The following is a 288,358-nucleotide window of genomic DNA, read 5'->3' on the forward strand; positions in this document are numbered from 1 at the left end:
CACCAACCACACTAAAGGCTGGTCTTCATCCAAAGAAGGTGATGTTGTGTATACGGTGGGATTGGAAGGGAGTCCTCTATTATGAACTCCTTCCGGAAAACCGAACAATTAATTCCAACAACTACTGCTCCCAATGAGACCAACTGAAAGCAGCACTCGATAAAAAGTGTCCAGAATCAGTCAACAGAAGGCACATAATCTTCCATCAGGATAACGCAAGACCGCATGTTTCTTTGATGACCAGGCAAAAACTGTTACAGCTTGGCTGGGAAGTTCTGATTCATTCACCATATTCACCAGACATTGCACCTTCGGATTTCCATTTATTTAGGTCCTTACAAAATTCTCTTAATGCAAAAAATTTCAATTACTTGGAAGACTTGTAAAAGGCACCCACCTGGAACAGTTCTTTGCTCAAAAAGATAAAACGTTTTGGGAAGGTGGAATTATGAAGTTGCCTGAAAAATGGCAGAAGGTAGTGGAACAAAATGGTGAATATGTTGTTCAATAAAGTTCTTGGTGAAAATGAAAAATGTGTCTTTTATTTTACTTAAAAACCGAAGGCACTTTTTGGCCAAACCAATACATCTTTATTCTTTTCTGCTCAGGAAATTTGGTTTTATATTCATTCACTACAAGTCCTTCTGACTCTCAGGAAACTAAAGATAAATAAACCTCAGTATTTTTTTCCTATCAGGCTTTTAATCTACCATGACAGTTGGAAACAGTCATTAATAATTGAGACACAATCAAAAGATTTTACAGTATGTGTGGTAAAATAATTATTTATTACAGAATTATAGAATTAAATCTTCCCCTGTAATGAAAAACAAGGACTGCACCAGTACACAAGTTTGAATTCAATAACTAGAGCTTGCTTTAGGCATATCAATGAAAAAAGTTTCCTCCAAAAGCAAATTTGAAAATAAGGAGAAATGTATTTGGAGTCATTTCTCTTGTCTCAAGATAGTGCAATATTTTCTATAATAAGTAAATCAGGTGCATGGTAGTACTTTAATTTCAATATTTTGATTTTCTTATTTTTTTAAGACTGGATTTAAACTCTTGATATAAAGCAGAATTTTAATTTCCCTTTTTTCAAAGACAATGTTGAAAGGTCACTTTCTAGCTTTAAAAGTTTTAAGAAATGACTCATCGTACCACTACTGTCTTATAGGCTTCAAAATCAAATTTCCGGTCAGTATGTGCATTTTCATCGGGCAAGCACATATCCTTTTTTATGTGTTGTAAGAGAGATTATTATTAAGAGCTTTTTGTTGCTGTTTTCTATGTTTTAGGCAGTAGATCTTCAGAAAACTCCAACAAATAGATAAACAGAACATTGCATGCTTTAATGAAATATAGTTTGCATTAGTTGTAACAAAATCTCTGACAGAGATTCATAAAAGATCTAGAAAGTTTTTCATTTTATTAATCTCAGATTTATCATCACAAACTAATTTATTTTTATCACTGTTTCCTAATTAGTAAAGATGCCTACATTCAGAAAGATGAGCATTCTCAAGCTGACAACTTTGTTCCCTAGACACATAGCAGCAACCAAAAGGGAGCTATGCCAAAGCAAGGGTCATCAGTGAATGAGGCTTGCGTCAGACCAAGTCCAGAAAACATTTCTTCTTCTCTCTAGTGATCAAAAACTGTGGAAACTTTTGTGCCCAAAGAGACATGGCAGAGCATTTGACTGAGGAGCCAGAGTGGCTTGAGGGCCAGGGCTGAAAAGCTGTGTGTGACAAAGGACTGAGCGCCCTGGGGAAAGTGCCATGGCCACCCTCTGGATTGTGGTCTGGTTCCAGCTGGGCCCAGTGGACCTGGTCTGGCCTTATTTTAGCACTGGCTTAAAGGATTCCAGGAAAACCTACTTAGTCCAGATTCTTTGAGGAACAACAGTTGGAGTCTAGGCTCACTGTTGACTAATTTGAAAATCTCAGATTAGCCTCAGAATGGACTTCTAATCAAGACATATTTATTGAATCCCTATTACATGTTTCAAGGCCATCTAATTTCAAATTTCCCCCAAACAAACTTTGTTTATTTATTAATTCATATCCACCTACAGGAAGTTAGATGTCTGTAATGGTAGGTCAAAGAGAACAAAACTCAAAGAATGATTAAGGCATTGTTCCTCTCACCCCTGGCAAAGCTACCTACTCTTCAGTTAAAAAAAAAAAAAAAAAAAAAAAAGATCATTTATTTATCCCGTTCTTTAAAATCTCCAAATATTTCTATTACATGATTTTCTTCATAATGCTTTTTCAAAAATCTTTTTCTAAACTTTAATAAAATTCTCCTATTTAGGAAATTAGGAACTGTTTGTGTTCCAAAGCTTTCCTTAGTCCAGAAGACACAGGAATCATTTCCATGTGTGTTGCTAAAAACAAGACAACAGGCCCCAGTGGAGTCCCTTATGCTAAACTCTCCATCACCAAACTTAGACTTAATTACAATTTCGTCTCTTCTAGAAATGGAAGCTTAAGCCAGCCAGTTGGGAGGTGCCTGTTCAGCATTATCTAGGTAATGTGCCTAACAGGCTCCCACCATCCCCTAAGAGAAAGATACCTTGCAATAGCCAATCCACTTTTTGCCTGGTATAACTTCCTCGTTCCTGCTTCCTTTTACTTTGTATAGCTCCTCAGACCTCCTATCTGCCAGACTGGATGTTGTCTAAACCACGAATTGTTGAATAAAGCCAATAAGATCTTTAAAATGTATTCAGTTGAGTTTTTAAAAATAGTGTGGCCTTTAATTTTGTCAAAATTATTATTATTATTACTATTAGTTTATAAGAAACATCAAATATTTATTGGGAACATCAAATAGTTCCTGAGAAAAGAAGCCAGAGTAGAAAATTACCAAGAATATCGAGAGAAATGAGTAGAGACCACCCAGTTCCCCTTGAAAGATGAAACATCCTTCTAAAGTTCTTTCTGAGCGCCACTGCGATCGATACCTATTAACTTCATTAAAAACACAAAAAGAAGGGGCTTCCCGGGGCTTCCCTGGTGGCGCAGTGGTTGAGAGTCCACCTGCCGATGCAAGGGACGCGGGCTCGTGTCCCGGTCCGGGAGGATCCCACATGCCGCGAGGCAGCTGGGCCCGTGAGCCATGGCCGCTGAGCCTGCGCGTCCGGAGCCTGTGCTCCGCAGCGGAAGAGGCCACAACAGTGAGAGGCCCGCGTACCGCAAAAAAAACCCAACAAAAACAAACAAACAAAGAACACTAAAAGAAGACTTATGGTGTTATTTCACAGCTGTGATTCCAGATTCCACTCGGTCATTCCCTCTTATCTCCCCCATCTCCACTGCTCTATGTCTGAAAATCTGGTCTGGTGATTTTCAAGGTAGAGAGGACTCAGGAATAGCTCATCTTTGGAAGTGTAAGAATTTCCCAGGGATTAGGACACCAGAAAAGAACTAGTTTCTACCGGATTTAAATATTACTTCAATTGTTCACGACAAATTTTGAGTTAAATTGAAATGGATTAGCTGCAGGCTGCGTATACCCGCTTTCTCTGAACGTTAATCTACATATTTATTGGTCCCCTACGTGTTCGAACCTCTGAAACAAGCATGAAATAAACCAAAGGTGCATAACTCAGATGTACAAGTACTAAAATGTCCTAGACCCCAGGGATTGTTCTCAGTAGTTAGGCAGTAAGTATGCCTTCGGTCTAGAACTTCTAAAGTTGTTTTGGAGGATGGCCCCAGCTCGGTCAAGGCCCATTTCGCTTTGCATCTGAAGAGTGCAAAATTCACCGACTGGGAGTTTAAGCTCAGAGACTCAAAACCCAGAGCTGGTTAAGGGCGGGTCCGCACGCGGCTGCGCGGGGCGCACGGTGCGGGCGGGTCGCTTTGGCCTCAGGGTTCGAAGCTCCGGGGTCAGCCCTATCCCGGGCTCCACGCCCAGGAGCGGGTCCGAGCCGCTAACTTCGGGCCAATCAGCGCGCGGCGTCCCCGCGCCCGCAGCGTCCCGGCGCCCGCAGCGCCCGGGCCCGCGTCCCCCACGCCCCCGCGCCAGCAATGGAAGCTGCGGCCTCGGCGGCTCCGGGCCGAGCTAGACCCGGGACGAGGAGGGGCTGAGCCGCGGGGGATCCTGGAATCGGCGGGGAGGTGGGGATTCTGGGAGGAAAACTCCATTTCCTCCTTCCCCGCCGGCCTCTCCCCTCCACCCCGGCACCCCAAATTTCCATGTGTCGCCTCCCGGGCGCAGAGCGCCGGTGTTAAGCGAGGCGGCGGCCGCGGCTGGGAAAATGCTGGGCATGTACGTGCCGGACAGGTTCTCCCTGAAGTCCTCCCGGGTTCAGGACGGGATGGGGCTCTACACGGCCCGCAGAGTAAGAAAGGTGGGTGACCCGGCGGCGGCCTGCGCGCCTCTGCTCCCGCCGTGCGCCCTGCGCCTCCCGGGCTCGCCCCTCCGCCGGGCCGGGGGCTCCGCGGGCTTCACTCGCGTCGCCCCTCGCCGGGCCGGCCGGGAGCCCCGCGGGGAGGCTAGGGCGACGGGGGTGGCCTTCGCCCGCCGCGCCTCGCGAGCGGGCAGCGCCACGTAGGTGTCGGCGGGGCGCGCTCTGCAGCCGGCCGGTCCAGAGGCGGAACTGCCGCCGGCCGCCCTGCGGCAAGATGTCTTTCCTCCCCTGCAGGAAGTGAGTCGGGATGGAGCCTCCCTCTTCGTCGGCTCCGGGAGTGGGCAGAGGCACCCGTGGGCGGGTGTCTTCCCAGGCGCGCACGAGCTCCATCGCCGCCTTTCTTCCTGTAGGGAATGCCTCACTTTCCCTGTGGGGATTGCGGGGAGCTGCCCAGAGCGCAGCTCAACGCAGGCCTTAGCATGTCATTCAGACACCCCGCAGTTCTTTCCTTCCTTCCAAAATGTGTAATGTGAATCCTGGGAGGTGCCAGCTAGATAATGCATGAATCGTTGAACTTTTTCCTCAGCTTTTCTGGATTTTCCTCGGATCTTTCCTTCCAGAGATTTAGAGACACGTGAGTAGGACCAGCACATGGCAGTGGCCCTAAGGGAACGACCTGGAAATGTTGGATGTTGAAAGCAAAGGCCTAGGAGGAGAGATTACTGGACAATACCAAGTTTTTGGATTCAGTGAAACCTGTTGTTATAGCCGTTTCAAGGGATGTGTGAAATCACGGAGGCAGTGGTGAAATGCCTAGGGTCATGAGAGCCAGCGTTTACTGAGCAGATACTTGGTGCTAGGGCCCATGCTTGCTGCGTTACCTCTGTTAGTAACTTCACTGGCACAGCACTCCTGTGAGAACAGTCTTAATCCTCTTGTAGGAGAGGAGAAAGCAGAAGTACTTGGAGGTTAAATTTCCTGCTGAGTTAGTGAGTTAGGCTTCAGACCCATCACTTCTTAGTCCAAAGCTCATGTCCTTCCCAGACCTGTTTCTGCCAGCTTCCCAGCACCCCTCACCCCCACTGTGTAGGGGTGAGGTTTGGGCAGCAGCAGGCTTGTTCAGTTAAGGTGGGCTAACAAGAGGTTCACAAGATGCACCGGAGACACCAGGATGTCTTTCATCTGAGTATGAGTCTTTCCCCACCCCTTCACCTAAGGAGCAGGTGAAGAAAGGTGCACAGGTGCTTCAGAAGGCCTTCATTGACAGCAGGGTCTGTAAGTATCTCCCAGGGTAAAATTGGAAACAATAAACCCCGTATTTACTCCTTCAATTGGGAGTTTGGGAGAATGCTCAAAGGAGAAAAGCAGGTGTAAACACTTGATCTGAATAGATGTTTTTGCCAAAAGGGTAAATGTTAAAATCAACATTCTTTCAAAGCAGAAGTTGAGATTCTGCTTTTAATTTTCTCACAAGATATGAAATTCCCAAATGGATTTTTCTTGAAGGTCTCAGGACTAAAAATAAGTACTTAAAAATTAAACACAGTTCTTAAACATTATTTTGTTTTATGTTTTTAATAGTAATATAGTAAAAATTGTACAAATATTAGAATTATTAAATTATCCTTATTTTTTGCCTTATATTATTTAGGTTTTTAGAAACAGCTGGCCGATGTATGTTCTTTTGATATTTTTATTAATTCCAAATTCTTTTTCCATGAAATAAGTTATTTGGAAGTTTTAAATTATTTTGGGGTGTAGAATGAACAGCTTCCAAAATCATATATTATTGCATTTTATTATTGCAGTACTTATAGATACTTATCCTTTCCTGGTTTGTGTAACTTCAACATGTAAAACGCATGGTTTCATCCAGGTCACATCTAGAATGCTTACCTATAGTTCAAGTGAATGTGCAGATGTTTGCAATAAATCCAAATGACATACTATTGGTGATATAGTTTAGTTGTAATCACAAGATAATCATAAGGTCATCGATCACTGACAGGTTCATTGATGCCAGAAATGACCTTGAAGTAGGCTTCAGCTCCTTTGCCTTCCAGAAGCTGAGGACAAAGCTGAAGCTGAATAGCAGATTTTAGCTATACTGTAAAGCTAAAGCTGAATATCAGTGCATCCCTTACCAGTTTGCATATAGTTTCTCTATGCTTAAATATTTTTGCAGTTACCTTGTACTAGCTTTAACTCTGGCCATTAATCAAAGGGTCTGCGAAAAAGTATTTCAGCAGCTCTATTAAGGACTTTACTTAAAAGTTTTTATGTTCTCTATTCTAAACAAATTGTGGAATGTATCACAGAAGTTTTATCACACTTTTATAACACGTATGCTTGTATAACAATTCTGTTTTTCAAAAACAGTTGCAATTCAAGTCATCTATTGGTTTCAGTTCACAGAATCTAATCCAGAGCTGTACTGAGGTTGGGGGATTTTGCTACACCCTCTACCCCCGCTACATTCACCATATTGATTGGGGATTCCCTTACCAATGGGATCCCTAATCCCTTTCTAGACCCACCCCTTTTTGTGTGGAGTCTCCTAGAGTGGAGTCCCTGCAGCAGAGTCACCTAATTCCCTGGCTCCACCTTAGTCCCACTCGGTGTTTCCTTGGCAGTTGTCCTTTTTTGTAGGCCTGGTGCTGCTGCTGCTTTTTTTTTTTTTTTTTTTCTTTTTTCTTCTATAAAATGTACAAAACGACAAGAAGAAGAAATGGGAAAGACTTCTTTTTCTTTTCTTGCCATTACGGAAAGTCCTTTCCTTTTCTTGCCGTTATGGAAATTTAGAGATTGCCTGAAGAGAGGGTCATCTGGTAGGTATTTCTGTGTGAGCCATTATTCTTGGAGAAAGAATGGATGGGAGTCTGCTGGAAAGCCCTAGAGTAGAAAAAGGAGGCCTGAGTTCATTCACATTTATACGCATTGCAATTTGCTAATGATAAGATAAAAAATAATACAAAATAGTAGATTTAACACTTTAGCACGCCAGACCCTGTTCTGCGTGCTTGCCATGTGTTATCTCATGAGCACAGTTTAATGTTGTACAAAAGATGTGGAATTCTAGGTTACTATGCAGATTAAAATTAATGTTAGGTACTCAAAGCTAATATAGGAAGTATACATACAATGAAAAGTTATGTAAACATCTCACTACATTACATGTTTTATATCAATGACCATATTTTTCATTGCCAGCTTATATGATTAACCAGGCGGTGGTGTGTTTGACATTGTGTTTGAACTCAGAAAGTGCAGAGGTAAACCATAAGATTTCTTTGAGTTCTCAGATTCTGTGATTTTATGGAAAGGGTTAAGGTGGCAAATATACCACTACCTATCTTTGTTTCCTTGAGGTTTGTTGTAGGCTGTTGGTTTTTCTTCCCCTCTGACTTTCAGTCATTTAGTCTTTCAGGTGTGGCAGTACTGTGTTAGGCCTTGGGGATACAGACGGGTGCAAAACAGACAAGGTCTTTGTCCACATGGAGTTTGTGTTCTTGTGTGGGGAGAGACGTAGCAAACAGGTAAAGGAAGGGAAGATTTCCAAGACAGTTGCAGCATGTGTTAAGTGAAAGAAATAAACGGGGTGATGCATTAGAGAGTGAATGGAGGTGGAGCCTCCTGGTGGAGCATTGATGAGGCTCACGTCCCTTGATACACACCAGCCACAGTGAATTGACCCCACTGGGGTAGCTCAGTTCCTGGCTTCCTTCCCTCTCATCCCTGTGCCTTTTTGCCTTAGGGACTCCTGAGTGGCATCCTGTGCCCTTGAAGCCTAGGGCAGTCTCCCACTACACTTTGCTCTTCTATTGAACAAATGCAGGTTCCTAGTTCAAACTTGCCAGATACCCTAGGATCTTATCCACAGCTTCTTTTCAGGGCACAACTTATTGGCAGCACGGAGGCATTAGTTTCCTATTGCTGATTCCAAACCATCACACACTTAGTGGCTTAAAACAATCCAGCTTTATTATTTTATGGTTCTGGAGAATATAAATCTAAGATGCGTAGGCAGGGCTGGTTCCTTCAGGAGGCTCTAAAGAGAGAGTTTACTTTCTTGGCTTTTATAGTTTTCTAGAGGCCGCCGACATTCCTTGGCTCATGACCCCACATCATTCTGACCTCAGCTTTTGTCATCACATCTCCTTCCCTGACTCTGACCCTCCTGCTTCCTCTTACAAGGACCCTTGTGATTAGATTGGGTCCACCCAGATAATGCAGAGTAACCTCCCCAGCTCAAGGTCCCTAATGTAATCCCATCTGCAGAGTCCCTTTTACCATGTAAGGTAACATACAGATTCTAGGGGTTAGGATGTAAACCTTTTCCGTGGGCCATTATACATCCTACCCCAGCTCCAAAGTATAATTCTTCCTTGTCTACATTATGTGGAACATTTTACAATGCATCCTTCCTCACATACTGGTCCCAATAAAATGTATGCATTACAGATCGACCATGTTGATGACTCTTCTGCCTTGTTTTCAGTGTTGATTCTAGCAAAGGTCAACAAGGTTGGCATTCATGCAGTAAAGCCTGGGTGAGTGGTTCCCTTATAAAGAGGAAGAGAAAATGTGTACACGAGAAGTAGAATAGGAAATAATAGATTCTGATGGTGTTCTGAATGATGGTGTTTAAAAGAACTTCAGAGGGAATCCAGCTTGCACCTTCTCATCTTACAGATGAAGACATTGAAGCCCAGAGAAGCTTTGCTGGGAATCTTGCTGCTCACAGCTCTATTGCAAGCTCCTCTTCCTTCCACAGCACAATCTCCCTCTCCCTCTCCTTCACGCCAAGGCAGGCACCTTGATTCTCTTTGAGGGATTTGTAGCAAAGACATTTCATGAGGTAAAATCCCGAGAGAAAAATAACTGAAATAAGGGTTTGAATCTGAGTTTGTGAAAATACAAGAAGCTAAAAAAATGAGGCAAGTTGTATAGGGTTAGAAAAACATATGGGAAAGAGAAAACCCCAAAAGAAAAGTAAGTAAAAGCATAGAGGAAGAATCACCATGCATAAATTTTAATACAAGAAGACTAGATTTTGTGGAAGAAGGTGTTTTGTTGATCCACTCAGAAGGTGACTCTCCTGAAGAAATAATGGGTCTTTATACTCTGGCTAAAATTCTGCCAGTAGATGTTTGTTTACAGTTCCTGGTGGCTGGTGATAGCTAATCTGGAAACATAATCAGAGGGAAAATAATCACCATCGATGCCTGCCATATGTGCTATCTCTTTTCTATGTTCACACATTTACACTCTACAAGAGTGACTTAATGCAGCTTTGTATTTCCTGGTGTTATTACAGATTCAGATTTTGTTTTTTGTGTGTGATTATAACAGCTACAGTTAATTCTTTCAACAAATATTTATTGAGCAATTGCAGTTGTTAGGCACTGGGCTAGTTGCTAGTGACAGAAGGGTAAGTGACAGAATAGTCACTGGATGTGTCACGCAGTTTGTATTTAAGCCCTACAACAAGTCTGCAAGGTGGTCGTTGTTGTCCTTGTTTTATAGATGAGGACACTGATTGTGAGGAAGGTTATATCACAAGGGGATTAATCAGAATTGGAACTCAGATTCTTCCATACGTCCCTTTCACTAAAAAGAAAAATCAAAAATTATTTTTCAATATACTGATAAAATGCTACATCCATGCTCATTTCCATGAGTACAGACACATACCTATTCACACACTTTTAAAAAGTTATTTTACAAAAAGGAGAAAGGAGTATCATTCAGCAGTATCTCATAGAAATCCCTCTAGGTAATCTGCTTTGGCTTTAATTTATTATTTTTAATAACAACATATTCTATGCGGAGGATATGACATAATTTTCATTTCTTTGGGTCTTGTTTTACACAGTTATTAAGTAAATGTTTATTACCAAGATTGGTACCAGCTGTTTGGAATACAGTAGTGAACAAAATAGAAATTCTGGCTCTTGCAGAGCTTGCATTTTTGTGAGAGGAGAAGAAGATTAACAATGAACGATTAGAAAAGTCTTATACTGTGTTAAAATGTGATAAGTGCTGTAGAAAAGAAAAAGTAGAGCTGGGTATTGTTGACTTGGCAGACTGTGTGCGTTTGTAGGAGGATGTTTTTCTACATAGGTCGTTGGCCCAGTTAATCCTCACTAGCTGGGAAATTTGGGCAATGACTTAAAGGATGGGAGGGAAGTAGCCAAACATTTCTAGGGCAAGAACATTCTAGGCAGCAGTTAGAGTAAAGGCCCTAAGATGGGCGTTTGCCTGTTGTGTTCCAGGAATAAGGAGACTGGTGAGGCTGGAATGGACTTACCGAGGGGCCAAGTACTAGGGGAGGAGGTCAGAGAGATAGTGAAGAGAAGGGTACCAGGCCTACATTTCTTAGGGCCTTTTGGGGCATGCCATTGGCTTTACTTTGAGTGAAATGGGGAGCCACTGCAGGGTTTTGAGCGGAGGAGTTACATGATCTGACTTGAGCTTATCAGGATCACCCTGATTGCTGTGTGGAGAATAGTTGACCAAAGGGTGAATGTGTTAACTGGGAGATTATTAGGATTCTTTTGCAGTTATCCGTGTGAGAGGTGATGGTGTCTTAGACCAAGATAGTGGCAGCGTTGGAAGTGTAGTTTGAAGATAGAATATGCGGATGAGATAAGTGGAAGAAAGGGAAGATGATTACAAGGGTTTTAGCCTGAGAAATTGGGAGGATTTGGTTTGTCAGCCAGCAACTGAGATAGGGGAAGATTTTGGTGCAACAGGTTTAAATGGCCTTCGCCATCTGCAGTTTGGTTTAAGGCATGTTGATTTTGACAAGTCTGTTAGACAACAGATATGAAAAAGGCAGTGAGATATAGTTGTTATACCGGCAGTTCCTCCTTCCCATCCTTTATGCAATCATTTTCATCTATTTTGTGTGTTATAAACCTTACAGTACATTTTTACTATTTTCCCTTTATACTATCAATTATCTTCTAGAACAATTACAAAATAAGGCAAATTGTGTTATTTACCCTTATTTCCATTTCTGGAGCTCTTCATTTCTTTGTTTTGAGTTACATTTCTGTCTGGTATCATATTCTGGTACCATATCCTTTGAGCATTTCTTGTATCACAAGTCTGCTGGCAATGAATTTTCTCAGCTTTTGTTTTTCTAAAAAAAGTCTTTTGCTTTATTGTTTGAAAGATATCTTCTCTAGGTTGACAGGTTTTTTTTTTTCTCATTACATTGAAGATATCACTTGTTCTTTTTTTTAGTTTACAAAGTTTCTGACAAGAAGTCTGCTGTAAGTTACATTCTTCACACATAATCTTTTTTCCTCTACTTTCAAGGTTTTTCTTGTTTTCTTTGCATTTTAACAGTTTGAACATGATGTCTTTAATTTTTTTTAAAACTTGCTTTTTTATTTTATATGTGGTTTGATGTCTTTTATCATTTTTGGAAAATCCTTAGCCATTTTCTCTTCAAATATTACTCCTGGCATAAGCTTTCTCTCTTCTGGGACTCCAATTACATGTATGTCAGACCAGTTGATGTGATATTGTCTCACAGCTCTTTGTTCTGCTTTCTTTCTCTTTTTTTTTCTTTGTTCTGCTTTCTTTCTCTTTTTTTTTCTTTTCCCACTTTGTGTTTGTTTAGGTAATTTCTGTTGCCTTCAAGTTTACTGCTGCTTTTCTCAGCTGTGTTAAGTTACCTGGTGAGTCTGTCAAAGGAATTCATTTTTGAAACCATGATTTTTATATCTAGCATTTTCACTGGATTCTCTCTTATAGGTTCCATGTCTTAGCTGATAGTTCCCCTATGTTCTTGCATGTTATCTGCCTTTTTAGTACATTCTTTAACAAATTAACCATAGTTATTGTTAAAGTCCTTGTCTGATAGTTCTAATGTCTGTGTCATTTCTGCATCTGATTCTGCTGATTGCTTTGTTTCTTCAGAATTTGCTGTTTTTTCCCTTGTTTCCTTGTATGTTTTTATTTTTGTATTTTTGACTGAATGCCAGTGTCATGTGTGAAACAATCAGAGTGTGGTAAATAGTATTTATGTTTGGAACTATGCACATGTTTTATTTTGTTATCCTGTTTAGTGTGGGAGTTTGGGTCAACCTAGTTAGGAGATAAGGTGGGTTTGCATTATGTTGTTGTTTTTGTTACTTTCAGTGCACCACAGGCTTCAGATTCTTCTAGAGTTGCTTGTGATTAGGGTGGTGGCCGGGGTGCTCCAGGTTTTTCTCAGTGTCTCTATTCTACTCTCAGCTTTCTCCTGTCCCTGAGTGCCTGCATCATAGTGGGTTTCTCTCACTGAGTTGCCATGCTCTTGTCCTTCCCCCACAGTAGACCGCTGTGTTATTTGAGGTCTGTGTTCTCTCTGTTCTCTGTCTTGGTCCAGCTTCACTCTTATCTAGGGTTTATTAGCCTGAGCTCTGGGAGTTGAGTTTCCATAGCATTCCTACCTCTCTTTCCCGTAGGAGCCAAACTTTTGTCTCGTATCAGTGATTGGTTTTTTGTGGGAGAGTGTTTCCTGTCCCTCACCCAATGGTAAGAATCCTTTGAGGTTGTGGTATAAATTCCTGAGCCTGTACTGCTTCCTTCAGCAGCAGTTGATCTTTATTTGTATCCTGGAGATGACAGAGTTTTCTATGTTCTTGTATTAGCTGAAGGCTTCTCCTAATATGAGAGAAAGATAAGGGCAGGAGGTATGGGGTGTTGTGCATTCTTGCAGCGGCTGCTGTTTTCCTTCTGCACCACTGAAGGAGTCTCTCTGTCCTTCTTTCTGTCCCCCAATCTTTGTTATATGGGGAGGCCCTTGGAAAAGAGTCTGTATGTGTGTGTGAACTCCCCTTGGGTCTGGGGCTTCCAGTGGTTCTATACAGTCAAGCTGTCTCACATGCATTCTTTAGCAAACTATTAAAATGTTAATTGATTTCTTACTTGCTTGTGTGGTGGCCGGCAGCTCCTCCTTCTGTGATCCGCCATAGGTAAGCCAGTGCACTCTTCAAGAAAATTTATGATTTTATAGTTTATCGACTTTCTTATTATTAGGGTAGGAGTGATAGTCTTTCTAAATCTTTGATGGATTTTGAACTTTGAATGTTTTAAGATTAATGGCATTTTCTGTATATTTTTATTTATTATTTTTTATTACTTAACCTATCTGTCCAATTTTGAAAGGTATTTTAAAATCTCCCACTCTAGTTCTTCTTGTGTTTTTAAGATTTCTATGCTACTGGTTTCTCACTGTTCTATTTTCTTCATAAATATGCTTTATATCGTTACATAACGTTATGCTTTATTCTGTTTAGTGCAATTCAGCTGTTAATTTAACCTTGTATGGTACACTATTGCCTTTTCTTTGCTTTTATCTGTATAACTTTGTCTACTCATTTTAATTTACTTTTTATCATTTTGTTTTATCTTTTTGTAATCATGTTAGCTAGGTTATATTTCATAATGCAGTATTACAATCTCATTTAATAAGAGAATTTAGCCTTTTCATATGTAGTGTAATGACTAATATAATTGGTTTTTATTCTTGTCATCGTTACACTCATTACTTATTTTATATTGTTATAACTTATTTTGAATTTTCCTTATTTTTGCTGCCCAAGTCACTATTCATTCTTTTCCCCCCTCTTGTTAATTTATTAGTTCTACTCTTCTTTTTCTTTAGTGATTTACTTCTTCTTCCCCTCTTTCGTAATCAGATGCACATGTTTTTTTATTTGATAGCTAGAGCCTCAACCATATTTTCCACAAAAAAATATGATTTCTTCCACAAGATGTTCATTTCTCTATTAGTTCCCTCTTCTCCTTCCTTCCTGTCACCACTCAGCACTCCCCCCAACCTCTGCCTGCCCTGCAACTTTGGGAATGCTTTTGTCTTCCTGCCTTTCTTCACCCCAGATTCCTAAGTTTTGATGAAATGGTGTGTTACTTAATAGAATTTCTTTTAAAAGTATATCCCTTGTTTCAAGAGTTGTTATTTAACTTGTATATTCTGCATACCTAGGTGTGTATATACACCAGCTATTCATTTTCTTCTAATTTTTGTCCTTTGTTCTGGTTAATTTGTTTAGTTAGAGACTTTTTATGGTTCTTTTTCTCATTAAATCATGTGGATAATATTCTCTCTGAATCTGTGTAGCTCAAGTAGCTCTCCTTCCCATCTGACTGTAAAGGATTTCCTGACTGGGTAAGGGATTCTCAGGTTGTTGTATTTCTCTTTCAATTTATTCTCTCAAAATATTTAACTAGGAAATTATGCTTTTTTCACTTTTAAAGGTTTTTTTTTTTGAGTGCTGTACTTGAATCTCCTTAAATTCTCTTACATAATTGACATATTCCAATTAATTAATTAATTAATTTTTTGCCACACCGCATGGCTTGTGGGATTTTAGTTCTCCGACCAGGGATTGAACCTGGGCCCTCGGCAGTGAGAGCGCGGAGTCCTAACCAATGGACCGCCAGGGAATTCCCAACATAATTCCTTTTAATTAACGTACTCTGTCTCCTACAGATGTTCTATTTTACAGAGTATGGATATTATTTTTCTGCTTGGTCTCCTTCATAGGCACCTGGGCCCCTTTTTACAGGCAATTTGCCTTGGTTGTTTTATCGAAGCTCAAGACTGGTTATTGAAGAACACTCTGTGGTATCAGTCCTTCCCCGTAGGCAAAGGGGTCTCTATTGTCATGGGCCTGCAGTGACAGATAGACTGTCAATTCCCTGTTGGCTTTCTGGTCTCCTTGCACTTTCCTGGGCTGCAAGGATGGGAAGGACTGTGGGCTATGGCCCCAGCCTTCTCTGCCTTTCAGGTTCTTCTCAGGATCCCCTAGTTGCCAGTCCTCAGCACTCTTCTGCTGTTTTTCAGTTAATTACTCAGCCCACTTTAGAGAATGCCTCACACCAGTTCTGTGCCAGAACCTAAGGCTTCACTTATACACAGTTACCCATACATGCTAGTAGAAGTTGTTTTGCTCAAGAGAAGCAAGTGACTTAGAATTGGGGTTAAAGGAAAAGGTGCTGCATTCAGGTCACCATAATCCAGAATCACTTCTCCTTCACAACTCTCCTGCATTTCCCATTTCATATTCATATTATAACTGATGAATTTCATAAAGAATAATTCTGCTATATCCTGGGCACTAGTGCATTTCTGATATTTGCCATATCAGCTCAGAGTAACAGAGACTACTGTGGTAATCTAAAGCTTGGGGGTTATGTTCTCTCTATAACAAGGTGGGCATTTGCTGCTATCAGTTCAGTGGCTCAAAATGTCAGGGTGGAAGTCTTTGCAGTTCTCTCGGCCTCAAAATGGCTCCTTTAGCCCCAGCTATCATGCTTTGATTCCAGATGAGGAGAAAGAGGAAGTAACCAAGGCATTAGGGTGTACCTCCTGACTTAGCTCTCATTTAAGAGCTTTTGTAGTAAGTTCATACAGTGATTTCTGCTTCCATGTTGTTAGCTGTCTTCTCTGTCTAAATGGGGAACTGGTCATGTTTTTCTACCTGCGTACATTAGTACCTGCCACAAGGTCAGCATTCTAGTACTAAAGAGGATGGATATAGGGAAGCAAGTTGTCTCTACCTGGTCAGTCTTAGTAGGGAAAGAAGATTGGATATTTTTCATATTGAACTTTTTGGAAATGTACTTTGTTGATGGCCTACTTGTATTGCAAGAGCACACACATGCATAGTACCTTAGCACTGAAATATAATTATGTTCTAAGTGAGGACTCTAGACTCTTTCTGTGAAAAACATCATTATTTTACATATAAATGATTCAACTGCAGATTGATTCACTTGAATGTAACTTATTTCATCTATATGTATATATTTTTTATTTGCTGAACCATTTCAAAGTAAATTATAAATATTATGACAATTCATTCCTCCATATTTTAGCATAAGGACATTTTCTTAAGTAGCCATACTGTCATTTTAACATCCAACAAAAATAATAGTGATTTCCTAATGTCTTTTAATTCCAGCCCATATTCAAATTACTCCAAGTGCTTCCAGAATGTTTTTATAGCTGTTTATTTTTGAACCAGGATCCTCAAGGACCACTTATTATACTTGGTTGTGTCTATTAAATCTCTCTTTAACAGTTTCCCTCTTTCCATACCGTTTTTAAAAAAATAACAGTTACTTTCTGAAGAGATCAAGCTAATTGTTTGTGGTGTATCTCACAATCTGGATTTATCTGATGGTTTCCCAAGGCACATTATTTAATGTTCCTATCTTCTGTATTTCTTCTCATCTGAAGAGTTAGATATAGATTATTATTATTTTTTTTTTTTGAAACACACTGACACTGTGTATTAAACACTTCTCTCTACCCTCTGGATACTCTTTTTTTTTTTTTTTTTTTTTTTTTTGCGGTACGTGGGACTCTCACTGTTGTGGCCTCTCCCGTTGAGGAGCACAGGCTCCGGACACGCAGGCTCAGTGGCCATAGCTCACGGGCCCAGCCGCTCCACGGCATGTGGGATCTTCCTGGACCGGGGCCCGAACCCGTGTCCCTTGCATTGGCAGGCGGACTCTCAACCAGTGCCACCAGGGAAGCTCTGGATACTCTTTATGTTGCAGAAGATAGTGCAGTTTTGGCAGTGGGAGACAGGAGGGAACATAGGAAGCATCCCCCTCCCTCTCTCAATGTGTTTTATCCATGTGCGCTCTTCCTAGGTAGCAGGATCTCCCCAGGTGCTGGGTGAGAGGCAGGACAAGCGGGAAGAGTTCTGTGCATGTTCACTTGCCCTTTGGCTTCTGGAGGTGCCTGGAGAGTTTAGCAAACACTCCTGTCACATCCCTATGGCAGACACTGGGGAATGAAGGGCTAGAATGATTTACTTCATACTGCGTTTTAGCAGAGGGCATATAATATCTGGTTTTTCCCTGAGTAATACCAGCACCGGGTTAACGTAATTTTTCCATTGTAAAGATAATTTGTGCTTTGGTAATCTGTGAGCTGATAGTGTATGAATACCTATTTTACTGTCAACCTTTTACCTGATGGTTTTAGCATCCATTGATAATCCTTCACTGAATCAGTTACATTATTATGGATTTCAAAATGGGGATTTCACTTGACTGTTCCTCCTTTATTTATAAGTTAGCATTCCTCTGTAAAGAAGAGCTTTCCTTCATCGCTTGCCGCTGTCTGCTTATCCTGAAGTAGCGTAATTGTTGAAAGATAGGACAAGATGCTTAGTTCTTTCTCTTTATTAATTTTAGTAAGCTGTTATGCCAGCAAATGAGACATTTAAAAAATTCTTTTTTTTCCTCTCAGGCAATCATTGTGGCTTTAAGAATTTGTTAATGTGTTTCAATCAATTATACTCTTGTTCTCTTTGATCCCCAAATTGTTCTAAATTTGGTCTGTGGAAGCTCTCTCTAATAGGATTTGAGAGCTGGAAGGAATCTTAGAAATCAGCTAATCCACATTTCTCAGTTCTATAGGTGAGGAAACTGAAGCTCCCAAGTTTGTGACATCCTGATGTGTCACAGGTAATTAGTGGCAGAGCAAGGATTAGGATCCAATCCCTGGAGTACTCAGGTAGTGCTTTTCCCCTTATTCTAAGAGAGAGATCTGCAGTAACTCTTGGTTTCAAATTCCTGCTAATAATATTAATCAAAATGAGAGAAAATGGCCCACATGTTTGCAGTCGTACATTTTTAAATTAAAAGTTATTGTCTAGTCCAGTGGGTCCCAAATTGAATGGATATTTATCTGCATTTTTTAGAAACAGCAAAGAAGCACCACTGTAGGCTCAGCATTGGGCCAGTCTGAGAAGTGAGTTTGACTTGGACATTTGGTATCTACAAGTTGAATTTATCTTGCAATCACATTTTATTTGATCTGCGCAGAATTTTGAAAACTTGAAATTCATTGCTAATGTAGAGTAGTAGTGATTTCACAAACAAATTTGTGTTGTCAGCTTCACTAGAATATTTGCAGATATCTTGCAACATTGGGCTCCCCCTGTGATATAACAACAGTCAGTTGGAGTTGAAAAGCTTTTTAAATGGGCATGCCCCTCCAACTCACCTCCTGGCCACTCCCTACTGTGTCCTTCACATGTTTGTTGTCTAATGTGCTGCTTTCCTGCCTCACCTTGTAAGCATTTGAGATAGTGACTCTTCAGATTGTTAGAAGTGAAGAATTCTTGGAAGGTTTTTTGTAAGGTAGTCACAGGTTGAAGGTAATAATAATGATGCTGACGCACATTAACAGCAAGAAAATGGTAGAGTTGATAGTTTTTCTGCTGCTAGTATGAGATCTTCAGCAACTAAATCACAAAAAATAAAACCAATGATGATAGGAAGTCAACTAGAAATTTCTGAAATTTTCAAGAAGATAGTTTGAAACGTTAGTTTCCTTCCTATCATTAATTATGAACCTCACTTTAGGTGTTTAATATGCTCATGCACATGTATATATAATTTATATTATAATGAATCCTATGAAAAATTTTAATTTTTATAGCTCAAAAATGGTCAAATACTGGCAATATCATATGGTTTATCTAAAAGAAAAAATTTACCCATGGGTGAGTGCCCTAAATCTTCCTTTCATGGGTACATTACTCGAGCAGGTTTGAAGCCTACTGAGGCAGGAGAGGCTTACTCTTAGGTTAGAAATATCATAGGAAATGGTTAGTGAACAAAGCAGTGTGTACATTAAACCTGTGATGATAAGAAAGTGCTGTTTGTATAGTAGAAATGACAGTGAACAAAGAGAGAAGGGGGTGGGTAGTAGGTGCTGGGATCTTTAGGGGAAGGCCTGGAGTGGGTCAAGTAATTATAAAATCCTCATCAAAAACCAAATGTAAATTGTTTTAATCATCTGCAGTGTTTCTTACCACAAGTGTATGGATAACTAAGAGTTGACTATTTATATTTTTGTAATCTTGCAGCCACAGAAACTCAAGTTTATTTGACCACATCATCCCAGTATACTCACTAATGTACTTTGAAGGCAATTTTACCAAATCGAGAAAGCCAAATATACTTAGAAATTTATCTCCTCCATCTGTGTTTTTATGTCAGTGTTTTTTAAATTGGATTGCAACCCATTGGTGAGTTGTGAAATTAACTATATTGGGGCAAAACTAGTATTTTTTCAAAAGTGAAGTAAAATAGAGTAGACAGTATGGAACACATTGTACAGAGGAAGGGTAGTATTATTTTTAAAAATTTACATGTTAGTTTTTTATGTGTGTTTCTGTGTACACTTGACCTTTGAACAACATGGGGGTAAATGCACACAGAATTTATAGTTGGCCCTCCATATCTGTGGTTCTTCCACACTGGTGCATTCAACGGACCAGGATGGTGTAATTAAAATACCTGCATTTAAGTGGACCCACATAGTTCACACCGTGTTGTCAGCTGTATAGATGTGAATATGCTAGGCTGAAATGCAAAATGTATTTCTTGGCTGAGGAAAAAAAAATTGAAAGCTGTATTTATTATAGTTAGAGTTTATGATAGAGTGATTACTCACTATTAATAGCAAGGCTTTAAACTCACAGTCCTGATTCTTGTTTTGAATTTTCAAAGCTGTAAATCCTTTAATAATCTTCCTAGGCCTGCATACAAGCAGGCTTTTTCCCCCAAGCCCAGTGCATTTACTTGGGTTTCCATCCCTTTCTTTTCAGTCCTTTGAATGCTGCTGAATTGATTGATACAATTTTATATTTCCTCCAGATTTGTGCTGCAAAGAGGAACTGACTGGCATGGGTAGATCTCTTGCATTGGAAAGCGTGTACTCAGATGATTTCCTTCTGCACTAGTTGGTAAAGGCTATAAATACATGACAAAGTGGAGTGAAAAGTTGGACTATATATGCATTAATACCAAATCCTCAAATTTTTTACCAAAAACACACCTTAATATTTGGTCTGTCTTCCAGGTTGCCTGAAATAGCCAAATAGCAGTCTCCCTGTCTCTTTGGTGTACTTGTTTTTGGTTTATTTAGGATTATCGTCTTGATTTCAGGGATCTCTGTAGCATTTTCTGCTTCCAAGTTAACATTAAACAATAGGTCTTCAAAGCTTTGCCATTACTTGTGACTTTTCAGAACCTCTTTTCTTTGTAACATGAGGGGCTAGTTGGAATTCCTCTAAGTTTTAACATTTGACTGTTGCCTGGAGTTGGGTTTTCTCTTGTTCATTAAGTCATTTATATGCCTTGAAACATTGTTTTGGTGGTTATTTTTCCCCCTAACAATGTTCATCAAAATACCGTACGCTAACACATATAACACATATATATGGAATCTAAGAAAAAAAAGGTCATGAAGAACCTAGGGGTAAGACGGGAATAAGGACACAGACCTACTAGAGAATGGACTTGAGGATATGGGGAGGGGGAAGGGTAAGCTGGGACAAAGTGAGAGAGTGGCATGGACATATATACACTACCAAACATAAAATAGATAGCTAGTGGGAAGCAGCCGCACAGCACAGGGAGATCAGCTCAGTGCTTTGTGACCATGTAGAGGGGTGGGATAGGGAGGGTGGGAGGGAGGGAGACGCAAGAGGCAGGAGATACGGGAACACAGGTATATGTATAACTGATTCACTTTGTTATAAAGCAGAAACTAACACACCATTGTAAAGCAATTATACTCCAATAAAGATGTAAAAAAAAAATTAAAAAAAAAAAAGTTCGTCCACCTCCCAACGAAGAGAAGGGTTCTTCTGTAGAATAGTCACAGGTAGGTTTGGAGGAGGCTCACGAGGGCATGCGTGACCCTGTACCCTCTCTGCACACACGTCTGTGGATCGTCTGGCTGGACAAGCGTGATCCCACCCTCTCTGTCTCTCCAGTCCTGCTTTGGTTGCCTTAGTTGTGAGAACAGTTTTGCTTACCCTTTCACCCTGCCTCTCGGGTCCCTCCCTGCCGGGGCCACTCCTGGTGTCTGCCAGCAGCTCTCACCTGGGAACTTGTCCAAATGCAGCCCCACACATCCCACTCCCAGAGATTCTGATTTTAATAAGCACAGGATTCTGAATTTGTAATAAGCGACGCTGGTGACTCTCATGCTGGTGATTCAAGTACGCACTTCGAGAAGCCCCGGTTTATAGAGTGCCCCCTTGGTTGTTTGAAAGAGTGGCAGGAGAGTTTAAACTTTGTGTACGAACAGTCTTCCTCTGAGGATGGCAAGTCTACTTCTTTCTTGTTCATGATTGGGACGAATTTATGATTTTTATGGAAACCAGGTGGTTTTCTGCCTGGTGGGCTTGTCTCAAGTCAGGCAAGACTCAGTGCTTCTCATTTTAAGACCACTTGCCAGTGACTGCAGAGGTTTGAAACATGGAAGTATAGTGTTCAAGCCTTGTCCGAATTTAAATATTGAGCGATTTAACCCTTTCTTGTTGGCTCCTGTGTTGTGGATTTAGGCTCGTCGGCTAAAATAGATTAAGTTAGATTTAAAATATGTAAATATCTTGTGTTGGGTAAATTAATATTTTAAATGTATCTCAATCATTGGGCATAAGGCTTTGGAGAAAAATGTTTTTCCAGAAGAGAAATAATAGTTTATTTTAGTAACTTGATTATTGATTATTGTACTAATCCTTTTTCAATGTAATCATTACTACTCAGGGTGAAAAGTTTGGACCATTTGCTGGAGAGAAGAGAATGCCCGAAGACTTGGATGAAAATATGGATTACAGGTTGATGTGGGAGGTGAGCATGTGATTGTTGTTTTAAATATTTAAAATATGTTTTTCTTTGTACTATTTAAGGCATGTATAAAGCTAAGTTCATAGATATTGATTCCAGTTGACAAAGCATTGAAATGTTTGAATTTTAAGGAACCTGAATACCTTGAAAGTTTAGCATTAAAATACTGTTGAAATATCTAACTAGACAATTCTTCTGTAACTCTGAAGTTTATATACTTCATCATTAAGAAAGTTATCCATGAATAAGGATGTTTGGATTTCAAAATAAGCACATTCTTTTTATGGATTTAGAATTTGATTTCTGTAAATGAAATCATACTTTTCCTTTAACTTTTATTTCCCAATTGCAGTGTTAATTGCCCAGAAACATTTCTTTTTTTTTTTAACACCTTTATTGGAGTATAATTGCTTTACAATGGTGTGTTAGTTGCTGCTGTACAACGTGAATCAGCTGTATGTATACATATATCACCATATCCCCTCTCTCTTGCATCTCCCTCCCACCCTCCCTATCCCACCCCTCTAGGTGGTCACAAAGCACTAAGCTGATCTCCTGCACAGAAACATTTCTGAGCTCTGTGTTGGAATGAAAATCCCAGCTTAAAATGTACCTTACCTTTAAAAACATATAGTTAAAGAGCTATGACACTGTAGATAGTCTTTTGCAATCTGAAGTCTCTCTGTTGTAGGAATTTGTATATGCAAATGTATATCTATATATTATGAGAATTTTCATCCTAGTTTATGTCAGTTATTTTCATTACTGTTCTTTCATAATCTTTAGAAAAAGAAGGGCCCGAGGGATGGAAATAGAAAAGCAGAGGTGTAGATATTGTTAAACAAAAACTTGGAAAAGGAAACTCAGTCCCAAGAATTTTATTTGGTGGGTTCCATGAGGAGTGTGGGAGCTGAGATGGTATGTATAGGTGAGCCTAAGGGAAGTAGGATCATAAAATCAGAAAGATAAAGAATACTGAAACAGAGAACTACACATAAAATGTCTCTCTGAATGTGCATTTATTGGTTAGGATCTCCAGAGAAACAGAACCAATGGATGTGTGTGTGTGTGTGTGTGTGTGTGTGTGTGTGTTTGTGTTTTCAAGGAATTGGCTCACAGGATTGTGTGGGTGGCAGGTTGGAATCTGTAGTCTGGAAACTCAGACAGGAGTTGATGATGCTTCAGTCTTGAGGCAGAACTGCTCCAGCAAACCTCTCAGTTTTTGCAGTTAAGACCTTTGTTTGGATGAAGGCCACACACAGCTTTGACAGTAATCTCCTTTATTTAAAGTCAACTGATTGTAGATGTTACCCACGTCTATAAAACACCTTCACAGCAACACCTAGATTACTATTTGATTAAATAGCTGGGTACTACCATCGAGCCAAATTGACACGTGTAACATATCATAATATATTATCTGTAAGCAAAATACATTTTTAAGCATCGCCATATTGCTGAAACTGCTTGATGTAGGGAGTGGGGTTGCTTGAGGTTCTTGAAAGATTTCTGAAGTGCAGGTGATGGAAAATGGAAATTCATAATATAGTCTTCACGACAGTTTAAGTGGAAAATGTTATTGATTTGCCTTATTTTAATATGCTGTTTTAATTGTTTATTTTTATAAACCTGAAAATATTTTTAATGGCTTTTACTATTTTTCTATAAGATCTTAATTTTCTCAGCAGTTAATTTTTTTTTTACCGTGAAGGATTTCAAAAGCCAAACATCTATGTGACAAAAAAGATAACCTAAATAAGTTGAAAATGATAAAAATAACAATTTTAAGGGGTTGTTAATGACTTTTGATATTTGTTTTGTTATCTCTGAAAATTTTAGTGTAGTGGTCAGGTTAATGTCTTGCGTAGCTGCTTATGATGCATTGCTAAGCAGATGATGATTATAATTTTTATTTTGAAAAAAAAGACTTGCATATAGGAAACTTAAAGAGGCTGACAGTGCTACCGTAACTCATCTAGTTTTGCATTATGTATTCCTGTGGTTCTTTGATGTCTTTACGTTATTATTTGTTTTTACATACCAGTATATCTAGTCCTCTCACTTTACCACCCAAAGAGCTATTGATTTTATACGTTTTATACATACCTGAACAACGTTCAGGTAATGTTACATTCACATAATGATTGCCATTCTTTATTTTCTTTTACTTCTTATGTTATGCTTGTGTTTTGAATAAGTAATATTTGTACTTTTGACACAATTCAGAAAGGTATTGATGAAGAGTCTCCTTGTCCCCTATAAGCCTGCTCTTTTCACCTAAGACCTTTGATCCCTTTAACCCCTTAGTTCATGCACTTTTTCCCTCCCTCCTGTAGTTCTTCCTTCTCTGAGTCTGGTCTTCAAGGTGGATTGTCGGCCAGTCTCTGCTCTGTCCAGTTGTGCTGCCGGGCAGGGCAGGGGAAGACACTCTCAGTCGTATATCTTCCTGGGGGAGCACTTGAAAAACAGTCAATACCTTTTGAACGGCAAAGATTTACTGCTTGCTGGCTTTAGTCCTGTTCCTTAGTATGTTAACTGAGAGAGCTGCTTCCCAGCCTTGAATTATAGTCTTAAAGTCCATTTTTATTATTTTAGCTTTGGAGGTGCCAGGATTCATAAGGTGCACAGAAAGGAGGTTGACTGGTCTTACCACAGTCTTCTCCTCTTGGAAACTTTTGAGCCTTCTCAAAGGGAGATAATGAACCTTCCCTCCTCTGTGGGTAAATTGGGACCAATCATTTAAGTCATTGCTAATATGCCCCATAGCTCCAGAGTGAACCACCTGCAGCTCTCAAATGTGTGGTCCTTCTCCTCAAGCCAGTGGTTATGGTTATGGAACATAGCCAGGTACTGGGGGTAGTGTTTGGAAAACGATGCCTGTGAGAGAGCACACGGCATAGCTCTTTCTCAGTTTATATTTGCACCTGTGGTGCCACCAGTCCTGGTGGACAAGGCCAAGGGCCCCTAGGTGGCCATTTAACACCAAAGAACTTGGAGGTACCAGTGAGGATGGCACCTATTGGTGTGTGTGAGCCCCTGTTAGTTTGGGGCGGGGTATAGAGGCACCTGAGGGTTTCATTGGGGAGAACTATCATCGTCTGTTGCATCCTCCCCCCTCCCCCCAGAGCTGCAGCTTGGCGCTCACCGATGCCCACTGGTTCAGAGCATTAAACAGCACCTCAGCCTCGTTCTGTGTTGGCCACCAGGATTTGAGATTGGAGTCTGAAGAGACTCAGTCTCCTCTGTCCTTAAGCCTTCTTGATACTTCAGATTTTTACTTTTATTTTAAAATAAACTGCATCAGGAAAAGAATTCTGGATTTCTCAGGCCTCAGGCCAGTTACAGAGCTTGAGCTTGGAAACCAGTGCTCCACTGTAAACGCTTCCCATTGGTAATTTGATGGAACGTGCCCAGGTGTTTGTATCGTAGTCTATTCTTCCCTTAGTTAGAAGTCTTTTTGCGTACTTTTTCCCAGGTGGTTTGGAGCTTGAGATACATTTCCTTCCACTGTCTACCTGCTCAGACTTGCTCTAAGACCAAAATCCGTTCATGTAATGTTGCTAAAACTCTCAACAACCCTTTGTTTTTAAATCTCCAACATCTTCTCTTTCTATAATATTTTCTTCAGTATTTCAAACCACAGTTCAAATACCACCTCTGCAGAGACTGGCTCTTACTCTAGCACATACCTTTACGTTTCGGTACCTGTAGATTGCAGCACAGATTGTACATTTTCATCGCCACCTGCTCAGCCTATTATTCAAGTATTCCAAAGGGGCCGTTGATGAATCCAGTGTTTTCTTTTTTTTTTTGCGGTACGCGGGCTTCTCACTGTTGTGGCCTCTCCCGTTGCGGAGCACAGGCTCCGGACGCGCAGACTCAGCGGCCATGGCTCACGGGCCGAGCCGCTCTGCAGCATGTGGGATCTTCCCGGACAGGGGCACGAACCCGTGTCCCCTGCATCGTCAGGCGGACTCTCAACCACTGTGCCACAAGGGAAGCCCTCCAGTGTTTTCTTGAATGCTCCAAATGGCTCTGCTCTGTTGGCCATGCCTCTTCCCTTCTTTTCCCAGAGCATCCTCTTGCATTGTCTGCAAGAGGTTTTTGTGTGGAAACTGGCCTGGTAAGTTCTCAGAACTTGGCCTTTCTAGTTTCATGCTGTTATGGTCAGAAAAGATGATTGAGATAATTTCTATACTCTTAAATTTGTTGAGGCTTGTTTTGTGCCCGAGTATGTCATCAGTCCTAGAGAATGTTCCATGTGTACTTGAAAAGAATATGTATTCTGTTTCTTTTTGGATGTAATGTCATGAAAAAATTAAGTCTAACTGTTCTGTTATATCATTTAGGATCTCTGTTGTCTTATTAATTCTTTGTCCGGAAGCTCTGTCCATCTATGTGAGTGGGGTGTTAAAGTCTCCTACTATTATTGTATTCCTGTTGATTTCTCGCTGTATGTCTGTTAGTATTTGTTTTATGTATTTGGGTGCTGAATATAAAATCCTTTTATTGATCCTTTTATCATTATATAGTTTCCTTCTTTATCTTTCTTTATGGCCTTGTTTTAAAGGCTATTTTGTCTCATATGAGTATTGCTACCCCTGCTTTCTTGTTATTTCTGGTAGCATGAAATATCTTTTTCCCTCCCCTCACTTTCAATCTGTGTGTGTCCTTTGCCCTAAAGTGGGTCTCTTGTAGGTAGGTCTCTTGTTTTTTATCCACTTTTGTATATCTGTCTATCAAATATCTCTTGTATTTTATCTTGTTTTTTTATCCAATCAAAAGACACAGAGTCTGCCACTCTGTGTCTTTTGATTGGAGCATTTAGTCCATTGACATTTAAAGTAATTATTGATAGATATGTATTTATTGCCATTTTAAACCTTGTTTTCCTGTTGATTTTATATTTCTTCTTTATCCCTTTCTTTTTCTTTTTCCTTTTGTGGTTTGATGATTTTCTTTTGTATTATACTTATGTTCTCTTCTTTCTGGTTTTTGTGAATCTATTTTATGTTTTTGATTTGTGGTTACCCTGTTTTTTTCAAGTATGTTTAATCCCTTCCTATCCCTACTTGCCTTAGACTGGTGGTCATACAGGCTCAAATATATTCTAGGGGAAAAAAAAAAAAGTCTACATTTTCTTACTCTCCTCTCCTACATTTTATGATTTTGATGTCCTTTTTTACATCTTCACTTTCATCCTTTTGCTGTTCACTGTGGTTGTCATCACTTTCACAGAAATTTTTTAATTTCGTTTTTTCTTTTTTAATCTGTGTACTAGCTATTTAAGTGATTTACTTTCCAATTGTGATTTTCTCTTTCCTATAGATTCTTCTTCTCTGTTTAGAGAAGACGTTTCACTATTTCCTTTAGGATAGGTTTAGTATCGCTGTATTCTTTTCTTTATTTTTTTTTATTAAAAAAATATTTATTATTTGGCTGCGCCAGGTCTTAGTTGTGGCACACGGGATCTTCATTGCCTCATGTGTGATCTTTGTTGTGGCATGCAGGATCTTTAGTTGTGGCACACAGGATCTTCATTGCAGCAGGTGGGATCTAGTTCCCTGACCAGGGATCAAACCTGGGCCCCCTGCATTGGGAGCGCGGAGTCTTAACCACTGGACCACCAGGGAAGCCCTGCTGTATTCTTTTGGTTTTTGCTTGTCTGAGAAATTCTTTATATCTCCTTCTATTCTAAATGATGATCTTACTGGGTAGCGTATCCTAGGTTGCAGATTTTTCCCTTTCAGGACTTTGACTGTATCTTGCTGGTCCATTCTGGCCTGCAACATTTCTGTAGAGAAATCAGCTAATAGCCTTCTGGGGGTTCCTTTGTAATTAACTCTTTGTTTTTCTCTTGCTGCCTTTAGAGTCTTCTCTTTATCTTTAACCTTCATCATTTTTCTTATAATATGTCTTGGTGTAGGTCTGTTTGGGTTTATCTTGTTTGGGACCCTCTGTGCTTCCTGTACCTGGATATCTGTTTCCTTCTTCAGGTTTGGGAAGTTTTCAGCCATAATTTCTTCAAATACATTTTTGATCCCCTTTTCTCTTTTTTTCCCCTTCTGGATCCCTATTTTGCATAGATTGGCATACTTTATATTATCCCATAAGTCTCTTATATTGCTTTCATTTTTTTTTTTTAATTTGGCTTTCTGTCTGCTGTCCTGATTGGGTGATTTCTGTTATTCTATCTTCCAGGTCACTTATTTATTCTTCGGCATTATTCATTCTGCTATTCATTGCCTTTAGCTCAGTTTCTGTCTCTGCAAGTGACTTTTCTAATTTTTCTTGGTTCCTCTTTATAGTTTGTAGTTCCTTTTTCCAGTACTCTGCATTTCCATGAATGGCCTTTCTTAATTCCTTCAGTATTTTCATTATGTCCTTTTGGAAATCGGTGTCTTTTAGACTGAAGAGGTCTGTTTAATTGTTTGTTCCTTCAGGGGAATTATCTTGGTCTTTTAACTGGGAGTGGTTCCTCTATTTTTTCATTTTACTTATATATTGCTCTTACTCTGTGAGTTTAGGAGAAACAGTTATCTCCTGTGGTCCTGGAGGGCTATTTATATGTCTGGGCGTCCCCGTGTAGCTTGTGTGGGTTAATATATTTGGCCCAAGGGCTGTTCTTAGTGTGGATGCCTGTCGCCTCTTTCTTCAGTGTGTGCTGGTTGATACCCCCTTGATGGGGGAGTGCAGACGCGCGGCTGGTTTTCAGTCCGGGGCTGGGGGGAGGTGGGCGGGGGGTGGTGGTGGAGGCTCGGGCATGCCCCTGGAGCACACGATGGGAGCCGAGGCGGCTCCCGGACACTCCTGGAGTCTGCGAGGGTGGTGGCGGGGGATTCATAACCACTCCTGGCATCTGGGCGGGCAGCAGTGGTGGCTCGCGACTGCCCCTGGAGCCCGTGTCGGCAGTGTCCTGCTCACTGCGAGCATGTGCACGGCAATCCGGGTTCATCCTCTCCCTTCCTGCACCCTCCAAACCATGGCGACTGGCCGATAAGGTGACCCAGGCTTCCTCCGCATACACCCTTCGTTGCAGTCGCACTGGATTCCCCACCCCCGCGGCTGTTTCCACACAGCCATCCCCAGTCCTCTCCCCAGTTCTGACCTCCGAAGCCCGAGTTCCAGCACCTAGCCCTTGCCAGCACGTGTCAGGCTGGGGGGTGCAGGACTGCGGCACTGACTGTCTGTGCAGTTCTCCCTCTGCTCTGGCTGCTGCCAACCGGCTGCTGAAGTTCTCCTCCGGGGGTCTGATTCTCCCCTTCTGTCCCGGCCGATCTACCTGCCAGTGAGGGGGCTTCCCAAGGTGAAGGAACCTTTCCTCTTTCACAGCTCCCTCCCAAGGGTGCAGGTCCTGTCCTGATTCCTTTCTCGCTTTCTTTCTTTTTTTTTTTTTCCTACCCAGTTACACGGAGATTTTCTTGCCCTTTCAGTAGTCTGAGGTCTTCTGCCAGTGTTGAGTTTGATATTCTGTGGGAATTGTTCCACATGTAGACGTATCTTTGATGTATTTGTGGGAGAAGTTGAGCTTCACGTCCTACTACACCACCATCTGGATCGCTGCCTATACTCTTGAATCTTTCCCTTTGTACCAGAAGTGTACAGAGTGGGTACTTGATACTTTGCTTCTTAAATCTTGGTCTTTGTGGCAAGAGCTGGGCCTGCAGAGGAGTTCTGAATATATTTGTCCATCAGCCATCGCACGGAGACTTGTGGCCTGACTCACAGGTTCAGTTTGCAGCATCTCAGAGAGCATGGGAGAGAGAGACAGGTCTGCAGTCTGCTGTGGAAGGCACACCCTGAGTCTGATGGCAGGTCTGCTTAATGCACAGCAGGGGGCTGGGCATGGAAAGGAGTGACAGTCAGGGTCTTAACAATTAGATAAAGAGAAGGAACCATGAAGGAGAGAAACCCAAAGTATATTTACTCTAATTTCTCTCTCTCATGGAGGAAAAAGTGAGGATACATGAAAAGGAGGAGTAATAGTTCTTGCTGAGAATATATATATATGTAGAATTAGCCTTTCTCTTTTCTCATACTGAGAAATGATGAGGCTCTTTGGAATTCTTTACAAAACAGAAATAGGCAGGGTAAGTGAAACATGATAGAAAGAGGAAGGATACCAGGGTCAGACAATCTTTAGTCTGATTTCGCCCTGAGGATCTAGTAAAGCTTTTGCTGTCTTGGGAGTTTATGTTTCAGCAGGGAAAGATAGATATAAAACACCTTTAATGAGTAATATAAAGAAAGATAGTGATATGGGTATAAAGAAAATAAAACAGGGCAAGAAAACTTATCTCAGATAAGAACTTGAACACATTGATATTACTGCTGAGAGCAGCTACAAAAAACAGATTAAACATAAAAGTGATTTGTGTAAGGCCATCAAAGAGCTATTAAAGCAGAGTACTAGAGTACTGTGGTTCCAGAGAGGAGAAAACTTTGAACAGATGAATCAGTAATCTATAGCCTTTTTTTTTCTTGAGGAAGTGGTCAGAGCTTTGGTGATTCTGGATATGGGCAAGAGGCTGAAAATTTGACCTCAGCCCAAGTAGAGGTTAGTGTTTGAGCACAGAGAAACAGGTAGAGCTTTTGGCAGTCTTGAGAGGTTGGAGTGACAATATTGGAGACCCAAAGGTACTGAAAAACATTGCTGTCTCCTACTCTAGACATTTGCGGAATTATGAAGCTGCATGACAGGCTGCTGTAAAGTTAAACCACATACTTCTAAAAGGCAGAGTGTTCTACAGGCTCATGTTGCTGTGGAGGGCCTCTCAGTGCACATCATACTTTTCATTTGGAAGCACTGTAGGGTGGTGCTGTAGGAATAGGATCGACTGAGGGCCACCCCCAACCCAAAGCCTGCCACAGCTGCATCCAGCTTTGAATCAGCTCACTCCTTGATTAGCTTACAGTGAACAGATTCTACTCTGCCTGGCAGAGGTTGGGGTGAGCCTACTCTGGAGAAATATAATATCTGGGTCCTCTAAAGTTCTTTTACTACACAGCGTCCAGCATTTAATAGAAAATGACTAGATGCTAAGAGATAGGACCATGTGACTAAAACCATGAGAAAAGCTGGACAACGGAAACTGACATAGGATTCAGGTATTGATTGGAGTTAGCTGATGAGGACTCTAAAATGAACATGATTGATATGTTCTAGCAAATGGAAGAAAAAAGTGAAACAAACAGATGAAAAGATGGAGAATTTTATTAAAAAATTGGGAGGTATGAATGCCAAATGGAGATTCTAGACAAGAAAAATATATGAACTAAAATTGAGAGCTCAGTGTTTGAATTAGATATTAGATATGACACAGCAAAAGACAGGATTAGTGAAGAGGAAAAGAAGTCAATAGAAAATGTTGAAAATGAAGCACAGAGACTAAAAATAAATATGTGAGACAGTGAATACATCTAATGTATCTGTAACGTTAGGATCATTTAGCATTTGAAGAAGAGGGAGAAAATGGGGAAGAAGCAAATTCGATGCAATAATGGCTGAGAATTTTCCAGAAGTGTTAAAAAACATTACCTGATGATTTGAAGAAGCTCTGTGAGCCTCAAGCAGCACTCCTATAAAGAAAGCCACACTCAGGTATATCTTAGTACAACTATGGAAAACCAAGACAATCTTTAAAGCAGGCAGAAAAAAAAGAGACAGTACCTTCAAAACTGAAACAATAAGACTGATAGCTGCCTTTTAACAGAAAAGATTTTAAAAAAAGGTAGTAAAGATAGTCAACAACTGAAATATATTTTTAAGGGAATAGAAAATAGTTGCCAATCTAGAATTCTATAACCAGCAAAAATATTTTAAAATGAAGGTATAGTTCTCTGGGCCTCTTCAAATGTGATCATCTCCCTGTGTGACTGTGCTTTGGATTTGCTTCACAGCATTAGCCTCAACTGTGTCTTCACTCACTCTTCAAATTTGGAAACGAAGACTACGTCCAGATCCCAGCCAGAGGAAAAATTTGCTACTCTGGATTCGCTGAAGGGAGGGAAAGAACAATAGGAAACATTTAGATACACAGATACTGTATAAATTGAAATTAACAGGCTTTACAAACAACCAGTGAGGAAAATTTCAAATATAACAAAAGTGTTAACAAACTCTGCAAACTATTCAAAGGAGGTCATAATTGATCTCCCAAATCCCAAATTTAAGGGCAGTGTTTGCTGACCATGTGCAGATGACTCTCTGGCTTGGGGATGAGAATGAAGGGATGCTGAATTATTTTCTCAACTGAAGTGACAGAATTTGAAGATATTAAATCATATTACAAACATGTTTTAATTTTGCTAAAAGTCCTTGCTTTAAAATAAGCTTCTTTGCAACTCATTTTATCTCAATAAGAGTGGCGACCCATCTTCAATGTTGACTGAAATCAAATGGGAATCTGGGAAGGACCTGATGAAATGTTTATGTCAGACACAAAATAAAGCTGTCTTGAAGAGGTAGCATGAAAAAAATCTCAGATATTCTTCACCTTGTTCACTGATGATATGGGTGCAGGTGCATGCAAATTAAGAGAGTTCATCAAAGATGATATTTGGCCATATCTATTGAACCTATTGATGATAAAGAAGGAGAAGGAGAAGCAGCTGATGTTCATAATGATGGAGACTTGGTACATGTTGATGATGAAGAGGATGAAGGTGAAAGAGAAGATGAAGATGGTGATGATGTGGAAGAAGAAGAAAGTTTGAAGAGGAAGATGACTAAAAGAATACTAATAGACTCCAACATTCCTTTTATTTAAAGATTTTTTATATTCTCTTTTTTTTTCGCGGTACGCAGGCCTCTCACTGTTGTGGCCTCTCCTGTTGCGGAACACAGGCTCTGGATGCACAAGCTCAGTGGCCATGGCTCACAGGCCCAGCCGCTTCGCGGCATGTGGGATCTTCCCAGACCGGGGCACAAACCCATGTCCCCTACATCAGCAGGCGGACTCTCAACCACTGCGCCACCAGGGAAGCCCCCAAAATTTTTTATATTCTCTTGAGCAAGTTGCCATCTCCAGTTTTTTCCCTCTTATGCTTAGTTCTCTTGTCCTAATGAGATTTCTTTATTTTTTTTGTCTCATAAAATAAAGAGATTGCCCACTTATTTTGTGGGAGACCGTCTTGAGCAAAATACAATGGGGAAAAATCTCTACACATTTCTGTTTTTTTTTAAGATTTTTTTTTTAAATGTGGACCATTTTTAAAGTCCTTGTTGAATTTGTTACAATATTGCTTCTGTTTTATGTTTTGGTTTTTGGCCACGAGGCATGTGGGATCTTAGCTCCCAGATCCCTGGTTGAACCCATACCCCCTGCATTGGAAGGTGAAGTCTTAACCACTGGACCTCCAGGGAAGTCCCTCTGCACATTGCTGCTTCAAGTTCCTTTTTATCCCTTCTTGTCTCAAAAAATGTGAAAGTAGTGATGTGGAGTTAACACATCACCATGCACTGTGGGGAAGAAGAAAATTTTCTCCCTTTGCTCTGCCAGAAGCTGGAGGGTGTTCATCTTCCTTGTGCTTAAAATTCTTGATTTTTACTTCTTTAAAGTGCTCAGAGATTACATTGTGACTCTATGTAATATGGGCATTTAACGTTATCACCATGTACATGCACTTTGTTAAAAAAATCTAATAAAATGGAATTATATTGAGTGAGGAGAGGATGGGTTTGAGATGTTAGGGCATTTGAGTGTTTGTAGGAGAGGAGAGAGAGAATGGGGCAGAAACAAATTTGAAAAGATAATGGCATGAAAGTGTGTATTTTGACAACATAAATTTCAGACCTTACAAATTTGTTTAGTAAGTCGTACTGTTAAAAAAAATTAAAGATGTTTTCAGACAAGCAAAACCCAGCAGACCTGCACCAAAAGAAATACTAAAGTAAAGGTAGCTCTTCTGGGAGAAGAAAAATGAATCCTGATGGAAACTCAGAAATTCAGAACAGGGCAAAGATCAACAAAAGGTAAACATATGGGTGAGTAAACATAAATATTGATGGTACTAAACAATTATAGTAATGGTTCGTGAGTTTAAGAACATACACAATTTGTATAATGGTAGGACAATTTGAAAGGCAAGAGGGAAGCAAATGGAATTAAAGCTTTTCGAGGTTCTAGCATTATCAGGTAAATTTATCTAACTAAATTATCTAAAATAATAGTAGAAGATTGTTGTAACTAACAAGTTAAGAAAAGGAAAATGAGATAATTTATAAGATAATTTTATTAATGAAAAAAGCCAGGTAAGAAGTGAGGAAAAAAGAACTGGCTCATATAGAAGGTAAATACCAAAATTGTATCTATAAATCCAACTAGATTAGTATTTGTATAAAATTTAAATGGGTTAAGTGCTTCCATTAAAACACTGTTATTAATGGATTGGATCCCCGAACCAACCAATGTCCCTTAACAGGCAATTTTAAAATATAAAGACAAAGAAAGCCTGAAAATAGAAGATGGAAAAAGATATATTGTGCCATTACAAATGGAAAGAAATCAGGTGTAACCTTACTGGTATTTGACAAAGTGGACTTTAAGGAAAAGGCATTACTAAAAATAAAGATGGTCCATACACTAGACGATGTACATGTTCCAAATATGAAAGCAATCCAGATGGAAGACTTAAGCACATCTTTCTCAACTGCTGATGGAGTAAGCAGGAAGATAAAACTGGAAAGGATAGAAAGATAATCTGATCAATATAATTAACATACATGGTCTAATTGACATATATAGAACACTGTACCCAATGATAGTTCATCAAATAATGCACATGGAACACTTACCAAAATTAACCATATGCTGAGTCATAAAGCACAAGTCAATTGATTTCAAAAGGTGCAATCTCATTAAAAATTCTAGCAAGTTTTTATTTTTATTTTTATCTTTTGGTGGAAACTGATTCTAAAATTTATGTGAAAATCTGAGGGGTCATGAATTACCAAGGCAGCCTTAAAGTGAAAGAACAGAACTGGAGGACTTACCAAACATCAAGGCATATTATAAAGGAATTATAATTTAATACTGTTATACTGGCGCAAGAATAGACAAGAAGACATTACTTTTGACAAAGATGTCATTAACAACATGGTGGGAAAAGGATGGCGTTTTCAATAATAGTGTCAGGTCAAAATAATTTTCTTATGGAAAAGTACTTTATCCATAACTCACATCATATATAAAAAGGTCAGTTTAATACGATTATAAATGTAAATATGTCAGTTAAAAACAGTAAACCTTTAGAGGAAAATGTTGAATACCATGATCTTAGGTGGAGGTTTCTTAAATAAGAAATAATAAACACTGTGAAAGGCAAAATGATAAATTGGAGAACAGTAAATACCATAAAGGGAATGAAAAAGCAAATAACTGAGGGGGAGAATATAATGTAATGTATTTTTCTCAAAAAGGATTTGTATCCAGAATATATTAAAAACTACAAATCAATTAAAAAAAAATGGCCCAAACACTTGAACGGGCACTTTACACAAGAAGATACCTAAATGGCCAGTAAATGTGAAAAGATGGTCATCTTCATTAGTCATCTTGGAAATGCAAACCAAAAGCACAGTGAAGTGCCATGATATAGTCACCAGAATGACTAAAATTGAAAAAACAGATAATGTCAAATATTTACAAGAATTATCTGAAACTCTCATACGCGAATGCTGGGTTTTTAAATCGGTACAGGCACTTTGGAAAACTAGAGCTGAGTATATGCATATGATGCAGTACATCAATTCCGTTAGACATATTCCTAGTAGAAATGCGTTCATATATTTACTAAAAGATTTGTACAGGAACTTTCATAGCAACACCATGAGAAATTGTCTCAAACTGTACAAATGCATATTCATGAAATGGAAGATTATAAAGCTTTATGATAATGAATGTATTACAGCTATGCTTAGCAACATGGGTGAATCTCAGAAACAACATCGAGTGAAAGAAGCTGGAGACAAATGAATTCATACTGTATGATTTTGTTTATATAAAGTTCAAAACCAGGTAAAGGTAATTTATAAATCAGGGTTGTGGTTACTTTGTTGGGAGGATAGTGACTGGAAGTAGGGACCTGGGCAGACTTCTGGGGTGCTGTTTCTTCATCTGTGTGCTAGTTTGTGAGTTTGATGTGTTTACTTTGTGAGAATTCACTGAGCTGTACACTTACAATTTCTCTTTTTTTTTGTTGTTGTTGTAATTGTATTATACTTCCACAAAAAGCTTACTTAAAAAAATGGAACAGAACAGTGGGATAAAATGCCTTGGCCATGAGTTTTGACTTTAGCATTCTAGCTGGGCTGTCAGGTTGTACCGAGACCTACACAACGAGGGTGCAGCCATATGAAGAAGACCTGGATAAGAGCCCAGGGAGTAGCAGAGGTGGCAACGAATTTCAAAGGACAAAAACAAAGCCAGAGAAGCTAGTGGTTAATGGATGATGGGCCAGTGGTAGGGCATGGCATTAGAGAGGTAGTTATAGGTCAGATTATGAGGTTTATTACAGCAGCAGTAGGAAGTCACAGAAAAGGTTTAGTTAGGAGAATGATGTGATTCTATTCATGCCTTGAGAAGAGCAGTGTGTCTGCTGTGTGCAGAACAGGCTTGAGGGAGCAGACACACCAGGCAGGAGTCTGTTGCTATAGTGGAGGAGTGATCTGATGGTGACCTGGACTTGGGCCTTAGCAGTGGATTTGGTGAGAAGTGGTCGGCTTCTGGTTGTATGTTACTGGAGATTGGGGGTAACTAACACCCATAGGGCTTACTCTGATGAATTGTGTGTTGAAAGAGAAAGGTCCAGAATGACTTTTAAATGTTTGGCTTGTGCCGTATGGGTGGAAATTGGTGACGTTTCTGAGACAGGACAGCATTTCTGAGGTAGGACAGCTGGAGAGTGAGAATGAAGAGGCTGGGAGGATGGGGTCGTCTACTACATTGTAAACTTTCAAAGACAGTGCATTTTCTTATTAATCTTTACTCCCCAGGTCTTAGCAGGGTATCTGGAACATAAATATAGTTAGCTAAAAGTTTGATTCGTTTTGTAGTCAGTATTTAATCATTCACATTCAGTGAACATATTGAATAAGTGTATAAGTTATTTTCACCATTGGCCTTCTTAGAAAATATGTAATTTAAGGGTTAAAAAAACAACTGTTGATCCCTTGGTATTTTACTACCTTGGGTTTGCCTACTTTGTAGACATTTTTTTTTCTTTTGTCATGAATATGGTGATTTGAGTGAAATACAGCTTTTAAAGAAGCCGATTGGTTGGATATTAAACTGGACACTTTATTTAGATGTTTTTCTCTTTCTTTGCAGTTATTTTGTGATTACAGCTGTTCTGCTGTTTGGGAATTTGATTCAGCACCAGGTTTCCAATGTGTTTTAGTTTTTGGAAAAAATGTTTTCAATTGTTTAAAATCTGTTATTTTTCTTTATTGTTTATGGAAGTCCTTTTAGGTGTTTGGAACAAGAAAGTTTCTTTACCAAATGTTTTTCTTTTGTGGATGGTAACATTTTGTTTTAGATTCCAAATGCAACCACTTAGTATAGACGTTAGTGGAAAAATGCCACCTAAGAACCCTTGTAGAATGCTGGGAATCTTAGAGCAGACGTCATGGTACATTCTTCCTGACACTAGTCCTCTAGCTTGGGATAAATCAAAGCGATTCAATGTTACATGTCTTCCAGAAGTTCTGCATTTGTTTTGTGGTGGTTGTTTGTCTGCTCATCACAAGATGGCTCCTGCCTGAGTATGTCAGCCAACTTCTGGCCATTCAGCCAAACCTGAGGTGTGATTAGAAGAATGCTGGGAATCCAGGCTGAGTAGTTTGGTTAAAAAAGAAACAAACAAACAAACAAACAATATTTGTATTGTTGGAGTACTTTCATCATCCTTGTGATTCTGATCACAACAGCCCCATAGAAATTTTATGAAATAGATGCATTTGGCTACAAACAGCAGCAGCTCTAATTCATTTAACTGAAAAGGACAATATGTTAAATAAGAGGAAATTCATTAGTCTAGCAGGCTTCAGGGATGGTTGGTTAGTTAGCTTAATGGTGTCACCCAAGTTCTTTCTACCTCTCCACTTTGCCGACCTTGGTAGTGGCTTATATATATATATATATATATATTTAATATTATTTATTTATTTATTTTAAATTATTTGCTGCATTGGGTCTTTGTTGCTTCACGTGGGCTTTCTGTAGTTGTGGCTAGCAGGGGCTACTCTGTTGCGGTGCACCGGCTTTCTCATTGCGATGCCTTCTCTTGTTGCGGAGCATAGGCTCTAGGTGCGTGGGCTTCAGTAGTTGTGGCTCGTGGGCTCTAGGGCACAGGCTCAGTAGTTGTGGCACATGGGCTTAGTTGCTCCATGGCACATGGGATCTTCCCAGACCAGGGCTTGAACCTGTGTCCCCTGCATTGGCAGGCAGATTCTTAACCACTGCGCCACCAGGGAAGTCCTTGGTAGTAGCTTAATCCTCAAGCTGGTGGAAGGTACCAGGCAAGTTTCAGACAAGGTAGTGTCCATAAAGAGCAAGGACACCTTTTCAAGGACCATCTTCCTGTGACACCTCTTCCCTAAGTTGTCACATCTGATTCCTGAACTGGCAAAGGGAATGGGATTGTTCTTACCCAGTCAGGCATAACCTGGTGCTGGGGTAGGTGAGCTTTTCCTTAGACTTCATAGGGGATGGTGGACATCAGAACAAGTTTAGTCTTCTTTGAGGAAGGAGGATGGGCAGGGTATATACTGAGAGGCAGTGTCACCCATGAGAATGACTGTGTTGGTTATTTGTTCATTCAACAGCTATGTCTTGAATGCTTACTTTGTCCCAGACAATGTGATAGGTGCTGGGTTTACCTAGACAGATAGAAAAAAATATTGGGTTGGCCAAAAAGTTCATTTGGGTTTTTCAGTAAGATCTTATGGAAAAAACCAAACGAACTTTTAGGCCAACCAATATCTGGCAGAGAAGGTAAATCTTAATGTCTGGTAAGGAGTCCAGTATTTGTATCTTTAATTATTTCCATGTTCTGCAAATTATGTGATTGGGGAGCGTAGAAAGCACATTTAGTAAAAGTCTTTTTGGTTATTAGAACTCTTAAAAGAACAGTGCTTCTGGGCTTCTCTGGTGGCACAGTGGTTAAGAATCCACCTGCCAATGCAGGGGACCAGGGTTCGAGCCCTGGTCCGGGAAGATCCCACCTGCACAGAGCAACTAAGCCCATGTGCCACAACTACTGAGCCTGTGCTCTAGAGCCTGCGAGCCACAACTACTAAGCCCGCGTGCTACAACTACTGAAGCCTGTGTGCCTAGAGCCCATGCTCCGCAGCAAGAGAAGCCACAGCAATGAGAAGCCCGCACACCGCAATGAAGAGTAGCCCCTGCTCTCCACAGCTAGTGAAAGCCTGCGCACAGCAACAAAGGCCCAAACAGCCAAAAATAAATAAAATAAATTTATTTAAAAAAACAAAACAACAAAAAAACAGTGCTTCTGTAGGTTGGAGAAAGTATTTCCAGTAGAGGGAAAGTGTAAATGAAGGGAGATACGTATATCAACCAAGTTATTAGGTTTTCATAACATTTTTTTTCATTACACAAGTAACACATGACAACATGATGGAAAAATTAGAGCAAAATACATGAAGTTAAAGTTTTACATTATCTTTTTTGTGTGTATGTACTCTTACAGATCATTTTGTGTGCATTTCCATGATATATTTAAGACCAACAGGAATTATATGAGTTTTTATGTATATCCTATTTCAGTATATGAAACAGTAATATCGCATATCTGATATGTGGTCACCGAGAGAGCCTTGTCTTTTCATTGATAGTTTGTGCATAAATGTAGGAGGCATTTGTGAACTATTTTTATAGCAGCTCTTTTGAGATACAATTCACATACCATAAAAGTCACCATTTAATATGTATCAGTAGTTTTCAGTATATTCATAGAATGTGAAGTTATCACCACTGTCTAAGTTAGAATATTTTCATCACCCCCTAAAGAAACCCTGTACCTATTAGCGATTGTTTTTGAATATTTTACGTACCCATCAATATCATGTGTAAAATTAAATTTTAAAGTGCCATGTTTCTCTAAATAGTTTTCTGAAGGTGTTAAGTTCTTACACTGAAAGTTCAGTTAATGCTTTAGGACTAGTTTCAGAGAAAAGATTTCAGATCCCTAGAGAGATCTCTGAGCAATGATTGTATGCATTTTTGGAAGTAAAACCTCAGCAGTACAGGAAATTTTAGTGGGGATTGGTATAAGTTTTGGTGTTTATTGCATAAAAAAATAAGAGTTTCATGAAGTTAGTGGAATCAGTTTTCCTATATTTTTAGATTTCTAATTATATAACAGAAAAAGAAGGCATTTAGCAAAATAAGAAAAAATTAACTTAAAGTACAGTGCTAGGAGGATTACAGTAACTGGTCTTTATTACCTTCTAGCCCTATAATAATTAATAATTCTATTTTCTTTACATTGAGAACTTAAAAAAATGAGGGCCAAGGGGGGAAAAATCTAAGTAACTTACTTGCAATCAAATATTTCATATCTCTTTTAAAAGAGCACTTTTTAAAAATTAAAACAATTTTTTTAACATCTTTATTGGAGTATAATTGCTTTACAGTGGTGTGTTAGTTTCTGCTTTATAACAAAGTGAATCAGCTATACATATACATATATCCCCATATCCCCTCCCTCTTGCATCTCCCTCCCACCATCCGTATCCCACCCCTCTAGGTGGTCACAAAGCACCGGGCTGATCTCCCTGTGCTATGCGGCTGCTTCCCACTAGCTATTCATTTTACATTTGGTAGTATATATAAGTCCACGCCACTCTCTCACTTCGTCTCAGCTTACCCTTCCCCCTCCCTGTGTCCTCAAGTCCATTCTCTACATCTGCGTCTTTATTCCTGTCCTTCCCCTTAGGTTTTTCAGAACCATTTTTTTTTAGATTCCATATATATGCATTAGCATACGGTATTCGTTTTTCTCTTTCTGACTTACTTCACTCTGTATGACAGACTCTAGGTCCATCCACCTCACTACAAATAACTCAATTTCATTTCTTTTTATGGCTGAGTAATATTCCATTGTATATATGTGCCACATCTTCTTTATCCATTCATCTGTCGATGGATGCTTAGGTTGCTTCCATGTCCTGGCTATTGTAAATAGAGCTGCAGTGAACATTGTGGTACATGACTCTTTCTGAATTTAAAAGATCACTTTAAAATAACCTTATGTAACCTTAAGTGTACAGACCTCCACTGTCTAGTATTATAGGAGCTAGCTACATGTGGCTATGAGCACCTGAAATCTGGCTAGTATGACTGAGGAAACTGAATTTAAATTTTTATTTAATTTTATTAATTAAAATTTAATTTAAAAAAACTAAAGCAGTGTAAAATATTTTTCTGTTAAATACGGTTTTATTCTTTGGTAGGATAACATTTTACTTTTCCATTACATCATGTGAGATATAGGTGTGTGTCAGCCATGTGCATTGTTTTCAGTATTTTATAGAAACATGCCACTGACTTAATACATGTCAGTGGAATGATTCAAATGATTTTTCTGAAGATAAATGATTTTTTCTGTACACCTCTGTAACATTGTAATGTGTATTTGAATATTTTATTCAGACAGAATGAGTTGCAATGATACCTTTATAATTAGTAATTATATGTGTCTTTATATATAGTGTTTTTATGTATATTTTTATATATTATAACATGGTTATTTTAATTACTATGTCATTATATTAGCTTTCCAATATAAAAATGAAGTACAGAAAAATAGTATATAAAGTATACAACTGATGCAGAATTGAATGGATTAAGGAAGCTAGCACCACAACCAGAACAATAAAGGATAAAATGAGAATGGAAGAACATATGCCACAGATTTCACAATAATGGCAATTGTGTTTTCTGCAGCTGAGTAAAACAAAATCTGTTTTTTAAAATAAAAACGTTAAAAGTAATAAAGATTACAGTATGAAGAGAGATTTTCAGCAAATACAGAGTAAATTTGATAAGTTTCCTTTCACAATTCAAAGAAGTATGAAATTGGTTGCCAAAAATCAGAAGTAAATGTACAATTAAAGAATTGCATATGATTTCAGCAGTAGCTGAGAGTGTAATTTTGGCCATCTTGGTTCTTGCTCCAAGGAAAAAAACCCTTTTAAGTTGGAGAGATTACAGGAGAAATTATTTTAGTTATTGAAAATTATGAGGAAAAACATAAACTGAAAGATCAAATAATTGTCTGTAGAGTACGTGGCTGTTCTAATAATAAAGATCAATTGAGCCAAAGTTTGAAACATTGCAAGTCTGTTTCTTTGGCTTTAGATGAGTCATGTGACACAAGACACCACAGAATTAATACTTTCTGCATAGTTTGTTTCAAAGGACTTACAGATTTACAAAGAACTGTCAATACATGGCCTAAATAAATGAACTTTTAGTGTAGATTTTTTTTAAAAAGTTTGCATGGTATGGAAGGTAAAAAAAATCAAGATTTATGGAATATTTTAAAAGAGAGACTAATGTTTCCCTAATTCTTTTTCTCTAATATTGCTTAATTCTATTTCGTGATACATATTGAAAATATTTGCATTCAGTTCTCTGAGTAGACTCTATGAAAAGTGTTATGGATTCAGTTGTTAAGTTCATTCATGTGTGAATGATTTTAATCATTGCCAGTTTATGGAATTATTAAAAGTAGTAGAAGACAATGAATTTAATGATCTTTGCCAATAATCAATGGCTCAGTTGTGGAAGAGTTTTACAAGGATCAGTGTATTGCTAACTCCAAGATTTTCTTGAAAGAGGAATGCTTGTCAAATGCTCAATAAAGACAAAAAAATATTCAATATGATTTACATTTTCTTACCAGTATCACACTTCATTAGCCAAATGAAGCTCCAAGGAAAGGAAAAGAGTTTTGTAACTTAGCTCGTTTTTGAAGTTAAAACTTGTAATAATACAAATTAATAAAAATGTCTTTACACATTTTTAAAAATGAAGAAATATGTAGATGATTTTAATTGTACATTACATCCCTAGTACTTGTTTATCTTATAACTGGAAGATATATATATTGTACCTTTTGCCCACCTTCCTCCAGTTTCCCCTCCTGCCCATTTTGTTTTCTTATTGTTGACTTTTAAGAGTTCTTTTTATCTATTAGATACCAGCAAAGATTTTCTCCCTCTGTGTGTGGTTGTCTTTCATTCTTCTCATGTATCTTTTGCTGAGCAGAATTTTAAATTTTAATGAAGTCAAAATTATCTAACTTTCCTTTCATGGATTGGTGCTTTTGGTATTGTAGCTGAAAAAGCCATCACCAAATCTAAGGTCTGCCTAGGTTTTCTTCCATGTTATCTTCTAGGAGTTTCATAGTTTTGCATTTTACATTTAGGTCTATTATGCATTTGGAGGAGTTAATTTTGAAAGTTTTAAGGTCTATATCTGGTTTAGTTTTTGTGCATGGGTGTCCAGTTTTTCCAGCACCATTTGTTGAACAGACGGTCTTTTCTACATCGAATTGCTTTGTTAACCAGCTTATTTTTTTATTGAAAGTTCTCGCAGATTGCTTTTTAATCAAGCGGTGACTTCAGTGAGCTTGTTTCTTAGGGAATTATAGTAAAGCACAGAAATGAAAGTCTACAGAAGTTAACTGCTCAAAAATTGTATTATTCTCTCTGGAATTGTTAGTTACCATATGGACGCATAATATTTATTTATTAGGGATTTAAAATATAATTGAGTGACTTAATTGACATCCAATCTGAAAACAAGGTGGTTAGTTTTGTTTTTTTTAAATAATCAGAAACTAGTTACTTATTTTATTCTTCTTTCATCTTTGTCATGTGGCCAGAAATTTTTGCTTACCACATTTTATGATTTCCTGGGCAGTAAACATGAAGTTGGTCTAAAGAATAATGTCATTTTAATTGAAATTGTTATTTAAACAGCCTGGAGTGAAAACTTGGTCCCAGCAGTGGAAAAGCAACTGAATTGGTAAATTGGAAAGTTATCCCAGAAACAGAATGTGGTTATCACAGCAGCTGGCCACGTAAATGATTGCTAGGTTAAACAAATGTTACATTGATCACTTCACTGGTAATTCCAACTTGAAAGATGTGGTACATGAAAGTAACCATGGTCAGAAGTATGGGTGATCGAGGAGGAAACTATTTGCTACTTGTAAAGGTTACTTGTGTTTCAGGAACAGAGTCTTCTGTTTATTTGGTGACTTAAAAAATAAAGCTGAACTTGCTTCATGTTCTCTTACGAACCTACTTTGACTCAAAGTTCACATTGGAGTCATTTTCAGCAGGCTACTCTTTATTTTTCTCAGGAAAATAAATGTTTTTTTCCATTTATAATAAATTGTATGTGGTATTTCTCAGATGATTTTTTTTCTGGATAGGTCTTGATGACAACTATTTTTAGTTTTGCAAGAGAATGTCCTATAAGAGTTTGTTTTGTTTTGTTTTTAAGGATTCCTCTGAATTCGACTGCTCCCACATGGCATTGTAAGTTTCTGTCAGTATTTTACTAAAGTTACATAAAGCAGAATACTTCCTAGTTACTATAGCAGTAGAGAATGAAGGTGGCTTTTATTTTTCTAAATTTTTGCCTGCATTCCTTCATGTCCTGGGGATTCTAGACTTGTAGTAAATAGAATCCTTGAATTTTTCATCAAATGTATCTCCAATAAATAACACTTACAAAAATTAATCTTATCCTGGAATATATATCAGACCTGGAATTTATTTTGTGGTCTTAAGTGTTTTCAACTCTTTTCACTCTGTGAGGTCTGTATGTTTTTGACCTTGTTTCTCTTCAGCTGTTTGGCTCTACAGTTAGTTCTGCTATAAGGTGACATGCATGTTCTTAAAAATCAGTGTGCTATGGAAAATTGTTCAATTAAAAACCATAAGGCTTATGGGAAAAATAGGGTCAGGAACATGATATGCAAAAACTTTGTCAGTGACACATAAAATAAAAGATAGGAATCTAATAAAAATGGTAGCATAGTTTTACACATGTTAAATAGTTAAGGAATACATAAATAACTGGATAAATAGGTCAATTTACCTTTAAAAAGACCTGAAGTTTGCTTGTGGATGTGTACATCAGAAGGTTTGCACCTTGTGAGTTCTTATGACGTGATGGAAAGAGGGTTTTCTGGAATTGGATAGAAGGTTGGTGGAACACCTGAAGTGGATGGGTGTGTCTCATAGCACATATGGTAAACTGAAGAAGGTGGTAGATATTTGAGATGGAGGTGTTTTGTGTATTTCTGTGGCTCATTTCAACTGGGTGCAGCTTTCTTTATTCACCTAGGGTTTCTGGGAGACAAAATTATGAACAAGCGAATGCAAAATGTGTTATGCTCAAATTGTTCCCTAATGTGTTAGTCACTTTGGAACCAATTGACATTTTCTTTCTCTCTTTTTTGAATTTAATTGACATATAACATTAGTTTCAGGTGTACAAAATAATTATTTGCTCTTTGTATATACTGTGAAATGATCACCACGGTAAGTATAGTTTTCCCTAGTCACCATACGAAGTTACAAAATGTGCAACACAACATTACTGACTCTAGTCATCATGCTGTACATTACATCCCCATGACTGACTTATTTCATGACTGGCATTTTGTACCTCTTGACTTTCTTCACCCATTTGCCCACCCTCCAACCCTGCCTCTAGCAACCACCAATCTGTTCTCTGAATCTTTGAGTGTTGTTTTTAAGATTCCACATATAAGTGAGATCATATGGTGTTTGTCTTTCTGACTTATTTAACTTAGAGTTATGCCCTCAAGGTCCATCCATATTGTCATGATGGTAAGATTTTTTTCTTTTTAATGGCTGAGTAGTATTTCATTGTGTGTGTGTGTGTGTGTGTGTGTGCGCATGTGCATGTGAGAGAGAGAGAGAGAGAGAGAGAGAATCAGTGGACACTTAGGTTGTCTCCAAGTTCTGACTATTGTGAATAATGCTCCAATGAACATAGGAGTGCATATATCATTTTGATTTAGTGTTTTTGTTTTCTTTGGATAAATACCCAGAAGTGGAATTGCTGAATCTTATGGTAGGTTTATTTTTCAGTTTTTTGAGGAGACTCCATACTGTTTTCTGTAGTGGCTGCACCAATTTACATTCCCACCAACACTGCACAAGGGTTCCTTTTTCTCCACATCCATGCCAGCATTTGTCATCTCGTCTTTTTGATGCTGTCCATTCTAACACCTATGAGGTGATATCTCATTGTGGTTCTGATTTGCATTTTCTTGGTGATTAATGGTGTAGAGCATCTTTTCACATATCTGTTGGCCATGTGTATGTCTTCTTTGGAAAGCTGTTTATTCGGATCCTCTGCCCATTTTTAAATTGTGTTGTTTGTATTTTTGTCACTGAGTTGTATGAGTTCATACAACTCCTTATATTTTGGATATTAACTCCTTATCAGATATATGATTTGGAAATACCTTCTCCCTTTCAGAGGTTGTATTTTTATTTTGTTGCTGGTTTCCTTCACTGTGCAGAAGCTTTTTAGTTTGATATAGTTCCATTTGTTTATTATTGCTTTTGTTGCCATTGCTTTTGGAGTCAGATCCAAAAAATATCTCTAACACCAATGTCAAGGTAACACCTGTGTTTTCTTCTAGGAGTTTTATGGTTTCTGGTCTTACATTCACATCTTTAATCCATTTTGAGTTACTTTCTGTGTATGGTGTAAGGGAGTAGCCCAGGTTCATTCTTGTGCATGTGGCTGTCCAGTTTCCCCAGCACCACTTAATGTGGCTGTCCAGTTTCCCCAGCACCACTTAGTGAAGAGACTGTCCTTTTCCCATGTGTATTCTTGCCTCCTTTATCGTATTAATTGACCAAATGTGTGGGTTTACTTCTGGACTCTCTATTTGTTCCACTGATTTATGTTTTTGTTTTTATGCCAATAGCATACTGTTTTGATTATTATATCTTTGTAATATAGTTTAAAATCAGGGAGCATGATGCCTCCAGTTTTGTTCTTCTTAAGATTGCTTTGGCTATTTGGAATCTTTTGTGGTTCCATACAGATTTTATTATCTGTTTCTGTGAGGAATGCCATTGGAATTTTGATAAGGATTGCATTGAATCTGTTTATTGCTTTGGGGAATATGGACATTTTAACAATATTAATTCTTCCAATTCATGAGTGTGGAATATCTTTCCATTTATTTGTATCTTTGATTTATTTCATCAATGTCTTATAGTTTCCAGTGTACAGGTCTTTTACCTCCTTGATTAAATTTATTCTTGAGTATTTTATTCTTTTCGATGCAATTGTAAATGGGATTCTTTTCTTAATTTCTCTTTCTGATAGTTTGTTGTTAATATATGAAAATATAACAGATATTGTATATTGATTTTGTACCCTACAGCTCTACTGAATGTATTTATTCTAACACTTTTTGTGGAGTCTTTAGGGTTTTCTATCTATAAAGTTCTGTCATCCACAAATAGTGACAGTTTTACTTTCTCCTTTCAAATTTGGATGTCTTATTTCCTGCCTAATTGTTGTGGCTGGGACTTGCAATACTATGTTGAATAAAAGTGGTGAGAATGGGCATGCTTGTCTTGTTCTTGATCTTGAAAGAAAAGCTCTCAGCTTTTCTCCTTTGAGTATGATGTCAGCTGTGGACTTCTCATATGTGACCTGTATTATGTTTTGGTATGTTCTGTTTATACCCACTTTGTTGAGAGTTTTTATCATAAATGATTGTTGAATTTTGTCAAATGCTTTTTCTGCATCTTTTGAGGTAATTATATGATTTTTATCCTTTATTTTATTAGTGTTATGTATCACATTGATTGATTTGTGGATGTCGAATCATCCCTGCATCCCTGGAATAAATTCCACTTGATCATGATATATGACCCTTTGAATGTGTTGTTGAGCTTGGTTTGTTAATATTTTGTTGAGGATTTTTGCATTTATATTCATCAGAGATATTGGCCTGTAATTTTCTTTTCTTGTGGCATCCTTGTCTGGTTTTTGGCATCAGTGTAATGCTGGCCTCATAAAATGATTTTGGAAGAATTCCTTCCTCTTTAATTTTTTGGAAGAATTTGAGGAGGATTGGTATTTTTCGAATGTTTGGTAGAATTCATCAGTGAAGGCTTCTGATCCCTGGCTGTTGTTTGCTGGGAAGCATTTTTTTTTTTTTTTTTTTGCCATAAGACATGTGGGATCCTAGCTCCCTGACCAGGGATACAAACTGCCCTGCCCACCCCCACCACCATTGGAAGCATGGAGTCCAAACCATTGGACCACCAGGGAAGTCCCTGTTGGGAAGCTTTTGATTACTGATTTAATCTCCTTACCTGTAAGCAACTTGTTCAGATTTTCTGTTTCATCATGATTCAGTCTTGGGAGAGTGTATGTTCCTAAGAATTTATCCATTTTGTCTAGATTGTTGAATTTGTTGGTGTATAACTGTTCATAGTAGTCTCTTATGATCCACTGTATTTTTTTGGTATCAGTTCTGACTTCTCTTTCTTTTCTGATTTTATTTGTTTGAGCCCTTTTTCTTTTTTACTTAATGAATCTAGCTAAAGTTTTGTAAATTTTATCTTTTTGAAAAATTGTTTCTTAGCTTCATTGATCTTTTCTATTTTTTTAATCTCTGTTTTATGTATTTTCACTCTGACCTTTCTTCCTCCTTGTATTAACTTTAGGATTCATTTGTTCTTCTTTTTCTAGTTCCTTTAGGTATATAGCTAGATTATTTGAGATTTTTCTTGTTTTTTGAGGTAGGCCTGTATCACTGAACTTCCCTCTTAGAACTGCTTTTGCATCATCCTCTCAATTTGGGAAAGTTGTGTTTGTTTCAAAATATTTAAAAATTTCTCTTGTTTCTTCATTGACCCTTTGGTTGTTTAGTAGCATGCTGTTTAGTGTCTGTGGTTTTTTTTTTTTTCCAGTTTTCTTATTATAATTGATTACTTGTTTCATATTTTTGTGATCCAAAAAGACGCTTGAGGGGCTTCCCTGGTGGCACAGTGATTGAGAGTCCACCTGCCGATGCAGGGGACACGGGTTTGTGTCCCGGTCCGGGAAGATCCCACGTGCCATGGAGTGGCTAGGCCCGTGAGCCATAGCCGCTGAGCCTACGCGTCTGGAACCTGTGTTCTGCAACGGGAGATGCCACAACAGTGGGAGGCCTGTGTACCGCAAAAAAAAAAAAAAAAAAAAAAAAGACGCTTGATATGATTTCAGTCTTCCTAAGGTTATTGAGATTTGTTTTGTGGCCTAACATATGATCTATTCTGGAGGATGTTATATGTGCACTTGAAAAGAATGTGTAATCTACAGATTTTGGATGGAATGTTTATATATATCAAGTTTATCTGATCTAATGTGTCAATTAAGGCCTGTGTTTCCTTGTTGACTGGCTGTCTGGATGATCCATCTGTTTATGTAAGTGAGGAATTAAAGTCCTCTACTATTATTGTATTACTGAGAACTTTTTTTTTATGTCTGTTAATACTTGCATTATGTACTTAGTTGCTCCTATTTTGGGTGTATAAATACTTACAAATGTTATATTTTCTTGTAGGATTGACCCCTTTGATTGTGTAATGCTCTTGTATATCTTTTGTTATAGTCTTTATTTTAATGTTTATTTTATATAAGTATTGCTACTCCAGCTTTCTTTTCGTTACATGTACATGGAATATCTGTTTCTGTTCCTTCATTTTCAGTCTCTGTGTTGGTGAGTCTCTTGTAGGCAGCATATAGGTAGGTCTTTTTTAAAAATCCATCTAGAATGATTTCCGGGTAAGATGGCGGAAGAGTAAGACGTGGAGGTCACCTTCCTCCCCACGGATACACCAGAAATACAGCTACACGTGGAACAACTCCTACAGAACACCTACTGAATGCTGGCATAAGACCCCAGACCTCCCAAAAGGCAAGAAACTCCCCACATACCTGGGTAGGGCAAAGCGGAGAGATCCCCACACAGAGGATCGGTGCCGAGCGGCACTCACCAGCCCGAGAGGCTTGTCTGCTCGCCCGCCGGGGTGTGCAGCGCTGGAAGCTGAGGCTCGGGCTTCGGTCAGAGCGCAGGGAGAGGACTGGGGCTGGCGGCGAGAACTCAGCCTGAAGGGGGCTAATGTGCCACAGCTAGCCGGCAGGGAGTCCGGGAAAACTCTGGAGCTGCCGAAGAGGCAAGAGACTTTTTCTTCCCTCTTGGTTTCCTGGTGCGCGAGGAGAGGGGATTAAGAGCGCTGCTTAAAGGGGCTCCACAGACGGGCGCGAGTCGCGACTGAAAGCGCGGAGCCCAGTGACGGGCGTGGGACGCTGGGGCTGCTGCTGCCGCCGCCAAGAAGCCTGTGTGCGAGCGCAGGTCACTGCCCACACCGCCCTTCCGGGAGCCTGCGCAGCCCGCCACTGCCGGGGTCCCGGGATCCAGGGGCGGCTTCCCTGGGAGAACGCATGGCGCGCCTTGGGCTGGTGCAACGTCACGTCGACCTCTGCCACTGCAGGCTCGCCCCGCACTCCATGCCCCTCCCTCCCGGCCTGAGTGAGCAAGAGTCCCCGAAGCGGCTGCTCCTTTAACCCTGTCCTGTCTGAGCGAAGAACAGACGCCCTCCGGCGACCTACACGCAGAGGCGGGGCCAAATCCAAAGCTGTGACCCAGGAGCTGTGAGAACAAAGAAGAGAAAGGGAAACCTCTCCCAGCAGCCTCAGAAGCAGCGGATTAAAGCTCCACAATCAACTTGATGTACCCTGCATCGGTGGAATACATGAATAGACAACACATCATCCCAAATTGAGGAGCCCGGAGTCAGTGCTGTGCCTCTGAGATGGGAGAGCCAACTTCAGGACACTGGTCCACAAGAGACCTCCCAGCTCCACATAATATCAAACAGCAAAAATCTTCCAGAGATCTCCATCTCAACACCAGCACCCAGCTTCACTCAACGACCAGCAAGCTACAGTGCTGGACACCCTATGCCAAACAACTAGCAAGACAGGAACACAACGCCACCCATTAGCAGACAGGTGGCCTAAAATCATAAAAAGTCCGCAGACACCCCAAAACACACCACCAGACGTGGACCTGCCCACCAGAAAGACAAGATCCAGCCTCATCCACCAGAACACAGGCACTAGTCTCCTCCAACAGGAAGCCTACACAACCCACTAAACCAACCTTAGCCACTGGGGACAGACACCAAAAACAACGGGAACTACGAACCTGCAGCCTGCAAAAAGGAGACCCCAAACACAGTAACATAAGCAAAATGAGAAGACAGAAAAACACACAGCAGGAGAAGGAGCAAGATAAAAACCCACCAGACCTAACAAATGAAGAGGAAATAGGCAGTCTACCTGAAAAGGAATTCAGAATAATGATAGTAAAGATGATCCAAGATTCTATTTCCCAGATCCAAAATCTTGGAAATAGAATAGACAAAATGCAAGAAACAGTTAACAAGGACCTAGAAGAACTAAAGATGAATCAAGCATCGACTAAAAACACAATAAATGAAATGAAAAATACTCTAGATGGGATCAATAGCAGAATATCTGAGGCAGAAGAACAGATAAGTGAGGTGGAAGATAAAATAGTGGAAATAACTGATGCAGAGCAAAATAAAGTAAAAAGAATGAAAAGACCAGAGGACAGTCTCAGAGACCTCTGGGACAACATTAAACGCACCAACATTCGAATTATAGGGGTTCCAGAAGAAGAAGAGAAAAAGAAAGGGACTGAGAAAATATTTGAAGAGATTATAGTTGAAAACTTCCCTAATATGGGAAAGGAAATAGTTAATCAAGTCCAGGAGGCACAGAGAGTCCCATACAGAATAAATCCAAGGAGAAATACGCCAAGACACATATTAATCAAACTGTCAAAAATTAAACACAAAGAAATCATATTAAAAGCAGCAAGGCAAAAACAACAAATAACACACAAGGGAATCCCCATCAGGATAACAGCTGATCTCTCAGCAGAAACTCTACAAGCCAGAAGGGACTGGCAGGACATAATTAAAGTGATGAAGGAGAAAAACCTGCAACCAAGATTACTCTACCCAGCAAGGATCTCATTCAGATTTGATGGAGAAATTAAAACGTTTACAGACAAGCAAAAGCTGAGAGAGTTCAGCACCACCAAACCAGCTTTACAACAAATGCTAAAGGAACTTCTCTAGGCAAGAAACACAACAGAAGTAAAAGACCTACAATAACGAACCCAAAACAATTAAGAAAATGGGAATAGGAACATACATATCGATAATTACCTTAAATGTAAATGGACTAAATGCTCCCACCAAAAGATACAGATTGGCTGAATGGATACAAAAACAAGACCCATATATATGCTGTCTACAAGAGACCCACTTCAGACCTAGAGACACATACAGACTGAAAGTAAGGGGATGGAAAAAGATATTCCATGCAAATGGAAATCAAAAGAAAGCTGGAGTAGCAATTCTCATATCAGACAAAATAGACTTTAAAATAAAGACTACTAGAAGAGACAAAGAAGGACACTACCTAATGATCAAGGGATCGATCCAAGAAGAAGATATAACAATTGTAAATATTTATGCACCCAACATAGGAGCACCTCAATACATAAGGCAAATACTAACAGCCATAAAAGGAGAAATCGACAGTAACACAATCATAGTAGGGGACTTTAACACCCCACTTTCACCAATGGACAGATCATCCAAAATGAAAATAAATAAGGAAACACAAGCTTTAAATGATACATTAAACAAGATGGACTTAATTGATATTTATAGGACATTCCATCCAAAAACAACAGAATACACATTTTTCTCAAGTGCTCATGGAACATTCTCCAGGATAGATCATATCTTGGGTCACAAATCAAGCCTTGGTAAATTTAAGAAAATTGAAATTGTATCAAGTATCTTTTCCGACCACAATGCTATGAGACTAGATCTGTAAAAAAGATCTGTAAAAAATACAAACACATGGAGGCTAAACAATACACTACTTAATAACGAAGTGATCGCTGAAGAAATCAAAGAGGAAATTAAAAAATACCTAGAAAGAAATGACAATGGAGACATGACGACCCAAAACCTATGGGATGCAGCAAAAGCAGTTCTAAGAGGGAAGTTTATAGCAATACAATCCCACCTTAAGAAACAGGAAACATCTCGAATAAACAACCTAACCTTGCACCTAAAGCAATTAGAGAAAGAAGAACAAAAACATCCCAAAGTTAGCAGAAGGAAAGAAATCATAAAAATCAGATCAGAAATAAATGAAAAAGAAATGAAGGAAACGATAGCAAAGATCAATAAAACTAAAAGCTGGTTCTTTGAGAAGATAAACAAAATTGATAAACCATTAGCCAGACTCATCAAGAAAAAAAGGGAGAAGACTCAAATCAATAGAATTAGAAATGAAAAAGGAGAAGTAACAACTGACACTGCAGAAATACAAAAGATCATGAGAGATTACTATAAGCAACTCTATGCTAATAAAATGGACAACCTGGAAGAAATGGACAAATTCTTAGAAATGCACAACCTGCCGAGACTGAACCAGGAAGAAATAGAAAGTATGAACAGACCAATCACAAGCACTGAAATTGAAACTGTGATAAAAAATCTTCCAACAAACAAAAGCCCAGGACCAGATGGCTTCACAGGCGAATTCTATCAAGCATTTAGAGAAGAGCTAACAACTATCCTTCTGAAACCCTTCCAAAATATAGCAGAGGGAGGAACACTCCCAAACTCATTCTACGAGGCCACCATCACCTTGATACCAAAACCAGACAAGGATGTCACAAAGAAAGAAAACTACAGGCCAATATCACTGATGAACATAGATGCAAAAATCCTCAACAAAATACTAGCAAACAGGGCCTCCCTGGTGGCGCAGTGGTTGAGAGTCCGCCTGCCGATGCAGGGGATATGGGTTCATGCCCCGGTCTGAGAGGATCCCATATGCCGCGGAGCGGCTGGGCCCGTGAGCCATGGCCGCTGAGCCTGTGCGTCCGGAGCCTGTGCTCCGCAACGGGAGAGGCCACAACAGTGAGAGGCCCGCGTACAGCAAAAAAAAAAAAAAAAAAAAAATACTAGCAAACAGAATCCAACAGCACATTAAAAGGATCATACACCATGATCAAGTGGGGTTTATTCCAGGAATGCAAGGATTCTTCAATATACGCAAATCAATCAACGTGATACACCATATTAACAAATTGAAGGAGAAAAACCATATGATCATCTCAATAGATGCAGAGAAAGCTTTCGACAAAATTCAACACCCATTTATGATAAAAACCCTGCAGAAAGTAGGCATAGAGGGAACTTTCCTCAACATAATAAAGGCCATATATGACAAACCCACAGCCAGCATCGTCCTCAATGGTGAAAAACTGAAAACATTTCCACTAAGATCAGGAACAAGACAAGGTTGCCCACTCTCACCACTCTTATTCAACCTAGTTTTGGAAGTTTTAGCCACAGCAATCAGAGAAGAAAAGGAAATAAAAGGAATCCAAATTGGAAAAGAAGAAGTAAAGCTGTCACTGTTTGCAGATGACATGATACTATACATAGAGAATCCTAAAGATGCTACCAGAAAACTCCTAGAGCTAATCAATGAATTTGGTAAAGTTGCAGGATACAAAATTAATGCACAGAAATCTCTGGCATTCCTATATACTAATGATGAAAAATCTGAAAGTGAAATCAAGGAAACACTCCCATTTACCACTGCAACAAAAAGAATAAAATATCTAGGAATAAACCTACCTAAGGAGACAAAAGACCTGTATGCAGAAAATTATAAGACACTGATGAAAGAAATTAAAGATGATACAAATAGATGGAGAGATGTACCATGTTCTTGGATGGGAAGAATCAACATTGTGAAAATGACTCTACTACCCAAAGCAATCTACAGATTCAGTGCAATCCCTATCAAACTACCACTGGCATTTTTCACAGAACTAGAACAAAAAATTTCAAAATTTGTTTGGAAAAACAAAAGACCCCGAATAGCCAAAGCAATCTTGAGAACGAAAAATGGAGCTGGAGGAATCAGGCTCCCTGACTTCAGACTATACTACAAAGCTACAGTAATCAAGACAGTATGGTACTGGCACAAAAACAGAAAGATAGATCAATGGAACAGGATAGAAAGCTCAGAGATAAACCCACGGACATATGGTCACCTTATCTTTGATAAAGGAGGCAGGAATGTACAGTGGAGAAAGGACAATCTCTTCAATAAGTGGTGCTGGGAAAACTGGATAGGGACATGTAAAAGTATGAGATTAGATCACTCCCTAACACCCTACACATAAATAAGCTCAAAATGGATTAAAGACCTAAATGTAAGGCCAGACACTATCAAACTCTTAGAGGAAAACATAGGCAGAACACTCTATGACATAAATCACAGCAAGATCCTTTTTGACCCACCTCCTAGAGAAATGGAAATAAAGACAAAAATAAACACATGGGACCTAATGAAACTTAAAAGCTTTTGCACAGCAAAGGAAACCATAAACAAGACCAAAAGACAACCCTCAGAATGGGAGAAAAGATTTGCAAATGAAGCAACTGACAAAGGATTAATCTCCAAAATTTATAAGCAGCTCATGCAGCTCAATAGCAAAAAAACAAACAACCCAATCCAAAAATGGGCAGAAGACCTAAATAGACATTTCTCCACAGAAGATATACAGACTGCCAACAAACACATGAAAGGATGCTCAACATCTTTACTCATTAGAGAAATGCAAATCAAAACTACAATGAGATATCATCTCACACCAGTCAGAATGGCCATCATCAAAAAATCTAGAAACAATAAATGCTGGAGAGGGTGTGGAGAAAAGGGAACACTCTTGCACTGCTGGTGGGAATGTGAATTGGTACAGCCGCTATGGAGAACGGTATGGAGGTTCCTTAAAAAACTACAAATAGAACTACCATATGACCCAGCAATCCCACTACTGGGCATATACCCTGAGAAAACCATAATTCAAAAAGAGACATGTACCAAAATGTTCATAGCAGCCCTATTTACAATAGCCTGGAGCTGGAAACAACCTAAGTGTCCATCATCGGATGAATGGATAAAGAAGATGTGGCACATATATACAATGGGATATTACTCAGCCATAAAAAGAAATGAAATTGAGCTATTTGTAATGAGGTGGATAGACCTAGAGTCTGTCATACAGAGTGAAGTAAGTCAGAAAGAGAAAGACAAATACTGTATGCTAACACATATATATGGAATTTAAGAAAAAAAATGTCATGAAGAACATAGGGGTAAGACAGGAATAAAGACACAGACCTACTAGAGAATGGACTTGAGGATATGGGGAGGGGGAAGGGTAAGCTGTGACAAAGCGAGAGAGCGGCATGGACATATATACACTACCAAACGTAAGGTAGATAGCTAGTGGGAAGCAGCCGCATAGCACAGGGAGATCAGCTCGGTGCTTTGTGACCACCTGGAGGGGTGGGATAGGGAGGGTGGGAGGGAGACGCAAAAGGGAGGGGATATGGAAACATATGTATATGTATAACTGATTAAATTTGTTATAAAGCAATAAATAAAAAAAATATATATATATATTTAAAAAAAAATAAAAAATAAATAAAAATCCATCTAGCCATCTTGTGTTTTTTGATTGAAGAATTTGGACCATTTACACTTAAAGTAATTATTGGTAGGTATGCACTTACTTCCCTTTTGTTAACTGCTTTCTGGTTGTTTTGGTATTTTTCTGTTACCTTCTTCTCTTGGTCTCTTCCCTTGTGATTTGACGATTTTCTTTAGTGTTATGTTTGGATTCCTTTCTCTTATTTTTTTTGTGTGTATCCATTATAGGCTTTTGATTTATGTTACAATGAAGTTCATATATAACAATCTACATATAAAGCAGTCAGTTTTAAGCTGATATTTGCTTAAGTTCAACTGCATTCTAAAACCACTACATTTTAACTCCCCAGACCACATTTTATGTTTTTTAGGTCATGTTTTATATCTCTTTATTTTGTTCATCCCTTAACTACTTATTGTTACAGTTGATTTTACTACTTTTGTCTTTTACTCTTCATACTAGCTTTATAAGTGGTTGATTTCACTACCTTTACTGTACATTTGCCCTTACCAGTGAGAGTTTTTTCTTTCATATGTTTTCTTATTTCTAGTTATAGCCTTTCATTTTTCAGTTAAAGAATTCTGTTTAACATTTCCTGTAAGGCTGTTTTAGTGGTGAGTACTGGTTTAGTTTTTGCTTGTCTAAAAAACTCTTGCTCTGTCCTTCAATTCTGCATGATAACCTTGTCATGTATTCTTAGTTGTAAGTTTTTTTCCTTTCCACACTTTGAACATATCATGTCATTCCCTTCTGGTTTGTACAGTTTCTGCTGAGAAATCCACTGATAGTACTATGGGTGTTCCCTTATATGTAACTAGTTGGTTTTCTCTTGTTTTTTTAAAAATTCTGTCTTTATCTTTAACTTTTGACATTCTAATTATAATGTGTCTTGGTGAGAATCTCCTTGGGTTCATCTTGTTTGGGACTCTCTGTGCTTCCTGGACCTGAATGCCTGTTTCCTTCCCCAGGTTAGGGAAGTTTTCAGCTTTTATTTCTTCAAATAGGTTTTCTGTCCATTTCTCTCTTCCTCTTCTGGGACCTCTATAATGCAAATGTTAGTATGGTTGACGTTGCCTTAGAGGTCCCTTAAACTGTCCTCCTTTTAAAATATTCTTTTCTCTATTTTGCTGTTCTGATTGGGTGATTTCCATTACCCTGTCTTCCATATTGGTGATCTGTTCTTTTGTATCATCTAATTCAGCGTCGATTTTCTTTAGTGTTTTTTTCATTTCAGTTATTGTATTCTTCAGCCCTGATTGGTTCTTTCTTATATTTTCTATTATCTCTCTCTCTTTTTTGGCCATGCCACGTGGCATGCGGGATCTTAGTTCCCTGACCTGGGATTGAACACATGCCCCTGCAGTGGAAGCACAGAGTCTTAACCACTGGACCACCAGGGAGATCCTTCTGTTTCTTTTTTGAAGTTCTCACTGTGTTCATCCAAACTCTCCTGAGTTTGGTGAGCATTTTTATGACTATTACTTTGAATTCTTTATCAGGTATATTACTTATTTTCATATCACTAAGGTCTTTTTCTGAGATTTTGTCTTGTGTATTTATTTGGAACATATTTTTTTGTTTCCTCATTTTGCTTGGCTCTCTGTCATTGTTTCTATGTATTAGGCAAAACTACCTTCCTTGGTGTTGGATGAGTGTCCTCGTGTAAGTGATGATCCTCCTTGTTAATCCTGCCCTAGCTCTTGGTTGTCTTTTGATTCTTAGTGGTTGTGCATACCACCTGGTTTATTCTTTTTTTGGGCGGGGGGAGGAGTGAAGATGGTTCTATGATTCTTTCTTTCTTTCACATCTTTATTGGAGTATAATTGCTTTACGATGGTGTGTTGGTTTCTGCTGTATAAGAAAGTGAATCAGCTACACATATACTGTATATCCCCACATCCCCTCCCTCTTGCATCTCCCTCCCACCCTCCCTATCCCACCCCTCTAGGTGGTCACAAAAGTGGGTCTCCACCTGATTTATTCTTGATATGCCACTGTTCAAAACCTGTCTGTTCCAAAGGGAGCAATCTCATTTAATGCCTAGTTTCAGGCTGATTAGAAGCCGGACCCCCAGGCAGCAGCTTTTAAAATATACAGGTATATACAGTCCTGTGTGGCTACAGTTATAATCCCTGCTGGCCTCCAGAACAGGAGAACTAGAGTTGTCCCCTGGGCAACAGTTCTAAAAATCAAGGCTTTTGACAAGTGTTTGAGTAGCTTTCTGGGGAGTCTCATTGTGCTGTTGTGAGGCCAAGGGCATGCGCAGGATGGTGTTTCCTTACTTAGATTCCCTGGGGGTCTCTGCCTATGCTCTAGACATGTGGGAAACCTGAATTCTGTTGCTCAGGGTGAAGCTCCAGGCTAAGTATAAACACCTTTTTCACAGGAAGACTGGGGTTGTATTGTAGTCTGCTGTCTGTGCAGTGTGCTGGTGGTCAAGAACTGTTGGCCTGTCAAGAGCTGTTTTTTTCAATTGTTGTGGTCTTGTGGGCTCAGGAATGCCAGCAGAGCCAGGTGATCATGGGGCGTCCCCTGTGTGGATTGTACCTTTCCTGGCTTTAGCGAGGCAGCTGGAGAGTGAGGGGTGGAGTGTGCATTCTTGCTTCTGGAAGGCAGCGGGAAAATGATGTGAGTGTACCAGCCTGTGGGCTTCAGCCTTGCAGCCGGAGAGTGCCTAGTCTGCGTGAGAATGTCGGCCTAAGCCATGAGTGTGAGAATACTGTGACTGCCCGCCCCTGCCAGTCCCAGCCAGAGAGCAACCGCCTGAGCTCTCTGGCTTCAGCAAAGTGGCCCGGTTAGTGCTGCAGTAATCACTCTCCCTGAGTAGGGAGCACATTAGTGTCTGCTAGCACCTCCCTGCGTCTGGGGGGAGCATTTCCACCATTCCCCACCCATACAGCTGATTTATTTATTTATTTGTTTGTTTGTTAGTTTGTTTGTTTATGGTATGCGGGGCTCTCACTGTTGTGGCCTCTCCCGTTGCGGAGCACAGGCTCCGGACGTGCAGGCTCAGCGGCCATGGCTCACAGGCCTAGCCACTCCACGGCATGTGGGATCTTCCCGGACCAGGGCATGAACCCATGTCCCCTGCATCGGCAGGCGGACTTTCAACCACTGCGCCACCAGGGAGGCCCCTCAGCTGATGCTTTTAGATTCACAAATGACTCTCCAGTGCATAGAGTCTTGGCATTTCTCAAACTGCTGTTATTTTGCTGTTTTTCCACCGAGTGAGACCACTTGAGAGCCCTTTAAGAGGGGAGTCTTAGTTTCCTATAGCACTTTGGGACCCTTGTATGTCAACCCTTTTGGTTCTCTAAGTGAGATGTTTTGGGGGCTTGTCCTTCCAGTGTATATCCCAGGGGCCAGGGTGCCCAATGTGGTGCACCAACCCCTCAGTCCTCTAGGAGAAGACCCACCTGGTGAGATGCCTCCCTATCACGTGACCTCAAGCTGTGGGTGGGAATTTTGGCAATAGTGCTTCTTGGCCTGTCCTACCTGTCTTGATGTGATGCTTTTTTTTTTTTTTTTTTTTTTGGTACGCGGGCCTCTCACTGTTGTGGCCTCTCCCGCTGCGGGGCACAGGCTCTGGACACGCAGGCCCAGCGGCCATGGCTCATGGGCCCAGCCGCTCCGCAGCATGTGGGACCCTCCTGGACCAGGGCACGAACCCGTGTCCCCTGCAGCGGCAGGCAGACTCTGAACCACTGCGCCACCAGGGAAGCCCCGATGTGATCCTTTTTATCCTTTGCTGTGGAGCAGCTGTTCAGCTAGTTCTCAGGTTCTTTCCAAGGGGGTTGATCCATATGTAGCTGTATTGGGAAGAGCTTAGTTCAGAGGTTCTTCCTATGCTGCCATCTTGAATAGCCCCCCCCATTACTATTTCATAATAGCCATCCTAATGGATATGAAGGATAGATAATATTTTAAGATACAGTCAATATTCAAAAACTGTTAGTAAGTAGAGTGATGGACCAAATACTTACATGACAGAATTAAACATGGATCAATGTAAAGTCAGTTTTCCAAGTTCAAGATGAGGCATACCAGACTTGATACTGACTCATATGCAAATGTCTTAAGGTTTGCTTGGTTTATGTGGACATTTTGGTTAGCAGTATTACTTGGTGGCTAGATCAAAAACCCATACTGCAAATAAAGAAATAGAATCTTGGGATCATGGAGAGAAAAGTGCCATTATACTGCCTACTGGTCAGACCACATCAGGAGAGTCATATCAAGTTCTGGGTATTAGATATGAATCCGGAAATTGGTAAACAGGGGACATTGAACAGAGAGCAGCCATACACAAAAAGGGTTTGGAAACTGTGACCTGCCAATCAGTCAGAAGGGAACTGGGGTTCTTAGCCTGGAGAAGAGCAGGGGCAGAATCAGATAACTGTCTTCGTATGATTTAAAGGGTTGTTGTGTGGAGACTGTGCAGGCTTAGCTTTCTCGTTTGAGGACAGAACTAACAAAAGAAAACAAAAATAACTATGTGGAAGTAGAGAGAAACGTGTTCCTAATCAACATGAGGAAAACCTTTCTGGCATCAGGAGGACAGAGAGTTCCTGTTGTGCAGAGTGTTTGAGTCAAGCTGGATGAAGGTAGGAGCTTTGCTGGAAAGGATATTCCTCTCCCACATGGAAACCTGGCACAGTGGACTATGTAAAAACTGTCCCGTGCCTTCTTCCTTGCACAAGAGAGTATGAGACGCTGGACAAAAAATAGTTCCGTATACAAAAGCCTAAAACATAGTAGGTGTCCAGTTTTGCCTGCCCAAGGTTAATCCTACCTGGACTGAGCAAATAAATCTCCCCTTAAGAAGAGTCTGGAACTCTTAGGTGTCCCAACTGCTGGGCATCCACTCAGGGGCGGTGAAGAGTTATACTCTTTCCAGAGACCTGACCCACTGCTGACCTCTCTGCCCTTGTTTTTGCTATTTCCCGCTTCACACAGAACTCTTCAGTTTTACGTTTCATTCGCCTGCACATGTGCCTTTGCTTTTGCCAGTCCCTTTACTTTTTTGCCCATGGCCCCCCTTCTTATTCCTGCCAGCCTGATGGGGGGTGAGGGGGCCTCTCCTCACTGCTCTCGGAATACCTGAGGCAGGTCACTGTGTTGGCATTTATTGCACATGGGGGTGTCTGTCCCTGCTCGCAGGGCTGTGAGCTCACTCACAGGGATTAAATGTTGTCGATCTTTGATTTAGTAGTGCAAACGAACCGTGTTTATTGAATGACATGAAAAGGGGCAGAGTCATTATCCGTGTGTCCAAGTGCAGTCGGTGCTTGACACACCGTACTTGCTTATCACTTTGGAATAGTACAAGAGTTGAATACATGTTTTTTCAGTTTAGGTCCTAACATCTTCATATAGTTCTAGAAACCTTAATCTGGTTGGGACGTGTAGGCGGAATCTCAGAGTGGGCATCTCGCAGGCCCTTCTCTTCCGTCTTCTTTCCTGCTTCTCTCCCTCTTCCTTTTCCTTTCTCCTGCCCATCCCCCCCTCCTCCCCCTGCTCTCCCTTCCTCAGCCTCCTCCCTCCTTCATCCCTCTTTTCCTCTTCTTCCTCCATTTCCTCCCTTTTCCTGCTACTCCCCTCCCTGCCTTAACACCATGCAGCCTCCTTACACAGTGTTCTCATGCAGTTTGGCAGGCTTTTTACTCTGTAGTTCATGTATCAGTTAACTGAGCCTGAGTTTTTCCCAAGACCTCAGATCATAGATCATAACAGAGATTCCAGATCACCTGTGTGTTGACACAAGGGTTTTTATTTCCAATATGGCAAATGAGGTTCACACATACCTTGTTCAGTTTCTACACATTTATCTTTTTATTTACTTGTCTTTCTAGTTTTTTTGTATTTGTGCCAGTCTCCTGATGCCAACCATCTGTGGATTCTTTAATATTATAGCAACACAGGCTCTGTTTGTATTCAGTGCAGTTTACATTTTTATGTTTGCCAAGACCTTTTGCTGTTATTATGTAGTAAGTTAAGTGTGAGAACAACAGGCAGGCTAGAATTCTCTTTTTTTTTTTAACTTAAAAAAAATTAATTTATTAATTTTGGCTGCATTGGGTCTTCATTGCTGTGCGTGGGCTTTCTTTAGTTGCATCAAGCAGGGGTTACTCTTCGTGCCGGTGCGTGGACCTCTCATTGCGGTGGCTTCTCTTGTTGTGGAGCACAGGCTCTAAGAGCGCAGGCTCAGTGATTGTGGCACATGGGCTCAGTAGTTGTGGCGCACGGGCTTAGTTTCTCCACAGCATGTGGGATCTTCCCGGACCAGGGCTCGAACCCATGTCCCTTGCATTGGCAGGCGGATTTTTAACCACTGCACCATCAGGGAAGTCCCTAGAATTCTCTTTAGGAGCAGCTTGATTTATTTGCATCTGAGTATAGAAAATGTTTAACCAGGTTACTTAGTTTTTGGTCTGTTTTAGTAACAGATTTTAGCTCTAATTTATGTTGAATATTAAAAAGTGGGTTTAGTGAATTTTTTCTAAGGATAGGTATGGTGTTTCTGTAAGTCAGAAACACCAACATGTATGTAACTACTCTGCACACAGTGGAGGCTCTCCAAACACTACTGAAAGTTTGCATAAAATTCTACCTGAGGAATTTTGTGTTTTCTTTTTATATAAGGAAGATTAATGCTCATGGACTTGAATACATTCCAGTTAATAATGTGGCCTGTAATTTCCTTACTGTATGATAAATGACTACTCTGAAAGTACATTGTTCTTAGCAGAATTTTTAGGGCAGCTTAGATAATTAATATTTTGATGTGCATATTTGTTATTTTTAAACTTTTGATTAACGACTCACTTTTTTTTAATTTGTTTGTTTGCGTTGGGTCTTCGTTGCTGCACGCGGGCTTTCTCTAGCTGCGGTGAGCGGGGGCTTCTCTTCATTGCGGTGCACGGGCTTCTCATTGCAGTGGCTTCTCCTGTTGCAGAGCATGGGCTCTAGGCGTGTGGGCTTCATTAGCTGCAGCGCGCGAGCTCAGTAGTTGTGGCTCACGGGCTCTAGAGTGCAGGCTCTGTAGCAGTTGCTCTGCGGCATCTGGGATCTTCCCGGACCAAGGATTGAACATCTGTCCCCTGCATTGGCAGGCGGATTCTTAACCACTGCACCACCAGGGAAGTCCCCGAATCATGTTTTTAAAACACTTTTTCTTCTGTCAGACCCCAAAGATCAGTTGAAACGCATACATATTCCTTTGTCCGTATTGAAGATGGTAATTTTGTATTTTACAAATGTCAGACCTTTCAAAGCTCAGAGGAGGGCACCTTGCATGTTGTCTCCACTTTGCATATTAATAAGTAGATTTCAGGTGATCAAAGAGGAATGTGTTCTTATGTAGAGACTGTAGATCTTCATGTTGTGCCTAGTTTTTAATCTATGGGCTTCACTTCCAGGTCAAAGACAGTGTCAGGGTAGTTCTCCACAAAGAAATCTGTTTTTTTAGCCCTTTTATAAACTGCCTACTGTCCATGCAACCTTTTACACATTTAGCACAATAAGGATCTCTGTTCCCAGGTAAATTAGCATGTTTTTCTTTAATTCTGTAGCACTGTACTATTGCCAGAGCACCTGTTATCATTCTAATACATTTATGTCATCTCTGTGGAGAAAAAGTACTCTAACGGGTTAATTTCTCATTTTAACCTCTAGGTCCATAGACCTTTACCTGGAAATCGGAAATCTAAAAAGCTCTGAAAACCAAATTTCTTTTTTTCTTTTAAAATAACATGTTTAGCAGCAGAATCTGACTTGAACTTATGTGAGGCCATTTGTAGCCTTTTGTTTTTATCCTACTTAGATGACTATTCATACTTTTAGTTGCAGAAACATGAATATGTTTGATTATGGGATGGTGTTCCAAACCCTGTAGAAAACATTACATAAATACAGTGTATGCACCATATTACTTTTCTAAAATAAACTTTAAAAAAATCAGCTTTCAAAAACATATGGTAAAATGTAAAATGGATGGCTAATGGGAAGCTGCTGCATAGCACAGGGAGATCAGCTCAGTGCTTTGTGATGACCTAGAGGGGTGGGACAGAGGGGCTGGGAGGGAGGCTCAAGAGGGAGGGGATATGGGGATATATGTATATGTATAGCTGATTCACTTTGTTGTACAGCAGAAACTAACACAACATTGTAAAGCAATGATAGTCCAATAAAGATGTAAAATATATATATATATGGTATTGTGATATTGTATAGGGTCATTGCCAATTCTTGTTCAGGTAAAAGCCTAAGAACTGTAGATATTTCTGTAGTAGAGACCTATTAAAGGTAAATATAATTGGGTAATAATAGATGAGTAAAGCAGTCAGTTTTAGAGTCAGGAAGGGACTGTTTGTTAATAAAAGTAAAATCTTTGTATTTATGTTACAGAACGTGGTAATAATAACCACATGTCTAAGTTGTTCTGACTTGCAGGAGTTCATTGCAGGCAACTTTCCAATGTTGTTTCCATTTCACCCTGTGAACACATTTGGAAGGTCAGGTCCTGGTCTAGTGAGCTGGTCATTAGAGTTTAATATTAGGATTTTTGTTTGTGCATAAGACAGGTTTTTCTCATTTTTGAGCTAACAGCTGGTAGTAAAATGAGATATCTCTGGGCAAAGAAGGTGTTTTTGTCACTTTGTAATTTTATTTTTTTTTTTTTTTTTTTTTTTTTTTTTTTTTTTTTTTTTTGCGGTATGCGGGCCTCTCACTGTTGTGGCCTCCCCCGTTGCGGAGCACAGGCTCCGGACGCGCAGGCCCAGCGGCCATGGCTCACGGGCCCAGCCGCTCCGCGGCATATGGGATCCTCCCAGACCGGGGCACGAACCCGTATCCCCTGCATCGGCAGGCGGACTCTCAACCACTGCGCCACCAGGGAGGCCCTCACTTTGTAATTTTAGATGACTTATCTTAAAAGGTAGTTTGTTGCAAAATTAAAAACACTCCCTTGGGGAAAGCCCTAGATTTTTAAGCACACTTTTAAAAACTCAAACCAGTGTTATATAATACCTTTTGATTTTCAATTTCCCCACTTCTTCTCTTCAGTGTGTTCTGCATCTTTATTTTTAATGGTTTAATATGTCTTTATGAGGTGAGAAAGTAATAGAAAAATATTTATGGTCAGTAGTTTCCTTATGTGTTAAGTTCTTGATACAAGTTTGATGTCTCTATATACACTAGTGAAAATGTACTCAGGCAGTCTATAATAAATGTAAAAAAAACATAATTTAAAATTTAAGATTTGGAGAGAACTGATGTAATGGGAAATGTAGAAGCATTTACTTTTTATTTTTTTAAGAGGAACTGATTGTTTCTGTAACCTAAGAATTAGAATTAAAATTTAAAAAGAATGCATGTTAGGTCCCTTCCCTATTTTTTCTCTCCCCTTCTTTCATTTACTATAAGACTAAATTCCTTACATTAAACATAAGTTTATATTATATTTAAAGGCATTCACATTCTTTTTTACATAATTAACATGATTTGCAGATTATAAATCATCATCTATTATGTCATCTAAAGTGAAAGAAGCAAGTCTCTTGGTCCTACAGCTTCAAGGACCTGGAATTTGTCCAACAACCTGAGTGAACTTTGAAGCATATTCCTGCACAGAGCCTTCTTCACAAACCCTAAGCAGATAATCCCATTGAGCTCATCCAGCCTTCTTACCTATATATAGAACTGTGAGATAAGAAATGGGTATAGTTTTAAGCTGTTTGTGGTAATTGTTGTGCAGCGATAGAAAACTAATGTAGATTTTTGGTACCAGGAGAGGGTTGTTAGTTTTCTGCTTTTGCCTATAACAAATCGCTACAAACTTAGTGGCTTAAAACAACATCCTTTTTTTAATCTTACAGTTTTATTGGTGAGAAGTCTAGGCGGATTCTCTGCCTAAGTGTCTTACAAGGTCATATCAGGGTGTTGGCAGGGCTGAGTAATTTTATCTGGAGGCTTTGAGAATCAGTTTGCTTCCAAGCTCATTGAGGTTGTTGGTTGAATTCAGTTCCTTGAGGTTGTTGGACTGAGTTCTTTATTCTATTGCTGAGATTGTTTTCAGTCCCTAGATTTCTTTGGGGTTGCTCTCAGACTGCCTTGTGGCTTGTCCATCTGAGTAGTGGAGAATCTCCCTCATGTCAAATTCCTCTCATGCTTTCTAGCTCTCTGACTTCTTTTCTGCTATCAGCCAGAGAAAACTCTGCTTTTAAACATCTTGTGTGATTGGACTAGGCTCTCCCCAAGGATAGTCTTCTATCTGCAATACAACATAAGCATAGTGATATCTCATCATACTCAAGGTTCCACTCACACTCAAACAGGAGGACGTTCTACAAGGGTGAGGGTCCTGAGGAGTTATTCTTAGAATTCTGCATATCAGTCAGCAACTGGTGACCAAGGTTGTAAGTATATTGAGGTAGTGTAATGTGGTGGGCTCAGGAATTAGATTGTCTTGGTTCAGACTCTAGCCTTAGTACTTAACTAACTGTGAAACCTTGGACACATTATTTATTCTCTTTGTGCCTCAGTTTCATCACCTGTTAAATGTAGTTAATATGTAACACCTACATCATAGATTATTTCAAGGAGTAAATTATATAACATCTGTAAAGGTGCTTAGCAAAGTGCCAGATACATAATAAACACTCAGCTAACAGTTAGCTATTTCTATTATTATTATTTGTTATTTAAAGCAGTATCATTTTCTTTTATGCTTTGGTTTTCATAGAGTGAATTTGACTGAATCAAAGGCATATTTTCGGTAAGAGTGACATGATACCCAAATGAGAGCCTTTTGTCATGGGATCTGACTCATGTGAGCACCCCTCAGGTGGAAGTGTGAGCACTTCTCCCCTCTTCCAGGCAGAAGATGTGTGTTCTTAGATTGCCTGCGCCAGGTGTGTGTAGGTATGTACCTGTGTGCAGTGCCGTGGGAGATGGGTAGAGTGACCTGAGCTGAGACAAGACAAATCAGCATGTGAAGGGCCTCCTATGTCATGCCAAGGACTTCTGGCAGAAAATAGGCAGCTTCTAAATAGGCGTTAGCATGGGGAGATGGGTGAATTACAGAGAGAACTCTGAGGAGAGTGTGGAGCGTGGATTTGAAGATAGATTTTGAGTCAGTGTGGAAAAATACTCAATTAGGAAAATGCTCTTTATGTTCAGATACTAGATCGTTGCCAGAACATACCCCAAATTCAATAGTTTTTCTTGACATCTTTTTTTTTTTTTTTTGTGGTACGCGGGCCTCTCATTGTTGTGGCCTCTCCTGTTGTGGAGCACAGGCTCCGGACGCGCAGGCTCAGTGGCCATGGCTCACGGGCCCAGCCGCTCCGCAGCATGTGGGATTTTTCTGGACCGGGGCACGAACCCATGTCCCCTGCATCAGCAGGCGGACTCTCAACCACTGCGCCACCAGGGAAGCCCTTTTCTTGACATCTTAACAAGAAAAGTTTCGGACGCTCTGATGGACGTGAGGGTGGTCAGTCCTGGTGTATGCTCTTGGTCAGAAAGAGGCAAAGCATCTGATCCAGAAGCAGGTCCAGGTTTGGGATTTGAGTCCAATGGTAGATAAGAATCTAGGAGATCAGTCTTTGAGTAGCATCTGAGCTGATGCCCAGGAACTATAATCTGCCATCTGGGTTACCCATCCCCAAGGAGTAGGACTGCTGACATGTAGAGGACCAGAGAGCACCAACTGGCAGGGACCTGGGCTGGCCTTCATCTGGCCTTGGATGAATCCAACAGTGCATGACTGTGCCCTGTTTAAAAAAAGTCGGCATTGAGGGAAAGGAATCCAATGAATAGAGTGAGTACGTTGTATGTAAAGCAAGCTGGGTAGGATCCCAGTCACTTAGGGACTTGGATGGGAATGAGATAGCAGATTATCCCATGAGAGAACAAATCAAAAATGCAATTTTAGGATTTTGTAGTACCAGAGTTGGAGCAGGATTGATATCAGGGCTGATTTATCAATAGCACGGACTGAATAATCTCAGTGTCTGCCCATATTCTTCTCAAGTAGGCCATGAGCTGGTCTCAGAGGTTCAGGGATTTGAGAGTGAGGGTTAAGTGGCCTGAGTGGTAGAGTCAGAGGGCCCACAAAGGTAGCCCAGTAAGCCCCGGGTCTTTGGAAGGGACGACACTCTGGAAGAGTCCCTTGGATTCTCCAAGATTCTTTTTCTGAAGGGCTCTTTCCCAGGGGGATTTCTCATTTCCGTTGACTCCCTAGGCCTGGGCATGTATGGCCAGCTGCAGAGAAATCAGATCAAGGGGAAAGCCCCAGCTTTCTTTATCAGAAAACATCCTCTGCTGCAATATTTGTATTCCAGGTTTGGATGGCATTCCTTGCAAGGCCTTTTGTTGCCAGAGCATGGTTGATGCCAGACACAGCTTGGTCTGTAGCAGGGAGATACTCCTGTTCCAGTGACCCTGCTTCCGGGCAGCATGAGCCTTTTGGCAGAATTCTAAAAAATGAGCTACAGTAAGAGAGAATTATGTACAACATGGTTGCTGTGGCCCCTTCTGAGGCTGTCCTTCTGTTCACATTTGGAGGATAGGAAGTAAGAACTTTCTCTGGAAATTTTGAGTGAGAAACCTGAATCTTTCAGGAGCAAGTGAAGATCCACTCCTTGAAGAAGACTTCTTTTTCTGAACACTCCTTAATTCGGAGGATATACTGTTAATTACCCTTACCGATACTGTCCTGTAATACTCAAGGGCCTTCTATGAATTGGACGTGAGGGTCATATTCCAACATCTTTCCACTGTATCATGACAACTATAGAGAGTAGGGAATCCTTGGCCAACCCACCTGAAGGGCTAGATGTGTGGGAGGAGGATTTGAGAAGAATTTTCTACTTTCTTCTCTGCTTGCATATGACATAAATATTATTTACATTTTGTGTTTGTATTCCTTCCTATAGCTACCTTAAATATGCCTGTCTATCTTGTTTTGTCTGCTTTGGATTCAGACCTTCTAGGGGAATGGTCTGTCTGATTTTCCTTCTTCTATACTCTTTTTCAGGCATTAGGTGCCACCTTTCAAGGCTTCTAAACTTCCTACCCGTACCTCTTTCCAGAACCTTATTATTTCACACCTAGGTCATGGTAATAGCCTATTTAATTCTTTTTCCTTTCATACAATTTTCCCTCCACACGCAGTCCATCCTGCGTATTAGAGTTGTTGGATGCCTACCCATCATCCATTCTCCTTCATCCTTCCCAGTTGAATCCTCTTTCCTACTTTCCACTCTTCCTCCATGTAGCAGTACCTTGTTACCAAGAAGATGATTCCTGCTGGGCCACATCCTGATTAGCCTTTGCACTTTCTGTTAGGTGAAGCACAAAACTTCCTCATTGACACATTTCCCATTTATTTCCTGTTATTTCTCTGATTTTGCTGCTTGAACCACCACATTTGAGTCCCCTTGTTCTTTGCTAGCTGTGTCTTCCAACCAAATTTACCAGTATCATTCATCTTGCTTCCTCTGCACAAAATGACTCACCTGCTCTACCATTCTTTCATTGGGATAACATTCCCTGCAGTGGAATCACAGCTTATGCAGGGCGTAGGTTCTGAAACCAGTTCATATGGCAACAATCTCATGTCATTAAAATTATGGACCACGAAAAGGAACGGTCCTAACTATAATATTTATTTTCTTTCTTTGATTTTTTCTTATTTATTTTTTCCTTTCATTGAATGGATGTAGTTTAATTTGTGTAATTTAAATATGAGTATGATAAAACTGTTGATCTTGAAATGATTTTCTACCTCTTCTGTTGACAAATTTCTATGCCATTCATTCAGCAACTGGAACTAACCTCATCTTGTGTGTTGGGGATTCTCAAGACTACCCCACATTCAGAGATTCACTAGAAGGACTCCTGGGACTCAGTATATAGCTGTACCCATGGGTAAGATTTATTTCAGTGATGTAGCAAGGCAGTACAGCTGGATCATAAGGGAAGAAGGCTCAGGTAGAGTCTGGAGGAACTCATGTATAGATTTCCTTACGCTTTCTCCCTCCCATGAGGGGTCACACAGAACTCACTCTTCTCCCAGTAATGAAAAAGCAGCCACACACATGTGATGTTTCTGTACAGGGAGACCCATTAGGAAATTCAGTACCCAAGATTTTTACTGGGGGCTTGTAGGCACCTTCTGCCTTAGCATGTACCAAAATTCCAGATTCCCAGAAGAAAAGCAGGTGTTCAGCATAAACCGTAGTGTTTACACCGTCTAGGAACAGTGAACCACCCTTACCCATTAACTGTTTACTGGGGGCACCCTGAGAACACAAGTTCCCATATGCCAGTCTTACAAGCAGGCCTCTGAGGCCTGCTACGTTTACTCCTTTTGCAAACCTTGTCTATTGAAAGAGTTTCATAACATACTCTTTTCTCATATTTTATTTTCACTTTGGTCCATCCTCAGGACTTGGAACTGTATGTTACTTTACATCTGTATGTACTAAATGTTTCTGAAATGAATGAAGTTTATTTGTATATCTACTTTATAATAATCAGACATTGCTTTGTGAGTTTTGTGTTTAAATCATGTTTCTTTATTAATACTGAAGATGTTGAATAAAGGAACTATATTCTAGAATTTCATTTGTTGCTTCTCATGGCATATTTTAAAATAACCGATAAAGAACTGCACAGTAGATGTTGTTAAATAAATGTTGTTTACTGATAACTAATGTTACCTTTTAGAATTCGTCAGCACAGAGCTGTGGTTGTTGGATGATTATAAGAAGGGAAAAGATGAACCTTAGTGATTGGGAAATACTTGATTGCCTTAGGTGTATTCTTATAATAAGATAATTCATTTGTTTCTTTATCGAGGAAGTTGCATATATTTTGAAGATGTGAATGAAGAGAGTACAGTTAATTTAAATGGGCTGGGAAGATTCAATTTTAATAGCTGTAGTAAAGCTATATATTTAGGAAAATCTAAAAACAGTGACTACACCAGTGGAATTTGGGTTAGGAGATAAGAATCAAAGGAAAAATGGATCTTTCTTTTTTTTTCATTTTTTCTCCCTGTTGACTGCACAGTGCTTTTTGTTATTCAGTGTTTCTATAACCCTTGCCCAGAAATGTTCAGATACAAAGCATCATCTTTTAAAAACAATATCAAAACTATGGTCTCTGGATCTTGGAGATTATCATTGTTCTTTACATGACCAACTCTTTGAAATGCTTTCATGTCTGATAAGTAGAATTTTGCTACTAAAATTTTCTTATTTTTGGCATATTTTCTGTGCCCTTTTAATATACCATAGGGAGGGTTCTCCAAAAGCTGACTTCAAGGCTTTGTCTAAGTCTCAGATCTGTATTTAAAATTGAGCAACGCTATAGGCTCATAAAACTTTAACCAGATTTAAAGTTTTGTGAATCATTTCTAATGGAGCTGATGGATCACACCAAATTGTCAAAAGACATGCTGACTTTATTAATGTGGTTTTCTAATTCCTTGGTGAAATAATACTTTACTTATAGAGAAGTACCTGCCTTATGATATTGACAAAATCAAAATGTAAAAAAAAAAAAAGCCACTAAGCAGTCCAAATGGATGCCACAGTATTTATACACTATCCTTTGCATGTTCTTTACAGAAAACCCCTTAAGCAGTGGGTATAATAAGCTAATGCCAGCTAAATTTACTTTATTCTGTATGCAATAAAAAACTAGTCTACCCAAAAAATGTCACTGAAATCTGACTGTCTGAACATGTTTGTAAAACTATAGAAAGGGACAGTGGCTACACTGCTAAGGCTCTCTCATAAATTTACCATGGAAAAGATGATATGCTTTTCACTGTGTCTTCCACATTGTCATGTCAGTTATTTCTTCTTTTAAAAAATTAGCCCAATTTAAGAAGTACTTTGAAAAGCAAGATATGGAATGCTTTTAAAGTAAGTCTCTCATTACCTCTTATAAATTATTTTTGAACTTTTAAAGGAAATAAAGGCAAACAGTTAAAAAAAAAAGACACATTAGCTGAGCTTTTAGTGAATAAAATATTTATTGAGATAGTACCAAATAAAAGGTTTCCATCTCTGAAACAATCTGTACAGGATTTGCTTACCTACAGAAACCTAACCGAGTTCCTCAGTTAAACTTGCCTTTGACGGTATCAGGAGAACTTCCTTGGTACAGCTTAGGTGATTAAAAAGGCAACCTCAGCTAAGATGTGGCAACCAAAAGAGCTTTTGTGATTTTAAGTTGCGTCAGTAGAGACAGTGCCCAGATCATAATAGTCCTTTGTGTGCTGACTTCTGTCCCGTGTTAAGAGAGTTTTGACAGATTAGTGTGCATCTATAAGGGGACAACCAGGATAGTGAAGGAACGTTTATCACATCAGACAAGGAAAGAGTTATTTTCTTGTAGAAGAGAAAATGTAGAGAAGGAGGGACTCCTGCCTTCAGAAATTTGAAGGGCTATATGTATGTAGGAGAGAAATTAAAACTACTTGAAGGGACAGAGCTGGGATTGAAGGCAGTTGGTCACAGAGCAACATGTTTGAATTTGGCGTAAGGAAGTGTCCACTCAGCTGAAACTACACCTGGATTTGCTGCTACCTAGCAATGGCACCTGTTCTTACTTCAGGTGTCCAAGCAGAGGCTACTTGTATGTATTTGGGTTTGAATAGGGGTTTTTAGGATATCCTTCATGTTTGTTCCTTGAAAAAGTTGACATGGCAGAAAAATGGTACATATGTGCCCAGCTGTGCTGTTGAAAGCAGAGTTCGTCTTTAAGAATGTTTGTTAGTTGCTGTGAGCCTCGCTTTCCTCAGTGTACTGATAACTTTGTGATTGCAGAATACTCATTGGTATAAAGAAGTCATGCATCTTATTCCTTTGATTCTCACGCAGTGTCTGTGGGGTCACAGGGCAGGGACTGTCATCCCCATTTTAGAGGTCAGGAGACCATGGCTCAGCTCAGCTAGAGGAAATGACTCACCCTATGCGATACAGTCAGAGCTTGGATCACATTTGGCCTTTTGATTCCTGGTCCAGCATATTTACCGTTTTTTACCACTCTAGAATGCCTTCTTGAGGTTCCTTCCAGCTTGAAATATTTAGGGCACTAATTATTTATAATGAAAAAGAGACTTTATTTTTCTCATCAGTCTTTTTAAGTTATTTAATTTTGTGTGTATTATATTCTGGATGTTATTCAGTAAAGAGGCATCTGTAAAAGCCTGTGTTTTCTCTCCGTGTGCTTTCCCGTCTGAGGACAGGGATTCTGTGGATTAGGATCATGAGATAGTATGTGGGGGAGATATAAGTAGATACGCTACGGTGATATGTGTGTGTGTGTGTGTTTAAAGACACCAAAGCTGGGAAGAATTTTAGACTGAATACTTTGAAAAATCAACAGGAAAAAACCATCCCTTTGCTTAGAAACTGTAAATCATTAGCATTTCCTAGGCATGATCTTTGCTGATTTCTGAAAGTGTGTCTCTTTAGTTTAAATCTGACAACAGTGTGCTGTCAGAATTGATTATTTGAGCACACTTAGTTTTTTGTGGTCCTAAAGATATCATGAAGCCTGGGTAATTAAATACTGAAGGCAGGGCATCTGGCCTTACTTCAGTTAAAAATAATTGCCGAAAGAATGCCTGTAATTTAAATCCAAAAATTTGATGACATTTTATCCTCTAAAGGCATCCATACTCTAAATCTTAGTTCTTAAAACCACCTTCTTTGAAAAGTCTTGTTGAAAGACAGAAAGGAAAATATATTTTCTTTAATAAATCAACATAACATATTGTGACTTCTAATTAAGGATATTATTTCTATATTTTTGGAACTGACTGTATTTCACTGCCATTAAATTTTACCATATGTTAAATAAAATTCCATTGGGTACATTTTGCAATGTCTGGGGACCAATCTGGGTGATTAGCTTTGCTCTGGGAACCCTGATGTCCTGTATGTGTTGAGTGAAAGATTCCTCAGGCATTCAAAATAATTGAAGGAAAATAATAGAGTAACATTGTAGACCCTTCTACTGTGAAAATGAACCATCCAAGTAATAAATAAGCTTTTCTGTCTATAGTTGACACAATTTAACAGAGAAAATATTTAAATTTAAGGAAAGAAAAATTCTTTATATATTTGATTTGATTACATATTTCCATTTCTTTCATTTACATGTCAGGGTTTACTTTTGTTGAGCTGAATCTTTTTGTGATTTCTTCTGTCCTTTGCTGGGTGGGAAGACAAACTGTGACATATTTAAAGCTGCTGATGTTTAATCTGGAAAAAAAGACAGATCCATTGTAGCACATTGTCTCGGACCTTGAAAAAGGGTGTCAGTAGCATTTGACAGAGAGTAGAGCCTGCCAAGTTCCTGCGCAGTGATAATTTTCATTTAATATACGGTGACCAAGTCCTAGAGATATGAATGACTGGATTAAAGGGGGAAGGTTTTCATTTTCACATGAGGGTTTCTTTCCCTTTCCTACTTTAGCTAACTTATTTTTGTGTAACTGGCTTAGGAAGACTGTGCAGATCAGAGTTTGGGATTGAGATGGTTTTTACTGCAAGATGAGAATTTGACTTCTTTGTAGGCCCCAGGTATTCAGAAGATGATCCTCAGTAGGACAGTAACCAATACACTTCATTTCCATGAAAATTCAAATAGAATAAGATGGCATTTGGAAGACTAGTTTTTTTTTTTTTTTTTTTTTTTGCGGTACACGGGCCTCTCACCGTTGTGGCCTCTCCCGTTGCGGAGCACAGGCTCCGGATGCGCAGTCTCAGTGGCCATGGCTCACGGGCCCAGCCGCTCCGCAGCATGTGGGATCTTCCTGGACTGGGGCACGAACCCGTGTCCCCTGCATCGTCAGGCGGACTCTCAACGACTGAGCCACCAGGGAAGCCCTGGAAGACTAGTTTTGAAAGGAAAAACAATACACATTGGCTGCAAACGTCAGTTAGATGCTGCAACATGGTACTAAGAGGAATTTTGGATCTTCTTTATTCATTAATCTTTAAAAAATGTTCAATTTATTACCTCAGGGTTCAGTATCAAATTAAAATAGATAAATGGAGACTTTAATAATAGCCGTCTGTCTAGAGTTTTTTTGATTTGGTTTCTCTGGAAAGAGGAAAGATGGATTAGATTATCCTTGGATGTCTTTTAGATATTTCAGTGAGGAGAGTGCCGGGGTTAGGGTAGGAAGATAAAAGTCATGTGAGCAGATAATCCAGCAGCTTCAGTGAAGTGTTGAAGACTGGAATGGAGGAACGAGGAAAGGACCAGCCACTCGAAAGCTGGAGAAAACAGGTAGCCTGCAAAGACTGTGTAGGGACTTAAGAGTCACTTGGGTAAGGATGTTTAGAGTAAAATAAATGGGCAATGGCTCTGTTAATGAACAAAAAAAGTTATCTCAAATATGAATGTGTAAGCCACTGTAGTATATCATTAGAGTGTTGTTATGAGAGTATAAGTGATAATATATAAATTCAGATTATTGAAAGTGACAAATCTTGTAAGAATTTTAATAAAAAATTAAATTGTGCATGTCTCTTAAGTCAGAACATGATGTGAGAAGGTAATAGACAACCAGAAAGTGCATACATCTAATGGACTGGAAATGAGTTACTGAATCATTCAACATAGCTGGAGCCAAAGGGCCTGGGAAAAAGCTGAAAAAATAAGGAACAAACAATGCCCCTGGTAAAATGGGCTTATTATAATAAGTCACAGAGGAATCTTTGTTTTGTTTCACATCTTTGAAGAAAGAATTTCAAATGTCAAACACATCTGATATGTATTGTACTTAATACTGGGTAACAAATGTATAACTAAGAAGAGCTATTAACCAGTTTCTGTAGGTAGTTCTCTCCTCTCAAATACAGTCTGGGTGAGCACACTGGTGTTTCCCTATATAGAATTAGCTGGACTGTGTGGATTTCAACAACAGTTGTAGGTTTTAGATTTCAGTTCTGAGAAAATTTATCTTTCAGGTATCTAGTGGTGATGCTACCTGTTGTGCTTAATTTAGTTGTTTGTCAATATAAACAGTTTTGTTACTGTAGCTGTGGAGGAGCCTGGAAAGGAGACTTTATACCCAGATATTTAGAATTACCTTTTTACTCTGCTTAAAGACATGTAAACTGGTGTCCTCTTTGAGGAGGGGTTGTAGTGTCCTATTTTTCCCAGCAGTGTGGCTGGACATTTTTGGCATCACCCAGTGGGCAGTGAGGGTTCCGAGTTAATGGGTAAGCAGGAAGGCAGGACAGTTTTCAGGGGCCTCCCGAAGCAGATCTCAGCGTGAGATTGTTATTTAGTGAGAAATTCCCATAGCTTCACACCTAAACATACGAGATGTAAATATGAGGTATTTATAGTCCGACGTTCTTTTAGCGATTACGGTATTGAAAATTAAATCCCTGCTTTGCAGTGAGGGTCTGCCATTTATTAGAGAGATTTTTTTTTTTCTTTTGCGTTAAGCGGGCCTCTCACTGTTGTGGCCTCTCCCATTGCGGAGCACAGGCTCTGGACGCGCAGGCTCAGCGGCCATGGCTCACGGGCCCAGCCGCTCCATGGCATGTGGGATCTTCCCGGACCGGGGCACGAACCCGTGTCCCCTGCATCGGCAGGCGGACTCTCAACCACTGCGCCACCAGGGAAGCCCCTAGAGAGATTTTTAAATGATTATTGAGGATCCTTGGGCCCTTAAGGAAACAGGGATTGTTTGAGAAACATGGCAGATATAAGATACAAGGGGCAGGCTAACTGTATTTTTTCCCAGACAATATGCATTATTTTTTTATTATTTTATTATTATTATTTTTATTTATTTTTTATTAGTTTCTGCTTTATAACAAAGTGAATCAGTCATACATATACATCTGTTCCCACATCCCTTCCCTCATGCATCTCCCTCCCTCCCACCCTCCCCATCCCACCCCTCCAGGCGGTCACAAAGCACCGAGCTGATCTCCCTGTGATCTGCGGCTGCTTCCCACTATCTATCTACCTTATGTTTGGTAGTGTATATATGTCCATGCCTCTCTTTCGCTTTGTCAGAGCTTACCCTTCCCCCTCCCCATATCCTCAAGTCCATTCTCAAGTAGGTCTGTGTCTTTATTCCCGTTTTACCCCTAGGTTCTTAATGGCATTTTTTTTTTAATTCCGTATATATGTGTTAGCATATGGTATTTGTCTTTCTCTTTCTGACTTACTTCACTCTGTATGACAGACTCTAGGTCTATCCACCTCATTACAAATAGCTCAGTTTCGTTTCTTTTTATGGCTGAGTAATATTCCATTGTATATATGTGCCACATCTTCTTTATCCATTCATCCGATGATGGACACTTGGGTTGTTTCCAGCTCCGGGCTATTGTGAATAGAGCTGCAATGAACATTTTGGTACATGTCTCTTTTTGAATTATGGTTTTCTCAGGGTATATGCCTAGTAGTGGGATTGCTGGGTCATATGGTAGTTCTATTTTTAGTTTTTTAAGGAACCTCCATACTGTTCTCCATAGTGGCTGTACCAATTCACATTCCCACCAGCAGTGCAAGAGTGTTCCCTTTTCTCCACACCCTCTCCAGCATTTATTGTTTCTAGATTTCTTGATGATGGCCATTCTGACTGGTGTGAGATGATATCTCATTGTAGTTTTGATTTGCATTTCTCTAATGATTAATGATGTTGAGCATTCTTTCATGTGTTTGTTGGCAGTCTGTATAACTTCTTTGGAGAAATGCCTATTTAAGTCTTCTGCCCATTTTTGGATTGGGTTGTTTGTTTGTTTGCTATTGAGCTGCATGAGCTGTTTATAAATTTTGGAGATTAATCCTTTGTCAGTTGCTTCATTTGTAAATATTTTCTCCCATTCTGAGGGTTGTCTTTTGGTCTTGTTTATGGTTTCCTTTGCTGTGCAAAAGCTTTGAAGTTTCATTAGGTCCCATTTGTTTATCTTTGTTTTTATTTCCATTTCTCTAGGAGGTGGGTCCAAAAGGATCTTGCTGTGATTTATGTCATAGAGTGTTCTACCTATGTTTTCCTCTAAGAGTTTGATAGTTTCTGTCCTTACGTTTAAGTCTTTAATCCATTTTGAGCTTATTTTTGTGTATGGTGTTAGGGAATGATCTAATCTCAAACTTTTACATGTCCCTGTCCAGTTTTCCCAGCACCACTTATTGAAGAGGCTGTCCTTTCTCCACTGTACATTCCTGCCTCCTTTATCAAAGATAAGGTGACCATATGTGCGTGGGTTTATCTCTCGGCTTTCTATCCTGATCCACTGATCTATCTTTCTGTTTTTATGCCAGTACCACACTGTCTTAATTACTGTAGCTTTGTAGTATAGTCTGAAGTCAGGGAGCCTGATTCCTCCATCTCCGTTTTTCGTTCTCAAGATTGCTTTGGCTATTCGGGGTCTTTTGTTTTTCCAAACAAATTTTGAAATTTTTTGTTCTAGTTCTGTGAAAAATGCCAGTGGTAGTTTGATAGGGATTGCATTGAATCTGTAGATTGCTTTGGGTAGTAGAGTCATTTTCACAATATTGATTCTTCCAATATAGGAGCATGGTATATCTCTCCATCTATTTGTATCATCTTTAATTTCTTTCATCAGTGTCTTATAATTTTCTGCATACAGGTCTTTTGTCTCCTTAGGTAGGTTTATTCCTAGATATTTTATTCTTTTTGTTACAATGGTAAATGGGAGTGTTTTCTTGATTTCATTTTCAGATTTTTTCATCATTAGTGTACAGGAATGCCAGAGATTTCTGTACATTAATTTTGTATCCTGCTACTTTACCAAATTCATTGATTAGCTCTAGTAGTTTTTCGGTAGCATCTTTAGGATTCTCTATGTATAGTATCATGTCATCTGCAAACAGTGACAGCTTTACTTCTTCTTTTCCAATTTGGATTCCTTTTATTTCCTTTTCTTCTCTGATTGCTGTGGCTAAAACTTCCAAAAGTAGGTTGAATAAGAGTGGTGAGAGTGGGCAACCTTGTCTTGTTCCTGATCTTAGTGGAAATGTTTTCAGTTTTTCACCATTGAGGACAATGTTGGCTGTGGGTTTGTCATATATGGCCTTTATTATGTTGAGGAAAGTTCCCTCTATGCCTCCTTTCTGCAGGGTTTTAATCATAAATGGGTGTTGAATTTTGTCGAAAGCTTTCTCTGCATCTATTGAGATGATCATATGGTTTTTCTTCTTCAACTTGTTAATATGGTGTATCACATTGATTGATTTGCGTATATTGAAGAATCCTTGCATTCCTGGAATAAACCCCACTTGATCATGGTGTATGATCCTTTTAATGTGCTGTTGGATTCTGTTTGCTAGTATTTTGTTGAGGATTTTTGCATCTATGTTCATCAGTGATATTGGCCTGTAGTTTTCTTTCTTTGTGACATCCTTGCCTGGTTTTGGTATCAGGGTGATGGTGGCCTCGTAGAATGAGTTTGGGAGTGTTCCTTCCTCTGATATTGTTTGGAAGAGTTTGAGAAGGATGAGTGTTAGCTCTTCTCTAAATGTTTGATAGAATTCGCCTGTGAAGCCATCTGGTCCTGGGCTTTTGTTTGATGGAAGATTTTTAATCACAGTTTCAATTTCAGTTCTTGTGATTGGTCTATTCATATTTTCTATTTCTTCCTGAGTCAGTCTTGGCAGGTTGTGCATTTCTAAGAATTTGTCCATTTCTTCCAGGTTGTCCATTTTATTGGCATAGAGTTGCTTATAGTAATCTCTCATGATCTTTTGTATTTCTGCAGTGTCAGTTGTTACTTCTCCTTTTTCATTTCTAATTCTATTGATTTGAGTCTTCTCCCTTCTTTTCTTGATGAGTCTGGCTAATGGTTTATCAATTTTGTTTATCTTCTCAAAGAACCAGCTTTTAGTTTGGTTGATCTTTGCTATCGTTTCCTTCATTTCTTTTTCAGTTATTTCTGATCTGATCTTTATGATTTCTTTCCTTCTGCTAACTTTGGGGGTTTTTTGTTCTTCTTTCTCTAATTGCTTTAGGTGCAGGGTCAGGTTGTTTACTCGAAATGTTTCCTGTTTCTTAAGGTGGGATTGTATTGCTATAAACTTCCCCCTTAGAACTGCTTTTGCTGCGTCCCATAGGTTTTGGGTCGTCGTGTCTCCATTGTCATTTGTTTCTAGGTATTTTTTTATTTCCTCTTTGATTTCTTCAGTGATCACTTCGTTATTGAGTAGTGTATTGTTTAGCCTCCATGTGTTTGTATTTTTTACAGATCTTTTCCTGTAATTGATGTCTAGTCTCATAGCATTGTGGTCGGAAAAGATACTTGATACAATTTCAATTTTCTTAAATTTACCAAGGCTTGATTTGTGACCCAAGATATGATCAATCTGGAGAATGTTCCATGAGCACTTGAGAAAAATGTGTATTCTGTTGTTTTTGGATGGAATGTCCTATAAATATCAACTAAGTCCATCTTGTTTAATGCATCATTTAAAGCTTGTGTTTCCTTATTTATTTTCATTTTGGATGATCTGTCCATTGGTGAAAGTGGGGTGTTAAAGTCCCCTACTATGATTGTGTTACTGTCGATTTCCCCTTTTATGGCTGTTAGTATTTGCCTTATGTATTGAGGTGCTCCTATGTTGGGTGCATAAATATTTACAATTGTTATATCTTCTTGGATCGATCCCTTTATCGTTATGTAGTGTCCTTCTTTGTCTCTTCTAATAGTCTTTATTTTAAAGTCTATTTTGTCTGATATAAGAATTGCTACTCCAGCTTTCTTTTGATTTCCATTTGCATGGAATATCTTTTTCCATCCCCTTACTTTCAATCTGTATGTGTCTCTAGGTCTGAAGTGGGTCTCTTGTAGACAGCATATATATGGGTCTTGTTTTTGTATCCATTCAGCCACTCTGTTTATTTTGGTGGGAGCATTTAGTCCATTTACATTTAAGGTAATTATTGATATGTATGTTCCTATTCCCATTTTCTTAATTGCTTTGGGTTCGTTATTGTAGGTATATTCCTTCTGTTGTGTTTCTTGCCTAGAGAAGTTCCTTTAGCATTTGTTGTAAAGCTGGTTTGGTGGTGCTGAACTCTCTCAGCTTTTGCTTGTCTGTAAAGGTTTTAATTTCTCCATCAAATCTGAATGAGATCCTTGCTGGGTAGAGTAATCTTGGTTGCAGTTTTCTCTCCTTCATCACTTTAATTATGTCCTGCCACTCCCTTCTGGCTTGTAGAGTTTCTGCTGAGAGATCAGCTGTTAACCTGATGGGGATTCCCTTGTGCGTTATTTGTTGTTTTTGCCTTGCTGCTTTTAATATGATTTCTTTGTGTTTAATTTTTGACAGTTTGATTAATATGTGTCTTGGTGTATTTCTCCTTGGATTTATTCTGTATGGGACTCTCTGTGCCTCCTGGACTTGATTAACTATTTCCTTTCCCATATTAGGGAAGTTTTCAACTATAATCTCTTCAAATATTTTCTCAGTCCCTTTCTTTTTCTCTTCTTCTTCTGGAACCCCTATAATTCAAATGTTGGTGCATTTAATGTGGTCCCAGAAGTCTCTGAGACTGTCCTCTGGTCTTTTCATTCTTTTTTCTTTATTTTGCTTTCCATCAGTTATTTCCACTATTTTATCTTCCACCTCACTTATCCGTTCTTCTGCCTCAGTTATTCTGCTATTGATCCCACCTAGAGTATTTTTGATTACATTTATTGTGTTTTTAATCGATGCTTGATTCATCTTTAGTTCTTCTAGGTCCTTGTTAACTGTTTCTTGCATTTTGTCTATTCTATTTCCAAGATTATGGATCTTGGAAATAGAATCTTGGATCAGCTTTACTATCATTATTCTGAATTCTTTTTCAGGTAGACTGCCTATTACCTCTTCATTTGTTAGGTGTGGTAGGTTTTTATCTTGCTCCTTCACCTGCTGTGTGTTTTTCTGTCTTCTCATTTTGCTTATGTTACTGTGTTTGGGGTCTCCTTTTTGCAGGCTGCAGATTCGTAGTTCCCATTGTTTTTGGTGTCTGTCCCCAGTGGCTAAGGTTGTTTCAGTAGGTTGTGTAGGCTTCCTGGTGGGGGGGACTAATGCCTGTGTTCTGGTGGTTGAGGCTCGATCTTGTCTTTCTGGTGGACAGGTCCACGTCTGGTGGTGTGTTTTGGGGTGCCTATGGCCTTATTATGTTTTTAGGTAGCCTCTCTGCTAATGGCTGGGGTTGTGTTCCTGCCTTGCTAGTTGCTTGGCATAGGGTGACCAGCACTGTAGCTTGCTGGTCGTTGACTGGAGCTGGGTGCTGGTGTTGAGATGGAGATCTCTGGGAGATTTTCGCTGCTTGATATTATGTGGAGCTGGGAGGTCTCTTGTGGACCAGTGTCCTGAAGTTGTCTCTCCCACTTCAGAGGCACAGCACTGACTCCTTGCTGCAGCACCAAGAGCCTTTCATCCACCCGGCTCTTTTTGTTGTCCAAGCTAAAGGTATAACAAACCTCCATGAACCTCAGAGAAGACAGACCAAAACGGAGTGATGAGTTGGCAAAATCTGGGGAATCTTTATTTTTCCCCTTTGTGCTTGGTCTAGATGCACTTGCTCACAGGAGGCTGCGTGCAGAGGCCTCGCGCCCAGCCCTTCACACCAGAGTTCCTAGTGCGAACTGGCTTCTGCCGACACTGTAGCTTCAAGGGCCATGTGCAGACGCAGGTGCAGAGACACGTGCAGACACGCTGAGCACCTCACAGCAGTTCCCAGACAATATGCATTAGATTCTTGAATATCAGTCCTTGCAGTGCATGCAGCAGATGTTTTTATACAGCAGCTTTTGGGTAACTTGACCTGTAGGAGTGGCTTCTTGGTTTCCAGGTCAGTGCATGATCTGGCCTATGGCAGCCTGTCTGATCTCAACGCCCACCATGGCCTATGCCAGCCTGTCTGATCTCAATGCCCATCATTTTCTTGGTGCTCCTTCTGTTCCAGCCTCATGACCTTCTTGCTGTTCTTAATTTGTTTCCAACTCAGGGCCTTTCTGTTTGTCCTTTACTTGCTGTTCCCTCTAGCCTGGAACCACGCTTTCCTGAGCTCTCCCCTGGCCTGTGCCCTCCCTTCATTGAGGACTCTTTTCAGATCATCTCACCAGAGAGGCTTTGCCTGACCAGCTCATCTGAAAGAGCCCTTCTCCCCTCACTCTGCATCCTCCTCTTATGCTTTAGTTGTCTTCATAGCACTTACCTTTACCTGAAGTTATATTCTGTGCTTGTTTGCTCTTAAGTGCTGTGAGGTCCGGCTTCATCTATCTGTCTTGTTCACTGAAAGATTCCCAGTGCATTAGCAGTACTTGGCACCATGGTAGGGACTCAGTCAGTACTTGTTCAGTGAATGAATGATTGTTCAAATGTATCATGAAAATACGTACCTTATTAGGCTAGTTGTGCTTTACTTTATAAAATTTTGGAGGTCTGGAATTTGTTTTTTCCCACTCCAAGTCAGTGAAGGTCTAGTGTTTATATTTGTGTTACTTGGTGTTAGAGATGTGGAGTGCTCATTGCTTCCCCCCCCTCCTCAATTCCAATTGAATATAAACACAAAATGAACATTGGGTAGAGATTGGTATATGTTTTATTAAACTGAGCAAGTGCCCAGTACCCTACAATGCAGAGGTTTTGAGAAGCTAGATTCGAAGCAACTTGGATTCAAGAATGCCCAGTGGAGTACTTGCTCCTGTGGCAGTTACCCTCCTCCCTTGATTGAGAGTTGAGTAAATCTGACTGGGAGGGTTTATGGCAAGAAACGAAAAACAGAGAGCCCACCGTCGTTCTCAGCAAGACATGAGCAGGCCATGAAAAGACAAAATTGAACTTGTTTTATTCATCCACTAGTTAAAAATGTGAATTGTGGCCCAGGGGATGTCAGATTCCACTGGTTAGATTAGCAAATTCTCCGCATATGGAAATGATTCCGTAGGCAGGTGGAAAGAGAAATTGAAAGGATTTATCCAGCTCCACCCCTCCCACTTGGGGAACCAAGCAGCCCTGCCGTCTTGGGTGGAAAGAAAGGGGATGGTTTGCAATTATAGTTATCCCCTGAACAATTGCATTTGTGACACATATATTAAAATACACCTACAAATAAATAATCTTGACCGGAAAAGAGCTATCAGCACAGGATGTTTCTGAGAGTTGATTGCAATTGTGAGTCATCCAGACATCTGCCAAATTAAAGTAGGCTCTGTTTGTACATATGTTTAAAGGGATGAACAGATGTTAATCCAGCATCTATTCAACACCTGTTAATAAGAAAGGTAATACTTATGAAAAAATATCATGTTATTTTTAGTATGGGTAATCTATTTAGTATGGTTAATATTAACTTCAAGTATAAATTCAGGAGCTTTTATGTTTCAGGTTCGTGGGAGTAAGGGAGAAGTTCTGTACATTTTGGATGCTACCAACCCACGGCACTCCAACTGGCTTCGCTTTGTTCATGAGGCACCATCTCAGGAGCAGAAGAACTTGGCTGCCATTCAAGTGAGCTTATTTGCTTCTTATTTGTACTCTGTACTGCAAGGGGAATGAACTAATTTATAACTGTACTCCCTGTTTTAAATTTATTTCCCAATGACCTGCTTCAAATAACAGTAACTAACTCCTAAAAGCAGAGAAATCTCATCTAGGCAGCATGTGCAGGAAAGGGCAAGCCTAGCTGTAAATTGACACCAGATCACTCACTCTATGAGAATCCTTGAGGGAATGAATTACATGGGCTGATATTGTCCTTGGCGGATTCTGCTTTCAAGTTCTTTTAATTCACTCAGTGAATGTTTATTGATAGTTTTTCTGTTTGATGGTTTATTTGGCTCATAGCACCATATTCTGTGTTATTGTTTGGGAAAGGCTTCATGGAGAAAGTTTATTTGGGTATATCCCTATGACTGTACTCTGAGCTTCTTGAGGGTATTGTATTACTCAGGGTTTTCAGAGAAACAGAACCAGTAGGATCTATGTATCTATATCTATATATCTATATCTATGATGTATAGTTATCCATCTGTCAGCCCGTCCATCCATCCATCCAGAGAGAGAAAGAGAGAGACTGAGAAAGAGGCTCATTGTAAGGAATTGGAGGCTGGCAAGTCCAAAATCTGCAGAGCCAACGTCCCACTTTGAGTCCAGAGGCAACAGGCTGCTGTAGAACAAGGAACAGCTTATGGTCTAGTTCAAGTCTGATGACTGGAAGGCTGCTGTAGAATCAGCAAGAGCTAGTGTCCCACTTGAAAGGCCGTCAGGCCTGAAGGGTGGATATTCCAGTTTAAAGGCCATCAGGCAAAAGAATTCTCTTTTACTTGGGGGAAGGAGACCCTTTTGTTCTTTTCAGGACTTCAACTGATTGGCCGAGACCCACCTACATTGTGGAGGGCAATCTACTTTACTCAAATTCATGCATTAAAATGTTAATCTCGGGGACTTCCCTGGTGGCGCAGTGGTTGAGAGTCCGCCTGCCGATGCAGGGGACATGGGTTCGTGCCCCGGTCCGGGAAGATCCCACATGCCGCAGAGCGGTGGGCCCGTGAGCCACAGCCGCTGAGCCTGCACGTCCAGATCCTGTGCTCCGCAACGTGAGAGGCCACAACAGTGAGAGGCCCGCGTACCGCCAAAAAAAACCACGTTAATCTCATTCAAAAACACCCTCACAGAAAAACCCAGAGTAATGTTTGAAAAACTGTCTGGGTGCCCTGTGGCCCAGTCAAGCTGACACATAAAATTAAATCTGCCAGGTAGGATCAATGTTTTCTTGAATTCTGTATCCCTATATCTTAGTATAGTGCTACACACAACATTAGTCTCTAATACAAACTGTGAGTTGAACTTCAGTGATCCCTCGGTGGAAATTAAGAGAAGAAGAGAAAAAGCCAAGGCAAGGAGTTTTTAGAGGGGCTCTATAATTAAAACTCACTGGACAGATCATTAAGAGAATAAAGAAACATTCTGTTGGGGAATTAACTTATCACATGTGAAAACTCAGCTCCTGAATCCTAAACTGCAGAAGAGGAAGCAAAGCTATGGTTGGCAGAAGCAAGAGGGAAGGGAAAAGAATAAGGGAAGTAACAATTCTTTGAGTATTTACCCATGTGCACTATTCTAGAAGCTTCATATATATTATGTCATTTATTCAAAACTCTGAGAGCTTATGCTGATTTCACTCAATTCCAAGTCTAAAACCAACAGGGGCAAGAGGGAAAATGCACAGAATTAGGTTTTAAAGTAACCAGAAAACACAGTCATTTAGAATATTTCATTTCCTGATGTTATTAGCTAACCAGATTTCTTCAGTAAAAATAAGTAGTGGATCACCAATGTGATTACTGTTTCTTTTTGTATGGATAAATGAGTGATGACTTACCAAAGGGCCACGTGGGGGATGGAAAATGGGATCTTTTGGCAGCCAGCTGTATTCAAGCTGCTTTTTAGATTGTTCATGACATGTGTTGATCCAATCACACATTTAAGTTGATCTCTTTTTTTTTAATCTGTAGACCTTATTTTTTTTCAAGTATTTTATATTTTTTTAAGGTTTTCTGAGGCATACTCATCTCACAGGATCTTCAGTTATATCCTAATTTTAATTTACAGTCTCAGTTTAAGTGTTTCTTTGTAAATGTTAACAATATCAAAATTGCCTGTAGAACCATGAAACCTAATTTAGGCAAACCCATTGTTTTGTAGGTTCTTCATTATTGTGTTTTAGAGAATATTATTCTGTTTAAACTAGATTCTTTTCTTCTTATGCTTAAATAATGATTTTAAGCTTTTCTCAAATTCCTTTTTGGGCATTTCTTCCTATTGGCTGTTATTTCTGTAGCATCAGTAGCTCTCTCCATTTGCCCAAACTTTCAAGGTGTAATATGCTCAGCTTTGAGTTTTGCCCCAGAATCTCTCAGGTTATCCTTGTTGAAGAGTTCCCTTCAACTGTACATTTTGCTTATACTGAATTCTTTAGTTAACGGATTACTGTCAGTAAGTGTTTGTCTCCATCTTTCGCTACCCACATTTGCTACTCTATGCCCTGTTTATTTCATCATATTGTAGCCACCTACACTTCTCTCCTTTTTGGTAACCACGACTTCTAAGACTTACACAGTTTTCATGTTAATTCGGTGTATTCAGTGCAGTACTTTTCTTCCTCTATTTCAACTGTGTTTCTTTCCTTGAAAGCAAATAGGAATCTACAAAAGATGACTGTTGCAACTTTGGTACCCCAAGATGTTATTGTTTGACTTACTAATAGGGGGTGAAGTGGGAGTGGGATTAGAGTAGGACTCATAAACTAGCTAGAGGCTATGTGAAGTTTCACACTTGACTTTAATTAGAATCTATGACTGTTCAGAGGCCACTGTGAGAGTCTTTGGGTGCAGAAGTGATGATAGTGCCTTTAATTCCTTTTAACATGGTTTTGGCCTTTCCTAAGAGGGGGGTTGAGTGCGGTGCTACCATGTTTCTTGCCATGGAGTACAGTATGGATCTTTGCTAGCTCCCTTGAGGTAACGTCTTTCTTACTTGAACAGTAGCTGGAGAAGCCGATTGCTCAGGGTTCAAAATCACATCTGAGCTAGAGGCAGAGCGCTTAATATTTGGGTCACATGGCTGACAGTGATATCATCCTTCTGATTCGTTGGGATTATCTCCTGAGGACTGCGTTCCAGATACACTGAATTGGTAAGAGAAGATCATAATGTTTCCTGCAAAGCATTATGAATCACTTGCATTCCAAATTGCATCTGAAATTTTGGGTATTCAGGAAATATTTTATTTGAGCTGTATGTCCCAGGAGTGAAGTAAATGAGAAACATTTGTGGCTATGTGGCTTGCATGGTGGAAAACGTCAATACTTGGTCCAGTTTTTTGGACAAAGGATTAAGAATTCGAGGTCTGTTTTGGAAGAGGATGGGAACTCTTTTTTGGAGACTCAGTTATACTTCTAGTTTTGCAATTTATTTGATTTTGGAAGACTTGCTATGGAAATGATGATTTAAATATCTAAATTACTGAAGAAGGGTCTCATAGGCTAACAATTCCTCCCACATGCGCACATTTCAGAATAATCAGTTGAACTGGATGTTCAGACCCATGAAAACTATTTCCAACTAAACCAGAAAATTCTAAACATGAAAGATTTGGCTTAAAATGAACCAAGAGAATTCTTAAGCTCCATAAGAAACGGGTGATTCTTATTAAATGTTAATTTTATTATACTAAAGGAAAAAAATATGTAATACTTGAAAAGTAATTGAACTACTTAGTGTTTTGCAGGCTTTTGAAAATTTCTGATCTTTTGGTAGAAAACTATTTGTTTAAATACAGAATTATGTCATTTAAAGTTAAAACCTGGAATTCTTTAGTCATTTCAGAACTAGAGTATTATATCTCATGTTCTTAAGACATGTGTCCAGATATAACTTTCCTGGGACTTTTCACAGTATATTATCTTATCAACGTAATGAAAGATGGCTTGTTCTAAAAAAAAAAAAAAAAAAAAAGGAGCATATGGAAGAATATTTGGGTCTTGGTCCACTACTCCGTGAGGGGTGCCAGGCTATGGGGATGGTCTAACTGAGTCTAGAGGGCACTGGGCTTTGAGCTGTGCTTGTGGTATCAACACAGCTCCACCCCGATTCCGGTGTCAGTTTGGTTTCCCCATTGCCAGGAAAGCTATTTTATTACATATTATTTGGTCTCATACCTGTGCCTTGTGAGAGGATGGACAGTCTTAGGCAGTTTATCCCAGAGTCTTTTCTGGTGACACGTGGCATTTCATTATGAAGAAGTGGGAGATCAAGTGTGGCTCTCCAAGGAGAGCAGCAACTTGCGTGTTTTTAGAGCTCAAATAGAACTTTCTCCATTGTCATCAAGCCACCAAGGTCAACAGGCTTATCAAATAGTGTTGATGCAGAATGGTACCAGCCAAACAGCCAACCAAAAGAAATCTCGAAAGGATTTATCACTTATACTCAAAATTATACATAGTTTCCTCTAATTCTGTTTCTTCCGTATTTCTATTTTTTCCCTATCAGATTTATACAAATAGTATTTCTACAATATTTTCTAGACTCTGTATGTTACAGAATTGTAAGGTGCAGCTCTCTAGCGATTTTCTTCAATAAAATATCAGTTAAGTAACTTGCAGGTCTGTCTTTTAATGGGTTATCTTCCAGTAAGGTACATATTTGTCTTTCACTAGGGTAAAAATTTAAACTAAATTAAAATCACAAGTAATTGGTCCTATGAGGTTTTAAATACCAACCCTACTGTTGCCGTATGTTCCTGCAGGGAGTGGGGGAATTTTATTACTTACCAGTTTATTATTTTCAATGAGGTTGTAGTTTATTGGTAGGGAAAGTGAATATGTATAGAGAGATCTTTAAGGTATATAGTGATACCTTGAAGGATGAGTTAATCTTAATAATGATGATGTTGGCAGCTAACCCTTTCTGCATGCTTACTATACGCCAGTAAATGGTGATAGGTATTAAAACCTTAATACTTACTCTGACATTATAATTATCATTTCCCTTTGTCACATGAGGATACTGGCACACAGAGAATCTAAGTGACTTGTCTGAGCCACACAGCCTGGGGGTAGCTGGATAGGATTTGAACCCTGGTGAATTATCTCCCCTGTCTACTCTCTGAACCTTTGTGCTCTAATACCTTAGAGTTGAGATAAATTATAAAGGAGTAAAGTCAGATTTAAAAACCCTTCCAGGGGGAGTGATAAATTGGGAGATTGTGATTGACGTGTACACACTGCTATATATAAAATAGTTAACTAATAAGGCCCAACTGCATAGCACAGGGAACGCTACTCAATATTCTGCAATGACCTGTATGGGAAAAGAATCTAAAAAAGAGTGGGTATATGTATATGTATAACTAATTCACCTGAGACTAATACAACACCTGAGACTTTGCTGTACACCTGAGACTAATACAACATTGTAAATCAACTAACTATACTCCAATAAAAATTAAAAAAAAACTTCCATATATCTGAACTTGCTATTTAGATATTTTGAAACTGCTGAAAATTTGCAAAACAGTTTAATTTTTTTTTTTTTTTTTTGTGGTATGTGGGCCTCTCACTGCTATGGCCTCTCCCATTGCGGAGCGCAGACCCCAGACGCACAGGCTCAGCGGCCACGGCTCAGGGGCCCAGCCTCTCCGCGGCACGCAAGAACCCACGTCCCCTGCATCGGCACCACTGCGCCACCAGGGAAGCCCAAATTTTTTAAAATATATTTTAAAGTTATTTACATCACATACTCCTTGATCTTTTTTAAGTTCCCCAACTACCCATAATTCATTACAAAGCATTGCACCTTCTTCTCTTCATATAAAGGTGATGTCTAGGCAATATCTGTCCTGGCCTCTTTTTCCCTTTGGTTCCTTTCTTTTTGTCTTAGCTGCTAGCTAATGTGTTAAAAATGAGATAAAGTTAACATTTAGATCTCTGAAATTTAAAAAAAGTAAAATTTTAGGGGTTTCCCTGGTGGCGCAATGGTTGAGAGTCCGCCTGCTGATGCAGGGGACACGGGTTCATGCCCTGGTCCGGGAGGATCCCACATGCCACGGAGCGGCTAGGCCCGTGAGCCATGGCCGCTGAGCCTGCGCGTCCGGAGCCTGTGCTCCGCAACGGGAGAGGCCACAACAGTGAGAGGCCCGCGTACTGCAAAAAAAAAAAAAAAAAAAAAAGTAAAATTTCAGAATCAGAGCATGTCCAGTTGGGTATAGGGGAAATTTTCGAGTAGGTAGGATTTTCTTTGTCTCTCAATCCAGAAACCATACAGGAAGTTTTCTCAACTACCTCCATTGAAGACCATCCTGCTTCCCAGTGTCCTTGTGTCACCCAGCAATAAAGTAGAATGTGTTGTTGCCTTTTGACTTATCCGACGGTTCTATGAATCACTTTAGAGTTTTATTGGAGCTTGACTTTTGAGCTACTTTTTTTTGCATTGACAAACATTTCATTTCTTTTTAAAAAAATTTTTATTGGAGCATAGTTGATTTACAATGTTGTGTTAGTTTTCAGATGTACAGTAAAGTGAATCAGTTAGACATATACATGTATCCACTTTTTTTTTTTTTTAGATTCTTTTCCCATATAGGCCATTACAGAGTATTGAGTGGAATTCCCTGTGCTCTACAGCAGGTTCTTATTCGTTATCTATTTTATATATAATAATGTGTCTATGTCAGTCCCAATCTCCCAATTTATCCTCCCCCACCCCGCCTGCTATCCCCTGGTAACTGTAAGTTTGTCTTCTACATCCATGCCTCTACTTCTATTCTGTAAATAAGTTCATTTGTACCCTTTTTTTTTAAGATTCCACATATAAGTGATATCATATGATATTTTTCAGAACGATTTTTATCTAGCCTGTCTTATCTGTATGTATTTGTGGTTGCATTAGTTATATATTTGCTGTGTAACAAATTTCGCCCACATTTTAACAGCTTAAAACAACAAACATTTATTATTCATACTTTTTCTGAGGGTCAGGAATTCAGGAGCAACTTAGCTGGGTGGTTCTGGAGTTCTGGCTCCAGGACTGTCACGAGGTTGCAGTCAGGTAGTCAGCTCGGGCTGTTTGGTCTCGGAAGACTTGATTAGATTCCACTTCCAAGTTCACTCACATAGCTATCAGCAGGAGGCTTCAGTTCTTCACAGTGTAAACCTTCCCTAGGACTCCTCACGACAGAGAGAAACAGCTTGCTTCTCTGAGAGTGATGTGAGAGAGAGAAAGCAGCAGTCTTTTATAACCTAATTTTGGAAATGACCTACCATACCATCATTTCTGTAGGATGCTGTTAGTCACACAGACGCAGACCAGCATGGTACAGTGCAGGAGGAGACTTCACAGGAGTGTGGATACCAGGAGGTGGGTCATCACTGGAGGCCGTCTTCAAGGCTGGCCACAGCAATGATCAGTGGGGGGAATGTGCTTTATAGAAGGATGGGGTAAGGTTAGAATCAATGACAAAACGAGGCCTTGATATAGAATCAGAAGGAATGCAGAACCCAGCCCAGTTCGGATACTGTTAAGGAAGGCCATTTTAAGCAGTACGTTCCTGACCCTTAACCTCACTGGCTGAGCAACTTATTTAACTCGTTCAGTCAACCGATAGCTCCCAAGCATCTGCTGTGTGCCAGGGCCTGTGCTCAACATTGGAGATATTATAGTTAAAAAGATGATCTAGTTCCTGTTTTCATAGCAGTAAAAATAATCTTTAAAACTCTGTTCCTTTTTGTGAATTAGTGGTAATAATACCTACCTCACTGGATTTTTGTGAGGATTATATTAAATGAGATAACATATGCAAAACCTCTGACCCCTATGTGCCAATATATGTTAGCAAGTATTTGCATTATCACTACCCCTGCCATGTCCATAGTTGTGGTCTTTATAGTTTTGTCTCTATGTAAAACAGAACGAAATCTGTTTTATTTCCTCTAAATTCCTCTCAAGGTAGCTAATATAATTCTAAGCATGTAGAAGACTTCTCGGTAAATATTCACCACTGACAGGACAACCTGCTGGATGGAATGATGGAACCATAAGGGGCCCGCTCCTGTCTGTGGCTGCAGACGCCTGGATCCCGGCTCCTGGGCACCTCGGTTGTTGGATGCACAGGGACACACGCGTCTGCTAAGGCCACTTGACCACTGTTTACTGTGACTTGGCTGGCTGTGGCTGTGTGGCATGTCTTCCCCTTGGAAAGATAATTAGGACTTTATAGACACAAGAAATGTCCTGACGTAGAAGATGTCTTGTGCTGTGCAGAGACCTTTACTAGATACAGTGGTTTGGCAACCTTAGAGATAGCTTTGGGATCATTATGATGTTTGTGCTAAGCCACTTTTCAGCTTTTTTAAAGAAGCAGATTTTGTGCAGGTTGGTTGTTTCCTAAAGAGCACATCTACATTCTGCCTGCTCTCAGCTATCTTTCAGAATGGTGAATGCTGGATACTAGTGGGGAGCATTCCTAGAAATCATTTAAAAGGCTCATAATTTTGTAACCCAGCAAAGCATTAACCAAAAGGAAGCCAGAGGGCTGAAGAGTGTGTGTTTCCTAAGTGATTTGGGGCCTTTGGTAACAGGGTGTTAGAGATAGTGAATGTATGAAATAGGAATTCTGTGAAATGATTCTTTGTGGAGGAAAAGGTGCTGAGTCTTATATTTAATATTTAATTTAAATTTATTATTATTATTAATTTAGAATTAAATTCTATTTAATATTGGATTTATAACTTAAAATTTAAAACTTAAAAAATATTTAATTAAAAATATTCCCCACACCACCAGAACAGAAACCCAAACCACGTAATATATCGATGGCCTCACTTAGAGAAATGATTTATTTACCTATGAATTTCTGTCACTAGTCTGAGTTCCTCAAGAGCAGTCTGTGTCGGTTTTGTTTGTTTTCACACTGCCCACCCTGCATGGATGCGTCTAGTGGGGCCCAGTGGGTGCTTGCTCACGTGACTCCTCTGCTGACTTTTTCCGGAACTGGTACACCTAGTTGCATGCGCCTTGTCAACTTGGAAAACCCTTATGTCTATTTCCTTTGAAATGACCGAGAGCAAATGCTTCCACCTGAACTCTGGCCTGCAGTTTGCGTGCATGTGAGTATTTGGTCTGGCAGGGACACTTTCACTCTGTCCCTGCTGAGTATGTATGGTACATGTGTATACATCTCAGTCTACAGTGTAGGCATTTTTATCTCTTAGCCAGACGACTGTGCGGCCAATAGCACCTCATCATTATGTCAAGTCTTTTTACAGACATAACCACAGACAGTCCGAGTCTTAAATTCAGATACTCTGTTGAGTAACAACAGCTAGACAGTCCAGTCTGGACTAACTCAGAAACCTGGGATATAGAGGAATGAAATAGCAAAGGTTAATGGGACAGGAGGTCTTTGCTGTGAAGTGGTAGGGTTCTTTCAAATCACACTTAACAAATGTAATAATGAAAGATTGGTATTTGAGAATTAATCAACATTGCATTAAATACACTGGAACCAGCCTATGCCATTACAAAGTTTAAGAAGAGGTATGGTAGAAATTAAAAAGAAGAAAGTTTAAAATCTTTTAGTTGCCAAAAAATATAGTGAAAAGAAGAGGCAGTTGTTGTTGATGCAGTGAAGCAAACAACATGAATACCCCATTTATCAGAGGAAGAAATTAAACTAATAAATATATATATTATATATATATTACATATATATTATCTATGAAATTTATTTTTAAGTGTTAAAACTAAAATCTAGACACCTAAAATTAAGTATACATACTACTTGTTTCTAGGCAAGATTTTTTTTTGTGTGAACATAAAGAAGGAAATGATTTGTTTTTGTTTTTCAAAATTGGAGATATACTTTATGATGTGTTTTAGATTTAATTTTTAATGATTGGTATTAAAATAGGTAATAAACTGCAAAGTGCCATCAATGTAATGCATATAACAGAAAACACTAGAATTAGCCACATTTTTTTATTTATCAGTGACAGTTGGGTTTTCTATGGAAATTTCTATTTAGAGAAAACTGCTCTATCCAGTTCATGAACAGATTCTCATAAAAGGTTCAGCCACTACTAGGCAATAAAAAGTAAAATATGAAGTTCCACATTCCATCATTGAACTGATAAAATATTCAAAAGAAGGTGTACAATTTCTCTTACAATTTATGTATCTTTCAATTAATGTAAGCTGCACAACCAAGTTACACTGTATTCAGCTAAGTATGTTAAATTCAAGATTTTGAGGAAACTGGCTCACAAAGCCTTAGGAGAAATGTTACCTTAGAACCTAATCTGATCATCCTTAACTGTGTCTTAGTCCTCTTTGGAAATCTCACATGATTCAAAAAAGACAGGTTGGGGAAAGGAGAAAGGACGACTGCTTACTGGGTTGTAGGCCACTGTCTGTGGTGCTTCATTGCGTCAAGAAGGAACAGAGGGGCCTCCCTGGTGGCGCAGTGGTTGGGAGTCCGCCTGCCGATGCAGGGGATACGGGTTCGTGCCCCGGTCTGGGAGGATCCCATATGCCGCGGAGCGGCTGGGCCCGTGAGCCATGGCCGCTGGGCCTGCGCGTCCGGAGCCTGTGCTCCGCAGCGGGAGAGGCCACAACAGTGAGAGGCCCGCGTACCGCAAAAAGAAAAAAAAAAAAAAGAAGGAACAGAGTCCAGTGGAAGAGGAGTTCTGAGCTTGAGTATGGCCTTTCCTTTCACTTGGAACTCTGTTTAACAGGAGTCTAGAAAGTAATTAAATGTATCATTATCATGACTGATTTATGTCAAAACTATACACACTTTTTATTACAGGGTCATCCTTCAGTATCCGTGGGAGATTGGTTCCAGGACTCCTATATATACTGAAATCTGTGGGTGCTCAAATCCCTTATGTATAAAATGGTGTAGTATAGTCAGCTCTGTGTATCCTCAGATGCAGAACCCATCGATGCAGGATACGGAGGGCCTACTGTACTTAATTAAATGGATCATCAATTGACTAATGTGTCTGTGATTTCTTAAGTTGGTATTTAATGAACATTTTTATTAAATTCACCTCAGTGCCCAGAGATTAAAGCAGCATTTCCTAGTTTCTTTTCCTGTGGTTAATTAAGTCCTTTGAGATATGGTTGTGTACACTTTATGGTGGTTTACACATCTGTCTGTTCTATTAGTTTTTCAGACAGGAGACAGGAACAAAAAGGCACATGGTCATTCTTGCTGAGAATTTACCCTACTTTTCTTCAAGCAATAGCATGTAAAGCCAGCTAGGCTTTTCAGAGTTTTCCCTATGTGGCTTAATTCTGTGCCCATTTCTAGACTTTGGAATGTAGTGTGCTTATATGTAGCTTTTATTTTTCTACTCTTTCAGATTTAAAATGCTTATTATCAAGCATTTATATGCTTGTATTAAACTTCTATAAATATATTCTGCTTTGTTTCAATTCAGTAGGACCAATGTCATGTTGTACATAAGGGAGATTCATAATAATCCCTTGAAATACTTTGCACCTTGCTGTTGGGTAACACATATGTTAATATTCTGTTGACATCATCTAAAACCCATAGGAAACCCCATTATATTTTTACCTCTAGAAAGTCAATCAGTAAGTGAAAACGAAACAAATAAAAACAGATTATCCATGCTTATGAAAGGAGATTTCAAACTGTGCGACTTTGGCCCATTATAAAAATTTGTAGAATTTTTGCATCAGCATTATTTCATTTGATTCCAACAGTTCCCCCCAAAATAGTAGTATTATACCCATTCTGCAGATGAAAAAAGCTGAGCTCAAGTTTATAAAGCCTAGAAGTGGTAGAGCAGACCTTTCTGACCCAGTTAGTCGGACATGCCATTTTGGTATCCAGGTTCTCCCAGAGAGAGAGGGATGCTGAGCCCAATTTTTCTCTAGAAGACTCAGAGGAATACATGTACATTTTAAAGCAGTGACGAATATATACTTCAAATAATATTTCTTTTTGTTCACCATGCTGTACATTATATCCGTAAGACTTATTTCATAACTGGAAGTTCATACCTTTTGACCACCTTTACCCATTTAGTCATTAAATACATTTTTTTTTTTTTTTTTTTTTTTTTTTTTTTTTTTTGCTGTACGCGGGCCTCTCACTGCTGTGGCCTCTCCCGTTGCGGAGCACAGGCTCCGGACACACAGGCTCCGCGGCCATGGCTCGCGGGCCCAGCCGCTCCGCGGCATGTGGGATCTTCCGGGATCGGGGCACGAACCCGTGTCCCCTGCATCGGCAGGCGGACTCTCAACCACTGCGCCACCAGGGAAGCCCTAAATACATTTTTAATAAATGAAATTGCAGAGATGTTTACAACTGACCTATTGCCAAAATTAGTGAAATATGTAACTGTGAGACTTACAGGAGAAATCACAGGCAAAAGTTATTTGGGATTGAGTACACTTGATTTGGGGGTTCAGTAGTCAGGAGTATGCTTCTATAAAAGAATATAAGTAGCCTGTTTTAATGTGTGTAAATACTTGAAAATTAAAAAGATGTCTAAGAAGATACATTTTTCATTTATTTTGGTGAATGTTAAGAAAAGTGATATAAATAATACTTACAGATTCTGCAACTTCTGACATCAAACATGCACACCTACTTACAGCCACGCCTGTTCTCTCTCCTTTCTCCCACATAGAGAAGGCTCCCTCCTCTTTCCTAAGAGCAGGTCTTCCACCCGTGTATCTCCTCCTGGTGAACACTTACACTGTAGGTTATCCCTTTTCTCCATTTGATATTTACCCGCTCACACTCAACAGGATTCTTTTCGTTGGTTTTAAACATCAGGTTTCTCTTTCTATTCAAAGTCTTTCCATCTTGATTCCATATTCCCTTCCAGCAGGGACCCTTTCTCCTTCCCTGAATTGTTCATATGCCGGGTCTCCGTTTTTCTCACCACCAGTGCCCTCAGCCCACACTGACCAGGCTTCTTCCTCCCTCAGCCTTCCAGTGGTTCTCTCTCAGGTCACCACTGCTCTCCAGGTCACTAAGCCACTCAAGGCTTTTTGCTAGATCTTTGCAGCAGCATTAGGTGTTGCTGACAAGTGCCTCCATCCTGAAACATCTCTTCCTTTGGCTTCTCCAAATCCACCTAGCATTCTAGCCAGCCTTTTTCTTTTTCTTTTTTTGCACCTTATACTTTTTGCCAGCTATTAAATGTCTGAGTCCCTTCCATTGCTTCGCACATGCATTTTCCCTTTGCTGGGTTCTTCCTATTTGTGTCCTTCGAATCCAAGCTAAGTTATCACATTACCAGGAAGCTGTCCCTTAACCCTGGAGGAGGTGAGCTTTCTCCGCTACATGCTCCAGTAGCACCGTGTCCCTCTCTGCTCTCACACTTATCAAGTCATTTTCCATTTCTATGGTGGTTGATTCATGGCGGACTCCACTCCCAGTCTGTAAGCTCTTTGAGGGTAGGCACTGTATCTGTTTTATTTCACTACATTATACTTAGTCCTTGCATAGTTCTTGGTACGTAAAGTGCTCAGAAAATTCTTTTTTCAAATGAATTACTTATCTCTGTCAGAAGTTTCATTTTAGTTAAAATAAAAACTCATATCTAGGTTAATATGTTTTCTTTCACCAGAAGGTATTTCAAATGTGCTTTAGTTTTTCATATAGATTCTATTGTAACAGTATAACAAACATCTTAAATTTTAAGTTTGATTTTATTAGCTAGGGTTCTCCAGGGAAACAATGAATAGGATGTATGTGTGTGTATGTGTGTATATATATAAAGAGATTCCTTATAAGGAACTGGCTTACGTGATTGTGGAGGCTGACAAGTCCCAAGAGCTGCAGGATGAGTCAGCAAGCTGGAGACCAGGGGAAGCTGATGGCTGTAGTTCCAGTCTAAGTCTGAAGGTCTGAGAACGAGGATAATCAGTGGTGTAGTTCAAGTCTGAAGACCCTTAGGCTTGAGACACAGGAAGAGCCGATGTTTCAGCTTGAGTCCAAAGTCGGGAAAAAGCCAATGTCCCACTTTGAAGGCAGTCAGGCAGAAGGAAATTGCTCTTACTCCCTGACAGATCAGCCTTTATTCTGTTCAAGCCTTCAACTGATTAGATGAGGCCCACCCACACTGTGCAGGGCAGTCTGCTTTACTTAGTCTACTGATTCACATGTTAAGGTCATCCAACAACACTCACACTGACACACCCAGAATAAGGTTTGACCACATATCTGGAAACGCTGTGGTCCAGCCAAGTTGACACATGAACTATACCATCACATTGATCAAATAAAAAAATATCTTACAGTTTTCTACTTTCAATCTTTTTTCTGTCACATCAGCCTGTTGTGGTTGCCTTGTAATTTTCCTCAAATGATGTAATTCACAGGGCATGTTTAATCTATGCCTAACTTTTCAGTACTTCCATGTGTTGAAGCTGCTTTTTCTGTCTGGTTTTCTGCAACTTTCCTGTAATGCCCAGTGTTCTAGCTAGGTTTGTTCTTTTCATAGCGCAAATATACCCTCTGTGGTGCTGTGAGTTTGCTGATGTTGTTTTCCCTCCTTTAATAAACCCATTTTCTCAAGATCTTATCTTGTCCAAAACCCATCCAGCTTGTGAATTTCAAACACTGTTGTGAAATTACCTCCCCAAATTCTACAGCTGCTACTCTCTGTACAACTGTCTTGACCCTTTTTGCGCTTTATTGTAATTTAACCATTCTGTTCTGCTTCCACTGAGAACATTTAAAGTGCTTCAGGACAGGAACAAATATGGGTATTCTTGTGAATGTGAGTATTCTGCAGTACTGTGCGCATTATGTGCTATAATAAATGTGTTGAATGAATATTCAGTTTCTTTAACAGGTTTCTGAATTAACTCTAGGTATGTTGAGTGGGGTATGCTTGGCCTGACTCTGGTCTTTCTAGGGAGCACATCTGCTTGTCTAATTTGTTCCCTTATTTCCCGTTGGTTGAAGTATTCGCACGTGTTGGCTAACTTTTGAATTCTTAAGAATTTGTTAGGGCTGGGAAATGGATTCTAGAACCCTTTTTGTAGTGAGTTTCACTTGCCTGAATGACATTCTTGCTTTTACTGTCTTATTAATTCAAAAGGAAATTGCATTTGTTTCCCTCTTACTTAGTTCAATTCAGCAGATCCTTTGTTGACACCCTTCCGTGAGCAAGGTGTGGCATCAGTATTGAGATTCATACAAAGAGGAATATACTAGAGTGCCTGCCCTCAGGGACCTGGGAGTCTTTGGGGAAGAGAGGAGACAGGAGAAGGGAGTGTGCTTAGCTAACGCTTATGCAGTTTAGAATGATGACTGTTTGGTGAATAATAATTTATATATAATACAGGTAAATAGTCCCTTCCCCGTGCACTTTACAGCCCAGTTGGGGATACAGCTAAATAAATAGAGATCAAGGGTAAATACTTTGAGAGGGCCAGCTAGATGGTTAGGGAGGAACGTTTGGGGGACCTATAGCTCCGGCTTGCTTATATAATAATTTGGGTGAGACCCTGTTTTCTGATGTGATATGGACCAGTACTTGGTCAATTAATAGAAAAAGAATTATCATAGAATTGATATTTCAACCATTGTATTTTAACTTGTTTTAGAAATATACGTTTATTTGCCAGGTTTTTGATCTGTGACCAAATTCTTTTTGATTCTGTGTTTAGGTTCTCTCACTAGAGTTTGCTACCATATTTTTTTTCATAACCACTCTGTATAGTATCCAGTTTTACTAAAAGACACAAAGGTAAGGCTGTAAAAAAAACTGTCAAATTACACAAAGCAAAGCAATTATAAAAGATGGGAGGAAATCATAAAAATAGAAGGATTCTACACTCAGGTAGCTTTGCAAGTCTTTCCAAAACCTTCAGTTGATCTTCTTAGAAACTATTGAATTTTTTCTGACTCATATATTTTTGCTTTATGTAGTGTTTAGCTAAGTTACATAATTACAGTAACTTGTACTAGTGGCATAAACCGGTGTGGGAACAAATACAACTGACCCTTGGGACTCAAGCAAGCAAGTCAAGTGATGAGGACAGGAGTGTGCAGGCAAACCAGGGAGCAGGCTGCTGACTGAGAGGATGTGGCCTTGGGCATCATTCGGCAGATTTTAGGATATGCAGAGTGTCAGGTAAATCTGGGAATCAGTTAATTGAAGGTCAGTTAAAAGCATTTCCAATATAAAATAGAGCAAAAAAGGGAATGAAATGTTGCCATTTGCAGCAACATGGGTGGACTTGGATGGCATTATGCTAAGTGAAATAAGTCAGACAGAGAAAGACAAATACTGCATGTTATCACTTATATGTGGAATTGAAAAAAAAATACAACAAACTAGTGAATATAACAAAAAAGAAGCAGACTCAACAGATAAACCACAAACCTAGTGGTTACCAGTGGGGAGAGAAGGGGAGGGGTGGGGGAGTAGGAAGTATAAACTATTGGGTGTAAGATCGGCTCCAGGATGTATTGTACAACATGGGGAATGCAGCCAATATTTTATAATAACTGTAAATGGAAAGTAACCTTTAAACATAGTGTATAAAAAATAGAGCAACTGTACTGTAGGAACACAATATGCCTTCTAATCCCTTGTATATAAAATAGCTACCCTATTCTCCATAGCATTATCTTATTCTAGAATTTTTTGGCCTGTCAATATTGATAACTTACCTTTAAATAAAGTAGCTGAGGTATAGTAGTTTTTTTTTTTTTCTGTGAAGAGCCAGTTTCTTAGGATCACATCACTTCTTTTCTATATAGCAAATTTTTCGTTTAATTCTTCTCATCTTTTCTCTTGACTTTTTTTCTCTATGATGTCAGATTTGTTTCTTATGATGCTTCAAACATTACTATCTTTGCTTGAACTCCTCAAAGAAAGATACGTATATGTGTTAGTGATTTGTAATTGATACTCTTTGCTTATAGATTTGATTTTTTGTTTCATATAGTATCCCGTTCCTAGGAATCATATTAAATTTTTTTCTTGCTATGTGGCTAATTATGAGTTGTGATTAGAAAAGAGACAATTTTATTTGCATTTGTCTTCGTTTTTCTTATAGGAACTTTAATGCACTTTAAACATGAAATTAGCTTATCCTGCACTATTCACTATTTTAAATACTATTTACCTTGATTGCGAGATGTTTTCTTCTTACTCTCAAAATAATTTTTAAAAATGTTATTTTGCTTAAATTATTGTAGCAGTCAACTTTTGCCAAGAAGACTGCTCGAACAAACAACCCTAAACTCTTAGTGGTTTATAGCAATGAAGATTTATTTCTTGTGCACACAAATATGGGCTGCTGGAAGCTGCGATTCTATCCACAGCTCCACTCCACTTGGTGTCTGAAGGAACAGCCCTTATCAGGGACATGCATTTTCCTGACAGAGGGGAAAGAGCAGTGACCCAAACTGAAGGCTTTCCCTTGGACATGGTTCACTTTGCTTCTAATCACATTTCATGGGTCAGTGCAAGTCACCTGGTCAAACCTGATACAGCATGCCCCCCACCTGCAGCACTCTGAGCCACATGGCTGCTTAGCACCGTCCTCCTCCTGGGAGGGGAGTGGTGAATAAATTGGAATGCTATGATCTGTCATAATTATGTCTCATTTTAAGGATTTTTGGTTTTATTGTTAGTTCAAAATTAATAGATACAGTCAGTTAATTTTGCTGCGGAAATGATTTTTTTTCCTGATTTTTTTAGTTTTGTGTATGGAGCTCTATAGAAATGATGTTGAGACTGATACAGGATTTTAGTAAGGAAAGGTTAAGTGACAGGATATTAAATATGGAATTTTTACTATTTCATTATATTTTCTTTTCTCCACCTTCGTCACTTGTCTCCTACTTCTATTGATTATTGAGTAGAAGTCCAAACTTCCCCCGCCCCACACTGGTATAGATTGTTTGAATTTGTAAGACCAAGAGTTGTTTTGAAGATACTTCCTTTTGTGCTGATTACCCATTAGTCGTCTTAGCTAGATAATCTGGATTTTCGCAGCTTACTACCTTTTCAGTACAGTGAATTGGGCCTTTGCCAATTTAAAAATCGTGGTTTTTCTTACATAGTCCACATGTGGACAGCAGTCTGCCAACAAATAAACAAATACCAAGTTAAGTTACAGACAGATGCAGCTGAAATACCAGTCACCCATGGCCTCTTCTGGAGTTATGTTTATTTGCACACAGTGAGGATTAGTATTTCTTTGCAAAACAAGAGACAGTTACTTTTGCTGTTTAGAAATAGCAGAACTGAACCTCAAATGCATGAGTTCAGGATATCTATTCTAGTGAGGCGTGGTACTTCAGAAGGGACAATGGGCAAATTGTCAGAGAAAGTTGAGGTTTATACATAATGTCGGATGTCGAAGGGAGATAGGAAATTTAGTTACATCTCCTAGATATCCAGGAGTAAATGTTTTGAGATAGTGGTAGAATCAGAAAGGATTAGACTAGAAGGCATGTTTAGTTTATTTGGTCCTAACTGTGGTCACGGTACAGAAGCAGTCACATTGACAAAATCTTACCAAGTGATGGCTTACATTATCTGATGTAATTTCCAAGGAGGGGCCCTCTAACCTCACAAGGTTGTATATTCCAGCTTTTCCTTGACAGCCCAGTTAAATGGGTCTCTCCATTCCATTCCTTCCCGTAGAGTGAGGCCCGAGAGGAAAAGCCGTGATCACATCAGCACGTAGGCGTACTTTTCCCTTCATATTCATTAACTCGGTTCTCATGAAGATGAGTTTATTTCACTTGTGCTTGAATCCAGCTCTGGTAGGAATGAGAGAATGAAGTTCACCTCAGTCATTTTCCAGAGGTGATAGGAGACTTGTCTAAGGGGAAAGAGCCCAAGAGTGGGAAAGCCAAAGCTGTCTTTTGACGGGGTATTATTTTTTTCTGCTTTATGGTTGAGGAAATTGAGGCCCACAGGGATAAGGGAGATGCCTGCATAGCCGTAGAGTGGCAGAATAGTATCGGTTCCTAGATCCCACTATCCTCGTCCTCCTCCCTAGGCCTGGATTCTTGCTCTGGAGCAGGGGCTGGGATTCCTTTGCCCACAGACTGATTCCTGTGGTGGAACTTCCCGGTCGGTGTGCTAAGGTACCCTGGTAAGCGAAGAATAGGTTCCTAGTGTGGTATGAGATATTGATGATAGTATTTTTTTTTTTTTTGCTGTACGTGGGCCTCTCACTGTTGTGGCCTCTCCCGTTGCGGAGCACAGGCTCCAGACACGCAGGCTCAGCGGCCATGGCTCACGGGCCCAGCCACTCCGCGGCATGTGGGATCCTCCCGGACCGGGACACGAACCCACGCCCCCCGCATCGGCAGGCGGACCCCCAACCACCGTGCCACCAGGGAAGCCCTGGTGATAGTATTTTTATTTACACTAAGTTAACGCATTCAAAATTCATGACAGTTGAATATGTCTGTTCATATGGCTATTCTTCTATACTTTCTGAATTCAGAAATGATTCTTTTAGTGCATACGAACTTTGGTGGAGCCCCCGCCTCAAGAGAATGCTCTGTAGTGGCCGTACCACATGGCACTACCTCTGACTTTCCTGTTGAATCATCCCAGTCAGATTATTGCTTTTTCTGGATTTGTTTGTCTTCATTACATAAGTTTGTTTAGGAAACTCTGACACTCAGAATTCTCAGAGATGTTTTTGTGTGTGTAAATTTGCGTGTAAATCTGAATTCCATAATATGTGATGTTATCACAGTGATGACTAATAAAATCCAAGCCACCACTATTTTTTTCAGCTTTCTTAAGAAACATTAGAATTCTATGCTTTTGTTATTAGAATGCATTGGCTGTCCAGAGGAAGAGCTTTGCAAGTAGTTTATTACCTAAAATAAATTTTTTTCCATTGGGGATTTTGAATGGCTCTTACTTTGCAGATGTGTTGAAGAATAGAAATTAGCTTTAGGGAATTCCCTGGTGGTCCAGTGGTTGGGACTGTGTGCTTTCACTGCCGAGGGCCTGGGTTCGATCCCTGGTCTGGGAACTAGGATCCCACAGGCTGAGCTGTACGGCCACAAAAGAAAAAAAAAGAAAGAAAGAAAGAATAGTAATTAGCTTTAAAACGGCTGAATTGACTAATACTCTTAGGCCCCTGAGTGAAGGACCACATGAAAATACATTTATACATACAGAGAAGATACATTTTTTTAAAAAAATAGGATTTACTCTTTTTTTTTTCTTAATTTATTTAGGGCTGTGTTGGGTCTTCGTTTCTGTGTGAGGGCTTTCTCTAGTTGTGGCAAGAGGGGGCCACTCTTCATCGCGGTGCGCGGGCCTCTCACGGTCGCGGCCTCTCTCGCTGCGGAGCACAGGCTCCAGACGCGCAGGCTCAGTAGTTGTGGCTCACGGGCCCAGTTGCTCCTCAGCATGTGGGATCCCCCCAGACCAGGACTCGAACGCGTGTCCCCTGCACTGGCAGGCGGATTCCCAACCACTGCGCCACCAGGGAAGCCCCAGAAGATACATATTTAAAGCAAAAATGTGTAGTTGGTGTTTTAGTTTGAATCCTTAGGAAGAATTATTATTAAATAGAGTAACATCTGTGAACTCTTGAAGGAAAACTTCATCACCTTGTTCTCCTCTTTGACCCTTCTCCTCCTCCCACATTCCATATACAGTCTGTCAGGAAATGCTGTCAGCTTCTCTTCACATCACACTCAGAATCTGATTACTTCTCACCATCGCCACTGTTTCCCTGCCATAATCCTCCCATGTCACCACTGTCTGTGACCTGGACTACTGTAATAGCCTCCCACCAAAAGTAAATGAAGGCAAATATCAGTGAACTTTTTACTAGTAAGTGCTTTTCTTCTGTAGACACAAGCATATTAGTGTTCTCTTTTACTATGCATATTTGTAACATATTGAGCAACTATTATGAGTATAGCTTATGCTATGGGGATACATGGCAATTCTTGTTCACTTCCTTGAGGAAACCATCTTTGGGGAAACAAGAGGAACACATGAATGTCATTGATCACATGAATTAAATGATGAAAACCACAGAAATAAATTACAGGTAAGTGTCCAATTGAAGAACTCCTGGAACGTACATGAATTTAGTCGATTAGAAAAGGTTTCATGGAAGGTGAACGTGAGCTGTGTCTCAGATGCTGCTGAGGAGTCGTAGCCGGGAGGCCAGGTGGCATCTTTGCAGTTGCACTAAGGAGGAATGAGTTCAGTGTTTTCTGAGAGGTAGTGTACCAGTTTGACTGAAGAACAGAAGGCAGGTTAACTTGAAGGAGAGTTGGGGATGAGAGAATGAAGTGTGGGTTTAGATTACCAGTTGGTAAGCCATTGGAGCCATATTTGGGACAGGACTGGTACCACATGCTGAGAATCCTGAGCTGTTGAATACTGTGGGAGGGGGCAGTAAATATTATTGGGTTTTTTTTTGGCTGCACCGTGTGCCCTGTGGGATCTTAGTTCCCCGACCAGGGATTGAACCCGTGCCCCCTGCAGTGGAAGCACGGAGTTTTAACCACTGGATGCTAGAGAAGTCCCAGGAAATCTGTTTTTTTTTTTAAATTTTATTTATTTGTTTGTTTGTTTTGGCTGCGTTGGGTCTTTGTTGATACACACAGGCTTTCTCTAGTTGCGGTGAGTGGGGACCACTCTTCGTTGCGGGCTTCTCATTGTGGTGGCCTCTCCCACCATGGAGCACAGACTCTAGGCGCCACAGGCTTCAGTAGTTGTGGCGCACGGGCTCAGTTGCTCCGCGGCATGTGTGATTCTCCCAGACCAGGGCTCGAACCCGTGTCCCCTTCACTGGCAGGCAGATTCCCAAACACTGCGCCACCAGGGAAGTCCCAGGAAATCTTAAGGAGAGCTTAGAGTGTGCTTTGGAGAGCATGATGGGTGTAGCTAGAGTGACTCACTGTCCTGGCTTGCCCAGGACTCTCTCAGCACTGAAAACCGCATGTCATGGAAACCCCTCAGGGAAAGCAGATGGTTGGTCACTTAAGGTATAGTATAGATCAGACAAGCAATTGGTACCTGAGGTCCAAACCAGAGTAAAACATTAGCACATTAGCAAGTGAACAGAGCATGACAATCAGAAATCCAGAGCATTTCAGAGCTCTGGTAGGCAGGCAGTGGAGTTGAATTATATTTTGGCTAACAGCAGTTCAGCCAAATGAAATTTAGCATTGTCATAGCAACTTAGCTTATGTGACAGTCTAATTGAAACAAATTTTGAAAAATAAATATTTTAATCACTGACTTTCAAGTTTTATTTAATAGTAATACTAATAATGATAGCAGTACTTATCATTAATGAATACTTAACTTGTGCCAGGCACCTTGCTATATTTTATAAATATTCTCACCTTTAATCCTCACAACCAGCCTGTGAGATAGGCAGCATTATTTTCTCCATTTTATAGGTGAGGAAACGGGTGGTTTGAGAGATTAAACTGTTTGCTCAGTTCCACAGCTAATTAATCATAGAAGGAGACTTGAACCATGGCCATCCCAAAGCTCTTAGTTACTTTTTAGTACCAATTCCTGGTGTCACGGAACCTGGTTTGTTTATTATTTATTTTTTCCATTTACTACAAAAATAATACTTGTTAACTCTAGAAAAATTGAAACCCGTGGGCTAGTAGGAGACTATGCAAAATACAGTTTCCTCTGTTTAAAAACAAAGTCTGTTGACACCTTTGTTCATATCTTTTTCTTTGGGGGACACATTGATATATGTTTTTTTCTATAAAAATGACATTTGATAAATCTTTTAAAGCCAATTGTTAGGCATTTATTCTTTTTCAACTTATTTTGTTGGATGTTTAGGCTGTTGTAACTTTTTGATACTACAAACAGCTTACAGTAGACATAATTAGCTGAAGACAATATACAAATAAAATAAAGCAAAATGAAACAAGACTGGAAAACACAAAAAATTCATAATGATGGACAGTAATGCAGGAGATGCATAACAGTTGTAAAATCACTCTCTGTTGTATCTGGATCACCAATACAGTGAAAACCAGTGACTAAGGAATATTTGCTTTTGAACACACCATGATGTTGAACAGCTTTCTTTCAATTAAAGTTGAATTTTCAGCGAAGTCACCTAGAGCCCGTGACAAGAACCGTAAGCAGGACCCCAGCCCCCAAGCAAAGTCCCAGGAAGGCGCTTAATCCCTAAAATGTAAATGCAAGGAGTGATTCTGCTAGGAGGAACTGTGTTCAGGGGAATAAGCCACAAACCCAATGACCAGAAGCCATAGCTGAAATAAAGAGAAGTAAATGTAAGGATCAGAATATTAAAACAGTTATCAAAGCTGGAGGTCATGGCCAGCCTAATGACAACTGGGAGTTGATGCTCAGTCCCATAGTGTTGGGTCAACGCTGTTTAAATCCTTCTTGCCAAAGGGCTGGAGATTGGGCCTGGGATGAACCTACAGGTGGGGAAAATCACCTCAGAGAGTTTGAGAATGCTCCAGGGATTAGAAATCTGGTAGGTTCTGACAATCAGAGGTTTTGAAGAAGGAGAATAATATAATGAAAGGTTGTTGAGTGAGTAAATCAGTAAGGAAGCAATTTAACAGGATACTTCTTACAATAATTTTATTGTGGCAAATGAAAAGGAAGAGGCTCTTGGTCTGGGTAGTGGTAGGAATTATATGTAGAGAGATATCTAGATATCTCCATTTAGTAAATAGATTGGAGCAATACCTGTCATGACATTCCTCTTATCACATGTTTGGCATACAGATAGAACATGTACTTGATCCTTGGAGCTTGTAATGCAGCCATTACTTTTATTAAATTGAAGTTTTAACTGGTATGTTAAAATTTTCTTTTATTACAGAACCCCTAAATAGGCATGTTGTGTCTTATGATTGCCGTTTAAGTTAATGCTATCATGTTTTACAATTAAAAATTATTATCTTCTCTTGGTGCTATGAAGGTCATTCATTATAAAATGAATGACTAATATGCTGGAAAGACATTTCAGTTAACTTTCTTGGATATTGATCAGGTAACCACTGAGATTTATGATTATTTTCTGAAATCTTCATTAGGTGAGCCCTTTGTTGCTTTGGTGACTCTTTTAGCAAGTAGTTTCCAAAAACCTGGAAAGTGCCGCTTCTGAGTTAATTGAAAAAGAAATCTTTCTTTTTTTTTTTTTTTTTTTTTTTGCCATATGCGGGCCTCTCACTGTTGTGGCCTCTCCCGTTGCGGAGCACAGGCTCTGGACGCACAGGCTCAGAGGCCATGGCTCACGGGCCTAGCTGCTCCGTGGCATGTGGGATCTTCCCGGACCGGGGCACGAACCCGTGTCCCCTGCATCGGCAGGCAGACTCTCAACCACTGTGCCACCAGGGAAGCCCAGAAATCTTTCTTTTGCTGAGTGTCCACATTAGTTTTTGTTTGTTTTTTTTGCATTAAAAGTAACAGTTATATAGAAGTTAACTGTGTTTTTAATTAGAAATAACTTTCTGTGTTTCTGGAGGTATGAAATTCATGAACTTCCAAGAATGCTGTAAAATATTACAGGAACTTCATTTAATTAACTGCAGCTAATGGTTAAATGTGCTTCATTGCTTTGAACTTCTGAATCAGTCCTCCCTTACACAGTATTTGATAAATGTGATCATAATTGCTGTCTCATCCATGGAATTTTCTAATATTTATTGTTTTTAAAATTGCATTTTAAAATTGCAAAGTAATCTTTGTTGTAAGAAGAAACTAAAACAGTATTCAATATAGACTCCTACTTCTCCCAGCCTCAAAATCATAACTTTATAACAGTTTGATGCATATTTTCCAGTTTTTCATGGGGTTCTGCTTGTGTATACATACATATATATACATGCATACATTCATTACAGATTTCTCCTCCTCCTCCTCTGTCTCTCCCTCCCTCACCTAGGTGCTATGATATTGCCAAAGGAGAGGAGGCTTTGTTCTGTGTTCTTTGCTTTATTGGATTTCACTCCTGGGTGGAGCATTTTGTCCTTCTTCTTTCCCTCACTTGCCCACCGCAGTTCAGGTTATGCTTTGCTTCTCTTTATCCTCAGCAGCCAAGCTAGGAGCCCTCCCAGAACAAATCCTCAACTGTGTAAAAGACATCAATTCAGGGTGTTTCTCCTGGGGGCTGCCGGCTAAGCAGCCCCAATTCTGGCTTCCCTGGTAATTGGCCCCAGGCCCAGGGGGGCTTTTTGTATCATTGGTTCCAAGTATGAAGTTTCTCTGGGGTTTCCTTGGGTTATTCTTTGCTGCATTCCTCTTCTCAGTCTGTTATGGGTTGAGATTTCTTCTGTGTTAGCAACCCTGGCTAATTTCTTCTTCTAGAATTTTCTAAAAAATGGTGGTATGTTAAGGGTGGAACTTGCTTTCTTCTTTCTTCTGTCATTTTAGTGGGATTTAGGTACACGTGATGACCCAGTCAATGTTTTGAACCTCCCAGGTACCTAGTCTTTTTTCTATCCCCAGCCCAGCTTTTTGGAAATTCTTTCAGGGTTCATTTGCAATTCCTCTGGTTTGTGTTATAACTTGAAAGTTTTCTTCTTCTTTCAGTTTTGCATTTTATATTAATCATAATTAAATCATTGATATCTCATTGCTCTCTGGGTTCAGAAATGACACCATTACTTAACAGATTTATTTTCTACTTCATTTATGGACCTCCACTAGGTGTTACTGCATAAAGCCAATTAATGATGCAAAATTTAACTTTCAGAAATTTAAATAATTATCCTTATTTCATTTGATAGGTATAAATGTCACTATCTTTAATATATATTTGTAGTTTATTTGCCAGGTGACTAAATATTGTCAGTTTCCTTTTTCAGTGTTCAGATCAAGTAGATATATAAAAAACGGAGTAGTGGGCTTCCCTGGTGGGGCAGTGATTGAGAGTCCGCCTGCCGATGCAGGGGACATGGGTTCATACCCCGGTCCGGGAAGATCCCACATGCCGCGCTGAGCGTCTGGACCCGTGAGCCATGGCCGCTGAGGCTGTGCATCCGGAGCCTGTGCTCCGCAACGGGAGAGGCCACAACAGTGAGAGGCCCGCGTACCGCAAAACAAACAAACAAACAAACAAAAAAAACGGAGTACTAACTTTTCATGAGCACATGATACTCAGTGTGTCTTAAAAATGATTTCTTAGTTACTATCAGAAACGAATGGTTTAGCTTTTTTTTATTATTGAGATATATTGGTCATATAACAGCATATATTTTAAATTTTGTCTCAGGAAGGAGAAAACATTTTCTATTTGGCAATTGAAGATATAGAAACAGATACAGAGCTTCTGATTGGCTACCTGGACAGTGACATGGAGGCCGATGAAGAAGAACAGCAAATTATGACAATGATCAAAGAAGAGGAAGGTAAAAATTCTAAAGGACAATCAACAACTGGCAGAAAAGGTATTACCTCTAATTGATGGTCCGAGAGAATGAAAATTGTGGGAGAAATAAAGTTTGAACTGTGCTTGATTATAATTGCAATATAATAGGGTGTTCTCAAAATAAAGTTAGTTTTTGTCAGAACTCTTGGAGGATATTTAGTTGTGTGCCTCTCTTCCAGCAGGAAGGGAATGATGGGTTGGGGTGGGTGATGGATGTGCCCTGTAGGACTGCCAAGGTCAGCGGCAGCTCCCAGCTTTCACTGCTCTCACTGGTGGGTAGCTAGTAATGAGAATTTTTGTACCCTAGCCCCGAGTCTGCCATTCATCCATGTTATAATCAGGCAGGTCACTAACTCTGAGACTTTACTTTCTCATCTGCACATGGGGAAAGGTGAGTGCAGAGGTCCTGCTGGGCCCTGTGGGATTATTCCTGGGCCTCACTCTTAAGATCCTTTGAGAATCTGGAGCATCTGGAAATCTTTCTTTGTTCTGATCATAGAGGCCTACAGCATTGCTGGGTTATTCTAGTAGGGTAACCAAAAATATGTGATGACCATAGGTAGACTTGCTTAAATCAGCCCTGCAATCTAGGAGATAGATGTCACTTGTTTGTCATCTGCCAGGGAATAATCAGTTGTTATTAGGGCTTGTTTCTGTTATGTTGTGTTTTACTCCTGATGGGGTTTGAGGGAAATTTGAATGCTGTTAAGGGTGTTCACATTTTGTAAAAGGTTGATACTTACTATAGAGAATTTTTCCATTTTGCTTAACAAAGCCACTTCAGAAGTGACACTGGTTTCTTTAGTCACTGTGGTATTAATGTCTTTTATATGAATTTTCTATTCTAACTGTATCATTGTTGAAAAAGTATGAGTATTTCCCAGTATTGCCAGATTATGCTTTTGTTTCTTTATTTTAGTTGGAGTATTTAAAAGGAAGATGAGGACAGGCTATCTGTTTTGTCTTTCCAAATATGCATTATGCTGTTTGGAATGTCAGATTTGGGGTGATGGGAATTGTTTCTGTACTATTCTGTGTTTTCTTTATTTTTGTATTTATTTTCAACGTTGCCCCCAGGGTACGGTATTACTGTGTCCACTATTTTACCTTAAAAATAAGTCTCCTACTTATTACCACCCTGATTTTTCTTTATTTAGTTAACAAAATATCAATTTCTATTACTTTTGTAAGAAGAATCAACAGAAACTTACACAGATTCTTATAGGAATCGTGTGCTTATACTGTTGATATTTTTATTTTAGAATTCAGTTTTGTTTATAAAAGCAAAATATAAAACCCAAAAAACAAATTAAAAAAACCCCCAAAACAAAAGCAAAACCAGCCAAACAGTGATCAAAAGAAACAAAGAATCCACTGAAATGTCAAACAATGGAGAGTTTGGTTAAATAAGTAAATTATGGTACCTTAAGTTTAAAAAATATTTGACTTGAGAAAATATTAAATGGAAAAAAGAGCGTTACATGAAATTGCATAAAAAGTGTGATCATAAAGTTTCTTAGACTGCGCATAAAATATGAATTCCCAAAAGACAACTCAGGCATGGAAATAGATTACAGCAGTTGTCTCTTCATGGTGGGGTTATTGGTGATTTCTATTCTCTTCATATTTTCTGCATGTTATCTAAATCTAACCTTGGAACTTCCCTGGCGGTCCAGTAGTTAAGACTTCTCCTTCCAGTGCAGGGGGTGCGGGTTCGATCCCTGGTTGGGGAGCTAAGATCCCATCTGCTTTGCAGCCAAAAAACTAAAACGTAAAACAGAAGCAATATGGTAACAAATTCAATAAAGACTTTAAAAATGGTCCACATCAAAAAAAATCTTTAAAAAAAATTAATCTTATTTGATAATCAGAAAAAATATGTAATTTAAGTAGCACACTTTGAAAAATCTGGGTAGAGCCATGACAGTCCATATAGGACTGACAGCCAGAGAGACAGTGGAGCCTCACTCCACCTACTGTAATGAGTGCTGTTTTTATGACCTTGGCCTTTTTTCACATATATGTGAGATTCCCCTTGGTAATTCAACATAGTTCCCCTTGGTTGGGTTTTTCTCTTCTTGCAGCTAGAAGTGAACTCAAGATGACCCGTTTCAGGGAAGACTTTGGCGTTGCAATTCAACATTTGTTATAACTCTTTGATGTGAAAAGTTAATGTTACAGGGTAAATTAAAAATTGATTTTGATTTTGTATTAATTTGGTGAAACACAAGTTAAATGATTTAAAAAATAATGTATTGTTCTAGTAACACTTCCTATTATTTTTCATGGGCAACCTATTCATACTCATAGAGATAGTAAAAATTTATTAATCTGGTACCATTAAGCACAATTAATTTTGATTTTAAAATGAGGGCAAAACTGAGCAGTTCTTGGCTCTTCATTTTTGTCTAACAAATCTCCTTGCTTGTAAATATGCAGATCGCTTTGGCTGTAAAGAGGACTATGCCTGTCCCCAGTGTGAATCGAGTTTTACCAGTGAGGAAATTCTTGCTGAGCATCTTCAGACATTGCACCAGAAACCCACAGAGGAGAAAGAATTTAAGTGCAAGAGCTGTGGGAAGAAATTCCCAGTTAAACAGGCTTTGCAAAGACAGTGCGTACATTCAAGAGTATATCTAAAATTATAAGCTGACATGTTGTTTAACTGTTTCATTCAGTTTGTCTTATAGTTTCTAACCTGTGTGCGTGTGTGATGGTGTGTGTATAGAAATTAAGCATTCTCTATTGTCACTGTCATAAACTTTTCGTACTATAGTACGTTGGTTTTTGAAACATTCTGACTATGAAGTTTAACAAGTAAACATTGTTTATGCTAATCAATCTTTGTCCATTTAATAACTTGCCATTAAATATTAAGCTCATTGGTGTACTAATTTGAAATCTGATATGCATAATTTAGCTAGTGCTTTGAGGTGGCAGATCAAGTTTCAGAGGTCTGCATTCGCTATTCCCTCTGAAATCTGTAAAAAAAAAAAAAAAAAAGAAAAAAGAAAAGAAATAGTTTAAGAAATGGAGAGAGTTCAGAGTATGAAGAATACAGGGCCATTTTGGGAAGCACTGTTTATTTCCTAGCAATGTTGGAGAAATAATTTAAAGATGAATATGTACAAGATATGATGATGAAATGAATTAAATGGTCCCAATCATTGCTCTGCACCCTTTATTATTTTAAATATATTAACAGCATATTAAGTTATCCTTTTACTTAAGTATTTTACAGTATCATGAATTATTAAAAATGAGAAAGTGGATACATATATTTACAAACTTATTTTTAACAGAATGTCACCTTGCATATGAGCAAGAAATCTTTAACATAGGCTTAATGTTTCATTTTTTAATTCATTAAAGTAAAATTCTGAAACATCCTGTATTTCATATTAAGACAGTTTTCATATATGCATCCACTTTTGCTTATGAAATTTGAGATGAAAAATTTCTGTTCAAAACTTAAACTTAAAACTTGGAAATTCTCTTATACACTCTTTAAAAAACCAAGCAAGGGCTATATAGTTTTTAATGAATAGATTTTAAAACTGCATTCTAGTCAGCTTTTATTCAATTTAGTATTATATATTCTACACCAAACATACTTTTTGCTGAGCTGAGTCTTACAGTTAAACTGTAGGTGCTACTTAAAAGTTTAAAGGGCAAAAGGCAGAATGAAAAGAGAGATCATGAATGTGACTTTATTCAAAGTAGAGATATTTTCATAAGTTTTTGTCTTAGACTTCCAGTTTTTGTTTTTTTTCTGTTTCCCCTCAGTGTTCTTCAGTGCTCAGCAAAAAGCAGTCTGAAGGATTCTTCACGAAGTTTTCAGTGCTCTGTTTGCAATTCTTCCTTCAGTTCAGCATCAAGGTTTTGTATCTGAGTTATCAGATGGCTGTTATATAATTGCGGGTCATTATTGGCATGCATGCGCTTTCATGCTTCTTAGTGATTTAGTATCATGGCTACAGAATTTCAGTGCTTTCCTTCCTACCTGCCTAGGTAACACTTGTAATGACCCTGAAACTCTACTGGGGAGCATGCATTACAAAAGCCAGCCTGGATGTTAGAAGTTTGTAGGTGTCTTCATTTCTTCTCCCTGTTTCCCATTCCTGGTTTTCTTGTAGTTTTGAGCAGCACCAGGAGACTTGCCGGGGAGATGCCAGGTTTGTGTGTAAGGCTGACAGCTGTGGAAAGAGACTGAAGAGCAAGGATGCCCTGAGAAGACACCAGGAAAACATCCACGCCGGTGAGAACTCATCAGAGGGTTGTTTTTAAAGGGGCTTCCTCTCCCCAGGCCACAGCGATCTGTTTTTAATTCTCACTCTTGAGGAGAGAGCTTGCTTTTCCATTGTATTTCACACAGATGTAGAGCTCTGGAAATGGAATTTTTTTCTTTCACTGAGCGCTATTTCTTTTTGATTTCAGCAATATTCGTCATTTCTCCTATCTTGAATTAATCATAACTGGAAACCTAATTTAGAATCTAGTTGTGCTTGGTAGCCAGATGCATTAAGAATTAATGTTTTAAATAATAATATTTTAGCATGTGAAATTTCTCTTTTAGTAGATATATTTTAAAACTGTTAAGTGATACCCTTCTGCCTTAATATTTTTACAGTAAAATTCCATTTTTAAAAATCCTTATATTTCTTCTATATTGGAGAAAATTACTGGCTACATTTTGACATGCTAATTGAATATATTTGGATTTATAAAGTAGCTACTATTTGAATTCCTTCTAATGGCTAGCTAAACAGTAAGACAAATAGAAAATTTGTCGCTTAGATTTCATCTGCTTAGCACATGGTAAATGTATTTTGACTTTAGGGATTGAATCTGTTGCACTAAATCGAACAGATGACTATTGTCAGAATTAATGTTTTATTTCTTCAGTGTCTTTTCCTTAAAGGAGGCTGAGGTTCATGGCACTCCTCTTATCCTTCTGTACTTACATTTTCCTCACGTGTTTGCTTTTGCTGTTGGCTTCTGGGTGGAAATGTCTTTCTGCATATGAGGAAAGTGTTATTTCTTTTCTCCTATCCTATTTATTCTCACATTCAGGAGAAAAGAATAACCGGTACTCAGTTTCTGTTTCCTATATTTGTTCATTGTCCAAAAAGTGTCTCTTTTAATGCTAGTTACAACTTCGCACCACCAGTTTGGGCTGCACACTCAGTACAAGCCATATTTGAAAGCTCAGGGTAGCAGAAGGTATGGGCTTATGAAATGTGGCTTCAGAATGGTGCACATCACTTGGACTTCACAGTGTTCTGATTTCTTTCTTTCCTTTTGAAGGATATAGAGAAGATGACATTTTTCTGAATTCTTTATACTTGGGCCTTTCCTATCTTTGCAAAAGGCAATCACAACTTTTTGATAGACCTGTCTCTTCCTAGTTTTTGTTTTTTTAAAGCTGTTATGTTTAAAATGCTGTTCTTAATTTTCTCCATCTTGTCTGCAATGTATTATAACAAATCTTTCATGTCATTTTTAAAGTTAACTTTGCTGAACTAAGTAAAAAACCAGATGCACACTGAAACTCTGGAAACTTGCATTCTTGTTATTGGGCATGTGGTCTTCAGACTGTGCTAGAAGCATAATTTCTTTGAGGCTTCTTGTAGTTGGTCTTGGATATTAAAGTATTACTGATTCTGAAAACTTATGGTGATTTTGTAGGAAATAATTTATAAAAGGAAGTTTTTTATTTTTCTGTGTTGTAGATCACATAAAATATGAAACTTACTGTATTTCAGCCAGAGATCACCATGCATACTTTTTGCTGGAATTGATACTCAATTCATAGCCCCTCTCTTGCTTCTTCCCTCATGTCTGTGAGCTACACAGACATTTGGGGAAAGAATATTCCATATTCAGAATAGCGAAAAAAGCAGTGTTCATACACGTGGTCGTAGAACGCTTTACTGTAGAAAGACAAAGGTATTCAAGGAAAGAGAAGATCTTGCAGCTTTTACCACTGACAATGACAAATGTTCCTTGTTAGATGATATGAATTGAAGATGCTGAGAAGAGAGAAGCTGAATTTTTAAATATGGATCACATTTTTCCATAGAAACTGTAGCATATGGTGGGTAGGTTCTCAGACTGGCTCCTAGAAGCACACTTAACCCACATAGTGCTGAAACGCGCAGTACTTAAGTGACTACGTATTCAGTACAGTTGTATTAATTTTCAGTGCATCTCCTACCTTTGTAAGTAATGTGTCCCTGACTGTTTTTGAAAGCTGAATCAGAAAGTCAAATGTCAGACTTAATCTGAATATAGTAAAACTAAAATGGTATAAAGTCTAGCTGTGGCTTTGTAGATGCTCTTGTCCTTGAACCTGGGGAAGCTTGTAGGGTGACCTTCCAGTTACTCAAGAGGAAACAGTGAAGTGTCTAACTTCCTTAATTCACCTTAACCATCTTTCTCTTTTGATTTCGATTCTGTGGATGCTGACATAGAGATTTTGTATTTATGGAAAATAACATTTATCTACATTCTCAGGCAAACAGTCATAAACTTTTCCCATGTTTCTTCTCTGAGGAACTAGGATTCCAGTCCTAGGATGAAGAATGGAAGCTATAGGAGGAGAGAAGAGATTGAAGAGTAGGGATGGGGGTTTGGTGTATTGCCTGTGATTCTAGCTGGAGGAGCCATGGCAGGAGTATTGGGATAAGGTGAAACAGGTGGTTGTGGAAATGTTGCTTCTCTTTCTCTTCTCTCCCTCAAGCCTGACCTACCTTCTGGGAAAGAATAAGGTCTAGTCTCAGAGAGCAGCTGATTGGAGGGATAAGCTAGGGAAATAGAGGATTGTGGATTAAAGGAGGGAAATACCAGCTGGTGCAAGCTGGAAAAGAGGGAATATTCTTTCTCAGTGGCCCCTCATATATAATAGATATGGATAGAGAATTGATGACCAAATGCATGCTGTCAAATGCATGCTGTCAGATATTCATTTTGCTTGGGAGAATTTTCTCGTTTAATAGCCATATTACTTGTCAATCACCAAGAACATTTTTTTGGCTATACTATTTGGCATGCTAAAAATAGTGCATTATATGAAATCCGTATCTTGAATGATAAGACAAAAATTAATATTTTCCTTTTTCTGAAAGTGTTCCTCTCTCGTAAACACAGTCTTTTAATAAAGTCATTTTGTAATCGTGTTTTCTACTGATTTTAGATTTCTTTCAAGAAAATAGAGAAGTAAGGTAGTGGATGAGATTGAGGTTTTGGCAGGAATAGCCATGGATTAGTCATTTTGGGGGCCAGGCAGTGGATACATGGTGGTTCATTTTATTATTTGTTTACTTTTTGAGTATTTGCAATCAATCAATTAAAAATTGAAAAACCATTCTGTGGTTATTTATGGTAGTGCAGATGATATTGTTGTTATATCATATTTGAAAATCTTGTTTTATTGAGTCTTGTTTTTATAACCACTGTGAAATTTTAAATTTGAAATGGTCTACTATAATTATAATCACTCTTTTAAGAAGACAGAATTGAGCTTTGTTTTGATTTGTAAAATAATATGAATGCCAATATGTTTTATTGTTCTTGATTTTACCTTATTCTGGTTTTTAACATTAATATGATAAATCATATACTCTCAGATCTTGCAGGCTGATCAAGTCTAGTGCTGAAAAGAATAATCTGTGAATTCCATTTTTAAAAATCCAGCTGATTAAATCAAATATTATGTTAAAATTTAAAGCAAGTAGCAAAATCAACTTATGAGTTAATAAATACAGTTTTTCTTTTATGTACACATTTGATTAATTTTAATTTTTCATGGAAGTGTGCTTTTCTCTTTTAATACTAAATTAGTACATGGAAAGGTGAAAGGCCCATTTTATATATGTAGAAAGTGGTATACCAAGCTGAATATTCCTCAGATTTTGAAAGCGTTTAAAATGTAGCCTCTTCTTTATCTGAGTTTAATGGATATATCTACAACACTGAAAATTTTGGAGTTGTAAGTTAAGAAGATGAAATACCTGTTTAGAAATTATAAATCACCTACAAACACTGTATCTAATACTCCTCTTAATATTCTAATATAAATCATGGTGGTATTTTATTTTATTTTGTTTGTTGTTTTTGTTTAGGGGATCCTAAGAAAAAACTCATATGTTCAGTGTGCAATAAAAAGTGTTCTTCAGCATCAAGCCTGCAGGAACATAGGAAGGTCAGTAAGATAAAGACTAATGCTCATCATAGTGTAAGATCTTTTAGTCATTTATAGCGTTGGCCATGAAAATTTTTAGCTGATTTTTATATTGTAAAGACAGAGTTTTGTCATTAATTTAACTACTAACATATTCTAAAATGCAAGACTGGGGGCTTCCCTGGTGGTGCAGTGGTTGAGAGTCCGCCTGCCGTTGCAGCAGGGAACACGGGTTCGTGCCCCAGTCCGGGAAGATCCCACATGCCGCGGAGCGGCTGGGCCCGTGAGCCATGGCCACTGAGCCTGCGCATCCGGAGCCTGTGCTCCGCAACGGGAGAGGCCACAACAGTGAGAGGCCCGCGTACCGCGAAAAAAAAAAAAAAAAAAAATGCAAGACTGATATGCAGAAGAGTGAACTCTCACAAAAGAATATTTTGAGTTGTTTATTATTGTTCAGAATTAGTAGAAATATTTCTCCAACACAATATTGTGTCTGACTGACACCTCATACTGGTTTCAAGCTTTCTCAGTAGCTGTTTGCTCAGGAAATACTATATATTTGAGGAAACCATATATTTTTGTGTATTTATAATATGCTCTGCAGTGACATTTAGCTTAAATTGATGCATATTATAGTTAAGTGTGGCAAAGCGAAGACAAAGAGCTGTATTATTTTGAAGAGCTAAAAATAATGTAGAAGAATGTCAGAGTGTGGTTAGCAGAAACGATTATGCAGTTGACCCTTGAACAACAGAGGTTTGAACTGTGCGGGTCCACTTATAGCAGATTTTTCCAGTAAATACATACTCCAGTACTACACGATCAGGGGTTGGTTGACGATGCAGATGCAGAGGGCCCACTGTAAAGTTACACAATTTTTCCACTGCAGGGAGAGGTTGGGGGGTGGGAGTGGGGTGCAGTGGGTCCAACCCCCCAACCCCCTTGTTGCTCAAGGACCAACTGTGTTAGGAGAAAATAAATTTAATACATTTTGCAATAAGCGTTAAATTTACTAAGTTGCTATTTTAATATGAAAGTTATCCTGAAAAGTAAATGACAGTTATTAACCCTAACAACATGAGCACTAGTTAATAGAATTTACAATGGAATAGAATTAAATTAAAATTTAGATTTTGTTCATAGTATGGCAGAGTCCAAAAATATATTTTATGTTATATTACAATAACAAAGATATAAATGATTATTTCCTGAGTTCATATATTATTTTTTCGGAATATCTAGGAGCATATAATATTGCCTTTTAGTCATTTAATACTAAAGAAGAGAGGAGATGGTACTAGTGAAAGTAAAATTTTACTTTTATTATGGTTTGTAAGTTGAATTTTGTCTCTTTGTGTGTCTCTGTATTCCAAAATAACTTGACAGGCCTTAAAATTCATATGATATTCAATGCTGTAGCTCCAAGCATGTGCTGTGGATTTAACCTGTAACATATAAGACAGTTGAATTGTTAAGATGTCTGAGGTTATATCCTACATGTTGAGTGATTATGATCCTTAGGGAGAAATAATGCAACAGCACTGGATAGGAGTGAAGACAGTGGATGTCACCTTCTTCTGTCCCTAACCCCCCATGTAACGTTGGGCCTGTGTTCTCTCATTTATAAAGTGTGACTTTGAACTGATCATTGTCTTTTAATTACTTCTCTTAAGTGCCATGAAACTACTTTTTTTTTCTTTTCAGTTTCCATGTGGTTATTTTATCAGATTGTTTAAAAATATGGAGTACTTCAAGAATTTGCATGTAATTCTTGTTCAGGGACCATGCTAATCTTCTCTGTATCATTCCAAATTTAGTGCAAGTGTTGCTGAAGCAAGCACTGAAGCTACTGTTTAAGGGGAGTTTTGCACAAAACTCCAGTCCAGATGCTGCTGCTTTTACATCTCTCTTCCTCCCTTCTCATCACCCTTAAGGTTTCTGAAGCAGAACCTAGTCTGAGACAAAAAGATTAAATCCAGTTGAATAAACATTAAAAAAAAATCCTCATACTTTTATAATTCTTTGATTTCCTTCCCTGATCTTAAGAAGTTGAAATTTAAGATATCTTACCAAATTTCAGATTTTCCCAAATAGACTATTTCAACAAAGTTGGTAGTGGGGCATATTTCTGAAAAGTGTTCTCTTTTCCATTTATTTTCTTCATAACATAAGAACTTTTCCCCCAGGGAATATCTTGGTAGATTTAAATCCTACCTGGTGGTGGTGGAATACAGCCATTCTGTTTCTGCAAATGTTAATAACTTAGTAGCTCAGTGCAGCTCTTCATTACAGCATTAATCCTCTGACTTAGCCTTTCTGAATCCACAGGCAGCTTTTATTGACTCCATTTTTGACTATTCTTATAGATGGATATGTCTAATGTCTAATAGAGTTTGGTTGTAGTATTTCACCTTGCCAGTAGATGGTGCTGTATGAATAGGTCAAATTTATATTATAGTCTAGAACAGTGTCTTACATTACTATGTACTGCCCTATATTACAATAAGATATATTATGATCCTTCCTGAAAATTACTTAATTTGGGACCTCAAATGATAAGTTATTACCATCCATGTCAATTTAATAAGCTGGACGTTTTACAAAAGGTGCTTTACTTAGCATTAGGCATTAATTAGTGTCATTTTCACTTTAAGTCTGATGGTTTATTAAACTTTTTAGGAGTTCTGAGAATAGCTTTGGATTGAATTTTCCACTATAAATAAGATAGTCTATACAAAAATGCTTTCATGTATAGTAAATATTCTATTTTATAATTTTGATAATATCAATTTAATTCACCCTTTAAAAATGTTTCATGGGGCTTCCCTGGTGGCGCAGTGGTTGAGAGTCCGCCTGCTGATGCAGGGGACAGGGGTTCGTGCCCCGGTCCGGGAAGATCCCACATGCCGCGGAGTGGCTAGGCCCGTGAGCCATGGCCGGTGAGCCTGCACGTCCGGAGCCTGTGCTCCGCAACAGGAGAGGCCACAACAGTGAGAGGCCCGCGTACCGCAAAAAATAAATAAATAAATAAATAAAATAATAATGTTTCCTGTTTCAGAAGCCATGAGAGTTAAGTGAACAAATATGAGTATATTTTGCAGTAATTTATTTAACAGCTGCCATTTTTATATGGGTAAATAATTTAAAATTTGTATATACTAATTAAAATTTAACATTAAAAATGAAAATAAATGTTTTCATTTATGTATGTCTCAGAAGGCACATCATCATTTTTTAGAGTAGCTTATTATAAAAGATATATGTTACAGAGTTTAAGAATATAAATCTGTTCTTATTATCTTTAAATAAACATTACACCTCATATAATTGCTGTGAGGGTCTTTGATGATTGAAGATGTTGCCTTTAAAATTTCTTAGGCTGAAAGTTTTCCTGCTGTACTATGTGGTACTTGCCTTCCGAGTACTTGTGCGGATCTCACACTGTTTTCTGAGGAACCATAGAACTCTCTGGACCCTATATATCCCCTGATCAAGATTAGAAGCCACTGCATGTAAGCAGGGGAATAAGTCAGATTCTAGTGGAATGATGTCTTTCTGCTCTGTCTTCTTTGTTTACCTTTTCTCTGTTACTCCCAGCTGAGTTTACTGACTCGGGAAGAATCAGACCTGACAGAAGCAGAAGGCAGGTTGGCAGCCTCAGACCTGTCATGTGGCTGGACATAGGCTTAAGGCACAGACTGCAGACCAGGGATCTGTGAGCCTTGCCCCAGCTTCCGTTTCCCTTCCTGGTGCCGTCTTTTCACCATTCCTGCCTTGAGTTCTTCTGTGGTCACTTAGATCAGGGGAGCCGTTTACCAGTCCTCCACTCTACTCATTGCTGTACCAGTTCAGGGTCTTCTGCCTTGACTTTCAGTCTGTAGTGGCCTTAGATATCCTGCAAGGATAACCACAGTATCTTGGCTTCCTGCAGAAGGACCTTTGCTTGTCTGGGGTTTAGTTTTGTGAGCACTACCTTTAATGAGGTTGAAACAAAAACAGGACCTCACCAAAACAATTTTTGAATCTTCAGCAAAACAGTATGATGCTCTTATTCATCGGTATGATCAACATTTCTAATATCAGGCTTCTTGCAACACATTCCTCTTAGAACTTTGTACATTGTTACTGATAATAAACTAAGCTTCTGCTTTTCATACCGCCTATTCAATTTCTCTGATTTAGTGTCTGGGAGGGAAAGAACTAAATTTAATATTAAACTGTAATATTTATTTAGCCAGTTGTTTGCTAAAGTTATGTTCCTCCCCCTTATTATAATTTTTAAATAAAACTAATAAAGGTTTTTATTGTGGTCCTCCTATCCTGTGAGAATTTTGCGTTGAGCTAAATGCTTTTCAGAATCATATATCTCCTTGTCTTTAACATTAATTAATGTGTTGTTCTGTACTACATATATTTAAGTTTAAAGTAGTGTTGACTACTGTAAAGGGAATATTTTTACTGGCAAGTTACATATTTCCAAGTCTAAATTTGTGCATAACAGAGACTTAATATATACTAGGTATAAGTTTTTACAGAGAGTATAAATTTATTATGCACTTTAAAAATAGGTCAGCTGTTTTTTAATGATATGTTTCTACTAGGTAACATGTTCATTGCATTTTCAATTTATGTAGGATAGTGTGAACAAATTAGGGCTGAATTATAATATATAGTTTGGATATTGCAGTAGCAACTGTCCACATGTTTATACTTTTACTTGAGCTCTATACAGTTTTTGGCTTTGATAGTTGACTTAACTGTCAATTTAACCTTTTGCAGATTCATGAGATATTTGATTGTCAAGAATGTATGAAGAAATTCATTTCAGCTAATCAGCTAAAACGTCATATGATCACCCACTCAGGTAAAATACATATTTTTCCATTTGTATTGAAATCACTACAAAAGATTCACCTCGTCATTTTCAGGAGCTCTGAGAGTGGTAATCAGGAGACCTGGTTATTAGTTCCAGTTTGGCCATTGACCGTAAGCAAGTTTTAGTAATAGGTCTGTTACACAGACTTAGAAAAATTCAGCTCTGAAAATAACTTTGCTTTATGAAGTCTCTTTTCTAGAGTTTAGAATGTCTGTACTTTGAGACCATTTAAGTCAGAATGTTTTTGAATAGCTACTTTATTTGGAGACAGATATAGATATTTTGGCAAATGAAAATGGAAGATCAAAAATGGTGGATCGAAAATAGAAGATCTGGTGGCCTTCAGATATGCTTTGTTTGAAAAAGTTGTCAACATTACATGAATATTGTATAAATGTGGATTTTACCCAACAACCTAAGTGTGTAGTTTCTGCTGAGAATTGGAAGCCCGGCCTGTGTGGGGTCTGTTGGCCCAGCAGGAGGCAGGTCTGTCCTTTACCTTCATCACTGTCAGGCCACTCACCCTTTGCATTCGGAGTTGTGACCCTGACTTGAACTCATACCAATCAGCAGATTTTTCATCTGGAAGTAGGATTTCTTCCTTGAATTTAAACTTCATCTTTATATCTAAGCTACTTTATACATTTAGTTTGCAAATAGGTCACTAAAAGAACAAACTGATGTTTCTTTTGTGGATAGGCTCACATATCTAACAGATGGATTGGGTAATAGATTGTTTCAGTTGTTTGGATCATGTTTTAGTTGACTTATCCATAAGAAGTAATACAAGGTAAGGCTGTTTTCCTTTTTATCCTTTACCTTTATATAGATATGAGATTGTCTCCACTCATTTTTCACAGAAAAACGACCCTATAATTGTGAGATTTGTAATAAATCTTTCAAGAGGCTCGATCAAGTGGGTGCTCACAAAGTAATACACAGTGAAGATAAACCTTACAAATGCAAGCTTTGTGGAAAGGGATTTGCCCACAGAAATGTTTACAAGAATCACAAGAAGGTAAAAGTTTATTAATATTGTTATAAATATATGTATTTTTGCTGATTTCCTGATATAATTACCAATTGTTTACCTTCAAAGAAGTTTTTGGATATCCGAGTCATGCTGTACATATGAAATAATTGGAGAAGATCTTGCTTTTGTTTTCTAACCACTCACTCGGGCCATAACCCCTGTGGCCTTATTTCCTATCTGTATTCTTTACTGACACTATTCTCCTCACAAGCAGAGTGTCATCCAGTGTTTTCCAGTGTTGCAGTAACTGCAAAGTCTTCTCTTCCTTCTTTCTATAAAGTTTGACACTCTTGCTCATGTTACCTTTTGGAAATCCTCTTCATCTATGGCACCATTTTAGTGACTCTGCTAGGTCTTCTGCCAGTTTCTCTGAATGTTGCTTTGTTCTCTGAACCCTCCCCCAGGGGGTTATCCTGGCTGCTTTGACTGTAGTAGGCCTCTTCTATGTTCTCAATGTCAGCTATATCCATGAATTCTGGTACAAACTCTGTACTGATGATTTCCAAGTGATTTATTTTGTTAATCCCAGCTCTCAGACACACATTTGCCACTGCTTGTTTGATACATAACTGGGCACTTTTTGACCTAATGAATTTAGCACGCTCCAGATAACTTCACTTTTGGAAGTTTCTGTTAATTTCTGTTAAGGACAAAAGCATCTAATTATCCCTGTGTCTTTCTTTAATATTAGCCCCTTTTTAGAATTAGAAGCTAATTCTTCAAGATTGTACCCTCTGCGTTGCCTTATCACCGTCACAATCATCCATTGCTTTACCATTTCCACATCCTGATCATGGCTCATCTTTATCACTTTAATACCCATCTCATTCAGCTTCTTGTTACTTATCACTTCCCACTTATTCAGCTGACTAGATAAATCATCCCAAAGCACAACTCTATCACTCTTGTACTCTAATATTATAAGTAGATTTCCAGCACCTATTAATATATGATGCTTTACCCTGTCACTCGGAGTTCTCTACACCATGACCTCAGCTTCCTTTTCCAGCTTTGTATCCTCCTATTTTCTGCAAGAGACATATCAAAAACAACTCAGCGTGACCTCTCTAACTTCTCCCCTCCCTCCTTTCTAGCAGGACTCTCTTCAAGTTACAGTCTCTTAGTTTCGTCTATTGATTTTTGTTTGCATTTCCTACACTTTACTCAAGTTCTTGTATCAGAAAGTTAGTTTTACCTAATCTACTTTGTGTAGGTAATAAATAATGTTTGAATTGAATTCAGAAAATGTGTGCAAAGATATTCATTGTCTTAGAAGTGTATGTTTAAATTTGTGATGTGATAAATATTTGCTTATTGATTTTGGTATATTGTAGGATGCTATTAAACAACATATATATAAGGTATTTTCAAATAACTTGTTACCTTTTTATTTGCAATATTCCATTGGAATTATAGTTATTTCAGTATTTATTGGGACTTTACAAACACATCATTTTATCTCTTTAAATCATTTAAGAAGTTATGATATCAGTTTCAGCTTCAGTCTAAAAAGAAAAGAAAAGGCAGATTTACGAAAGAATAAACAGGATTGATTGATGGTGTACCAAATCATCTCTGCCTAATTTCTTGCTGATCGCCCTTATGTTTAACTCAAGCATTATATGTTCAGAGGCAGGACCACATTCATTACTGCTGCATTGGAATTACATGCCTATAAAAAATTATCTGGCTAGTTTCCTGCTAAGTCTCTGGAACCCTCTTGCTACTTTCTTTGATGAAACTGATCTACCCACATTTATGAGTTTTTCACAGTTTGACTTATGTTATATGCCATATGGGAATTTGACACAGGATCTTTGCACCATCTCTCATACCTTTAATCATAAATCATATGAAAGTAATAATGATGCCTTGGGAAGGATAGAAACAACGATGCCTGTAATTTCCAAAGTGGAAAGCACATTCAATCCTTCTGCTGTGGACAGTTGTGCTTCTCACTGTGTTATGATCCTAGTGTGTATTTGGTATGGTTACATGAAAATGTTTAAAATATTTTCCAAGAGTTATGGTGAAAAAAGCAAATCAACTTTTTCTTCCTTCATTATTCATTAGTGGCCAGTTCCAAACCTAAAAAGTAAGCATATGCAAGGAAAGCAGAAAAAAACCACTAAAAGTCAGACCCATCTTCATCATGTTGCATGACCAAAGGCTGTTATTTTAAATAAATTATTCTTTGGGGTTTTTGATTATGTAACTTGTGCATTTCTATTATAGTTATTTGGTTTATTTTGTGGTCAATTCTTTTAACATTTAAATTTGAAAAGGAAATATTTTTGTTGTGATTGGCAATAGGGCATGAAATATATATATATATATTTTTGCGATACGTGGGCCTCTCACTGTTCTGGCTTCTCCGTTGCGGAGCACAGGCTCCGGACGCGCAGGCTCAGCGGCCGTGGCTCACGGGCCCAGCCGCTCCACGGCATGTGGGATCTTCCTGGACCGGGGCACGAACCCATGTCCCTTGCATCGGCAGGCAGACTCTCAACCACTGCGCCACCAGGGAAGCCCCTAGGGTGTGAAATTTTGAAGGAGTGATTTCTGTTTCTTTTTTTTTTTTTTTTTTTTTTTTTTTTTGCGGTATGCGGGCCTCTCACTGTTGTGGCCTCTCCCGTTGCGGGGCACAGGCTCCGGATGCGCAGGCCCAGCAGCCATGGCTCACGGGCCCAGCCGCTCCGCGGCATATGGGATCCTCCCAGACCGGGGCACGAACCCGTATCCCCTGCATCGGCAGGCGGACTCTCAACCACTGCGCCACCAGGGAGGCCCGATTTCTGTTTCTTAAACGTAATTACTTGTTTTGTCATCTTGCCAGTTATACAAGCTCAATAGGTCAAAATTAGTTTTTCTTTTCCCTAATCCTTTCTGACAGTCATTTAACCTGATTCATAGTTGTATTTTTTAGGATCTAGTTAAATAAAGATTGCTTATCTGGATCCACCTATATTCTGTGATCCTTTAAATCACAATTGGACAGACATTTCAGAACCGCAGGAAACAGAAATTAGTTAATTAGTCTTCACCCTCCATTTTGTTCCCTGTCAGATTTAAAGCGAAGCCAAACTGAGATGTGTATAGTGCTCTCCTCCTCCTGTGATGGGTGTGATGTCTAGATGGACTGAGCCATCTTGGATCCTGGAGCTGGCACTACTTGCTTGATGATGGGAATGAGTACAGAGAGGTTTTGTCCTGATTAAGTCATAAACAAGCTCCTGGGGGAAAGAGCTGTGTCTGTTCAAATAAGAGACCTTTTTTCCTGACCTTTATATAACCTTCAAGGGATGAACATGAGAAGCCGATGAGGAACTCTGGTCATAACCTCTCCTAGGATAATTCCATTGGGTGTCCTCTACTAACACCTCATCCAGTGATTTCCAAATTCTGGGCCATGACCACTTTTTGGGTCTTGAAATAATTTACTGGGTCATGAATAGAATAGAATAGAACAGAACAGAATAGAAGAGACTATAATAAAAAATACAATAGAAAATATGAGAGTAAGGATCATTTAATGAAATAATACACATGTGTGCGTGTCTGCATGTATGTGTTAGATTTTGATATAAAAATTATCTTTTTGGTCATGATCAAACAGTTTGAAAGACACTGCAGGTCAGACTTTGTGCAGGTGAGATTTTATTAGACCTTAAAGAAAAGGACAGGTCTCTCTATAAAGAAATCAGGGATTAGGTTCTAAAACCATAATATACGGCATAAATTGTATGTAATAAAAAAAATCTTTGGCAATCTCTAAGAAAGGTGCCAAGTTGTAGATTGAAAGACAGTGGCTCAATAATTCCATCACAACCACTTTTTCCTTCAACTTTGCATCAGATTTCTCTTCTTCAGGTGGGTTGTAGGTGAAGTAGTGTGTGGTTCATTTAAGGTGTTACATGTCCAGAATTGCCTATTTTTGTGTTCTAGAAGCACATTCACAAGGATGAGATGCTCACACTAAGAGGTGCATGCATGTAGGAATTGAACCTGACAGAGGAAAGTAACAGATACAGATGTTTCTCTGAAGCTCATTTAGTTAATGGCAAATTGCTTACCCCGTTTCAGTTATTTTTCTTAGGTGGATGATGGGATGGCATCATACAGTTTCTAATGTAAGCACCTTATTTCTGGTACTAGACAGTAAACTTTGAAGATAGATGCTGTACTTTAATTCATGGCACCTATTGACCACATTGTGCTTTGAATGTAGCAGACATTTTCTGAATGAATAAAAATTCATGAAAAAATTATCCCAAATAAATGATTTAATGTTCTTAGTTAAATGGTAGTTATAATACGAGGAGTAATTTCTCTAAATCTGTATTTGCAATATGCATTGAAGCATTTTTCCCTTTCTGAGCACTCTCTTTCTTGACTTTATGAGCATATTAGTGATCTAGTGATACACTAAAAAATCATTGTTGTATTCCTTCTGCACTGGGTTTATCAGCCTGAGATATCTAAGAACTCTTTAAACCTTTCATTTGAAGACACTGCACTGTTCTAATTTTCTGAACCCTTTCCTGGCTCTGAGTTAGATATTTCACATGTAGCTCACTTATTCACAAATCAGTGATGGCCCTTTGTCCCCTGAGAAACTTTAATAGAAGAGCCTGCCTCCCAGCTTGCTTCTACTTCCTCCACTCCCCCAACCCCCAGCTGATGATTGAAGAGCCATCAACTAAAGACTATGCCTTGGTGTTTCCCTGAACCACAGCATTGCTGTTGCTCTTCAGAGCTTTCTTCACCCCGGTTCCTGTGGGCACAGGGCCTTGCCTTCCAGATCTCTAGCCTCTGACTCTTGCCTTTGCCTTAAAGGTTCAGACTGGCTCTTACCTCCAGAACACTGCCTTTGTTGTTTGCTCTTTACCAGCCCAGCCCAACCCAGGGGTTGAGCTCACTTTACTTGACCCGCCTGATCAAGGGCACACCAGCAGCCTTCTTAAAACCGCAAAGGGAAATGTTCTTTATTTTTTAATTAATTTGTTTTCCTTTTTTTTCCTTTGTAGTAGACATCTTATGAAAACAAATCCCTAAAATCATACATGAATGCATGGGTAGTCAGTTATGCAGCTTAGGTTAGAATCCCCGGCACCAGCCACCTTCCCTTCTGCCTACCACGTTTCTAGGCCCCTTCCCAGTGAATAGCCTCTGGGCTTTCCCAAGTATATTAACAACTGTAGACGTTGTTGTACAAATTATTTGTTCATTATTACCACATCTACTACTATATTCAAAGGCAGGTGACCCTAGTAACTGGAGGATATTTTGTAGACTGAGTAAAACTCAGTTTTTATCCTCAGCATAATGCCGTTGACATACTTTTAAGTCACTGTAATGGGCTGGAATAGGGAAGATTAGAAATGGGAAGGTGCGAGCTGGAGGTGGTTGGGTGGCAGAGCTGGGAAGATGGGGGGTAGAAGGTGGGAAGGATGACCAATGGAATGGAGGAGAGAGTGTGAGAAGAGACTCCAGAGTGTTAGGTTGGATGGGGTGCTTTCAAATGCTGTAAGTACAGAGCACCTCCTTCGTCACCCTAGTAAATCGTCAGGAACTTCCCCATTCCACACTGATGTTTCTGTGTAAGAGGATGTTCTTTTTGGGTGGAGCTTGGAGAAAAACACAAGATCTCAGCTACCCATCTGGGAGAAAAGTATATTTAAATGTAAATGGTTTTATGACACAGATGCCATTCAGGAACTTACTTCTTTGCCTTGACATTATGACCTGGAGAGTATTTCAGGTAGGTTCATATAAAGCTACTCATTTTTTATGACGATTACTATTTTGATACTTCAGTGAACATCCTTTTACATAAAACTTTGTAACTCTGCCAAGAGTATTTATGCAAATAGATCTTAGGTATGGAATTTATGGGTCAGATATTAAGTTTACTTTAAATTTTGATTGCTCCTGTCCAACTGCCTTCTGAAAAAGCTCTTATTTTCACTTAGTAGTGATGAAAGTGCTCCTTTACCTGTGCCATCACAAACATCTATGTTATCAGCCTTTTTTTTTTTTTCAGTCTGAGAAGTGAAAAGTGATATTTCATTGCATTTTAGCAATGGTGGGTGAAATTCTATTCTTATTATGGTTTTTTTTTTCCATTTTTCTTCTGAGAAATGCTTGTAGGTACTCTTTGTCCTTTTTCTACTGGCCTATTTGGCTGTTTTCTTATTGATTTCTAGGAGCTCTATAGATATTATGAATATCAATACTTTGCTGTTTTTGTTTCTAATATTTGTCCCCATCTATCAACTTGCATCTTTTGAATAAAGAAGTTTTACATTTTTATGTTTTCAAGTATGACATGGATTATGAGTTTTATGGCTTCTGAGTATTTATAGCTTCTGAGTTTTAAGTCTTATTTAGGATACTTTCTTATTTCAAGATTATGCAAATACTCGTCAATGCTTTTAAAACTTATATTTCTTTTTTAATTGGTATTTTTATCCATCAATAATTTATTTTTAGTTATGGATTGAAATATTGATTCATACCACTGCTGTCACATTGTTGAATGCCTCTCACATAAATCTATTTTTGGACTCCATTCTGTTCCATTTAATCTGTATTCCCTTGCAATATCAGACTATTTTAATAGTTGCGATTTATAATGTTTTTTAATATCTGTTGGACAAGGGCTCCTTTGTAGTTTTCCTTTTTCAAAATTCTTTTACATGGTGTTTTGGGAAGATTAATGTTAATAAGCAGATGTCTTATCACTGCTTCCTTTTTATCTTCCTGGAAATCAGTGTCATATATTAAAAAACAGCTCCTCTTCACAAAAATTCTTCGAATATATCCTTGCTCTTCTGAATGGTTTGGTTCAGAAATGTTCAGGATAGAAAAAGCAGGAAATAAAAACAGTTCATTTTCCTCTATTATCATTAAATTAATTCTCCATTATCAGTATATTTCTTATTTTTTTCATGTATTAAAACATGGTATTTAGTATAACATGGAGATCCTTCCCTTGTCCCTTTCATTTCTATTCTACTTGAAATTCTACCAAGTTTGTTTGACTCATTTCTCAGCCCAAAGGATCTATTAGAAGAAGACTAAGTGAAAGAGGATTGGGAAAAAAAAAAAAAAAACTCAGATTAGCCGTAGCCAGAAGACTTGGTGATGGTTTGTTACACCCAGAGAAGACAAAAAACTTTAAAAATAAACTGTGACTCATAGAGCATGGCAAATGGGGGAGATTTAGCATGAGGGCAGGAAGTGTACTTATGTGAACCCTCAATAGACAGGATAATGAATTTTAAATGATGTTGACAGTCTTAGTGAATAGGTAGTATAAATTTGGAAGCTAAGTTAAAATAAATGGAAAATTATTACGTTTTTTAAAAAGAGACACTCTTCTCTCTTCTGTAACAATTTGTATAAAACTAGAAAATGCCACAAACCGGAACCAATGAAAACTAGAACTGTACAAATGAGAACTGTATGTTATAATTAAAATATGCTGACATGCAGTATTTTCAGTAAAAAAATAAGCTTTGAACCTAATGTCCCATATTGGGTGTTTTATATTTAAAATTAGAAACTAGAATCAGTTTAGAATCAGACTCTGATCTTTTTACTTTGTTTGCATCTGTATTATGTTGAAAATAGATTTGTTTAGTTTTTATAAGGGTTTCAATTGAGAAAATGTCCTCTGGCCATGTTGACACTTAGATAATTGGGTGGTGGTTTAAATACACACACACACACACACACACACACACACACAGAGACATTTTACTTTCTATCTATTCCAAATATGTAGAATCCTATTCTCATCCTATTTCCTATTGTCTGTTAATTTCTAGGGATTTATACTATAAGAAAACTATTTCCTGTTGAAGGACTGGTGTTAATTTTTAGAGTAATTTTTGGATAGGACTGGAATTGATCCATTGTTGTTTGCTTGTCTGTTTGTAGTTTAGGAATCTGCACTCGTTTCTCTTTGGATGGCACATAAAGTTCAATGCAAGATTACCAATTTATTTAGCCCTCTTGCCTAGCAAACAAGTTATCCACTAAAGGAGCTAGTATAGCTGCCATGATGTGTTACCTATGACTTATAAAAATTAGGAGGCCTACTTTTATGCAGAAAATTCTGCTTCACATTATTATGATGCATCTGAAAACTTTATCTTCAGTAGTGAAGCTACAAGTGTCTGTTATCTGGACAGTTTGTGAAGGGACATGGTTGCTGTTTCCAGATATTCAAAGAGCTTCATTTGGAAGTGAGAATAAACTTGTTCTGTATGGCTCTAGACTAGCTGTAGTAAAGAGTGGCCACGCAGGGGCAGAACTTTTAAATTAATGGTCAAATCAGCTAGCCTGAAGAGTCATGTGTTGAAAACACTGTTTGCTACAGGCATCCTTGGTTACAAATATGAGATACTGTCTCTCAGCAGTATAGTAGAGGGGAAAGCCCCCTGAGTTGCCTTCCAAGGAAGACTTCATCTGAAAGCCTATGATTATTTCTTCTCTTAGCAAATTCCCTTTGCCTTGATCAGGGTATTACAGTTGGCCCTTTGTGTCTGCGGGTTCCACGTCCACAGACTCAACCAACTGCGAATGAAGAGTATTTGGAAGAAAAATTCCAGAAAGTTCCAAACAGCAGAACATGAATTTGCTGTGCACTGGCAACCATTTACATTGTATTAGGTATTATAAGTAATCTAGAGATGATTTAAAATATACGAGAGGATGTGCATAGGTTATACGCAAATACTATGCCATTTTTTTGTTTTGGGAGTATAATTGCTTTACAATGGCATATTAGTTTCTGTTGTATAATGAAGTAAATCAGCTATATGTATATCTATATCCCCTCCCTCTTGGACTTCCCTCCCACCCCCTCCTATCCCACTCATCTAGGTCGTTAACAGAGCACCGAACTGAGCCTCATGTGCTTTATAGTGTGTTCCCACTAGCTGAGCATCCTCGGATTTTGGTATCCTCTGAGGTCCTGAAACCAGTCTCCCACAGATATGGAGGAGGAGTGTCCTTAGGGCTGCGGGGACTTCAATAGTTGGCACCTTGAGGTTATGGTTTTGTACTAATGAGTTGTGGCTTTCAAGCAATGGAAAGGTTGGACTGGCTACTCAAGGCTGTACTCCATCTTCACTTCTCTGTGTAGCATGAGCTACCTTTTTCTGTTCTGAGCTTAAAGAAACTGATTTCTTTGGTATTTCTCCAGTTTCTATTCATTTTTGTGAGGAGGAGTCCTTTTAAGGAAGCCAGTTGTAAGTCTGACAGTAAAAATTTAATCCACAGACCTTGTAAACAGCCGGATGACACACATTTTATAAAGCCTTAGGTTTATTATGTGACCCTGTGGGACAGTAATATACTTTTATACAGACTTCAATAATGAGATTTTTTTTAAAGAATAGTTCTAACACATGTATCTCTGGAATATTTTTTCCAGTTTTATTTTATCTCGACTTATTTCCCCTGAATTTGTCATAGTTTTCTTGTTTTGCACATGACTGAAAGAAGAAATGTCATTTCAAGTAATATTGCTAACTGTGGAGCTGTATATATTACTGATAGTCAAAGTTATTTTTAATTGTGAATGGGCCTGATGAAAATGCTAATCTGCTCTCATGAAATTAGTATTTGGTTTGGTTGGCTAGAAATGTGATAATTTGTTAACTATTGTAGAAAAATTATGTTGTAAACTTTCTGAAGCATTCTTGAGACATTTTACTAGGTGTTACAGGTAGTTCAACACATTTTCTTGTGTATTTTCTACATCTGCAACAATAATCAGACATGGTGCATAAAATGATATATTTCATAGTGCTAGTTCGTGGACTAGTTCATTTGTTACATCAGCAGATATTGGTGTCTCAGTGCTTGACATTTAAAAGGAGGGTGTTCTGGAGCTCAAGGATAATGTGGTGAATAGGTCAGTGGAAAGTTTGGAACCCTGTAGAGATGAAAAATTGAAGGATAAGACACCCTTTAAGAGGGTTAATTTTATTTGCTATTTGTAAAATATATCTTGGAGACAGAAGTCCTCTATCCACAACTTGAAGGTATTTCACTACCACCTTACTTAAATGAGATTGAATGCTGAGACTTTCACAAGTCATGCCATCACAACTCCGTGGTGTTGGGTGTTGGAATCTTTTTGACAAAGTATTTATTCACCTGGCTATGTACTAACAGCTTACTGCTTGAAACGTGCTACTGACTTCAGGTCAGTATCTAGAAGTTGTGGCTTTGGTTTGGTTAACATAGGTCTAAGGCATTATGCTGTCCCAAGTTCTTTAATCATCAAGCACCTAAATCATATCCACAAGTTGTTTTGTCCTAGATTTGGAAAAAGAGAAAGAATGGGTTAGGGTGGAATATATTTTTGGAAGATTAAAGCAACCCTGTGTTCCAATTTGGATGCTCTAAAAATGAAAGAGTTTCTCTTTTTATAATATTATCTACTAATTGTAGAAAATTAAAACATCAAAGAAAGTTCTAGAGAACAAAGCAAAAACTCTGTCAAATACCACTGTCCACTTTACTGCGAAAACCCTCCTCAGTGTTTTGTAGAACATCTTCCTAGACCCTGTTCTATGTGAGTATGAATGTGCCATAAATGGTATTCTACTATATAATGCTTTGCATTCGGCTTTTGACACTCAAAATATGTTATGGAGACTTTTCCATATCAAAGAAAAATATATTTAATAGTCACTAGAATTTAGTTAACTAGGTTTATAACTGTCAATGGGAATTTAAAAAAAATACTTTAAAAAAAAATTGTACAAGGGAATTCCCTGGCAGTCCAGTGGTTAGGACTCCATGCTCTCACTGCCAAGGGCATGGTTCAGTCCCTGGTCGGGGAACTAAGATTCCACATGCCGTGCAGCGCTGCCAAAAAAAAAAAAAGTGCAAAAATTTGTCCGATACATTTCTATAAAAGGAACTGGTTAGTTAAGAGGTCTATGCACAGTTATCATTTTGGTAAATAGAGCCACACTGCCCCTCAGAAAATTTACATTCCCAATTACCAGATGTGAGATTGCATGTTCTTACCCTTCAGACAACACAGAATGATATCTTTTGCTTCACTTCTGCCAGTCTGATAGACCATAGATAGTATTTTGTTTTTAATTTTTCATTCTTTAATTGCATTTCATTCATGGCTTGAAGTATTAATACTGTACGTAATCTGACATCCCCAAGTTTTATAGCCAGTAATCCAGACTTGAAATATTCAACTGCCTGTTGACATATCTTTTTTTTTTTTTTTTTTGACGGTACACGGGCCTCTCACTGTTGTGGCCTCTCCCGTTGCAGAGCACAGGCTCCGGACGTGCAGGCCTAGCAGCCATGGCTCATGGGCCCAGCCGCTCCGCTGCATGTGGGATCCTCCCAGACCGGGGCACGAACCCACGTCCCCTGCATCGGCAGGCGGACTCCCAACCACTGCGCCACCAGGGAAGCCCGACATCTCTTTTTTTTTTTTTTTTTTTTTTTGCGGTACGTGGGCCTCTCACTGTTGTGGCCTCTCCCGTTGCGGAGCACAGGCTCCGGACGCACAGGTTCAGTGGCCATGGCTCACAGACCTAAGCTGCTCCGCGGCACGTGGGATCTTCCCGGACCGGGGCACGAACCCGTATCCCCTGCATTGGCAGGCGGACTCTCAACCACTGCGCCACCAGGGAAGCCCCCGACATCTCTTAATAGTCATCTGAACTTGTCCAAAATCGAATCCCTTATCTTTTACCCAAACTTGTTTCTTGCTTGCTCTTTCATATATTAGTTAATGGCTAATCCATCCTACCATTACTCAGGTCACAATTTTGGAGGCATGCTTGCTTCCTTCTTTCTGTGTCTTATGCTTCATATCCAGGTCTCTCTGCAAAACCTGTTCACTTTCATAATAGATCCAGAAGCCTCTGACTTTTCTTCACATTAGTGGCTCCCACCCTGGTATAGGTCTTAATCATCTCTTGTTTGGTTTATTGCTATTACTTCTCTAGTTTCTCTGCTTTCCCTTGTCTCCCTATATCCTGTTCTCAACACAGCCACCTTAGTGTCCTGTTAAATGCCGAGTGAATCATGCCTCTTATCTGCTTAAAACCCATTAGGGAGATTTTATATTTCTCTCAGTAAAAGACAAAATTCCTGCAATGGCCAACCAAGCCCTACATGATTTGCTTCTCCGATTTCTCCACCTCCTCCCATTTCTGTGCCACTTCCACTTAGTTCCTATCACGCTGGCCTCCGTGGAGTTTCCTGCCTAGATCACCCAGAGGGAAACCTGCCCCTGTTCCCCCAGTGCAATCAGATCTTCTCTCAACTGTCACCTTCTCAGCCAGAATTTCCTTGACCACCTGTTTAAAATTGCTACCCCATTCTCTGAAACATTTGCTGTCCTCTTTCCCTGCTTTATTTTTCTCTGTAGCATGTATCTGATATTTTATCATTTGTTGATTGTTCCTCTCTCTCTGCTAGAGTAAGAGCTCCACAATAGCAGAGACATTTGCCTTTTTTTCCCCACAACTATATCCCCAGAATATAAAATAGGACTGGCATGTAGCAGCATGAAGTGCATATCATAGACTTGGTGCAAAATAAATAATCAGTGAAATTTTAAGAGTGCTGTTTGGAGGAGAGTCCTTTTGCCCTTTTGGGGGAATTTTTATATTATTAATTTGCTATAACTCTTTATATTAGTAATTTTAAACTTTTGGTTTATGTTGCAAATATTTTCTGTGTCACCGAATATTTTTGCCTTGCAGTTTTAAATTTAATTCTCTCATCTGAGTACCCGGTTTTCTGCCATGCCTAGAAAGCCTTTTCCTACTCAAAAATTATTTAAATATTTACTCATATTTTCTTGTATATTTAGTGTCTTATTCTTCACATTAAAAAAATATAGCTGAATTGAAATGGGATTTATCTCTTGTAATGGGTGGGGAATAGACACAACTTAATTTTTCCTGAATATCTATACAGTTGCCTCACAACCATTTACTAAACAATCCACTGTTCTTATACCAATTTGAAATGCCACATTTTCCTACTAAATGTTCATACATCTCTGGTAATGAAAGAAACCTACTCTTTGTTCTATTTTATTGATATGTTTATTCCCACCTATCATTTTAATATCTCTAACTAAATAGCACATTTGAATATCTGTAGTTTATCCTGAGTTTTAAATATTTGTTCCTACCATCCTTTTTCTATATTTTTCACAGTTGAAAACAGTCATGATAATCCCTTTCTCACTAACATTATGTTAATAGGTAATATATTTATATCTTTAATATTATAGTGTCCATTAGACAAAGAAAATGTATAAATCTGTATGCTGTGAATAAAGTGACTTTTCTTTAAATAATTCCCTTTATTTTTATACCACAGTTATCATAACATAACCCATCAATTACATGATTTGCTTTATTTTAATAAGAGAACATAGTTCAGTTTTTTACATATTAGCATTTATGGGCATTGTTATCTCACCATCCGTGGTAGAATAGAATTTTATTTACTGATTTGTGCCAAATGGGTTAATACTGATGTGTAATGGAAAACAGGTGAAGTGAGTAAGCTGTTTTTACTGTTGTTTTTTGTTTTTGATTTTTAGATCTAGCAGGTGGATTTCTGTTGTTTGTTGTTTACACATATATTTTTGTCTGTCATGGATTAATAGTGCTTCCTATATCTATGCTGCAAGTTACTGAAACTTTTTGAGCCTTAGTTTTGTCATCTATAAAATGGAGACACTAATGGTATTTTATTTATCAAATTGCTATTAGAATTAAGTGAAATAATTCATGTGAAGTGTTTAGTGTAGCATTTGATCCAAAATAACTATTTAATTAATGAGACCTGGTGTTAATTATAACATGAGTAAATGTTCTAGTTTAATTTAGGGGAAAAGCAGCACCTAGGACTGAAAATTATTTGAAGTTAGTCAGTGAAGTTGAGGGAAAAGGGTGGAAACAGCCTCCCTTTTACAGTTTCCTTTGTCTGTGTTGAAAATGTTGTACCAGCATAAAGTCTGTCCATTGATAAAGGAGGTTTAGTCTTTAGAGAAATTACGTATCATTTCACTCTGCAAAGTAGATTCTGAGAAATCTCAATGTGTATTGAGATTAGCATTTGAGATTATAGGAGCAGTTTCCTTTACTGTTTATCAAGTTTATAATTAATTAATGTGAGAAGTTAAAAATACAGTCATTTTTTCCCCATGAACTCAGCCTATTTGTGTTCCCAATTTTATGGGGGAAGAATGTCACCAGAAGGAACAGGATATTGTCCACCTTCCTGTCTTTCCTAGTCCCCATCATGAATCCAGGCTCCAATTATTGTAATGACTAGTTGATTCTAGAGAGTCCTGACTCACTGTTTCTTTCATCTGCAGACCCACTCTGAAGAGAGGCCTTTCCAATGTGAGGAGTGTAAAGCTTTGTTCCGGACCCCATTTTCTTTGCAGAGACACCTGCTCATACATAACAGTAAGTCACAATCCAGGCAGTTGAGGACCAAATGAATTATATCATATTTTGTTCTTATAACCTTTGAGAATGTAGGCATCACAGAAGCGGACCTATAAGTAGTTATGTAATCTGCTTTTAAACTTAAAAAGGACTGATAACTGCCTTTCACCTTTTCGTCCTTTATCCTTGATTTATTTTCCCACAGTAAGATTAATCATTTTATGAGACATTTTATTTTATATCAATTTTTCCCACTATTAAAAGCTGTGTATAAAAACATGTTGAGTAAAGTGTCTTTGAAATTTGTTCTGAAACAGACATTTTTGTTCCCTTTTAAATATAATGATTAAGGAAACATGCCTGACTCTTTAAAACATGCAGATATCTGGCATGATTTTATTAGCTCACAGGCTTTTAAAATTGGAAAGGATCAGAGTAGACATCTAATTTAACCTCTTCATTGGAGGGGAATTGAGAAGATTGAGACTCAGAGAAGCATAGTGACATACTCAGGGTTGCACAGCACTGGGGGTAGCATCCAAGCCTGTTAGTCCAGTGTTTTCCATGCCTACTCCACTGCCTCTGATTTCTTACTTCTTTTGGCAAGGGAATTTTTGGTGGGGGTAGGGGGGAGTTAAGTTATTCACATACATACCGTGAAGTCTGTCTAGCAGTTACACTGAGAGCTGATTTTAGAATACCACAGTTTTTAGCCATGTCACTTTATTCAGAGAAGAAATTGTAATTGCTAAACACAGCTTTAAAGTGGGTTCTGTGTTCAGATGTTGAAGTAACCAGAGATTTACTACTTTACTGTATCTAAAGTTAAATAAAAATGGTATAACATAAGTAATACATTTCTTTTAATTAGAATTGTTTAATCAGTAGAATATCCTCTAACGTGTAGTTTCTAATGCTTATTAAATTTTTAATATTTCTGAGGAAAGCAAAACAATCTTGACATTTGATTGTATGGATAAGATAGTATCTTGGAAGAAATTTTCTCTGGTCAAGTCAAAGTATCTAAAATGCAAAATAATAAAGACACTAAAGTTTTTATATTTATTGAGTGGTAATGATTGTGATGAAATGCATCTTTTCCTATAGGAAAGACAGTGCTGAGATCTCATGTCATTCTGTATTCACCTTACAGCTCTGGAGAAGTTGTTAGCACCACTTTCCATTTTCCTTATAAAGAAGAGCTATGCATTTAAGAAATAAAATATATCATGTAACAGCAGGAATTTCCATCCCATTTCACTGTCATTTGATTAAGAAAATGGCTACAATAGAGAGGACAAAAGGCTAGATCTTGTCTTATACAATAGGAAAGTTAAAACCCATTTAACTTCAAAACATGAGGATTGTTTTAGAAATTTACATCCGCACTGTGGCTCCAAATATGAAAAATAAGTTGTCCTAATTATTTTGGAAATTATTGTTATTTCCTAATACACTGAAAACCAAAAGGCAGGTTACTAGCTAGCTTCTTGGTTTTAAGATAGGGAAAAATCCTGATAAATTTAAGGTAAAGAAATCTGATAAAATCTCGTATCAGAATTTTAAAGTTCTGATAAACTTAAAACAAAAAAATCTGGAATTAGAATATGAAAGAAGAAAGGTATGGACTTCCTTGGTATAGCTTGAATAAGATTTTTGTACAGGAACCAATACTTTGATTCACTTAATAATTTAATGGAAATACTTTTTTTTTTTTTTTTTTTTTTTTCGGTATGCGGGCCTCTCACTGTTGTGGCCTCCCCCGTTGCGGAGCACAGGCTCCGGATGCGCAGGCCCAGCGGCCATGGCTCACGGGCCCAGCCGCTCCGCGGCATATGGGATCCTCCCAGACCGGGGCACGAACCCGTATCCCCTGCATCGGCAGGCGGACTCTCAACCACTGCGCCACCAGGGAGGCCCAATGGAAATACTTTGATAGGAGCAATCGTGGAGTATTTTTTTCCAGTGCCTGAATAGATTTGGTATTATTAACATTTACAATTTTATGTCACTTGTCCTTTTACTCTCACTGGTTATACGCTTTATACAAATATCAATAAAATCTTAAATACATCTAGAAAGATATATGAAGACAAACTAGGTGACAACAGTAACACCCTGCAACAAAAAAGCACAAAGGCAACATATAAACACAGCTCTCAGAATCTATACAGTTCATGCATGGTTTGGTGTGACTTGGTTTCAAGTATCCAATTTCAGCAACTCAACAACTTCCTTAGAGACTTTAAGAGAATTTAAAGAGCCATACTTCTGTTTGAAAAGACAAAGGGAGGGTAATTTGCCTTTTCCTTTTTATTTTCGTTCTTCTTGTCATTCCTTCCTTAAATTTGGTGTGACGAAATAATAGGATCTTCACATTTCTAAATTTATGTTAGTTAAGTGGAGGGAAGGTAGAAGAGCTTGGTTGAAATTGAGGTAGTCTCTTATTTAGATGTAGAAAGTTACCTGCATATTTTGTCTCATAGTGAATATAATTTTTGAATCTGTGCTATTATAATTGTTCTCTAAAAAGGGAAAATATATGCAAATACTAGTCTGTCTTTATACAGGCTACATATGTTTTATATCTTTCTGGGAGATTCACTATCTTCTAATTGTGTACATTGATCACTTAAAATATATTTAAAATGGACTTTAGACATAGCATGGTATGAAAGTTTAAAAAGTCCCATAAACTCCCTAAACATAGCTTCTGGAGTTGCTTTCCTGCAAGCCGAGGCTATTTGATGGGAAGGTGAAAACCCTCCCAGGTACCCTCTCCAGGACGCATTTGGAAGATGCTGTGTCCCACCACAAGTTCCCTGCCCAGGAAAGAAAAGGGGCCTGAGGGCACTGCCAGGGGCCAGGTGGTGGAGGCCCCCCGCTGGACTCTAGGGTAGAGCCCCAGACCCCAGCCCTAGAGCTGGGGGGCCCTTTGAGGGGCTCTAGGGTAGAAAAGGCCAGTTGCCACTCTGGGTCCCCCTGCCCCAATCCAACTGCCTCTTTGAGAGGCAGCCCCCAAACAGTCTGAGAGCCTGGAAGTTGAAGCCCTTCCCTAGCCATTTCACAGCAGACCAAGGACTGCATTAGGGGGCCTCCAGGCCAAGTTCCTGAGATAGTGGATTTGTAGCCCTCTCCTGTCCTGGGGTGAAGGATCTGCTCTGACGTCCGCCTTCAGGGGCTTCCTTCCAGTTTACTGCCTGTGAGCCAGTTCTGCCTCTGCCCCTGAAGGCCAGAGGGAGAATGGTGGGGTGAGGGGAGTTCAGAAGGGGCCCCAAAGGCAACTCACTCTGCAGAATAGAGACCTTTTGTCAAACTCAAGCCCCTGCCTTAGAAATACATACTTTTAAAGAAAATTCATAGGACCTTTAGAAAATTAGTGAATTCAATCCCCACATTTTCCAGTTAAAGGCACTGAGAATCTACGAAGGTTAAAGGACTCTCCCTCCCCCCACCTGATTCACACAGGGAATTAGCAAATATGGAACTGAACAGTTGTTGGAAAAATGACCTTTTATGGTTATGATAAATTGTTAGAGCTGTAAAGCTGAGTTTTTGGAGAAAACAGCAGTAAATCTGGTACATATGAGGGGGAGTTAACAGCACCCTGCTGTTGTGTCTGTGTTTCTCTTATTTGGCTTTTTCATTTCTAAGGTGAGAGGACTTTCAAGTGTCATCACTGTGATGCTACCTTTAAAAGGAAGGACACCTTAAATGTTCATGTCCAGGTGGTTCATGAAAGACACAAGAAGTATAGATGTGAGCTGTGTAATAAGGCATTTGTTACACCTTCAGTGCTTAGAAGTCATAAGAAAGTAAGTAGAAGCCTTCCATGAGTTTGAATGGGTTACGTATTTTAACCATACAGGCGTGTATGTTAATTATCATGTGATAATCAATTTTATATGAATTTATCAACATATTTACTCAAAATGACAAATAAGAAACCCATGAGTGATAGCAGCTCTTTAGCAAATGTCTGTTTTCTTCATTTTATCAGAAGAGAATATATTTGTCATATGAAAGCAAACCTAGATTCAGGTGTGGATGCTACACAGTCCTAAACTATGCTGATAGATGGGTCTTACAATGTACTCGATGAACGGGAGCTTTTCAACTTTATACATTTTTGGATTAACGTAGGTTCCTTTTTTAAAAGATATTGAGTAGAGCTTTAATAGTTTTATTTTTCAAAGCTAGTTCAGCTATCTATTGACAAGTTATTAGACTGACTTCTTCTAGGATTAGAGTGGTCCTTCTTTATCTTGCATCCCTAGGACCTAGGGAAATTCCTGGTACAGAACAGGGACTTGATAAGTATTTGCTCAACTCGAATAAAATGATGTTCATACTGATGGTGATTTGGAGATTATTTGTGTTATGCTAATTACCTCCAGCAAATCAACAGGTTATTTTTACTTGTTGATTAAATACATTTTAAGTATATTTTTTAAATAGCAAAATTCATATTATAACTAATGCAGTTGAAAGTTTTAATGTTGACTTCAGAAATGACTGTGAAGTGTGGTAGTTCTCTGCTGCTCGGCATGTCCTGCCTAGTGAATGTGAAGTGGCTTCTGTGTCATTATGACTTTTATTTTGGAACCTGTCCTTAATACAGCTGTTTCAAAAGAACTGGACTGAGTAACTTTCTTTTCTTGTATCTTTAATGCTGATTAATAATGATACTGTTTTCTCTTTTCAAAGCTCTGAATAGAATAATCTTTCAACTTTCTTTGATTGGATTACTTTTTCATGAATTTAATAGACTTTGGTTATGTTTTAATCAATGAGGGAAAGTATAGTGAATTTTCAAGAAAGATATAGTTGTTTGTCTGCAATAACAGATTATCATAGAATATATTTTGCAGTGCATTGTTCATTTTTGTCTCATACATTTATCCAATATTGTTCTCATAGTGATGTTTCCATGCTTTCTAACCATATTTAAGATTTTTTAGTGTTATACTTTCAATATCTTATAATACTAGCCAATCAAATTCTGTACCTAATAATAATATATATTTTTGAATTAAGCCAAAAAGAACACTTTAATTATTTTAATTAATATTGCCATAATATCCTTTAGTTTGAAACTTACATTACTGAAGTACTATAAGTAACTGAGTATAAGTAGGTGAACAATGAAATACTTATGTAGCAGCAAAAGAAATCCTGTGGATTTTATAAAGATACTACAAAGAACTTGGTAGTTTCCTGTTTGGAATAATCCCATGTTGTAATAATAGATGTATACAATTCCTAAACAACCTTATATTAATCAGGAAAGAATTGCCATATTTTGTCCCTTCTGTCAGGGAGTGAGAAGAACACAGGTCTGTTATATGTTAAAATGTTATACCATTTCCTTTAAATTGAACCATAATGTGGACCATGGGAGTAACAGCTCTTACTGAGGTGTAAAGAATGTATAACTGTTTTGTATAAGAACTTGTAATGAAAATGGAAAGTTAAGTGCTGCCAATTGAAGAATCAAGGAGATGTTTGTTGTAGACAGTATCACTGGCTAGTGTGGCTGTTGATTAGACTGTATTCCTCAAACTTGAATGTAATATAAATCTTTTTCAAGGGAAAAAAATCTAAAGGACACTGAAGTTGACTAAGATATTTCATTTATAACTCTTTTAAAAATTACAAATATGATAGTGTATATCCAAATATAGATTATAATTCAAATATGAAAATTTATAAATTAAATATCAACCAATAAGGTTATAAACCAATTATATTAAAGTTAACAATTGATTTAATATGGAAGATGAGAATGTTTTGCTAAGTTAGTGGTTCCTCGAGGTTGTCAGGTTCTGACATAATTACCTCACCCTTTTTTCTCTATCCCAGCTAGCCTGTCTTTCCTTTCTGGGAACACATCATTTTTAAAAAACCTTTCCTGTTCTTTCTACATTAGCTCATGGCAATTCAAATAATAATACTTGCCAGTAATTTGCGTAAAAACAAAGGCAAACACAGGCCCTGGAAGTTCTGTTTTGTGACGGTGGTGGTAACCCAGATGATCCACTATATGCTTTTATTCATATTTAGGTTATCATTGAAGTTAACAATTCTAAAAAGGGTCTGAGAGAATGTGCAGGTATCTGAAGTAATTGCCTCCTTCTCCTAAGTTTGAAAACCAATAGGACTTGAAAAGTAGCTCTGCCGCCTCATTTATTGGAATGACCTATTTTGATGTTGGTAGAAACACTGGTCGCCTGATGAGATTGTGAGACAAGTTTAAAACACCTCATCTGCCTCCTTTTTTGGGAGAGGTCACTCTTTTTTTCTTTGAACTCTCTTAACATTGTATTGAAACTGGCTTTGGTGATACTCATTCCCCTTTTCTTGTGTGGTGGTTTTATGCCCAGGTTAAAGGTATTGAAGGCAGCAGTGATCTTTCAAATTGACTGTTCAGTTAACACCTGCTGAATTTAAAGATCAAATCAGATTTATATTCCTTTTTGCTTTGCAGTAAAATCAGTCCAGTCTGACAAACATAATGCAAGTAACAGATTACTTTATTGAGATTAATTCTGTCCTCAAGCGCTAAATACACACAAAGAATGTGAAAAATGCTTCGAAGAAAGTGTTTCTTGGCAGCAGTCAAGGGCAGCTGTAGCCCCATTTTGATTATGTGGTTTTGTTAACATATACTGGTTTTGTATAACTTAATCATTTTTAGATAGGGGCTCCATAAAGGCTTAAAATGTAAACTGCAGAGTTATTTTCAAATTAACACTAACGCATGACTCTTAGAGGTTTTTTTGAACCAGTGGGAATAACCATGATAAATTGTTTAAAATCTCATTGTGATATTAAATCATTTTAAAGGAACATAATCCTGGGAAAAAAAGGATTTACTGTTGTCAGAGGCACTTAATCATTTTAACCTCATTCTTTATATTTGTTCTCAACCTTTTTTATTCCTTTCCATTTAGACACATACAGGAGAAAAGGAGAAAATCTGCCCATATTGTGGCCAGAAATTTGCCAGCAGTGGTACACTGAGAGTTCATATCCGTAGCCACACAGGTATGTAGATAAAAACAACATAGAGAAATCAAGTTCTTCCAAGAGAAGGAGTTTATAATTTTACAAAATGACTCCAAGATTAAGAATTAATCTTGACTGTTTTCTCTCTTATAAAGTTTTATAGCATCTAGTTTCTTACTCTAGAAAAATTTTGAATAAGTACACTTTCCCAAACTAAGTTAAATGTCTAAAGTGGAAACTGATTAATGTTTGGTTGTGAAATAACTGTGATTTACTTTATATACTATTCTAATAGATGGAATAGGGTGTAGCAGTTTTATAGAAGGCTAAGGGCCTCCTCTTAAAAATCCCTCCTGTAACTCGCATCAACTGTGGCCCTTTAAAACGTAAAAAGTCCTTGGAATGTGGCTTGAATGCTGTAAGATTTTATTGGATGCAAGGGTGATGTGACCATAGTATCTGTTATGCCATGAATTGCTTCCTAAAGGGTTTTCTTCATTTCTTACAACTTCCTGTGTAATTTCTCCCATGAGAAAGGGCTGTGCCCTAGTGAAGGGTGAATGAACAGCTAAATATTCTTCAAAGAACTTTGTTTGGGTTTTATCTGTCATGTAGAGAAGTTCTTGAAAAGACTTGAAAGAATACTCTTAATTTTGATAGCCAGATTATTGTATGTGAATCTTAAGTGGTTCTCAGTAGCTGGACTGTGTTTGGTAAGCTGTGTAACTGGATTAAATTGCTGAAGCTTTTTATTCAAGAGCCGTAGTATTTGACTTTCTTTATCATTGTGTCCCTAGCTCCTAGCTCAGTGTTTAGCACAATAACTGTGTTGTGAATGAAGAAATGTTAGTTTAAGCAGGTCAAAGAATAATACTGTGATTATTATACAAAGGTGGAGAAAAAAGGACAGCCATGCAGCATAATTTCTTATTTTGGAAATTTTCTGGCTAAAGCTGAAAAGCGTAGTTCAACTTAGTAGTTGTCATCTTAGAATAGCCTCTTAAATACTTTCAAATGAAACATATAACCAAGAACAGATCAAGCATTGTACATGATGGCTGTGGAATAATGGGCATCCTAAAGAAGGAAAGGAGATCTTCTTGACTAGAAGTATCTAGAGAAAGTGAGGCTTTCAGGACAAAGTCCAATGTGTGTAGCAGAAACAGAACACAACAAAAAGAAAAGTAGAGAGAAGCAAAAAGAAAAGGGCAGCAGAGAATCATGCTGAGGACAGGTGGACTTAAAATAGCACCAGAGACTGTTAGCACCATGTCCTGATTGTACAGAAGAGGCAAGTAAATGATGAAGAGAGAGGAGAGAGAGCTCTGAAGTCCCAGGCCAGCCCCGAAACCTAACAATGTAGTCTTTGACGTCAGTGAGCACCACTCTCTTCTGTGTTTTGGGGGCCATGCGGAATTGTGGCAGACATGGTTAAGGGCGAGAGTGAAATCAACAGCCTTCCATTCTGGATCCGTAGTTCTTAGAAGACATCTTTGTGCCACCCTGAAAATGTAACTTACAATTTGCTCCACAGATTTTATGTCTGTATGTGTGTGCTTGTGCGTATAATTTGTATATGGAAGGAGGGCAACTAGGAGATGGGGAAAGTGTATTATTTCTGTGTATCATAGTAATAAGTTTAGAGTAATGCCCTGAGACATTATCATGTAATTGAATTATGGTTGATATAGTGTGTTTTTAAAAGGCAGTGATTATTGTTCAGAATTCATTAAAACATGTATTTCAGCATAGAAAAGATGAATCCAATCATAGAACACTTGATTATTCAAAATAATTCCATCCTTGAGAATTCCATGTGCCTACATTTTATTTTACTTGTAGAGGATGGGCAGTGGAGAAGAATAAACTTAAACTAGTAATTTCTTCTAAAATTTTAATTATTATCTGCTACAAAGTTGCAATAATAATAAGATTTTTTTGAGCTCCAAGAATTCTCTGTGATAAAAATTTTGATAAATATATGTAGTTTTTTTTGTTGTCATGTTATGTTCTATAGTATCTGTAATCTATAGAATATTTTTTAAAATTCAAATCTTCTTCATATGATCTGGTTATTTAAATGTTGTACAGGTTCTGGTTTATTGGTTTCTGATCAAGAAAACTGGCCAGCTAAATTCAGACAACAGTGCTAAGGCACAGTCAGCCAACATATACATCTAAATAAGTAAAGTAAAAATATAAAGGTGGCTTTTGTGTTTATGTATGTCCACACAAATAGTTGTATAATTATTTATTTACAATTATTATTTACTTATAACTGGATTTTTCTGTTTAAAATCAGACTCATTTCATTTTCACATTTTACAATTCTTCTTTGAGTTATTATGATGTGAAGCCTATGTTTTTGGTGACAGTTGCCTGGCAGCATGGCTGGGGCTGTATTTGAAGTGGTTGTGTCAAGCAACAGAGGTGACTGCAGAGACCTGGCAGGTTGCCGGTATCTGGGCTTCCATAACAGTCCTGGCGTGGATTTCTTTTCCTGCATGGACTAATGCTGCTTTTGCTTCTCTTTTATTCGCTTTGTCCTGTCCTCCAAATCATGTGCATCCATCTTCCCTTCCAAGCTGGAACCTGGCTCAGTGACCAAATGGGTTTATGTAGTTATTTTTCTTCTATAATGATAAAGCTCGCATTTCGAGTTCTATAAATTCACTTTTTCTCTCTTTATTATTTTTTCTTATGAAATCACGTGATTTAATTCAGCCTTTTCCCACACTAGGTTTAACGATTTATGTTCGTGCTATAGGGTAACACACGTACGGGGTCACAGCCAATTCTGTAGGAAACATTTAGTTATATACTGTTAGGGAGCACGCAGTGAAGTGGCGAGGACTCTGAGTGCAGATGGGGTGGGAAGGGTCAGGACAGACAGCTGATGCAGCCTCTGAGGAACAGGGCCCTCTGGATCATTGGTGCTCACGTTTTGGCCTCAACACTCCATATCATCTCAAAAATAATTGAGGACCCTGGGAAGCTTTCGTCTATGTGGGTTGTGTCTGTAGGTATTTCCTATATTAGAAATTAAAGCTGAGAACATTTAACAATATTTATTAATTTGTTAAAAATAACAATAAGAAACCCATTACATGTTAACATAAACAACATATTTTATAGAAAGTAGCTACATTTTTCTAATCAGAAATAATATTGTGAGACAGGAGACATTGTTTTACATTTCTGAAACTCTTTAATGTCTGGTTCAAGAGGAGACAGGTTCTCATGTCTGTTTCTTCATTCATCCTGCTGCAACATGTTCTTTTGATTGCAGAATTTGAAGAAAATCTGGCCTCACATAGGTATGCAGTTAGAAGAGGAGAGTTCTTAACTAGCCTTTGTAAATAATTCTGGATATTATTTGTTACTACAGTAAAACTCAAAAAGTGGTAGTTTTTTTCTTCTTTTAAGTCTTGTGTTGTGGAACTTAAAATCATCTCCGTGAACTTCTCTTATTCTGTCGCATTAAAATCCATTGGTGTGTCTTGCACTTTGAATGATCTTTTACCCATGCATGATTCTGTAACATGATGCACAGATCATTTGGAAAATATTGGCTCACTGAGTTACGTGGATCCTCCACATGTGTTAATGTCATCACTGATCTCATTAGGCAAGTCTTAAGTATTTGGAAGCCTTCAAGCACATGGTAGCATGTACAGATTTTCCAACATTCTAAATTTTGCTTTGACTGCTCTAATTCTTATGTTTGGTAAGAAACACTTCCCTCCCTCCCTCCCTTCCTTCGTTCCTTCTTTCTTTTGAAATGACAGTCTTCTTTTATTTTCAAAAAACAAATGTTTACCAAATACCAAATCTGAATAACCATATTTTGTATGTCAGTCATTTTGTTTCAAGTAAAAATGGTGTTCCATGAAAAAAAGCTGTTAAATGAGCTCATGACTCAATCACACAAGTGCTTTTCCTTGAGACAACTTTAATATATCAATATGCATTACAAGTACTTATTTCCCATTTTATAACTAAGAATATGAAAATATCATACTCAAGAGTTAGGGTTTAATAAAATTAATAATTTTTACTCCATCAAGGACATTCTGTTCATGAAACCAGCATGTATTTCTGTTATGAGTGTGTGGCTGTGAAGATGCAGTGATGACTAGTACCATCAGATGCCACTGTCTTGATCTGCACCAAGGCCCAGCAGTTTTACCCACTGTTACTTGTGTACCATTAGTGCAAAATCAACACAGTGAAAAAGGAAAATAGCATAATAATATTATTGTGAAAGTAGTTTTGACCATGAAGACCTCATGAAAGAATCTTGGGGATCCCCAGGAGTGCACAGACCATATTTTGGGAAATAATGCTCTAGAAGGACCACCTAGCCAATGATAAATGCCTAGGAAAATAGGAGTGTGTGTGTGTGTGTGTGTGAGAGAGAGAGAGAGAGAGTGTGTGTGTGTGCGCGTGTGTGTGTGTTGGGGTCAGGTGAGGTAGAAGTTGCAGAGAAGAATGTGTTGCCTGTGCAGGTAAGGATCCAACTGACAGAGGCCATCCTGTTTAAATGACACCATTTCTCTCATTTGATTGCTCAGACTGATTTGGTTCCAACTGTTACTCTGTCTTTTGTGATAAATTCTTAAGCTGCTGCTGCTGCTTCTACTGCTACTGCTACTGAAACGTTAATTGTCATTGCCTTTGCTGGAATCTGGATTTTAAAAAGTCAGGTGATGAGTAGGAGGTGTGCCAACGGTGCACTTTTATAGGTACCGTTTGCTGTTGGGTTGGTATGTTATGTTTATGATTGTAAACAGAAAACCATTTAAAGCTTTCCAACTTTGGGCATATTTATAGGTATACTGCGGACCTTACCTCTCAAATTTGCCTGCCGATAGAACCTTTCTAAAAGGTTATCCTACCAGTAAGCTATTTCCTGCTATTTGAAATCCTTTAGTTGGGGTTTGGAGGAGTCTGAGTTATAGTGAGATTGCACAGCTTTACCCACCTAGAGAGTTGTCCTGCTCAGTAGGAGTGAGTCCCAATGTGTTGCCTCCTCTACCTTCCTCTGCCATGGGAGTCTACTTCAGGTAATGGAAAGGGCAGCACTTCAGAAACAACCAATTTGAATTCAAATCCTGACCTCTGCCGCTTACTAGCCTTGCAGTTTTGAGCAAACTACTTAACCTCCCTGAATCCACTTTACCTCATAAGTCCTTTGTGGAGAATAAATTGAATCGTGTCTGTAAAATACTTAGTGCTGCTGGTTCATAGTATTAATAGATGGTCAGTTAATTGTCATAAGTATAATCTCTGAAAGTCTTCTGTAATATTCCCACTGAAGACTACTTTTCAAAAATTAAATGAATCATTGAATTGTATTCATTAACATTGGGTGGCAAGGTTTTATTGAATGATGTAGTTTCTTATCCTCCTTTTCTTTGGTTTTTCTTTCTTACAGGACATCATACTGAGAATTTTATGTTCAATATCTTTCCTTTTCTTTCTTTCAACTTTATCAAGATCTTAAATTGTTGAATATGCTGGAACTTTAATAACTTAGTTTATAAACATAATCTGGATTAACTATTGATAAGGAACTAAGTTAACATCATGATGTCTGGCATAATCATGGAATTTTCTTAACATATTACCTTTGGAAAAATGCACTTTAGAGGGGTATGTTCCTGATTAACTAAGCCTTTCTTTTTAATAAGTATTTAATAAAGGGGAACTCAGTTGGAAAAATTATTTTTGGTAGTATTTTAAAATCTGAACTATTGTATGCCTCACTACTTTCTTTATTGAAATTAAACCATAATGACCTCCAGAATAATCTTTCACAAATTAATTGACCATATGACATCAAAACTTGTCCTTGGCTTTTAAAATTATTACTGCCTTCTTTATTAAACATAAACCCTAAGTATGCTTGATTACTAAGTCCAAAAATGCAGTAAGGTTTGTTTAAAAAATATTGTCCTGTTCCTTGAAGAACTGTTTATAAATAGCAAAAAATTGGAGATTGAGCCCGCATGTCCAACATTCAGGAGATTGGTTATATAAATTATGGTATATCTATAAATTGGGATATTATATAGACAATAAAAATGATTGTATAAATATATATTAACATGTAAAGAAATGAGAATGATAAGTTACAAAATAAAATAGTATATTTTTGTAAGGATAAAACATTGTTATATTAAGGTCTTAAAGGTTAAATAGTAAATTAGTAACTGGTTATTTCTGTGTATTGTGAATATGGATAGTTTGAATTTTCTTCATGATTTTCTGTGTTTTCTAATTTTTCTATAATAATTTTCTTGTACAATAAAAATATTTAAAGTATATTAATCTTATATTATGATTATGCAGGTAACTGTTACTATCAGAACATTCCTGCTAAATTACTTAGGTGTGACATGTCTTTGCATCTTACTGTCAAATGGGCCAGCAAGAAGAAGTACGTAGAAAAATATATGTTGAAGAGAGACAAATGAGAATAAGAAAGCAAATATGGTAATATTAAGCCCAAGTGAGGGTATATAGTGTTCATTGCACTATTTTTCTAATTTTTCTTCATGTTTGAAAATTTTCATAATCAAAAGTGGGAGTGTATTATTTCAGTGAGAACAATGGAATGGACACAGATGCCAGCCAAGTGCAGCTGAGATCTGTCTCCTGAACATCCAGCTTCATAGCTCATGTCTTGTGTACATCTCCCTCAGAGCCTAGTTCTTTCAGCAGGGAAGACTACATTCTTTAAACAAAACAGACTTTTGTTGTTTTGGTTTTTGCTTACAGTTATACTGCTCAGAGAGAACTCAGATTCTTCTGAAGAAGCAGAGTACCGTTACTTCATGCTTAGCCATCTTGAAAAAGGAATTCCATGAAATTTGCAATTCTCATGGATTATTCAGAAGTTTTTTTTGAAATGCTTTGGAAAGCATATGTATTATTTTATAAAAGAAGGTGTAAAGAATTGATGAGGCTCACCCAGTCAAGCTATTATCCTACTTAAAACTTTTCATTGGTTTCCCCTTACCTTGTGCAAATGAACATCCCTTGCACTTGACATCCCAGGCTCCTTTACTGGGCTTCTTTCACTCCCCTCCAGTCTCCAATTAAATGTTACTTTCTCCCTGATGTGTTACCTGCCCATCGCTTCACTCCCCTCTTATTAGGTTGGCATGCTCTATGGTGTACTTCTCTCCACACAGCACCCTTCAGATGCTGGCACTTCTTCAGTAGTTTGTAGGTTCTTGATTGCTTAGAGCTGTGCCCATATCTGATTTCTTACTTGTTTCCTATTCAGAGCACTACCTGGCATAGAGAAAGACCTGAGTGAATGTTTCTTGAATAAGTAAAAGTATCTGCAAGTAGATTGCAGTACCTGTAGGATAGTGGGAAGGACACTGGCTTCATAGTGAGAAGTCCCAGATCTGAATCCAAATTTAATTGACCATAGAACCATTTTTTCATATAATACCCACAAAAGTGTGTGGAATTCACTTTGAGAAATGTTAGCATCAAAGAGTAAAATTGCTGAACTCCTCAATCTATCAGCTGGGCCTACTCACAATGTAGTAAGCTTTTGCTTTTCTTTCCATTCTTCACCTCTTTGTTTCATCATGCAATTGGTGGGAAACAGATTGTATAACAAATAATAGTCAGCAACATGGTTCAAGACCTAGCTCACCAATGCATCTAAAATTACCACACTTCAGTAAAGGAACAAAGAACAATATTTAGCCAACCAGCACTCAAATTTACTGTGACTCCTTTCAGCTTGGAATTGCCTAGTTTTTTAAATTGTCATTAGAAAAAACAGAGAGGAATACTAGCCCTGACAAATTGCCCATCCATTTTGTTTGATGAATCAATTCTATAGCAACTAGAATGATTACAAACAATTGTGTGGTATATTATAGTCTCTTGCACTATGTAGCCTCTCATCTACTAGAGATTTTGAGGGTTCCCATTGTTTGGTATATATGAATGTCTCTTCTCAGTTATGATATTATACTTACTTTATCTGTTCCCTCACTAGATTCTAAGCTGAAGGGCAGGGCAGATCTGGCTCAGGTTTTTAATCAAGTTAATTGAAGGAGGGAACCTTTCTCAAATATTTTCTAAGTTAATCCTTTCATAGTCAGTCTGATGGGTTTCCAATATCATTCTCATTTTCTAGGTAAAGAAGCTCAGATTCAGAGAAGCAAATGACCTATCCAAAGTAATAAGATCCAAATCTTTTTACTTCAAATTCTGTTTTATTTTTGTGTTCTCTTCTTTTTTTTTTTTTTTTTTTGCTACACGGTTACATAGCTGCTACATAGTTGTTATTAGTACCACAAAAATTACAAAAATTTTATAACTTTTCCAGTATAAAAGATGAGTGAAATTCTGAAAGTATTATATTATTTCTGTAGTATGAAAATTTTATGCTTTAGAGCCAAATGAAAGGTGTTTTGGTGTTTTGATTTTTTTTTTAAGCAGCATTTACTTGGTCATTTACTTCTGACTCATTTTTTTTTTTTTTTTTCTTTTGGCGGTATGCGGGCCTCTCACTGTTGTGGCCTCCCCCGTTGCGGAGCACAGGCTCCGGATGCGCAGGCCCAGCGGCCATGGCTCACGGGCCCAGCCGCTCCGCGGCATATGGGATCCTCCCAGACCGGGGCACGAACCCGTATCCCCTGCATCGGCAGGCGGACTCTCAACCACTGCGCCACCAGGGAGGCCCCTGACTCATTTTTATAGTGGACAGTAACACAGAGAAAATGATTAAGTTTAGTTTCACCAGATTCTTTTTTTTTTTTTTTAATTGACTTTGTTTTTAGGGCAGTTTTAGGTTCACGGCAAAATTGAAAGGAAGGTACAGAGATTTCCCCATCTACTTCCTCCCCCATGCATATGTAATTTCCCCTACTATCAATATTCCTAACCAGACTGGTATGTTTGCTATAATTGACGAACCTACATTGACACATTATAATCACCCAAAGTCCATAGTTTACCTTATGGTTCAGTGTTGGTGTTGCACATTCTGTGGGTTTGGACAAATGTGTAATGACATGTATCCACCATTATTATATCATCCAGAGTATTTTCACTACTTTAAAAATCCACTTAGCTTTGTGTGTTCATCTCACAATTCTCAACCCCTGGCAACCACTGATCTTTTTACTTTCTGCATAGTTTTTTGTTTTCCAGAATGTCATATAGTTGGACAGATTACTTCTTTTATTTCTGGGAAATGATTATTAATTGATAGTTGAGCCTTTCAGTGAGATGGATGTACATTTGAATACACTGCAATGTGATGAGATTTTTATAGAGGTAATGGTCTTTTCATCATTTTCCCATTATGTTGAAGGAGTCAGTTTCACTTTGTTTTTATGGTATTCAAACTGTACATCAATACCTGGGGAAGTCAGTTTTCTTTTTTGTGACATCAAATAACACTAAGCTTTATGAAGAAGAAATATGATTTCAGTTTATGTTTCTTTCTTCCAGTTTGCCATTTAGTATCTCTCATCATGTCCTATTTGGTATAGTGACAGTACTGCTTTGTGTAGTGTTAAATGCAGTTTTCTTCGTGTTAACTTTCTTACAGCAGGCTTTATTTTATTGACTCATGGCTGTGGTCATTCTGTAAGGCGTGATCACTTAGCTGTTGGATTACTACCCGTCTTTTAGTGCTGGGAGGGATCTTCTTATTTATGTCTCTGTTGTCTTTTTTTGTTAATAGTGTTTAAAAACTACATTTTAAAAATCTCTCCAATTCTTTCGTGTTTCGATTGATTTTTTTCCTTTACTACTTTAAATAACCAACCAGTTGTATCCTTGATTCACCCTCTTTCTTCTTTGTCTACTGCCTCTCTGTCTTCTATTCCCATTGCTGCCATATCGTACTGCTAGGGTGAAGTATGGCAAACTCTGGTTTTTCCATTAACATTGAAAATATTATTTGTCACAAACCTTGTATCTACCTTCTAAAGTCCACTCATCCTTCATAATTAGGTGATTAGAGTAAGGACGTGCGTGGCAAGTGTGCACAAGACATCTGCTTGTATAGATTATTAAAATATAATAGTCTTCACTTTTAGAAAAGAAAGGAACTTCAGAAGTTTTCTAGTTCAAGCCTTTTAATTGAACTAATGCCCAGAAAAATACAATGATTTGCTAAGGTTACATAACTTATATGTGGTTCTTCTAGAACTAAACTAAGGCTTAAACTTTTTCCAGTATATCACATTGCTGGTATTTTTATTTCTTCTTCTTTACCATGCCTCCTAACCTTTACTGTTACTCTCGAGCTCACCCTAGAATTATGTAAATTCCTTCCATAATGCATAACATTAGATGATATTATCATGTTGATAAACAACCAATTGAGGATAATAATCTCGACTTGGGAGCTTGAGGGTATGTAGTTTGTTACTTATGGTTTAACTGAGGTCTTTTAACTCTAGGTATGGAGAAACTTCTGCACCACAGAATCAACCGTCTATGATACCATATTATTTTATACCTGGTTTATATCCAGAGTCAGATTCTAGAGTCAGATTACAGGTTTTCAAGTTGCATTTTATTGATTTCCTCCTTGTATGAGCTATCATAAGTTGCTTAACCTCTTCAAAGCTTAGTTTCCTCACCTGAAAAACAGGTGTAATAAAAGCACCAACTTCGTAGCTTTGTTTCAAGGAACAACTGAACGTGTAGGCAGAGAACTCTGTACAGTGCCTAGCATGGTGTAGTAAACATGCTATAATGTGAGCTGTGCTGTGTGTTTTGTTTTTGTTATTCCTACTTGTATTTAATCACAGGTATTCATACTCCCTTAATATAAGGTCTGACCCTCTAGTCCCAGGGTCATCATCATCATCTTTTTTATAACCTTTAGCAGCAGCGTATAGATCACCTCTAGAACACTGATGAGGGTTTGCTGTCAAACAGGCTGGTTTGGGGTGAGTGAGGGTGCATGGACTGTGTGTTGCCATCATCGTTAGTGAAGGTGAATGTTTAGGGCTGTGCCTGGCAGGCAGCTCTGTAATTTATCATCCAGTTTCCTATGTTGGAATGACAGAGATGGCACTCTGCGGGTCAGCTGAAATAGTAGAGCATGTTCTCCCGTTGGTTTATAGCTTCTTAGGGTCAGTGAGAGCTGGGGTTAATTCCACAAGGGAGTCCATGGACTGTGACATGAATTCCATCAGTCGTTCATAAATTATGAAAGAAATTCTAGGAACTGCTTTTGGGGTTTTAAAGCTCTGGGCCAGAAGGTTAATTACTTGCCTACAGTTCCAACCAACTTTCCGTGTTAATAGATACCGGCTGTGTTGGCCCTTCTGTTCTAGGCTTGCTTGCACACTGTTATTTGAATGTAGTAATAAATCACTGTCTTAGGAAATATTTAATTTTTTGGTAACTACCTGTGATCATCTTAGAAATAAAGAATTGGTATATCATGGTTTGATTATACTTGGATTTTAGCCACTGTTTTTCTTTCTTCTCTAATAGTTTTTCTAAAGGAATTTTTTCATTCTTTGTAGAATATTTGTCCAAAGTGAATAAAAACAGTAGCTAAGTAACTATAAGGCAACAATTACAATTAGTCATAAACAAAAATAAATAATTAACAGTCATTGTAAACACAAATGAAAATTTAAACATGTCTTTTCACATTTTTATAATTAGATAACCCCTATATTTTGAGAGGGAATTTTTTTGCTATCTTTATTTTCTAAGGGGTTAATTACTAACGTTAGGTCAAATCACATATTCTTTTACCCACAGGTAATCTAAGAGTTAACAGAATAGTTGAGTATAGAATCTGCATAGAAATAGAAGATTTCCTCTACCCCCGCATCATACTTCAGAGATTGAGATTGAGAGCTTCAGATTTTCCCTAAGAAGTCTTACTCGTGGGTAGAGTCTTGAACTCTATGTATGATTCTTATTTTTTCAGTGTGATTTTGATACTTCAGATAATTTCTGATCAACCACATCAGTGGAATAAACATTTTTTCCTCTTTTCTGTATTTATCTCTTCCCTGGTTGACTTTGGGCTAGTAACAAGCATATATAACAACTTAAGAGGGAGAGACATTCATTTTGACTTTCATTGGTAATGTGATTATCTTTTCTTTTTACTTTTTTCGAAAATATCAAAGGCCCTAGTTTTTTAATGCAAAAATTATAATGCTTATGTCAAGGTTAGTCATAGCCTGGGATATGGGGCACATAGGGAAGAGTGAGGGAGTGACATTGTCTTGGAATATAGTGTGATGAACAATCATCAAATGAATTAATAGTACAGTCACAGGGACCATGATAAGATGGATCATTTAAAATTTATCATCATTTATGTAACTATTTTTATCATTTCTTTTTTTTTTTTTTTGATCTACTGGGATCCTCAAAAACAGAAGTGGCCTATGCAATGATTTTCATTATTGAAACTGTATTTCAGCAGCTTTATTGGTAAATTATTAGCTAATATTATCAATAGCTGCCTCTTTTAAATCTGGAACACAGCATTTTTTGTTTTTTTTTTTTTAGTTTAGGAAAACTGAAGGAGATTTGATTGCCTCTGATATGTGCGTTCTCCTACCATTGCTACCATGTTTCCCCCCAAGAACAGCTTCTCTGTGTGTTGTTTTTCTGTAGTTCTGAATTGTGCCTCAGGCCTGGGGAAGGTTTTATAGCTTTTCTAGGTTTTGGATAAGAGACTAGTTCTCTGGGTTTCTTGCTGCTCACGGTTTTATACTCTGCTTCTTCCTTGCTGGCCCTGTGAGCAGGAAGACCCCTCTGTGTGCAGGCACCTAAGGTTTAACTGCTTCATCACTGCATGACCACTCTTCACAAACTGTGCTCGTAAATACTGGGTTAAATAAAACTTCTGGTAGAAATTCCTAAAAACGGAAGACTACTGGGTGAAAAGATTAATGATTTTCCCACCAAAATCTGACTCCCTAACAGCAAAACCAGATCAGTGATTACCTTATTTTACTTACCAACCTTACTGAAAAGTGTCTCTTCACATAGCAGTGTGGAGAACTCATGTAGGAGTTTTTCTTTCTGGTCAGAACCTTTAAAACTTCCTCAGTGTCTGGATTGTGCTGAGGTTTCTCCTATTAAACAATCCACTTTGCTTCTGTCAGCACCCATATCAAGGACCTGAGGAAGGTGTCTTGCTCCCTTCAGACAAAATGACATGTAATGCGTGTCATTTACATACCTGGTTGGCCCAAGCCAGGGCATCCTGCGTAGGAAACCTTTTACTTTCTCTTCCTAGTTAACTGTTGTCCTTTCGTATTCTGCATCTCATATCCTGTTTTGTCTGCATCAGTAAAACTGTTTTTTGTTTTGCCGTCCACCTATAAGTAGGTCTGGCTGTTTATTATTTCAGACTAGAAAGTTAGTGGGCACATGGCTCTCCTATTTTTCTTCTTCCCAGGGAACCTCACCTCACTTGATTTGGCATCTTTTCAGAGATGAGGGTGGATACCGTAACTGAAGACTCTTAAGGAAAATAATGCATCTTTTACTGTTTTGGAGCTCCATAGAAACTTGCATTTTTTAAAAAAGACTCAATTTGTTTTGATCCAGGTGGCCAAAGCAAAGGTCCCCTCAGTCACCTTTTGATTTTTACATTTTATGGCCCACTTCCTTACAGTAGTAAACTCTTTAAACTTTTAAAAGTAGAATATCTCTGTAAATGTAAAGTTCAGATTTTGTTGTCTTTTTTTTTTGAAGATGGCAAGTGAAATGCCACAGGATTTGTTGAATAGTATTCCAAGACTAACAACGTGGGGTTCAGTGAGGTCAGTGGGGGTGTTGTGACTCTCTGTGGGGTTCAGTGAGGTCCGTGGGGGTGGGTGTCATGACTCTCTTTGCTGCAGAAGAAAAGTATTTCAGTTCATAGCAAGTTGCCAAGAATGAACTTGAGCTGCTCCCATTAGCCAGCATAGCATTTCGCTTCTCTCTGTGGTGCGCTGCTAATTTATTAGACGCTCCATAGGTTGAGGGGTCTGGAATGGTGGAATTGGAAAAAATGATTGGGTAGTGCTTACACAATTATATTTTTGGTTTAATTTTCATTTAGAATGAGTGACTTTGATGTTTTGTAACGGTTTCCTTAGTCCACAATAGCAGAATAAGCCAGTCCCATGATATTTGTGAAAATCAAATATAAAGTTCTAAGCAATTCCTGTATAATATATATATTTTGAAGTTCAACCATGTGGAACCATCTTAGAGTATTTTTCATGAAACATACACTTCTGAGGTTTGCTTTTTCATTTGAAAGTGGCCGTGTCCAAAACTTAATTTTAGAAAACTCAAAGTAAAAATTAAAACTATGGCTCCAAAATCCTTAAACATTATGTAATTTAGCTATTTTAACATTATTTAATTTGGATTAATCGAAAATAAGAGTTTGACCTTATTCCATCTTAAATTGCATTTTCTCTGTATGTACATTTTTTCATATTTTCAGAGATTTATGGGAGTTCCCTGAAATCTATATAGGTTTTTAAAAATATACTAACAGAATAAAAGTTAAAATTATTAAAATGCTTCCTGGAAATAGTCTGTTTTTATTTTAATCAAAATGTCTTAAAACATACATTATGTAGTAAACTTTTCCACTTGTTTAAAAATCTCTCAAAGTATAGGGCTCATTGGCCATACGCTTTTTAAAAAATTGTGGTAAAGGGACTTCCCTAGTGGTCCAGTAGTTAAGACTTCGCTTTCCAGTGCAGGGGGTGTGGGTTCGATCCCTGGTCGGGGAGCTAAGATCCCATATGCCTCGTGGCCAAAAAACCAAAACATAAAACAGAAGCAATACTGTAACAAATTCAATAAAGACTTTAAAAATGGACCATATCAAAAAAAAAAAAAAACTTAAAAAAATTGATTACAGTCAATATTACTAAGTTTTTTGCATTCAGGGTGTTTAGTGGTATGAAATGATATTTGATTTCTGAGCTTCTGATAGAGTGATCAAGTTCATATCTAAAATTAAATCCATGGTCTAAATTTAAGAATATCAAGATGTCTAACATAGGTATATCAAAGTTTGCAATATTTTTCTTTAGTAATTTCATGTTGTGTAAACATAGATCTTTAGAAAGGATTTGTTCAAGGTGGACGTTGGGGTGATTACATGACAATAGCTGGATGTTCAGTGGTTTGGTGGCTTTAAGATCTTTCCTTTTATCATGAAGATTCATGCTAACCTGAATTCCCTTCACACATTTTTAAGATATTGTTTTAATATTAGTATGTTAATCCTTTAGTGAGGCCTGGAACTCTTCTGATGTGTTTAATTATATTGCACAAAATAATGGTAAAATCAATAAATTATAATACTAATGGCATATATTAAACTAGAATCAGATTTTTTTCCTATTGTTTTTGCCTATACTTGCCAGTGGATGGTTGTGGTCATAATGCATTTTCTTTGTAAAAGACTCAAGGTAACTTATTTGGGGACCAGCTAGACTCTGGTAAAGTCTTACATGTGGCACCCAGATGTACCCTTTCATTACCACCAGCTGCCTTTGGAAGGCCATCTGCAATTTTCTGGAGCTCTTTTCTGAATATCCACACAGCCCCTCTTGCATATTTCAAATACTTTTAAGCTTCTTCTATCTCAGCTGTGCCAGCAGTGAGAATTTGGAGGCACCTATTTCAAGTCCAGTAAGCTAAACTGCTTCTAATTCAATGTTTAAGGGTTACAAAAAAGTGTGCTTGATTTGGCATCTAGGTACTACATTCATTCAATTCTTTTGCCTTTCCTAATGACCTTTTCCTGAGTCCTTTTCCTGTGCACTCCCACCAGAGGTCTTTCTTAAATCTATCTCCTTGTTTTATTTTCTTCCTACAGTGTCAGTATCTGGAATTATCTTATGTTTTTTTCTTAATGTTTACTTGTCTTTCTTATTACACTAGTAAAACTGAAGAGGCAGTGATTTTGTGAATCTATTCGCAACTGCATTCCCAAAGCCCAGGACAGTAACTAGAAGATGGTATGTGCCCAAACAATATCTATTTAATGAATGAATAAATTAGCTTCATGGACTACCTACTTTGTGGCACCTTGTAAAATCAGCTTAAAATCATCCTTTTACAGTTGTCATCATGTTTCTGTATGTTCCTTGATGTTTTTGAAGAAAACACAAGTGGACTTTAATGATATTCAGTGTCAGAACATAATTTAAAGAAAGAAGCAGATGCAAAGAACTCATCTGTTTTCCTTAGTTAAATGAGAAATATTTTGCTATTAAGTACACTTCAATATTATTTATGGTACTATGCTTATTGAATCTAACTACTGGTAGCTAAATCTCATAGTGTAGTATGGGATATTTAGCAGTACTGTTTTTCCCTTCTAAATGTTGAAGGTGGTTACCTATATGTAGTTCTCAAGGCATAGTTTAATATTATGTCAGTATTTGCATCCGCTTGGGATCTGCTTTGAGATATAACATACATTCCTAACCTGCCCCTGACTTTTTCCTGATGAGCTTTGGTAACTAAAAGAATGCCTCGGTGTACCAGTCAGAAAGATCTGGTTAATGTCAGCTGTAATTGCAAGAAGCAGAGTTTTTGTCAGTAACTTTAGGAAGTCTAACCTAATTTATATAAAATACTAGCCATATTATTAATTTATGTCATGGTATAAGAGTTAAAGATTAAGGGTTAAAATTCTGATTCCACTATTTAATAGCTATGTCATCTTGAGCAAATCACTTATCTTTTCTGTGCCTGCTTTCCTCATTTGTAAACTAGAGATATGAATTCCTAGATCATAATGTTGTTACAGGAAATAAAATTACTAATATACCTTAAGTATTCTGAACCGTAGAACAGAGCCTACTGGTAGGCTCTGTGTGTTTCAGCTATTGCTTATATTATTTCCATTTACATTGGTTTTTAAGCTCAATTTTTTTAGCTAGTTTTACGATTAATTTTCATGTTAGTCAGAATTTGAACATTGCTATGAGCCTATGCAAAATGTAAACGGTCAGTATCTAAATCTACCAGATATTTAAAAGTAATCATTACTTGGATTTGCACCATATTGTACATCAGAACCTATGTACTGGCAGTGTTCAAGCAAGAAAAAAGATCTGTGTTCTTAGAGTTAACTCAAGAAAATTCCTGTTCATACCAAGATAATTTTATATGTAGACAAAAATATTTCCTGGAAACTTACTCATCACAATAACTTGCACTAATGAGGGAAAATATCACATGCATAATGTGAAAAAAAAAAAACCCTAAGAATATCAGCTTGTCTTTAATATGCAAATTAGACAAATAACTTTACTGTTTATCAGCATGTTGACTTATACACGTAACCTTCAGCTTTAGATTGTGTTAGGACAGCAGGTAGCTTTGTCCTCAGAGTCTAAGAGAGGCAGGCTTGCCCTAAACATGCTCCAGCCAAAAGGGTAGAGAGGGTAGCAGCTTAATGTAGCCTAGACTCATTTGCAAACCTCATACTCTAGTTTTCAAATAACTTCTGTTTACTAAAGCCATTTACCCAGTGACATCCTTTAAAACTGGAGTTACATCCTGGGGTAGTGGAATGAATGAGTGGAGTGGGACTTACCCAAGTTTCCCAAACCTATCACCTCGGTATCGCTGGATCTCAGGGTTGGAATGGGGATGGGGTGGAAACACTGGCCATCTAGAGTACCAGTTTCTCTCCTGAGCAGTCTACACAGTCCTCGCAGACCGCAGACAGACAGACATCAGTGAAGATAATAATCGCCTCCATTATGAGCAGGGTGATTGTATGAGTGTGCTAGGACTGTACCAAAGCACCACAGAGTGGCTTAAACAACAAAAATTTGTTGTCCCGCTGTTCAGGAGGCTAGGTGTTGGCAGGACTGTGCTCCCTCTGAAGGCTCCAGGGAAGGATCTGTTCCAGGCTTTTCTTCCGGCTTCTGGTAGTTCCTTGCTGTGGCAGCATAACTCCACTCTTCACCTGGCATTCTCCCTGTGTTTGTCTGTCTCTACAAGGCCATGTTCTTAAAAGGACACCAGCCATATAAGATTAGGGACCCAGGGTACTCTAGTAACATTTCCAACAGCCTATTTCCAGATACAGTCATATGCTGAGGTACTGGGGTTAGGACTGCAACATGTGAATTTGGGGGGTACAATTCAATCCGTAATAGGTGACCATGTTTTTATTGTCCCGGTTGGGTCACTCGTGTAAGCGGAAGGGAGTGCTACTTGTCGTGTGGTAACTGGCATAGAGACTGCTTTAAACAAACCTGAATGTTTGGTGCCATTTTTCAGAGGTTCAGTGAGGTTTCATGACTTCCCCAGAGTTACACCTAGGAGAGGATGAGCAGTATTCAAACTCAGAACAATCAGATTCTAAAAGAGGAGAAGGGCTTCCCTGGTGGAGCAGTGGTTGCAGGGGACACGGGTTCGTGCCCCGGTCCGGGAAGATCCCACATGCTGCAGAGCGGCTGGGCCCGTGAGCCAAGGCCGCTGAGCCTGCACGTCCGGAGCCTGTGCTCCTCAACGGGAGAGGCCACAGCAGTGAGAGGATCGCGTACCGTAAAAAAAAAAGAAAAAAAAAAAAAAAGAGGAGAAAAAGCTCATGTCTGTAGTGGAAATTTCTGTGTTATGACACCAGGTAAAATAGGGAATGAATTTGTTATGCTCCATTCTCTAAAATTCCTTAGTATTATCTATATTTCTTTCCTTGCTTAATCAGTTTTGGCAATCATGAAAGAAAATAATAATTCAATATACTACATTAGGTTTAATTAATATATAACCTGATGACTGTAAATCTTTGATTTTTTTTTTTTTGCTGGCTATTCTATTGGTCTTTGGAGAGTAATATCACACATAAAGCTCTGTGATACAAAGAGAATAGCTGTGAATATTAAATTAATTTATGAAACAACTTTTCATGTCAACCACTTTACTGTTTGTTTATCATGCTTCATCTATTATCTAGATTGATTTGATTGTTAATAGATAAATAGGAATTAAACATTTTAGCATTCTTCTTATCACTAATGTAAAACATCTACTTTGAAAATCTAAAAAATTACTTTGCTTTCCATACTTTATGAAGAAGAAAATAAAAAATTATCTGGACTTGTATGATGCAGGAGTTACCCCCATGAGCATTAGCATCTTGCTGTTCTCTTCCAGTTCTTTTTCTCTGTGTGTGCATGGTTGAAGGTTAATGATTAAGAAATCAATTAATAATCGTTCCTGCTACTACTCCTTCTGCAGCTGATGCTCTTACTACTACTCCTGCTGCTGATGCCGTGAATATTATTTTCATTCTTGCCATCACCTTCAAGGGAAAAAGTTCTAGAAATATCAGAGAAGTGAAATTAATATGACTTAAGAGGTTAGAGGTAGGGAGAAGTGAGTAAAAAAAGGGTATCTTGAATGGCTGTTTAAGTTTCTTTTTTGGTAGCTGGATGATTGTGGTATAACTAATCAGGACAGGATGTACAGGACACATAGGATCAGAGTCTAAAGCTCACGAATGCTGAGTTTGAGTTGTTTTTGAGATATCCAAATGAAGATACCGGGTGGGTGTATGGATATCTCAAGACAGAGGTTCCACAGAGAGATTTGGAGTGAAGACAAACACATATTATCGACTTAAGGTTAAAATAAAATGATATTTTCATAGTTTTTCAAATAAATTGGACTCTAAGCCTTTATTTTGTGTGTGTGTGAAAAGCCACACCTTCCCAGTTCACAACCATACTAAGATAAAGAATCCAGGTCGATTTACTTAGTGCAAAAGTTGATTTTGTCTCCCAGAAGAAATTGGCAAGTCTGGATAGTTCATTAAAGAGTCCTATTCTCGTTAGTGTTAGCATTGTTATGTTTAGGTTTTTGTTTTTGTTTTTTCTATCTTGGGTGGTTGTCATTCTCTCACAGTGCCCACTTCAGAGAGAGTTCAAAGGGAGTGACCTGGATGCTCCTCAAGGAGAGGCTGGGTATGTTGCTGAGCTGGGAGCTCTGCCCCAGTTGCTTCCATGTGATGTTACTGCCAACAGCACAGGGTTCAGAGAACAGGGCAAGGCCCCCTGTGCCATGCAACCTCCAGGCCCAGGAACGTGGCTGGACATTTTGTGAAGCAACTGGGGAGAGGTCAGAGAAGGCCATGATGAAAAGTGACCATTGGCTTGAGCCACTAGGAGCTCATTGCTGACCTGATGGGGGCGTTTGCTGGCATAACTCAAGTAATATGTGATTGAACGAGAATGAGAATCAAATGGGATGTGAGAGAGCAGAGGATCGGCACACTGCTTGTCAAAAGGCCTGTCTCTGAGGAGAAGGAAATGAAAGAATCAATAAATGAAAGAATCAGTAAATGAAGGAATCAGTAAGTGAGTGATTCTGAGTTACTGTCCATTCTGAATAATTAGGCTTTGACCAGTGGGCAGCTTCAGATTCCTCCTGGACATTAAATTTTGTTATATTTTTGTCAGCTTACAGTAGAATTTTTTAGAAAGTGTGATGTGTATGAGTATGCTTGCTTTTCTTGAAAAAATGGTTTGGCTGTTTTCTAAATAATAATCTCTAGATATAACCTCTACTCAGTTATAACAGGAAATGGTTCTGTTTAACATATACCAATTTTATGAAGTTCTTTTAAACTCATCTCCTTAACTGAGATAGACTCTGAAATCTTTTTTTTTAAACAGCTTTATTGAGGAATAATTCACATATCATACAATCTACCTAAAGTGTGCAATATATTGTTTTTAGTATATTCATAGATATGTGCAGCCATCCCTACAGTCAATTTTAGGACATTTTCATCTCCCTAAAAAGAAACACTTTACCCATTAGCTATCACTCCTGTGTTTCCCATCTCCACCCCCAGCTCTAGACAACCACTAATCTACTTTCTGTCCCTATTGTGGACTTCCATATGAATGGAATCATATAATATGTGGCCTTTTGTGTCTGTCTTCTTTCACTTAGGATAATGGCTTTTTTTTTAAATGTCTTTATTGGAGTATAATTGCTTTACAATGGTGTGTTAGTTTCTACTGTATAACAAAATGAATCAGCTATACGTATACATATATCCATATATCCCCTCCCTCTTGCATCTCCCTCTAGGTGGACACAAAGAACCGAGCTGATCTCCCTGTGCTATGCTGCTGCTTCCTACTAGCTATCTATTTTACATTTGGTAGTGTATATATGTCCATGATACTCTCTCACTTCGTCCCAGCTTACCCTTCCCCCTCCCCGTGTCCTCAAGTCCATTCTGTACATCTATGTCTTTATTCCTGTCCTGCCCTGAGGTTCTTCAGAACCATTTTTTTTTTTTTTTTTAGATTCCATATATATGTGTTAGCATACGGTATTTGTTTTTCTCTGACTTACTTCACTCTGTGTGACAGGCTCTAGATCCATCCACCTCACTACAAATAACTCAATTTTGTTTCTTTTTATGGCTGAGTAATATCCCATTGTATATATGTGCCACATCTTCTTTATCCATTCATCTGTCGATGGACGCTTAGGTTGCTTCCATGTCCTGGCTATTGTAAATAGTGCTGCAATGAAAAATGTGGTACATGACTCTTTGAATATGGTTTTCTCAGGGTATATGCCCAGTAGACTTGCTGGGTCATATGGTAGTTCTATTTTTAGATATTAAGGAACCTCCATACTGTCCTCCATACTGGCTGTATCAATTTAAACTCCCACCAACAGTGCAAGAGGGTTCCCTTTTCTCCACACCCTCTCCAGCATTTATTGTTTGTAGATTTTTTGATGATGGCCATTCTGACTGGTGTGAAGTGATACCTCATTGTAGTTTTGATTTGCATTTCTCTAATAATTAGTGACGTTGAGCATCCTTTCATGTATTTGTTGGCAATCTGTATATCTTCTTTGGAGAAATGTCTATTTAGATCTTCTGCCCATTTTTGGATTGGGTTGTTTTTTTAACATAGAGCTGCATGAGCTGCTTGTAAATTTTGGAGATTAATCCTTTGTCAGTTGCTTTGTTCACAAATATTTTCTCCCATTCTGAGGGTTGTCTTTGCGTCTTATTCATGGTTTCTTTTGCTGTGCAAAAGCTTTTAATTTTCATTGGGTCCCATTTGTTTATCTTTGTTTTTATTTCCATTCCTCTAGGAGGTGGGTCAAAAAGGATCTTGCTATGATTTTTGTCATAGAGCGTTCTACCTATGTTTTCCTCTATGAGTTTTACAGTGTCTGGCCTTACATTTAGGTCTTTAATCCATTTTGAGTTTATTTTTGTGTATGGTGTTAGGCAGTGTTCTCATTTCATTCTTCTACATGTAACTGTCCAGTTTTCCCAGCACCACTTACTGAAGAAGCTGTCTTTTCTCCATTGTGTATTCTTGCCTTCTTTATCAAAGATAAGGTGACCATATGTGCATGGGTTTATCTCTGAGCTTTCTATCCTGTTCCATTGATCTACATTTCTGTTTTTGTGACAGTACCATACTCTCTTTATTACTGTAGCTTTGTAGTATAGTCTGAAGTCAGGGAGCCTGCTTTCTCCAGATCCATTTTTCAATATCAAGATTGCTTTGGCTCTTCAGGGTCTTTTGTGTTTCCATACAAAGTGCGAAATTTTTTGTTCTAGTTCTGTGAAAAATGCCATTGGTAGTTTGATAGGGATTGCACTGAATCTGTAGACGGCTTTGGGAAGTCTGGTCTTTTTCACAGTGTTGATTCTTCTAATCCAAGAACATGATATCTCTCCATCTGTTTGTATCATCTTTAATTTATTTCATCAGTGTCTTAGGGTTTTCTGGATACAGGTCTTTTGTCTCCTTAGGTAGGTTTATCCCTAGGTATTTTATTCTTTTTGTTGCAGTGGTAAATGGGAGTGTTTCCCTAATTTCTCTTTTAGATTTTTCATCATTAGTGTATTAGAATGCAAGAGATTTCTGTACATTAATTTTGTGTCCTGCTACTCTACCAGATTTATTCAGTAGCTCTAGTAGTTTTCTGGTACCATCTTTAAGATTCTCTATGTATAGTATCATGTCATCTGCAAACAGTGACAGTTTTACTCCTTCTTTTCCAATTTGGATTCTGTTAATTTCTTGTTTTTCTCTGATTGCTGTGGCTAAAAATTCCAACACTATGTTGAATAATAGTGGTGAGAGTGGGCAACCTTGTCTTGTTCCTGATCTTAGAGGAAATGTTTTCAGTTTTTCACGATTGAGAATGATGTTGGCTGTGGGCTTGCCATATATGGCCTTTATTATGTTGAGGTAGGTTCCCTCGATGCCTACTTTATGGAGTGTTTTTATCATAAATGGGTGTTGAATTTTGTCGAAATGTTTTTCTGCATCTATTGAGATTGTCATATGGTCTTTCTCCTTCAGTTCGTTAATATGGCGTATCACATTGGTTGATTTGCGTACATTGAAGAATCCTTGCATTCCTGGGAGAAACCCCACTTGATCATGGTGTATGATCCTTTTACTGGGCTGTTGGATTCTGTTTGCTAGTATTTTGTTGAGGATTTTTGCATCTGTGTTCATCAGTGATATTGGCTGTAGTTTTCTTTCTTTGTGACATCTTTGATTTTTGTATCAGGGTGATGGTGGCCTCGTAGAATAAGTTAGGGAGTGTTCCTCTCTCTGCTGTATTTGGAAGAGTTTGAGGAGGATAGGTGTTACCTCTTCTCTAAATGTTTGATAGAATTTGCTTGTGAAGCCATCTGGTCCTGGACTTTTGTTTGTTGCAAGATTTTTAATCACAGTTTCAATTTCAGTGCTTGTGATTGGTCTGTTTATATTTTCTATTCTTCTTGGTTCAGTCTTGGAAGGTTGTGCTTTTCTAAGAATGTGTCCATTTCTTCCAGGCTGTCCATTTTATTGGCATATAGTTGCTTGTAGTAATCTCTCATGATCGTTTGTATTTCTGCAGTGTCCGTTGTTACTTCTCCTTTTTCATTTCTACTTCTGTTGATTTGAGTCTTCTCCCTTTTTCTTGATGAGTCTGGCTAATGGTTTATCAATGTTGTTTATCTTCTCAAAGACTCAGCTTTTAGTTTTATTGATCTTTGCTATCGTTTCCTTCATTTCTTTTTCATTTATTTCTGATCTGATCTTTATGATTTCTTTCCTTCTGCTAACATTGGTGGGTTTTTTTGTTGTTGTTCTTCTTTCTCTACTTGCTGTAGGTGTAAGGTTAAGTTGTTTCTTTGAGATGTTTCTTGTTTCTTGAGATAGGATTGTATTGCTATAAACTTCCCTCTTAGAACTTCTTTTGCAGCATTCCATAGGTTTTGGGTTGTTGTGTTTTCATTGTCAATATTTTCTAGGTATTTTTTGATTTCATCTTTGATTTCTTCAGTGATCTCTTGGTTATTTAGTAGTGTATTGTTTAGCCTCCGTGTGTTTGTATTTTTTTACAGATTTTTTCCTGTAATTGATCTCTAGTCTCATAGCATTGTGCTCAGAAAAGATACTTTATATGATTTCAGTATTCTTAAATTTACCTAGTCTTGATTTGTGACCCAAGATATGATGTATCCTGGAGAATGTTCTATGAGCACTTGAGAAGCAAGTGTATTCTCTTGTTTTTGGATGGAATATCCTATAACTATCAATTAAGTCCATCTTGTTTAATGTATCATTTAAAGCTTGTGTTTCCTTATTTATTTTCATTTTGAATGATCTGTCCATTGGTGAAAGTGGGGTGTTAAAGTCCCCTACTATGATTGTGTTACTGTCGATTTCCCCTTTTATGGCTGTTAGCATTTGCCTTATGTATTGAGGTGCTCCTATGTTGTGTTCATAAATATTTACAATTGTTATATCTTCTTCTTGGATTGATCTGTTGATCATTATGTAGTGTCCTTCTTTGTCTCTTGTAATAGTCTTTATTTTAAAGTCTATTTTGTCTGATATGAGAATTGTTACTCCAGCTTTCTTTTGATTTCCATTTGCATGGAATTTCTTTTTTCTTCCCCTCACTTTCAGTCTGTATGTGTCCTTAGGTCGAAGTGGGTCTCCTATAGACAGCATATATACAGGTCTTGTTTTTGTATCCATTCAGCCAGGCTGTGTCTTTTGGTTGGAGCATTTAATCCATTTACATTTAAGGTAGTTATCGATATGTATGTTCCTATTACCATTTTCTTAATTGTTTTGGGTTTGTTATTGTAGGTCTTTTCCTTCTCTTGTGTTTCCCACTTAGAGAAGTTCCTTTAGCATTTGTTGTAAAGCTGGTTTGGTGGTGCTGAATTCCCGTTTCTTTTGCTTGTCTGTAATGGTTTTAATTTCTCCGTTGGATCTGAATGAGATCCTTGCTGGATAGAATAATGTTGGTTGTAGGTTTTCTCCTTTCATCACTTTAAATATGTCCTGCCACTTCCTCCTGACTTGCAGACGTTTTCCTCAAAGATCAGCTCTAACCTTATGGGGATTCCCTTGTATATTATTTGTTTCTTTTCCCTTGCTGCTTGTAGTTTTTCTTTGTATTTAATTTTTGATAGTTTGATTAATGTATGTCTTGGCATGTTTCTCCTTAGATTTATCCTGTATGGGACTCTCTGCCCTTCCTGGACTTGATTGACTATTTCCTTTCCCATAATACAGAAGTTTTCAACTATAATCTCTTCAAATATTTTCTCACTCCCTTTTTTTTTCCTCTTCTTCTTCTGGGACCCCTATAATTCAAATGTTGGTGCATTTAATGTTGTCCCAGAGGTCTCTGAGACTGTCCTCAATTATTTTCATTCTTTTTTCTTTATTCTGCTCTGCGATAGTTATTTTCACTATTTTATCTTCCAGGTCACTTATCCATTCTTCGGCCTCAGTCATTCTGCTATTGATTCCTTCAAGAGAATTTTTAATTTCATTGATTGTGTTGTTCATCTTTGTTTGCTCTTTAGTTCTTCTAGGTCCTTGTTAAACATTTCTTGTATTTTCTCCATTCTGTTTCCAAGATTTCGGATCACCTTTAGTATCATTACTCTGAATTCTTTTTCAGGTAGACTGCCTATTTCCTCTTCATTTGTTTGGTCTGGTGGGTTTTTACCTTGTTCCTTCATGTGCTGTGTATTTCTCTCTCTTATCATTTTGCTTAACTTACTGTGTTTGGGGTCTCCTTTTCGCAGGCTGCAGGTTCGTAGTTCCCATTGTTTTTGGTGTCTCCCTGCAGTGGGTGAGGTTGGTTCAGCGGGCTGTGTAGGCTTCCTGGTGGAGGGGACTAGTGCCTGTGTTCTGGAGTATGAGGCTGGATCTTGTCTTTCTGGTGGGCAGGACCACGTCTGACGATGTGTTTTGGGGTGTCTGTGGACTTATTATGATTTTAGGCAGCCTCTCTGCTAATGGGTGGGGTTGTGTTCTGGTCTTGCTAGTTGTTTGGCATAGGGTATCCAGCACTGTAGCTTGCTGGTCATTGAGTGGAGTGGGCTGTTAGCATTGAGATGGAGATCTCTGGGAGAGCTTTCACCATTTGATATTACGTAGATCTGGGAGGTCTCTGGTGGACCAGTGTCCTGAACTCGGCTCTTCCACCTCAGAGGCTCAGGCCTGACACCCGGCCAGAGCACCAAGACCCTGTCAGCCACATGGTGTATAGCACAGGCAACTCTTCTCGGGGCTCCGTGATGATCTGCTAGTATTGGTAGGCCTCCTGCAGAGGCAGGGGATGTCTGTGGCTCACCGCAGGGACAAGGACACTGGCAGCAGAAGTTCTGGGAGGTACTCCTTGGCATGAGCCCTCCCGGAGTCTGCCATTAGCCCCACAAAAGAGCCTTTAGCCTCTGAAATCTTTTTTAAAAAACAAAGTATCAGTGAAACAGTGTTCCCTATAATGTGCAGTATAGTGACAGAACAAATTGACTGATACAAAATCTTTTTAACAGATTCTTAAAATTAGGAGATTTAATTTGGGCCCAAATATTAAAAGGAAAATGGAGCGAGCCTGAATGTTGCTTGTTTCTGAGTGCTGGAATTGCTCTGGGCTCACAGCCTCTCCGCAGGAGGGGAAGCCTCCTCCACCACCCTGAACTGCCCCAGGTGTTGGCCCTGCTGTGCCTGAGCCTTTTCTTGGCAATGCAGGAGTGTTTGTGGTGGCCAGGATCTGGTGCGGGAGGAGTGACAGTACATGCCTGCTTTGCTGCTTTAGATTTTTCTGACGGGAAGCTTTCCTTTATCTTGTAGGTGAGCGTCCCTATCAATGCCCTTACTGTGAAAAAGGATTCAGTAAAAATGACGGGCTGAAGATGCACATTCGTACTCACACCAGGGTAAGATTATATTCTCTCTCATTAATATTTATTATAAAATCCATACTTATTTTGAAAAGTTTTAACTTTACTTGAGAAAATAAATGTGGTATATCCAAAATCATATGTTTATATTTATGATGAACATTTGGGAATAATTTTTTTAGACACAACAATGAAAGAAACAGAAATTGAAACTCCCAAACCATCCCCATTCTTTGAATTGTGAACCAGTTTTTAGGAGTAATAGGAATTATAAATGACAAACTGCCAAGTAAATAGAATGTAGCATTTTAATACTGAAAAATATAAGGATGCTGTCTGGCAGAGTATTTGCCAGTAATGCAAATGCCAGCACTTCTTGAACAGAGGTGCGCCTGTCAGCATGTGGCCATTAATTAATGCATATGAGCAAGTATATTTGCAAGAAAGACATTGAAAATAATTTGAATTATCATGGGAGGTGGCAAACAAGGAAGGACAGCTTCTTGCTCTACAGGGCGTGCCTGGTGCTGTCTTTCATTCTTTTTTCCGAGGATACCCTTTGTGCCTCTGCTGTCAGCACCTCTCACTGGACTATTGTCATTCTGTTATTTATGGCTTTTTCAGACTCAAGCATCTGCCTCACATGCTATAAAAATAAATGAGTGGCTCACCTTCCATGCAGCTACATTTCTTACCTCACTGTTCAGTTTAGGACACAATTAGATACTTTACATGAACTTTCCACTTGAAAATTTGATGTTTTTAAATAGCTCTTCTTTATTTTGCTCTTTCCCATCTTTTCGCTGCATTACCTTTCACACAGCTCTATTCAGCTTGGTCTTTTAAAAGTGCTTATGGTCTGTATGTAAATGCCATATTTTTTTGAATTTTAAGAGACATGCCTAATCCCCTGAAGAGCAATTCTAATTTAGACTTCTCCTGGATTTCGCTTTTTACCTGAGCTGTAAAATGAAACTTTAGAGAAAACCCGTAATAATAATACCTTTCCAGTGTAATAATATGCTAGCTTTCCACTTCAGTTCTGTAGGCCGTAAAAGATAACCTCTGAGGTCCTGTTAAGAAAATACTCCTCTCTGTGGTGGAGGAGAGAGGAGGCTTCTGTGTTCATTAGAGCAAGTCCACATTGCGTTTCTCATATGATATAAAATGTCATATTCATAGTAATGGATATTAGGAGCTGGAGTAATGGCTAAATATAAAATTCCTTCATAGACCATAAAGGATTAGACAAATGTTACTGTTCACAACATGACTTAAATGTACATACGCAAAATATTTATTTCACAGCGAGCCCTATTAAAGAGGTTTAAGTTAGTTTAGTTTAGGAGGTTGCTTTATGTGTGTGCAGTTGTCACAGTAGTGCCAATAATGTGTTTTAAAGATATCACCCTACAGGCAAGGGAGCCCTGGTTTCTCTTATCAAAACTCATGAGGTTAACCAAACTCTGGTAGTCTATAATTATACCTCAGAAGAGGCTGTTCAGATCACTGCAGAGAAAAAATTACCTTTTGTGTTTTCTCAAGAAAGGGGGATATGATATTTCCAATTCACCTATTTTGGCTTTTACTTTGTTTTAATATAAAGTTTATTAAGGAGCATAACACTAATAGTTAAATACAAAGGCCACTAAATCACATGCCAGGTACGATATTCTAGAAGTTCACATTTATTAATTCATGTAAGCCTCACAACAATTCATTAATGCATTTAACAATGCACTTAAGCCTCTACGAGGTAGGTCTTATTATGATCTCTTCTTTAAAAATGAGAAACTGAGGCACAAGCAAGTGAGTAGCAGAGTCGAGCTTGGAACCCAGGTAGTCTGGCTTCAGAGACCACCCCCTCACTTACTATGCACACGCTACATGCCTTTTATTCAATTAATTCAATTAAATATTTTCTCATTCCACTGACTCTGATATACCTTCCTGTATATTTTCAAACTAAGCAAACTGCAGTAATGAACCCAGAAGTTCATTTAAAATTTATTTAAAAGTCTCATGTTCCTTTGAATATTTGGGCCTTGAGTCCAGGATCCCGGAATGCCTCAGGGTGTCCAGGTGCTGGTGGTATCTTTTTAGCAGCTCTCAGGCACTGACTTCACAAAAAGAAAACAAATCCCAGCCTGTGACTAAGGGAACACCAGAGAAGGCCTCGACTAGAAGCCCCAAGATTTTAGACAGAATCCCATACAATTAGTAGAGAGTACTAGCAAAGGAAGAGGGTAAAGAGATACAAAGAGGCCTTTTGGGTTTTGCTTCAAACCCTTTTAAATTTTTTCTTTTTCACTCATTATTTATACAGACTGCATCATTTTGAAATCCTATTTCCTAAGCATTACAGATATTCTTAGCATATCAGTGCAACTTTTCAAAAGCTAGTTAAGGTTATTAGCTAATGCAATCAAATTAACATCAAGAACCAAAAGAGACTTTTTAAAAAGCATTGTAGGGGCTTCCCTGGTGGCGCAGTGGTTGGGAGTCCGCCTGCCGATGCAGAGGACACGGGTTTGTGCCCTGGTCCGGGAGGATCCCACGTGCCGCGGAGCGGCTGGGCCCGTGAGCCATGGCCGCTGAGCCTGCACGTCCGGAGCCTGTGCTCCGCAGCGGGAGAGGCCACAGCAGTGAGAGGCCCGCGTACCGCAAAAAAAAAAAAAAAAAAAAAAAAGCATTGTAGAGGAACAGTCTCTGAAAGCTTATATTTTTCCAATATTTGGGTTTGTAAGACTCAATTCAAAAGATAACATTACGTTTGGATTGTAACACTTTTCAGCTTCAATCTTTTATTCACCTTACATTTAGTATTTAGATAGCTCTAACTCCAGACATTTTTTTTTTGTCCTTATATCAAAAGCTTTTAATTCCATTACAGCAACAACTGTATCATTCAGCAGGTTACGTCTTTGAGAAGTTTTGGTGAGACAACACAAAATTGCCTGCCACGCCAGCCCCCCAGATTTGCATTCTGTGAAACTGCACAGACGCCTTAGGGAAGGAACACAGAGTCCTTCATTTTGGGAATTATTTATTGGATCCAGCAAGGGCCCCAAGTGTGGGAGATGATTTTGCTAAAATCTAAATTTTGCTCAAAGGCTAAACAATCGTTAGTCTTTCACGGAGAGGCCAGGACTCAAGGCGAGGGCAGGTAATTTATTCATTTCCTACAATATATTCTCTTTATTTTTGGTTTCCAGCACTTGGACTATGATGTACTAGATATGTCCTTCTTTATTCATCCTGCTTATATTTCTGGCTTATTATTACTAAATTTGGGAAACTTCTCAGCTTTTTTCCCCAAATATTTCTTTGGTCCCATTCTATTTCTCTTTTTCTAATAAGGTGCCAGTTACATATGTTAGAATGTTTGATATTGTCCCATAGCTCTTGGTAGTTCTGTTCTGTTTGTCTCTTTGTATCTTTGTGTTTCTAATTTCTAATTTCTCTTGGAGGGTTTTCAGTTTCACTGATTCTTTCCTCTACTGTGCTCAGTCTGCACATTGAAGGATTTCATCTTTGATATCATCATGTTTTTCATTTCTAATATTTCCATTTGGCTTTTTAAAAATAGCTTCCATGTCTCTGTTGCAGTTGCCCATTTGTTCATGCATGTTGTTCACCTTATTACTGGATTCTTTGACAATATTAATTATAGTTATTGAAATTCTCAGGTAGTTCCACCATCTGGACCATCTTCCAGTCTTGTGTCCTCTATTCTGTCTCTTGGTAACGGGTTGAGGGAGGGTTTGCTTTTTGTGCATCACACAGAATTTTGATTGAATGCCTATTATTGTGTGTGAAAGAATAGTATAGATTGAGGTAAATACTATTTATGCCTGGAAGTAGGCACACCTCTTCTTCTGCCAGGCCCTTGATACGAGAGGTTGAGCTAATCCAGTAAGTAGTTACGCTGGCTTTGGGTTATGTTGTTGCTATAGTTACCATAGGCCTTCATCTCCTCCCCCGGTGGTCTGCCATTTCCATGATCGTAGTGGGAGGCCTGGAGGGCCAGGGGATTCCACAGTAGTTCTGCTCCATCATCAGGTTCTAGCAGACCCTGCATGTCTTTGCCACAGAAGTGGTCTTTGCCTTTGCCTGTCGGCTGGTGCTTGTTACTCAGCACTAGACTTGAGTGGGGTAGGGGGTAGGCTTGGTGTGAGCTTCAGTGAGGGTGTTAGCCTTGTGAGCAGTTCCTTATCTCTCTCTGTAGGTTCTCTCCTCATCCACCTTCTCATTTGGGTGATGAAGGAAACAGCTTGGGGAAGGAGTAGGGCCTCTTTAGGGTGGGGTTGGACAGGTGTCTTAGTCTGGACACTGTGGCTTCAACCAAGACTTATAAAACAGCCTCAGTTGATAATATTAATTTTCCCAGGACTTTTAGGCTTGGAGATGCTCCAGACATAGTTCCAGGACCATCCACCCCCCCACCCCATCTCAGTTGTCTTTTGTCTAAAAGGTCTTCTTGACCACCCTAAACTATATCTGAGGTATAAATGTCACTTCTTAACTCTTTATGTGTCATATCTCAAGTCCATTTTAGTACATTATACTTAGGAACTATAGATCACATGAAAATCATGGACCTCAGGTTTATATTGTTAAGACACATCGAGCGAAAACACTCGCTGTCAGTGAGTTAACATAAGTGCTCATAAGTATCCATTTTGTAAACATTAAGTTCAAAGAAATTGTTTTTTTGTAACCTTTTACCACAGAAAGCTTCATGTCCTGTTTAATCACTTTTGATGTTCAACATGGAAAACACCTGGACCAATTAGAAAGTTATTTCGGAAACCTTGCCTTTGGAACACCAGTTAAAACACCCAATTGGCTTACACAGGTTTCAGGGTTCTAGGATCACAGCTGAGTCTCCAGCCTTGTTTGTAGGAACAACCAGATTAGTTATTAAAAATATTAAAATGGAATTAATTGCCAGTGGGTAAAAGTAATGGCAAGTCTCTTATGTCATTTTTATATTTTGTTAATTTTCTTTCGTGAAACTTCCTGTCCCTGATCCTTAGGCAGTTCAGATTTTTGGCGGGTTTACAAATGTGTGCACATTGCACTTTCTTTAGACACCTTGTAGTGAGACCCTGGGTCTCCAAGGCCAGACTGGAGTGGGTGTCTTGGACATCAGGCAGTTCTGGATTTATCTGGAGGCTTTGGGGCGGTACAACGTTGTAGCAACTTGTAAAGTATGCAAAAATTCAGACCAGAGCATCCAGCTGGTGAATCATGTGGGAGCAATGTAAGCTTGATGTTGAAGGAAAAAGAAGAGAGTTAATTTCTTATGGGTGAAGATGGAGGAGGAGGAGGATTGAGCAGTGGATGTCAAGGGGAAGAAGAGGCAAGAAGGAGCTCCCTAGCTCCAGGAGCGTGGGATAGAATTTCTCAAGGTAGCCTTGGTTAAGAACAGAACGAGGTCTTTTAAGGAAGAGAGTCAGCTTGGAATCCTCATGAACACATTATGAGGCATGCCTAAAAGACTTAGGAGACAGATGCAGAAGCAAGTCTGCTGAATCAGGTAGCGGGTAGGCGAGTTGATTCCAGAAATGCTAGAGAGAGGGTGGTGTTTGAGCTGAGCTCTGAGGACGGTGGAGGGAGGGTATGCTGGGCACATGTAACCACATGGACAAAGTGAGAGCAGTACGTACAGACCCAGTTAGGGTGGCCTGTCCCCTGGGACCAAGTCCGAGGATGCACATTGAAGTCTGACTGCAGCTGAGACAGGCTAGCACCGAGGAGTTGGTCTGAATCCTGGAAACATATCTTGTTTTGAGTGGTGTGTCTTACTGTGAGGGGTGGGTCACATCGTCGGCTCTCTTTTTGAAAGGTTGCTCTGAAGTCATCCTTGAGAGTGAACTGAGGCAGGACTGGAGGCGGGGGCCCCGAGGCAGGCATGCTGGAAGCGGCTGAACGAGACAGAGCACCCACACCAGGCAGCCTTGGGATTTGAAAGGAGGGAACTTGCATGAGAGACACCTTTGAAAGAGTCTCGACAAAGTCTGGGCGTGTAGTACACGTAGGTGGTGAAAAGTAGGGAGGGGGCTGAACCTGAGATCCTAGAAGGGGCGCTTTGGGGGATGGGGAGGTCCCACAGACAGGAAGAGTAGGTAGTCGATTTAGAGAGAGAGAAAGTGGAGGAGAGGAAGGTGTTGCCGGGTTCATACTTGTGCAGGCTAAGTACATGAAGAACATGCTCAGCTATTTCTGTTTGTTTTTTGGGGTTTTTTTTTGCGGTACGCGCTGAGAGCACTGTTGTGGCCTCTCCCGTTGTGGGGCACAGGCTCCGGACGCGCAGGCTCAGCGGCCATGGCTCACGGGCCCAGCCGTTCCGCGGCATGTGGGATCTTTCCAGACCAGGGCACGAACCCGTGTCCCCTGCATCGGCAGGCGGACTCTCAACCACTGCGCCACCAGGGAAGCCCGCTATTTCTGTTTTTATATCTAGGTAAGAGGAAGAGATTTTTAAAAATTCAATAATTTTTTAGTTTATTACAATTTTAGAGAAAACTGAATTTTTTTAATTTTTGTTTTTCTAAACATCATCTTTTGTGATGTAGGGACAAGAGGATCTGGCTCATTGCCATTATTTGAAAACATCTTTAATTTCGTTTTGGAATTAATCTTTTATTGTTTCTAGAACCCACATATTGCTTGGGGGATTTTGTATGGCCTGCAAATGAATCGTTTAAGATAAATGGCTTTAAGATACCATTGTATTTTATTTGGCTCAGAAAACATACCTGCATGAAATGGAACATGCTTATTCTATCGCAGTAAGCTCCCTTTTCTCTGTAAAAGGGAAAGTGAGACCATTTGAAAAATAACTTTCTTTCCAGGGACTGACATCGTCCTTTTTGCCCTTTCTTTCCCCTTTTTCTCTGTGGAAATTCTTCCTGATGGCCATCAACCCCCTTGGCAGAGTGCCTCCCCTTCTTATTCTCTGTGCAGCTCTGCTCTTGAGCTAGTCAGCTCTCTTTAAAATCACCAGCAAAGAACGTTTTCAGCTTCTTGGTTAGGAATACTGTTTTGGCATGCCAAATGATGGTCCTAAAAGTAGGACTTCGGGTCCAGGCATTCTAGGATCTGAGGAGTAGTTCCCTGAATTTCCCTAGGTTTTGAGAGTAAGAGGTGAAAACTTAAGATAAGTTGGATCTCATATGCTTGACAAATTTATTGGGTAGGTACATTATCCTATAGGAAAAAAGACAAAAGTCTTACGTGGAATGAAATTCTGTTTCACTGTATTTAGGGTTATAAGAGTAGAGTTCCCCTGATGTGTGGAATTGAACTGGACCTAGGCATCAAGTGTGATTTTTCTGCAGAGTTTTTTTAATAGTACTTACATTTTCATTGAGTATTTTTGTGCCTAACTTGATTTTTAGAAGGAAAAAATAAAGCTGGGACTATCCATCTAAAGCATAATGTGCATTAGTTGGAATAATGGTGTGGTAAGGTAGCCTCCGAGATGGTTGCCCTCAGTTTCTTCCCTCCCCATATGCATGTGCTGCTCTTTACATCAACAGGTAGAGCCTAACTTGCCTTCCTTTGAATCTGGGTTGGCCACAATGACTTGCTTGACCAATAGAATGCAGCAGAGGTGATATTCTAGGACTTCTGAGACTAGGTAGTAAGAAACCTTGCAGTTTTTGCCTACATCTCTTGGAACCAACCACCATGCTGTGAGGACCCGAGGTCACGTGGAGAGGCCACAGAAAGGCGCTCCACAAACAGCCGACAGGAGCTGCCAGCCATGTGAGTAAGCCATTTTGGAAACCTAGGTGACTTCAGCTGCACCCAACTGACTGCAACTTCAAGAAGGATTCTAAGAGAGAACTTTGCCTGTGTAACAGTCAATCCACAGTCAATCCACAAACCCAGTGGATTTGGGTTTGTGGATTGACTCCCACAAAAAAATACCCCCCCGTCAGTCCATAAAACCATAAGAAATAATAACTTGTTTTAGGTCACTTAAGTTTTGAGGTGGCTTATTATGCAGCAGTAGATAACTTGACAAGGGCTAAATATTACATAATGCTGAATAAGTACAATTTTAATTGTGAAATATGCTCCTATATTTTAAGGTCATTGACATTTCTGGACAAAGTGTTAAAATGAGCACTTGCAGAGGTTAGCTGTTGTATCACAATATCATCACTTAGCAATGGGAGCCATATTTTGTAATTGGAAAAATATAATTCTTAAAATTCAGTTTAAAAAATGATACAGTTGTTCAGAAAGGCATACACTGTTCTGAAAAAGGATTTGAGAGACCTAGAAACATGAACTGTAAGGCTCTCATGATACTTATGTGCTATTTAATTCATAGATCCAAAGTCTGGTGGCAAGTTTGCTTATGTAACCCTGAAATATGTATAAGTGAGCTAAATTAAGAGGTTTCTTTTCAGTAATAGGCCTTATAATTGGTGTGGCAATGGGATGGCTGAAGTGATGAGACCCATTGCCATTATAACATTTTCTCTTTCATACTTTTTAGAAAGGTAAATGGACAACCAAAGAGTCCAAAACTAGGTTATCTATCAGTATTACAAGCAGGAATGATCCCTGTTTCGGGGCCTTTGGTGTGTAATTCTTGCCTTTGGGGCTGGGGTCTGGCAAACTCAATTAGGTGTGGTCTCCGTTCAGAGGTAATGATCATGAGTAGACTGTTACTTGCGTCATTTCCTGTTCAGGACTTTCTATTTGATTTGGCTACTTTCTGATTGCAGCTGTTTAAAATACACAAACCTCTGTTTTTGAATTTAACAAATTGTTACAATTTGTTTATATGCTTCTCCTTTCTAGACCTTCACTTTCATGTGGACAGGAATTTTACACCTCTTTTTCCTCAGTATCTGTGTGTGCCTGACACCTAGTGGGTTATTGAATTTTTTGAATGAATGCAGTTAAATTATATCAATAGTAAACTATATTAAATTTACCAAATTAACTCAGCAAATATATAGGTAAATAATATATATGAATTCATTCATTCATTTACTCGACAAATATTTATTAAATGACTACAGCATGCTGTAAACTGAGACTATAGCAATAAACAGATTAGACATTGTCCCTACCCTCAGTGGAGCTTGAAGTCTGTTTATCGTAATAAGAGTAATTCTTACTTAATCTGCAATGCCTTCTCATACTCAGAAGGTCTGAGAAGACGAGTGTCTTCAGCAGATATTTGTGATGTGTCCGTCATGTGCCAGAAACTGCTGTGTCACAGGCCATGTCTGTGTCCATCAGGAAAGATGAACGCTAAAAACGTTATTTTAAGTAATAAATAAAATTAAGTGTGCAAAGTGGTGGAGAGGGACATACTGGGTCCCAAGTGTGTAAACAGGCACTAAGCCTGGTCCTGAGATCCTGGCATCTTTGATGTGGCGCTTTCCTGCCTCACGGCAGTCCTCCTCCGTTGTGTTGGTTTTCTTCTGTTATATGTGCATCTCCACGTTTGCTCACATTACAGTGAGTAAAAGCCAGTTCTCTCTGTCTAGGCAGGAATGGGCCCCTGTATACCTTTTGCTCTGTGCTTGATGTACCTTGTTTGTGTATACTGGGCCCACTTTCCCCTGCCTGCCTTCTTGGACTGTTCTTGTCATCTGGCTTTAAAGACTTTGTTCTGAGAAGTCTGTTTGCCGAAGAGGGAAGCTGGAGGTCTGTGGTCCTATGATGGAGCCATTCCCACCCTTTTTATCTGCCCTGACACACCTGGCAAAGGAAGCTCAGGTGGCCTATGCACCTCAGGCCATAGTGTGGGCTACGTACAGTGCTTCAGGCTCCAGCCTGAGCCCCTGCTGCTTATTTGCTCACTGAAGACAGCATCTGGTATGGACACGAATGATCTCATTATTAGGGGATAACATTAAAATTCATCTCATTTGTAGAAAAGGAAGTAGATCATTTGTAAACTGTAGTACTTTATTATTAATGAGAAATCACTTTATCGCTATCTATAGTATATCACTGTGCCAAGGCTTTGAGGTTGTGCCAGTTGATCTAAAGATTGTCCCTTTTAGAGCCGAGGATACAGGATAATTCATTTATTCTGCAACTCTTTATTAAGCCTACTATGTGCCAGGACTGTACTAGGTCCCTGGGATAACATGGTTGACTGTCTAGTACAAGGTGCCCAGGAGTTTCAGGTCCTTTCATGTGATGGATCGTGGTATATAGAGAGGGTGTAATAAAAAAAAGAGGCTTCCAGCGTGAGCAGAGGACAGATGATGAAGGTTCTCTGGATGCTGGATGAAAGTATTTAGAATTTACCCTCAGGGCTGTTGAGAAGTCCTGAAAGGTCAGGGCCTCAGAGTTTTGGCCTTTTCAGGCCCTTCTAAGTACTTTGTTTATAGCTGATTACTGGCCAGTACCAGCCCTGCTCTGACTGTCAGGTGCCCTTGGTCTTAAATGTTCGAGGTCTCTGTTCCATGGTCATGGTTCCTGGGACTCTCCTTAGCCTGCTGATCCCTTTTGACTACTTTGCCCAGGGAGTTTTGGGCAGGGACAGGGGGCTGCTTCCAGTTAAGCCATCCCTGGAGAAACAGTAAAAGCCTTTTCCAGTGACCTTTTTCTAGTCTACGTTTGGTCTTCCTTTTTTCCCACTGCTTTAGAGTAAGGAGTAAAACATCTGCCTAAAATCAAATGACTCTACCACCCATCCCCCCCTCCAAACCTGACAGAAGAACTGTTTTCAGCATTTTAAGTGATCCACTCTTTTCTGCTCCAGTAGGGTAAAGTAACACAAATACATATATCACATGAGTGCCTTTTTTCCCCCATCTGTCACATAACCCTGAGGGACTATTAACACAGCTAGGAAACATGTTTTAACTAAGATATTGGTGAGGCTTTGAGTTCATTATCATTTGAGCTTATGGGTAATGTAAAATTCAGGCAGAATTTCATTTGAAGGGATTTTTTTATATAAATTTATTTATTTGTTTTTATTTTTAGCTGTGTTGGGTCTTCGTTGCTGCGCACGGGCTTTCTCTAGTTGCGGCAGGCGGGGGCTACTCTTTGTTGCAGTGCGCGGGCTTCTCTTGCAGTGGCGGAGCACAGGCTCTAGGCACGCGGGCTTCAGTAGTTGTGGCACGTGGGCTCAGTAGTTGTGGCTCACGGGCTCTAGAGCGCAGGCTCAGTAGTTGTGGTGCACGGGCTTAGTTGCTCCGTGGCATGTGGGATCTTCCCGGATCAGGGCTCGAACCCGTGTCCCCTGCCTTGGCAGGCGGGTTCTTAACCACTGAGCCACCAGGGAAGCCCTGAAGGGATTACTTATGGAATATTTGGTTAACTGATTTATAATGCTGTTATCCTGAACAGTAGGAATAAAATCAGATCCCTGTGTTTTAAGTTGCAAAGACTTACGATGACATATGGCCTTTCTTGATTATCTCACATAATGTCTTAAAAATTGAAAACAAAAGAATTTATCTTAAAGCACTCTATGACAGTTTCTATTTAACTTTTCTTAACAATGACTTCAAACAGTTGTTGCATAGAGAACTTCTAATTAAATAAGAAATTTTTGACAGATGTGGTATGTTTCATATTGTAACTCTTAAGATTTAGAAGAGCATACATTTAGTCTCAGTTGCCCTTTTAAGTTATGTGCTGTATATTCAAGGAAGGGTTAAGAAAAAGGGTTAGCTCTTAAGTATTCTGGGGGAAAAGATGATCAGCTAGAGCATAAGAAGCCCTGTGAGAGAAGTATTCCAAGGGTGTTATAAACACACAGAGGAGGAGTACCTGCTTCGCCAGGGGAGAAGGGTACGGGCAAGGAAAGGTGTCAGGAGAAACATCGATGAGAGTTTAGTCTGTAGGACTAGAAAGCTCACTCTCGAAGACTCCATGGAATGAAAAAAAAAAAAAAGGCAGAGCAACAGAAGATTCTCCGAAAGGAAACCAAGAAGGAGCAGCCAACAAGGCCGAAGGAGAACCAGGGGAAAAGAGGTGACACCAGAGCTCCAGGAGAGGAAGAGATTTAGCATTTCAGGGAAGAATCACATGTCCTATCTTCCCCTTGGAGTTCCATGACCTATAAGCATACTACAGGTTGGAAAGTCCAGCAATAAAGATAGTTCATGTATTGTTTGTTTAAGCTAGCATTTACCAAGATAATTTGAGCAGAGACAATGAGTGTGTGTGTGTGTGTGTGTGTGTGTGTGTGTGTGTGTGTGTGTGTGTGTTACATCTCATGGAGGGTTGTGTTCTACAAAACACTATTTAGGAAATCTTGGTCTAATTCATCCCATGATTGGCTGCCACAGTAATACTTACAAAGGTCAACTTTGATGTGTCTCAGTTACTAAAGAAAACAAAAATGAAAACAAACTGACAGTGGCTCCTCATTGCCTATAGACTGGCACCCAGACTGGCCTGAGGTGCCCTGTCCCTCCTGGCCATGCCACCCCCCGCCCCTTGTCCAGCCCCTCTTTCCTTGAGTACACAGACACACAGTATTGAGAGCATGTCCTTCTCTCACAGCTCACCATGTTTTTCTGCATCTGCTTTAATATTTCTTGAGGGTACAAATAAAATAATCCTGTTCTCTGGCCTCTCCCTCCTTCCTGTGGAGATTTTAGCTCTCCTTAAAACTCCTGATCAGGCATCAGTTTCTCCACAGCCTTCCCTGCCACCCCTGCCATGGACACACTTTATTGATACATTAATTATACTATATTAAATCAGTTTTTTTCACTTTCATGTCATAGTTTTCCTTTTCTTCTTTTTTCCTTAGCGCTCAGTTCATTTATTCATTCAGTAATTCAGCAATGTAACTGTATGTCTTTTAATTTTCTACTTATCCTTATTGGTGTTTATATATCTTTTCTGTAAAAACGGAAACTTTCTAAATAGTAGGAACTCATTAGATACTTGTTGAACTGATCATTACGTGTCAGCTAATCATAAGTGTAAGTCATGGGGCTTTAAGTCAGTGGCGTTTTAGTCCAACTGTCTCTTCCTCTCTCCTGGCACCCACAGTGGAAACCCGACACGTTGGCTAAGGGCTCCTGGATCCGCCTGAACTGTGCCTGGGAGGGCTGGGCTGGGGCAGAGTGCTGTCAGAGAACGTCACCTCTGTAATAATAATGCAGTTGTTTCAGGGATGTCTGCTGAACTCCTTCATGAACTCGGTATATCAACAAGGGGTGTATGTAGAGCAGTTTGCAGATTTAGCTAAAATAAAACTCTATAAATATTTAGCATTTAAGCTGATGGCTGCTTTGCCACCACTATATTATCTTTAGACTTTAATAACATACTTCAGGAGTTAAAGGAAAGCACATACTGTCAGAAATGTGTAAAGAGAATTTTTCTTTGTTTTTAGGATAGACAGTATACAATTAATTTTTAAAAGAAATGAGGCCATTAGTTTTAGAAAAGTAATATATTTCTATACTATTTTCTCTCTGAAAGAGAATTTTATATTCATCTTGCACTCTATTCAGGGAGTTTTAATTACTAAAGTATCATAAGAATCTTGAAATAAAGGACTGTCTATTTATATGAAGATCCCATTAATGGAGTTCAAGAACAATGCCATATTGAGGCTCATACATAATTTCCTTTCTTTATAAAATCACCTCATTTATATTGTCATGATTTGTGTGCCTTTTTCAATTTTGAATTACATTATTCATAAGCATATTTTCATAATAGGAGAAAGCAGGTTGATATAATATATAAAATACCCTTATTGAATTCCTATTATGGGCTAAGCATTATGATAAGCAAAATCCTATGAAATAGGTATAGTATCTCATGTTACAAATGTGGGAAGTGAGGCTTGAGAGATGAGGTAGCTCGTCCAGAGTCATACGACTAATAGTGGGCAGCACGAAGATTGGAGATCAGATCTCTTTATTGCTAAAGACCTTATTCTTTATTAGTACGTATATGGCTACCAAGATGTTCTAAAGGATTATGTTCCATATTGCATGAACCAGTCTTTTACAAAATTTCTAAGAATAGTGGTGTTGACTTCGCCAGTTCAGAAAAAACTCATGGCTGCTCCTAAGTCCACTGGACTCCTCCCCTCCCAGCCCCCCTTGCAAGGTCCCCAGGATTCATGTTATAGTGTCTTGCTGGAGAATGCTCCACGATGACTGTCACAAAGGCACCCCTCATAGAAAATTATTCAACAGTACCAGTATGACCTTTATAGGCGTTTTCCCTTCACTTGCATTTTAAACTATTTTCAAGAAAATATTGTTAATATTTTGAAAGCCACCAGGGAGAGATATTTCATGTGCCTCATAATCCATTTAAATAAGTGAAATTTCAGTGTAGGGAGATTTACTCCTCACGTCTTATGTAAATCCCTCATGTTGCAGTTTCTCTGCATCATTGGAAATTAAAACAGCATTTTCAATGTCAGAACCTTTCAGATCTTTGAAGATGGCTATTTTAGGTATAATATTTTTCCAGGAAGATACATCCCAGCCAAGAACGACTCACAAGGTCACATAGCAAGTTGATAACAAGATCAGCGGTCAGGACACGTGAACTATGGCTTTGGAGGACCCGTCAGGCTGGTCAGTCATGCTGCCTTCATCTCCAGGAGGTTTTGAATATTTTTTAAATGCTTTGATATCAGTATTTAGGATAGAAGTCTGTTGTTTCTGATTCAATTTAAATTATCATGTGGATGTTCCCTTTTTCTCCCTAAAAGAAGCTTTATTCTTTGATTTTTTTCACTCTAAAAGAGGCAGTTAGTGGTTTTAAGAACATGAATATCATTTACAATTTGACTAACCCAGACCATATTTATGTTAAAGTAAAAATCTGCTTATCCTGAGAAACGTTGAGGCTCTGGCTATCTCCTTTTTCACTTTCCCAAGACTAAGTCCTTATGCTCTGTATAAATCATGGTTCATTAGAGAGAAAATCACCTCCTTGTGGGGTCCTAGATGCATAGCTTCTAGGTGGGCTTTTGCTCCACTGCTTTTGAGGACTATTTAGATGTGCTACTTTAACATTTTTAATTGAACATTTTAACATTAATTTAAACATGTAAAATTCCATTCTTTACCTTCAATTCTTATCTCATTTTTAGTTCTGTTCTCAATTGTAAATTATTATTTTTTGTCACAGATTTGGCTATTTTCCAGTCAAATCTTATTTCTTGTGTCTGTCTTCTATTTAGTTGATCTCCTTGTTATGGGAAATCTGTCTAATGTGAATGCTTCCCTTTCTTGTGACCTCAGTTCTTCTAGGAAGTATTTAAGTACAAATATTAAAAGGTTAATGCCATGCCTGTAATGCAACACTGAGCAGAGTATGTATGTGGTGGTGTATCTTGCTTGGTGAAAAAGTGAAAGAGGAATTTGTACAAAAGAAGTGACTCTACCAAGTTCTGTGATGTCATGTCCTTGCAAAATGAAAGCAGGCATTAACTCAAAGAAAAAAACCAATTGGTCTTTTTCATTTTTATGAATATTTGGACATTATTAAATATAACTCAGTGTTCTCTGAAATCATTATTGTATGGAAACAGAAACAGAAAGAATATATATATTTATATTTAACATTACATGTGATATAAATATATAATTACATAATTGTATAATATATAACTTATCCAGAAAAATATAGCTGATACATAATTTTTATAATTTTATAAATACATTAAAATAAATATAGGGTATTTATAATTTTAGAAATCTATAAGATATCTAAAAATATATCATATTTTTTCAATTTAGGTTCCTCTATAATTATATGCTCAAGATTGTAAATAGAAATAACAGGAACCAGAATTGAGAGAAGTTTCTCAAGTACAATTTTGTCACTAAATGCTATTTATATGTTAATGTTTATAGTATAAGATTTTAAAGACATATCAGACAAATGGATTGTGTTCCTAGGTTTTCTTTTGTACAACTCTGATTTATAGTGATAATGGTGGTGCTGATTGCCTGTGGCCTTGATGCTGGATTGTAACAGATACGTAGTGTAGATTACTGATTTGAGATTTGGTGTTCTGGAAATCATGAAGCAGGAGGAATGGGCAAGAGGCTTTGGGGACTGGTAATCAGATCTGAAACCTTTGACTCCAGGGTCAGTGGCTGAGCTAGGGTAAGTTGTGAGTGACATAAACCACTCGTCTGAGGATTGATGCTTATAATGATGGAAAACCGATGGTCTGAGGTTCCTCAGTGGTACTTTCAGAGTATAAAGTACTTTCTGCCTCAGCAAAAAGTGAAGACATTTGAGAACCTTCTTAAGCTTTAGCACTACCCTTGAGGCTTCTCTGAGTGCCTGGCCGCTGAGCCCTAAAGCCTATGGTACTGGACTTGACCCAGGTCTCAAATATCCCAGAATATTCATACCAGAGGCAGGCTGGATCCCAGCCCCAAAACTCAGCACATCAGTGGGGGAAATTCTAGAGGTTTTCCCAGGACTAGTCTCAATAAGCATTACAGTGTATTAATTTGAATTCCACTTAACTCAAACTTTTGTTATTACCATATACATCATATCTATATGTATACATATCATGTATATACATATACCTTTCTTATGCATGTAGTTTGCCGTTGCAGCTACTCCTTGTATTCAGTGAATGAACATATTTGGTTCACTGTGCCAGTATAAGTTAAAATGAACATTTTGCTAGAATGGATGTGCCTGACTGCTTTGGATCTTATATGTGTATATTTGGCTTTGTAGAGGCAACAGAAGTGAAGGAACTAAAATTAACGTGTGTTTTTAGACATGCAAGCAGTGTACCAAATCATTGCAAAAAAATGACATTCTATCTACACTATAGTCTTCAACATGCGGGACAGTTTATCACCAAGTAATATATGACTGAATGCCTGAATTTTGAATTTTTTAAATATTAAATTCTGTTTATATTTCCCCATTGGCAGGACATAAGTGAGTTCTCCAACATCTGTCCTTTTAAGAGCTGAGATGTCTGTTCCTTCTTATGCAATACTGGGCTTAGAGCCTCAGGGATTTATTCTACTACCCCTCCCCAACCTCATTTTTGTGTCTTGGGATGGCCAGTGTATGTTTTCATCCCTTTCTGAAAAGAGGTCTTTGGAGATTGGTTGTGTACTTTATTTGATAGGAAAGAAACACATGCACTCACTGAACTCTCCCTGAGCATGTGGACCTCATTGTGGCCTAGGTCCTTTCTGTGCAAACTAAAAATTATGTTAACTGACTCTTCTGCCAAGTGCGTTATTTATGTTGATTTGACTTAGACAATATCTGGCTACTATAGAAAAACCATTGCCACTGCACTAAAAGAGAGAGAACAGATTTCTAAGAAATTGTACTGGCAGTTCTTTTCTTACATGTCAGTATATTCTGAAGGGACTGGTATCTCTAAATCAAGAGGTAAATGTAAAGAATTAAATCAGTAAAACAAGATCAATATGCAAAAGAAAGGCTCAGAATTGAGATCTGTGATTCCATCAGGTTTCTTGTGTCTTGGAATTTAGTAAAAACAAGGAAATTGCCTCAATTAAGTCTTTTCTTTTGCATAATATATTCTGAGAGAATGATTTGGACAATTTCTGAGTAACAGTTCATCTCTGTCAAAATGTTCTTCCTTTAACAAAACAATAAAACAAAAACCACCTTCTTGAGGGAAGAGCGTTTTGTTTGGCCAGAGCAAAAACTTGGCACTTCACCCTGAAGTACTGCTTTTCTTCGTCCTCATGCCTCCAGTACCCTTAACTTATGCCCGCTGGGATGGAAGCCACTCTTCTTGGTGGGGGTCATCAGTGCTTTCCCTGGTAGCTGAGTCCATCCTGCCAATGAGAGTGTAGACTGTGGCTCTTTATACATGGGGTGAGAGAACAGGAGAGAGGATGAGGGGGACTTTAGGCAGGGCTTGTGTTAGCAGTCTCTTTCCTATTTAGTCTGTTGCTCTCTCAAGCGATGGCTGAGCGAATTTACAGGGACGATGCATATAGTTGCCTAGATGGTATCTAAATGGGACATGACGATGGGCTGTTATTCCTAAATTCAGGTGGTGCTGCTTAATAGAGAAACCAACTTGGCATTATCTTGCTCTTTGCCCCACAGTGAGGGGTTTCCTGGAATGTGGGACTTTTAGGGCTAAAGCCAGGCTAATCAGGGGTAAATGGGAACAGTTGGTCATACTAGTCATGGTTCTTGAGATCAATTATTGAGAAGTCCCTTCACAAGGAACATATTGAACCTAAAACAATCAGAAGCTACTATTAGTTAAAAAGTTCACCACTACTACCAAAAAAAGCAGAATCTGATTTGTTACTGGCTACTGTTGATGACTGTAGGTTATTACTTTTAGGGATAGGAATGGTATTTTGCAGAAGCTATGAAGTGTACATCAGCCTGCTGGAGTCTGTGTAGTAGCACCAGAGATGACAAAAAGTTTTCCCAAAAAAACCCCTCACCCATTTGTAAAAGAAGATTGAGCTCAGATTTATTCACTGAACAAAACTATATCAGATGAAAAGGGTAAAGAGTGGAGATGCTAATTTTATGAATTTCTTCCTTTTTTAACATTTTAGGCTGACCTACTTTTTGTCAAAACATTTTATGACTTGAGCACATTCAGATATAGCAAGATCTCTGCCAGGACAACTATGGAATTCTCACCTGTGCAAATAGACAGGCTGTTTTTTTCAGCATCTTTGAGGTTTGAAAGGGGCAGGTTTATGCTACTAGCTCCTTGCCATCTGTGCAGTGTGTTGATTCAGAGATGTACTTTATATTGATGATATGATTTCCTCCTCCTTCTGCCCACTCCTTGCTGGGTTTGTTTCACCTGTTGACATGAACTTGGCTGAAATGACTGCTCTGTTGGCTCTTGAAATGGGTGAATTAGTTGCATGTGTGATAGCACCTTTCTGCTGTGTTCTTATTATTTTCAAAATTGTGTAATGGGATAAGTATGTTATTCCTTTAGAATTAGATACCTTTTTCTAAGGCTCTGCATTTATGTAATTCCTTTCTTCTAGAGGCCGCTGAATAAACCTTATGGTTTTATTCAAGATGGATTACATTTGCCACCATCACATATATCAGAAAGCATGCTTGTTATTTTTGGAAGTAGGCAAGTTGAATTAAATCAGTTCTCTGTGGACTGATTGGATCTGCCTCTTAAATGTAGTCTATGACTGTATTGAGTTCGCATTCACATCATTCTCTGTACCCCTATGTTATGCCCCCTAAATCGACAGGGATATTTGGTATGTGCTGAATACCATATTTCAAGTTGTGTAGCCACAAAAACTCAGGTTGATGGACAAGTACACCTCAACTCCGTCTACTCCATCTGCCCTGTCTTTGCTTTGCCGACCTGTTGGAATCTTCTTGAGGATAAAGACCACATTTTAAACCTTGTTGTGTTTCTCACAGTTCCTAACACAATGTCTTGCTCAATATGCATGGGGACTTTTGCTGATAAATTCACCCTCAGTTACATCATCATCTAATCATGGGAATTGTCTTGATTGCTGTCAGCTCACTTGTAAATAGAGCTTGAAACATTTAAATTAATTGGTTTGGAAGCTTAAAATACTAGTTCAAATGTAGGAAAGGACCTTTTTAGAGGAAGTGGCGAATATTTTTCTTCCTAAATTTGCCTTTGGTGGTGGATTACTGTGTCTGAGACTCTATATTTCTTAGGAACATTGGTAAATAGAGACCCCTGGAACACGCAAAAACAGAATTAGGCTGTCTTAGACTTGTAAGACTTACTTTGATTTTCAGTAGCAAATTTTGGGGATACAAACAAACAAAAATGTTGAAGACAGTATGTGACAAACGAGTAAGGCAGTTGCATTACCAGCCTGTGCTCTCATAACTGACAATTTGTTTCTCATAATTGACTTCCATTTAGATTGTTATTTGAAACTCAGCATTTTTGCCTTGGACACTGTATTTATGTCTTGTGTGTGTGTGTGTGTGTGTGTGTGTGTATGTATATATATCCTCTATATTTTTAATCATATTTATTTCCCTTCTGTTTCTTTCCTTTATTTTTGCATTATAATTTGCGTATAATCTTAAAGTTTACTTTATAATTTTTAAGATGATGAACATAAGTTTTTCCTTATTATAAAATTTTCCTGTTCATATGATTAGTCTTCTTTTACATGATTTTTGAGGGGAAAAACGCTAAACAGTTATTATGCAGAGAAAGAGTTTCCCTTTGGGTAATTTAAACAATAACACTCTTTCACTTAACCAGCATTCCTTTTCTTCTAAAGATTCTTACAATGCACAGATCTCATATTGTTCTCAGAATTCTTATCAGCAAATATATTTTCAGCTCCTTTTGAGCTCCCTTCATGTGTATAAGAAAAACACTGCTGTCTAAAAGAACACTCACTTCCATTTTTAGAGCTGGGGGTTCTTAGACTGTGTTGAACATTAAAAATGATAATAGCCAGCTACTGACTTCGAGTTTCTTGTTCATTATTATTTAGTTATATAGTGTCATGCTTCAGTCTGAGCTAGACGTACTCTCTGTCACTAGAATAGAGCTGCCGGAATATGACGTGATGGTCGGGAAGATGTAGAAGGCAGAATGCTTTCATAGCTACATAACCGAAAGCCTAACTTAAAATGGCTTAAACTGTGGTATTTATTAAGTCCCATAACAAGACTTTCAGAGGTAGGGCCAGCCTGGGGTTGGTTATGCAGTGGCTCAACAGGGTCTTCCGTGGCCCAGGTCCTTTCACCTCTCTTGCCGTCCTCAGTCAGTCCCTCGGCAGCTGCTCGGGCATCATCTCTGTACGTGGTCGGCCTCACCAGGCAGAGGAGGCCTTTTCCTGAATGCCCTGTGGACTTACTTTCTCTTCAGTAACCACAGACGTGTCATATGCTCCAGTCTAAACCCATCACTGCAAAATAAATGGAGTTTCCGTCATTGGCTTAGCCTAGCAGTTTCTAAACGGGTCTGCATATTAGAATCTCCTGGAGAATCCCAGGCCACACCCCAGAGCAGTGCAGTCACACTCTCTGGGGGATGCGTCACCGGCATGAGCAGTTTTTGAAGCTCCCCAGGTGATTCCATGGGCAGGCAGGTTTGGGGGCCAAGGCTGAGCCTGATCAAGGTTCCCTCTCTTGGCTGGGCTCTGGAGTTAACCTGTTTCAGAGTGCTTGACCAAGGGAGTGGTATGCATGGGGAGGAAGCCACAGGTCACCACAGACCCCAGCCCTGGAGTAAGAGTGCCTTATTTTGAGTTCCGCCCTCTCTACCTGATTGTATAAACCTTGGAAATATTTTTTAATTAATGTTTCTTCATCTGCTGAGTGAAAATAACCATACCAATTCGCAGCATTGCTTAACAATTAAATGGGGGAAAAGTATCCTTAAAAGTTCCTAACACTTTGCCAGCCGTGAAGTAGGCAGTCTGTTAACAGGCACCAGAGTGCCCTGGTGGTAAAGCATAAGTAATAGTAAGAGAAGGGAGATAGGAGTTATTGCTGCTGTTGTCGTAATTATTACTACTGCAGTTATTACTTGAGAGGATGGTGGACCAGATCATAAGTTCTTACTGATCTGTTCTGGTTGCACATTAGAAGAAGCACCTTGGGAGCTTTTAAGAAACCAATGCCTGGCCACACCTAGACCAGATAACTCAGTCTCTGTGGGGTGGGACCCATCATCAGTATTTTTTTCAAAAGATTCCCAGGTGATTTTAATGTGCAGGCAGGTATGAAATCCACTGGGCTAGAGCTTAGGAGAGTGAAAGTATGAGGAAAATTTTGGTTAGGCTGGTTTATCTGTTCCAAATGGACCAGTTTATGTCACCCCTGTGGCCGCAAGAAAACAAGGTTTTTGAGCTAGTTTGAGCAATTCTTTGCTTGGTTTATGCCAGACAAGCTCTTCTATCACCTCTGTGCTCTCAGTGATAGGACTTTCTTCCAGCCATGCCACTTACACACATTATTTTATGGGCCTCAAGAGTGGATTAACTAAAAAATGACGGAGTGCTTCCTTGTTTCTATTTAAAGTCTATACATCCCTTAAATTTAAAAATTATATTCTACTTACTGGGCTTATTTTTAGTTTTCTGAATGTGAATTGTGCAGTACATTTTCCTAGTTTACACAATGTGTGTTTTCCAATTAGCTACAATGCAAGACCAATTATGGATGTCTTGTGTAGAAACCTGCTCTAAATTTTCTCGTAGCTTTCTGTAGGCTTCCCTAAGAGTAAGAATTTTTAGGTGCGTTGTTTACTAGGCCTTGGGTATGTTTTGTCATATGTTGAAAGATCACACCAGCTATAAAAATAAGACGGTGAATAAAAAGCCACAAAAGCTATAAACATCTGTAAAAGAAGTTTCCTAGGCGAGGCTGCTCGTCAGAGGGAAACTCAGTGCCTTTTGATGGTGTGCAGCTGGCGGCACGTGCACTTTCAGAAACGGGGCCATTAGGGGGAGCTGTCAGATATATGGCCTGCCGTCCTGTGGGCCGTAGACCTGTCCGCTGGACTGTGTGTAACAGCAGCCCATGGGGCCACCTTCACAAACCGTCCTCTAAATGCCACCCGTAATTCTGTTGCCAAGTGGATGTTTTATAGAAACAGGTTGTCATCTTTTGGTCACAAAGCCAGCGTTACCAAGAGAACTAGTTGGCTCCTAGGAAAAATCTGGAAATTTCAGCATGGGCTTCACAGTCTCTGCCACACTGAGAAGCACACGTCAAGGCTGAGCTGTGGTCAGGGCCACTGCACGACGCTGCCTGGAGCTTTCTTTTCCTCTCAGAGGATCTGTCATGTGGAGTCCCACGTGAGGTCAGATACTGACCCAGTTACACAAGACAACCTCTTCTCTGCGAGGCACGTTTGAGCGAACAAGCTGGGCATGCTGGGCTGGGAGAGAGGAGCTGGGTTTCGGGACTCTGCTGCTGGCCAGGCCACGTCTCGGGGCTTACGACAGGGCTGGTCCCAGGAGCACCAGGTCATCTCTGAGAAGCCATTTCTGAGACAGTGTTTCTGACATCTGAGATGGCTTAATTTTTACCAAGTCCATCTTCCTGATATCAAAAAGGGTCCCTCTAAAAAAAGACAGGATCTTTCAAGCAGAATGGTGATGTTTTAAGTTTTAAAATAACATGAAAGCAAAAAAATAATAATAACAAAGCAATTTTTAAAAAATCTTTTTACTTTTTATAAAAAAAAATTCAAACCTACAGAAGCAGAGAGAATAGGATAATGAATCTCCATGTACCCTCACCCAGGTTCTTCCTCCATTTATAACCTCCCTACCACCTCCAGCCATAAAACTTAGAATTTTTAGATGTAATATTAAAATGATATTTAATTCAAGGTTTAGGTGTAATTATATTTTAGAATTTGTTCACTTAGATAATGATGAAACTGAATCATGGACATCCTGTGATCAGACATTTTTATTCTAGACCAGTGCTATTCAAAGTATGGCTGAAAAAACAGTACCAGCCCACAGACTCTTTGTTTCTGGTCTGTGATGAAATAAGTACAAAAATTGTGAGGAAGTGTTAAGAACTTTTATAGCATTCTGACTTTGATGCACATCTAAATGCGTGACCATTTTTTTTTTTTTAGTAATTCATTTTAAATATATTTTAGAAAAGCATCGGTCAGCAGCACATTGAGAAAAGCAGTCTTTCACTACAGATGGTTCCAGAAGCACTCTTCTGTACAGTGCTTTTGCCATTTTGCCACTCAGGATACATTTGGTAACATGCGGAGATATTTTGAGTAGTCACAACTTGAGTGGAGGTGCTATTGATACCTACTGGGTGCATGGGATAGCCCCCCTCCCAACCAAAGAAAGAATGATCTGGCCCTAGATATCATAGTACTGAGGCTGAGGAACCCTGCTCCGCGTCACAGCGGAGCTCTGTGCCTTGTCTCAGGAACGTTTGGCAAATGAGTCTTGCCAAGGTGCAGACTAGAAAGAGGCTGAGACTGTCTGTATATGATCTTGCCTTACGCTTGAGGTGCCATATTCCACTTTGGAAATTAGTGAGACATTCTGCAGATGAAAAGTCTGAGGGTTAAAGGACATTGCCCAAAATCCTTTAAAAATATAAAAATATAATGTAGTCCTTTTAGTTACAAGTTGCTCATTTCATCTCTGCCGAAGTTTGTAGTATGTCCAACAGGAGAAAGTCAACCACTACTGTAGCAGCTGAGTAAATGGGAAACTAAAACCTTACAAAATTTTTGTTTATTTAGAAATTTCATATTTAAGAAATGTATAACTTAACAAAATGAAATTCATGCATTTCAGAAACTCACAATTTGCATTTAAGAAATTCATGAACCTCTGCTTCATGAGGTGTTTTGGATTTTCTTTTAAACTTAGAAATAGGAAATGATCATCTAGTAAAAGCCTTTGTTTTTCTGAACTCTATTAGGGTAAATATTAATAGCTATAAAATAACCTTAATCTAGAAAATGTAATCAAGTGAAATTAATTTGTACCAAAAGATAACTTTTAATTCTAACACACTGTGTGTGTGAGAGAGAGTGTCAGAGATACTTGTGTCTACATCTGTTTCCTCTTTAGTGAGTTTCTTCTCTCAAATTGTACTTGATACCCAGGTTGCTCACATGGAAATTATTTCATTAACAGCACAGACACTCTTGGTCTCGTTACAGCTTTGAGCAAGACAAAGAGAGAAAAGGTTTGTCCACCAAGTGAACAAACTTTCATTTAAGTTATAATAACCAAGTGTTTCACTCACAAGTTGAACCCAGTCATAAGCAAACCGTGTTTATGTATATTCAGAATACCACAGGCTCTGACAGTCTTTACCATACTCACTAGCCTGCCTGTGTTCTTTTAATTGCTTTACTAACTTTCCTTTCTTAATTGTATTGAGGTCAGGCTACCACTGCCGTGAAAGAACATTTATTAACCATCATTCCATGACTTCCTGACACCATTTACACTGACCTCTGACTACACGGGAAAATGCTCATTTGTGATATTTTCTTTTTCTATTTGATTGTGGCCTAGCATGAAAACACTCATTTTCTCAGTTTCCCATTTTCTCAGCTGCTACAGTAGTGGTTGACTTTCTCCTGTTGGACATACTACAAACTTTGATGAAATGGGCAGCTTGTAACTAAAAGGGCTACATTACATTTTTATATTTTTAAAGGATTTGGGGCAATGTCCTTTAACCCTCATAGGGAACCTTTGGATTATGTATCTACAGCATGTGGTTAATCTGCCCATGATCCATCCTTGTCTTTGGTAGTCTGTGTAATGGGGGACGTGCTTCTTTACCTCCTGGCAAGCAATTCTTAACTAAACTACGAGAAAGCCTCCAATAAATTTCTATTTCAAAGAATTTCAACATTTAGACCCCTCCAAGATTTATAAACAATGTGATTTTTTTCTACAGAGCCCTCCGAAATGATTTTGAAATTCAGTTATTCAGTTTATGTTGGCAAGAAATATAGCATTTGAAGTTTCTGTTCCTTTAATAGATGGGCACTAGCACAAAAATATGACTTTTTATTAGCTACATCACAAGGTGCAGGGCATAAGAGCTCTCTAAATCCTACCTTCTGAATGAATTCTGCCAAATGCTGTTTGATTAAAGCTAGGCTGATTAGACTGCTGATGAATTCTGCCTTTGGTAGATTACACAGTTTAACTGACAAATAGATTGCCTCCATTTCATAATGGCTCCCCAGTTATGATGACAAAGGACAAGCTATTTGTCAGTTAAACTGTATAATCATTCAGAAACAGAATTCATCAAGAACCTAATCATTTTTTCTCTAGTTAAATCCAGCTAATGAGTTAAAATGTGTAATTTATACTATGCATTCCATTCTGAAACAGTTACAGACAATTTCCATGATACTTCATTGAATCAGATTTTGTGCCCAGTTTAAAGATTTCATAATGGAGGGAAAGATAGTGGAAGAGAAGTAGTGAAGTTAGGATGCGATTCATGTTAAGATGACGGACGATATTGTTGTGTTCTTTGTGGGGGAGTGGTGTTGGGGCTTTGGAAGTCCAGCAGTATCCAGACATGCTTGCAGTCCAGCCACAGCGGCCTGCAGGCTGTTTTCCAGTGTGTCCTTGGGAAGGTAGTAGATAGCTCAGCCACAGTAAGAAGTCTATTATGGCTTCCTAAGCTTTCTCTGTCACGTGGTCCCTTGCTGTGTCAGTCACTGATTACCTAACCACCATCATCTTCAGTGAACCTTAATGCAAGGATAGGCAGTGCAGATCAGAACTGAAGTTCTCGTGAACCCTTGCACACAAGCATGGATTCTTCTGGATTGCTAAGTTAAGACTGAGTATACTCAGGAATGTTCTAGAGGCAGCAAAGATTTTTTTCACAATTTTCAGAGAAGGGAACAGGAACAGGTGCAGGTGTCTTTGTAATAATATGCTCTGTACCACTCAGCTTACTCTCTGTGCCCGACTGTGTTTACCATGTGAAGGGTGTTATTTCTTTAACATGGCTGATTAGGGGTAATGGAAGAAATTAGTCAGGAAGGGGGATAAGAGTTTCCGTTCTGAGAAAGAAAATGCATGTATGTCCTCCTATTTCAGTTCATTTGATATTCTTTTTATTTTTATATTTTATTTTTGGCTGTGTTGGGTCTTTATTTCTGTGCAAGGGCTTTCTCTACTTGCGGCAAGCGGGGGCCACTTATCATCGTGGTGCGTGGGCCTCTCACTATCGCGACCTCTCTTGTTGCGGATATTTGATGTTCTTATATTTGAGATGAGTGACCTGTGACCTCCTGGCTCTTCCTCTGGCATGAAAGCTTTTTCTGGAGCAGGAATTCTCTAATACTTGATTTGGCAACATTCACTATGAATTGGAATCCCTTCCAGGGTGGGCATTAAAGGTCCTTCCAAGGAGCACTGTAAGGCAGTCTGACCAATATGTGTCATGAATTATATCCCTCCTTTCAGGATCTTCAGGAAAAGTATGGACTCTTTGAATAAGAACTAGTGATGAAGGAGACAGACAGCCCTTGAGGGATAAACATAGCTTCTTCTTACGATACTTTGCCATGGCCTAAGCACTTGGAGAACCCTTCTTTCTAGACTGACAGGGAAATGTGATTTTGGGGTCCTTTGTGAGCTTATCTGAGAGCAAAAACCCCAGGGAATTCCTGGCTACAAATGGTTCTTGGTAAACAAGAGAGAGTCCAGGCAAATACAGAGCTACTTAATCAAATGGGTCCCTCTTCCAACGGTGATTCTCAAACTTTCTGAAGTGGAGGGACCTTTCTAACATTATAAATTTCACCCCCCACTTTCCTACCAACATCCACATAGAAATATGTGATGGCTGTTGCACTTTTAGTGTCTTATAGGAGAAAATAATTAAGTGAAAGTGATATAATTCAGTGGCATTCGTAAATGAATATATTGAGTTAATCACCAATAGGATCTGTAAACATTTGAAAATATCACTATGTGGGTGAGTGTATGTGTGTGTATAAGACATTATTTATTCAATCCAAGCCAATGCATAACATATTTGAGACTTCAAACCTCTGGTGTTAACTGCAAAGCCCCTGTGATCCACCAGAATCTCCATATACTGGCTGGGAACCTCTCAGTATCCATAGGGCCATCTCTAGGATGCTTACCGAGACAGTATCTCCTATGAGGAAATTTAGGAATGAGAGAGGGATGGTCTTAATCAGTGATGGTCAGAACTTGCTTTTCACTGCCTTCTCTTCCCTGAAACTTCTCTTAGGATGTTATTCAGCTAGTGGGTCCTGTCTTAGGTGGTTCTCTGCCAGACATTTACCTGTCATTGGCAGCTGCCACAGTGATGTGCCTCTCACTTCTTTACAAGATCTCGTTTTATAGATAAATTGCAGGGAGAAAAGCTTTCCTTTTTTTTTCTTCTCATATACATTGTATTGATATGTTTTATATGCATTAAAAAATGAAGTTACATGAAACATTTGGATATAATAAAAGCTTAATAAACAGTCACAGGAATTCCCAGAAATTTTCTGATCTAAATACTTAGAACTACATTTTCCTTTTAAAGTTTTTTTTTTTTAAACTAGGCGGTATTTGAAGAAATAATAGATGCTAAGAATAATGCAACATGTGAAAAGAGATTGTGTTTATTCAGACTAGAAGGAAAGGCCATAAACATCGTATTTTGTAAACTGCCAGTAAAACGCAATTACTTTTTTCCTGTTGATTGTGAACAGTCAATTAAAATACATTTTTCATGTCCTGAATATTATACATACAATTACTTCCATTTCTGGCAATATGGTAGACTCCATTTCCTGGAAAAGATACCCCATACAATGCTATCAGTGCTGGATAAAATATCTGAATGTGTAAAAAACAAGTAACAGTGATCTCCAGGACCCAACAAACAAAACTGAAACCCAACTCCAGAGTGGTGAGGTCAAGTTGAGGATGCAGCACCTTGCAGGGTGTTTACAGTTTCGGTAAACTCAAGACTTGGTTTTTAATGATGATGGAAAAGGAGACAAGCTCTGGGTTCAGGTTAAAGGGCAAGATGGAACCACATCCCCCCATAATTCTGGGACCCCAGAAAGACTATGCTCAAAATGAAATCAGAGGCTAGAAGTAATCTACTTTTGGCAAAATGTAGAAATGCTTGGGATGTTTAACTGTCTTGAAGTAATTGCTGGCTAGAGAAAGAGTTCTCCTTAGAGTTTGTAACCACAGTCCTTCCCTCAAGTGTGTTTGGAGTTCAGCCTTAAAATGCTTGCCTGACCAGAAAACCCTCTGGCAAGAAGTAAACCTAAAATGGTCTTTGATTGATAGCATCCTGGAGTGCCTGGCAGAAGCAAACACAAATGCTGTCTGGAGGGACTTACCCTCAACCTGGGGGTCACAGGAGTTTAACAGATAAAGACCACCAAACATGAGTTCATGATTTCAAATTCCAGAAACACCCAAGGAAACAAGAGCCATGAGCAGGAGACAGGAGAAACCACAAGTAGCAGAACTAGACTTCCACAAAGCACATAAGATAATGATTTATCAGATGAAGAAAGTTGTATAAATGCCTAGAATATTTTTAAATAGGCATAAGCCGCATGAATAGAAAGTAAGATTGTATCAAAAATTTAAGCATAATTGATAAGAACCAAATAAAAAGTTCTAGAAATTAAAAATACAGTACAGGAAATTAAAAACTCAAGTGATCCTATTAGGTAGCAAGTTATTCATACCTGAATTGAATTGATCAACTGATCCTAAAGAAATTACATAGAGTGCAATACAAAGAGATGGAAATGGCAAAGGCAGGTTAAGAGACATGAAAAATAGAAAGATCTAATTGGGGTTGTAGGCTTTCATTCAATGACAAATGAGAAGCAAAGCCACTTTCAGTCAAAATCAGAATTTACTATCAACAGATCCTTGGAAATTCAAGTATGCAAGAAAGCATGAAAAGTAAAGAAATTGTTAAAGTGTGTAGGGCTAAACCACACTGATTGTATAAAATAATAATGATTCCATACCGGGCATTAAAAATCAAGATACAAATGAAATACTGCTACACATAACATGTAAGAGCATTCTACAGAGCATGTTAATTAATACGAGGTAAAATAAATAACTTTAATTGTGTTAAATGTACATGGTAAAAAAAATTTTAAGGATAACCAGTAAAAGGATAGAAATAGAGTTTGTAAGTTCTATAATAATGCAGGGGGGAAAGGAAATCCAAAACATGAAAGAAAATATAGGGGAAAAAACCTTAGAAAACAAGCAAGATAAAAGCAGTACACAAAATAAAATGTTAGAAATTTATGTACACAAAATTAAATGTTAGAAATTTATTTAAATTTATTAATAATGATATACTATTGTATTTTATTTATTATAATGGTAATTAAATTCTATTATAACAATAAAATTTTTAAATGATAATAAATATTAAAAAGCAAAGTTCACTATCCTAAGAAAAGTGCCATTGGTTTGGGTTAAAAAAATTGAGTCGTATGCTGTTTACAACAGACGCTTATCATACCTAAGGATATATAGACTGTTTGAAAGTAAAGAGATGAATATACCAGGCAAATCCTAATTTTATTTTTTACCTCTTTTTTTAAACTGAGATATAGTTGACATGTAACATTGTATAAGTTTAAAGCATGCAACCTGTTGATTTGATACATTTGTATATTATAGTATGATTACATCATAGTGTTAGCTAACACCTTCATCATGTCATGTAATTATCATTTCTTTTTTGCAGTGAGAACATTTAGGATCTAAGCTTTTAGCAACTTTTAGCATCTGCATACTACAGTGCAGTTGACTATATTCACAATGCTGTGCATTAGATCTCCAGAACTTACTCATCTTCTAACTGCAAATTTGTGCCCTTTGACCAACATCTCAACAAGTCTCCCAAATCCCAGCAGATACTAATTTTAAAAAGCTTTTATAGCTATATTAATACCAAATTAATTTTAAGGTAAAAAGGATGATTACAGAAGAAGAAGGTCATTTCAAAATGACAAAAGGTCCTATTTTCCAGGAGTAGAATGGTTTTAAACTTACATATACTCACCGTGTACCTAATGAGAGTTTCAAAATATGTAAACTACAGTGATAAAATTATAAGGATATACTAGATATTGGAGTGTAAAATGGTTTATTCACTTTGTAGAGCTACTTGGCCATTCCTAGAAAAGTTGAAGGTGCAGCAGTTCCACTTCTAGATATACGTGCCGTAGGGAGTTATGCTCATCTATGTTCAAGTATACATTTACAAGAATATTCAGAACAACATTATTTGTAAGAGTGAAAACTTGGGAAAAACTTAACTATCCATCACTGGAGAATGTAGCCATTGAATGTAATACTATACTCACTAAGAATGAATGAACCGGAGCTCATGTTCACAAGAATGTTCCATTTCTTAAGCTAGCCGATGGGTACACATATGTGTGTTTGATTGTTTACATACCGTTTTGTAGGTCTGAAAATTTTCATATCTTTTAAATACGAAGGAGAAAATATAACTAGAACTTGTCTACGTTAACATGAAATATAAAACATATATACACACTACCTCAATTCAAAGTGTCTATAACAATATTTTTGAAGCTACATTTGAAAAAACACTGCAGTTTTACTTTAAACAGATCTGTTTATCAATGCACTATTTAGTAATTAGTGGCCTGCTGTTTTGATGAAACAATGTTAATTTATTTTGCAATTTATTCCAAGCTAAAAAGATGGTGATGTAAGTTCCTAGTATCAAAGATGGCTAAGGAATGTGGATAATTTTTTCCTTTGCCTATGGATATATTTCTTTTCCTTAAGAGTCTATGACCAGCTGTAAAAAAATGCCTCATTTTAAAAAGTAATTTAGATTTTATAAAAGAACATCCTACCTAGGAAAAAAGATTGGACAATAGAAATGCTAACACATATATATGGAATCTAAAAAAAAAAAAAGCTTCTGAAGAACCTAGGGCCAGGACAGGAATAAAGACGCAGAGGTAGAGAATGGATTTGAGGACACAGGGAGGGGGAAGTGTAAGCTGGGATGAAGTGAGGGAGTGGCATGGACATATATACACTACCAAATGTAAAATAGATAGCTAGTGGGAAGCAGCCACATAGCACAGGGAGATCAGCTCGGTGCTTTGTGACCATCTAGAGGGGTGGGTTAGGGAGGGTGGGAGGGAGACACAAGAGGGAGGAGATATGGGGATATATGTGTATGTATAGCTGATTCGCTTTGTTATACAGCAGAAATTAACACACCATTGTAAAGTGATTATGCTCCAATAAAGATGTTAAAAAAAAAAGGAAATGAAAATACTTAAAGCACAGTTGAGCTCTAACTTCTTAAATTTACCCCCAAAATCTGTTGAACATTTGGTTCTGAGCTTTCATTCCCAGGAATCCCTTGGAGACAGTGAACAGTTTGCACCATCTAAACCAGGGGTCCCAAACTGTCTTGCTCCATGAAGCCTTTATTGCAGGCACTTCGAAACCAAAAGAAAACATAAGTTCAGTTCAGTAAGTAGTTAGATCACAGAAATCATGCAGAATCTCCCTTTGCACAGATAGGACTGCATCGAAAGAAATGTTGTGCAATCTAGTGTTGGAACTGTGAACCACCTGGTAGTTTTAAGACTACCCAAGAGATTTTGAGTACTCCTGTTTTCCCCTGAAAATTTAAAATAATTCATGACACCACTATGAATGTGCTGCAGCACCTTGCAGAACTAGATAAAACACCCTCCCACGTACACCTTCATAAGGAGGGCTCTGCATTCACTCGAATTCATGGTCTCTTTTCACTGACTGCAGGAGAAGCCATACAAGTGCTCAGAGTGCAGCAAGGCCTTCAGCCAGAAGCGAGGCCTGGATGAGCACAAGAGGACGCACACCGGAGAAAAGCCTTTTCAGTGTGATGTGAGTTTGGCTTCCCTTTTCTTTCCCTAGTGTCCTCCAGTAACCTCTGGTAACAGGAGATATGTATGTGTGTGTGGGTGTATCCATGCATCTATTTGTGCATGTATGAGAGAGAGAGAGAGAGAGAGAGAGTGTGTGTGTGTGTGCGCGCGCGTGCTTTACAGTGCTGATCTGTGTCATTAATGTCTTGTGCTCTTTATACCTTTTGATTGCATAATCCATGTAACCACGTTGTAGCAATGTTTTTTATCCTAGTTTACTGGCAGCAAATGAACTCTGATTTTCTTTAAGACATGGCTGTACCCTTTTTTAATGCAATTGAGTTGTTCTTCCAAGGTATAAATACATGATGATTCAAGACAGCTTTCATATGTCTGTCCAAGTCTTTGACAGGTTAATGATAGTTAAACCAGAGGTTTAACTGGTTATAGATATTATTTATTTTGTTAAAGCCAAACAGTGAATTTCTAAAATATGCATAAACTCCTTTGTTTAAAAAACGCCACTGCTAATTGTTTAGATTTTCTGCTTATGACATTTGAAGTGAAATGAAATTATCAACATAGTTCACACTGTTAATGAAAGGACAGAAATACTACCATTGTCAGTAAAATTAATTGGATCCTTGTTTAATTTAGAGAAAAATGGTTCATCGATGAACAGCATCACCATTCTGTGTAAGATTGACAGTTGACAGAAAATTGACACAGGTCTTAGGGAAAGCACTTACTCGTTCTTATTTCTAACACAAAAATAGCAAAAAAAAAAAAAGTATTAATGTAGCTCAATGTAAGAAGAAACAAAGTTGTAATCTGTGAAATTGCACAGTACATAGTTCTCTTTAAATGTTGAGGGAAACTTGAGTACTCAGTCCCCTTGGCATATCCCAAAGGATAAAGGATGGAGTAAGCAGTCCATATGAAAGGAAACTCACAAACATAAGATGTTTTCCTTGTCTTTCCATGAAACTTTGGTGGTAAGGTTAAGGCAACAACGTACTCCCAGTGGGCCTACTCATAATACCTTTATCAACAGTGAACTTCTTTAAGGAGAGAACTACTTGTAGAGAAAGAAATGTATACATGGAGAGCTCTATCCTGAACTGGAGGTACAACCAGTTTCATAATTTAATGGATTGAATGTTCAATCCATTGGTGCTTTTATTGGAAGCATTTTCATAAAAGCAAAACTTTTTTTGGATTATTTAATTGCACAACTACACAAATAAGTGATGGGAGATAAAAATTAAATATTAACTGTGTATGGACATCTTCCTTCCATCATGTTCTACCTGACTTTTATTTATGCTGAATATTTTTGTGGACTGCTTCCTTACATAGACTGGACCATGATGTTATTTTTCAAAAATTATGTTACAAGCATGATTTTTTCTATCTACTTCTATCCCATTTACTTCTGTCAGATGTTCAAATCTCTCTGAGCCTTACCTGTAGTCCGGACTGGTCTGTTGAGGAGAGATCCAAGTTTAATGCCTCCAAAACTTCCCTGAAATGCAGCCTGGTCAGGGAACTGGCTGTCTGTTCCAAAATCTTATTCTCTTAACCTACCCATTCCAGATAGAAGTCATCCTTTCTCACCCCACTTCCAGTCTATCTCCTTCCTAAATAGTTCTCAAATCCATTACTTCCTCTCAGTTTCCATTCTTACTAGCAGTGCGTAGCCTGGACCCTCACCTTACTACATCCAGTTTCCAGTGTATGTGTTCTCCACCCCACCAAGGTGATTTTTTTAAAATCGAAATGAAATTCACATAACATAAAATTAACCACTTTAAAGTGAACAATTCAGTGGCATTTAGTACATTGACGGTGATGTGCAGCCATCACCTCTGATTCCAAAACAGTTTTGTCATCCCCAAATAAAGTTCCATACCCGTTAAACAGTTACCCCTCACTCTCCCCAGACCCTGGCAGGCACTAGTCTGCTTTCATTTCTATAGATTTACCTATTCTGGATATTTAATATAAATGAATCATACAATATGTGACCTTTTGTGACTGGCTTCTTTCACTTAGCACAATGTTTTCAAGGATAATCTCCATTGCAGCTTGTATCAGTACACCATTACTTTTTATGGATGAATGATACTCCATTTTATGTATACAACACAATTTATCTGTTCATCAGCTGATGAACATTTGGGTTGTTTCTACCTCGTGGCTATTGTGAACAGTGCTGAGACAAACGTGTATACAAGTTTTAAGTACCTGTTTTCAGTTCTTTTGGGTATATACCTAGGAGTGGAATTGCTGTGTCCATATAGTAATTCTATGTTTGACTTTTTTTTTTTTTTTTTTTGCGGTATGCGGGCCTCTCACTGTTGTGGCCTCTCCCGTTGTGGAGCACAGGCTCCAGACGTGCAGGCTCAGTGGCCATGGCTCACAGGCCTAGCCGCTCCACAGAATATGGGATCTTCCTGGACTGGGGCACGAACCCGTATCCTCTGCATTGGCAGGCAGACTCTCAACCACTGAGCCACCAGGGAGGCCCTGTGTTTGGCTTTTTGAGGAACTGCCATACTACTTTTCACAGTAGCTGTACCACTTTATATTCCCACCAGGAATGCATGAGGATTCCAATTTCTCCTCATCCTTGTAAACACTTATTATTTTCTGTTTTTTAAAATTATAGTCATCTTAGTGGATGTGAAGTGGTATATCATTGTCGTTTTGATTTACATTTCCCAGATGATTAATGATGTTGAACATCTCTCCATGTACTTGTTTGTCAGCCATTTGTGTATCTTCTTTGGAGGAATGTCTGTTCAAGTCCTTTGCCCATTTTAAAATTGTGTTGCTTATCTCTGTTGTTGAGTGTGAGATACTGGATACTAGACCCTTATCAGATATGATTGCAAATATTTTCTTTCATTCTATATGTTCTCTTTTTGCTTTCTTGATAATGTCCTTTGATACACAGAACTTTTCAGTCTTGATGAAGTTTAATTTACCCATTTTCTCCTTCTCATCATGCATTTGGTGTCATATCTAAGAATCTATTGCCAAATTCGAGGTCATAAAGATTTACCCTTATATTTTTTTCTAAGAGCTTTATAGTTTTAGCTCTTACATTTAGGCCTTTGTTCCTTTTTGAGTTGATTTTTTGTATATGGTGTGAGTTAGAGGTCCATTCTTTTGCATTTTTTCAGTCTTTTACCATTGAATATGATGGTAGATGTGAGTTTTTTATGAATGTCCTTTATTGTGTTGAGGAGGTTCTCTTCTAGTTCTCTGAATATTTTTATCAAGACAGGGTTTTGAATCTTGTCAAATGCTTTTCTGAATCACTTGGAATTATCATTTTTTCCCTTTTGTGCTGTTAATGTGGTGTGGTACATTGTTTGATTTCTTTTTATGTTGAACTACCATTACAGTCCTGGGATAAGTGCCACTTGTTCATGGCTTATAATCCACTTAACATGATCTTGGATTCAGCTTGTTAGAATTTTTTGTTTTATTTTGTCTTGTTTTTTTTGTTTGTTCATTTGAAGATTTTTTTCATATATATTCATAGGGGTATTAGTCTGTAGTTTTCTTTCATTCTAATATCTTTGTCTGGCTTTGGTATCAAGGTCATGCTGGCATCACAGAATTAGGAAGTGTTCCCTCCTTTTCTGTTTTTGGGAAGAGTTTGAGAGGATTGGTGTTAATTCTTCTTTAAATGTTTGTTAGAATTCATCAATGAAACCATTGAGTTCTGGACTTTTCTATGTTGGGAGGTTTTTCGATTCAATTTCTGTACTTGTTATAGGTCTTCTGAATTTTTCTGTTTCTTGAGTCTGTTTTGATAATTTGTGTATTTCTAGGAATTTGTCCATGACAACTAGGTTATCTAATTTGTTGACATACAGTTCATAGTGTTCTCTTATAATCGTTTTTATTTCTTTGGGTTTGGTAGTAATATCACAATGTGACTTTTTTAATGTAAACTCAGTCATGTGCTTCTCTATGATGGCTTCTCACAACCTATAAGGTAAAATCTGCCTTCCTACTTGACTGAAAAATTATTATGGTCTTTCTCAATTCTTATTATTTTATGTCTTAATAATCTTATCTGTCTGTACTCTGCAGTTTCTTTGCACTAACACTTAGAGTTTCCTGAAGCAGTGATACTGTTTCATATCTGTCTCTTGTTCCAGGTACCTTGCATACACTGTTCCCTCTGCCTAGAAAGTCTTTTTCTGCTCCTGTTCCCACTGTCTACCATATATATATATATATATATATATATATATATATATTAGACATATACCATATATATATGACATTTGAGTGGCATTTGAGCAAAATTGTAAAGAAGAAACTGATACATATCCATTTCAGTTCTTTACAATTTTGCTCAAATGCCACCTCACTCATCAACACTACTCTAACACCTTAGGCCCAGTCATTCCATGCTATGCAGCTCCCCCAGCATGCCATACCTATTCAACTTTAAATATCTTTAGCTACTATACATATGGTAGATGACTTCCAAATCTTTCTTTCCCTGCCTAGATTTCTCTTTGAACTCTAGACAGATATTGTGAGGTGCCTATGAGATATCTCCCCTGTATTCCAGACTGAAATCATGATCTCCCAGCCTTCTCAATCTCTCAACATGTTTCCTTTAACTACCCATCTCTCTGAGAACTCCACTGTCTCCAAATAGCCCAAGCCAAAGGTCTGAGCCTCATGCCAGACACCTCTCTTTCCCTGAGCCATGACCAATAGCATCATCTAGTTGAGCTTCTGTAGTTAGAAAGACACAGTGATCCATGGTTTGTATATAGTCTCTGATTTCACTACAGTCCAGAAATATGTAGGTGTTATTAACACCTGTAGGAAGCAATTGAGTCTCCCTGGGGTTGAATGACTTGCCTATCATTCACTGCTTATAACTGGCCAAATCAGGATTCCAGGGATCAAACCCATGCAGCTTCCTCTTAGCCCCAGTAATTCCTGACCCTCTTTGCTTGTCTGTATTTCTCAAACCTATCACCTTCTCTAAATTTCCATTGCCACCTTCACTTCTCTCTTTCTGTCACCCCCTACATCCAGTGCAGTAGCAAATCTGATTGGCTTTGTATGTAAGTTGAGAATGTGAACACTTCTTACACCTCCACAACTAACAACCTAGTCTGCTGGAACAACACAATAGCTTTTTAATTGATCTCCCTCCTTCCATCTTTGCTCTTTATAGTCTGTCCTCAACTGGCCACCCACAGTGATCTTTCTAAAACCCGAGTCAGATTTTACGTATGTGTGTGTAGACTACACATGTATTACATTACTCTCATTGGCTCAAACCCTCAACGACCGTCCATCTCATTTAGAGTGAAAACCAGAGCTGTGCCAGAGTCTGGAAGTGGCCATGTGACATGCACCCCCCACCCTTGTGCCCCAGCCTCTCTGGCTTCACCACCCCCTCTGCCTCACTCCGGCCACATGGCTTCCTTGCTGTTCTTTCAGACGCACTGAGCACACTCCTGTGAATAGGTCTTTGTATTTGCCGTTTCCCCAGCCTGGAACGCCCTTCTCAGGTATCTTTATGATCTGTTCCTGTGCTTCTGTCAGTTCTCGGCTCAAATTTCTTTCTCTCTTATTTCCATTACTTTCTTAACCCTCACCCCATAGTCGTCTTCTCCTTCACTGTACTTATATCCACCTGAAATATTACATATTTGTTTGTTTAATTATTTATCATTTATTATAAGCTCCATGACAACAGAGTTTTTCGTTATTGTTCATTGCTGTATTCCCAGCCCTAGAACAGTGCCTGGCATATAAGAAGCAGTCAGAGAATATTTTAAAGGAATGAATAAATGAATCAATGACCACTGTCTTTGTTTAGGTCCAAATCATTTCTGGCTTGGTGTGGAACATTCTTTGGCCTCCCTGATTCCAGTTGTGTACTCTCTAGCTTGCTAACTAAATTATACTTCAGTTTCAGTCTCTTCTTCAAGTCCCACCGCTTGCAGAATATACATCCTTCCAATTTCTTATTATGATTATCAGGGTCTCTAGGATTTGGCTCCAGCCTTCTAACTTCCTTTTCAAGTTATTCCCCTAACAGTGTCTCATCTTCAGCCTTAGTGAACAGTTTTCATTCCCCACCTGAACCTTGCTCTTCACTCCTCTATACCTTTGTACATCTTCTTCCTTCTTCCTGGAATGTCACTCCCCAACTTAGGATGTGATAACCCCTGTGCATCCAGGAAGAGTCATCGCACCCTCCTGTGTGCCTCTCTTGGCATTATGTTCATGGAATTACAAGTATCTCTCCTAACACTGTGGACTCCACTAAGGCAGGGCAGAGTGCTCTTTGTCATTGTTCTCCTTACTGAAGTGGTAGACACATTGTATGTGATAAATATTTGTTAACTGAAGATGTCTATATAAAATTCTAACATTATCTCCAAGGACTTTCTATTAAACATGCTGTTTCCCTTTATCTTAAGACAAAATCAGTTTACCTCTAGCCTAGAGAAGGAACAAAATATTTTCCCATTTTTTGGGAATGTGAATTAATACTAAGTTGGAGTAGGCTGAAGGGTTGTATAAGAATCACATGTGGAAAGAAAGAAAAGGAAGCATCTCTGTTGCACTATTGGAACTCCTTGCTCTTCCCTATTTTTAAAATGACTATAAAAGACCTTACATTTGGCTGATTTATACAGAGCATCAGTTTGAAGTCTCTTAATGACTGTATTTAAGTTCATGAAAACATAGCTTTTAATGTCTAGGTAGTCAGTTTCACAGCCGTGACATCAGCTACTCTCTGCTGACACTTAATCCTCTGCCTTGGCCCTCGTTCAACAATCTGTTGGATTGTTCCAATCCCATGTCCTGTTGGAGCTTCTCGAACTCCTTAATTCTGAGCCGTGATCAGTGACTTCAGCATCCTGCTCAACTTCCTTTCCATTTCTCCAGCTTGCCGCTGCCGTAATTTTCCCATGGTGACTATGTAAATGGACTTGAACTTCGTATCCCTCACAACACACTGGTGAGCTGAACTGTCTGAGAACCTCCTTTATTTTTTCAAAGAGATTTTTATTTCTTAAAAATGGTGTCAGCCAGGCAAATGGAAGAAAGTATAGTGGGCTCACATATCTCTGTTTGAAGTGAGAGACTTTTTTAATAGTTGGCCCTTGGGGGGTGGTATAGACTCTAAACCCAGACTGTCTGGGTTTAAATCCTGGAAACCACTTCCTCATTCTGTGACCTTGGGCAACCTGCTTGAGACAGAAGTGTGTGTGTCAATTTCCTTCTGTGAAATGGGGATAATACTTAAAAGGGTGGTTGTGAGGATTGAACAAGCTAATGTTTAGAAATTGCTAAGGGTCATTACTGGCACACGGTGAAAGCTGATGTCAGCCCTAAAACCTAGTCCCTGTGCCAGAAATAAATAACTGTAATAAAACAGTGAACAAGACGCCATGTCCCCTGCCCTCATAGAACTCACATTCTTGTGGAGTACAGACTTAAACAAATAAACCTGAATAGATGTCTCATTGCATTTTATGATAAAGATTGGGAAAGGAAAAAATGGGGTGGGCTATGAAAGAGTAGTTAAGGAAGAATTCTCTGAGAAAGTGACTCTAAGTAACCTAGAAGATGAAGAGGAGCCATGGGGGAAAGAGCATTCTAGGCTCAGGGAACAGAATAAATCAAGGCCTGTAAGTGGGAAAGAACATGCAGTGTTAGGGGAAGTAAAAAGGCAGGGGGAGCTGGAGCCCAGGGAGAGAGGAAGAGAGGGGTGCAAGGTAAAGTTGGAGAGCAAACTGGTATCCTTTCAGCCACATTAAGGAATTTATTTCGAATCTAATTTCAACAGGAAGCCATTGAAGAGTTTGGTATCTCTTGTTCTTTTGACATGAGGTTTAGAGAAGGAGCCAGGGAAATAGAAAATAGGGAATAAATTTTAATTCTATCTTACGTATGATCACAAACTTTCATTTATACTTATAAAAACAATTTAGAGTTTCTTTTACTTGAAAATAATTTCTAAAGACACCTTCTTTGGTTTCTCCAGAGTTATTCCACAGCCTTTGGGTTACTTATATTGCTCACAGGGATTGTATCTATCAATTATCTATCTACCTTTCCCTTTCTTTCTTTCTTTCTTTAGTTCAAGAGATACTAATGGAATGACTACCCTTGCCTTCCTGTTCCTTAGGACTAGTAAGGAGAGACATTAAAAAGCACACAAATAATTAGTTACACTCGAGGTAAGTGTTACAAAGGAAAAGTAAAGGCTACTATGAGAGCATTTAACAGAAGACTTCTGTCAGAAAGATCATACAGGCCTCCCTGAGGAATGCATAGGAGGCAGCTAGAAAAAGAGAAGGGAGAAAGTACTGAGGCAGGAAGGCTGTGGTATCTTCAACAGCCTACACTAAAGCTGATTAGTTGGGCTAGAGTTTAGGAGTTTCCCTTAAAGTAAGTAAGGATCCAGTAAGGACCCATGGAACAATTTTATGTAGTAAAATGACATTTATACTTTTAAAAATCCCTCCACCTGCGGGGTGGAGCATGGACAGAAGGGGATAAGGATGGATGCAGAGAGATTCAGATAGTATTTATCACCTGGGTCCTTTTGACAGTGTAAAATTGTCCATACATTACAGGGAATTTGCATCTCCTCTCCTATATAAAATGCATGGAGCAACCCCCATTCTTCAGGACAGTTACACAACTCCCCTAGTTCCAAACATTTCCTGAGGGGAGGGGAAACTGTACCACCCCTTTGAGACCAACTGACACTGGCTGTTGCAATAATCTAGGCTTTGGTTTCCAGAGTGGGGAGCTGCATATCCCAGGAGGCCTAGGAGACATCCATTGGGAAACGGGAAGGAAAGATTACAGTTTTGATCCCTGCTTATTGTGTATTTTAAAACTAAGAACAAAATTAAACTTTATTATCATTGAATAGCAGGCTTGACTTTGGTGCCCTCTATTATTTTGGTGCCCTGTTAACAGCTGGTTTCTTGTGATGTACAGTACGAAATGTGATCTGAGGGAAGAGTGGCAATTCCATGGTGATGCAGGTTGTCACTTGTTTGTTTTCCGTGCTTGCAAGGATTGTGATTTATGTGTTCCCAGTTAAGTGGAGATATGGATTCTGTTATCTGTTTTTAAATAAAATAATCTTGTATAAAAGAGTCCTTTACAGAAACTACAGATTGAAAATAATATTAATAATACAGACACAAGGCAACAAAAAGAAAACAACAGTTAATATTACTAGTCAGCAGCAAATTTAGATGAAAAAAATGACACCATCATATCTGGAAAAAAGTAAACCAAAAAACTGAAATTATCCAGAAGACATTTGAAATATTTATGTGTCTACATTTTTGTTAAAAATGACTTCAACCCTAAATATCATATCTTAGATGTTGCCTAATGAAAATATGAAGTCATAATTATTAATACAAAAATGTTTATTTCATCTTTTTCACATTCTCTTAAAAGTTTGTCTCTAATAATATAACTTATAAATACCTTAGTACACTTGGTATATTTTATTTAAAAATACAGACAATAGGTGCATGCTGAAACGTTTTCTTATTGCCGGAGAAGCACTGGTCTAGGCAGGTAATGGTTTTCACTCAGGTTGTGGCAGCACAGATGGAGACAATTAAATGTCTTCTAGAAATGTGTACAGGGAAGAAGTGGTAATTGACTAAATGAGGTGGGGATGAGGGAGACATTGGATCAAGGCTGACTGCCAGATTTCCAGCAAGTATCAGATGGACGGCACATTTTTGTTTTGAGAATTAGATTTGGGAGACAAAGAGTCTTTTTTTTTAATTGAAGTATAGTTGATATACAATGTTATATAAGTTACAGGTGTACAATTTGTGATTCACAATTTTTAAAGGTTATATTCCATTTGTAGTTATTATAAAATATTTGCAATATTTCCTGTGTTGTATAGTATATCTTTGTAGCTTTTTTTTTTTTTTTTTTGCTGTACGTGGGCCTCTCACTGTTGTGGCCTCTCCCGTTGTGGAGCACAGGCTCTGGACGCGCAGGCTCAGCGGCCATGGCTCACGGGCCCAGCTGCTCTGCGGCATGTGGGATCTTCCCGGACCAGGGCACGAACCCGCATCCCCTGCAACGGCAGGCGGACTCTCAACCACTGCGCCACCAGGGAAGCCCTGTAGCTTAATTTATACCCTATAATTTATACCTCTTAATCCCTTACCACTATATTGCCCCTCTCTCCTTCCCTCTCCCCACTGGTAACCACTAGTTTGTTCTCTGAGTCTGCTTCTCTTTTGTCATATTCACTAGTTTGTTGTATTTTTTCGATTCCAGTTCAACTTTAGACTTACTGAGTTTGCAACACCAGTGAGCTATCCAGCAGGCATTTAGATCCTCCACTGTGCAGATCAGGAGAGAGGACTGGGATCAGAGATAAGATACTGGCGAGTATCTCCATATAAACAGTAACAAAGAGCATGACTATGATTAAGATCACCAGGGGAGAAAACACCTAATGAATGAAGAAGTGGGCTAAGGAACAGGCACTGAGATCCAGACTTCAAGGTTAGGGTGGAGGAGGAGCCTGTACAGGAAAATGGGGGGGGGGGGGAATAGCCAGAAAAATAGAAGGAAAACAAGGAGAACAGGTCCTTATGGAAACTGAATGAAAGGCAGGAGGGAAGTGGCCAGGTATGTCAAATGATACTGAAACTTCATGTTAAATGAGGATTCAGGAGTCCGCATTCCATTTAGCCATGTGGAGGTAGTTGGTGACCTATCAAAGCTGTTTAGGGAGTTACAGCACTTGACGCCTAAGTGTGATGGCAGTGGGCTTGAGGCATGCATGGAAGATGAGGATGTAGAACCTTCACTCAGCCAACGGTATTTTTTGCATTCCAAAGTAACATTTGGAAGTTTGTTTCCTTTTTTGTTCTAGAAAAATTAGGAAATACAGAAGGGAATAAAGACAGAAATAAAATGATGCCAAATTTCTCAACTGATGTCAACTAATATTAACATTAATCTCTTGATATTTTCCTCCAATACTTATTTGTACAGATAGTTACCATCTTTATTTCAGTATTGTAAATTGTGCATTAATCTTATTCTGTTTTCTTCCCTTTACATTTTCCCTTGCCTTTTTTTACATGTTTTTTTAAGTATGATCTTTTTTTAACAGCTGAGAAGTATCTCTTCATATCGTTATATCAAAATGAATATACTCAGTAACTTTGGGCAAATAAGTTATTTGTAATACTCCACTTCAATAAATAATTCTGGGATGAACATCTTGTATTTACATCTTTGACTGGGAGTATCATACTGGTAGTACTCCTGGTTCTTTTAAGGCTTGTGAAAATACTAATAGTAATAATCTCTGTCCGTCCAAGGTGCTTTTGAGGAAGGGCTACTCAGTACCGTTGCACTGTCATCAGCACCATTTTCTACACTTAGGCACATTCCAATCCCCCTTGTAAAATTATGTTTGGGTGTGTGTGTTGTTTTAAGTACATTTCTTGAAAATAGCATGTGTTTGCATTTTCCATTTTACTGTAATTTCAGAGCCTTTAAGGGCACTCAGTATTTTATATCACTTATCATAACTCATGTATTATATAGTCTGTCATTGTATTTTATGCTCTTTCATGTTCCTTGGTCTTTCCTTTTTATCCCAATTTTTACTGCATGACGTGAACTTACCTGGCTTTGTTTTTCAGTGACTTTAAAGGTATATAGTTTGTTTTAAATTATGATTGTAAAACTTACGTTTACAAAGGTATTTCACAAGAAAAATGTCCTTTCCTCAGATTGATTGGAAACATTATGTTTGTCATGGAAAATTATTGTTTGCTTTAAAATCATTTGTATATTGCAGGGAGCTGCTACTCTTTATAGTAGCTGTGTTCTCTCTCGGACCCCACATGTGGTAGCTGTTGTAGTCTCTTCTTTCCAACCTGCTGATGATTCTTTTTGCCAGAGAAGATGAAAGAGAAAAACTAGGCACTAACATTTATTGAGTGTCTTCAGTACAACATCCATTTGCGTAGATTACCTCATTTAATCTTAGTATTAATTCTGTGAGATAATGATTATTGTGATCATTTTATAGGTGAGGGAACTGAAGTTAAAAGGCATAGTTTGTTCATTTAAACTTCCTTAGGAAGTGATAGAATCAGGTTGAAACTTGGTTAGTTAATTCAACAAATACTTATTTAGTGCTACTCTATAGGCGCTGTCTTGTCCCTTAGGATATATGAGTGAATAAAATATATGAAGATTCTCTGCCTTCATGGATCTGAGGTCAGGGTGCCAGAGTAGTTGGGTTTTTAGTGAGGGCCTTCTTCCTGGTTATGCCTCACATGGCCTTCCTTGGTGTGTGCATGCAGAGAGAGAGAGAGGGAGAATCTGTGTCGCTTCCCGTTTTTATAAGGGCATTAATCCCATCACTCCATCCTCATGAGCTCATCTAACCCTAATTATCTCACAGTGGCTGCACCTCAAACACCATCACATTAAGGATTAGGGCTTTAACTTATGAATTTTGAGGGGACACAAACATTCAGTCCATAGCAAAGGACACAAACATTCAGTCCATAGCAAAGGACACAAACATTCAGTCCGTAGCAAACTCTAAAACTTATTTTCTTTATGTCACACTATGCTACTAATGTGTAATTCAAAATACATTATTATTGGATTACTCCTTCTCCTCACCAAACTGGGGGCTTGCCCTTCTGTGTTTCTTGTTGCTGAGAATGTAAAATCCCCCTTCTTCCATAAAGAGAGAGTGAATTTGTTATTTGCTTTTGTATTTTCACATGCTTCACCTCATTCAGAACTTCAGCTTTCTTTCCAGTATTTTTACAAGGCTTTACCTCTCCCATTATATTCACTATGTTTTTCAGGGAATTTTCACATTATTTAAGTACTTTATTTTATCATGCATGTGCTTTTGAAGAATTTCATGTAAACGGAATTTTTGTGAATAACACCAAACTTTGAATGAAAATTTGGTATTATAAAAGAATTCCATTTCAGTTTTATTTTTGAATAACTATGCTTCACATCTTCTGGGTTAATTTAATATTTTAAATTATTGGGCTGTTTAATGTCTGTTGAGTCAGGTGGCAATGTCGCAGAGCTTACCTGAAGAAAATGTGAAGTATTTTTAATTGGAAATAAAGAACTGGAATAGTGGATAACGAACTTCTGCTTAGGATGCTTAAAGCAGTGTTAACCTTTTACTTCACACATGGGTCCAAATTGAAGATCACTGGTGAGACATGTCTTGTGCTATTTATGCCATATACTAGAAAGGTGCCCTCTAGATCAAGGCATTTTGTTTAAGAGGTTTAACATGAAATTGTTAATACACTGAATTATGGGGAGAAAGATACTGTTTCCAGGGAGTTGTGTCTTTAGAGATGTTTAAAAATATAGTAGCTGGGGGAAGGGAGAGTGGTTGGGATGTAGAGGACACACATTAAATGCAAACAACTCTTGGAACTATAATTAATTTTCTTTACCTTTTACCTTGGATGTTAAGTTCCATTTATTTCAAGAGCACTTTTGTTCTTAGGCCTGTCAGTATATACTTGATAATAAGAATTTGCATATTGTATTTTGTGTAAGTGATAACTTGATGTATCTTCAGATTTTTCAGTATAATATGATTGGTATTTTTGGGTCTTTTCTAGGTTTGTGACTTGGCTTTTAGCCTGAAGAAAATGCTGATCCGACACAAGATGACTCATAATCCCAATCGTCCACTGGCAGAATGCCAGTTTTGCCATAAGAAGTTTACAAGGAATGACTACCTCAAAGTGCACATGGACAATATCCATGGAGAGGCTGACAGCTAATGGTAGCTGTAAAGGAATTAAGCCATTCAGAAGGGCTCCTAATACGAAACCCAGATTTCTCTCAGCTGATTAGCGTAGCAGAAGTTGCGAAAAGTAATCCACTGGTCTCATAGTTCTTATTTGCCTACCTTTAGAGTCTGTAGATACATATGCAAAAAAAAAAAAAAAAAATCCTACTTTTGTCAAGAAATGGTACAAATGGAAAAAAATAACTTTATAGCCTTCCAAAATACTACTTGTGTTATATCTTATAAAAATGGAAAAAGGAGCCATGGCTCTTCTTGGCCATCTCTTTATAGTGAAGTTTATTAACATACTCCGTATTAGGCATTTTTTATTTTATTGTTATCCTTGTATGTGTGTATGTGTGTCTGTGTGTGTGTGCATTGGTGATGCTGGTTATTGCAACTGGTTATTACTAGTTTAGCCAGAAAGAGATTAAGATTTCCAAGATACTTCACTGCAGATAAAGAATAAGGGGCAAGAGTTTTCAAAGTCTCAAGCGTGATAACAGGATAAAACTTGCTAAAACTTGCGAAAACAGGCCAAAAGTTGATCTTATTTAATAAATAGTTCCTTATAACAGATCAGTTTAAAATAAAGAGGTATTTAAGAACTAAAACATTGATTGAAATGTTGCTCATTTTAGACAATTCTCAGGAAACATTATTTCCTCTCATCATTCATATGCTGACATTCATGGTCTAGATAAGATCAACACAAAAATGACCATAACACTTAAATATTTATCAGGCTGATCCTCCTGAGTTCATACTAGTGAGTTTTAGAAATTAACAATACATAAATATATATAACTAAAAATGGAAACAAAATAGGTTCTCATTATCTGTTGACTGACAGGGTAACAGGACGGTAGGTGTATTACAATATTAGTCATGATACACCTGGCCCTTTACCCTCTCATTTCATAAAAGTGCACAGAACATGTTAGTGCAGACATAACAGAGTCCTCAGAGCATTTACGTTATGTTTCACAAAAGACATTTTTCAGAATCTTGGCAGTAGATGATTCTGAAACACTTCTGAATTACTCTCAATCCTATATAATTAGGAATCCAGAATAAAAAACGTAAACCTGGCAATTGTTATAATTGAAATTATCACTGATGCTTAAGGGGAATTGAAGCAAGAAGCATAATTTCTTCCTTTAGGTTATATTTCAATTAAATACTTGAGAGCAACATACAATGAACAGCTTGTTTTGGGAGAAGATATGATAAAATGTAATAGTGTTGTCAAAGCAGTGTAGAAGAATCCAAAAACCAGAAAAAAATTAAAATGAAGCCCATTTCATGAACTTTCCCTATTTGGAGACCATTCAAAAGAGAGAGGAAGTATAATTTTAAGGAAGTTTTTTAGTTTTAATGATTTCTGGAGAAAGGTTATCTGAAGACAGTTCTTTGAAGTCAGGAATCTTGTTTTAGAATTATATTTATGCTCAGTTGCAGTTTTAAAAAGAAACATAAAGATTCGTTATAGATGTTTAAACTCTGTGAAAATACTAAATTTGAGATTCACCAGAGACAATTTAAAAAAATATAAATGCCCAGATTATAATTTAGAAGATATCTAATAAGTATGGCTATATGTAGCATTTGTTCTGAAATTATAGACTGTATTTTATACAAGTAGATTTTGGTCTTGTTTCTTCTCACTGTGTCATTTGTTTCAGTGGTATATTTTTAGATCTAAAGTGTTTTCAGTTTAACATGACAGTGTGCTTAATACCATTTGAATATAAAAGGACAGCTGTAAAATTTAGTAGTGTGTATTATTTAAACACATTCTGCTCATTCCTTTGGATGCTGCCTTCTCTGTATGGGATGCTTCATAGCCCGATTATGTGATGAATGTGAAACTTGAAAGGAAGCCAAATACCAATTTTGTGTAATCTCAGTGACTCACAATTTACAGGGCTGCTGAGGAAATTACCCTCAAAACCATGTTATGTGCATGCTGCGGAGTGAGCTGATGAGGATGAGGTGCTGGACCTGATCAGGCTGAAGGTTTGTAGTCAAGCAAAACTTTAGAAAATGGTGTGGAGAGCCGTACTGGTACGTCATCCTTTCTTTTCAAAGCACTGAAACCAAAACAGGTCCTTAAAAGACTATTTGCATGCTGTCCCCTTTTATCCAGAAGATGATTGATTATTTATAAGCATTTCAGATATATTAGTATTTGTATCCTGGAACTTTTAAATCACTTAGCAATAACAAAAAGATAAGAAGTGATTTGGTTTAATTGAGAAATTAAGAGCATAAATAAGACAATCATAGAGGGAAAGACTTAGAGGCAAGCTGGAGTGCAGGTACTCACTTTGAAGTATCTTTCTCTTCTTTTCTGCTGTAGAAGGTTATGGCTCCTGTACTATCTTGGGAAAAGGCCAAACTCTTACCCTGAAGTCAGGGCTAAATAATTTTGAAAGATATTCAATAATACGGGTAGGTTCAGATATGCTTTTATATCTTTGTATATTAACATTCAAGATGTTTGTATATCTAGAATTCCTTTTTGCTTTACAATCACTGGCTTCTATTTTTTTTTCCATTCCTTTTTTTTCTTTGGTGGGGGGAGGTAGTTGTTGGCTATACCGAACACTTTGTTGATTAATCATGATTAACAGTTGCAGCATAAACGTATGCATTGGTGATTCATTCTTGGGTTTACACAGGATAGTTAAAATGCTACTTCTACGAAACATTTTCTATATCCGTTGTGTGTGTGTGTGTGTGTGTATGCAGAGGATCCTTTTATGAAATGCTTATATGCAAATACATTACTTTGTTCAAAACTCTTCTGTCCTATTTGGCAGCCAACTCATTGGATAAGTGTGAATATGGATCACAGAAGGTCTTATAACCTTAGTTTTTGCAATCAATTTTATGTGCTGCTGCCTCTCCCAAAGCTGAAAGGGAGGGAGGAAAAGAGGCTAGGTACTGGAAATATTCATTTTTTCCTTCACAAATCTAAATGTTGCTTGTGAAAACGTATCTTGGGGTTGTGAATATATGGAGGTGGGTAGGTAGGAGGAAATGTGTCTATTTAAAACCCTAAGGTTTTATCATTAATACTGAGGTTTATTTGCATGTACATATATAAATGCAGTATTTGTGAATATAGCAGAACTTCAATAGCATTTTTATTATCAATCTATAAGCTATATAATCACTACCACAGTTGGTGTTAGCATTGTATTTTACTACAGGACTGTAACTAGCACAGTTCTATCGTAAAATCCAAATGAACATTTTAAAGTTGTTTTTGATGAAAGAAGAAAACATAATTGCCATTACTCCCAGACCTCCTGTTTTATAGTTTATTTCTAAGCATTTCTAGATCTGGAAAGCATCTCTACAGTTAAGCCGAGTTGATTTCAGGGCCACAAGAGAGAACACTGTCTTTAATTCTCATCTCATTCTTGGTCAAACATAAACGCCGTGTGAAAAGCAACATTACTAATAAAAGAAACTTGACTTATAATATTATTTCTGATATTCACAAATATAATTTAAGGATGATTAAAGTTATGGCTAATGTTTTAGGTGTTCCTTTTTTTAAAAGTGGTGTTTCATCATTTTGGTGTTGTCTCAATCTTGTGAGGTTTCCCTGATACAAAAAAATATCATCATCATCATGGTGCTTCTCCAAGTAGCAGATTTAGAAATGATACACTCATTTAACTTTGATCTGTCCGAATTCATTTAACTAGCTGAGGCACTAGTTCTTTGGAATTTTCGTAGCCTTAACTATCTTGGGCTCAAAACTGTGTTATTACTGCTGGTTGTTAATTTGTTGTATGACAGAATAAAAAATGAAGTCTGGAGCCTTCAGTCTGGGCCATGTCAGAATATTCTAGATTTCCTAGGCCCATGGACTAGTACAGAATGCAGAGGGGATCTGATACCAGAATGGTGCTGCTGATCCAGTGTCAAAGTTTACTTTCTACGTTTTTTTTTAAAAATGCTTAATACTGTAAAACAGCATATATAAAAATGTTTATATTTGTTACAAAATAGGCTTCCTAAATACTTGGTATATTTAACTTCCTAACCCTGCAAACATTGAGGCACTTAGAGTAAGTTTTTATGCCACCTTGGCATATTCCATAGCAAAAGGAAACTAAGATTTTAGGTAGTATTGACCATTCCTGTGCTGAAAATTGAGAAGGGACGTGGGACCACTGAAACTTGATGATCTAAATTAATGTAAAGGAGTTTACATAGAATATCACTGTTTCTGACAAGGAACACTGTAGACATACTAGGAATTACGTAGTAAGTACACACACACAAAATGCATTTACCTCTGCAAAATAATATAAAAATGAAAAGAATTCCAGCTTGTAGTGGACACCTCATTTTAAAATTTTGTCTTCTTGGAGAACATCAAATAATGCTCTATTCCTTAAAGTTAATTTCATGTGACATCTTTTACATAATGTTTTGACTGGCATACCTTTCCCCCCCATTCTTCTACTACAGACTATTCTTAGAGTATATGTACATTTTGGATGTGTTTCTAATAAAGGACTTATGGTAAGATTTCACATTTTTATCCTCTGAAATTGCTGTGTGCTTTTCATTCTGTGATGATGAATCTGTTCTGCCTTTTCTAGTCTCATCTAGCCTTCATATGGCACACTGGGCTTGTATTGGAGTCTGTACTTAGGGAGAAGTTTGTTCTTTACACCTAACATATGAAATTCATCATCACCGATGTGTAAATCTGATAAAAGCCTGACATTGTAGACATAATTCAAGACCCTCCTTTGTATAGTTCTTGCTGACCCATGGTAGCTGCTGATGCACAACTTGAAACAAAAGAGATTCCTTAAAAAGTATTCCTGGGGCTTTGATACCATGGACGCAAGTATAACTGCTGAAATCTGAATGAATACACCACCATTACTGGGATTTAGTTGTTGAAACAATATGTCCTTTGTTCATTTTTTAATATTTGATAAAGCAACCCATCAAAAGGGAAGTACATTTGACCTCCAACTCGATATTTGTTTTTCCTTTCTAAAGTAAGTATTAGCACCTGGAGAGCTGAAACTGTCTTTGATGAACAAAAGAAAGTCTGAAACTAATTTTTATGAAATTGAAGCAAACCGTACAGTTTCCTATGCTAAGTAGGAACATAAAAGCATGGGGAACAAAATCACAAATGATTGATTCTAAAACTTTTCTTTAAGTTGGCAGATTGTGGAGTCTTTTATGGAATATTACATACAGTAATTAGAAATTCTGAAAAATTAAATTTTGTGGAAATTAACCAGTCACTACTTTTGACTGTCTTAAATCTAGTTTTATTATTGAAATGTAGGAAATCTTCTGACATTACTTTCTGGTAGTCAGGTTTAGCACATAATAACTGTTCACAGGTCACCTTCTACCTGGTAAATACACCACTTTCTCCAGAATGTAACAAAGTAAAGCAGTGTCCAGTGCAACACCCTTCAGTGTCACTTTCAGCCTTTACTGCTCTTCTCATGTGGAATCCATTTCTTTTGCAGTTTCAGCTGCTGCATAACTTCGTGTAGTCTCCAGTTTCACCGTCAGCTGGGTCCTGAGAGTGACAAGTTGGTATTGTTCCCAGACTCAAATTATGATATTTAGGATATTAAGTTGTATCCTTTCTGTCCTGACTATAAAATATGAAATTGGGGCAGACGAATGTAGTTGATTAAGGTATTATTAGACTAAGTATGTGAGTTGAGCCAATTGGCTTTATACTGTGGAACACTATTCCATAGTTTTCTGAGTTGCAGATCTTACCCCTAATTGTGCCGGCTCTGTAAAGGGCATGCATCTTGTTTCGACTACAGATACTGAGAGAGAGTCATGAGGATAAAAGAGGAATTCCACATGTATGTCCTACAGACGGGAGTACAACAATACCCTTCTAAAAATGGGTAGGTTTGAATTAAAATTTCAGGTAAGAGTATTGCAATGTAAGAGCTCAAATGTCTTTCCTTAGGCTTATATATGATAAAGTTTAGATCCACCTTCCATCTCATGCCTTCTCTTCTCTTACTGGAGATCAGTCACATTGCACTTATACAACACCACTCTGAGTTTTATACATATGTAGAAAAAGATGGGATCTTCTAAATGTCTGACACATTAAGTACTCCTTTAAAGGAGTTATTTATAACTTATGTACGTACCTGTGATGGTGCATATTTATACTGATATTCAATGAGTAAGTTAAAACCAATGTTCAGTTAGACCAAAATTAGCTGAGTCAGAAAGATAAGGAAAATATATCTTGGGGAGGGGGACAAAAGTCATTGAATTTGAGATGAGTGTTACATATAGTTAATAATTAGAGACAAATTTTCAACAGCTTATTTAAGTATTAAATTAATAGCATATTTCCACATTTCTTGTATATTTCATCTTCTTTATAAATAATATTTTTAGCTTGGTACCTGGATGGTCTATTGCAAATGCACACACATATCATGGGGAATTTAAAATACACACACAAAATTGAAATGAACAGTACATAACCAAATTTCATGTTTTAATCAGACAATAAGATAATTTATAGCCACAAAATATCCTATACACTCCTGCTTTGAGTGAGGAAGTACTTTAACAAGGTATAGTGTAACAAATCACTGAGAATTTAGTTACAAAATATATTTTACCTGAAATTCGAAGTTATATAAATCCACAATTCTCTCATACTTAAAAAGAGGGAAGGAAAGAGGAAAGGGAAGGGAAGGGAGAAAGGATAGAAAGAAAGGGATTAAACCTATTTTAGACAAAGAAAAAAATCAAGAGGTGAAAACAACTGTTATTCCATTTGAAAGGGAAGGAGGGACATAAGAAAAAGGGTTGAAGGATCATAAATTTGGAAAGATAAACTAACATTTATCAGCTAAATTATGTCAATTTCCTTAACAGTAAAATGGATTTATTAGTATCTGCTTGGTTTTGTTGTGAGAAGTAAGTCAGAAAATGCATATATTTCTGCAAAGTGGTGTGAGAAATAAGTCAGAAAATGCATATATTTCTGCAAAGGATGCCTGGCACATAACGAGTTCAAATAAATAATATTACCCTAGTATTCCTCCAGGTAAATCCCTTATATATATGCTATTCAGAAACTTCCACTACTCCCCAACATGCCAGCTCATACCTTGAAGCAAACTTGTCACAAGCCATATTAGACAAGTTTTAAATTGTGTATCACTGACATAATTATGGTGACAGAAGCATTTCATTTAGGAATGTTTTTGAAAATTCTTAAATACTATGTCAGTTTAGAATATCATACTTTTAGAAATGACCTGTTCTTTTAACTTAAGCCTAAAAATAAGATTTTTGTTAATTCCTAGATTATCAGGTATTTTTTTGTTCTGCTTAAACTACATTTTACTATTATCTTAAAGCACAATCCAATCAATAATTTTGATTTTATACGTGAGCTACCTACCTCTCCACTAACAAAGTAGTAGTACCCAAGTGTTCAAGGGGAACAATCCTATTATATTGTTCATATTTTCAATGCCATAGCTCACATCAAAATGAAACTCTGCTATAATATCAAGTGACAAAAACTGGGTGATTCCATATAAATTTTAGGATTATTTGTTCTAGTTCTGTGAAAAATACCATGAGTAATTTGATAAGAATCACATTAAATCTGTAGATTGCTTTGGGTAGTATGGCCATTTAAAAAATATTCTTCCAATCCAAGACCATGGGATATCTTTCCATTTCTTTGAGTCATCTTCAATTTCCTTTATTAATGTTTTATAGTTCTCAGTGTATAAGTCTTTCATCTCCTTAGGTTTATTCCTACGTAGTTTACTTACAGGGGTGGGATTTTAAAAAGTATTGTTTTTTACATTCCCTTTCTGATATCTCATTGTTAGTGTAAAGAAAGTCAACCGATTTCTGTATGTTAATCTTGTGTCCTGCTACCCTGCTGAATTTGTTTATCAGTTCTAGTAGTTTTTGTGGGGAGTTTTTAGGGTTTTCTCTATATAGTATCATGTCATCTGTATAAAATGACAATTTTATCTCTTCCCTTCCCATTTGAATACCATTTATTTATTTTTCTTGTCTGATTGCTGTGGCTAGGACTTCCAATACTATGTTGAATAGAAGTGATGACACTAGGCATCCTTGTCTTGTTTCAGGTTTTAGTAAGAAGGCTTTCAGATTTTCACCATTGAATGTGATGTTAGCTGTGGGTTTGTCATAAACAGCTTTTATTTTGTTGAGATATGGTCCCTCTATACCTCCTTTGGTAAGAGCTTTTTTTTTTAATCTTTATTGGAGTATAATTGCTTTACAATGGTGTGTTAGTTTCTGCTTTATAACAAAGTGACTCAGTTATACATATGTTCCCATATCTCTTCCCTCTTGTGTCTCCTACCCTCCCACCCTCCCTATCCAACCCCTCTAGGTGGTCCAAAAGCACCAAGCTGATCTCCCTGTGCCATGCGGCTGCTTCCCACTAGCTATCTATTTTACATTTGGTAGTGTATAAATGTCCATGCCACTCTCTCACTTTGTCACAGCTTACCCTTCCCTCTCCCCATATCCTCAAGTCCATTCTCTAGTAGGTCTGTGTCTTTACTCCTGTCTTACCCCTAGGTTCTTCATGACTTTTTTTTTTCTTGGATTCCATATATATGTGTTAGCATACGGTATTTGTCTTTCCCTTTATGGCTTACTTCACTCTGTAGGACAGAGTCTAGGTCCATCCACCTCACTACAAATAACTCAATTTCGTTTCTTTTTATGGCTGAGTAATATTCCATTGTATATATGTGCCACATCTTCTTTATCCATTCATCCGATGATGGACACTTAGGTTGTTTCCATCTCCGGGCTATTGTGAATAGAGCTGCAATGAACATTTTGGTACATGTCTCTTTTTGAATTATGGTTTTCTCAGGGTATATGCCCAGTAGTGGGATTGCTGGGTCATATGGTAGTTCTATTTGTAGATTTTTAAGGAACCTTCATACTGTTCTCCATAGTGGCTGTACCAATTCACATTCCCACCAGCAGTGCAAGAGGGTTCCCTTTTCTCCACACCCTCTCCAGCATTTATTGTTTCTAGATTTCTTGATGATGGCCATTCTGACTGGTGTGAGATGATATCTCATTGTAGTTTTGATTTGCATTTCTCTAATGATTAATGATATTGAGCATTCTTTCATGTGTTTGTTGGCAGTCTGTATATCTTCTTTGGAGAAATGCCTATTTAAGTTTTCTGCCCATTTTTGGATTGGGTTGTTTGTTTTTTTTGTTATTGAGCTGCATGAGCTGCTTGTAAATTTTGGAGGTTAATCCTTTGTCAGTTGCTTCATTTGCAAATATTTTCTCCCATTCTGAGGGTTGACTTTTGGTCTTGTTTATGGTTTCCTTTGCTGTGCAAAAGCTTTGAAGTTTCATTAGGTCCCATTTGTTTATTTTTGTTTTTATTTCCATTTCTCTAGGACGTGGGTCAAAAAGGATCTTGCTGTGATTTATGTCATACAGTGTTCTGCCTATGTTTTCCTCTAAGAGTTTGACAGTTTCTGGCCTTACATTTAGGTCTTTAATCCATTTTGAGGTTATTTTTGTGTATGGTGTCAGGGAATGATCTAATCTCATACTTTTACATGTCCCTGTCCAGTTTTCCCAGCACCACTTATTGAAGAGGCTGTCCTTTCTCCACTGTACATTCCTGCCTCCTTTATCAAAGATAAGGTGACCATATGGGCGTGGGTTTATCTCTGGGCTTTCTATCCTGTTCCATTGATCTATCTTTCTGTTTTTGTGCCAGTACCATACTGTCTTAATTACTGTAGCTTTGTAGTATAGTCTGAAGTCAGGGAGCCTGATTCCTCCAGCTCCGTTTTTCTTTCTCACGATTGCTTTGGCTCTTCGGAGTCTTTTGTATTTCCATACAAATTGTGAAATTTTTTGTTCTAGTTCTGTGAAAAATGCTAGTGGTAGTTTGATAGGGATTGCATTGAATCTGTAGATTGCTTTGGGTAGTAGAGTCTTTTTCACAGTGTTGATTCTTCCAATCCAAGAACATGGTATATCTCTCCATCTATTTGTATCATCTTTAATTTCTTTCATCAGTGTCTTATAATTTTCTGCATACAGGTCTTTTGTCTCCTTAGGTAGGTTTATTCCTAGATATTTTATTCTTTTTGTTGCAGTGGTAAATGGGAGTGTTTTCTTGATTTCACTTTCAGATTTTTCATCATTAGTGTATAGGAATGCTAGAGATTTCTGTGCATTAACTTTGCATCCTGCTACTTTACCAAATTCATTGATTAGCTCTAGTAGTTTTCTGGTACCATCTTTAAGATTCTCTATGTATAGTATCATGTCATCTGCAAACAGTGACAGTTTTACTCCTTCTTTTCCAATTTGGATTCTGTTAATTTCTTGTTTTTCTCTGATTGCTGTGGCTAAAAATTCCAACACTATGTTGAATAATAGTGGTGAGAGTGGGCAACCTTGTCTTGTTCCTGATCTTAGTGGAAATGCTTTCAGTTTTTCACCATAGAGGACGATGTTGGCTGTGGGTTTGTCATATATGGCCTTTATTATGTTGAGGAAAGTTCCCTCTATGCCTACTTTCTGCAGGGTTTTTATCATAAATGGGTGTTGAATTTTGTCAAAAGCTTTCTCTGCATCTATTGAGATGACCATATGGTTTTTCTCCTTCAATTTGTTAATATGGTGTATCACGTTGATTGATTTGCGTACATTGAAGAATCCTTGCATTCCTGGAATAAACCCCACTTGATCATGGTGTATGATCCTTTTAATGTGCTGTTGGATTTTGTTTCCTAGTATTTTGTTGAGGATGTTTGCATCTATGTTCATCAGTGATATTGGCCTGTAGTTTTCTTTCTTTGTGACATCCTTGTCTGGTTTTGGTATCAGGGCAATGGTGGCCTCGTAGAATGAGTTTGGGAGTGTTCCTCCCTCTGCTATATTTTGGAAGGATAGGTCTATTCATATTTTCTGTTTCTTCCTGATTCAGTCTTGGCACGTTGTGCATTTCTAAGAATTTGTCCATTTCTTCCAGGTTGTCCATTTTATTGGCATAGAGTTGCTTGTAGTAATCTCTCATGATCTGTTGTATTTCTGCAGTGTCAGTTGTTACTTCTCCTTTTTCATTTCTAATTCTGTTGATTTGAGTCTTCTCCCTTTTTTTCTTGATGAGTCTGGCTAATGGTTTATCAATTTTGTTTATCTTCTCAAAGAACCAGCTTTTAGTTTTATTGATCTTTGCTATCATTTCCTTCATTTATTTTTCATTTATATCTGATCTGATCTTTATGATTTCTTTCCTTCTGCTAACTTTGGGATATTTTTGTTCTTCTTTCTCTAATTGCTTTAGGTGCAAGGTTAGGTTGTTTATTCGAGATGTTTCCTGTTTCTTAAGATTGTATTGCTATAATCTTACATCTTAGAACTGCTTTTGCTGCATCCCATAGGTTTTGCGTCATCGTGACTCCATTGTCATTTGTTTCTAGGTATTTTTTATTTCCTCTTTGATTTCTTCAGTGATCACTTCGTTATTAAGTAGTGTATTGTTTAGCCTCCATGTGTTTGTATTTTTTACAGATCTTTTCCTGTAATTGATATCTAGTCTTATAGTTTTGTGGTCGGAAAAGATACTTGATATAATTTCAATTTTCTTAAATTTACCAAGGCTTGATTTGTGACCCAAGATAGATCTATCCTGGAGAATGTTCCATGAGCACTTGAGAAGAATGTGTATTCTGTTGTTTTTGGATGGAATGTCCTATAAATATCAGTTAAGTCCATCTTGTTTAATGTATCATTTAAAGATTGTGTTTCCTTATTTATTTTCATTTTGGATGATCTGTCCATTGGTGAAAGTGGGGTGTTAAAGTCCCCTACTATGAATGTGTTACTGTCGATTTCCCCTTTTATGGCTGTTAGTATTTGCCTTATGTATTGGGGTGCTCCTATGTTGAGTGCATAAATATTTACAATTGTTATATCTTCTTCTTGGATCGATCCCTTGATCATTATGTAGTGTCCTTCTTTTCTCTTCTAATACTCTTTATTTTAAAGTCTATTTTGTCTGATATGAGAATTGTTACTCCAGCTTTTTTTTTGGTTTCCATTTGCATGGAATATTTTTCCATCCCCTCACTTTCAGTCTGCATGTGTCTCTAGGTCTGAAGAGGGTCTCTTGTACACAGCATATATATGGGTCTTGTTTTTGTATCCATTCAGCCAGTCTGTGTCTTTTGGTGGGAGCATTTAATCCATTTACATTTAAGGCAATTATTCACATGTACGTTCCTATTACCATTTTGTTAATTGTTTTGGGTTTGTTATTGTATGTCTTTTCCTTCTCTTGTGTTTCTTGACTAGAGAAGATCCTTTAGCATTTGTTGCAAAGCTGGTTTGGTGGTGCTGAACTCTCTCAGCTTTTGCTTGTCTGTAAAGGTTTTAATTTCTCCATCAAATCTGAATGAGATCCTTGCTGGGTAGAGTAATCTTGGTTGTAGGTTTTTTTCCTTCATCACTTTAAATATGTCCTGCCAGTCCCTTCTGGCTTGCAGAGTTTCTGCTGAAAGATCAGCTGTTAACCTTATGGGGATTCCCTTGTGTGTTATTTGTTGTTTTTCCCTTGCTGCTTTTAATATTTGTTCTTTGTATTTAATTTTGACAGTTTGATGAATATGTGTCTTGGCGTGTTTCTCCTTGGATTTATCCTGTATGGGACTCCCTGTGCTTCCTGGACTTGATTAACTCTTTCCTTTCCCATATTAGGGAAGTTTTCAACTATAATCTCTTCAAGTATTTTCTCAGTCCCTTTCTTTTACTCTTCTTCTTCTGGAACCCCTATAATGCGAATGGTGGTGCACTTAATGTTGTCCCAGAGGTCTCTGAGACTGTCCTCTGTTCTTTTCATTCTTTTTTCTTTATTCTCCTCTGCAGTAGTTATTTCCACTATTTTATCTTCCACCTCACTTATCCGTTCTTCTGCCTCAGTTATTCTGCTATTGATCCCTTCTAGAGTATTTTTATTTTCATTTATTGTATTGTACATCGTTGCTTGCTTCATCTTTAGTTCTTCTAGGTCCTTGTTAAAGGTTTCTTGCTTTTTCTCTATTCTATTTCCAAGATTATGGATCATCTTTACTATCATTATTCTGAATTATTTTTCAGGTAGACTGCCTATTTCCTCTTCATTTATTAGGTCTGGTGGGTTTTTATCTTGCTCCTTCAACTGCTGTGTGTTTTTCTGTCTTCTCATTTTGCTTATCTTACTGTGTTTGGGGTCTTCTTTTCGCAGGCTGCAGGTTTGTAGTTCCCGTTGTTTTTGGTGTTTTTCTCCAGTGGCTAAGGTTGGTTCAGTGGGTTGTGTAGGCTTCCTGGTGGAGGGGACTAGTGCCTGTGTTCTGGCGGATGAGGCTGGATCTTGTCTTTCTGGTGGGCAGGTCCACGTTGGTGGTGTGTTTTGGGGTGTCTGTGGCCTTATTATGATTTTAGGCAGCCTCTCTGCTAATGGGTGGGGTTGTTTTCCTGTCTAGCTAGTTGTTTGGTATAGGGTGTCCAGCACTGTAGCTTGCTGGTCATTGAGTGAAGCTGGGTGCTGGTGTTGAGATGGAGATCTCTGGGAGATTTTCGCCGTTTGATATTATGTGGAGCTGGGAGGTCTCTTGTGGACCAGTGTCCTGAATTTGGCTCTCCCACCTCAGAGGCACAGCACTGACTCCTGGCTGCAGCACCAAGAGCCTTTCATCCACACGGCTTTGAGTCAGCAGTGGTTTTCTCTATCAGTGAGGTTTTTCTTAGGACCCCACGTCCCTCGTGCTGACTGAGTCTGCCGAAGGAGGTCTCATAGCTGAAGTCACACACTCCTAAAGGCCAGGAGAAAGGGACAGATAGCTCCGATTCCAGCCGGAGAGATGGGAGGGGCGCGAGCATGGAAGAAATAGTTAGGAAAGAAGTGGTAAGAATTTTTATCATGAATAGATGTTGAGTTTTGTCAAATGCTTTTTCTGCACCTATTGAGATGAACGTGATTTTTGTCTTTTGTTTATGTGGTGTATCACATTGACTGATTTGCAGATGTTGAACCATCCTTGTGAATGTGGGATGAATCCCACTTGATCATGGTGTATGATATTTTTTATGTGTTGTTGGTTTCGGTTTCCTAATATTTTGTTGAGAATTTTTGCATCTATATTCATCAAAGATATTGGCCTCTAATTTTTTTGGTGGTGTCTTTGGTTTTGGTATCAGGGTGATGGTGGCTTCATAGAATGTCTTTGGGAGTGTTCCCTCCTCTTCAGTTTTTTGGAAGAGTTTGAGAAGGATTGGTATAAGTTCTTTCTATGTTTGGTAGAATTAATCTGTGAAGCCATCTGGTCCTGGAGTTTTGTTTGTAGAGAATTTTTAAATTACAGATTCTATTTCACTTCTAGTGATTGGTCTGTTCAAAATATCTGTTTTTTCCTGATTCAATTTTTGTGGGCTCTGTTTCTAGAAACCTGTCCATTTCTTCTAGGTTGTCAAATTTGTTGGCATATAATTGTTCATAGTAGTCCCTATGATTTTTTCTATTTCTCGTTATCAGTTATTATGTTCCTTTTTCATTTCTTATTTTATTTGGATTCTCTCTCTTTTCTTGGTGAGCATGGCCAGAGTTTGTCAATCTTCTTTACTCTTTCAAAGAACCAGCTCTTGGCTTTATTGATTTTTTCTATTTTTTAAAATCTATTTTATTTATTTCCTCTCTGATTTTTATTATTTCCTTTTTTCTGACTTTAGGTTTTGTTTGTTCTTCTTTTTCTAATTCTTTTAAGTGGTAGGTTAGGTTGTTTACTTGAGATTTTTCTTGTTTTTTGAAGAAGGCCTCTATTGCTATGAACTTCCCTCTAAGAACTGCTTGCACTGCCTCCCAAAGATTTTGTATGGTTGTGTTTTCATTGTCATTTGTCTCAACATATCTTTTAATTTCTTCTTTGATTTCATTGTTGACCCATTGGTTTTTCAGTAGCATGTTGTTTGGTCTCCATGTAATTGCTTTTTTTCTCATTTCTTGTTCTGCGGTTGATACCTAGTTTCATGCCATTGTGTTCAGAAAAGATGCTTGAGATAATTTCTGTACTCTTAAATTTGTTGAGTCCTGTTTTGTTCCCTCGTATGTGGTCAGTCTTAGAGAACGTTCCATGTGCACTTGGAAAGAATGTGTATTTTTGGGGGGGGTTTTCTTTTTGGGATTTAGCGTCCTGAAAATATCAATTAAGTCTGTTCTACTGTATCATTTAGGATCTCTGTTGCCTTATTTTCTGTCTACAAGATCTGTCCATTGATGTGAGTGTGGTGTTAAAGCCTCCTACTATTATTGTATTCCTATCAATTTCTCCCTTTATGTCTGTTAGTATTTGTTTTTTGTATTTGGGTGCTCCAATATTAGGTGCATATATGTTGATGATTGTAAAATCCTACTCTTGTATTGATCCTTTTATCATTATGTAGTGTCCTTCTTTATGGCCTTTGTTTCAAAGTCTGTTTTGTATGATATGAGTATTGTGCCCTGCTTTCTTGTCATTTCCATTTGCATGAACTGTCTTTTTCCATCCTGTCACTTTCAATCTGTTTGTGTCCTTCACCCTAAAGTGGGTCTCTTGTAGGTAGCATATCATATGCTCTTGTTTTTTAATGCAATCTGCCACTCTGTGTATTTTTTTATGTTATAATGGCGTATAGTTGATTAACAATGTGTAACTTACAGGTGTACACTAAAGTGATTCAGTTATACATATACATGTATCTATTCTTTTTCAAATTCTTTCCCATTTAGGTTATAACAGAGTATTGAGCAAAGTTCCCTGTGCTATACACTAGTTCCCTGTTAGTTATCTGTTTTAAATATAGCAGTGTGTACATGTCAATCCCAAATTCCAAATCTGTCCCTCCCCCCACCCTTCCCCCCAGCTAACTAAAAGTTCATCCTGTGTGTCTGTTGAGTCTCTTTCTGTTTTATAAATAAGTTCATTTGTATCATTTTTTTTAGATTCTGCATATAAATAGTATCATATGATATCTGTCTTTCTCTGTCAGACTTATTTCACTTAGTATGATAATCTCCAGGTCCATCCATGTTGCTGCAAATGGCATTATTTCATTTTTTTAAAAAATGCCTGAGTAATATTCCATGGTATATATGTACCACATCTTCTTTATCCATTCATCCATCAATGGACATTTAGGTTGCTTCCATGTCTTGGCTACTGTAAACAGTGCTGCAATGAATATTAGGGTGCATGTTTCCTTTCCAACTATCTTTTTCTCTGTATACATGCCCAGCAGTGGGATTGCTGGATCATATGGTAGCTTTATTTTTAGTTTCTTAAGGAACCTCCAAACTGTACTCCATAGTGACTACACCAATTTACATTACCACCAACAGTGTAGGAGGTTTCCTTCTTCTCCACACCCTCTCTAACATTTATTGTTTGTAAACTTCTTTTTGATGATTGATAGCCATCTGACTGACTGGTGTGTAGTTTTGATTTGCATTTCTCTAATTAATAGTTAGTGATGTTGAGCATCTTTTCATGTGCCTGTTGGCCATCTGTTTGTCTTCTTTGGATAAATCGCTATACAGGTCTTCTGCCCATTTTTTGATTGGGTTTTTTCTTTTTTTTATATTGAGCCACATGAGCTGTTTTTAATTTTGGAGATTAATCCCTTGTTGGTTACATTGTTTGCAAATATTTTCTCCCATTCTGTGGGTTGTCTTTTCTTTTTATTTATGGTTTGCTTTGCTGTGCAAAAGGTTTTGAGTCTGGCTAAAGGGTTATCAATTTTGTTTATCTTTTCAATGAACCAGCTTTTAGTTTCATTGATCTTTTCTATTGTTTTATTTCTATTTCATTTATTTCTGCTCTGATCTTATGATTTCTTTCCTTCTATTAACTTTGGGTTTTGTTTGTTCTTCTTTCTCTAGTTGCTTTAGCTGTAAGGTTAGGTTGATTATTTGCGATTATTCTTGTTTGTTTCCTGAGGTAAGAATGTATTGTTATATACTTCCCTCTTAGAACTGCTTTTGCTGCATCCTGTAGGTTTAGGATCTTCGTGTTTTCGTTTTCATTTGTCCCTAGGTATTTTTTGATTTCCTCTTTGATTTCTTTGGTGATCCATTGGTTGTTTAGTAACATATTGTTTACCCTCCATGTGTTTGTGTGTTTTACAGTTTTTTTTTCTTGTAGTTGATTTCTAACCTCATAGGGTTGTGGTCAAAAAAGATGCTTCATATGATTTCAGTTTTCTTAAATTACCGAGGCTTGATTTGTGGCCCAGCATGTGAACAATTCTGGAGAATGTTCCATGTGCACTTGAGAAGAATGTGTACTCTGCTGCTTTTGGATGGAATGCTCTATATCAGTGAAGTCCATCTAGTCTAATGTGTCATTTAAGGCCTGTGTTTCTTTATCAATTTTTCTGTCTGGATGATCTGTCCATTGATGATAGTGGGGTGTTAAATTCCCCAACCATTATTGTGTTACTGTCTATTTCTCCTTGTTAGCCTGTTATAGTATTTGCCTCATATATTGAGGTGCTTCTATGTTGGGTCCATATGTATTTACAGTTGTACCTTCTTTTTGGATTAATCCCTTGATCATTATGTAGTGTCCTTCTTTGTTGTAACAGTCTTTATTTTAAACTCTATTTTGTCTGATATGAGTATTGTTACTCCAGCTATCTTTTGATTTCCACATATATATGCTGTCTACAAGAGACCCACTTCAGATCTAGGGACAGATACAGACGGAAAGTGGGGGGATGGAAAAAGCTATTCCATGCAGATGGAAATCAAAAGGAAAAATCCACAGTAACACAATAATGGTTGGGGAATTTAACACCCCACTATCATCAATGGACAGATCATCCAGACAGAAAAATCAATAAGGAAACACAGGCCTTAAATGACACCTCAGACCAGATGGACTTCACTGATATTCATAGACCAAAAGCAGCAGAGTACACATTCTTCTCAAGTGCACATGGAACATTCTCCAGGATTGCTCACATGCTGGGCCACAAATCGAGCCTCAGTAATTTAAGGAAACAAATCATATCAAACATCTTTTCTGACCACAACCCTATGAGGCTGGAAATCAACTACAAGGAAAAAAATAGCTGTAAAAAACACAAACACGTGGAGGATAAACAGTATGTTACTAAACAACCAGTGGGTCACCAAAGAAATCAAAGAGGAAATCAAAAAATACCTAGAGACAAATGAAAACGAAAACATGATGATCCTAAACCTACAGGATGCAGCAAAAGCAGTTCTAAGAGGCAAATTTACAGCAATACAGTCTTACCTCAGGAAAGAAAAATCTCAAACAACCTTACTACACCTAAAGCACCTAGAGAAAGAAGTACAAGCAAAACCCAAACTTAGCAGAAGGAAAGAAATCATAAAGATCAGAGCAGAAATAAATGAAATAGAAAACAATAGAAAAGATCAATGAAACTAGAAGCTGATTCTTTGAGAAGATAAGCAAAATTGATAAACCTTCAGGCAGACTCATCAAGAAAAAAAGGGAGATGACTCAAATCAATAAAATTAGAAATGAAAAAAGAACTTACAATTGACAACACAGAAATACAAAGGATCATAAGAGATTACTACAAGCAACTATATGCCAATAAAATGGACAACCTGGAAGAAATGAACAAATTCTTAGAAAGGTACAATCTCCTAAGACTGAATCAGAAAGAAACAGAAAATATGAACAAACAATCATAAGTATGAGATTGAAACTGTGCTTTAAAAACTCCCAACAAACAAAAGTCCAGGACCAGATGGCTTCACGGGTGAATTTTTATCAAATATTTAGAGAATAGCTAATGCCTATCCTTCTGAAACAGTTCCAAAAAATTGCAGGGGAAATAAAACTCCCAAACTCATTCTGTGAGGCCACCATCACCTTGATACCAAAACTAGACAAAAATACCACACAAGAAAAGAAAATTTCAGGCCAGTATCACTGATGAACATAGTTGCAAAAATCCTGAACAAAATACTAGCAAACAGAATCCAACAATATATTAAAATGCTCATACAACATTCTCAAGTGGGATTTATCCTAGAAATGCAATGATTTTTCAATAACTGCAAATCCATCAGTGTGATATACCACATTAACAAATTGAAGGATTAAAACCATATGATCATCTCAATAGATACAGAAAAAGCTTTTGACAAAATTCAACACCATTTATGATAAAAACAACTCTCCAGAAAATTGGCATAGAGGGAACATACATCAACATAATAAAGGCCATATATGACAAACCCACAGCTAACATCATACTCAATGGTGAAAGCCTAAAAACATTTCCTCCAAGATCAGGAACAAGAAAAGGATGTGCACTCTTGCCACTATTATTCAACATAGTTTTGGAAGTCCTAGCCACAGCAATCAGAGAAGAAAAAGAAATAAAAGGAATTCAAATTGGAAAAGAAGTAAAACTGTCACTGTTTGCAGATGACACGATCCTATACATAGAAAATCCTAAAGATGGCACCAGAAAACTACTAGAGCTCATCAATAAACTCAGTAATGCAGGATAGAAAATAAATACACAGAAATCTCTTGCATTTCTATACACTAACAATGAAAGATCAGAAAGAGCAATTTAGGAAACAATCTCATTTACCATCGCATCAAAAAGAATACCTAGGTATAAACCTACCTAAGGAGGCAAAAGACCTGTACTCTGAAAACTATAAGATGCTAATGAAAGAAATCAAAGATGACACAAATAGATGGAAAGATATACCATGTTTTTGTATTGGAAGAATCAGTATTGTCAAAATGACTACACTACCCAAGGCAATCTACAGATTCAGTGCAATCCCTATTAAATTACCAAGGGCATTTTTCATGGGACTAGAACAAAAAATTGTTATATTTGTATGGAAGCACAAAAGACCCTGAATAGCCAAAGCAATCCTGAGGATGAAAAATGGAGCTGGAGGAATTAGGCTCCCTGGCTTCAGACTGTACTACAAAGTAAAGTCATCAAAACAGTATGGTAGTGGCACAAAAACAAATATAAATTAATAGAACAGGATAGAAAGCTCAGAAATAACCCAAGCACCTATGGTCAATTAATCTATGACAAAGGAGGCAAGAACACACAGTGGAGAAAACAGTCTCTTCAATAAGTGGTGCTAGGAAAACTGGACAGCTACATGTAAAAGAATGACATTAGAACACTCCCTAACACCATACACAAAAATAAATTCAAAATAGATTAAAGACCTAAGTCTAAGATGAGGTACTATAAAACTCTTAGAGGAAAACATAGGCAGAACACTCTTTGACATAAATCGCATTATCTTTTTTGATCAGTCTCCTGAGTAATGGAAATAAAAACAAAAATAAACAAATGGGACCTAATTATATTTAAAAGCTTTTGCACAGCAAAGGAAACCATAAAAGAAAAGACAGCCCACCGAATGGGAGAAAATATTTGCAAATGAAGCAACCAAGGGATTAATCTCCAAAATATACTAACAGTTCATGCAGCTTAATATCAACAAAACAACTCAATCAAAAAATGGGCAGAAGTTCTAAATAGACATTTCTACAAAGAAGACATACAGATGTCCAAAAAGCCTATGAAAAGATGCTCAAGATCGCAAATTATTAGAGAAATGCAAACCAAAACCACAATGAGGTATCACCTCACACTGGTCAGAATGGCCATCATGAAAAAGTCTACAAACAATAAATGCTGGAGAGGGTGTGTAGAATAGGGAACCCTACTACATTGTTGGTGGGAATGTAAATTGGTACAACTATTTTGGAAAACAGTCTGGAGGTTTCTCAAGAAACTAAAAACAGAGCTACCATATGATTCAGCAATCCCATTTCTGGGCATATCTGTGGAGAAAACCATAATTCGGAAAAATACATGCACCCCAATGTTCATTGCAGCACTTTTTACAATAGTGAAGACATGGATGCAACCTAAATGGCCATCAACAGATGAATGGATAAAGAAGATATGGTACATATATACAATGGAATATTACTCAGCCATAAAAAAGAATGAAATAATGCCATTTGCAGCAACATGGATGGACCTAGAGATTACCATACTAAGTGGAAGTAAGTCAGACAGAAAGGAGATTTCATATGATACCTCTTATATGTGGAATCTAAAAAAATGACACAAATGGGAATTCCCTGGCTGTCCAGTGGTTAGGACTCTGTGCTTCCAGTGCCAAGGGCCTGGGTTCAATCTCTGGTTGGGGAGCTAAGATCCCACAGGCCACGTGGCATGGCCAAGAAAAAAAAATGATACAAATGAACTTATTTACAAAACAGAAACAGACTCACGGACGTTGAAAACAAACTTATGGTTACCAAAGGGAAATGTAATAGGGAGGGATAAATTAAGAGTTTGGTATTAACATGTATACACTATATAAAATAGATAATCAACAAGGAACTACGGTGTAGCACAGGGAACTCTACTCAATATTCTGTTATAATCTATTGGAAAAGAATCTGAAAAAGAATGGATATGTGTATATGTATAACTAAATCACTTTGCTGTACAACTGAAATTAACACAAAATTGTAAATCAACTATAATATAAAATAAAAATTTAAAAATGAAAACATGTAGAGAGACCCAACTGACTCAAATGAATCCAACCCCTAGCCAACCTGTCAGCTAATGGCGGTCACATGGTTGAGCCCACACAAGTCCAGCAGCAGAAACACCTCAGAGTAACCACAAAATTGTCAGAAATAATAAACAGTAGTTTCTTTTTTAAAGATATTGTGTTTTGGGTGGTGTGTTATGCAGCAATAGATGACTAACACTGTCCCCTTGACAACATTGAGAAGAACCACAAATATAAAGAATAAACGTATTATGGGTTTTCCAAAATTTTTATCCTCCAGTGAGTGTTTAAGTCTTTATTATTTTATTTAAAATTTACAAAGGTGACTCCACAGCTGGACTGCAGTCTGGAGGTATGTCCTCTAGCTGTGCATGTGTGTGACTGTGTGTGTGTGTGTGTGCACTTGGAAAGTTTTATACAGACATGTCCTAAGAGAGTTTTAAATAAGTATAACCATTTTCTTAGGTTCTTATCCTTGGAAAAATTATAATATTCTTAAAATGAATTTCACTTACTATTATTTCAGAGAACTGAAGGTTTAAAAGTATCTTTTAAAACAACTGATGAGACCCAGCCTAAAGAGGTTGGCTCAAACTATTTTTAATATCCTTTCCATGTGCTATATGACAGTAGATTTTACAGCTTGTGAGAATTTGGGTAAGGAAAATTTATCTTGCAATGTTTAAAAGAGGAAGCCCTTAACTGTTTCTCACTAAGAAAATTCCAAATGCTAAAGTCAAAATTTTTTACTTAATTTACCAATTAATTAGTAAAGAGAAAGAGATCTTCAGGGTATCTTGACTTCTAATATGGAGGTTCCATAGAAAACATACTCAGTTCTAGAGCAACTAGCACTATGCAGCTCACCTTGCCTGTGAGTTGAGCAATTGCTTTATCCCCATGTCCAGAGGACAATCTTCAGCACAGACTTGTCCAAGACTTCCTGCTGACCTATCAACCTGAATATACACAAAATACAAACTTCTCTGATATTCCATTTGTAAGTTTTACAGTTTTTAAACAATAACTATTTAATTAGTGACTAAGAGATACTTACAAATATGATTGGCAGTTTGGGGGATAACCTGCAGTTTGAAGAAGTCAAGAAATCCCAAATGGTCTGTTAGCCCTGGGGGTTTTGCTTACTGCAGAGCTATAGTGTGTAGTGCTCCAGTTGTGTCCCATCTGCACTTGGCATTTAATTCTGAAATGGATCATACTCATTAGTGCTTATATTTCTCTTTCTCTACTTTCCTTTATTTGCCAAAGACCTGGTTGTAACCAAAATGGAAGTTAAACTAGTTCCATTTTACTCTGGACTAACCTTAATTCCTCAAGTGTGACTTAAATATATCTATTCAGATATAAGTGTGAATGAGTATAATGTTATTATCATATAGGTATGCAGTGTTAACAATGGGAGACAGCAGTGGCAGAGATTTCCAAAATATAATAAATTCAAAAAGACCTTTTACATTTTGCCACATGAAAAAATGCTCAACATCACTAATTATTAGAGAAATGCAAATCAAAACTATAATGAGATATCAACTCACAATGGTCAGAATGGCCATCATCAAAAAATCTACAAAAAATAAATGCTGGAGAGGGTGTGGAAAAATGGGAACCCTCTTGCACTGTTGGTGGGAATGTTGATTGATACAGCCACTATGGAGAACAGCATGGAGGTTCCTTAAAAAACTAAAAATAGAACTACCATATGACCCAGCAACCCCACTCCTGGGCATATACCCTGAGAAAACCATAATTCAAAAAGAGACATGTACCAAAATGTTCATTGCAGCTCTATTCACAATAGCCCGGAGATGGAAACAACCTAAGTGTCCATCATCGGATGAATGGATAAAGAAGATGTGGCACATATATACAATGGAATATTACTCAGCCATAAAAAGGAACAAAATTGGGTCATTTTTAGAGATGTGGGTGGACCTAGAGGGTCATACAGAGTGAAGTAAGAAAGAGAAAAAACAAATACCGTATGCTAACACATATATATGGAATCTGAAAAAAATTGTTATAGATGATCTTATTTACAAAGCAGAAATAGAGATACAGATGTAGAGAACAAACGTATGGATACCAAGGGGGAAAGGCAGGGTGGGATGAATTGGGAGATTGGGATAGACATATATACACTATTGATACTATGTATAAAACAGATAACTAATGAGAATCTACCATATAGCACAGGGAACTTTACTCAGTGCTCTGTGGTGACCCAAATGGGAAGAAAATCCAAAAAAGAGGGATATATGTATATGTATAGCTGATTCACTTTGCTGTACAGTAGAAACTTAACACAACATTGTAAAGCAACTACACTCCAATAAAAATTTAACCAAGAAAAGACCTTTACATTTTGCAATGTAAATTTCTATCTTTGGATGCAATTGGATACAGCAAAATTAACTTCAGTGGGAATGGAAGGAGCAGATCCCCAGATGCTGAGTTAAGGTTCAGGGATGGGATATCAGCAGCTAAGGTAGCAAAGATTGTAAGGTCGTGTAGACAATGTCCTGCTTAAATGAGACAAGAACAGGAGTTCAGTACTTTAGATTCAACAGATATCATATAAGGCTTGAGACTCTGTGCTAATCTCTAGCCTAGGACATGCCGGATATCACAGTCTCTGGGACCTGCTACAACCTAAGAACCTGCACACGTGGAGACCACAGTGTCTGACTGTTGTTCAGAACATTCAGCTGTCAAATGTTGTAGATACTGCAGTTGCTGCAACTGACACCTTCCAATGGATGATTCTTTTGGTTCATGGACCCTCAGAGCATCCGTGTCATGCATTTTTAGACAATGCCCCTGGTGCAAGTTTTCCAAACAACTAAATACTCTACGATATTTTCATCCCTAAGGTGCTCTCGACTTTCTTTTTCCTAATACAGGTCATGTCACTCACCAACAACCATCCCTAGGCTCTGCCGTGTACTGCCCTAACCTTTCTCCTATATCTTCTGACACTACCTCTTTGTTTCCAGCATGCTCTCCTATAGCATCCAGTTTTCTCTGAGTGTTTACTTCACCTTCCAATTTTACTGAAACATGTCTCAAATGATGGATGCTTTTTCTCTTATGTCTCTCAGACCTCAGAGTCAGTAGGTGGGACTGGTGCCAAGGGATGCAAGTTTGGCTTAACATTCGAAAATCAATGAAACTCACAATATTAACAAGTAAAAAAAATGATATGATAATTTCAGTAGACATTCAGTAGACAGCAAAGCATTTGACAAAACTCAACATCAATATCTGATAAAATTCTTGGCAAACTAGAAATAGAAGGAGAGTTCCTCAACCTGATACAGATCATAAGCAAAAATCAACAGCTAGCATCATACTTCATGGTGAAAGACAGAATGCTTTCCCCTGAGATTAGCAAGAAGATAGAATGTCTAAACACTTCTAGTCAATACTGCATTGGAGGTTCTAGTCAGTGTTATTCGCAGACAGTATGGTCATCTATATAGAAAATCTGATAGAATCTACAAAAAAACAACTCACTAATTGCGCTTAGCAAGGCTGTAGGATACAAGATCATTATACAAAAATCAATTCTATTTCCACACACTAAGAACGAATAACCAGAAACTGAAATAAAACTAAACAAAATCATTTAAAACAGTATCAAAAATACAAAGTACTTTGGGATAAACCTAATAAAAGATGTGCAAGATCTGAAAACTATGAAACACTGCTAGAGAAATCTTAAATACCCCAATAAATGAAGAAATATGCTTTGTTCATGAGTTGGAAGGCTCAACATTGCTAAAATGGCAGTTCTTCCTAAATTGATCTATAGATTCAACACAATCCAAAAATTCCAGAAGGGTTTTTTTTTTAAGAAGTCAGTAAGGTGATTCTAAAATTCATATAGAAATGCAAATGATCAAGAATAGTTGGAGCATTCTTGAAAAAGTTAAAAAATGGAAGACTTACCCTAATTTCAAGCTATAGTAGTTAAGACAATACAGTTTTGACGTAAGTGTTAGTTAAACAGATCAACAGAAAAAAGAAAGGGCACAAATATACGGACAATTGCTTTCCAATAAAGGTGAAAAGGAAATTCAGCGAAGAAAGGGTTGTCTTTTCATCAAATAGCACTAGAACAATTGGATACCCACATAGGCTTATGTTGAGTAGGAGCACAAATGCAGCCTGAGCCAGAGATGTGCTGTGCTGGTGACTGAAAGGCCATGAACAGCACTGCCATCTTCAATCTGATTTTGAGAAATGGTGAGCAACTCCTGGAGAACTTCAGAACAAAGAACAAAATGAAACAATCATATCTCAAATGGTAGCAGCTATGTTCCTGGAAAATTCAGTATGAAAACTATGCAGAATTATTTATATGAGATGAAATTAGGCTCAGAATAGTGTGTGGTCCATAATGTACATTCAATAAAGAGTTATTGAATGAACTAAATAAGGGCTGTTTTTGAATTTTAACCTCTTGTCGCACCCTTTCCATTTTTAATTTTAAACTTTCTCAAAGGAAAGGGTGAAATGCTTCAAATCTCATCCATTTATTCAGGGGTATATTTTGCTCTGGGAAATTCAACTAAATATCCAAGACTCCCCAAACTTACCTCTCCTCTAAAATATAAGCTGTAGGAGAAATTACTGCTGATCCTGAGCCATAGCTCTGGGTTAATCTCCCTGCAGGAAAACTGCAGGGAGACAGTATTTCTCTCTTCCACTAAAGATAGCACATTTCGAAATAGCGGGAAGCCTTCATAAGACTAAGATGCAGAGCCTTATTAAATTTGATTTACTAGCTTTCATTGTAATTAATCTACTCACATGTTGTGGAGAGTTTGTCCTCAGCCTCTTCCTGCTACAAGCCCATGGTCAGTTGCAATTTGTCCAGCTGCCTGCTGCAGGAAGTCAGAATCATTAACAAACCTCAGTGTTTCAAATAAAATTTCCCCTAGAATAGCAACTGTATCAGCTTGAATATCAACTATAATTATTCTGATTACCTTATTTTCCATCCTGAAAAATCTTTGAGAACACTTCACTATTTCTTTGTCATTTCAGTACAATAACCAGATTCAATCAAACCAAATCCACGAAAATCCTGAGAAATAAGTTTTATTGCTGAGAAGGACATTTATTGCATCTTAAGGGGGCACCACCAATTCTGAAAACAGCACAAACACCTAGCAAAACACAAAGGTTCCCTATAGCGTGAAGTCACCCATGCCTAGGGCATGGGGTGGTCTTGGAGGGCTCTGGATACACACGTTGGCAACAGTAAACATCTACACCGGGCTGCAAAGTATAAGATCTTTATCTATTTTTTATAAACCTTCCATTTTCCAACAAGGATTTAGGTGGCTTAGAAAGGATTTTATCTGTGGAAATGTTTGACGGAAGTTAGTTAAGAGTATTAAGTGACTGGAAACCTCAAAAAGCCTGGGATGGACAATAATTCTGCATGCAACATCTGCTGGATAATGTGGGCTTTTCTTGTTTGAAAAAGATGCAAATAAAAAGGTTCCATTCTAAGAGGCTTCCCGTCAGTGAATAAACTCCCATTATTCTCCTCTATACATCAATTTTTAATTTCCACTGATATTTTTATCTTATTTTGTCTATTAGTTGTCAGTTTCTTTTAAAGGTAAAGCAATCTACATTCTTCTGATTCTGGTGGGTACAGGATTCAGCATTTACATGTAAATAGGTTCAAGCTAGTAGATCTTTGCATTTTATATACTACTGAAGAGAACAGAACTTAATTAGGTCTCCCTTTCACATGCTTCACAGCTTGTCTCTTTACTAAATCACTGCTTTTGCCATTTGCTTATATGTCATACTGCCATCTTCGGTGTTTCTTTCCAGCCCATAGTGAGACGTTTACTCTAGCTTTGATGAGGTACAACCAGTGGGGCTTGTTGGTTGGTCAACACTTTGGACAAAACAGACGGGAAAGCAAAGAAGTGTGTAACATAAGATATGCAGAAATTTGGATTGCTCTAATTAATCATGGTTCACAGTTGACAAAATATGACAATAATTTATGTGACCCTTAGAGAAACAATCTGGAACTTTAGCGCCCTGGGAAATCTTTTTCATTTTTGCTCAGCTACTACTGAATTAAGGTATGTTATAAACTGCTACTCAGAAGGGCACTTCATAGTCAGAGTTTCCAGGACAAATCCCATACCATAAGACATCCCCCAAATCCATTCTTCTGGCTTCTCACCACATGCAGGGTTGAATCACCTACTGTAATAAGCACGATCCCCAAATAAAAGATGAGCGTGCCAATGCAGTGCATTTTGCCAATGTAGACAGCCTTCATAAGTCAATCAGATCTCTAGGAGGTTTATTTGTTAGGTTGAAATGTCTAAACTAGTTGCCTGTCTTGGAAAAATTTGATGGTGTATATATTCCTTTCACTGGCTCTGCAGCCATAGGACTGGCAGCCTCTGCTCTTTAACGTGTGGCCTCCCCTCGAATGGTGATGTAACTACTGGTCAGGCATTTTTCTTCCTATAAAAGGTGGGAGCTTATACATAGACGTACACCTCCAAGTTCCTTACCTCAGTAAGGCAGAGATCCCTGTGTAATGCAGTACAAGATCTCCAGAGCAAGCACAAACGTAAGAAACATGATTCACTGGGGTTCCAAGAAAATATTACGATTTCTATTGATAGCTGATCTTAACTGTAAAAAAGAAAAAGCCTAATTCATTTTCAGTACAGAGACTGACACTAGTCTCCTTACTCAGTTCATATATCGGCAAGTCCCATCATATAAAGTAGGTAAGGTGAGAGTTCCACATCCTGGAGAGATTATCCTTGGATTCTCACACATTTGCTTTCAGCGTATTGCCAGGCATTGTAGTTAAACAGATTGATGGATTACCTAGTTTTGATTACTGTACTTCACAAAATAAACACATGCCTTAAAAAAGTTCTATAAATAAATCATGGATTAACAACAATACCAATAATGCAAGTAGAAACAACCAACAAGGAAAAGGAATGCTAACACCTATTTCTACTATTATCTCTTTGTCAACCACATAACAAGATAAGGACAATGATTATCTAATCAGATCTTCTGAGATAATGGCCACAGCAATTTGAAATATTCAAGATGACTATTTGAAATCAGGATTTACATCTGTCATTAACTATAGTTAATAAATTAAAGTTTAAATACTGTATTTCAAATTTAACTCCTCTTTAAGATTCATATTTTCATGTTTTATAATGTATATAATATATTAATATGGTAGGATATGTATGTGTTTTGTGAATGGATGAAAATGTATTGAGTATACATATTAAAAATGTTTAAGAGAGGGGGCTTCCCTGGTGGTGCAGTGGTTGAGAGTCTGCCTGCCGATACAGGGGACACGGGTTCGTGCCCGGGTCCGGGAAGATCCCACATGCCACAGAGCAGCTGGGCCCGTGAGCCATGGCCGCTGAGCCTGCGCATTCAGAGCCTGTGCTCTGCAACGGGAGAGGCCACAACAGTGAGAGGCCTGCGAACCGCAAAAAAAAAAAAAAAAAAAAAAAAAAAGTTTAAGAGATTGAGGGCACATTCAATATAGATTTTTTTCATATTCAAACTAAAGTGTAGTCAAGTATGAAAAATTGGTGAGATTCTAATTACTCAAGGTGTATAGCTCTAAAGTTATATTTTTTTTTTAGTAAAAATTTAAACCTAATTACAATTAAGTGGTTTTTCTTTTTTTCAAGCTTGGAAACCTAAGATACTTTATAAGGATAGTCAGATTGAACACAGGTAATCACTAGTGGAGTGTCTTAACATTAACTTAATAACTTATCTAAGAGTAGAGGGAGGACCCCATTTTCCACACAGAAACTTTATACTATCTTCAAACCAAAACTAAACCAAAATCTATAATCAACAGAACATTAAAACCAAGCCTTTTAATGTGAACTTGGGTGGATGTGATCTAGGAATGGAGTGAGATACACTGTAATGTGGTGCCCACTGGACCAAACTATCACCCTAACTTCATCACTGGGTAATAACAATGCTGTCACCTGCAAGCATGCCATAAAATGAAGGTGAGTAGTAGCTGTAACCTCTGCCTCCTGGGCACTTTCTAATGTTAAAGCTCATTTTACCCTCACATTAGACAAGGAAGTAGCCGCTATTGTGTGCATTATACAGATGAGGAAACTGATATTTAAAGTGATAGATTTCACAAGCCAATAAATGTCAGCAAAATATTGGAATCCATTATTAGAGATTTCGTTCCATCAGAAGCAGAAGCAGATGTGAAATTCAGGGAAACAAATATTCCTTCAATATGACAGAGTCCAAAAGAATTTTGTCTGTCAAATATTCGAATGGGGGTGCTCCCAGAGAATGACTTTTTTCTTTCTAGAGATGGATGTGATGGATAATTTCTATTTAGTGATTTTTCTAGAGGGGGATTCAGATGTTGTATAGGGCTTAGGAGTAGATGTTGTTTTTCACTGTCCTCATTCTATGATACAATAATTTTATCCCACAAAACCTTTTTTGAAGCTTCAACGTTTTCTGGAGCTAAGGGGGATTATGTTTATTATTATATTTATTATTATAACCACTCACACCAATATACAAAAATAGCCTAAGACAAAATTATAATGGATTGGCTAATTCACAATTTAAAAGGGTATTCATTTGCTATGTAGCTTTGACAAAAAAGTTCATTGTTTCCTTCTCTTTGAAGCTCAGGAACTAGTTATTGCCATGATAATTAGGAATAAATGCACCTAGAGCAGGTAAAGGACTGAATGTGATTCTGTGTTCTACCTTTATAAATAGCTCTAAAAAAGTAGGCACTTTTTTTTCAAGTTATGAGGATGCAGTTGTCATATTTAAATTTATACAAGATTTTTCTATACACATTTATACATAACAGTATAGTTTTATTACATATACATACAGGTAGGTTAATACATAATATATACACACATTCAAACATATAACACATATGCCTTTATAAAATCATAAGGACTAAAAACTATCTATCAAGAACTTTGAAGGGTCTAAAATTTTACCCTACTTGCAAGGTAACAAATTAACCTACCAGTTTCATGAATGCTGGCAGAAGATCCAAGACTCCTGGGTCTGAAACAAAAGATAGTTTATTACTCATAGTAATAGCAATAGCCAAAGTATCACAATTTTTCCACCAATTCCTGACCCCCAAGACATATGGGACAATGCAAAGAAGGCCAGGTGACACTTTCTTCTGCATGTGCACTAAGCTGTATTAGGAAAGAGGATCCCTGAGTTTAGGGGAAGCAAATCTTTTATAACAGGCAGTAACATTGTTTTTATTGTACTGGACAGTAATCAAAACCCTGCTCTTTCCTCAGGAGGGAGCACAATTTCTCTCTTCCAAGGCTGTTTGCTACACTAATATCCTTGAAGAGATATTCCAGAAAAAAGGGAACAAAGGGAGTCAGTGCCTCTGTTCATAAGACATGTGGAAATGCAGGAGATGCATGGAGAATTGTCTGCCAACACCACCAGAAATACTTATTGCCAGCATTTGGTTTGAGAAAGGGCACATGGCACAGTGCTTGTGAAAATCATCTGGCCTTTGATCCACTAATGGCCAAACATAACATTAAGACAAGGCAAATGTATGGACTTTTCCACATCACATTTGCTGGAAAGCACGTTTCCTATTCAGGAGTCACTCTGACACACTTGACACTGGAGAGCATCACAACTGGACTTGTGTCTGCATAACTTGCTGTCAACCTGCCTTCTGAGCCCCCACAGAATGGTGAGTAGTGGAGCATTAAATACCAACAATCTGGGCATCAGAAGGGCTTAATCTTTTTAAGCTCCACAGGGATCTGGGTGAGCATCAAAATAAGCACACTAAATGTGACTTCCACTGACTCTTTAGGCAAAAACGGCTAAAACAGCAGTGAGAGCATCCGAGGCTCAGGAGTGTTTGTCTTATAAATGGCATATTAAGACATCTTCCTCTAAGGCAGCAACATGGGAAAGTCAGTGCCAGACTCCCCAGCAGGCTGCCATGCACTCCCTCAGGGCACCAGCAAACGGGAACTAAATGGAAACAGTCTGAAAAGCCCACATTCAATGAATTTATCCATGAATTTACAGAGATCTAGAATTGAAGTATTTTCAATTTTGGCTTATATTGTACTCTTGTGATATTTTTTAAAATACTCTTTTACTCGAGTTACATAGTATGGTGGTGGTTAGGTGCTGCAGGGCATAATTTTTTTTTTTTTCAATTCTTATGGTCTCTGAATATGGCCCAGAGTCCTGTGGAGGGAGCATAAGTTCTGAACTGTCCAGGATTTGAATCCTGATTCTAGGCAAGTTACTTATCCTTCAGTTTCCTCACTGATAAGTACAAATAATTATTTATTCATATAGGACTGTTGTGAAGATTTAAAGAAAAAGCTCATTTAAAACAGTATAATAAAAACAAATGTATATAACAAAACAGAAACAGATTCACAGATATAGGAACAAACTAGTGGTTGCCAGTAGAAAGAGGGATGAGGGACTATGAAATTAAGAGGTACAAACTACTATGTATAAAATAGATAATCATCAGGCTTCCCTGGTGGCGCAGTGGTTGAGAGTCCGCCTGCCAATGCAGGGGACGCGGTTCGTGCCCCGGTCCAGGAAGATCCCACATGCCGTGGAGCGGCTGGGCCCGTGAGCTATGGCCGCTGAGCCTGCGCGTCCGGAGCCTGTGCTCCACAACGGGAGAGGCCACAACAGTGAGAGGCCCGTGTACCGCAAAAAAAAAAAAAAGTAATAAAAAAAAATAGATAATCATCAAAGATATATTGTACAGCACAGGAAATATACCTATTATTTTGTAATAACTTTAAATGGAGTATAATCTATAAGAATATTGAATTGGTATGTTGCACACATAAAACTAATATATTAATAATGTTTTAAACCAACTATTCTTCAATAAACAAGGGAAAAAAAGTCAGTGACAAACTTGAAGTATGCTAAAGAACCAGTTCTAATTTTTTTTCTGAAAACGGTAAATAGAGAAAGAATCAAGTATTCCACCTGCTTTTACTATACAACCTCAGGATAACCAAATATCCTGAGGTTTATTTTTATAAAATTATCCCAGCTAACAAATAACAGAGAAAGAATTAGAAGATCACCATTTTGCAAACCTCCACTAAAATAATGGATCTAGATATGTAAATAATCAATGGCTATTAACATCACACAAAGAAAAGTGTACACTATGTGCCTCCTGTTGGAATTATGAAATACATTCTATGAAGTATTTTTTGCCAAAGCATCGACCTAAGTCAAATCAAGATTCTGCATATAACTCAGTTTATGGGAAATACAGTGGTAGAAGAACATGTTAAATATTACCATAGAGTTGGCAATCAACAAAATCCAGAATGTGAGAAATACTACAGAACATCACTAGTGACTCTATTTCTTTACAAATAAATTGTAAGGAAAACAAAAAGAGAGGAGACGCTATAGTTTAAAAAAGATCTGAGAAACATAAAATGTAACGTGTGGATGTTGTTTGAATCTTGATTCAAAAAAATACTGTAAAAACAAATTTATGAGATAATTAGGAATATTTGACACTGGGCTTTTTTGTTTGTTTTTGTTATTTTTGCGGTACGCGGGCCTCTCACTGTTGTGGCCTCTCCTGTCACGGAGCACAGGCTCCGGATGCACAGGCTCAGTGGTCATGGCTCACGGGCCCAGCCGCTCCACGGCATGTGGGATCTTCCCGGACCAGGGCACGAACCCGTGTCCCCTGCATTGACAGGCGGACTCTCAACCACTGCGCCACCAGGGAAGCCCCTGGGTTTTTTTATATGGAGAAATTATTACAAATATTCATGTAGATTAAAAAAACAGTATAGAGTATAACACATCGTCAATACTTAAGATAGCCTTATGGGGTGGCCCGATATCCATAGCCTGCCTTTTGTTTGAATTTGAGCCACTAATTCTGTGGAGCTATAGGCTTTTATGTCAGTGGCCATGCCAACTAAATACTCAGATTGCCCAACTTAGACTAAGCTCGGGGAAAACAATAGTTGATAAAAACTGCCAGAGTCACTTCCTCTCCTGAAACTATAAACTTCTGTTATAGTGCTGTGTTTATGTTGTAATCGTCTGTGTAGTGAGTGCGGGGAGGAGAAGTCATTTGAGAGGAGCTGTGGTAGCCCCTGAGGTATGAGATACACACAGAAATGTGCTGATGAACCGAAATCCATGAGGTGTCCCTTGGTGTCAGCTGTACCCCATCAGCAGCAAAGATGTGTGCATGTATGTTTGTGATTAGCAAAAATGCTTTAATGTGGATATAATTACCATATGCCCCACAGATGAAATAATGTCTCTAGCCCACATTATCTGCCCACATTTACAGTACAAACTAAACAGCGTTAAGTACTGTGGTTTATTTCATCAACACAGGCCCTCCTCTCTGAACACAGACCCACTTGCAGCTCTTCACTGGGTGAGTGGAGTTTGTAAACTCCTCTTTTATAGTCCCATGCAGCCTTCCACTTTAAAATATGCCTTTGTTTGAACAATTACTGTTGTTTGTATTTTATTTTAAATCCCCATGTGGAAAAATATGCTTAGATACCGCTTACTGGACATGTTTTCGAAAGATGCATTAATAAGAGAAATGTGATTCAAGTGTGTCAATGCAGGCTTATTTGGAAGATGGTTCTGATTAACTAAGTACAATATCCTACATATGTTATGTGGCATGAAAATGTATTCCATTTTATTCTGAATGTTATGATATTTGATTCATTTTTGTCAAATAATGAAGTAAATAATGTCAAATAATGAAGTAAAATAAGACATGAATGATATCATCTGTTTTACAATATTAATATTTCTTCAATAATCACCTCTGAAGATATAGTTAAAAGGTCTGTTGTCAAATTTATTAACACATTCTTCACCTAAAACTGGTACAGCTGACTCAAAATGGGAAATATTTTTTCTATGTACTTTAAAAAATTCTACAGCCATACATGTTTCAATGCCTTGCACTAAGTCAGTGTTCAAATGATGAATCAATGAATGAGGATCCAGAATAATGGTTAATATCCTACTATTATGCTACATATAACACATCGTAATATGAAACAGTTCTCTGGAACTTCCCCCAATTTTTCTTCTTGGTGGTTTAAATATTTATGATATTCCTACATCATTTTGCCTCATCTTCTTCCTTTCTTCCCCTTTATTTCCTTATTTGCTTTTTCATTCACTCTTCCATCCCTCCATAGCTTCACACCCTCTTTTACTCTCTTTCTCCCTCCTTCTCTGTCTTCATTCTTGATTTCTTCCCTCTCTCACTTCTCCTCTTATTTATAAATTCTTTCAGGGCAAGGATCACAGTTGATAAGTATCCAAGACTGCCTATTTATATTTTACTTACAGACACTACAAGTGATGACTACCTGTGGTTTTATATTATCCATGTGTCTATTAATTCCATTATTCTAAGTAACACAAAGTTGACTCACCTGACTATGGACCTGAATCTTGCCTAGGACAACTTATGGAAATAATTTGAAAAGTTAGGCATTTAATTCTAATATTCTATTAGTGGATTTGAGAAATAAGAAAATCTCTTTGCAGTAATAAATCAATCAACAATACCCCCTTTGGGCTGAAATATGAATCTTTGCAAAGCCCAAAGTCATAAAGGAATACCCTTGGGCTTAAGTTTTACTGTTTAAGATGAATGCTAAACACTGTCTACATTTATGATATTGCAGGGAGAGCTTGCTTTGGTTACACATGATGTTTGAACGTGGAATCAGACTTAATTAGGTGACAGTATTGATGTAATTTTATTTTTATTGAGTAAAAACATACATTATCTCTAGTTTCTTACCCTTATTCGTGAGATCCATCAGGAAGTGTTCAGTAGTAATAACACCAAGTTGAAATTGTCTATGAAGAACTGCACGTTGCCCCCTAACATGACCACCAGAACTCATATTTTCTTTTATATTGAATTTTATAAAGTTTATTTGGCTGCAATATCCTAATTCCAGTATGAATTTTTCCTACATAGTTCTTTACAAATGTTTTTAAGGAAAGGACCTCCAAGGAAATTAAATTCAATTTAGGAAGTACTTACCAAGAACATATTTGTAGTCAGGTTATAAAAGTGACACTGGGGGGGTGGAGTCAAGATGGCAGACTAGGAAGATATGGAGCTCGCAGCTCCGCACAACTAGGGAACCTACCCGGCACTGGTGGGGGACCACGGACACCTAAGGGGACTGGAGGAATCCCCCATGCACGAGGTAGGATGTGGTGGGGAGAAATGGAGGTGGGACAGGATTGGCAGCCCTGAGGGGTGGCTGGGGGAGGGGAGGGATTCCCACACCCAGAGGGGTCCACCCACGGTTAGGAGATCAATGGACACAGGGGGAGACCCTCAGGAGGGCAGAGGATTGGAAGGGATTGCTGCCAGCGTTTCCCCTGCCCACTGGGCCCCGGAGAGCCTGCTGAGGTCTGGGGCCTGATCCTCTGCCCACCTAGGCCCCCTCCAGCCACGTGGGTCCTGAGGGAGTGGGAGGGAGGGAGGCGAGAGGAAAAGTAAAGGCCAGACTGACTGGATGGGGCCCCTGAGAGGCAGCTGAAGGAGGGGAAGGATTCCCACACCTGGAGGGGCCCACCCATGGTTAGGGGATCCACACAGACAGGGGAGACCCTTGGAAAAGTGGAGGATCAGAAAGGAATGTGGCCAGCAGTTCCCCTGCCCACTTGGGCCCCGGGGAGCCTGCTGAGGTCCCTCAGGCAGCACTGAGCCTAAGCCCTGCCCAGGCACCCCTACCCAGGGCCTTACCTCTACACACAACACTGCAAGACTCCCTCTGACCCTGCTGGGCCAAAGCCCCGCCCAAACACCCCCACCCAGGGCCTTACATCCTAACTCTGCACTCTGAGGCCCCCCTCCTGCGGTACTGCCTTTCCCTGCTGCTGCATGGGTCCTGAGCCTAGACCACACATCTGCCCTAAATCCTGTCCCTGCCTAAGCTCAGCTCCTGCCTAAGCTCTGCTTCCCCAGAGCCGAGGGCTTTTCCAGTCTTTTTTTTTTTTTTTTTTTTTAGATTGTGGTTCTATTTTACCTTATTGTTGTTGATTCATTTACCTTTTTATTTTTTCTAATAAATTTCTTATTTTTCTAATTTTATTTTATTCTTTATACTTTGTTATTGTTCTTCTACTTTTGGCTTGTTCCCCCCCACCCCCCACCTTTTTTTCTTTTTTCTGTTGTGGTTCTCTTTTGCCTTCTACTAGTTGTTTCACTTATATTTTTATTTTTCCTAATATATTTTTTATCTTTCTAATTTTAGTTTATTTTTTATTCTTTGTTATTGTACTGCTCCTTTCTCTTTTTTTTTCTTTTCTTTTGTTGTGCCGTGTGGCTTGCGGGATTCTTGGTTCCCAGGCCAGGGGTCGGGCCTGAGATCCTGTGGTGGGAGCTCCAAGTCAAAACCGCTGGACTAACAGAGAACCTCAGGCCCCAGGGAACATTCATTGGAGTGAGGCCTCCCAGAGGTCCTCATCTCAGCACCAAGATCCGGCTCTACCCAACTGCCTGCAAACTCCTGTGTTGACCCCTCAGGCCAACAACCAGTAACAGGAATAGAGCCCCATACATCAAAAAAAATGAGATGACAAAAACATATGTCACAGACGAAGGAGCAAGGTAAAAACCTACAAGACCAAATAAATGAAGAGGAAATAGGCAACCTACCTGAAAAAGAATTCAGAGTACTGATATTAAAGATGATCAAAAAACTCAGAAATAGAACAGAGGCATGGATCGAGAAAATACAAGAAATGTTTAACAAAGATGTAGAAGAACTAAAGAGCAAACGATAAACAACACAATAATTGAAATGAAAAATACACTAAAAGGAATCAGTAGTAGAATAACTGAGGCAGAAAGAGTGAGTAAGTGAGCTGGAAGATAAAATGGTGGAAATAACTGCCGAGGAGCTGAATAAAGAAAAAAGAATGAAAAGAATTGAGGACAGTCTCAGAGAGCACTGAGACAATATTAAACACATCAATATTCAAATTATAGGGGTCCCAGAAGAAGAAGAGAAAGAGAAAGGGTCTGAGAAAATATTTGAAGACATTATAGTCAAAAACTTCCCAAACATGGGAAAAGAAATAGCCACCCAAGTCGAGGAAGTGCAGTGAGTCCCATATAGGATAAACCCTAGGAGAAACAGACCAAGACATATATTAATCAAACTAACAAAAATTAAATTCAAAATAAAAATATTAAAAGCACCAAGGGAAAAGCAACAAATAACATACAAGGGAATCCCCATAAGGTTATCAGCTGATTTTTCAGCAGAAACTCTGAAGGCCAGAAGGGAGTGGCAGGATATGTTTAAAGTGATGAAAGGGAAAAACCTACAACCAAGATTACCCAGTAAGGGTCTCATTCAGATTCGACAGAGAAATCAAAAGCTTTACAGACAAGCAAAAGCTAAGAGAATTCAGCACCAACAAACCAGCTTTACAACAAATGCTAAAGGAACTTCTCTAGGCACAAAACACAAGAGAAGAAAAAGACCCCCAAAACAATTAAGAAAATGGTAATAGGAACATACATATCAATAAAAAATCACCTTGAATGTAAATGGATTAAATGCTCCAACCAAAAGACACAGACTGGCTGAATGGATACAAAAACAAGACCCATATATATGCTGTCTACAAGAGATCCACTTCAGACCTAGGGACGCATACAGACTGAAAGCGAGGGGGTGGAAAAAGATATTCCATGCAAATGGAAATCAAATGAAATCTGGAGTAGTGATACTCATATGAGACAAATAAAGACTGTTAAAATAAGGAAGGACACTACATAATGATCAAGGGATCAACTGAAGAAGAAAACTTAACAATTATATTTATGCACCCAACATAGGAACACCTCAATACATAAGGTAAATGTTAACAGCCATAAAAGGGGAAATCGACAGTAACACAATGATAGTGGGGACTTTAACACCCCAACTACACCAGTGGACAGATCATCCAGAGAGAAAATAAATAAGGAAACACAAGTTTTAAATGACACAACAGACCAGATAGACTTAATTGGTATTTATAGGACATTCCACCTGAAAGCAGAAGAATACACTTTCTTCTCAAGTGCACACAGAACGTTCTCCAGGACAGATCACACCTTGGGTCACAAATCAAGCCTCAGAAAACTTAAGAAAATTGAAATCATGTCAAGCATCTTTTCTGACCACGATGCTATGAGATTAGAAATCAATTGCAGGAAAAAAAAATGTAAAAAAAAAAACACATGGAGGCTAAACAATATGCTACTAAATAACCATGAGATCACTGAAGAAATCAAAGAGGAAATCAAAAAATACCTAGAAACAAACGACAACAAAAACATGATGATCCAAACCCTATGGGATGCAGCAAAAGCAGTTCTAAGACAGAAGTTTATAGCAATTCAATCTCACCTCAAAAAGGAAGAAAAATCTCAAATAAACAATCTAACTTTATACCTAAAGCAACTAGAAAAAGAAGAACAAAGAAAACTCAGTTAGTAGAGGAACGAAACCATAAAGATTAGAGAAGAAATAAATGAAACAGAAACGAAGAAGATAATAGCAAAGATCAATAAAACGAAAAGTTGGTTCTTTGAGAGGATAAACAAAATTGATAAACCTTTAGCCAAACTCATCAATAAAAAAAGGGACAGGACTCAAATCAATAAAATTAGAAATGAAAAAGGAGAAATTACAACTGACACTGCAGAAATTAGAACACTGCCTAACACCATACACAAAAATAAACTCAAAAGTGATTAAAGACCTAAATGTAAGACCGGACACTATAAAACTCTTAGAGGAAAACATAGGAAAAACACTCTGTGACATAAATCACAGCAAGATCTTTTGTGACCCACCTCCTAGAGTAGTGGAAATAAAAACAAAAATAAGCAAATGGGACCTAATGAAAGTTAAAAGCTTTTGCACAACAAAGGAAACCATAGGCAAGATGAAAAGACAACCCACGGAATGGGAGATAATATTTGCAAATGAAGCAACAGAGAAAGGATTAATCTCCAAAATATACAAGCAGCTCATGCAGCTCAATATCAAAAAAACAAACAACCCAATCAAAAAATGGGCAGAGACCTAAATAGACATTTCTCCAAAGAAGACATATCGATGGCCAAGAGGCACATGAAAAGATGCTCAACATCACTAATTATTAGACAAATGCAAATCAAAACTACAATGAGGTATCACCTCACACTGGTCAGAAAGGCCATCATCAAAAAATCTACAAACAAATGCTGGAGAGGGTGTGGAGAAAAGGGAACTCTCTTGCACTGTTGGTGGGAACGTAAATTGGTACAGCCACTGTGGAGAGCAGTATGGAGGTTCCTTAAAAAACTAAAAATAGAACTACCATATGACTCAGCAATCCCACTCCTGGGTATATACCCTGAGGAAACCATAATTCAAAAAGACACATGTATCCCAATGTTCACTGCAGCACTGTTTACAGTAGCCAGGACATGGAAGCAACCTAAGCATCCACTGACACATGAATGGATAAAGAAGATGTGGTACATATATATAATGGAATATTACTCGGCCATAAAAAGGAACAAAATTGGGTCATTTGTAGAGATGTGGATGGACCTAGAGTCTGTCATAGAGAGTGAAATAAGTCTGAAAGAGAAAAACAAATATTGTATATTAACGCACATATGTGGAATCTAGAAAATTGGTACAGATGAACCTATTTTCAGGGCAGAAAAAAACACAGATGTAGAGAATGGACATGTGGACATGGGGTGGGCGGGAAGGGGAGTGTGGGATGAATTGGGTGATTAGGTTTGACATAAATACACTACCATGTGTAAAACAGATAGCTAGTGGTAACCTGCTGTATAGAACAGGGAGCTCAGCTCAGTGCTCTGTGATGACCTGGATGGATGGGATGGGGTGGGGGAGGGATGTCCAGGAGGGAGGGGATATGTGTATACATAGAGCTGATTCACTTCATTGTACAGCAGAAACTAACACAACATTGTAAAGCAATTATACTCCAATAAAAAACATAAATGAATAAAAATAAAATAGGGGCAAAAAGAAAAAAATAAATAAAAGTGACACTGGAAAGAAGATGATGAACTAGGAAGTTTCAGTCCCTTGTTCCCTGACCAAGACAATGAGATAACAACAATATAAGGGCCAAAATATGCTTGTGAGAACTCTAGAGACCAACTGAGAAACTACAGGACCCAGGCCAATGTTTCACCAAGAAGGGATTCTAGTGAAAGGGGCACTGTAACTTCCACCTTGGTCTTTTAGATCCTCAGCTCTGGGGGAAGCCAGCCCCCATGTTGTCAACACAGTCAAGCAACCCTATGGACAGGTCTAGGTGGAGAGGAACTGAGACCTCCTGCCAATAGCCACTGAGTGAGTCAATGGTGAGTGAGTCACCCTGTAAGTGGATTCTCCAACCCCAGTCAAGCCTTCAGATGACTGCAGCCTCAAATGATATCTGATGGCAAACTCATGAGAGACCTAAAGCCAAAACTGTCTAGCCACGTTGCTCTCAAACTCCTGACTCATAGAAACCATGAGAGAGAATACATTATGTAAGACACTAAATTTTAGACTAATTTGTTATACAACAATAGATAACTGCTAGATAACAATAGATAACTGTATTCCCTCCCCCCCCATTCATATCTTGAAGTCCTAACTCTCTACCTCAAAATGTGACTTCATTTGGAGACAGATCTTTACAGAGTAATCAAGTTAAAATCAGGTCATTAGGGTGGGCCTAATAAGACTGATCTCCTTGTAAAAAGGGAAAATTTGGACACAAACATGTACACGGGGAGAATAATACTATGTGGAGTTGAAGACAGAGATTAGGGTGATGCTTCTATAAGCCAAGGAACAGCAAAGATTGGCAGCAAACCATAAGAAGCTAGGTGAGAGGCATGGAACAGATTCCCTCTCACAGTGCTCAGAAGGAAGAAACTCTGCCAATGCCTTTATTTCAGATATCTAGCCTGCAGAACTGTGAGGCAATATGTTTATGTTGTTTAATTAAAAAAAAAAGACACCAAATATTATGTCTTGATACTAATATCCTCATCTTTTTAAACTCTCCTCATACTGAAGATGCTGATAGCCTAGAAACTACATTTCCCAGGTTCCCTTGAAAGTAGGTTCCATAAGTTCTGACAATGAGAAGCACTCCCAGAGGTCTATAGAGCAGATGAGTAGGATGAGGCATAATTCTCCTAGTGGCTGCTGTAGTCAGGTATATGAGCTTCCGCATGGGGCCTTGGTGGGTGCATGGCATTTGGTGTCTTCCTGAGAATTGTCCACTTTGATACTATCTGCAATTGAGGTCATTGGTGGTGGTTCTCCTGTGATCTCTGCTGTTTTGAGTTGGCTAAAAGTGGCACCCCTGACCTTCACTCACCAAGTCTCTCAACCTCTGAGTTGTGCAAGCCTCTGTATCCTTTTATTTAAGCACTTCCTGTTGAATCCATCTAGAATGGTCCAGTTTTACTGACCAGTCCCTGACTGGTCAGGGCAAAGGACACACATTGCCATTGTCCTTTAAGATCAGGAAAAATGAGAAACACCAAGCATTACGATATGAGGCTGAAGAGTATAAACGGCATATGAGTGCTATAAACAAATTGCTAAGAAGCTTCAATTCTAGAAAATATATCTGTTAGTGGAAATCAGCAGAAAGTTCATGAATAACTTATCTGTGGAGAGCCTTGTAAGATGGGAGGTTCTGATGAATAGGTAGGGAATTGGGGTTGTAAAATGCTTCAGGTGTATACAGTATTGAGTAAATGACTTATTAAATAAATAACTGATTACTTTGTTCTAGGTCTAGGAATTGTTAGCTATGTCATGTCAGTTAATTAAGCAAACAACCTTCCATCTGTAAAATGGAGATAATAACCCCTACCTAGTAGAACTGTTGTGAAAATAAGAGATAAGGCCTACAACACCAAGCACAGGGTAAGTACTGAACAATTAGTAGCCATGGCAGGAGGTGAAAGGCACCATTCTAAATAAAAGAAGTAGCAGCAGTAGTGATATGGAGGAAGGACCTCATATATTAGGAAAATAGGGTCTGGCAAGCTTGGCAGGGAACACACTGGGAGCAGAAGATGAATCTGTTACTATCGGTGGTATCATGTTTTATCTGATCTCTTCTCTGCTCAATATATCCTCATGGTGATCATTAACGTCGCAGTGATCAATAAACATTTGTATCTTAATTTCATTCTAGGACTGTGGCAGCAGATTCAAGAGTTTTCCCAAAAATCTTCCAGTGGACTGCTGATAGGAAAATGAAAGTTCCTGTTCAAAATCAGCATGATTTTGATTAATCTCAGCAGTTAATAGCATTAAAAAGACCTCTTAGACAGTCTTTATTACAATTTTCCATATAATCAGCATACATAATGTAAAACATAAAAACACAAAGAGAAGTGAGATTTTATGTATTTTGTGACTCACAAACTGATTTAACAAAATATGCCAAAATAAAAGCGGTATGGAAGTAAAGCAATATTAGCAAAAGTTAATATTTTATAATATCTTATAAAAATATGTGGCATATAGTTTTGTATTTCTCTTTAAATTTCCTCCACATATTTATTTTCACTAATTCTCACCAATTTTTCTTAAAGATTATGTTAATTATTTAATGTAGTTATGGTCAGACAGGTATTCAGAACTAATTTAGTATATTTATAAAAACAAAAGCCTTAGGGTGATGGGTTTCAGGTAAGTCTTCAGCAAATAGGCTCCTACTTTCAACTGAAGGAGGGGTAGAGCCCCTTCCCTTTCGTCTTTGGCTTCTAAGTTTCTTCTAGCTTTGATTGCTGCTGACCATCACAAATAACACGTCACGTGTACTATCATTACTGTCATCCTCCCTAACAAATATTGTTCTTAATTTTCTGTGTAAGACCTTGCAAAAAACAAATGATTTTAATTGTTAAAAGTATACATATCCATTTTAACCATGAATTAACTACCTTCTCTAAATGACAATATTGTTAATATTAACAGTAGATTTCTTAAAATGAAATAATGTCCCTAATTTATCCTTTACTTTTTGGGGAGGTGGAGTAATTCATCTAAACATTTTAATTATTTGTGTGTAATGACAATGAGATACTCAGAAATATATCTTATTCATCACAGAGCAACATGAATGTTAAAATACCAACTGCTTAGTGAATCATTATTTTCTAAAAGTTTATTGGTGGATGTCTAATCTTTAACAGAATATTTTGGAATATGGGTTACAAATAGCTCTTTATAATTTGGACCACATAAATGACTATCAGTTAATAGCTAAAATACTAAATATACTATATTGAGAAACAAAGGAAATGCAGCAATGTCTCACATGTTCAGCATTTTGGGAGAAATTATATAAGTGAATTTTCTAGGATTAGTATGATTACTTTTTTAAGGAATCAATTGAAAAATGGTAACTGTTTTTATTTTTTCAGATTCTTAAATATTACATACTAAAACCATGGTCAGAATCATGCTAAATTCTAATATAAAATAATTCTGCCTATTCCCAGGATCAGTCTTCTGCTGACAGTTTGACTCTTAAGACAGCTGCACACTTGTGATCCACTGCTTCTAAGTTGCTATGATTTGAGAACCAAATTTCCAATATTGTTTGAATTAAGTATAAAAAAGGAATCAATGTGTTTTGAATGAGGGCCTGAAGGCTCTTGTAGGGAGGCTGGAATATAAGTAGACTTATGTTATGATATACCCTAAAATATATATCATTTAGGTTATAGTCATTCAGTACACAATTTTAGCACTGTGATGTATCTGCCCTTCTATTGACCCAGAGCTGTCTTCCGCCCCGCTATCCTTCTTATTTCTTGGTACTCTTCTGAATTTTGCAAATCTTTTAGACAACCAGGTTGTGCATGCATGTGTGTGTGTGTGTGTGTGTGTGTGTGTGTGTGTGTGTGTAAAGTACAGTGAGCTGTTGCATGTGTTTATACGTATGTGTGTACAGTGAGTGTCCATTGAAATATTTCAATTTACCATTTTATTTTCAGTTCTCCTACCAAGTATATTAAATATTTTACTATTTGTCATAAAATGATGTTATGGCACATGGACTCTAAGATTTAATACACTGTTTTTTGAAAAGGTTGAAATCTAGTATCCTGAGTCTCAAATATTACAGAAACTTTAAACAGTTTAGATTAGTTGGAGAAGGCTGGGGCATTTCTCAGAATATTATGTGCCTATATTACTCCTTAAGAAATTGACTTTCTGGGTAATGGCTGCAACACTTGACTCTGTTATATATCACACGAAGACTAAATAATTGAAAGTGAAGGAACCTGACCCTGGAAATAACAAAGACAAATTAGACAGAAGGTACTGATTTCTGATGTAACAGATGGCCACCTGATGGAACTGTTTTTATTTACAGAAAGTGAAGCCAAAGTACTTTATTTTTCAGAGGTACTTTTTAACAGCCCAACTATTAGATGAATATAGTTTTTAAAAGATTCAAAGCAAATGTTACTAGTCATTTGGAGTCTGGATATCCTAGTTCACAGGGTCACTTCTAAAACTTATATCTAGCCCTCTGATCAATGGATGTTGGCTCTGTATGTTTGGGGGAAAAAAGAACTCAGAGTGGCAGAATCACAAGCATCCTTTAACCTCAAAAGAGTAAACAGATTATTAAATATTCTACATCTTTTCCCTTCTCTTCCCAGGATGTAGTTATAAACACCAATATGTTCTTCTAAAAAATAATTTACCAGACTTAAGGCTTAATCTTCTGATTTTTCAAGGGAAGACAGAAGTCCAGATTTCATATATATTCCTCTTATTTTAAAACATTACCAATTCAAAGATTTTACAGCACTTCTTGGGCCAAGCAAAATAAATCCATAGGTTGGATACAGCCCATGACATGCCAATTTTTACCTATTTTCTTCTTAAGGATCTCAAGCCAAAATGAATACTCAAGTAAGTTCTCATGTAATAGCAAAAGGTTGTTTTAAATGTTTTTGAAATTATATCCAGAGGCAATGGCAACACAGCCTAGTGCTTTACAGCTCAGACTATGGAGTGAATTAGTCCAGGATGTAATCCAGGCTTTGCCACTCAGCTATGTGACCTTAAGGAAGGTCACTTAGGAAGTGCAAAGTTTCTAAGGAATTTCTTTGAGGAATAAATAATACTACATGTAAAGTGCTAGCGGCTGGCATATAGTGAGCGCTTAATATGTATTAGTGACTTCAGTTATCAGACTAACTACAAACAAAAACGGTTAACATGCAGAAGTCCTGCAAAAGAAAGCATTTTAATTTAACAAGTTAGATTTTTTTAATTAAGTGTTTTAAAATTGGGAACAAGCTATTCTCTGTTCTCTTTCTTCTCACTTGTAGTTTATTTTCTGACACCCATACTGGGGCTAGTTTAGAAACTGATGTAAACTCTGGGACATAAAGTTCCAGCTGACAACTCCTTGATGTGATTTAAGTTGATGGAGTAGTGCAATTAATGATGCCTAAATGGTTTAATGAGTTATGTGAGAAAATGAGTAACATCTTGCTATTATAGCAATCTCGAGTGCCAAGTGTAACGTGTTAATACGTTTAACTGTGAATGGACAATCAATGAATGAGAAACATATACTCTTCTGTTCTACTGTTGCAAGTTACAAAACATCATTTTTCTTCTCAAACTAAATTCCAGGCACATTGTATCATTTCTGGAAAATGATAGCTTGGCTTTCTGTAGAGAGACGTTTACTCCAATTTGATCTTCTAAAAATCCAAGCGCAAAAACCAAGATAAAGTGAAGCCTAAATGATCATGTTTAGGGATCTCATATGGTTTTATAAGTAAAACAACAACCGCGACAACAAAAACTGACTCTGGTAAATACAAGGAAGCTGAACTAAGCGGAGCTGATGCTATGTGATCCAGAGGTAACATCAGGAATTAACAACGAATGGAAGAAAAACCATCCAGATAATATTTGCTGTTTTCTTTCAACCTGCCTGGCTAAGGAATGTGGGTTAAATCTGCCCTGTCACATGTGCTGGAAGCACAAAGGGACTTTTCTCTGATATTCACTGTGAAGACCTGGTAGAGCCACGGGAGGGAAACTCACAAAAATGCGGGGCCCTCCTGGAGGTGCAAATTCTCAGACTGGCCACATTGAGCCTGTAGCAATTCATTAATTACAGTTCAGGTTTCCCTACCCTGGCACTCGTTCCTATGGAGGTGTCTGCTGGTGGGTTTCTGCTCTGGTAAATAGTGATTCTTTCTATCTACCTGTGTGTCTCTCCAATTTGGGGAGCAGTGGTTTTTCCCCATGACCTCACTTCTCTGATGGATCTAAGAAGAGTTGCTGTTTTTTCAGTTTGTTCCGCTTTTTATTTGTTGTTAGGATGGAATGGCAACTTCTAAACTCTTTCCATGCTGGACCAGAAACCGTAAGCTTACGTAATCTCTTTTACCTTTGTGAAGATCAACAGCTGAATTTTCAAGATATAAAATAGTATCAAAATTTCCAGTTGGGATTTTTTTAGCACAAGAGATTATTCTTCACTGTGCATACGTAGAAGTAATAGTGTGTATTATTAATATTCATGTAATTTAAGGAATGAGGACATTTCTTAAAGTCAGGTGAGCCCAGCAGCAATCCGTTTTAAAACAGAAGTGGAAAACCCTGAACTGTGCTGGATCAGGTGCAGAAGGTGCAAATAAGTAGCACAGAGAGTGCTGTAGACCAGTTCACCCGCCACTGCTGCTCCAGCAACTCTGCCTCAGCTCATTTGCACAGCTAAGGTGGTGTCCCTATGATCAGCTAAAGGGGGAGGGAAAAGCCTGAGTTTGGTTGACCAGTGACTGTAATATATAATATACGGAGGTAAATGAAAAATAGAATGCTGTTGCTCTACAGACTTACTCAAGGAAAGACTGGGGTAAGGGGAAGTTTCCCAAAGGCAGTGCTTCAGACAGTGCAGCTGCTCAGCTGAGAGAAATGGTCGGATATAGATATATATACCAAATCAGAGGTAGTTTCAACTGGCTTAGCTGGTTGGTCAATGGTCTGGACACACCAAGATTGGAATATTGCAGATAGGGAAAGCTGGGGGAGAGGCATGTGGATGTGATCCAGACCAGTCTTCCTTTATTGGTCCAAGGAAGGCACTTCCACCTGCTTTTAGTGTTGGCAGGTAAAAGCTCACGGTTCCCTCCTTTGCCAGAGAATTGACCTCTGCCAAAAGGTTGCTGCTTTAACCTAAGTGTCCATCGACAGATGAATGGATAAAGAAGATGTGGCACATATATACAATGGAGTATTACTCAGCCATAAAAAGAAACAAAATTATTTGTAGGGAGGTGGATGGACCTAGAGTCTGTCATACAGAGTGAAGTAAGTCAGAAAGAGAAAAACAAATACCGTATGCTAACATATATATATATGGAATCTAAAAAAAAATGGTTCTGAAGAACCTAGGGGCAGGACAGCAATAAAGACGCAGAGGTAGAGAATGGACCTGAGGACGCGGGGAGGGGGAAGGGTAAGCTGGGACGAAGTGAGAGAGTGGCATTGACATATACACACTACCAAATGTAAAATAAATAGCTAGTGGGAAGCAGCCACATAGCACAGGGAGATCAGCTTGGTGTTTTGTGACCACCTAGAGGGGTGGGATAGGGAGGGTGGGAGGGAGACGCAAGAGGGAGGAGATATGGGGATATATGTATACGTATAGCTGATTCACTTTGTTATACAGCAGAAACTAACACAACATTGTAAAGCAATTATACTCCAATAAAGATGTTAAAAAAAAAAAAAAAGGTTGCTGCTTTGCCTGGGAGGTTTACACTCCCCCTGTCCTCTGTGGGGAAGCTTTAAAACCAATGACTAATTTACATGGAAGTGAGTAAGTCAACTCCCTTGACTAAAGGAGGAAGCAATAATGGAGTGCGAGTTATGCTCCAGAGCTCCCCATGGGATCAGAGCGCTGGTAGATTCCAGCTGAGAATGTATCCTGTTTAGACTGTCACTCTGCCTTGTCCTCCTTCTCTCATTCCACTTCTCTTGAGAGCACTCCTTCAGTAAATCACACACGCACAAATACTTGCCTGTGGCTCTGACTCTTAACTGAGTGAGAGAGAGAGAGAATCAAGCACGATACCAAGAACTCTGGTTTGGGTAGCTGTGAGATTGTATTAAATGACAGTATTAAAATGACAAAGACTGGGAGAAGAACAGATATGGAATGAAGGAGAAATCAAAGTTTAGATTTGTCACATGTTACTTTTTGGACTGTCGAGTAGTTACATTTGGATTGTCAAGTAGTCTGAATTGTGGATCTAGAGTTTAGAAGAAATGTTTGGGCTACAGAAGTAAAATTGGAAGTGACTGGCATGGTTTTCAGAGACAATCTCCTTGCAAAATTTATATAGAGGGAAGAGGAATTTCATCATGTGAAAGTTAGAAGTTAGGTGAAGTAGAAGGTTTTAAAAAGTCTAAGACGAAGCAGCCAGAGAGGGAGAAAGAAAACCGGAAGGGCATGTTGTCGTGCAAGCCCAGTGAGGAATGCCATGTGAAACAAGGGACATTTGCAACACTGTCATGATGCTGACGTGTTAAATTAAGTGTGATGAGTACAGAATAATACAACCTGGCTTCTGTAGTAAAGAGGTTTTTGAAATTTCTTGAAAGAGAAATTTCATCGAAGTGATAGGAGATAGAAATGAGATTGGAGTGAGTTGGATTGTGTAAGTGGCGAGCCTGGGGGAAGCTTGTTGGTTGAAGGCTCTTCGGGGAAGTCTGGTTGTGAAGAGTGGCAGAGGGAAAGGACTATAGCTGGGATGATTGGTGCGGTCAAGTGAGGCAATTTTTTAGAGTGGAAATACTACTTTAATAATAACTAATAGCCATAGCTTTCCTACTATGTGCTTGACATGTAATAACATTTAATCCTCAGAACAACACTTTAAGGTACACTGTTATTATTAACCCTACCTATAAGTGAGGGAGTTTAGCCAGATAGTTAACAGTGAATCCAGGTCTGAAGCTGAGCAGTCTGACTCCTGAGCCCAGGCTCTAACCTCCATGTTATTCTCAAATATCAGACAATGTATATTGATGGGGATGACCTAGTAGAGAAGGAGAGATTAATGATGAAGAAATATACAGATGATCAGAAAGGTGATGTATGTAGGAGACGAGACTGTTATAATAGACTAAGGACCTGTTCTCAGTTTTAATAAGAGGAACAAATATAGGTGCATATACTTAAGTAGGTTGTAGTTTTGGTGACGGGAAGATAAGGGTCTGAGGATTTTTATTTTCTCAGATCATAAACTGAGACTGAAGGTCAGAGGAGGACAGATGGAGTTTTCATGAAAATGAGAGGATACAAGGAAAGGTTTTAGTTACCCATCTCATAGGACAGGAAACATTGCAGGCTTTCCAAATAGTATTAAGAATGAATTTGGGGGCTTCCCTGGTGGCGCAGTGGTTGAGAATCTGCCTGCCAATGCAGGGGACATGGGTTCGAGCCCTGGTCTGGGAAGATCCCACATGCCACGGAACCACTAGGCCCGTGAGCCACAACTATTGAGCCTGCGCGTCTGGACCCCGTGCTCCGCAACGAGAGGCCGCGACAGTGAGAGGCCCGCGCACCGCGATGAAGAGTGGCCCCCGCTCGCCACAAATAGAGAAAGCCCTCACACAGAAACAAAGACCCAACACAGCCAAAATAAATAAATAAATTTATTTTTTAAAAGAATGAATTTAGAATGAAACCGGTCTACCCTCCTGCGCCCTTTCCACCAGCTATATTTAACTATTGAGAAGGTTGGTGGTTGACTGTTTCCAGAGTTGGAATGTTGGTAAGCTAGCACTGTGGAGGGAGAGATGGGCAAGCGAGTTGCAGGTGTTTGCAATAGATTGATTATAGCAAATGGCCATAGACTCTGCTCTGGACAAGAATGGAAGAGAAGATACGAGACAGATGATGCACAGTGAAAAAAAAACTGACTTAAAGAATGGTCATAATAGGGAAATCTGAGCAAGCAAACACGATACAGGTTGTGATGAGAAAATAAGAAACTGGACTGAAAGATCTTTAATGGAAGTGGTTTGGACTCATGGTCCAGGGTGTGACCATGAGAGTGGAAGCCTGAGATGAAAGGTAGGAGGAAAAGGCCAGTGGATCTTAGAAGGACCTGAAACTGAGAGGACACAGCAAATGTGAGGCAAAGGACCAGGTATTAGAGTGTTTCATTTAGGCTCACTTTTATGCCACCTAATGCTGATGGAAGGAATAGTGTTCTAGAAGCTACAGTACCGCCAACTCTATGGGAACCTCAGACCTTGACTCCTTTATTTGACTGCCTATGCCCCTCCCTCCTAACGGTTTAAATTTCATGACATCTCCCAACCACATCTTCCTCAGGTAAGAGGAAGACCTTGCCTTTCCTTTCTGTGCATCTCTGGCAGCCCCAATTTCTACTCTGGAAATTTAAGTCTGATCACCTGTGTAATAACCCTCTTCTAGGAATGTTGTCTTTATTTTGCACAGCAACACTTTGAGTTATTAATTATTACACATGTTTTATAGTTGAGAAAACTGAGGTTTAGATAACGTTAAGTAGCTTGCTGTTTTATTTTCTGTAAAGATCATCCAGACTTACAGGTGTTCTGTTTCCAAAACATTTGAAAACCACTAATCCAGAAAATATAGCTGCTGTAAGAAAAATGGTGTTTAGACTAAATCCAAGAATAATCAGTTGATAGACTAAAGTCCATGTTACTCATGGTGTTATTAATATTTTGTTCTTAATATTTCTAATTACTCATATCTAATCATACTGATATGGTGATAATCAGTTTGACAGTCTAAGGTCCATGTTATTCATAGTCAATGTTATTATTATTTTTAATAATGCCAGTGTAAAACATAGTTGCAAATTCTGAGGCATTGCTTCCATCTATAGGTGGGATCTGTGTTTGTTCCCCTTGAATCTGGAGGCTTCTGACTCACTTACAACCAATAGAATGCAGCATGTAGCAAAAATGACACTGTGACTTCTGAAGCTGTACTGATGTATTCGTTTTCTATTGCTGCTGGAACAAATCACAATAAACTTGAGGGCTTAAGACAACATAAATGTATTATCTTACAGTTCACAAGGTCAGAAATCTAAAATCAAATTCACTGGGCTGGGGTCAGTATTTTCTCCGAAAGTTCTAGGGTAGAATCAGTTTTCTATTGTAGAATCTGTTTCCCTGCCTCTTCTAACTTCTAGAGTCATCTATACTCCTTGGCTCAGGGTCCCTTCTTCTGTGTTCAAAGCACATCACTCCAACCTCTGCCTCCATCATCTCATCCCCTTTATCCACCTCTGATCTCTTGCCTCCCTGATAAAAACCTTCGTGATTACATTTAGCACCTACCTAGATAATCCAGGGTAATCTCCCCATATCAAAATTCTTAACGAACCACATCTGTAAATTTTCTTTTTCCATGTTAAAGTAATGTAGTCACAGGTTATGGGGATTAGGATGTGAGCATCTTTCTGGGGCCATTATTCAATTGGAAAAGGTCATGCAGATTCCACAAGGTTTTCTTGACATTCTTATGTAAGAGGTAAGACCATTAAGCTTGAAAAGTCACCCGTGGGTGTGGCAGACAACAGCCTAGCTGAGCTTGGAGCCGACTGCCAGTACCAGCTGGCCAGCCAGGTGAGGAAGCCATCTTGCATGTTCTGCCCATTTAAACTTTCGGATAACTGCATCCCCAGGCAACATCGGACTGCCACCGTGTGTTCTTAGAATTCAGTGAGTTTGTACCAGCGATGTGCTTTGAACATTACGTGACTTAAGGCTAGTTCATAAAAGATGACACAGCTTCTGCTTGGTTCTCTGTGGACTCTCACTCTTGGAACTCTACTGCCACAATGTAAAGAAGCCCAAACCATCCCACAAGGAGAGACCACATGGAGAGGTTACGTGTGGGTGTTTGAACTTGGGGCTGCCAGTGATGCATGGAAACGAGTCCCAGCTGACAGTCAGCATTAACCATGGGACGTAGGAGTGAAGACACTTCCAAATGAATTTAGCCAAGTCACACCCAACCATCACGTCTCCCCAGCTGAACCCCAGATACCATGGGGCAGAGACAAGCCAGCCTCAATGTGTCCTACCTAAATTGCCACCCTACACAATCCATAAGCCACTAAGTTTGGAGGGTTTTTGTTTGTTTGCTTTTTTTCACATAGCAATAGTTGTTATTATGTGGAAAATAAACTCAGGACATTAAATCAAAGCATTTTTTTCCAATCAACTCTTTCCCAACCCAATAAGAGAATAATTAAAAACAACAGGGAAATAAAATACTACATTACCTAATATCTGTGTAAATATAATACCCATTTTGCCCTTGAATGTTATAATATTGAATATTTACAGCCTTAAATACTGAATATTGTAAAAATTATAAGAGTACCTAAAGACTTTGCAATGAATATTTTATGGTCACTACTTGTATGCAAGGACAATTATATCAACTAGATTTATGGCCTCGGTCTGACTATCACAGGAACACATAACTTATTTGCTTCCCTTTCTCTGTTATGTTTCACACGGACAAAAGTCACATTTATCTCAGAAGTTAAGTTGCTTATTAACATCACTGCACTGCTGGGATTTTTAAAAATTAAGAACAGTCAGGGGTAGAGCGGTGTTAATGTTAAAATTTTTTCTCCCCTTTTGAAGCACATACACTCTAAAAATTGTTTCTCTTAATATTAGCTTTAAAAGATACTTCATCATGTTTCCTTTTGAACTTTGGGAAGCAAAACAAAAAAACCCTATAATCTGCTCTTGATGGTTTCTTCTTTTAGATCCCTCAGGCCACTTCTAAAAATCTCCAAATAGCTTTGCAAAAACATTCTCTTGTTAGCAAATATTAATGTTATTGATATCAAAAGCATTAATATATCAAAAATATTATATAATAGATAATAGCATTTGTTGCAGAAATTAGCTTCTCCCAGCCTTAGGGGAAAAGAACACGGTGATAACACTAATACACACTGACATGAATGGTGTTAGGATTACATCATATGATGTACTGGGAGGTACTTGTAAAGTATATGCTAAGGCTGTCATTATTACTCTTGTGATTTAATCTTTCAAAATGCAATATTATGTGCCCCCTAGTGTTAATAAGGATAATCAACTCTCACTTGTCTTATGTAATATTGTTCACCATGTCTTTGTGTGTGTTTAAAATCCACATTGGGCATAGGTACAAGAGTAATATAGGAAATCCAAGTAAGAAAATAAGTAAAAAAATACATTATTTGTCAGCAAGGAATCAAGTGTTGTCTGAACGTTTTTTAAGTACAAAAATATTTAACTTTGCCATCACTCCCTGAGCCACAATAACATATTATACTTTTTCAGTATTTCAAATAAATTTTAAACAAATTCACTCTTACCAGTGATGAAAAGAGAGAGGAGAGGGGATTCAGAGTTTTAGAATCCTCACTGAAGGAACACCAACCAAAGGTGTCTTCATTACCAGAAATGTAGGTACGGAGAGATCACCAAATATGAGTGGCAAATATGTGGATAGAAAATATTATTATATTATGATTATTTCGGACACAGTCTTTCTCTTGGCTAAGTATAATGCTTCTTGTTAGAGAACGAGAGGAAAATGTATTTTCAAGAAATAATATACTGAAGATTTTTAGTGACTACCCAATAATAGCAAGCTGGCTTTCCATTTATGGAAATGTATTTATTTAGAGAATAAACAACAGATTGATTACATACACACAAATGCATATATTGTGCATTTATACTATTGTTTTAGTCAGCTTGGGCTGCCGTAATACAATACCATAGACTGGGTAGATTAAAAAATAAACATTTACTTCTCACAGTTCTGGATGCTGGAAGTCTGTGATCAGGATGCCAACAGAGTCAGGTTCTGGTGAGAGCCCTCCTGCGAATGGCTGCCTTTATGCTGTGTCCTCACATGGTGGACAGAGAGTGAGAACCCTGGTTTCTTCTTATTCTAAGGACACTAATGCCATCATGGAGTCCCCACCCTCATGACCTCATCTAAACCTAATTACCTCTCAAAGGCCGCACCTCCAAATGCAACCACATTGAGGTCTAAGGCTTCCACATATGAATTTTGGGAGAACGCAAACATTCAACCCCTAACAACTATGTACTACCTTTTAAAAAATGAATTAACAGGGTCTCCCTGGTGGCGCAGTGGTTGAGAGTCCGCCTGCCGATGCAGGGGATACGGGTTCGTGCCCCGGTCTGGGAGGATCCCATATGCCGCGGAGCGGCTGGGCCCGTGAGCCATGGCCGCTGAGCCTGCGCATCCGGAGCCTGTGCTCCGCAACGGGAGAGGCCACAACAGTGAGAGGCCCGCGTACGGAAAAAAAAAAAAAAAAAAAAAAAGAATTAACAATTGCTCCTTCCATCTTGCCATCTATTTTAATTTATATATCTAGTATCTATTTTGCGCTAGGCATCAACCCAGAACTCTAGTGCTTCTGCTATAGAAAACAGAGAATGCAGAGCACATTTTTTTTTTTTTTTACAGTATTAAAGTCATGATTAAGAATGGAAGGGAGCACGTTATGTCATTTTTTGCTTTTTGGTTTTAGGTTATTTTTAGATACCAAAGTTTATGTAATCTTTTCTGTAGTGGAGGTTAGCACTGTACTTCTACTGTTTTCAGAGACTGCAGAGGGGAACATAATTACCTAATTATTCACATGCTGCCTGTAGGTAATACTCAAGTTGGCTGAAGGCAGAAACCTGGTAGCCTGGGATTTGGCCTCTCTGATTATCTGGCCCTGTCTCCAGACCCTCCCCGCTCCACTCATACACAACCTCTGTTTGTTAGCTTTGGGTCAGTATATGACTCACCAGTCTTTAGAGTCATTTTGTTGCTGAAGGAAATGGCAGAGTGGTTAGAAAAAGCTATCAAAGTTTGCATGACTTCACTGAAAGTTTCTAGTGAACCTGCTCCATTAAGGGGATTGACCACTTACTGGTAGAGTGAGATGATGAAGGTTTTCAGAGGCTGGCATTATTCTTTTATTACCAGGCCTTCCTTGGCAAAGTTTACAATCCAGTGTCAAAACTTCACTCTCTTTTACCCTCTAGTCATTACAATGGGACCCCATCTGTGAATTCATTATCAACTACTGATGAGTATCAGAGCTGAGCTGAAAAACTGGACTCATTTCTCTCTTAGAGACGTGCAACTGTATTGTGGTTTGTCCTTAACAGCTTTCAGAATCAGTTAAAAAAAAAGGAACAACTAACAAGATATTAGGCAAAAACTTAACTTTTAAAAGTAGACACCTTCACTCCTATTTCACTATGAGTTCTTATGTGATTTTTTTTAATATAAAGGATAATTTTTAAATGTTTCTGGGCAGAGGGAAAATACTTCAGAATTTACATCAATTGAATAAAATTTCACATTATTCAATTAATGCTTATAATATAATATTTTAATGACAATAACAGGTAACATTTAAAGAGCAGTTCATATAGATAGCCATGTTATTGAGAACTTTACATGCATTATCTCTTGAATGAAATTTGTAGCATACTCAGATTCCTGTTTATAAATAGATCTTGTATGTATGTGTGTATTTTTCCTAACAGTGTGATATATCATATATCTTTAAGGGTACATGAAAAATATGTTTACATTTTGGAAATAACTGTGAAGTGAACACCCATATAATTACTAATAAGGAAAAGAAAGAACATTGCCACTGCCATTATCTAATTGATATATCCCCACAGATAAACACACCTAGACTTTAGTGATGATAATTCCTTTGCTTTTTATAATTTGACATATAGCTGATTTACAATGTGTTAGTTTCAGGTACACAGCACAGTGACTGTGATATACACATACACACACATTTTTTTTTCTTTTTTCAGATTATTTTCTCTTATGAGTTATTATACAATATTGAGTATAGTTCCCTCTGCTACACAGTATGTTCTTGTTGTTTATCTATTTTATATATAGCAGTGTGTATATGTTAATCCCAACCTCCTAATTTATTTCTCCCTCCCCCTTTCCCCTCTGGTAACCATAAGTTTGTTTTCTATATGAGTCTCTTTCTGTTTTGTAAATAAGTTCATTTGTGTATTTTGTATTCTTTTCTTTTTAGATTCCACATTTAAGTGATATCATTTGATGTTTGCCTTTCTCTGGCTTACTTCACTTAGTATGATAATCTCTAGGTCCATCCATGTTGCTGCAAATGGCATTATGTCATTCTTTTTATGGCTGAGTAATATTCCATTGCATATATGTACCACATCTTTTTTATCCATTCCTCTACTGATGGACATTTAGGTTGCTTGATGTCTTGGCTATTGTAAATATCCATTACTTTTTAAAAACCATCCTATACATACATTTCCCCATCATGCTTATTGTCCATTTTTGAGCATTATATTAGTAAAATCATACTGCGAGTTTTCTTTTGCATCTTCTCTGTTCTGAACATTATGTTTGTGAGATAAAGCCATATTATTGCAAGAAGCTGAAGTTTATTTATAGTAAGTAAGTTCCATTATGTGATTATGACACAATTTATTACCCATCTGACTACTGATGAAATTTGGGTTGTTCCTAGCCTGGACTCTTGAAGACTAATGTATGAACTGTGAACATCTTTGAGCATGTACCTGGGGAAACAAATGTGTTTGTCTAGAGCAGTGGTTTTCAGATTTTAGCATCAGAACCAGTTAGCTAATTTAATACAAATTGATGGGTCCCTCCCACAAGAGTTCTGATTCAGTTGATCTGGGGTAGGGCCTGACAATTTGCATTTCTAACAAGTTCCCAGGTCATGTTGATGATGTGGTCCTGGAGGTCACACTAGGTCCTCATCTAGGGTGTAAAATAAGGACTTGAATTGCTCAATCAGAGGATAAAAGTATCTTCAATATTATAAAATTATCCCAAATAGGAAGGATATACCATGTTCTTGGATTGGAAGAATGAATATTGTCAAAATGACTATACTACCCAAAGCAATCTACAGATTCAATGCAATTGCTATCAAATTACCAATGGCATTTTTCACAGAACTAGAACAAAAAATTCTAAAATTTACATGGAAACACAAAAGACCCTGGATAGCCAGAGCAATCCTGAGAAAAGAAAAATGGAATTGGAGGAATCAGACTCCATAACTTCAGACTATACTACAAGCCTACAGTAATCAAAACAATATGGTACTGGCACAATAACAGAAATATAGATCAATGAAACAGGATAGAAAGCCCAGAAATAAATTCACACACTTGTGGTCATCTAATCTATGACAAAGGAAGCAAGAATATACATTTGAGAAAAGACAGGCTCTTCAATAAGTGTTGCTGGGAAAACTGGACAGCCACATGTAAACAAATGAAATTAGAACACTCTCTAACACCATACACAAAAATTAACTCAAACTGGATCAAAGATGTAAATGTAAGGCTGGACACTATATAACTCCTAGAGGAAAACATAGGCAGAAAACTCCCTGACGTTAATCGCAGCAATATCGTTTTTGATCTACCTCCTACAGTAAAAAAATTAAAACCAAAATAAACAAATGGGACCTAATTAAACTTAAAAGCTTCTGCACAGCAAAGGAAACCATAAACAAAACAAAAAGACAACCCAAAAAATGGGAGAAAATATTTGCAAACGAAGCAACTGACAAGGGATTAATCTCCAAAATATACAAACAGCTCATGCAGCTCTATGTCAAAAAAACAAAAAACGCAATCAAAAAACAGGCAGAGGATCTAAATAGACATCTCTCTAAAAAAGACATACAGATGACCAAAAAGCACATGAAAAGATACTCAACATCACTAATTATTAGAGACATGCAAATCAAAACTACAATGTGGTATCACCTCACACCGGTCAGAATGGCCAACATCAAAAAATCTACAAACAAATAAATGCTGGAGAGGGTGTGGAGAAAAGGGTACCCTCCTACAGTGCTGGTGGGAATGTAAATTGTTACAACCACTGTGGAGAAAATACGGAGGTTCCTTAAAAAACTAAAAATAGAACTACCATATGATCCAGCGATCCCACTCCTGGGCATATATCTGGAGAAAACCATAATCCAAAAGGATTGCATGCAACCCAATGTTCATTGCAGCACTGTCTGCAATAGTCAGGACATGGAAGCAACCTAAATGTCCATCAACAGAGGAATGGATAAAGAAAATGTGGTACATATATGCAGTGGAATATTAGCAATAAAAAATAATGAAATAATGCCATTTGCAGCAACATGGATGGACCTAGAGATTATCATACTAAGTAAAGTAAGCCAGACAGAGAAAGGCAAACATCAAATATGTGGCATATTTATATGTGGCATCTAAAAAAAAAAAAGATACAAATGAACTTATTTACAAAACAGAAAGAGACTCACATAGAAAAGAAACTTATGGTTACCAAAGGGGAAAGGGGGAGGGAGGGGTAAATTGGGAGATTGGGATTGACATACATACACTACTACACATAAAATAGATAACTAACAAGGACCTACTGTATAGCACTGGGAACTCTACTCAATACTCTGTAATGGGAAAAGAATCTAAAAAAGAGTGGATACATGTATATGTATAACTGATTCACTTTTCTATACAGCAGAAACTAACACAACACTGTAAATCACCTATACTCTAATAAAAATTAAAAAAGAATTATCCCAAATATTTTCCCAAAGTGCCTAGACCACTTTCTATTCCATCAGGAGAGAATGTGCAATCCCACTGAGTTCATCTAAGACTGATTTGTTCATCTTCTTGTGTTTGCTAATATGATGGGTTCCTAATAGTATCTTATTGTGACTTTAATTTTCTTTTTCCTATTAATGAGGTTGAGTGCATTTTAATATACTTATTGGCCACTTGGATTTGTCTTTTGTCAAGTGCCTGCTCAATCTTTTCCTCAGTTTTCCACCATGATGTCTGTCTCTTCTTACTGCTTTATAGGAATTCTTTATTCTTAACAGTAGTCTTTGTTAGTTACACATATTACAAATATCTTCTCCCCCTCTGGGATTAATCTTTTTATTCACTTTATAGCACATCTTAATAACTTCAAGTTTTACTTTTTTTTTTTTTTGCGCTACACGGGCCTCTCACTGTTGTGGCCTCTCCCGTTGCGGAGCACAGGCTCTGGACGTGCAGGCTCAGCGGCCATGGCTCACGGGCCCAGCCACTCCGTGGCATGTGGGATCTTCCCGGACTGGGGCATGAACCTGTGTCCCCTGCATCGGCAGGCGGACTCTCAACCACTGCGCCACCAGGGAAGCCCCTGGGGCTGATTTTTAAATGGTTTAATCTTTTAAGAAATGAGAATGGATAAAGAAGATGTGGCACATATATACAATGGAATATTACTCAGCCATAAAAAGAAACGAAATTGAGTTATTTGTAGTGAGGTGGATGGACCTAGAGTCTGTCATACAGAGTGAAGTAAGTCAGAAAGAGAAAGACAAATACCGTATGCTAACACATATATATGGAATCTAAGAAAAAAAATGTCATGAAGAACCTAGGGGTAAGACGGGAATAAAGACACAGACCTACTAGAGAATGGACTTGAGGATATGGGGAGGGGGAAGGGTAAGCTGTGACAAAGCGAGAGAGTGGCATGGACATATATACACTACCAAACGTAAAACAGATAGCTAGTGGGAAGCAGCCGCATAGCACAGGGAGATCAGCTCGGTGCTTTGTGACCACCTAGAGGGGTGGGATAGGTACGGTGGGAGGGAGGGAGACGCAAGAGGGAAGAGATATGGGAACATATGTATATGTATAACTGATTCACTTTGTTATAAATCAGAAACTAACACACCATTGTAAAGCAATTATACTCCAATAAGGATGTTAAAAAAAATCAATATGAAACAAAATACTGTGAAGATGCCAATCCTAACAGTAGAAGGAAGAGTTTTATCTTCGTACATCAAACCACCTGGACTAAATCCGTGACAACAGAGGAAGAACAAACTTCAGAGTTTACCTTTGAAGCCTTTGGCTTTAGAAATTGTGCAGGTTTTGTGTTATCTTTGCTTTGCCATAACAGTAACTCTTGAATATGCTTTTATATATTAAATTGTCAAGATTTAAAAGCTCTGAGAAGAAAATGTCTATAAAATATCATGCAATTGCCACAAATCTGGTCCAATTTGGGAATCACTTTCTAAACATACTTTCTAGAGAGTAAGAAAACTAGGGTTAGACAGAAATGCTTAATGTGTTTTCACTATGTTAAAATATGTCATTGTTGTTTTCTAAGGAATAATCCGCCCCACCCCACCCTCAGCTTTACTGGCTTTTTCTTTGACTTTTTTTATTTGGTGGAAATAAACTGATATTCCTCAAATATGAAAAAAAAAGAAATGAGTAGTCATAAGGTTTTATTTTTAATGGCTTAATCAAATGACATGACCAGAGTTATGTTCTAGAAATTTTTCTAGAGACACAAAATGGTAGACAAATTGACTACTTGAATTTTGTAGGAATAGGTCAGGTGAGAAATAATGAAAGCCTGAACTAAAAGAACAGTAGAAATGAGAGTAGAGAGAGATTCAAGACATATCCTGAAGGTGCCAATGAATGAGAAATAGTGAATTGTCAGATATGGAACACAGGGAGAAGAAAGAACCCATGATACACATTCAGTTTTCTCGTTCAGGTGCTGTTAGTACTAAAGCTATTCACCAAGATAGAGGAAGGACATAGGTCGAGAAAAATCTGAGGGGAAAAGAATAAGTTCATTTTTTAATACACTGAGGTTGAGCTTGGCAGGAGATGTGTGGGTATAAAGAAGTTTATGAGACGGTCTGCTGATTGAATGTATGGATTTGGGCCATTGGAATTGATATCACTCGTAATGAGAGTGGAGAAATTTACCAAGGATCAGTTCTTGAGAACAGCAACAACATTATCCCATCAGGGTGGCATATTTCAATTTATTCTACTATACAAATCTTATTTTTTAGGGTCCTCTTTGTAATTTGGAATGCCCACGTAAAGATTTTACCGAGTCAAGGGAATATTTCTCAAATTTTAATGTGCCTATGCGTGACCTGGAGATCTTGAAAAAAATGTAGGTTCCTATTCAATTAGTCTGGAGTGGGGCTGAAATTCTGCATTTTTAGTGAGTTCCCAGATAATGCTGGTCCATGGACTACTCTCTGAGTAGCATGTTTATATCCAGCATTCTTAGCTCATCATGTTTCTAATTAAGTGACATTTACCATTGTCCGTAACAGGCAGTAGATAAGTAAGTCTGAAGAAACCACATAAATTAAAAACCTCTTTAAAAATCTCCTGTATCTTAATAATATCCAGGTTATACATCCCACCAAAAGGATGAGCAAAGAAATAAATCCTCAGCAGTCTTGACCTTTGCTCCCTGTCTAAAAGCCAAAAGTGAAGAATATGAATTCTCCCAGACAGGCCAAGGTGTATGTGTCCACATGTGTTAGGTGCCTTTGACCTAACAGCTGTCACTAAGTACATCCAATGCTCAGGAAATAGCAGGGTAAGTGGCTGAATAGTCAACAAGGCTAAAAGTCAAGAGTAGATACAGAAATTGATGTAGAGTGATTTCTGCCACTGGAACTTAACTGGCTGTGTATTCCTCTTCTCTAATCAGAAGCAGCTTCCCTTCTAACTATACCGGATATTCTGTTTACTCACTTTGTACTTTAGTAGCAAGTGTCCTTTAGTGAAAACTTCATTTCCCAGCATATCTTCAGGGATCGCCATTAGACTGGTAACAGATTATCACCATCTGTTGGTGATTATTTCCACGATGTAACTGCCTGGTGTAACAGATGTGTCCTCTTTCACCAGCAGAGCAACACCTTGAAAGAACTAGGGCAGTCTCAAGAGGAGTTGCAAGAATTGCAGCTGGGCGTAGCTAATCCATATTAAAACAGCCTGAGGGCTTCTACTTCTACTCTATGTGTATATATATATATTTTACAATAGGGGGAATATAAAGTTTTTTCCCACATTTTTGTTTTTAGGAATCTGAAACAGATTAAAGAACAATAACAACAAAGAAAACCAATGCCATTATTTTTGAAAGACTTAACAACCTCCTCATTTATTGTGCTTCCACTTTAATCGTATCTGATCTTTAAAATGATATACTTATGGCTTCAGTACCCTTATAATTAGGGTAAATTCACAAAGCAGAAATATAAACATGTTGTAAATATGAAACATGAGCTGTTAAACCAGCAAAAGCCCGCTTGGGGACATAGATATTAAGGGTAACGTTTGGAATGTGACTGTAGCTTAAATAAGAAATATTTATATAGCATCTAAATAACTGCACTAGAACTATTAATTCATATCCACTGATTTAAAGTGCATTCACTGAGTGTCCAGTGATATGCCTGTTCTAGGTATGGAAGATATTGTAGGCATGAAGAAAAACGGTGAAATATCTGTCTTCATGTAGCTTTATGTTTTAATTGTAGGAGGCAGACAAGCTATCAAGTAAAATATGTAATATGTTGGTTATAAGTGCTGTGGAGAAAAATAAGTGATATGAGTTAAGAAGTGTTGATGCGAAGGGAGTGCTTCCCTTATTTAAAATACGTACTTATTTTAAATAAGGTGAATTGTATTTCTGGACAGTCACCTGTACCTAAATTTTAGAGTTATTTAAGAAACATTTCAAAGGCATTATTTAGGATATAGAAATGATCATTTTAGATGATGGTGGTAATATACTGCTTTTTGGTTAAAGGATGGAAAGGAATAGAATTATTTGTTCCCTAGAACAATGTTAATGCACACAGTAGCATAAGCTACAAACAATACGCTGAGGAGGTGTCCAAGGTACTGAGCTCGTGGCAATTTCCAGAAGAGGCAGCCTCCAGGTTCTCCTTGCAGTCAGACTGTGAGATTGCCTAAGTTACTCAGCTTCATCCTCTCTCTGGAGTGGAAGCCACTAGAAACATCACCAAACTTTTTGCAAACTTTATTTTCTAATACTTAAGAAAACTCTTAATGAGTAATCTTTTTTTTTCTTTACACTTTGGTCACTGAAAATGTGATAATGCATTATTCTCTAAAAAATTCTGCTTTCTGAAATTAAATTTCAACTTAAAGTAGAAGACATTCAGAGTGAGATAAAAATAGGTTCAAATTCTGACTATATCATTGTGTATACAGGTGACTTTGGCAGATGATTTAATGCAGCTGAGATTCTGCATACTTCATAGGATGTTAAGATTTAATAAAATAATGTGTATAAAGCACCTCTTGCTGCACCTGGACTATACTAATTGCTCTTAAAATGTTAGTTTTTTCCTCTTCTCTACTGTTGAGACAGTTCTCCATGGGCCTCTGGTATTTCTGCACATCTTTTAAGCACAGACAATGACAGCCTTTTATTCTGGATTACTTTTTCAAGGATGTTGGTATAATGCAGTCTTGAAAGTTACAGTGTTTCCTTCCAGAGCAAAGGGAGAACATACTTACTATCTAGTATAATAAACATAATATCTCCTTCAGGAGAAAAAGCTGGGCAGGCTTGCTTTTAGCCTGTTGTAAAATATTAGGGTTTCCTAAACTTGGAGTTCCTCTTCTGTACCATGACCTACTGCATATAGCCTTGATGCGTGCATATGGCTCTTGTTGCATTGTTTTGTGGGAAATGAGGCTCAGAAAACTGGTGTAAAAGTGATGATACTCTAGCTACCGCTACTGTTGTGAATAATAAACTTTCCTTTGTTTCTGACATGGGATTCTCATGTTTTCTGCCACATTCATGTAACGGTGGTAGGCTAATTGGTTAGCTTCCAAGTAAGGTAATTTCTTCTCAGACCATTCACAGTTATTGACGCCTAAACTTCTCTACTCTACAGGTCCTCTGTCATACACAGCAACATTCTAGTTGCATAATTTAAGCCACTTCCTTATTTGGTTTTCAAGCTTAATTATTATAATGGAAATCAGAGAATTTAAATGTTTCAGCTTTAAATATAAAAGTTAGACTTCACAAAAATAAACAAATGACCTAATCAAACTTAGAAGCTTTTGTACAGCAAAGGAAACCATAAAAAAAAAGAACAGACAACCTAAAGACTGGGAGAAAATATTTGCAAATGATGTGACTGACAGGAGCTTAATTCCCAAAATGTACAAACAGCTCATACAACTCAACAACTACAACAAAAAACAACCTAATTGAAAAATGGGCAGAAGACCTAAATAGACATTTCTCCAACGAAGACATACAGATGGCCAACAGGCACATAACAAGATGCTCAACATCGCTAATTATTAGAGAAATGCAAATCAAAACTACAGTGAGGTGCCACTTCACACTGGTCAGAATGGCCATTATTAAAAATCTACAAATAACAAATGCTGGAGAGGGTTCGGAGAAAAGGGAACCCTCTTACACTGTTGGTGGGAATGTAAATTGGTGCAGCCACTATGGAGAACAGTATGGAAGTTCCTTAAAAAACTAAAAATAGAGCCACCATATGATGCAGCAATCCCACTCCTGGGCATATATCTGGAGAAAACCATGGTTTGAAAGGATACGTGCTCCCCAATGTTCACTGCAGCACTGTTTACTATAGCCAAGATATGGAAACAACCTAAATGTCCATTGACAGATGAATGGATAAAGATGTGATATATATATATATATATAATACGTATATATATATATATATTATATATATATACACACACATACATACACACACACAATGGAATACAACCCAGCCATAAAAAAGAATGAAATAGTGCTATTTGCAGCAACATGGATGGAACTAGAGATTATCATATTAAGTAAATCAGAAAGAGAAAGATGAATACCATATGATATCACTTATATGTGGAATCTAAAATATGACACAAATGAATTTATCTACGAAACAGAAACAGATTCACAGATGTAGAGAACAGACTTGTGGTTGCCAAGTGGGGTGTGGTGAGGAAGGAATGAAGTAGGAGTTTGGGATTAGCAGATACAAACTATTATATATAGGATGGATAAATAACAGGTCTTACTGTATAGCACAGGGACCTATATTCAATATCCTGTGATAAACCATAATGGAAAAGAATATGAAAAAGAATGTGTGTGTGTGTGTGTGTGTGTGTGTATATATATATATAATACATATAACATATATATAACTAACCACTTTGCTGTACAGCAGAAATTAACACAACATTATAAATCAACTATATTTCAAGAAAATAAATTTTAAAAAGGTTACACTTTAGTTTTTAAATGGTATATCTCATGCAGGCTCTGTTGCTGTCTCTCCTAACTTCTCATTAAAATGATTATGAAGACAAAGACAATAATGAAAATGTTCATAATAAACACAAGAAGCAGTAATCCACCCATTGCGAGAATCTAAAAATGTTCAACAACAAATTTATTGGAAGGAGATTGCACAGGGTAATGTGTATCCCACAAGGAGCCCATATTTCCAGAACAATGAGAAACTGACTTAAAGATTTTAGAAATCCTGTCATTCTTTCAATGTTTATCTACTGGCTCAGAAATATAAAGGTTATACCAACCAGGAGAGTAAAAAGAATCCCTTTAATGTGTGGGTTCTGCTTTCTGGAGAGTGTCAGAGTGCTTCTTCTTTTATTCTACACCACTGCTCCACAATTCTGTTTTTCTACCTACATGCAATAAGACTTCTGGACAGGAAGTCTGTGTGGAGGTCAAAGGTAGGGATGAGAACTGAGGCACAGGGAAGGCTGACGGTAATGATTTATGTGTTTAAAACATAGAACAGATCTAGGAAAAGGCCTTGTAGGAGTTTAGACTGGGGATTTGATGTTATCAGATACTGGTCTCTTTACTGTGTTGACAGGCAGCTGGGGAAGGAGCAGATTTTGTTTAGGGCAGAAGAGCCATGGCAGTTGAAAAGAAGGTAGATATCAGTGATCTAACGAGGGGCTACACACATTCACTTGCATAAAGGTAATAGAGTGTTTCTATGATCAATCAGAACAAATTCATATCTTTGAAAACATTTCAATATAAGAACCAGGAAAAAATGTTATAAAATTATTTAGTACTCTTAATAGGATAACAGAAGATATTGGAGCAGAAAGCCATGCAAGAAATCACAGAGTAAAAATATAAGTTGTATGAAGGCAAGGATCACTGACTCATTACTACTGTTTTCATAATTTTACTTAATAAATATTGCTGAATGATGAATAAGATAAAGGCAGATGGATGAGAGAAAGAAATATTTCTAGGTAAATAAATGTAGAGATAAAAATTGGCAGTAAGAAAAGAACAAAAATTGGAATAGCTATTGAAGGTAAGAACAAAAGCACACTGGACTAGCAGTTCTCATATCAGACAAAATAGACTTTAAAATAAAGACTATTGCAAGAGACAAAGAGGGACACTACATAATGATCACGGGATCAATCCAACAAGAAGACATAACAATTGTAAATATTTATGCACCCAACATAGGAGCACTTCAATACATGATCATCTTTCACCAATGGACAGATCATCCAAAATGAAAATAAATAAGGAAACATAAGCTTTAAATGAAACATTAAATAACATGGACTTAATTGAT

The 288,358-nt window shown here is 38.2% G+C and overlaps 1 protein-coding gene across 3 annotated transcripts; it reads left to right on the top strand.

The window, feature by feature from the left end:
* Window positions 1-4,024: 4,024 nt before the first annotated feature.
* PRDM5 (PR/SET domain 5) lies at window positions 4,025-225,342 on the top strand. Of its 3 annotated transcripts, XM_082609874.1 has the most exons (17): window positions 4,025-4,360; window positions 21,968-22,051; window positions 85,175-85,297; window positions 111,586-111,760; window positions 114,181-114,355; window positions 115,528-115,620; window positions 115,878-115,999; window positions 119,865-119,944; window positions 124,703-124,787; window positions 125,660-125,817; window positions 140,234-140,327; window positions 143,964-144,124; window positions 147,263-147,356; window positions 174,488-174,573; window positions 206,838-206,942; window positions 213,875-213,947; window positions 215,073-215,134. In XM_082609874.1, the coding sequence occupies exons 1-16, from the start codon at window positions 4,268-4,270 to the stop codon at window positions 213,902-213,904; spliced, it is 1,758 nt and encodes a 585-aa protein (XP_082466000.1). In that variant the 5' UTR covers window positions 4,025-4,267; the 3' UTR covers window positions 213,905-213,947; window positions 215,073-215,134. The 3 variants fall into 3 exon arrangements, with proteins under 3 accessions (XP_082466000.1, XP_082465998.1, XP_082465999.1); XM_082609872.1 differs by lacking the exons at window positions 213,875-213,947; window positions 215,073-215,134 and adding an exon at window positions 220,633-225,342; XM_082609873.1 differs by lacking the exons at window positions 85,175-85,297; window positions 213,875-213,947; window positions 215,073-215,134 and adding an exon at window positions 220,633-225,342.
* Window positions 225,343-288,358: the final 63,016 nt, after the last annotated feature.

The sequence above is a fragment of the Mesoplodon mirus genome, assembly GCF_964341445.2.
Source record: "Mesoplodon mirus genome assembly, chromosome: 2".
Lineage (NCBI taxonomy): Eukaryota > Metazoa > Chordata > Mammalia > Artiodactyla > Ziphiidae > Mesoplodon > Mesoplodon mirus.

Bases quoted from the DNA above. Each gene is read 5' to 3' on its own strand.
- PRDM5 (XM_082609872.1), top strand. From the start codon at position 4,268: ATGCTGGGCATGTACGTGCCGGACAGGTTCTCCCTGAAGTCCTCCCGG. The intron at 116,000-119,864 runs GTGAGAACTCAT...GTTTTTGTTTAG, and splicing joins CCAGGAAAACATCCACGCCG to GGGATCCTAAGAAAAAACTC. The intron at 119,945-124,702 runs GTCAGTAAGATA...AACCTTTTGCAG, and splicing joins GCCTGCAGGAACATAGGAAG to ATTCATGAGATATTTGATTG.